The 287,231-nt window shown below is 37.6% G+C and overlaps 21 protein-coding genes across 34 annotated transcripts in view; 12 read left to right on the forward strand and 9 right to left on the reverse strand.

Moving 5' to 3' along the window:
* The first annotated feature begins 4,143 nt into the window (after positions 1-4,143).
* Positions 4,144-13,166, forward strand: si:dkey-88e18.2 (uncharacterized). Its single transcript, XM_007244072.4, has 8 exons — positions 4,144-4,191; positions 5,273-5,354; positions 5,437-5,673; positions 6,974-7,076; positions 7,191-7,357; positions 7,806-7,939; positions 8,378-8,497; positions 10,839-13,166. The coding sequence occupies exons 1-8, from the start codon at positions 4,183-4,185 to the stop codon at positions 10,926-10,928; spliced, it is 942 nt and encodes a 313-aa protein (XP_007244134.1). The 5' UTR covers positions 4,144-4,182; the 3' UTR covers positions 10,929-13,166.
* Positions 13,167-13,239: 73 nt separating this feature from the next.
* Positions 13,240-18,775, reverse strand: cfap161 (cilia and flagella associated protein 161). Its single transcript, XM_007244073.4, has 7 exons — positions 18,551-18,775; positions 18,334-18,423; positions 15,612-15,850; positions 15,378-15,459; positions 14,625-14,783; positions 13,625-13,698; positions 13,240-13,511 (listed from the first exon to the last, which is right to left on the reverse strand). The coding sequence occupies exons 1-7, from the start codon at positions 18,620-18,622 to the stop codon at positions 13,298-13,300; spliced, it is 930 nt and encodes a 309-aa protein (XP_007244135.1). The 5' UTR covers positions 18,623-18,775; the 3' UTR covers positions 13,240-13,297.
* Positions 18,776-24,345: 5,570 nt separating this feature from the next.
* si:dkey-88e18.8 (major intrinsically disordered Notch2-binding receptor 1) lies at positions 24,346-28,608 on the reverse strand. Its single transcript, XM_022679538.2, has 3 exons — positions 25,946-28,608; positions 25,057-25,245; positions 24,346-24,715 (listed from the first exon to the last, which is right to left on the reverse strand). The coding sequence occupies exons 1-3, from the start codon at positions 27,929-27,931 to the stop codon at positions 24,533-24,535; spliced, it is 2,358 nt and encodes a 785-aa protein (XP_022535259.2). The 5' UTR covers positions 27,932-28,608; the 3' UTR covers positions 24,346-24,532.
* A 3,850-nt stretch (positions 28,609-32,458) lies between these two features.
* On the reverse strand, positions 32,459-43,336 carry cd9a (CD9 molecule a). Of its 2 annotated transcripts, none has more exons than XM_007244074.4 (8): positions 43,121-43,336; positions 35,947-36,049; positions 35,760-35,857; positions 35,442-35,516; positions 34,868-34,969; positions 34,064-34,159; positions 33,602-33,685; positions 32,459-32,988 (listed from the first exon to the last, which is right to left on the reverse strand). In XM_007244074.4, the coding sequence occupies exons 1-8, from the start codon at positions 43,187-43,189 to the stop codon at positions 32,923-32,925; spliced, it is 693 nt and encodes a 230-aa protein (XP_007244136.3). In that variant the 5' UTR covers positions 43,190-43,336; the 3' UTR covers positions 32,459-32,922. The 2 variants fall into 2 exon arrangements, with proteins under 2 accessions (XP_007244136.3, XP_007244137.3); XM_007244075.4 differs by lacking the exon at positions 43,121-43,336 and adding an exon at positions 37,969-38,702 and having other exon boundaries at positions 32,460-32,988.
* A 2,659-nt stretch (positions 43,337-45,995) lies between these two features.
* Positions 45,996-85,155, forward strand: vwf (von Willebrand factor). The gene is made up of 52 exons (XM_022679539.2): positions 45,996-46,148; positions 47,498-47,561; positions 48,303-48,449; positions 49,548-49,650; positions 50,246-50,454; positions 51,189-51,310; positions 51,485-51,701; positions 52,358-52,480; positions 53,663-53,774; positions 53,929-53,975; positions 54,591-54,727; positions 54,830-54,968; positions 55,103-55,203; positions 56,576-56,771; positions 57,990-58,205; positions 58,327-58,567; positions 58,900-58,994; positions 60,218-60,372; positions 61,432-61,535; positions 61,621-61,759; positions 62,383-62,517; positions 62,664-62,810; positions 63,180-63,320; positions 63,656-63,754; positions 63,835-63,991; positions 64,581-64,736; positions 65,542-65,677; positions 65,768-67,224; positions 67,333-67,440; positions 67,544-67,687; positions 68,229-68,372; positions 68,479-68,643; positions 69,551-69,597; positions 70,635-70,812; positions 71,303-71,517; positions 71,615-71,810; positions 73,869-74,198; positions 74,721-74,968; positions 75,729-75,831; positions 76,030-76,101; positions 76,228-76,332; positions 77,350-77,552; positions 78,336-78,485; positions 78,962-79,060; positions 79,673-79,856; positions 79,993-80,033; positions 80,141-80,248; positions 81,011-81,109; positions 81,823-81,951; positions 82,047-82,086; positions 83,522-83,619; positions 84,693-85,155. Exons 1-52 carry the CDS (start codon positions 46,020-46,022, stop codon positions 84,882-84,884), a joined length of 8,622 nt encoding a protein of 2,873 aa, XP_022535260.2. The 5' UTR covers positions 45,996-46,019; the 3' UTR covers positions 84,885-85,155.
* Positions 85,156-86,617: 1,462 nt separating this feature from the next.
* LOC103029157 (anoctamin-2) lies at positions 86,618-119,164 on the forward strand. Its single transcript, XM_007244076.4, has 27 exons — positions 86,618-86,866; positions 88,939-89,102; positions 90,618-90,923; positions 95,458-95,550; positions 97,426-97,577; positions 98,634-98,688; positions 99,175-99,226; positions 99,337-99,392; positions 100,355-100,402; positions 100,717-100,781; positions 100,912-101,046; positions 102,216-102,376; positions 103,327-103,409; positions 104,881-104,892; positions 106,580-106,660; positions 107,448-107,513; positions 109,911-109,985; positions 110,103-110,304; positions 111,484-111,595; positions 111,780-111,837; positions 111,925-112,025; positions 112,159-112,310; positions 114,156-114,308; positions 114,416-114,468; positions 114,578-114,759; positions 115,277-115,382; positions 115,640-119,164. The coding sequence occupies exons 1-27, from the start codon at positions 86,836-86,838 to the stop codon at positions 116,870-116,872; spliced, it is 3,987 nt and encodes a 1,328-aa protein (XP_007244138.3). The 5' UTR covers positions 86,618-86,835; the 3' UTR covers positions 116,873-119,164.
* A 1,119-nt stretch (positions 119,165-120,283) lies between these two features.
* Positions 120,284-132,238, forward strand: cers3b (ceramide synthase 3b). Its single transcript, XM_007244078.4, has 11 exons — positions 120,284-120,387; positions 122,054-122,221; positions 123,977-124,094; positions 124,210-124,328; positions 125,931-125,988; positions 126,313-126,363; positions 128,573-128,665; positions 129,847-129,975; positions 130,729-130,835; positions 130,919-131,072; positions 131,687-132,238. The coding sequence occupies exons 2-11, from the start codon at positions 122,058-122,060 to the stop codon at positions 131,792-131,794; spliced, it is 1,101 nt and encodes a 366-aa protein (XP_007244140.2). The 5' UTR covers positions 120,284-120,387; positions 122,054-122,057; the 3' UTR covers positions 131,795-132,238.
* On the reverse strand, positions 129,852-142,046 carry caps2 (calcyphosine 2). Of its 2 annotated transcripts, XM_022679542.2 has the most exons (17): positions 141,860-142,046; positions 141,730-141,770; positions 141,588-141,642; positions 141,356-141,439; positions 140,110-140,322; positions 139,685-139,752; positions 139,460-139,543; positions 139,260-139,334; positions 138,271-138,366; positions 138,098-138,176; positions 137,488-137,603; positions 136,349-136,425; positions 135,280-135,431; positions 135,009-135,128; positions 134,817-134,913; positions 132,880-133,059; positions 129,852-129,990 (listed from the first exon to the last, which is right to left on the reverse strand). In XM_022679542.2, the coding sequence occupies exons 1-16, from the start codon at positions 141,911-141,913 to the stop codon at positions 132,896-132,898; spliced, it is 1,575 nt and encodes a 524-aa protein (XP_022535263.1). In that variant the 5' UTR covers positions 141,914-142,046; the 3' UTR covers positions 129,852-129,990; positions 132,880-132,895. The 2 variants fall into 2 exon arrangements, with proteins under 2 accessions (XP_022535263.1, XP_007244139.1); XM_007244077.4 differs by lacking the exon at positions 129,852-129,990 and having other exon boundaries at positions 131,541-133,059.
* Positions 142,047-142,793: 747 nt separating this feature from the next.
* Positions 142,794-149,202, forward strand: glipr1b (GLI pathogenesis-related 1b). Of its 2 annotated transcripts, XM_007244079.4 has the most exons (6): positions 142,794-143,078; positions 145,373-145,621; positions 146,029-146,144; positions 146,671-146,756; positions 146,908-146,934; positions 148,370-149,202. In XM_007244079.4, the coding sequence occupies exons 1-6, from the start codon at positions 142,902-142,904 to the stop codon at positions 148,492-148,494; spliced, it is 780 nt and encodes a 259-aa protein (XP_007244141.3). In that variant the 5' UTR covers positions 142,794-142,901; the 3' UTR covers positions 148,495-149,202. The 2 variants fall into 2 exon arrangements, with proteins under 2 accessions (XP_007244141.3, XP_007244142.3); XM_007244080.4 differs by lacking the exon at positions 146,908-146,934.
* Positions 149,203-150,523: 1,321 nt separating this feature from the next.
* On the forward strand, positions 150,524-156,739 carry si:dkey-30c15.17 (cAMP-regulated D2 protein). The gene is made up of 8 exons (XM_007244081.4): positions 150,524-151,530; positions 153,203-153,404; positions 154,545-154,678; positions 154,769-154,896; positions 155,007-155,125; positions 155,216-155,356; positions 155,792-155,964; positions 156,206-156,739. Exons 1-8 carry the CDS (start codon positions 150,814-150,816, stop codon positions 156,656-156,658), a joined length of 2,067 nt encoding a protein of 688 aa, XP_007244143.1. The 5' UTR covers positions 150,524-150,813; the 3' UTR covers positions 156,659-156,739.
* Positions 156,740-157,934: 1,195 nt separating this feature from the next.
* On the reverse strand, positions 157,935-162,584 carry bbs10 (Bardet-Biedl syndrome 10). 2 transcript variants are annotated; one of them, XM_022679543.2, is made up of 3 exons: positions 162,498-162,584; positions 160,559-160,755; positions 157,935-159,668 (listed from the first exon to the last, which is right to left on the reverse strand). In XM_022679543.2, the coding sequence occupies exons 2-3, from the start codon at positions 160,747-160,749 to the stop codon at positions 158,003-158,005; spliced, it is 1,857 nt and encodes a 618-aa protein (XP_022535264.2). In that variant the 5' UTR covers positions 160,750-160,755; positions 162,498-162,584; the 3' UTR covers positions 157,935-158,002. The 2 variants fall into 2 exon arrangements, with proteins under 2 accessions (XP_022535264.2, XP_007244144.3); XM_007244082.4 differs by lacking the exon at positions 162,498-162,584 and adding an exon at positions 162,347-162,491.
* Positions 162,585-166,294: 3,710 nt separating this feature from the next.
* On the forward strand, positions 166,295-170,103 carry syt1b (synaptotagmin Ib). Its single transcript, XM_049483575.1, has 8 exons — positions 166,295-166,512; positions 167,358-167,533; positions 167,646-167,759; positions 167,873-168,040; positions 168,418-168,585; positions 168,749-168,866; positions 169,374-169,507; positions 169,707-170,103. The coding sequence occupies exons 1-8, from the start codon at positions 166,323-166,325 to the stop codon at positions 169,908-169,910; spliced, it is 1,272 nt and encodes a 423-aa protein (XP_049339532.1). The 5' UTR covers positions 166,295-166,322; the 3' UTR covers positions 169,911-170,103.
* Positions 170,104-170,115: 12 nt separating this feature from the next.
* Positions 170,116-180,625, reverse strand: si:dkey-30c15.10 (uncharacterized protein LOC559353 homolog). Of its 2 annotated transcripts, XM_007244083.4 has the most exons (23): positions 180,518-180,625; positions 178,024-178,109; positions 177,669-177,842; positions 177,472-177,558; positions 177,086-177,258; positions 176,849-176,941; positions 176,282-176,402; positions 175,707-176,155; positions 175,496-175,584; positions 174,658-174,787; positions 174,433-174,568; positions 174,185-174,349; positions 173,957-174,083; positions 173,381-173,429; positions 173,236-173,301; positions 173,123-173,155; positions 172,999-173,020; positions 172,774-172,883; positions 172,594-172,647; positions 172,255-172,341; positions 171,998-172,105; positions 171,717-171,850; positions 170,116-171,592 (listed from the first exon to the last, which is right to left on the reverse strand). In XM_007244083.4, the coding sequence occupies exons 2-23, from the start codon at positions 178,100-178,102 to the stop codon at positions 171,427-171,429; spliced, it is 2,652 nt and encodes an 883-aa protein (XP_007244145.3). In that variant the 5' UTR covers positions 178,103-178,109; positions 180,518-180,625; the 3' UTR covers positions 170,116-171,426. The 2 variants fall into 2 exon arrangements, with proteins under 2 accessions (XP_007244145.3, XP_007244146.3); XM_007244084.4 differs by lacking the exon at positions 172,594-172,647.
* Positions 180,626-182,059: 1,434 nt separating this feature from the next.
* Positions 182,060-185,656, reverse strand: pdp2 (putative pyruvate dehydrogenase phosphatase isoenzyme 2). The gene is made up of 2 exons (XM_007244085.4): positions 185,556-185,656; positions 182,060-184,662 (listed from the first exon to the last, which is right to left on the reverse strand). The coding sequence occupies exon 2, from the start codon at positions 184,609-184,611 to the stop codon at positions 183,022-183,024; it is 1,590 nt and encodes a 529-aa protein (XP_007244147.3). The 5' UTR covers positions 184,612-184,662; positions 185,556-185,656; the 3' UTR covers positions 182,060-183,021.
* A 29-nt stretch (positions 185,657-185,685) lies between these two features.
* terb1 (telomere repeat binding bouquet formation protein 1) lies at positions 185,686-201,425 on the forward strand. Its single transcript, XM_022679545.2, has 21 exons — positions 185,686-185,792; positions 187,451-187,504; positions 187,900-188,010; positions 188,117-188,245; positions 188,453-188,581; positions 188,855-188,915; positions 190,122-190,219; positions 190,468-190,596; positions 191,905-192,057; positions 192,148-192,279; positions 192,367-192,492; positions 193,263-193,384; positions 193,473-193,730; positions 194,346-194,644; positions 194,899-194,963; positions 195,100-195,195; positions 195,331-195,480; positions 197,383-197,424; positions 198,985-199,049; positions 199,374-199,531; positions 201,083-201,425. Exons 1-21 carry the CDS (start codon positions 185,783-185,785, stop codon positions 201,153-201,155), a joined length of 2,460 nt encoding a protein of 819 aa, XP_022535266.2. The 5' UTR covers positions 185,686-185,782; the 3' UTR covers positions 201,156-201,425.
* A 1,539-nt stretch (positions 201,426-202,964) lies between these two features.
* Positions 202,965-206,371, reverse strand: si:dkey-238c7.16 (uncharacterized protein LOC559078 homolog). The gene is made up of 2 exons (XM_007244086.4): positions 206,252-206,371; positions 202,965-204,346 (listed from the first exon to the last, which is right to left on the reverse strand). Exon 2 carries the CDS (start codon positions 204,336-204,338, stop codon positions 203,496-203,498), a length of 843 nt encoding a protein of 280 aa, XP_007244148.3. The 5' UTR covers positions 204,339-204,346; positions 206,252-206,371; the 3' UTR covers positions 202,965-203,495.
* A 6,975-nt stretch (positions 206,372-213,346) lies between these two features.
* Positions 213,347-228,626, forward strand: neto2b (neuropilin (NRP) and tolloid (TLL)-like 2b). Of its 2 annotated transcripts, none has more exons than XM_049483463.1 (10): positions 213,347-215,243; positions 217,570-217,626; positions 218,775-218,904; positions 219,733-219,981; positions 220,093-220,140; positions 221,402-221,529; positions 222,403-222,631; positions 223,660-223,773; positions 224,727-224,857; positions 226,267-228,626. In XM_049483463.1, the coding sequence occupies exons 3-10, from the start codon at positions 218,787-218,789 to the stop codon at positions 226,846-226,848; spliced, it is 1,599 nt and encodes a 532-aa protein (XP_049339420.1). In that variant the 5' UTR covers positions 213,347-215,243; positions 217,570-217,626; positions 218,775-218,786; the 3' UTR covers positions 226,849-228,626. The 2 variants fall into 2 exon arrangements, with proteins under 2 accessions (XP_049339420.1, XP_007244154.3); XM_007244092.4 differs by having other exon boundaries at positions 213,740-215,243; positions 218,775-218,918.
* A 3,582-nt stretch (positions 228,627-232,208) lies between these two features.
* si:dkey-30c15.2 (uncharacterized protein LOC558938 homolog) lies at positions 232,209-241,386 on the reverse strand. Its single transcript, XM_049483709.1, has 12 exons — positions 241,214-241,386; positions 241,026-241,069; positions 239,861-239,924; positions 237,987-238,112; positions 236,506-236,610; positions 235,269-235,309; positions 234,971-235,099; positions 233,874-233,928; positions 233,692-233,763; positions 233,454-233,592; positions 232,901-232,971; positions 232,209-232,706 (listed from the first exon to the last, which is right to left on the reverse strand). The coding sequence occupies exons 1-12, from the start codon at positions 241,250-241,252 to the stop codon at positions 232,551-232,553; spliced, it is 1,041 nt and encodes a 346-aa protein (XP_049339666.1). The 5' UTR covers positions 241,253-241,386; the 3' UTR covers positions 232,209-232,550.
* Positions 241,387-248,423: 7,037 nt separating this feature from the next.
* Positions 248,424-253,249, forward strand: arf5 (ADP-ribosylation factor 5). Its single transcript, XM_022679547.2, has 6 exons — positions 248,424-248,624; positions 249,728-249,808; positions 250,127-250,236; positions 251,427-251,498; positions 251,652-251,777; positions 251,877-253,249. Exons 1-6 carry the CDS (start codon positions 248,558-248,560, stop codon positions 251,961-251,963), a joined length of 543 nt encoding a protein of 180 aa, XP_022535268.1. The 5' UTR covers positions 248,424-248,557; the 3' UTR covers positions 251,964-253,249.
* A 1,558-nt stretch (positions 253,250-254,807) lies between these two features.
* On the forward strand, positions 254,808-269,954 carry LOC103033491 (ADP-ribosylation factor 4). Of its 6 annotated transcripts, none has more exons than XM_049483712.1 (8): positions 254,808-255,036; positions 256,610-256,690; positions 257,651-257,760; positions 258,525-258,596; positions 258,710-258,835; positions 258,932-261,545; positions 269,005-269,082; positions 269,452-269,954. In XM_049483712.1, exons 1-6 carry the CDS (start codon positions 254,970-254,972, stop codon positions 259,016-259,018), a joined length of 543 nt encoding a protein of 180 aa, XP_049339669.1. In that variant the 5' UTR covers positions 254,808-254,969; the 3' UTR covers positions 259,019-261,545; positions 269,005-269,082; positions 269,452-269,954. The 6 variants fall into 6 exon arrangements, 3 of the variants coding, with proteins under 3 accessions (XP_049339669.1, XP_007244151.1, XP_049339670.1); XM_007244089.4 differs by lacking the exons at positions 269,005-269,082; positions 269,452-269,954 and adding exons at positions 264,063-264,140; positions 264,309-264,761; XM_049483713.1 differs by lacking the exons at positions 269,005-269,082; positions 269,452-269,954 and adding exons at positions 261,623-261,700; positions 261,854-262,341.
* Positions 269,004-287,231, forward strand: part of zgc:77752 (PTP_PTPDC1 domain-containing protein) — a 19,327-nt gene continuing 1,099 nt past the window's right edge. Inside the window, exons 1-13 of one of the 3 annotated variants that reach the window (XM_049483710.1) lie at positions 269,004-269,082; positions 271,764-271,843; positions 273,833-277,663; positions 280,622-281,011; positions 281,218-281,298; positions 281,391-281,509; positions 282,380-282,517; positions 283,870-284,423; positions 285,530-285,778; positions 286,331-286,447; positions 286,606-286,707; positions 286,887-286,967; positions 287,160-287,231. The exon at positions 287,160-287,231 is cut by the window's right edge and continues 39 nt beyond it. In XM_049483710.1, coding sequence (XP_049339667.1) covers positions 280,833-281,011; positions 281,218-281,298; positions 281,391-281,509; positions 282,380-282,517; positions 283,870-284,423; positions 285,530-285,778; positions 286,331-286,447; positions 286,606-286,707; positions 286,887-286,967; positions 287,160-287,231 — 1,692 coding nt within the window. In that variant the 5' untranslated portion in view covers positions 269,004-269,082; positions 271,764-271,843; positions 273,833-277,663; positions 280,622-280,832. Of the gene's footprint in view, positions 269,083-271,763; positions 271,844-273,832; positions 277,664-280,473; positions 281,012-281,217; positions 281,299-281,390; positions 281,510-282,379; positions 282,518-283,869; positions 284,424-285,529; positions 285,779-286,330; positions 286,448-286,605; positions 286,708-286,886; positions 286,968-287,159 lie in introns of those variants that run through there. The other 2 variants (XM_015604460.3, XM_049483711.1) reach the window with 2 other exon arrangements.

The raw sequence follows: 287,231 nt of genomic DNA on the forward strand, positions 1-287,231 counted from the left end.
GCTTACACTAATCACATGAGTTGGGAAGTATGAAGTAAAAAGGAAACCTTTGACTCTGCAATATCCTACAATTTCACTACAGTGTGTAGTAGTTCAGTGGGAGTCTAGGACTAGCATGACCTTCGACATTCAAGCTTTGCAAATTCCCTTATTTTGTGCCATCGTCTTAGTTTTGTTCAAAGTATTCACAAAACTCCCTGCTTTATAAAGCGATACTGCCCTGACTCCTGTGCTCAAAATAACACAGTTTAAACACTGTTGCACAGAATCTTGCATGTCTATTTAGCAGAGCAGAATTCTCACCATTAGTAGATGTATGTTCATACTAAAGCTGGGCTAGCTCTCCCTGAGAGTTGTAAGCCACAGTCAGAACGATTAAAATAGACTAAGTGTGAATAATGACGTACATACAGCTCTTACACTTTCAATAAAAAAAAACACTGTGGTAAAAAAAATTATTCAACATGGTGACTCAAAAAATGTTGGTCTGTTTGCTGTGAAACGTTTTACTTGAACCCCCTTAAAAATACCATTATATGTGTTGACACACTTGCTAATTTATTGTTTCTAACTTTTTTTGTACTTGAACATACAAATAACAAGTAAGTGAAAACTTATATTGGGAAACAATACAAAAATAACAAATAATAACAACATTAATAAATAACATAACATAAATAATAATAATAAACTAAACATATAAATAAAAATTACAATGAAAAAGGTCCAGGCTATAGCAATGTAGAAAAAGCAAAGGTTTTAAGCAAGCAAAGTTGTTACATGCACCTTTTAACTTGTTTACTGGTATTGATAAAAAAAAAGTAATCAAAAATTGACTGCCAAAATGGGAATAGAGAAGGACATCTCTGTCCAAAACAAATAAATATATTTGATTTTGCAGAAATAGTGGCACCAGAATACTTTAAATAAAAAGTTTAATGAAAAAATCTTAAGGACTGCTGCTTTAAGACAATACACATCCAGAAGGGTAACCAGACAATGGTGTTACTCTAAAAAAAGAACAAAAAACAAAAAAATGTTCTCTGCAGTAAATTGATAAGTAATGTTAACTATGCTGTTCATTGGAGACTAGATGGAATTATTATTAATTATGTTCTCTTAAGCTGGTTTAGGCTTATAAGAGGAGCTATCTCTTGTTTTTGTTCTTGACCAATGGAAGATCCCTTTACGGCGCTAATGATTTTTACCTTTAATAATGAGTGAATGTTCACAAGCAGTGCTGGGGATCTGCCATGATGATGTCAGTGAATTTTAACAAAAAGGGTCTACTGTTTTCAGTAGTCACACACATGCAGTCACACCATCTAGATGTCGGTTCACACGGATATTGCGACTATTTGCACATTGCTTTAGCCAATAATATGACTGGAAAGTCCATTAGGGCTGGATCCCCCACCTTCATACTATATGTGGGCTACTATTTGCTCATTTGCAAGGCAAAACAGGCGGAAATACGTCCACTGTATCTACCACAGAAGAGTTTATCTCTCCGCTTATCAGCTCTCACCATCTTGTGTTGTATGCTTTCAGATATGTATTTAAAGAAGTGGGGAAAGGGCAGATATGATGTACATGAACAGAGGAACTGTTCCCCCACTGAATTCCTCATTAGCAGGGGGAAAACTAACATTCTTGTTGACTGTTTAAAAAGAAAACGAGAGTAATACAGAGAGGCAGAGAAGGAAGGAAAAACAATAGTTTCAGTATTTAAATTGACTTCAACAGTTTCAATACTGAAAGACCACTGTGTGTCAAGTGTGCAAAACATTAATAATATAATAAAATAAGACATGTCAGTGACCCTTGGAATGTCACTGTTCTCTAGATGAAGGGGTTTATCTGAGTGTGTGTGTATGTGGGCTCATATTTAATATTAGGATCCTTGTCACGCAGTTCTCTAAAGTTGTGCAATACTCCAAAACAGCTTTAAAAGTGCCATTCACAACTGAATAAAAGCACAAAATGGCACAAAAGAGAAACTAATTTTCTTAGAAAAAACAAGCCCTGATAGTATCAATAATAAGACTGCTTTTATTAAACATGACTGCTTTGTTGTGACCTTTACTCGCTACACTGAGTTACTCTGTTTCTATTACTTTTACCAAGGAATTAATTACTTACTTTTGTTATCAATTAAAGCAGATTTTTTACCAAGTTATTTTAAAGCATTTCTACTAATCCATTCACCATGAAATTTAACACAATGTGAAGATTTATACAGGTTCATATTACGTCAAACATTTAAAACCACTTTCTAGGGATATTCTTTTTTAATAGTATATCCCAGAAAAATTATCTCTAAATGTCCTGGTTTTCTCTAGGAAACTTCATTGGCTTTACTGGGTTACATAAATTGACTAATGACTAAAGTTAAATTCAAGATTATTGAAAGCTATTTTTCTTTATTTGGATGATAGGTGTTTGACACAGGTAAATAAGTAATATAACTGTTTGTAATATATATATATACTGCATGTATGTATTGTAGCAGCAATGGTTTCGGGGGAGTGTGGGCGGCTAAGAAGCTTGCAGGAAGCTCCCACAGCTGCTTCTTATTAGCATCAAGAGCTGTACCCTGACCTGAAGCCATAGTTCCCACCTGGTTTCCTACCTGGTTACCTGGATAGCCTTCGCCTTGACCGAGTTAGCTGTGCTGCTAGAGCCAGGGCACCTATTACCCTCAGATGCTAACCCCCTGTAGGCCCCATTGCTTACCTTGTGGCTACATGTGTGGCTACATACAGCCTCACATGATATTAGCAACACTCCTTTTAGCTATGTGGTTCATTTTATGCTTCGCTTTAGCATCGACCCTGACCACATTTTAATATCCTAACCACTGTCTAAGCACATGTTTACTTTCCTGCACAACTTCATGGCCGGAACCATTGCAATCTTAAAAATTATTTTTGAAAAATATTTGGTCCCATCTGCCTTGGAAATCAGTACCCACAGTATACTTCTATTACTGGGGCCATAATGTCTGCTTACAGCTAAAATCACCCACCATAATTACAACACTTTAACACACACCTAAAACAACTCACCTGAGTTTAATGGTACTAGCTTGCCATCCATTAGTAAACCTGTTGGCAGTGGTACCAGGGAGTGTTCCAGGCATGTGTAGCAGAGATACAGAAGCCCAGTATCCACTGTCAGATTTAACAACACCCTCAATGCCTTGTCCTGTGTTTCAGGGCAAAGATGCTTGGTTAGTAGCGTCTGGGCAAAAACACCAAACTGCACCTCATAGCAGTCCCAAACCCTTTAGCTTTTAAACCTTATGTATTCATTTAGGTTTTACAATTTATTTCAACAAGGAGTGAGACAGCTATAACTGCTTAATGAGCAGGTTTATATTTTTTTTTTTACAAAATGGTAGACCTTTAAATTAGAGACCCTTATTCACCCTCCATTCTAACACCAAAAGGGTGAATAACATTTCATCAGTGGAAAAAACATTTGTATAAACAAATGAGTTTATACAAATAAACTTGTTGTCAAATATAGCAAGAAAAATAAATTAACTGCTGCCAAAAAGACATTCCTACAAAACAGCATTAAGCCTGGACTTCACACAGAATTGTTCTGGGTGGTTAAATTACTCAATACAGCAACGCTTGAATGTATTGCTGCTCGACTTCAACATGTTGAGCCCATGACTGCTGAAACATGGCAGACTTTTGTGTTGGGTACTCTGGATTTTCTGCGAAGTGTGAATAAAATAACGACACTTCCTCCTATCTTTCTTATTCCTTAAAGATGATTGTATCCATGGAAACTTGTCATTTATGCTCCTTTTTCTTCTGTATTTGTTTTCAAATTCTGTGAAACAATAAAAAACTATTGATCACAAAAAAGAATGGACTATTAAAAAAGGAAAATATGATTTATCTTGATTAATGACATCAAACTGTGCAATGAATTATTTTTAGCTTAGGGTGCAGTGAGGGGGCACCGGGCGCACTGGGGGCACTTCCCATTTATTTTCATTTATAGAGAAAAGTGATTATTATTAGAGCTTTTTTTCACTACAGGCGTGTAATCAGCGCCCTTGCTGGGAGGAAGGGGAAGGAAGTTTGAGGGTATAAAAGCTCTACGCGGCTCGTAGTACAGCAGACCAACACACACACACGTATACAGGCACGCACGCGCGCAACGATGAGCAGGGTAAGTGTGCAATCCTTTCTTTACGCATTAAGGCAAACTGGTGCTATGCAATATAGTCATAGCGCTTAAACTAATTAAAAAAGACACAGGCACACAAAAGGGTTCTAAACAGGCTTTTAAAGGGCTCGTAAAGACAAGACAGTGTATATATACACACACATTATAGGCTGTACCTTATAATCAAATATATAATAGAATCATATAATAATTAAAAAATATATAATATATTTAATTATATATATATATATATATATATATATATATATATATATATATATATATATATATATATATAGTTGTAATAAATTCTATTAAGTATAATTAAATATATTATATTTTTTATATTATTTAATATTATTCATCATATACTAAGTAACTAATACCTAATTTCAATTGCATTAACTAGAAACTGTTCAAGCCTAATATAGAGGATAAATAAATATATAGATAAATACATTAATGCGCTGTCATTTCCTAGTGCAATTTAATATTTGTTAATATAAAAATTATTTATACACTGAATATTAGCCTAGACCAATCAGTCGTCACACGCCACCTGGTTAGTATTGTGTCCTTGTGTGTTGAAGAAAACGTGCTTACATGTTGAGGCATGGTCTCCACAAGTTCTACTGAACGTGTCCTGTGGTATCTGCCCCCAAGACTCTTTAAGATTCTTTTATTCTTTAATCTAAAAGTTGGTTGTCATGACCATCCGTGAGAGCCATGGATGTCCATTACCCTGTTTCGAGTTTTCCAAATTGACTGGTTCCTCCTCCTTTTATCCATTGCATGCCAGGAACAGCTCAAAAGACCTGCTTGATGTTTTAGAGATGTTCTGACCCAGTCGTCTAGCCATCACAAATTTGGTTCTTGTTAAAGTGTCTCAGATTTTTAAGAACTGTCTGTTCATTTGCTGTCTAATGTGTGTCTTACTTTACCTGTGAGTGGTATTAATGTTATGGCTGATTTCTGATTTGTGTATGTGGAAATATAATTCTTTATTCATTACTAAAACTCTTACAACTCTTCCTCTCTCTTTCTCTCTGTGTGACACTCTCTCTCTCTGTCTCTTTCTCTGTAGATGAGCTCAGCACTGAGTGCGATCTGTATTGTTTTTTTGGGCATCATGAGGGTGTCAGCTGTAGACACATTCCCTAAGAAATGTAAGAATTTGTACCACACACACACACACACACACACACACACACTGTTTCTCAAGCTCTTTTTGTCTGTTTATGTGTGCAGTTGTGGCAGTTCAGATGAACAGTGATGTTACCCTGCACTGTGACACTACTGACCAGGATGTTACATGGCAGTATGACTCGGATGAATTGGAGGCATCAGAGGATATAAGGCTTGAAGGCAACAAGCTGATTCTTAAACGAATCGAAGAGGAACAGGCTGGGAACTACACCTGCTGGAGAAATAATGAAATAGTAGATTATACTTACGTCCTGCTTGATATGACTTCCCACATTACTGGTAAGCAACACTGGCTTGTCACTTTTAACCCACCCACCCATGATGACACGTTACTATATAAAATAACTACCACACCACATTTGAGGAGTCATATCTGCTTATAAAAAACTTCTGAGAAACACAAATCACTCAAAGCTCTTAAATGGAAACACTGTGTTCTGCATTAGCTGAATAGTCCTAAATGGAACCCCCAAATTATCTTGTCTATAGAATGGCCTCCATTAGGGTATAATAATAAATCATATGCATATAACTGTAAAAACACAGTACGTAATGAACTTAACTGAGACTGTGGTTGCACTTACTATTTCTCATACATTCTTTGTACATAGTGTTTTTCAAGGGTCCCCTAGTAAAAGCAATGGGTATATGTAGAATAATACACCCTTAAAGGCATTTAAAGGGGTTCTCGCTTCATGTGCCTGGAGGAAGCACCTGCTAGCCGTCACCCTCCCAGGTCTGGTGCATCATGTGATAGGGGAAGACCTAGGTAATTGTAAATAAATAAAGTTAGGGGAGGTTACACTGAAAAGTTGGAGAGGGGGTTCTTAAAGGGTTCTTTAGTTTTAAAATCCATGATAATGATAATTAGAACAATGAAAATTCATACAGCCATTTAATTGCTTTAATTGCCTAATAATCTATACATAGACATTTCTTTGTAGAATATATTAACAACAGGATTGCACTATTCTTACTGAAGTTTCTTACAAAAACTTTATTTGAATATTAGGCTTTAACAAATCAGTCAGATGTGTTAACTCATCTTGGTTTTGTCAAAAGTTCCACCAACAATGTTTTTATTTCTGCATCTCAGCTTAATCAACTTCAAACAATATTAAAAAATCAGCTGTAGCTCTTCTCCTTCACCTTGTTTACTGTTAATTCTCATAGGCAAATCCAGAGTGGCTCTAAAAAAGTGACACAACTGTCTAACTGTCTTATAAACATTAAACAAATTGAGAGGGAGGAGCCATGGACTAAATGTCTTACACAATAATTAATCGATTTAAGCTGAAGATCATTTACTAATGTTTAATCTGAGGCCTAATGGCGTTTTTATGTATTGTTTATCAAACTTGGATGCAGATTTAAAAATGAAAGTCAAGAGAACTTTAAAATCCTCTGTAATAAGTTATTCCGTCATTGTGAGTTCAGTTAAAAGCCTATAAAACTTTTCTTGCCTGTACAATTTTAATCATAATTGAAGAATTCAGTTCTCAGTGCTTTCAGTTAAAATACACAATGAATACAATCATGTATGAATGAAAAACTAAAATACTAATTTCTCTCTTTGTAGACTTAACTATAAACTGCACAGCTGAAACATTCAACTGCACCTTCAACATCTCCTGCAATATGAACCAACCTGCCTTCAATTATTTCAGACTTCGCAATAAGCGGTATGTATCTCTCTTTCTCTCTCTCTCTCTCTTACACACACACACACACACAAATGCTCATTTCTTTTCTTTGTAAGAAACATAACCAGTCTTCTACACCCTATGTTCTTGCAGGGATAATAGCAACTGGGTGATGCCTTCTGAAGATGGCGCATTTCATCTCACCCACTCCACCAACCCGTATGCAGAGGAAGCGAAACAGCTGGAGGTCATAGGCGAGGCCGTGTCGTCTTCAGACCGCTACTTTAAAATCAGCCACAACTTCTATCTCAGAGACATCAGTAAGTGTGTGAGAGCGTGGGGACAGAGCGTGTTCTTAAGGCGATCCACTATGTTTTCTAATAAAACTATACTACACAACTGCTCCAAAAGTATTGGATGGATTACCATTAGTCCAGAGAACAATGTGCCTATATTGTTCATTGGGGTCTATTAAACCCTGCATAGCCCACACCTGCCAGTGTGTATGGTGGCAATAGGTTCATGTTTATCTGCTACAGAGAGTCCTATTTTATTGGCAGTACTTTGCTGCAGGGACTGGACAATTCGTGTGTGTCTGCATTTGCACATCCGTGTCAGCAAGAGTGCAAATTAAAGCAAATAATGAATGCCTTTATTAGAAGGGGTGTTCACAAACATTTGGACAAAAAAAAGATGTTTTCTGATTTGATAAAGTAGCTCCTGGCTGTGATTGGCTAAATCTGATCTCTGTGTTTTTCTCCTGTGCAGTTAAGCCCGCCTGTCCTGAAGTCAGTGTGAACAAAAGGAAAGTAAATTTAGCACCACCCCCCACCTGGGCCAAACCCACCAGCTACTATCCTCTCGACCATGAAATTCAGTGCAAAAATCTAGATGATGGAAAGGTAATGTTGCCTTTAAGTACTTTACAAACACACACACACACACATATACATAGACAAATGTACAGTACATAGCAATAGTGGTGTCAATCAATTAAAAAAAAAATCTGATAAATCTATTGCGATTAATCACAGTTTTTATGACTTAATGTTTAATAGTGGATATTAAAATGTAAATAAATGAATTAATGTAAGATAGACACAATTGAATTATAAGTATTTTATTGGTATTAATCACTTAAATTGATTGTATTAATCAGAAAATTACTCTGTGATTTATCATGGTAATAATAATAATAATAATAATAATAATAATAATAATAATAAACTTTCATAAGATTAAGTGATGTAAAACACACACTCACAGTTGCACTCACACACTCATCCACACTCACATCACATCCATCGCCTTATACATCTTGAATCTTTCTAATTTTACAGGAGAAACCTTGTGATCTGGACCATGACAATAAGGTACCAAAGGGCACCAGTGAGCTGAGGGTTCGCTGCAGAGACTCGCTGCTTCTCTCTCAGTGGAGTGATTGGACACCATGGCATAATGTATCTCACTGAAATCCAAACCCACACCTGCACCCTGTCACACCCAATCTCTTTCCTTAGACAGAAATCTGATATATGCCCAGTTAGATTTCAAATATATGTGCATTTTACAATATTAATAATATAGGTGACCCTTATAATAAGAAATAGAACCTTTCGGTGGAAGTCATTATACAAATATTTGTTTTAATTATTCTAAGTCATTTTGAAGTATTCCCATTACTTCCATTATCATGAACTACATATCCCAATTCCTTTAAGATATATATATATATATGAATACATGGCCATATATCAGATTTTGAATAGGTCCCTCTCTCTGTCTCTCTGTCTCTTTCTCTCACACAGAAACACATAAATAGATTTTTATTCCTGTCTGTCTGGAACATTTGCCTGTTTATTTCATGTTCTCTCTGTAATGGTATTTGACTGTATGTGACTGTATATGTATGTATGTGTATGTGTGTGTGTGCATTAGCACATTTATTTATGTTTATTCTATTGTCCAATTAAAATGGTCCTTTTCTTTTGCTCACACTCTGTCTTTTTATTACTATACATATTTTCTTTTCTTTCAATCTGTATATTAGATTTTTAGTCATATATATGTTGATACTATAAATAATAGATTCTTACAGTAGAATTTTGACTGTATTAATCAGGTATTTTAGTCTCCTGCAGATTCTATAGATAAGGGCACAAGAGGTCAATTAGGTTTGTTTGTGAGGGGCAGTGTAATGTTGAACAAGCCCAGTATTCGAATTTTGGTAAATGGTCTGATGCTTAAGGTTAATAGTTATTGGCAGATGTAGGCCAGACATTGTATTGTACATAAACAGCAAAAGGGTAGATCATTTTATAGAGCTAACTGTGCCATTTAGGGATGTGGTTGATGGAGCTTACGGAATGAAAAGGTTGAGATATGTAGAATTGGTGGTGGAGGTAATAGTGTTTAGGTGGCAGGATTATGTTATGACCAATATAGATTAGACAGTAGAGGTAGGTATTAGGGGTTTTGTAGCAAAACTGTCATGTCTTTGCTGATTGAGTTCAGAGTCAGAGGGCTCGTGTTGAGGGCAGGCATGAAGGAAATGTCAGAAATCTCAGAAAGAGCTAATCAGTGGTTGTGGATAAGAAGAAGTGAGGATAGGAAAGGCACAGTATGTTTGATGGCGTAGTATAATAGGACACATAGGCTGCTTGGTGCATATGCTGGTTGGATAGTGGTATGTAGGTGGGGTAAAGTCTTGTAGAATCCTACACTATACTGCCAGAGTATCCACTAAGGTTTGAATGCAGCCGCTCGGCCATAAAAATATGGCTATAATCAGACAGATTATTTCTTATCCTGTTCTTGAACTTATCTGAAGGCCACATGAAGTTTGAAGGTCTGTAGTGCTTGATCTCTGTGCACTATGCACCATAATAGTATCCACTGACCCTGTTATGACATTTTACTTTAACAAAGTGAGTTCCTTTAGTCCACAGATGCTTGTACTTACATATAACATCACTGACATTTGACTGTGAAATATTTAGTAGTGAGGAAATTTCACGACAGGAATTGTTGCACAGGGAGCATCCCGGCATTGTAATTCACTAATCTCCTGAAAGCAACCCATTCTTTCACTAATGTTTTTAGAAGCGGTCTGCATGACTAGGTGCTTGGTTTTATACACCCGAGTACAATGGTTTGGATGGGTAAGCAAATACTTTTGACAGTATATTGTATGAAGTGAGATTGGAAGGGAGTAAGTTTGGGATGACAGAATTCACAGCTGAAGCTTCCAGAAGTTTTGTGGGCCTAATTCAAGGAAACAGTAATTAAGGGAGGTGTCTACACAATGACCTCTGTAAAGAGCTTAAAGTGTAATTAACAATTAGTGTGTATGGGTAAAAGGAAAGTTAGGAGTCGCATGTTTGTGTTTAATATTGTTGTCTAGATTGGATCATAAACAGCCACAGCAACTAAGCTTTTAGGTTTTAGATCTCGTCATTGTCATATAGTGAAAGGTGAGTGAGTGGGAGAGAAAAGTATAGGGGATGTATAACCTCTGTTGTAAGGTGTTGTTTATCATCTTCTTATATTATGTTACCTACCTACACGTTAGAAATCAGTGAACTTTTAAGCTGTAACATTTACACTAAAAATAATAATGGTGTTTGTCCAAATTTCAAAAATGTGTAATGATTTAAATGAGCTTAAAAAATAAACTAAAAAACTGATTAATTACAGAGAAAATATGTCATTACGTTAACAGATAACGAAGCAAAGCATCATCAGAGTAAAGGAAGAACTTGTGTGTTTGCAGATAGACATGATATCTCTTTTCATCCTTAGGTACACAAGAACAGAAGAAACAACAGGAAAGAAGGAAAAAGAATGGGAAGAAAAGAGACAGCTAAGAATGGGAAGAAAAGAGACAGCTAAGAACGGGAAGAAAAGAGACTGCTGAAACTGCAACAGCGAAAACAAAAACTCCTGTTCTGTTCCATTCTTAGAAGTAGTCTACGATCTTACTGTGAAAATATTACTAGAGATGCACCAAAATGAAACTGAAACAGAACAAAATTAACGTCTGGCCAATGCTGAATAATGCATGGGGGTTTTCACAGGTTTTTATTAAATTTGCTACATTTTTTAGTCAATTCTATAGCCTAAATGTATTTTTGTCTTGTTTTTCAAAAATAAGCTATTGCAAAATTAGAATTTGACAATATTTATTGAACACAATTTTTTTTATAAAAAAAATAGCAGTGCTGTTTTAATCATGAATGCTTTCCACACTTTTAGCTAGCTAGCTACCTCAGTACCTCAGTACCTATTCTAATCTGTTTTACTTTTTAGCTAGCTATTTAGCAGTTTAGTTTTTTGTCTTTTTACTTATTTATCTGAATATTGCAATTTCTGACAAATATTTTTGTTTGACAAATATTTAGTGCACCTTTATATTTTACTGATTGGTACAAAACAATGTAACCTGTAAAACACTGTCCTTTTTTTTGTTAATTTGTATTTTTGTGTGTGTGTTTAAGAAGCAGTACATATGTGGATGGATTTTTACCACATTTTAACGTTATTTTAATACTGAGTATGGCATACTTTGCCTTTAAAAGAGCATCAATTCTTCTTAGCATGGATTCCACAGGTTCTTTTGAAATTCTGGCTCATGTTCACATGATTAAGCCAAACAATGCCTCCAGGATTTTCAAGAGAACTTATAAACGGTGAAACTCTTAGTTGTTCCACATCCCAAAGGTCTTCTACTGGATTTAGATCTAGTGACTAGAAAGCATGCTCCACTAAGTACACTGCAGCTATTGTCATGTAACTGAAACCAGATTTAGAGACTTCTGCTTTATACTGGAAGTAGCCATTAAAAGATGGGTCAGCTATGTTTATAAATGTCAGCATCAATACGCAAATAGGCTGTGGCATTCAAGCAGTGACTGATATTGAAAGTCTCATAGTTTACTAAGAAAAACACATTCCTCACATTGTTATGACACCACCTCCACCAGTGTGAGTTGGGTTAATGGATGGATTTAAGCTGTTGGTCTTGACTGACAGGAAGTGGTTCCTGACACAATCTTCTACTGTTGTAGCCAATCTGCCTTAAATTTGGATGTGGTGTAGTTCATTCTGAAATGCTTTTTTGCTTGCTACAATTGTAGAGATTTGTTATCTATATCTGAGTTACTGTAACCTTTGTATCAGCTCCAACCAGTCTGAACAGCCATTCTTTGTTGACCTATGTTTCATCACCAAGGTATTTTACCTGCAAAACTGCGGCTTCCTGGATGTTTTGTTTGTTTTTCTACATAAATCCCCAGGAGATCATCAGTTCTAGATCTATTCAAATCAGCCTGTCTGACACGAACAGTCATACTGAAGTCACAGTAGGTGTCTTCCAGTTTTCTTAGCTTTGATTTATCCATTAGCTTTTTATTGTAGCATGCTCAGCTAACTCGTGTGCAAGGCTTTATGGTTATTTTGTATCTTCTGGTAGGGTCAGTGATACAGTTAATGATGGAACTACAACAATAATGTGGTCATTCGCATCTTTGGTCACCTCCAAAAGTAGTTTGAGTGATTAGATTATGTCTCATATGTGCTTCAATCACATTGTATCCTATTTACAGATCAATATTGTGCTGATATTATGGAGATCACTTTTTCCTCCCCTTTTTGATGGTCTCCGTAAACAAAACTTGACCCTGCATGATTTTTAAGCATCACAAAGCTGGTTGATCACAATTGGCTGATCAGGCTAATAACTTGCTTGGTGAGTGGACTACAAATACGATTTAGGATTTTTTCAATATAAAATGACTTAAAGAATCCTTCTAAAGACCCAGAGGTGCTGTATAGACCTGTCCCTGTTTCTCATTGACACATTTTGTGTACTGACACACAGTGACCAGCAAGGGGCTCTAGAAACTGTTTAAGCACTCCCTGACCACAATGTATGTAGTATAATATACTGTTTCATATGCATGTCCCCAAGCCCGCCCACTTTTTTATTCTCTAGAGTTTTTATCCTTTTAGACCACTTGTGCCACAAACATGCCTTTTTAGACTTAAACCAGTAATTAATGTATGCCTAGCAATATTGATAATAAGTGCAAAGAGCGTGTGTGAGTATGCCATTTTATATATATGCAATATTACATGTGTTTGGTAAAACCAGCTAATTGACTGTGTGTACACAACCTGTGCAAGATGAAAAATAAAGAAAAAATGAATGTTGACACGTTTTATTAATGACTGTAGAAGCAGAAATGTCTGTAGCATTTGCTTTAGCTTTGTTCCTCTTGTGGTGTGTCTGTTATTGCCTCTATATCTGATCCATTCTCGTTAGTGACGTTAGATGCTTGATGTCGTTGCACAAGACTCTGCTCTTCTTGACCTGGATCAGCAGTGACAAATAGCCAATGGTTACTGTTCTGTTCTGCCTTATGGGAGTCCAGGAAGGTGTGAGCTACGAGCTCATACTCTTTACCAAATGGAGTCCTATACATTTTCAGAGAAAAACCGACAACAAAAATCAGAATTAGCTTAAAGACAATGCCTTACAGTACAATCTGATATACAGTAAGATGTGTAAAATGTCTAAAGACCCTTACCAGACTTCATGATTGGCCAAGGCAGCCAGACACTGGTTGGTTTTACAGTGAGTGATCAGAACCTTGGTGTTTCCCTACACACAGGCCCCAGCCCAGAGGAAACAGAGCAGAGTGAATGTATACATATGTTGAATATGAGGTTGTTTATTCTAAAACACTTTCCACAGCTTATTAAGGCATTTCAGGAGGACATTGAATTATTATATATATCCATACATCCTATCTATCCATTACTTACTATAAGCTTCATCATAAGCAGGTGTATATGTCCTGGTATTGGCTAAAATATATATTTTAAAGGAAATGAACAAATTCAGAAAAATAAAAAACAAGGCAAATCCAAAACTCAATGCATTTCCAAAACTCATCACACATAAAGTTTTCTTCATATGAGCTTCTGTAAATATTATTATGCTTAAATAAGGAAATCTACACTGTGGAACAGTGTACCACCCTCTAAACCTTCATGCAGGTTCTTGGTAGTCATATGTGGTTTGGAACTTCCCAGCAGTTATTCCCAAGTTTTTTCTTGGTGCTCCAGATTTCATTTTACCTCCTTAGTTTCACTGTTTGTGGTCATCTATTACTTTTGATTTCACATCTTTAGGCAGTTGCGTAGAGAAGCACTTGTTTCATGGGTGTTAGTACAAGGCTTAAAGAAAAGGGGGATTTATATAGGAAATTTGGAAATTTGATTCAGTTAAAATTGGTGATGTATTTAAGGCCTGATTTGCTAATCAATATATCTTAGACCATGGCATAAGTAAGCTGTGGCTTGCAAAACATTTGTACAAACAGCATTAATTCTTTAAACATTTTAGTGCAGTTTCCAAGACAGGGATTAAGCCTAGTTGTAGACTGTATTTTCCTTTCAATGGAAAAAAATGCCCATTCAAAATGCTGTCTTGGCTCAAGGCTGGACTTAATGTCTGTTCAATCTGCTATGGTCCACCCTCACAGCACTACAACTACAGTCCTGTTTATAAAGGAGGTTTATTACCTGTACAGGGTAGCCTTCATGCTCCAGGCGTTCCTGTGGATCAAAGTAAACCACTCTCCACCAGCAAAGGAAGTCGGCCTGCTCCACTAAGCTCACTTCCTGTAGTCGGGAACTCTTGGCGCACTTCTGGAATGTTCTATGGTCACTGGCCATGTAAAGCTAAATAAAATGAATATAGACACATCAAATTAATACAGAAGTTAACACACACTTGATTAAAGAGCTGAGAACACATGGCCCTGGGAAAAACAAGCAACATTCTGTTCTCAAAGCTATTTCTCTCAGCTTGTACAACTCAAATTCTAACTTGAGTCACTATGAGCCTTTTAGTGTTTGTGTGTAAGCACACTCTTTTGTTTTGCACCCTTAGAGCTACACTACTGCCATAATTAACATCAGTTTCGTAGGCCCCAAAATTAGCATTAACAACTGATTAAAGCACCCATAGCTTATGGGATTAATTAATGTTATAATATCCAGCTGTTTAGGTCATTTTTTATTTACCTTTTATTTAGTCATGTTGTTTTAGCTATTAATCTACTGTACATGTGACTTTACAAGGCAGAAATGAACATGAACTTCAACTGAGTTCAAATATTAAAAGATGCAAATGCTGTGTTTAGGCAGTTCCACCAAACTCTCAAAGGTTTTTTGTAAGTCAACAGGAAAGGGACCCCGAAGCGGAAAGATTGGAATTCCCCATTTAAAGCAACAGAACCTCACATGAACCTCACAAACAATTAGCGTGTTTACCTCTCCAGAGAAAGCTGCAGTCGTTCTCAGGGCAAAGCTCTGCTCGTACCTAAGCACCTCCCCTTCTGCTGTTCCATCCACACTATAGGCCACAAACCACCGAAACATGAAAATGTTTGTCAGTAAGAATCTGTGTATTAGTGTTTATGTACACACAGTGTCACTGACGCACTTATTTACATGCATACTGGATTACACAGACACACAACATTTGAATATATGGAAATAGAGTACCTGGTAATGATGAGGGCATTTCTCACACATGGGGTTAAACCGCTGGCTCCACCCACTTGAAACGGACCATATAGGCCGGTGTTAGAGCTTGTTTGTGGATGTGACTTCATATTGCTGAGATCAGCGACGATACTGAGACTGCAGGGATCACATGGGTCATGGTCTGTTCCTCCAGAGTTTACCAGCATGACGGTGTCTCCAAATCGCAGAAATCCATCTCGAGACACAGACAGACTCACCTGAGAACAAAGTTTGAATTATTTTTAGATTCTGTTTTATTATTTTATATCATTTTAACAACTGTCATTACTAGGCTTATCCTTCAGGGAGTTTAAATGCATTAATAAATCATGATAACTTATTTTAAATGTGGCCATTCAAGTAGACATTGCTTTCACAACGTCAGAATCTATTATACGTGATTATAACAATATTTATGAGTTGCTCTGAAAACAAATTAAGAGACTGCTTCAGTTGTTTGAGTAAAATTAACATTGTTGTTTTATTCTATGAACTACGGACAACATTTCTCCCAAATTCCAAATAAACATTTTGTCATTTAGAGTATTTATTTGCAGAAAATGAGAAATGCCTGAAATAACAAAAAGGAAACAAAGCTTTCAGACCTCAAATAATAAAAAAAAAAACAAGTTTAAATTCATAAAGTTTTAAGAGTTCAGAAATCAATATTTGGTGGAATAACCCTGGCTTTTATTGGCCACTGCTGGTGCAAAAAATGTAAGCAGTTCAGCTGGGTTTGAAGGTGTTTTATTCCAGATTTCTGTATTAAAGTTATTATTAAAGACCTCTAAACTGCTAGTTTATTTACAACAATGCTTACACTGTTTTTTATCTACCAAAACTGATATTGAAATATTAAATACAGGAAAATACTACACTGATATTTTAATCTGCGTTTGTGTAAAGGAAGAGTTTTGGGAAATGTTACTTGTCACTATGGCCCTCTGTTCTAAAAGCTCCCTCCTGTTACTACTCAGCTTCCTGTGAACCATCTTAGTAAGAACATCCCAACATTACACTACATATTCATTAGTCTTTCACTGATTAAACTCCATGACAGAAATATCATGTCTTTTGTTCCTTCTCCATCTGCACAGCACTCCCCAGGCCTGGCCACTGGGGGGTGGAGAATCTGGGTGAGCACTGGAAGAGCTGTCTGTTTTTGGCTGCTCATAAGGGGCTGTGCTGGACAACAGCCTGTGGCTGCAATAGGGGCTGCTCTGTAGTTCAGTCCAAGCCTGTTCACAGAACTCTTCACAGTCTGGTGGCAATTCTTTATTAGACTGGTGGCACTATTTAGCACTATAGATAGCAAGTAAGTTTAGATTCATGACTTGTGAACAACGGATGGTCTAAAACATTACATTTTAGGTAAATTACAGAAATCAGACAATCTTTACTGTAATAAAATATGCATATTTTAAATACAAATGCTATATTGATATGTGTCCCTATTAAAGGAACACATTCATAAATCATAAATCTGTATTATACATTGTATTTTGCCAAACCATTTTACATCATTGGTTATCTGGTAAAATTGGCACCTGAAAAGGGGTGTGATCTAAAATTACTTACCGAATAAACAGTTCTCTATGTGGTGGAAGCAGTATATGCTGCTTTTGTTGGAGTTACTATTTCAAGGGACCAGTGCAGACTTCCTACTGGATATAGGAGCAATGGCGTGAGGATTTAATTGCATTTGGCAACAAGAGTGTTAATGAGATGAGAATGTTGGAAGAACACCATCCTACTTCATCCCCAACTACCAAACTCATCTCAGAAGAGAAGTATTGGTTTAGGCATGATAGTTTATATTCATGCTGGCAATACTTCTAGCGCACCTGTCTCTTAAAGGGAATGTCAAATGGCCAACGAATTGATTAATTGCATGTTATGCCCAAAACAAACTCTTCATTAATTAAGAGAATCAGTACATGCCTTTTGTCTGTTTCGAGCCATGCAAGGCTTACTTTTCCTGTTGTTATGATAGCAAAGACACACTGACACACCCTATATCACACACCCAGTGTCTCTGAAGTAGTGTGGATTATGAATTTTGACAAATTTCCAGTGAAAAACAAGTATTTCCATTTTTGACGATTTCTTAGTTTACTGCATAATTTGAATACAATAATGGTCCCTCACACTGTGCCAAAATTTCTCAATGAAAGGAGGACCAATAGTCATACTTCAAAATAACCTGAAATAAACTATTTTTACATGGACTTCCATTAAAAGTTTAGAAGTTTTTTTTCTCTCTCCTGTAAAATTGCTGTTTTGGAGATACTTGTATTTCATTGGACAGCTACGATATATGGTTAACTTATGGCATATTATATCAGCAAACCAAATACTGTTTTGAGTGATCCATAGCTTTTCGGTTAAGGGAAAATCTCTTCCATTCCTTCAGCTGTTCTAGGCCCATATCCTCAAAGCCTACTGGAATAGAAGTGCTGATCTAGGATCAGAGTTTGTCTTATTTTCCCATGTCTTCACTAAAATAATAAACTGATCTTAGATCAGCACTCCTCCTCTGAAAAGCTTCATGAATATGGGAAGTAAGTCTTAGCTACCCATAATATCTGTTTACAGTAATCACTTATCTGATTAATAATGAATGAATAGCTGCATTTTTGGGATTTTATCAAAGGGTAAATAGGAGAATTCCATTAAGCTATATGTGGACTTGGACTCTTACTGGTTTTAGGAGGGTTTGTTTCAGCAGGTCGGTCTTCTGCACTGTGAGCTCTCCTCTGTCTCTCCTGTAAAGGAAGTCCTTAAGGCTGTCCTGCAGAAACACACACAGCATTAGTACCTTTATAACGTCACTGTACTGAGGGGAGTGCAGCAGCAGGTGTATAATAACGCTTTATTACAGGCTTCTATTTATGTTTATAAACACTGTCTGAACAGACCTTCTCCAGAGTAACGTCCTCCATCCAGTTCCCCACCCGCACGCTGGCTCTGTAGGTCCGGGCACTGCTCATGTCTGGGTTTACAGCAGCCTGTGAGCAGGTTTTTGCTGGCTGTAGGTTCAGACTGATAGTTACAGTCCTCTCACAGGCCTCGGTTTAAACACAAGAGCTCAGTAACTACGTTAGTAGCTGCGTTACTAGCGTACAAAGCGCTATTCACAGCGCAGCAATGTGTTTACGCGTCTCCATGGAAACAAGGGCCCATTCAATTCAAATAGCACGTGTGTTTACAGACAGACAGACAGGCAGGCAGGCAGACAGGCAGGCAGACAGGTGGATGGATGGATGGATAGATAGATAGATTAATAGAGACTCATCTCATAACTCAGAAACTGTTCAGAACTCAGAATCTGATTCTACATTAGCATTAGCTCTTATCTCTCTGTACAGTTATTTGTTTGTATTCTCTGGGTCATCTCGAGGGGGTGAGTCTTGGTCTCTAGTTTTGAGGTCTCTTCCTCCTAATGTAAGGGAGATTTTCCTTGCCACTGTTGTCACCACAATTATTGGCATTACTATGGGGCTCATTAGAGGCATGGTCCTGTTTTTTTTTCAGTAAAGCTGCTTTGTGACACCTATTGTTGTAAAAAACGCTATATAAATAAAATTGAATTGAACTGAATTGAAATTGAAATTGAAATTGAATTGAATCAACTTTGATGATCAGAAGATTGAGAACATTATGTTGTTTCATTGTTAACATTAAAACAACAGACATTATTTTAAACATATATCAACCACATTTCAATGTGGAAGGTTGTGTGACAGCTGTGAAGGGACAGGGGTAGTGGTAATGTGCTCTTTTGTAATTTACAGTGTGTGGATGGATGAATGAATGAATAACAACAAAGAAAGATAGATAGGTAGATATACAGTAAGGTAGATAGACAGATACTCGTAGACTGACAGGCAGACTGGTTGGTATGTAAACAGACAGTCAGACCATTAGACAGGCAAGATAGATAGATAGACTGAAAAACATAAAGACAGACAATGGGTGTGTTAGAGCAAGGGAACACTAATAATGCATCGATTGAGCCAGTTAAAGAAAGTGCAGTAAGCCCTGTACCCAGTAACACATTATAAAACAGCGGAAACTACAGAGTCAGATACATTTATGCATTAAATGAACCAACATTTTAAGGTCTCTTACAACTACAGAAAGTTGGGTAAAGATGCTTTGAAACAAATTACACAAGTCTAAAGTCCTCTTAGTCACTCTTAGTCCTTGAGTGGCAGTGTGTATGCATGTGTGTGTGTGTGTGTGAGATAGAGAGAGAGAGAGAGAGAGAGAGAGAGAGAGAGAGAGAGAGAGAGAGAGAGAGAGAGAAAGAGTATGTGATGGTAAGTGCCTCTTCCATCAATAACGGAACTGACAGGTCATAAGCAGATAAAAGATGTTTATGAGAGCTGAGCTCTGAAATATTAAAACTCTAACAGGAAGGGAAAGCTGCAGCCTAGTAAAGTGATGGAGCTCCTGTTACACACAGGAGGATTCACCCCTCAGGACTGCTGATCAAAGCAATATTCACTCTGCTGTGCTACACTATAACAGTCTGCTAGTTAGAGTTAAAGTCAACCTGTTACTGATATCATAAATATTTATACAGCACAAATATAAAGACGGCTGGGAAAATGGGTCAGAATTACACCTGTTATTGAGTTTGGAAACACAGGACACTCTTGCAGATTCCATGTCGTGATTGGTCAGAGCTGTTTTGGAAGGACAAGGGGGAATCATATCATTATATAATATTATGCACATGGTATTAATATAATGGCTGATCTATGAACATCCCGTTTTGTCTGACACGCTTTAGGAACATGTTGACATTGCATTTTCAGTTCTTGTTTGTGTAATGAGTGGTTTCCAACCATTTGAAATAAAAATTCATGCTTAATTGTGTGTACACTGATCAGCCATAACATTACAGCCATTTTCATAACATTCTGTAGGTGCTTTTGGCCAATTCAAACAGCACTGTCTTATCAATGAATACATCACAAACCCTACACACAAAGGTGTCCTTTTCTGTAGTACACTTTATGTCCAAATGTTTGTGGTCACCATTTCTAGTGAATTCATTCAGCTACATATTCCATTCTCTATATTCTGGTGCTGGATTCTCACAAGACCCCATAATTCTGAAAGATTTTAGTTTCAGATAATGTTCAGGACCCAATATTCAAGTCTATAGTCAAGATCTGGTTTAGCTTTGGTTAATAAATGTTTCTCTGTATATAGAGGCTGCAGATCTAGGGGTTAATGGGCATGTTGTAAACTTAGATGTTGGTGCTGACATCCCTCCACTTCATGCAATCACTCAGGTTGTGGACTGATGCCATTGTTCCAGGGTGCTCCTGTGTCTGGGTTACCTTCTGTCTCCCTCCTTTTAGTTCCAGTAGCACCTGCCAATAGGTGGGATCTACATATTAGGCAAGCAAGTGAGCAGTTAGTTCTTAAAGTGTTGGAGGCAAAGCACAAAGATTTGAGCACCTGACCGGGTCAGAGCATTTTGAATAAACATCCGGTATGTTTTCTGGGGGTATTCACAGCATGCAGTGGTCAGTACCTACCAAGGAAGGGACATGCTAACTGATGCTAATTGAGTGCTCAACTTAAAACTTGTAGGACTTAAAGGCTTTACTGCTTACATTAGTGTCAGATACTACAAAATACCTTCAGAGGCCTTGTAGAGTCCACTGGTGTAAAACAGTAAACGCTGAGAAAATAGGTTTCTGTATTCTGTATATGTATTTCTGTGTTCTGTATCTATATAATCTATATATTGCCTCCCCCCTAATTTAATCAGTTATGTCTTATTTCGTTCTTTTGTAAAGCACTGTGTAATTACTATGTAAATTAATTAAATCAAAATTGTATCAATTCCACTTAGGAAAAACTCCCAATTTAAAGCTGACTCAGACGATGCTGAATGTAATGTTGGTGGAATTCTCACAGTAGAGATGGTTTTTGGCTCGGCTCATACGCTTTCACAAACTTGAGGCAGCGCTCATTTATCATTTGCAGCCGACAGAACTGGGACTCAGCAACCTTCAGCTGGAAAAAGAGGGCAAAACATCTTCCATCACTCTCTCCCTCCACAGCACTACCTTTCACTCTTTCCACTGGCAATCATAGCCCATTACTGGTCCTGTGATGTGTGTGTGTGTGTGCTGTTGCCATTAAACCATTGCTTCCATTATAGATCCCCGGGGGCACATTTCTGTAAGTTTTTAGCTTCTGCAAAACAACCCATGAAGGCTGGAGGTATTGTGCATAGCTTGCATTTTGGTCCTTAGTGGTGCTTGTGTGTACACTGCAGCTAATGATCTGTATGTTGCACTTTTCAAAGAGGCAGCAGATAACAGAACACATGCCACAAATTACTGTACATTCGAGTGGCATAGAGTGGCGTTTCAATGCCACATTCCTTACATTCTTAAACATTGTTGTCCAGGTTCTTCAAAGCTGATGATGATTTTGAATCAAGTCCTTGGGGCTTTCTGGGTGCTTTTATTTTTGTGGTTTTCCAAGTAGTCCAGCACTTCCACAAAACTATGATATAAGTGGCGGTCAAACTTACAAATCTTCTAAAGTATTTCTAAAGACTTGCAGCTCTCCCCTAGTTTTGTAAAAGTTTTGGACATTTTAGGAAATTTAGTCAGAGAAAACTAAACACTGCACTGAAGTCATAGGATACCATGAGGTTGACAAATTGATCATAAAGTGTTACTTAAAGAAGTGGCATAGGAATGCCCACATTTATTATCTGAGATATTATTTTGTGAGCAAGGCTGAACACTGGTCAGCATGCTCACGGCAAGATGTGAATTACCTAAGTTAATTCAAATAATTCAAATAATACAATAGGACAGGAGTCCAGAACAGAACATGACTCTATGAATAAAATAAACACAAGCCTATGACTAATCATGCTCTCGTTACTGAATGTGATCAAATCCAGTTCCAAAATCTAGAAGAAATCTCTCCAAAAAGACCATGATAAACTCCTTTTAATACACTTGATTTCAAAACAAACTTTGATTGAGCAGGTTTTGTAGCGATGCAACACTTTTCAAATGTTGAAGAATGGTTAGGAATGAGGGATCGATTCTGGAACAGGTCTAACATCACTCAGAGAGTGTTTGGAGATTTAGGAGTGCATCCAATTTACTCCACAGGATGGTGTTTTTGTACACAAGTATGTGTGTGTGCATGTGCATGCTTTCTCACTGAGGGGATCCCTCTTTTATGCTAGAGTATGTGTGAGCCTCCATGTCTGACTCAAATTGCTGGGGAATTGGATTAGACTAATGGGCATCTCCAGCAACAGCAAAGAGGATTTACCGGAAACATCCGCTGGCCATAAAAGAGTCGAATCAGCTTTGCCAGTGCAAGCGCATGTGTTCAAGCGCATGTGTTCACGTGCACGTTGTGAAATGAGGAACAGTAGAAGCACACATTTTTACATTTCCTAGAGGTAATGCATTTCTTCACATTTTTCAACTCCAGTGCATTAGCGTTAGGAAAAGCCTAAACACTGCTGGAATAAAGTTTCTCACTAATCTCTGTTTAAATTGACCTTAAACTTTAGCTAAGTGCCATTAATGGCAGTTTTTCTCCTTTTCTTCTTATAGGCCCTGACCTACTTGTGTGGAACTTAAAATGTCATTTCTAGTGTAACGCGAACATGCAATTACTGGGAGACTTCAGGGGCTGGTGAACATGACGTCATCATCACTTTTAGAAGAATGAGGGCTAAGAAAGGGAACAGGATCAATGCATGACAAGATACTGACAGTAGCCATCCATAGTTTACTTTCTTCAATGGGTATTGCTAAAAAAAATGTATAAACCAGTCACCCATAACATTAAAACCATCTCCCGAACATTCTGTAGACCCCCTTGTATACATAATGAATGAAGATATTGCTATATGGTGCCTTTCCTGAAACCCAATGCTACTTTACAGTCAACCCTCTTCACAATAATTTTAAATTCAACAGACAATCACGCAGTTGTGTACTCTCTACCAGAACAAACATCCTTCTAGAGGGCTGTATCAATTACTAAGCATACTGACCCAGATCAGAGTGCCAATATATATTGGTGCACAGAGACATACACATATTAAGACACACCTGGGCAATTTATGGTAACTGATTAACCTATTCTCCAAGTTTTTGGACCTTAGAAGGAAACCAGAGTCTCAGGAGAACATGGAAATGCCCAGATAGGGACTTGAACCCAAGACCCCAGGTGATAGGTAAAATTACCACCAAGCCACTGTGCCACCCACTGTTGCAGCTAAAAAAAAGCTCAAAGTCACCACAAGACCATTAGAATGACCAAGACATTATATATAGATCTTTAAATACAGTTCTGTAAATTGTGAGGTGGGACCTCCATGAGCATCACTGAGCCTTGGTAATTCAGTTTCATTTGTCCTTCTATGGAGCACCTTTGGTAAGTACTTACCATCGCATTCCAGGGACATCTCAAAACACATCTCATGACTAATGTTTAATAGATGATCTGACTCAGTTATCTAGACATCACAGTTTGGACCCTGTCAAATACCCAACCCAACATGTATGCTACTGGAACCAGACAATCAATGTTTTTAATGTCAGTTAATCTGTCAGTGGTTTTAACCGTTATAGCCTCATACTTGGAAATAAATATAGAGGCTATACAGCAGTACGAAGCATCAGTCTCTGCAACCCAATCATATTTTGGCAAAATTTATTTATAGCAGAACAGAAAGTCTATACTGTACAATAGGGGGATCATCATTATTTTGCATCATGCTGAAAAACTAACATAAAACAATTATACAGTGCAGGATGCCAGTGTGTATAAATTACATAAATTAAAATGCACTTGCATATGAATTACTGTATGTATGAGAGTTGGTGTTATGCAGTGCATAACGGGATGACAATGATGAGGATGAGGATGACGGTGGCAGTGATGCTGAGTGCAGTGATGCGGTAGGTTTGGGTCCGGCTGCAGCGGGTGAGGGTCTGTGAGCGGCGCAGGAGTGTGTCTGAGGCTGGAGTGTAAACGTCATCCATCCAGAAGTCCAGTGATTCAGGGACCTAAAAGAACATATTATTGTCTGTTAATAGAAGTCTGTTAGACAGGTTCTAAAGCATTGCTATTGCTTCAATTAAAAACTAAGGGATTAAAGATAATAATATTTAAATTCCTAAAACAGAACCCATTGCCATTTGTACGCATATATGCATTGTGACACAACCTTTCTTTTTTATATCACCTATTTATTCCTAAATGTCAAAATAATGGTACAAAATGGAGAAAGATTCAAGGTTATTGCAAGACAGTGATAGTTTGCTGGTGTAGAGTGGCATGTTTGCCCAGCTGGTCTCTACCATGGGATAGGTGATAGGTTGTTATCCACATCACCCAATGGGTTTACCTGGAGGTCGAAGGGTGTGAGCTCTGTCTGGCTCCAGGAGACTTTGGGGCGGTCAGTGAGGCGGAGGTTCGAGCTCTGCATGGAGCTCTGCAGTGGAGCTCTGTGAGCCTCAGTGATGAGGTGAGAACTCTTCCTCCTCTCCTGCACATGGTGAACCTCTTTCTTACACAGCCCTTCCTGATGCTCTGCCTGTAATAGTCAGCAAATCAGGACACATAAGAAACAAGCAAGCGTGTCTGTAGTAGTGTTTCTGTAGTAAGGTAATAAAGAACATGTCAAAGATGCTATGATTAACTAATGTACCACCACAATACCCCAAATTTAAAATGTAGCTTTTTTCTAATTAGAATATGGTTATATTATATACTTATTGGGACTGAAAGAAACTACTGCTACTACATTTTATGATACATAAATAGCACAACAACTCAATATACTACATTCTAATATAATTTTATATTATATTCTAAACAAGCTGAATTATTTAAATGTGTTTATAAAACAAAACAGTCATTGTTCATTTTTACATTACCATTTCCTTCCTCTTTTTATAATGTAAATAATGTATACATTACTATATAAAGGTATCTGTTCTGATTGGCTGCCTAGTATTTCATCTTAAAAAAACAATTCTGCAGAAACACTTTATAACTTTATCATAAATGGGCAGGGAAAACTGCTATTATTGGTGAGTAATTTTAAATATCCTGGATTTAGTGACATCACAAATCAATACATTTAAAAAAAATAACTTTTTAAAAAAGTGAGGACAATTAATTTTGTAATGAGATGGGCCTATTAAAAATGAAAGGTTAAACTTTTCCCCCAAATTTCTAGCCACTCATCGGCCATATACATGTGCAAATGCATGTGTATGCGTGCCTGTTACCTGTGCAGGATGTGTGTGCTGCTCCTTGCTGTAGCTGACGCTCCAGTCTCGTTGCTGGTCAGAGCCACTGCTTTCTGTATGGCTCCTCGAGGCCCTGCGTGTGAACATGCCCCTGCGTTTGGCTGCAGCTCCCTCGGCCCCCTCCGTGTCTGGGTTGGGCCTGGGTCCTCCATGCTGCTGGTGAGAGCCAGGCACACAGCCTGGTGCAGCTTGCTTGTGTGGGCACAGCTGCTGTGAGTGAAGGTGCACGAGCTGTTCTCTTTGCTCCAGTCGGTTCAGGGTGGCAAGAACCTGTGCCAGCTGTTCCCGCAGCTCTGAGATGGGCTCCAGCCTCTGCTCCAGCTCTGTGACCCGCTGTAGCAGCCGACCCACACCCCACCGCACCCCTTCTTCGGGGCCCTCTAGGGAATGGAAGAGCCGCCGCAGCTTTCCCAGTCGCTCCCGTCGCTCAGGTAACCCTCCCCCGCCCCCCTCTTGAGCTCCGCCCCCTTCTCCGGGCAACACTGCCATCGAGCCACACATGCTGATGTCGTCCAGGAAGCGGAAGATGGCACTGATGTCGTCCTCACCAATGTCAGGATTATCGATGGAAAGTTTGTCAGACAGCATGAGGCTCCTTAGAGCACGGCGATCAGGAAGGTCTGTCTGAGTGCCTACATTGGCCATGCCCTCAGAACCTGGTGAACAGTCATACCAGGCGTCCAAGCTCAGCCCGCTCAGGCGCTTCAGGGTGTCCCGTACTGACCGGACAATGAATGGATCAAAACCAGGAATGTCAAAGCTACTGCTGTCAAAGCTTAGTTTAGCCAATCCAGGTTTACTTAATCCAGATCTATCAAGCGCAGACCTTTCTGATCCAGGTCTTCTTGAGTCATTTTTATCTAGTCCAAATTTGTCCTCTCCCTCAGGCCTGCAGTCGATGTCCAAGCTGTGGCTTTTGGCAGTCTTAACAGGATTCCGGGGAGTCCTCTCCATTACCGTAGGTCCAAAGTAGGTAGAGCTTTGCAGGTCATCCATACTTTTATGCTTCGGCTCTTGCGCAGGGGCGTGAAGCTGTACAACAGGTGGGTCATGCATTGGCATGGCAGGCCCTTGTGTGTGTGTCAGCACTTCAGTGGTCTGCATAGCATGCACATATGAACTTACGACAGGGCCTTGCGAGTGTTCTGAAGGGTGGTGCTGCATATACATTGCTGCAGTGTCATTTGTGTAGGCAGAATCAGGATACGGATTCTTATAGCTGAGGGACGGGAGGTCCTCACCTCCTTCTGTAAACCCATCCTGGGCTTGCACTTTTTGGTTGTTGGAGTCCACAGGGACAAACGGCAACAGGTTGTGGAACTCCCCCTTGAACATGCTCCTCTTCTGGGCGCAAGAGTAAATAGGCTCTGTGTCCGGGCCCTTGCTGGATGACTCCTGATTCCCAGGGCACTCACTGTCCACGGAGCGTGCAACCTGCATGGCAGCTTGATTGAGTATGTGTGGAGTGGCTTGCGTCCTGTCAGCATGGAAGTGTGATGGAGTCTGCGTATGCAGGACCTCAGACCTCATACTGATCAATGTTTCGGTGGAGCCCTCATATTTAGAGCCTTGAGCTATAGCCCCTCCCCCTTCTTGCAGCCAATCATAGCGAGGACATCCCTGACCGCAGACCAGACAGGAGGTCTGGGACTGCTGCTCAGGGTGTGTGTGTGAGGGGGGCAGACGTGTGTGTGTGAGCAGGTTGAAGAGGGAGACCACATCAGCGGCCGCAGACAGCCGGTTGCTGCAGGGAGGATGAAGTCGCTCACGGAACAGGGTGGCAGGGAAGCACGGGTCACGGCAGGCCGTGGAGTACAGCAGGCTGCGCAGCTCCAGAAGTGGCTGCAACTCATAGCGGCCACTCAGGTATACGCAGACGTCTGCGTACGACACACGGCCACGGCATGCACCCAGCACCTCTAGGATCTCCAGGAGCACCAGGGGGTCATCAGCACTGAATGACATGTTGGCACGACAGCAGGCCTGCAGATATACTGGTACACTGGTATAAAAGGGGTCAGATTTGATCCACCTCTTCTTTTAAATGCAGAGAACTACTCAGACCCCCAGCATCGAACCTAACTTCTATCGACTCATCCTATCCAACCTAGAGACCTCACCTATTGGAGGAGGTCATTTTTTGGCTAATCTAACAAAACACATAAAGAGTGCATTAGATTCAGAGTGCAAAATATATACAGAGCAAAATTATGCAAGTTTTGCCAGGTGCAGTGACCTACCTAACTACCTACCTGACCCTTGCCGAACAAGGTGGACTGACTCCCTTTACCTCCTGTCGCTCCATTTACATTCATTTTAGTCCAATGCAATCCAATTCAATCCAGTGCAATCCAATGCAATCCAGGCTACTCAGTCTGTAAAAAAGACATCCAGGTCATCTTCCCATATTAATAGAATTCCCATTATTCCGATTCCTGTGTCCTACTACTTTAAAAAACACTCTTCTGCAGTTTCTCAGAGCTCCACAGAACCAGCCTGACGATGACTTGTTAAGGTAAAAACAGGCAATTCCTTTAAGCTGAAATCAAGCTCATCATTGCAGAGTGCTGACCTTATTCAAAGCCTTAAAATAGCCACTGTCGTTGTAGCATATGAGATGGGACACATCTTTACATCGCGCCTTTTTTTCCCCCACCCGTTTTGCGGCAGCCCTGCACGGACTGGCTAGAAGTATCTGGCGTCCTGCACTGCGATTGGCTAGTAGAATAACGCCTCCTATGACAGGATTGGCTGGAGGATTCGTGCGTTCTGCACTGGGATTGGCTCATTGATTGCGCTCGTGTGCAGTCTGACTGACATTAGTTTTTTTTTGGAATATAGGGGTTTTTGTTAGTATAATAATATAATAAAATCAACTAAGGTCAGCTTAACTTAAAGTTACAACAATAAAAGCAGAGTCTTAATATAATAAGACTTTTTATGTTTAGTTTCTTTCTGTTTAGATTCTAGAAATGTTCAAATCTATAGTAATATTATTGTTGAGTGTATTTTTCCATTATTTGTTTTAACATGAAATTTAATAATAGTTTTAACTGGGCAAATGTATAAATTTGTTTTATTTTTGACCAGTGGCAGTTTTCATTTCAGTTTGATGGTTAAGCTGGGCAAGAATCGTGATTAACTAGTGATTACAACCAGTATGACCACAAAATGCATCATATGCTGGTCATTAAACCACACATAGAACCATGAGGTAGATATCAGTGCTGTCTGTCCAAATGTTGCTGTTTTAAAGTTGCGCAAACCAAAAACTATTCATATGGTTTTGGCTTCATAAAAGCACACATACAAAAAAAACAATCCAAGAAGAGAAGAGAAGAGGAGAGGTATAGCTTTTTGTATCTGTAAACCATGAGTTAGAGAGCTGGACACTTACGCCACCTACCGACAGAATCAGAGGCACTCTCTCCGCCCCCCCCCCCCCCCCCTCCTTCCTCCAGAATTGAAGAAACAGCCTAAACTGACACAGTCTGTCAGTTTTATCTCTGAAGCTCTTCTGTTTTGTATAATCCTTTGAATTCCTGCATTAAAAGGCCTTGGGTTGGCATGTTTTGTTATTTTCTGCTGTTATGTTATTTTCTATTTTCATTGTCCTGAAATAAAAATATTTTTCTGACCTGTGTACGCTCCATGTACAGTGTACAATGGTCCCCCTTCTCTCTCTGTGTGTGTGTATATATATATATATATATATATATATATATATATATATATATATATATATATATATATTCCATTATTAAATGACTTGGTATAATACATCATTACTCTGACTTCCATTGAATGTCAAGAAGATGCAAATGTTTAACCAAATGTTTAGATTAGATTAGATTTTTTATACATATACACACACACAGGAGTGGTTAAACATTTTCAATCTTCTTGACTTTCAATGGAAGTCAGAGTAAAAATATTTTATATCAAACAACTTAATTATGAAGTATTTCTGTAGATCCATTCTTTACAATGTTTTCCCAATGTAAAGAACAACTGCTAGATTCATTTAAAAAATAAAAACCATATCACAAAACACAGCGACAGAATGTCACTTATGAACCCTTATGATATACAGTATGTGCATATAGATGGCCACATATCAGATTTCTACGTGAGAGTACAGAAACCGATTAGGAAGGTCTGTTTTGGCTAAGGCTTTCCTACTTACTGGAAATTCGTTTAGTGATATAGAACCCCAGATCTTGATCTTTAATTGAGACAAGGAATGGTATTACTTAATCAGCTAATTAGCTGTATGTTTGGTGGGACAGCTGAACAGAATTGGAACATGGCTCAAAGTTTCCACATGGGTTTGGAGAAATTAGGAAATGTTTTTGATGGGTGTGTGCGTGTGTTTTGATGCTGTGTGGGTATGCATGCTCCGGTGTAATCATTCATCTCTCTGATGTCTTTGTTTGAATTAGTTGTTTGGGTTTGTTGGTGAGTCACTGTGTTACTTACATGATTGATAAACTTAGTGTGTGTAAGTGTGTGCGTGTGAGAAACCGTTGCCTATTAAGGCCTGTGAAATTTGTGTTTGTTTCTTTCAACCTTACAGTTGAAGTTCAAATTAAATATATATTTCATGCATATATACACAGATCAGACATAAAACTTTAACTCCAGTTTGAATCTAGACACCGATTTTGGAACCGTATCTGGGGCGAATGCAGTATGTGCCATTATCCTTGTTTGCTAAGTATAATACGACAACCGTCCCGAACCACATGTGCCAACAACCTCGGTTACCAAGTATAATATGGGAATCAACCCGAGCCACATGTGTCAAAATATTGGTTTCTAAGTATAAAATGGGAATAAACCGAAGCAACATGTGCCAACACACTGGTTGCTGAGTATTATATGAAAACTGATCATTGCATACCTGTAACACTTTACAAGATCTGTCTGATGTTTTGGAGATGTTCTGGCTCGGTCATCAATACAATTCAATAATCTGGATAATTTAGAAACTTATACTTGCATCTTTTTTCTGTGTCCAACACAGCAACTTTAACTGACCGTTCACTTGTTGCCAAAATTATCCATCCCACCTCTCTGGACAGCTCCCATTGGATTATCCAGAATTTTGAATTTTATTTACTTCTCCTGTCAGTATTTTAATGTTTTGGCTAATAAGTATGTGAAGAATAGTCTTCAGGGTCTAGTGCTATGGTTTAATACATGATGGTGCTCCTGACTATGTTTTACTTTCGTTTATTCTCTGCAGGGTGTCATGCGGTCAGATTAAACAGTTCAACCTGAACAAAAAATGTGCTAACAGGAAGTAACGGTTTTCAGGAGAACATGCATCACCATGACAAACAATCGCACACCACCCCAAGACCGAACGGAAATCAGTTATAGACGCACTTCCTTAAAGACAAAAGACTTTCAGAAGTCAAAGGAGAAAAGCTGCAAGCCAGCAAGGCTCTCTAGACATACTAGGCCATTGTTCTCCATTGCTCAATGCAACAGGGTGTGTCATAAAAGAAAAGAAATGTGAAGCTTCACCCTAGATTTGGCTTGCAAAAAGCTTGAACTGAAAATTTTGTGTAATGTACCTGGAAACCACTGGCTACTGTTTTCCTATTCACTCACAAAGTCACTATTTGGTGCATTGTATCACACCCACCTAGTGTAGAGATTCAAAAGTGTTGTTTCTAGTTGTAAGTGGTATAAACAGCTGCTTGGGCTCATAACACTCTACATGACTGTGTCCAATAACTGTGTCACAAATTCAATCCAATCCTCACTCTTGAAAGCAGTGTACTATGTATTTGTGTTTCCTTTTTCATTTTTTGTTATGTTATGCAGTTTATATTCCGCACTTTAGTATCGTCATATATTTTGGGTACATTACATTATTAAATGCTACATTATTATTATAAATATTTTTTTATACAAAATCAGAATCTTGGCAAGTTAATATTTACAAAATAGACAAATGTTTGCAAATGTTTTTGTTTCCTGTAAATATTTGAAACTGTTATACTAAATAAAACATTATTTTTGTTGCAGTAGTCTTTTCTTGAAATTATTAAACCACTGTTTAGTGTATTATGCATATTGTCCAGAATACCCTAAAAATTTTGTTATTTCTTAGGACCATATTGCCCATGCTTATTTTAATGCCGTTTATTTCAAAAGAAGTAAAATAACAGGCGTCACATCACTTTAGTCTACACAACATATCTACAACAGACAGCAAAATTATCAGAAAGGGCTAGAAATAAACATGCAGATAGAAAAGAAGGAAATTTATGGGTAGCTTGTGGCCACTCAATCCACAGTGTGAGTCATTGTTGTGATTATGGGAAATGTCTGATAAAAGTTTGGCCATCAGTGCTTCCTGCTGCTTTCTCATTACTGAGCCGTTGAATGATGTGATGGTGAGTGTGAGAGTGAGTTTAAATATTTCAATATAAATAACAGTTCAAAAAAAAAATAAGCTGCAATAACACACCCACAAATTTTTTTATTTGGCATTTATTTGAACCATGTGCATCGATTGTGGTACATCAAAATAACCCTATTCAAATACCACAAACAAATATAACATTTAAAAAGTTCATATCAGCTTATATCAATAGAAGCAAGACAGCAAATACCACAGAGCAAACAATAATTAATCTTTAAAATCTGTCATGAATGATAAAAAAATATAAAAAGTTAGACTTGAAGGCTTTTTTTCAATGGGCTTGACAATGTCGACTAAACCCATTGGCTCATTACATGTGATCTGAACCAATCGTACAGCTGCACTGAGAAAAAGAGTGAATTCGCACCAATCACACAAAAGAAACCCCAGTACTATCTGGAGCATGTGGCTGTCAGTGTGATCTAATTGGCCCTTAGCTGATGAGGTTAGAGCGAGTGCTTTGGGACAGATATCATGCAACATACAATACACTGGCAGTATCCTGGGTGAAAGGCCCTCACACAATCTCCCGGGTCTTCCTAATGGCACAGCACAGCATCATGCTAAAGACCATCCCAAAGATCTGCAAAAAAACAGGTACACATTCTGTTATCAACTCGCTATATAGATATACTGCCAAGCTCCTATAGTGTCAATAGGGAAAACATCAAAATACATTAACATTGGCCCTCTAATACTAAAATGGTACATTATATCCTCTATTCAACATGACATTGGCTATGTACTTGATATTATAATTAAAATTTGTAGAAATGCAATTGACTGGAGCCCCTTCCAGGGGGGTATTCTGGCAATAATTTAAGGTAAACCTTGAAAGCAGTCGGTCATGATATTGTTTTTTTATTGGGTAACATACTGTCTCAGACATTATAACATGAAATTATATTACTTGTAGCATTTAACACTACTCATAAAATAATAATATGATAGCATAAAAGTGCAATTGCATCCTTTTAAAGAATAAAGAATAAAGAGCGTTAGAATATTTAGACATGGAGTATCAAAGAATCTAAATACTCTAGATAAATAAAACAAATAAAACAGCTTATTTACAGTAGTAACACTTCATCACTAACAAAGGTAAGACGTTAATGTAATTATTGTGACAGGCATACAACACATAATTAGAAAAGGAGATGGATAGGATATAGATGGATGTTTGTAGTAAATCTTACCATGATGACGCCAATTCCAATACCAACAGCTCCAATAATATGCAGCTTGGAGTTGAAGACCTCATCAATAGCATCAGGACAGCTCTAAAAGAGAAAAATAAAAGATTAGGAAATTGAGTTTAACCATAATCCTAGATTAGAAGGAATCAGTCTGTCACATGAGCAGAGGAGGCCTGACGGTCACTATAACCCTCAAAAATGTTACTCCACAAATAACTTAATCATTTCTGTGGTTTCCACCACAGAAATGTCGAATAAGGAACAAACTATAAACAAACTCCAGGGCCTAGGAAATTACTTACACATGCAGCCTGAAGCCTTTCTTCTTCCTGCGCCTCCCTAGAGGCTTTGCTGTCACTAGCAATAGCAACTGATATATAAAGAAATATTTTCCCCTGTAACCCTGCTATAAAATTATACACTAGGTATCTATTGGAGCTCATGATTGCTCAGCATGTTTACCTTGATGATAAGGTCATCTAAGATGTCCTTTTTGGGGCAGGTGTCTTCAAGAATCTTCAAGTCTTCAGCTGTGTTAGAAGGTCCACAGCAGTTCAGCTGAAGGGAGAATAAAGTCATTGATTTAAACCTTACACATTAAGGGTGATTCCTAGTGATATTTTGGCAGAAACTGAAACCAAATTACCTATATGTATTTTTGTCTTGTTTCGCATTGAAAATAAAATTACAAAACTAATACTTAAAATATATTTTGAAAACCTTCATTATTGTACAGTGTGTTTCTAATCCCACTGCTGAAAATCCTCATGTTTCAGAAAACAATGCAATATGAGTTCAAATAAACTAGAAGTTCTACAGTATGAATTTTTCAGTATTTTTGTTCTTATTTTCTTCTGAATACATTCAGTTGCCAAATATTCGGTCCATTCCTAGGGTTTTCGGAGTAGTACATAATTTATGTAATTGCTGCTTTAACACTAAACACAGAAACCTCGCAGAGCGCTTTCTAGAAGTGGGCCAAAATTACATATCGTGATATATAATACTGTTTCACACCTGCTGTAACAATTCGCACCAGAGAAAAAAAAAAACATTTTAACTGGACCAAACAGTGCTAGTGTGTGGAAACACCCTAAGTTTGGTTCATTTTTGGAGCTGTTTAAAAGAGTCTGAGTTCGTTGGACATGTTGACATGTGCAAAAGACACCACGCCTTAGCTATCTAAATCCATTTCAGACACTGAAACAGCCCAAGTGTGAAAACAATCTGAGAAAAAGGGTGAGAAACAGAGAAAGTGAAACCCACCCTATGCTGGATCAGACGGAGGGTTTCTTTCAGAGCGTCTTGCTTGTTGTCTTTGTAGTTGCTGTATGTTTGCATGTAGAACTGAGTGATGTCATCGACAACCTATGGAAAATAAAGACAGTAAATAGGTTGCTGAAAAATATATATTTTGGATGCATTGTGTTTTGATAGAGTATGTTTAGGTGAGGTGAGTACCTAAAACCAAAGACAAAGTCCAAAATCTTGGTCTAATCTTGGAATAATAGAGTCAGAGTCCTCAACCTCAACTTTACTAGTCATATTAAAAACCTCAGCAAAACAGCATTTTATCATCTAATATATTTTTAATCGAGTAGACTAATTGTTATGGCCTTTTAACTAGGGATCCCAGAAAGTCCATTAAACAGTTACAGTTTATACAGAGTGCTGCTAGAGTTCTAACCAGGACCAGGAAAACGGAGCACATCACTTCTAGGATCTCTACACTACCTTCCAGCTGCTTATAGATAGAATATATAGAATAGATTTGTGCTGTTAAAGTGCCTTGCCTTGTCTTAAGCAGTGTGTGTGAGAGAGTTAAAAAGACCATACTGACCTTACTCTGGTTGGAAAATCCCCAAATTCCTGCAGCTACTTCCACTGCAAAGATAAGCAACAGGAAGAAGAAGAACTGTGGCAAAAAGGGAACACACACACACACAGTCATAAAGATTAGCCAATTCTGTAGTCAATAACCCTGAAAGATTGATGTATGCAGTGGGAAAAAGCTGAAAGACAGAATCAATTGCAGAGAAAGATCAACAACAGCAAGGAAAGGAGTCAGAAAGGCTGAGCTACACAGCTAGACAAATTTGAAAGAGAGGGGGAGGTCAGGGAAAAACAATGGGAAAGATAAAAGAGCATTTATATTTACCAATCCCAGCATGCACGGCGACTCCTGAATGGCTCCACAGCAGCCAAAGAACCCCACCACCATCATCAGTGCTCCTGCGGCTATTAGGATATACACACCTAAAAACACACACACACACACCCATTTGTGTCATTTCACGTCTGCACACCAAACAAATATCAGAAAGCCTGAACACAAAACCACTGACCTGTGTAGAACACATAGGGAGAGCTTTCCCCCTCAAACAGGTTCTTAGTCTTGGGATCAAACCTCAGCCACAGACCCACAGCCAATACTCCTGTACCTGCCAACTGAAACACACACACACACACACACACACACAATAAACAAAAGTTTGACACATCTACAACCTATCCATCTGATTCTTTTAATAGTGTTCCTGTTTTGACAGGAAATTACACACACACAGATCAGAATAAAAATAAGCTACAATATTGTGTATAATTAATTAACTGTGCACAAAAAGGGAGAAGACTACTGTTTGACTCAGAAAGGCATGCCTTCTAGAAACAGTGCTTCTCTTATGTATACATTATTAAGCTAGTCTTCTATTTATAGGCACTGATGTAAACCAACAAGGACCCAAAGAGAGAGACAGAGAGAGACAGAGAGAGAGACAGAGAGTTCAGCAGACCGGAAATAGGTCCAGCACCCTGACAAGTAAGCTAGGTAGGATTCCAATCTTAACCTGAAATGGAATAAAATATTAGCTGGTAAGATCTGTGCGTGTCATTGTGGATTCACACTTTTCCCTAATATGGCCTGTTACAATGACTACTGTATCTTTGTCTGGAGGTTATACTGTACCAAAAATAACTGCAATATTATAAAGACCACTTTATGCCACTAACATAATAGCAATGATCCAGCATAACATGTTTAATGCTGATGATTGGTAAACAAAACAAAAAAAAAACAATGTTTAATAGGCATTGCTTTATAAGCATCTGTTTGCGTTGAAATTCTGATAGTAATCAACATTCATTTAAAGACATTTATGGTTGGGTCTCATTTATTCACTATGTTTTTACTCCTTTACACAAAATACTCAAATGCTCAATACTCAATCCCTTCAAATAATATTAAAAATAACAATATATGTAAAATATATGTAAAATATATGTATATATATATATATATATATATATATATATATATATATATATATATATATATATATATGGAAAATATATGTGTATATATATATATATATATATATATATATATATATATATATATATATACATACACACACACACACACATACATATATATATATATATATATATATATATATATATATATATATATATATATTTATATATATTTAAATGTTTGATGTTGAAGATCATCATTGTGTTTGTTGTGTATGTTGAATCAACATACTGGAATATATATTTTTAAATATCATAAATAATAATAAGCTAAGAAAAACATAATGGGCAATATTGAGGTCAGCTGAAATGATTGAGACCATGTCCAAATTGTCTATGTTCTAGTGCATCTCAAATAAATTCTATACTTTATTTCAGTAATTCAGTTCAAAATGTGAAACTAATATATTAAATAGATGTATAACACAAGGGGTGATCTATTTTAAGCCTTTACTTCATTTGTTGTTGATGATTATGGCTTACAGCCAATAAAAACTCAAAAATCAGCCAATTGGTACTTTCGGCAGTGTGGCGAGTCCTGCTGGAAAATGAAATCCACATCTCCATAAGTTGTCAGCAGAGGGAAGCATGAAGTACTGCAAGATTTTCCCCAGGGAAACACTGGGAACATATATTTTTTTATTTATACACAAGTTGATAATGTAATCGTCATGACCTTTAGCCTTTGGTGTTTTCCAGATATCATATTGTGCAACATTGATATCAGCTTCTACTGGTCTGTTTTGCAAGTAGGGGCATGTCTCTCTTCACTGAGCGACAGTTTCGTTTTAAAGGTTTCGTTAGTCTCTCTGTTTTACTCCTTTTCTCTCCCTGCCTGACCTAATTCCCTGATTTAAAAATCCGCCCTGCTAAGCAGCAATCTCCATGCCAATGCTGCTTTACTGCCCACAACACACAAACAATCAGTCTCTCTCTATACTCCATACTCGCACATACTCAACACACACAGACATATGTTGCTCCTTCCGTTACTTTCAGTTTTATAAACACCCAAAACTAAAGAGTAAATAAGATGAATGAAACAGTCAACATACCCAGAACAGGAGGTTGAAGATAAACATCAGGTATTTTACACACGTTATGCCTCCTGGAAGCCCCATTCTGCCACAGCTGCCAGCAATTCACACGATAAACGAGGAGCAGCACGGAGAGAGCTAATCTTCTATTGTTTATGTTTCAGGCAGCGTGGAAAACTCCTCCAGGCTCTTTATCTGCTGCTAAAGTATCTACTGATCTCACCAAGCGCGCACTACTAACGTTTAAAAAGAGGTAAAATAAAGCGAGACTCGATGCAGGCGTGTGTTCTAGGTTATATATTAGTTAGTTAGTTAGTTTTAGCGTTGGTGTCGCTGCTCTGTCCCCCACACGTCTGTCTCTCCTGGGAAAACAACGAGCCAAAGATTCACACATTCAGGAAGTTGCCTTTCGCTCACCTCCTTCTGTCAGCAGATAGACTACTGAAACTCTGCTGCCATCATTTACACGTCTGGTAACTCATCTCACCACTGCTGGCATTATTATACAGGTTACTGAAATAAAAACCGCGTGATTAGATGGTGTTTAGATGCCGTTTCTGACAAACCAACAGGCTAACAAAATAGCCTCAGAGACACAGGGCTAAATTAGGCTAACGGCTGTGGAGTGCTGAGTGAGGGTTCAAGGCCCGTGACCCTCTCACAATCCACCACATTGTTCACCATGAAAATAATCCGGTTTAAAAATGATTTAGCCATTAATAAAACTATTTTTGTTTTAGTTTGGGTAACCTAATCTTTTTTATTTTTCCTCTTCTACCTCAGTTCAAAATAAGCTTAATTTATCTGTTAGCAGTTAGCAGTTGTCCATAGCAACAACAACAACAACAGCAACAAAAACAATAGGTTAGCAAACGTTAGTTAATTACAGGCATGTTATCTGCACATTTTATTACTTAAATTAAAATATAGTTAGCTAATTACTTTTAATACATTTTATTACACTACAACAGGACAAGTTGTAAGCTTTTTGTGGCAAAAACACACTAAAACTTAGTGTTATTTAAAACCAAATTCATTGTGAAGATAAAACACAAATCCAGTTGAATTTAGCAACTACATAATAAAACGAGTATAAGCTCATATTTATTATTTTATATATTATCATATTAGCTCTAACTATTATTATTAATATTATTGATCATTCTTATTATGTGTTACCTTAAGAAAAACTAAACAAACACACATATACTCATTCTGTCTCAAATATTATGAAAAGGGTTCATACGGTCATGAAAAACCTGGAAAAGTCATGGAAATAGCAATAGCGATAAATTTTGGAAAAATAAAAATACCCAGAAAGTTTTTGGAAAAGTCGTGGAAATTTGGTCTACAAATCTTTGTGTTTCCGTTTATCGATGGAGAAAACCTATTTTGAGCTAAGAAATATGTCAGCTCTGAGTTAAGTCAGTAATTTAGCCCTACACAATGGAGCTCTCAGGACACATTTTATTATTAAATATTGTGTGTCAGGTTAATTTTTTTCTAGTGTAATCCATTTTGATTATAGTTTTAGTTGATTTTTGGTTTTGTTGTCCATGTCTGCACTGTTTTAAAAACTGTATGGTCAGGAAAATTTGCCCTGAAGACAAGGAAAAGTCATGAAAATTATGTGGAATTTATTGGTTAAAACGTGTATGGACCCTGAATAAAATGCCTACCCTTAATTCTACAGTTCCAGACATTTTAAATATGAAAAAAGGTTAAAGTTAAAATCTAGTTACATTTAAAATATATCATTGCTAGCATACATATACATAATGTAATATACGTTAGTCTATACAATTAGCACTTCTTCTGATGTAAATAATCTTTTTTATAGTTGAGTGAGCAAGCATCTGTTTGAGGAAACTAAATTTTTTTATCTGTACTTTGTAGTTTGTAGAGTACAACAGAGCCTCCTGGTCGAAATATTTTGATTGTAATTATTATTAAAATAATTATATTATTAATAAAAATCCAAGTAATGATAATTTTAATAATTATTATTATTGCATGTATTGGTAGTGATCACATAGGCTATGCAAGGTAAACAGTGCTTGTAGAAGTAAAAGTGACTTGAAGAGGGTTCCGATTCCTGTGTGCTTTTTCAAGCATCTACCACACCTGATTAATTACCCTAATGCTTCTTATATGCTACATATACAGGTATACAGGTATGTTAACATGAGGCATCTCAAACCTGACATTGGGAACTAGTGGTGAAAAATGGGCCACCCACTGTCCCCAGGCTTTCTCTCTTTCTTTGCAGCATGTGGCAACAATATTAATAGTTTATGTTCGGGGACATTTAGCTGTTCTACATGAGCCTTTTCAACATGAAGAGTAACTGTTTATTATACTTTGGGTGTATTAACAAATATCTTTCAGTTATGATTACTTATCTTAGTATCTATAATTACATAATCATTGTGTGAAACCTTGTATTCTATATGCATAACCAATACTCACATTATATTTGATCATTTTTATTACTCACAGTGTATTTTACACGCATTTATATACAAGATTAACCAATAATCACAATATATTCTTTACATATATAGTAAAACATTGTTTGATCAGGCATGTCACTAACACAGACTCTATTATGACAAATTAACCCACACGATACATAAGGCGTTTACTAACACATAGGGTCTATTGTATGGCGGTCTAACCACGCGCCACTAACACATTAACATATAACATATGAGACCTATTGTGAGACTTATATAGCTCATGCTTGAAGCATTTCGTTTACTGCATGTCTCTGACTAACGACCATCAATCATCAGCTAGTGCACTCTGGATGAATTAAATTGATACAAAGGAGGCTTCAGGATCAACAGTGTGGCCTTTCTCCCTGTGCGTGCAAAGTCCTTCACCTACCAAAGCGGGAGGACGCGCGCACATAGGGAGGGCGGCACTGTATAATTACTGGAACAATGTCACACTGTCTGACTGGACCCAGTCAATTCTTAAAACAATACCACACTGTCCGGCTGGACACAATCAAGGCCAAACACTAGTGGTCCGGTCAGACCTGTGAAACTTGAACACTAACACGTGAAATGATGCATACTAACATGAGATGATTTTAGCAACGCCTCATCAGCAGGTTTCACGTCATTTGGGGTATAAACATGGAGTCAGATCAGAGGGGGGTCAGAACTTATACTGGGACGGCTGTTAGACGGTCTTTCATGTGTGGGTTCTCCTGAAAATTCAGTACTTTGTAATAAATACTTGGTTTGCTTTCAACTTCACTCCACCTGTCTGACTCTCTCTATCAAACGAACACGCAGGGGAGTTGTACCCCGGACGAGAGGTGGGTGTTGATCCACCTTTCATTTTCTTTTCTACAACAAACATAAAACAAAACTGTACCTTTTATTTTATTTGGTCACTGGTGGTAAGGATGGCCTTTAGTGTGGGCCCTCAAAAGCAGACTATTTAACCCCAGTAAGACAGATTTGAATGGAAATGCCACACAGACAGGAACAGGACTGTGTGCCGCTCTGTGTACCTCTGAATAATGCAGGCATGATATTAAGAGACTGACATTCACACACACTGTCATACACAGAGAGATTACACCCTGTAGACTGAATCTGTGACACAGTTAGGAGTGAGACCTTCATTCATTCTGGTCGCCCAGAACACATCTCTGCTGAATAAACAGTCTTGTTTTAGTCATGCTATTCAAGCTGGTTGGGATAGTTTACCAGATTAGCTCTTGGATAGTATAAGCTATGATTTCATTTTTGTTTGTTTGTTAGACTTGCCTGCTAGCAGTAGTATGAAAGGGCTTGTCAAACATGTCACAGGTGGTTTACGATAATAACAAGTATAACCAGGATGAGTAACTAGAGTTTCCAGTGAAAAAAGGCGGTTCACTGGCATAATTTAAGCTGGTTTATTTCAGCCTGACTACAATAGTTTAATGGTTTGACCAGCATGACCAAGTTGGTTTATCAGAATGACAGAGTTGCCACTCTGTTTACCTCTGAATAGCTGCATGCATGATATTAAGAGACTGGCATTTACACACAAACACTGCCATACAGAATGTTTGAGGTAGTTGACCTGCATGGCCAATAGCAGTGGGACAAAATATCTACATGTTTGTGACACACTATCGATACATGGCATCAAATATCAATATTTTTATTGAAACATGACTCACTCCCCAATTTAAATTACTTAAATGAATGCTTCATTACTCCATGTATTGTCTAGGGTAAATAGGGTAAACCTGTGGTGAAGAATATTGGTTGTCACATTCTGTGAAACTGACACCAATAAATCCATAGTTCCTGGTATTTGCTTATTTAGGAGTATTTTATCATCTTTAGTAACACAGAAGCCATGAAGTAGTGTAGAGAATTGTCTTGATATACATTAAGTAGCATTGATTCCCACATCAGACAGTCTGCTTGACCAGCATGACACCTGCTGGGTGATCTGTATGACTAAGCTTGCTGGATGACCATTATGACTACCTAGTTCTTAAAACATGACAATATAAACAGTTCAATCAGTTTAACTAGCTGGTTTAAAATTACAGGGTATATTTTCGTCTGAATAATCATCTTTTCCACCACTTTAATAATCAGAGACCATCTTAGTACATTTGAAACCACTCTTGAGTTGGATTGTCCTGCAGGGACACAAACACACCCCCATGCACACACATGCAGCCCTGGACTGAGTTTGCGCGTGGGATTACAGAACACTATAAATAGTTCTCCAGATTAACCGCAATCTGGGATGCGCGTGCCTGGATCAAATCCCGCCGGGATAAAGACACAGCTAGCCAATCCCACTGTCCCACCGTCCCACACCGGGGCAGGGGCGCGCGGAGTCGTGAGTGAGGTCGCGCGAGCGCGTCACAGGAACGCATCAAAATTCAAGACTTGTCCCGCCACACACACACGGACCCAGACTGAACTGAGCTTAGATCAGGGATACCCCTCCCTCCCCCCACACCCCCTTGGAATTACGTCAACTACACAGCAGTCGCGAGCCCCGCTCATCCACGAGAATCAGCCAGATGCATATCCACACACACCAACCCCCAGTGCTTCTCGCATGCTGCCCCTCCGGTCCGGTCCGGTCTGATCCGCTGGAGCATGTTATAATGAACATGCATGTATATCAATGCACTCACCCAGAATATGAAATTGAAGGCGAACATTAAGTACTTGACGCACATCTCTCCTCCGGTCAGGGCCGCCATCTCTCAGGACGCTTATCTCTCTCACTCACTGTCTGTGTCTGTCTGTCTGTCTATGTTGTCGAGCCGACCGAGGACAGACCGAAGAGAACGTGCGCTGGGCAGTTCGGGAGAACGGCGCGCGCACGGCTCCGTCCGTAACACCAGCTTCGTGTTTTTTTTACCCACCTCTATTCCGACTAACCACGCCCCCTGCACAAGAATGAGTTCAAAATAGTTCTTTTTTAATTATTTATATATAACACTGAATTCATTCTTTTTTTTCACTTATTTTCTATTTTATTTTATATATAACAGTTACACAAGTACCAGTTCAGACTTTTTCTTTCTCTTTTAGTCTTATATATGTTAAGTAATGCACACTATAATGTTTTCCTTTTAATTTATTTCCAGACAGTTATAGTAACAAAACACTCCCCCTGCAGTAGGACTAACTGAAACCACTTTTTTCCTTTTATTTTATTTGCAGGCAATTATATTGACAAGCCACTCCCCCTGCAATAGAATGAATTGATACTTTGTTATTATTTTATTTGCAGACAGTTATAGTGAAAAGCCACTCCTGCTGCACATTTAGAATGTATTTTTCTCCTTTTCATTTATTGGCAGACTGTTCTATTGACAGGTCACTCCCCCTGCACTAGGTTTAACTAAAACTATTTATTTCCTTTTATTTTATTTGCAGATAAGCCACTTCCCCATACACTTGATTTTTTTGTTGCTTTTGCAACCGAAGATAACAACAAAGCACATTCCCATCACTGGGATTAGTTTAAACTGTTTTAACAATTTTTTTTATTTGCTAAAATATGTATACTGACAAACCACTCCCCCTACAGCACAATTATTTAAAAAGTTTTTTTTTGCAAAAAAAATTGTGGCAAACAACGTCCGTGCTTTACCACGCCTCCTACACGTTTTTTTTCTAATCTTTATCGTAATTGCTAACAATTATAGCAACAGCCACAGACATTCGGACTATGATCAGTTTAAACTATGTGTTTTTCTTTTCTTTTCTTTTATTTACATTATATTCCACGACCTTCCTACCTGGAGCCACACCACCTGCTCTAAGCTTAGTTTGAACTTTTTTTCCTTTATAGTTTATTTGCAAGTGCCCCTTCACTTGGATTAGTTTTTTCTTTTTTAGTTAATTTTATGTGCAATTTCTTTTGCTATAAACCCCTGTAGTAGAACCCCAGGATTAGTTTTAAAATATATATTTTATTTGAAAATAATTAAAGCGAGTTTCATTATCGTGTGTTTGTTCTACAAGTACTTTTTTGCTCTTAAACCTGTATGTGTAAATTATAAACCAATCCTTGAGCAGGAGGAGGAACGTGATTGACCATTCCCAATGCAGTAGGCGGGGTTTGTTAGAATAGAGGTGGAATCTAGATAAATAATTAAATAATAAATATAGAGCGCTGTTCGCGCGTGCAGCATCTGTTTATTCCCCATGTAAATTCCCATAGAGAATAGATCATCTTCACGTCCTGTACCTTCTCCTTTCCCTCTCGATAGTCTCGTGACTCGGCTGTTCCGTGTAAAAACATTGTTTCTCTGTTTAGGATGGTCTCGTGTAGCTCCAGTTTTAATGCTGCTCATGGCACTGACGTCACGCCTTTTCTTGCGCAAGCTCTAGGTATGTTTAGCGTCGTTTCCATCATCTTTATTGGTTAGAATGCGTTACATGTCCAAATAGCTGTGGATACCCCTTCTAATGAATGCATTTAGGTGCTTAAATTTGCTCCCACTGCAGACACAGATGTGTAAATTCACACAAACACAGCTTGCCTATTTGCTGTAAAGAAGTAAAAATAAAATAGACTCAAAAACTCAAAACTGTTGGCACCCATGCCATGCATGGTCTATTATGGAAAACAAGAAGCAAAATGATTATTATTCATGTTTTTGTATCAAGTGAAAATATAAAAAAGGTTCTCTGCAATGATGATGCTCTATCCAGTACTTTTGGGATTAGTTGGTTAGTTGGGGATCATCCAACACTGTGACCTCCTAAATGCACTTGTCATTGAATGCAATCAAATTACATCACAGCAATGTTCCAAAATGAAGTAGAAAGCCTTCCGTGGACAGTTGAGATATTTACTTCAACTAAAGCAAGATAAACTACTTTTGTGAACACCTTTCTATTTAGTGCATATAAAAGGAAAAGTGATTCTGCATAGGAATTTATTAATGTGTGTATTTTAGTAGAACCAACAATGTGAAAAGGTTTTCTCAAGCCTAATGACTTGGCAACAAGTATGTGTGAGTGAATGAGTGAGTGTGTGTGTGTAAATGTGTGTGCCAGTGTATGTGCCTACTGGAAGTGTGTAGTATTCTCTGTGTGTAGGATGTGCACTGTATGCACTTGGCAGTGAGTAGGATGTCAGAGAGGTACTGCCCTGTGAGAGGAGCTATTATTCGATGAGTACATGATTTTATAAGACCGTGTGTGTGTGTGTCTGTGTGAGAGAGAGAGAGAGAGAGAGAGTAGGTCTGCTGCTGAGTAATGCAATGTGCTGAGTTTCTGTCGTGTTTTTTTGGGAGTGCATGCTCTGCAGGCAGGGCCTGTGTATGTGCCGTGTCTGCGTGAGAGAGTGTGTTTATGGTGGTTATTAATGTTTTTGTTGGAACTGGTCGACTCTGTTGATTTGTCTTATCTGTCTTCACTGCCAGACTAATCCTTTGGTTCCTCCTGTGCCCAGACTTCCTCCTATTGTTCACTCTTAATGAGAGCAAAAAAGGAAATCACACATCTCTCTTGCACTCCCTCTCTCCTCCTCTCTCCTTTTCTCTTCCTCCTATAAAATCACTCCCTAGTTTAATGCCAGGACTCCGGTTATACCCCCAGAATTGTGAGGCACAGGAGAACGCTAAATCAGTGAAGAACTGGGAACGAACATCAAGACAGGAGTCAGGAACGAGGCAGGTGGCGAGGCAACGAGAGGCCCAGGTACATTAGTCTTAAGCTATCTGCACCTGTATGTGTGTTGGTGTGTTTTCATACTTTTAATAAAGACAATCGAATAACCTTCAATTTATTTATTTTTTTAAGCTAAAAGAAAATATGGATAAAGTTTTGGGGCATTTATTTCTTCAAAAATGTTCAGTGTACTGCTGCTAACTCTGCTGGTTTTATTATAATTTCAATATATACAGTAAGTACTGTACTGTACTGAGCTACTGTATATCATTTAATTACTATTTTATTCTGTATATAGAAATGACAGTGTGTCCTATTACAGTGGAATTCCATAAAATGTTGCTGCTACTGGAACATTGATTATGGTTAATTATGTGTTATGGTTTAAAAATGTTTTATTTTCCAGGCAGTGGTGGTTGTTATGGTGTCCCATGTGTCCCAGGTTCTTATGTGTTCCAAATTAGTTGATGTGATACCCCATGTGGCTGGTTAATGAATTTTGTAACATGTGCACACAAAGGTGTGCACAAACCTTTGCACCCTATTTATTCCTACGGGACACAAAAAACATAATCCTGAATTTCGCAATCAGTCCAAATAGTCTGGAGTTGGAATGAAATTACTATTTCTGCAATGGGAGACATTCTTTTTCTCTTGGAGTTCTTTACTTCTACCCTCGATTTACCTCCATCCAGGGTGTGTCTATCACATGATCATGTGCCTTCCCCTTTTTTTTACTCATTATAGTGTCACACATTTTTTCTAATGTCCAATCACAATTATCCAATCATAATTGACTTGGAACACCAGGGGTGTGCAACATTTTAATAAATTGTCAATGAAAATGATGCCGTATAAAGACAAAGACATGGAAGCTCAAGATAAACGGATCAGTAAATAATTTTGAGAGTCAAGTCAAGTGAGAACTTGACTTTTGACTTGGAACACAATAGAAGAGTTAAAGGGATAGTTTCACCAAAATCAGTTCTACTCAATGTTTTCTTTACCCTAAATATAACCAACTGATCAATAATTTGTTGGTGCACAAAAGTTGCTTCTTTAGTTTTGCACAAGAGCTACATGACAAATGTAGTGACCAAATATTGAAATTGTATTGGCACCAGTTTAGAATTGTGTACAATGTAGGACTGTCATTACACCCATGCATCAAACTTGTATGCTGCTTTAATGCTATGTGACATAAAAATAAACCAAAGAGTGTCACTGAGCAGAAGGGAAAGGTATGTAGTCTACATTGGATTCCAGTAGATCGAATGCTTTAAAGAGTTAAGCTTCCTTGGGGAAGTTCTGTTTACTGTAATTAAAGAAAGATGTTGAAATCCATGTTTAATCAAGCCCATTCTCCGTGTTTCTTACAGATGGAGAGGCTTTGGCTGAGAGGACGGAATGCAGTCACATGGCTTCTCTTTCTTCACTTAGCAGGCAAGTGCTTTCCTGTTTGTACACCAGTCCAATGCGCTGCCTTATTTAATTAGCATTAGGTTTGCCTACAGCATGCACATGTACTGTAAAGTCTGATGACCAAATAACAGGACTTGGTTTGGTATCTTTATAAGACCAAAGCGCTACCTGTAGGTCCTTTGATGACATTTTAGTATTGAATGGAACTTCATTACTTGTGTATTGTGGCATGCGCTTATGTTGGACCTGTTGGCCATGTTGGTAGTCGTTTTAGTAGTTAATTATTTTTTAGACAGTGGACTGCCTTAGAGATCTTTTGGATTTGATCATGGCGATCCACTCGCTGCAACAACCAGAAGCAAACCAATAAACTAAATTTGAGGTTTAAATAAGAGAGACATATCAAATTATTTCTGACCATGTTCTAATCTGCTGCTGATGTGCTACATCTGATTCAGATGTTGACTGTATGCATGTTCTAAAGTCGAAATGATGCATATTATAGTAAAAAAAAAAACGTTATACAAATAATAAAAAGATAGAATAACATATTTTCCAAAAAGTGAGGAATGATTGAAATGAGTATTAGATAGAAGGGCTCTTTTAGTTTAATGTGTTTACGCGTATTTATTTTTACCTCCATCTCTAAATACTGTTATATGTCAGGTGACAGGTGTCCTGTTTTAAACAATTTGTACATGCATTTGAGTATGAAAAAACAAAACAAAACATCAACATGTATTTTTTCTTATTTTCCTTTAGGCTATGCACTAGTGGAGGGGGGCGGTCGCTGCAGTTTGTTTGGTCGACATCACGTACACACCTTTGATGGAGTCATTTATGAGTTCCCTGGGGACTGTAGCTACAAGCTGGCTGGAGACTGCCATCACAGGACCTTCTCAATACTGGGTAACTCTACCCTGCATATAACATTCACATTCTGTTCCTACATGTTTTATGGTCAGGAGCTCTGAATGAGTTAATAAAACATCTTTCAGCACTGCCTTTGCTTCTCTTAACATCCAGGTTCCTTGTTTTGTTTGAGAGTAAGTGAATGGGTGGGAGGTGTTTAGTCATGCATTTTGCAGAAATCGAAGCCAAGCGGATACAAAATGCCTACTCTGTGACCTAAAGACAAAAGAACAAACATGCACTATGTGGACAAAAGGATTAGAGCACCTGCTAATGCTTGTTTCTTCTAGAATTAAGACTAGTAGAAACAGTTGATCCTGCTTTTGTTGGAGCAAATGTCGCTACTGTCCAGTTTAAAAGGTTTTCTCTTAGATTTGGAAACACTGCTGTGAGAAGTTGATTGCATTCAGTAACAAGAATTTTGAAGTTTGAGAAGTTAGAATGTTGGATGATTACCACCCCATCTCATCCCCAACTTTCCCAGGTGCCAATAGGTTAATGTTTATCTGCACCAGAAAGTCCAGTTCTTTTAACAGTAGCTATAGCCACAAGCATTGAAACATAAAATGTAGCTTTATATACACTGTAACCAATTCCTGTATTTTTTACAGTAAAATCATACAGTAAATATCTTTTTAGCGATGTTCTGTTGTAAAACTATAGTACGATATGCATCTTGGGATATCCTATGAAAACCGCTGTCACCTATAACTGTAATATTTGTGAGAAAAACAGGTGTGTTTAAAATATTTCGCAGGAATTTACTTTGCTTTGTTGTGAGAATAGAAACAGCCTACAAACATCCTTAATTTGCATAATGGGTTACAATATTATAATGTATTTGATTATGCAGAATAATAATGTAATGTAATACTCTATAATCCATTTACAGTAAACTACTATTCCTTGTATTCAGTAATTTGCTGTAATCTTTCTTTACAGTGAATTACTGTAATTTAGTCATCTTTTATTGGCAACTTTTTTCCCATTAACTTACTGTAAAATTTACAAGATACTTTTAACAGTGTAGGTATCTAGACTAGCTTTGGCCTTGAGCACAAATTAAGCAAATGTTTCCTCTGTATGTACATGTAGGTGATCTTTCTCATGGCAGAAGGAAAGGAGTGACTGTTTTCCTTGGAGAAACCTTCGAGTTGCATTTGTCTGTGGGAGGAGTGCTGTCACAAGGAGCAGAAAGGTAAAAAATGTGGCAGAAATATGCAAAATCTGAAGTCTGCAATCAGCTGACAATTTATTTGGTGAATTTTATTTTTTACTTTTAGAAGTTTGCTTGCAAATGTCCTCCCTTTAACCCAGCTATATCTCTTAGTTCCTGCGTATCTTAGAAAATGTGATGCAATATTTGTGGACATCTAGACCGGCAACAATAATTATTTATTTATAGAAGTATCTGAATAATAATATTGTAATATTAAAGCCAATTAAAGCAACCTTATGTTGTGCCAATTGCTAACACAGATGCATACAAACTGTTTGTATGCTGCTCCATGTGGAGAAGTGGTGCCAAACTCTTGGCACGATTTCTAAAGCCAGGTGTGGGCTAAAATGGTATAAGAGGGTCTGAAGAACCCTGACCTAATGCAATTTTCTTTGCTAGATTAAAGGTTTTTCAAATTTAATTTCTTCAAACCTGGTTTTGTAAAGAAGGAACCATGTGTTACACCTATATTTTTAATGGAGTTTGTATTTGAATACAAGTCTTTAAGGTTAATATGGTTAGCTTAAGATTCCCTGTGCTTCTGTGTGTGTGTGTGTGTGTGTGTGTGTGGCAGACTCCCTCTGCCATATGCTTCCAGCTCAGTGTTTGCAGGCTTTGAGCTGGGCAGTGTGCGTCTGTGGAGCGAAGAGTTCGGCTTCTCCATCCGCATCGACCCGGCTCACAACATTGAGCTCACACTCAGCAAACACCATGCCAACCATACCTGTGGTCTCTGTGGCAACTACAACTCTGTCCCTACTGACGAATATACTGCACAAGAAGGTGAGAGATGGATTGAGGGAAATGGGTGGATCCAGCTTCCACACAGCAGCCTAAACATCAGGACGTTAGTTTGTACTTTATCAGTGTGGGGTTAAATGCTCTGAAACTTTGTCATTCACCAAGTCTGTAGTTCAGAAGTGCACTTATCACTCTGCTGTGGTAAATCTGGCATTATCAGACACATCAATGCACACAGTAATCACAGAGATGTTGGGTATGTGGGTGGATGTGTTACAGTAATGAATATATGTGTAGGTAGAGTATGAGAATGTGTGTGTTGGGCTGAAATCAACCATACATTTTGCTGACCTCTTTATTCATTTGAGAATTTATTTAATAGTCTGTGATTTTCACTGTCAGAATATTTTATATTCTTTTTTAAATCATAAAATTGTTATATTTTTACATTTTAAATATATATTTTGATACATTCCATTTGTTCATCAACAGACTTTTCCACATTGGTTTTGTCACAGTACTGATGGTACTGTGGCAGTTTCCCAGACAGGGATTAAGCTTAGACCTGCTGCACAGCATTTTGAATGAAATAAAAAAATATATAGTCTAGGCTTAAATTAGACTAGGGTTAAACCAAACCATAAACAATAGGATAAATATTTGTATCATTTGTATCCAAGTAAGTCATTATTATCAAAATAATTGTGCAGTTATTGTCAGTGAACTATTTAATATGCTTGTTTATTGTATAAGTATTTTATGTTTGTGTGGTTTAGGTTTTTTGACAGAGGATCCATATGACTTTGCCAATTCCTGGGCTATGAATGGAGCATCAGAAGCTTGCAAACGTGTAACTCCACCAGCTCAAACCTGTAACAACACAGGAGCCTCTGCCAGGGTCAGTCAACCGCCTTTACCTGATATCCCAAGTATTTAAAACAATTTCAAATTTTTTGTTGAAAGCTTTTTCTGCATCTAAAAAAGAGGAAATGTCTGCGGAAAAAAGTAATGACTGTATAACTGTATGGATTTCCATTGGTGTCTTTAAATTGATGTGTGTGTGTGTGTGTAGGACCTAATGTCTCGGTGTGAGACCCTTCGTACCTCACCAGTGTTCCTGCATTGTGCTCACCTGGTGGACACAGACGCGTTTGCAGCAGTGTGTGAATCAGATGTGTGTCATTGTGTAGACGGTCAAGAGTGTGTGTGCCAGGCCCTGCTAGAGTATGCCCGAACTTGTGCCAGCCATGGACTAGTGCTGCCTAATTGGCACACACAGAGCCAGTGCAGTAAGTACTGTATATATTCCATATACAGCTCTGGAAAAAAATAAGAGACCACTTCAGTTTCTGAATCAGTTTCTTTGATTTTACTATTTATAGGTATATGTTTGAGAAAAATAAACATTGTTGTTTTATATTATAAACTATGGACAACATTTCTCCCAAATTTCAAATAAAAATGTTGTAATTTAGAGCAATTATTTGCAGTAAATGAGAAATGGCTGAAATAAGTAAAAAGATGCAGAGCTTTCACACCCTTAAATAATGCAAAGAAAACAAGTTTGAAGAGTTCAGAAATCAATATTTGGTGCAATAACCAAACACAGTTTTTATGCATCTTGGCATGTTCTCCTCCACCAGTCTTACACACTGCTTTTGGATAACTTTACGCCACTCCTGGTGCAAACATTCAGTGTAGTTCAGCTTGGTTTGATGGCTTCCATTTTTCTCTTGATTACATTCCAGAGGTTTTCAATTTGGTAAAATCAAAGAAACTCATCATTTTTAAGTAGTGTCTTATTTTTTCCAGAGCTGTATGTTTATTATACACTCCTTTAAACACATACACACAGATACACACCTGTAGAAAGAAAACATATTGGTTGTATTAGTATTATGATTTGTGTGTGTGTGTGTGTGTGTGTGTGTTTGATTGTATGCAGCACCAAAGTGCCCAATAGGGATGCAGTACAGTGAATGCTCTCAGGCGTGTTCTACCTCCTGTCAGAGTCTCAACATACATGAGGTCTGCAGAGAGGAATGTGTGGACGGCTGCAGCTGTGCAGGTGAGAGACTCAGCCATATATAACATACTGTATGCGGCAATGGCTCTTTAGTTGGAACACTGTGCTCATTCAGCTTTGCATTTATATTTCATTCTGCAATGTAGACTAACATTGAAGTCTGCACTCACAGAAATTCTGCATATTTTCTTAACTGTAAAAGTTACTTAGACCTGTTTTACATTGCCTGATACAAGCTAAATAATCAGAAACCCAAAATAAAATGTGTATTCCGCCCCTTTTGGTAGTGCTTAAGTTTCCATAATCTTATATTTTCCACAACTTAAGGCCAGGACAGTGTTAGGCCATTCCAGAAACCAATGTCTACTTTACCCACTCCACAACTACCTTTAATGTGCATATGTACTTTTGAAACACCAAATTGTTTTCAGGATTCAACCATTTACCGGATAGTTTGAGGTTATGCTAAAGATTTCAGAGGTAATGCTCCTTGTTCATTATTTCATCCACTTTGTGCAATGTATCAGGTCCCCTAGCATCGACACAATTAGCACGATGCTTCCACCACCATGCTTAGCAGTTAGTGCATTGTTCTTAGACTTTAATCTCTCTTCTTTTGTCCATATATCCAGTTGTTGTGGTAAATAACTTCAACAACTCGTTGTCTCATTTGACAATCTGGGAAATCTTGACAAACTTTCTTTCAAAATGTCTTTTCTTTGTTTTTGTGGTTGTGCTGCAAACCTTTAGCTCTGAGTGCATATAAAGCACCTACAATACAGCCACAACAGTATCATTCATTGTTTTGTCTTAAAGTAAAAAAATGTACATGGATAATCTTGGTTAAGTCAGGGCATAGCCAGTATTCTTTGCTTGCTATCATTGCATGCATATTTACGTAAAAATTCCATTATATGTGTTATATGTGACTGATAGGCAGTGCACACTGTAGCTACGGTACTTAACTTTTGCAGTAATGATGGAGGAAATGCATCATTACTGCCTGAAGAAAGAGATCAGTCTTATGTCTCCGGCTGCTGGGTAAAGGAACCCCCTTCAGTAATTTATTTTGCCCACTGGCCTAATTAATCCCACCCCAGGCCTGCGGCTCTGGCTTTGATCTTGCATGAGTGAATTCATGCATTTATTTTCATATATAGTAACATTAATTTTCTGTGTGTGTGTGTGTGTGTGTGTGTGTGTGTGTTTGTGTGTATGTGTCAGTGGGTAAGGTGCTGGATGGAGATCGCTGTGTTGAGGTGTCGCAGTGTTCGTGTCAGCATACAGGAAAACGCTATCCTCCTGGCTCCACCATCTCACAGGACTGCAACACATGGTTGGACTAAACACACACACACACACACGCGCACACATAAGCACTCATTATACTGGTTACATTGCTCACTAACAGCTGAGCAATATACACATGAATACATGTACTGTATATGCACTACTGTATATACACAACTAAAGTATGTCTTATTTTCCAGTGTGTGTCGCCACGGATCTTGGGAATGCACCAATGAGGAATGCCCAGGTGAGGATTCACACATTTCCTAGACACAGTCTGTCCGTTAACAAAGTGTCCCTTGATGTTGGCAGTACTAACAATAGCATTGCAATTCTATGGATGTCACAAAGCACTAAGCTCACAATTTTATTGAGTTCACAATATTATACTGGGTTCAGAATACAATATTCTGATGGTATTTTGTATGTTCATGTATGTATAGTTTGTGTTTGTTGCATCATTTTTTTCAACAGCATGATGCATTTTTTTATTTGTTGAAGAGTTTAAATGATTGAACAATTCTGGTGCCAGGTGGTTGCAATGCTGTCTCAGTTGTTTTTTTAAGTTGTTGCTGTGGTTCCCCATGTAAATGGATAACTAATTACTTGCTTTGTGGAAACTGTTCATCTGAACAATTACTATTTAGTGTAGAACCATAATAACATATAATAACAATAATAATGATTTAGATTAGACTAAGACTAGATAGATGATGATAGATTATGAAAAATTACCACAATATTTATCATTAGATAATTAATAGACAACCTCTTTTTGTTCAAAATGCACATTGTATTACATTTCTGCATTGTGACACATGTTCTAAAATTTTATAATACCCTTCTCTCTGTCTCTCTGCAGGGCAGTGTGTGGTATCAGGACAATCCCACTACAAGACATTTGATGACAAGTTCTTCACCTTTAGTGGCTTCTGCCAGTATCTACTGGCTAAGGACTGTCAGACCAACCTGTTCTCCGCTATCATTGACACTGTGCAGGTCAGCTTGTGTTTGAAATATTTAACATAAGTTTTAGAACTAATAAATGCATATATCAGTGAGGAAATGTGTTGCAAAATTGTTTGCATGTGTTTATACTAGTGTGCGGATGACCAGGATGCTGTGTGTACACGCTCAGTGACGTTGAAGTTTCATGAACTGGCCAATCAGACAGTGAGGCTGAAGCATGGAGGTGTCGTCTCTGTGGATGGCTTGGATGTTCAAATGCCATTAATCAACGGTCTGTCAGTATACGCAAGCATGATTAATGAGGCTTAGCTTGAATGTAGAGTCTAATGATACACTGCCATGGGTACAGCTAATGGTTATGTGTGTGTTTTGTGTGTGTTTGTGTGTCTGTGTGTGTGTGTATAGGACTCCTGCGGGTACAGAGCACTGTGTTGTCATCTGTGAGGCTGAACTATGGAGATGACCTCCAGTTGGACTGGGATGGACGTGGACGTGTAGTGCTCAGGGTGAGTGAGAGGCTTATATAATGATAATATAATAGCATAATAATGTGGATACATTCTGTTAATAAGCAGTAAAATTTTAATTATTACTTTTAAAAAAAGTTAATGAACTAAGAAAAAAATAAGAGATCATACTGAGGTCAGTATATTGTATGATAAGTCGATAATAACGTGATTATTTTAGCAGACCTTATTGACTATTTGCCTGTCCCAAATGGGCCTTAAGTTCTTAAGTCCTCCTTCATTGTACATGTACTGTATACAGCAGGCAATTTTGTTAATGCTGCATTTAAAAGCATGGCAGATACCATCATACTCGTCTATAATGAGCTCATTTGCTTATCTGTAGTGGCTCAGTCTGGATTACAAGCATAATTCTGCTCAGTTAAATGATTTTTTCAGCAAATGATCAAATTGGCTTGATTTTCTACTCATGCCAGATATAGTCAATCCGTCTGGAAGTGTGTAGTGTCCAAATTTTGCTTCAAATGTATTTGTATTGTGCTTTTTAAAACATACCTTGTCAGAAAACAGCTCCAGTAAAAGGACAAGAGACCCGGTAATCAAGCTAAAGACTACAGTGGTAAGGAAAAGCTCCCATAGTAAGTAGTGTGTGGGTAGCTAGTCCTAGGCAGATATCAGTAGCAGAAGGGTGAGCAGGTGCTCTGATGCAGGTAGTCCAGCAGTCAGTCTAGTGGAAAAGCAGCTGGTCTTACACAGATAGCAGGAGTGGTGGTGGTCAGTCTTCCATCAGTGTCTGTCCAGACAAGTGGCCAATTATTAACTTGGCCATAAAAAAGCCCTAGCCTGCACCAAGTTCATATTAGAAGTGAGTCCACAGTGATGTGCTTTTAGTAAGGGCTTATTCATGCCTTTGAACTCCAGAATGAGAACTGGGACCCTCAGTGCCCTCACAATCCTCACAGGCTCATGCAAATGAGGTTGCAGGACTGGAAGTCTAAAAGGAAACTTATAGTGCTGCATTTTGTGAGTCTTTCATGATATTCCCCAGCTGCTGTTGCATAACTCCAATGCACTGTGGCAAGTTAGTGATGCATTGAAATTAAGCATTTTGGTCGAAACTAAAGCCAAACAAAGAAACATTTGGTTGGATACAAATACTGAATACTAAACATGTTTTTTTTTTTTTTGCAGGTTTTTAATTTATTTTGCCACTTTTTTGCCTAAAGATTTTTTCCACATTTATTGCGATTTGATTTCATTAACAAAAACACGTTCACTTTTGTGCAGATGTTTTTGATGATTTGAAAAATGCACCAAATTGACTGTGGAAAACTGTGATATAATTTTACACTTGCTTAAAATAATTCAGTGATTCAGATGTGTTTGTGTTTATGTGTTTATGATCATACAGCTCAGCCCAGTCTATGCTGGAAAAATGTGTGGTCTGTGTGGTAACTATAATGGTAACCAAGGAGACGACTTCCTGACAGCGGGCGGGCTGGTGGAGACGCGGGTGGAGGGTTTTGGAAACGCGTGGAAGATGAATGCAGAATGTGACAACATCCAAAAACAGCCCTCTGATCCGTGCAGCTTAAACCCAAAAAGGGGTACAGTACATGCACCTACACACAAACATGCACATGCCCACAAGCACACGGATACACAAAACAAACATGTTTCAGTGCCAGTGCACCTATGATGGAGAGAATGTGTGATGCCATATGGTAGAGTGAATGAAGTATGTGGTAGCAAATGCATGATGTCATGTTTGTACCAAATATGTAACCACATTAGAAATTTGAACACTAGATGGCAGCAGATCTATGATCATTTATTTTCTGCATCTAATCGTGTTTTGCAGGATGTTAAAAAACATTATATCTTTGACCTTGACATTTAACTGGCTGTTATGAGGAAATATATTTCTTATGAGGAAAAAAAATATGTCTCATCAAATCAAACGATTGCAATTGTGTTCACTGTTATTAAGGTTAACCTTGAGTTAGATACATGAAGATTTGAATACAGAAATGGAAAGAGGCTTGATGAATTAATAAGAGGGCGGACAGATAGATGCACATTTAAATAAGTAAATATAAGGCATCCTTATAATTGTATTAGTATAATGTAAAATCAATGTTTCTGGACATCATTAAAGTGCAACATTTTGTAATGGTTAATAAATGACTGAAGGGATGGATGGATAAGTGGTTGAATAGATGAATTGATGGGTGGATAAATAGATGAAAATATTGATGGTTGGTTGGATGAATGAATGAATGGATGAATGGATGGCTAGTTGGTTGTATATAAATATAGATGAATGGGTGGATGGATGTATGGCAGGTTAGATGGATAGAAATATTGATGGATATTAATGTGGATGATTGGATAGATGAAATTATGGATGGTTCAGTGGTTGGATGGATGGATTGATGGGTGGATAAATAGATAAATAGATGGAAATATTGATGGTTGGATGAATGGATGGTTGGATGTATAGAAATATAGATAGATGGATTAGAAATATAGATGGATGGGAAGTTAGATGGATAGAAGTATTGATGGATATTAATGTGTATAATTGAATAGATAAAACTATGGATAGTTGGATGGATGGATGGATGGATGGATGGAAGGTTAGATGGATAGAAATATTGTTGCATATTAAAGTGGATGATTGGATGGATGGAAATATGGATGGTTGAGTGGTTGGATGGAAGATTGAAAAGCTAGGTTAATTCATGTTTTACATTAAACACAAAGCCATGAATACAAAAATGTGTGTGTGTTTGTGTGTTTGTGTGTGTGTGTGGTGTGTTTAGTGCGCTTTGCAGAGGAGGCGTGTGCAGTGTTGCTGTCCCCGAAGTTTGAGCCATGTCATCACGAGGTGAACCCGTATCCCTACCTGAAGAACTGCCGTTATGACGTGTGCTCCTGCGCAGACGGACAGGAGTGCCTTTGTGCAGCTGTGAGCAACTACGCAGCTGCATGCTCAGCCAGAGGAGTACTGATCAACTGGAGAGGACAGGGATATTGTGGTAACACACACACACAGACACAGAGAAACACACATGCATATTTACAACCTATAGTAAATTTTTCATAATACTGCTCTTTAACTAAAATTAACTGTGTTTGTGTTATGTTGTGTGTTAACAGAACTGACCTGTCCAGGTAACCAGGTGTATGAGGTGTGTGGGAGTGTGTGTAATCAGACATGTCGTTCTCGGTCGCTGCCGGACAGTGCTTGTCGCAGTATGTGTGAGGAGGGCTGTTTCTGTCCTCGTGGGCTTTATCTCACTGACACTGGAGAGTGTGTTCCACCAGACCAGTGCTCCTGCCACTATGATGGAGAAATCTACCAGCCCAATGACATGTTTGCTGACCACCACTCCATCTGGTCAGTCAGACACACACATACTTTTTATCCATTTTATTCATTCATATGTGGAATTATTCTGTCTGATGTGTATTTGGCCAAAACCTGTACAGTAGACTTCAGTATTTTTTATTTTATTTAATAATCCAGAGTTTCAAACAAGCCATTATGTTGATGAAATTGTAAGTAATGACCAAATAATGAGAATGATGACTTAAATGTGCCAATAAGGCAAATATGGATGATGTTCAATTTGTAAGTTGGGTTTTGGTGTAAAAATGCAGGTTTCCAACTAATTACAGCCAGTTCATTAAGACGCTAGGAGCGTAATGGTGATCTGCTTCTGATTTCAGTTACTGTGAGAGCGGCTCCATGCGGTGCAGTTCCAGTGAACTTCCAGCCTCTGTGCTGTCAGATCTTTTCTTTGATGAACCTCCACTGTCCCGAGGTACACACTACAGCCTGCTCTGAAATTCAGCACCAGATTTCCTCATCATTTCAAATGCAGCATGACGTACAGTAAAAAACTAGAGATGTTACCCACATCACCCTTTAGAAAAGAAACATATAGGAAAACTGTAAAAATATGTATTTTATATATCATAGCAAGTAATTTCCTTTTAAATGTAATGTTTTTTCACTTATGAGATTACTGTAAAAATGCTTTAAGATTATCTAACCTCTATTATGTAACATTGTGGTCACTTGAAGAAATTTAATTTATATCCATCCATCAGAAAATTTAACTTTTATCAAGAAATAAATTCCAACCATAAGCCAAATCAATCAACTTTTATTCTCACTTGGTAATACATGGAGGGTTAACCCTTATTTTATATGCAGCCAAGCATTTTCAATTTAAAGGGACTTTAAAAAATGATAATGTATGTAATGTAATGTAATGTATGCTAAAATAAGGAACTTTATGAACAAAACAATTAGAATTAAATGATGAAAGATGGAAAACCAAGCATACAATATGTTGTTTTAATTATGAATGATAATAAAATATATAAAAAAATGATAAAAATAAATGAAATAAAAAAGGAAAAAGGCCAAAATACAAAACTCAACTAAAATAACTACAGTCTGGCTGGAGGTGATAAGAAACTTAAATATTTAAATAATACAGTAACTCCAGTGAGTTTTAGAGTTTCCTGTAGTAAATTCCAGCTTGCTGGTTCACTTTAGCTAAAAGCAGATTTTCCCAGTTCAGTAAAAACTAATGATGTGCCCATGGAATAATGCAATCATTTCAGTAGATAAAATACATAAACAAGTAGGAATATTTAAAGGTAAGTTAATAATAAAACATATTGTCGCTGTCCAATGAAAAACACTTATCTCCAAAACAGCAACTTTACAGGAGAGAGAAAAAACCTTGTAAACTTTCAATGGAAGTCAATGTAAAAAGAGTTTATTTCAGATCATTTTGAAGAGTTTCTATTGGTCCGTTCATCAAGACATTTTGGCACAGTGTAAGCGACAGTTTGTTTGTTCAAATTATGTAGTAAACTCAAAATCGACAAAAATGGAGTTAAGTGTTTTTCATAGGACAGCAACGATATACATTTAAGAGGATTTAAAAGCATTTTTAAGTTGCCTGAGAGTTCTTTTTTAATGCTCTGTGTGTGTGTGTGTCTTTGTGTTTGTGCTCACTCACTGATGCAGAGCGACGTTCTGTCTCCTGTCCGGCTCCGCTGCAGCAGTTAAGGTGTGAGAGTGTGAGGGACGTGGGTATAGAATGTGCTCGAACCTGCCAGAATCTGGACCTGGAGTGTGTGAGCCAGGGCTGCATCTCTGGCTGTGTGTGTCCTCCTGGAACAGTATGTAAAGCTATTCAATAGATGAAAGAAACATTTAAATAAATAGAGAATAAAGAATAAAGAGAATAAATATTTTTTATTTCAGTTTAGAAATAATTTGTGTTTATTTACTGATATCTACTGTGTAATACTGAGTAACCCAAGTCATATTTATGATGATTACTCTACTACATCTACTACATGCTTTTTTCACTTATAATGCTCGTTCTGTATCTTCCAGTCCAAATATGCATATGTGTGTCCTTTTTGTGGGGTGACACAAAATGTACAAATTCCACTTCTTGACTGTAGGTGGAGCCCAGAAGAAGGAAATAGCAATTCTCCCATAATACTTGTTGTATTCCATAACTTTTGCACATGCCACATTTCACACTTTTTTGCAATATGTTAGATTTAATTACAGCAATAATACTTTAGAATGTACCTTTGTAAAGGATATGTTTTTTTTAATAAAACTTAGAAAAATAAAACCACATGAAATGTGACTATGGGTGCCAAAACATTTGCATAAGAAAAATGCAAACATATGTAACGCATACAGCTCTCGAAAAAAAATCTGACCATTTTCTGAATCAGTTCCTCTGATTTTGCTATTTATAGGTATATGTTTGGGTAAAATGAACATTGTTGTTTCATTCTATAAACTATGGACAACATTTCTCCCAAATTCCAAATAAAAATATTGTCATTTAGAGCATTTATTTGCAGAAAATGAGAAATGGCTGAAATAACAAAAAAGATGCAGAACTTTCAGACCTCAAATAATGCAAAGAAAAGTTCATATTCATTAAATTTTAAGAGTTCAGACATCAGCATTTGGTGGAATAACTTACACACTGCTTTTGGATAATTTTATGCCACCCCTGGGGCAAAACTTTAGACTTGTGATCATCCATCTTCCTCTTTATTATATTCCAGAGGTTTTCAATTTTGTAAAATCAAAGAAATGTATAATGTTTAAGTGGTTTCTTATTTTCTTTCAGTACTGTGAATTATTATCGCTGGTTTCATAAATTCCTGTTTAAACTGGACTTCACTGGTTTCTCTGACCCTCTGCAGGTCCGTCACAGAAGAGAGTGTGTTCCTCCGGACCAGTGTCCCTGTTTCCATAACAACCATGCCTATTCTCCCGGGCAGAGCATTAAGATAGACTGCAACACCTGGTAATCTCAGCTGTCCTGCACTCTGCCATTAAACCCTGCGCTCGTGTCTGTGAGATGTGTGTAAGTGTATGCTGTTCTCTCGCAGTGTGTGCGGAGGCCGACAGTGGAAATGCACTCAGAGGGTGTGTGATGGTGTGTGTCACACAGTGGGAGACTCGCACTACATCAGCTTTGATGGACTGAAGTTTACATTTCCAGGACCGTGTCAGTATATCCTCGCTCAGGTTAGTCACTCACCGTACCTCTTTCTCTTTCTCTCTCCCTCTCTCAAACACACATTTTGTCATACTTGTGATTCCTTATTAAGTTACTAAATTATGGGGGTGTTTCTTAAAATTCCCTAATTGTCTCATTCAATGAGTTTTGAAATGCAACTTTTTAACATTTTCACAGTGGATATATTATGAACAACTATACTTATAACTTGAATATTTATTTAATTTAAAGTATTTTGTGCACAATGATTAAAGCTTGGGTGATTAAATGTTAAACAATTTACTACCTTTTTAAATTGAATATTTCAATCTATAGTCTCATAATTTGTCTCTGTAATACAAGACATTCTGCAGATTAGGCGTCATTGCTTAATTCTCATTGCTGTACAGCTTTCAAGTTAAATTCAAGATTTCACATATTTTTTAAAGAAGAACTCTTTAAAGGTGAATGTAATGTATTTATCTATTTGCATATTTTCTATCAAGTTACCTATATCAAGATTGATAAATGTACTGATATACACTGATAAATATATTGTTTCGTTATTTATATAATGTTGATTCATTACCTTTGAGTGGTGATTCCAAAATCTTGTCTTGTATAGTAAATGTTTGTGTTTCCCTCTCTGTAGGATTACTGTAATGGTCTGGACGGCACATTTCGGATTCTGGTGGAGAATTCAGCTTGTGGAACCATAGGTCATCGCTGCAGGAAGAGCATCAGTGTGTTCTATATGGGAGGACTGATTGTCATGGAGCAAGAAGAGGTGTCATATACATACACACACACACACACTCAATTACAGTACATACACACTCACAGCGTTTACACAAACTACATAATCTTCTCTTTCTTTGATGTTTTTCCTTTTATGTGAATGTCTGTGTTAATCAGAATTTTCTCTGTCTGTAGGTGAAGATGAAGAAGCCAGTGATGAAGGAAACAGATGTGGAGATTGTGCGCTCTGGATTCTACTATATCGTTCTACTGGGGAAAAATATCTCTATAACCTGGGACACTGGAACTCGAATTATACTGCAGATCAGTGGCCAGTACAGGGTATTGCACAGGGGATTATTTTTTTATACTGCCCAAAAATACATTTTCAAAATAGTAATTAGAGTTTTAAAAACTAAAAACTATAGATCACATCAGAACATATGCAGGTATTAAAAAAACTTAAAAAATAATAAGATAATACATTCTTAATAAGATAAATTCTTTCATTTTAAAGAAAGAAAGTAGTTGAACTTTTGTAAGCATGGTGTCCAATAGGTTCATGTTTATCTGCTACAAAGAGACTTATTCTATTGGCAGTACTTCTGTACAGGGACTAGACACACTGTGTGTCTGTATCAGCAAGTAGCTGAATGCATTTGTTATGAAAATAAATACACATCTATCCCACTGTCTTGTTCTGTGTTTCAGGGTAAAGTGTGTGGTCTGTGCGGGAATTTTGATGGCAGTCAGAATAATGACCTGTTGAGCAGTAACAATCAGATAGAGGTGGATCCTTTGGATTTTGGAAACTCCTGGAAGGTCCAACCCAGCTGTGCCAATGCAGTTCAGGTGTGTACTGCACAATTAACATGCTTTCAGATGCAGTTAGAGCTCAATGAGTATTATATATAATAAATTGTAATCCATAAATAAAATAACAGCAATGCATGTATAGTATAACTGTCCCTGTAATAGATTAATTAAAGTATATAAGTATATATGTATATTTATATAGCTATATTTAAAAAACAATGTGTCAACATTATAATATACAGTCAAAATACAAAGGACAATAATGATTGTGAATGACAGATTCCTGAAGTAAAGTTTAACTGAAAAATAAAATACAATAAAACTTGTTTCTGTGTGTGTGTGTGTGTGTGTGTGTGTGTGTGTGTGTGTAGGTGCCCTCTCAGTGCAGTACCGACATGTCAAAGCAGGTGACAGTGGAGCAGTCGTGTCGTGTGCTCAACAGTGACCTCTTTAGGGAGTGTAACAGTGTGGTGAGTAGCACTTACCCCAGCCAATCACACAGACTATAATCACAGAGTCACTTCAACTGGTTGCTCTGTGGTTCTCTTAGGTGGATCCAGAACCATACTGGGAAATCTGCACTCACGACACCTGTTCATGTGCATCTGTTGGTGACTGTGCATGTTTTTGTGATGCCATCGCTGCCTATGCTCATGAGTGTGCCCTGAAGGGTGTGGTAGTGGATTGGAGGTCTAACGACCTGTGCCGTAAGTCTAGAAACCCACAGTTCATTATGCTACACAGTGTCTTACAGTAAAAACACCCTGTAAACATGACTTAAAATGCTACAATAACTGATTGAGTTAACTCTTTGAGTTTAGTCAAAGTTCTCCTAATTCACTTTTTTACTTCTGTATCTTAGATTGATCAACACTACTTCTCTATTTATCAGCTCAAGCTGAAAAAAAGCTTAAATATTCATGAGATGTTTAACTTGTGGCTTTTTTCCTTCAACATACTGGTTAGAACATCACATGATGCTTGCTGGGATTCAAACTTATGCTCTCCTCATGCATGAAAAGCAGCAGATAGATTGTAGGGCCACTCTAATGCTGTAAAATTAAAAAGCAAAAATGTAAAGCAAATAGAGTTAAAAGAATCTTTGACTGTAATAAGTTAAGTTAGCTCAAGAAACATTTTATAATCAGTTACTTCAGCATTCAAAGTTGGCCTGGCTATGATTTTTACGGTGTAAATCGCAATACTGCCAAAACATGAATATGTGTGAAATGTTTATTTAGAATGCAGCACATGCAAAATAATTGAGTGTGTTAATTGTGTCTGTATGTATTTCAGCTCTGAGCTGTGAGGAACTGAACAAAGATGCAGGAGTTGAGTGTATGTGGCGGTTTAATGCCTGCGATACTGCTTGCCCTAAAACCTGCCAGCACCCAGAACAATTGAGTTGCCCAATCGCCTGCCTAGAGGGATGCCATGCTTCCTGCCCACAAGGTAACACACAAACACACGCCTGCACATCACATACTACATATTGCTTGTATTTAATACTTAGTACTTAATCAAGTAAAAAAAAGTGACTGTTTCATTATATTTAAAATATACAGCTCTGGAAATAAATAGGAGACCACTTCAGTTTCTGAATCAGTTTCTCTGATTTTACCATTTATAGGTATACAGTATGTTTGAGTAAAATGAACATTGTTGTTTTATTCTATAAACTACAGACAACATTTCTCCCGAATTCCAAATAAATATCTTGTCATTTAGAGCATTAACTTGGGAGTTAAGAAATCAATATTTGGTGGAAAAACCCTGTTTTTTAATCACAGATTTTCTGCATTTTGACATATTCTCCTCCACCAGTCTTACACACTGCTTTTGGGTAACTTTATGCCACTCCTGGTGCAAACATTCAAGCAGTTCAGCTTGGTTTGATGGCTTGTGATCATCCATCTTCCTCTTGATTATATTCCAGAGGTTTTAAATTTGGTAAAATCAAAGAAACACATTATTTTTAAGTGGTCTCTTATTTTGTTCCAGAGCTGTATATTTAAAAATTCATATGTACGATTCAAATGACCATGATTTAGACATTTTAAGCAGCATCACATATTAAAACTACCTTGAAAAGTTGGGTTTTCTCAAATGTTTGATGCTTTTAAACATCATAATGTACTTGTAATGTACTGCTTACTTTACTTTTATTTTATTTTGATACCTGCATATACACATGCAACTACAGTACCTCTGTTCTTTGTTGTGATTACACACATCACATAATTCCTCTTGCTTTTAGGTCAGATCTTAGATGAGGTTCTGAGACGCTGTGTGGAACCATCCGAATGTCAAGTATGCATGCACAATGGAGAACGCATTTCTCACGGGAAGCAGATCATTCTGAATCATGGTGACCCTCATCTCTGCCAAATATGGTATGTTGATTTTTATTTCCATTGGTAGATGCTTGAGCTATTTTGTTGCACCAGAACTTATGTTGTTGCAATTGTATTTTTGTATTTCAGTCATTGTGAAGAAAACACCTTGACCTGTGCTCCATGTCCTCCATCTGGACCTGCCTCCACATTAAGCCCAATCACTGCATTTACCACCCCCACACCCCTCCCATTCTCCACGCCCGTTCCTGAGGATGCCTGCGACAGGGCGATGGATCTGGCCTTCCTGGTGGACGGCTCCTCCTCTCTGAGTGAGGACGACTTTGTGTTGGTCAAGCTCTTCATTCTGGGGGTGGTGGAACGCTTCCGGATGGGCTCAGCCCACACACGGGCTACCGTCCTTCTCTTTCACTCTGGGGTGAAAAGTTACGACATGCAGGTGCAGAAGTGGATCTTCAGGAACATGGTGCGAGACCTGCACTATAGTGGTGGAGATGTGGCATTCATGGATGAAGCCTTCAAGTACCTATCTGTGTACATTTATGACAAGAACAAGCGAGACCACGCAGAACGGGTGGCTATTATGCTGACTGCTAGTGCCAACCCCAGGCCTATGCGCACCACTCAGCGCCTGTTGAGGAAGAAGGACATCACGGTTCTCACTATTGCTCTTGGACCTGACGTCAATCTGGCCCAGGTCAATGAGATCACCAAGGCCACACCTAGCAGCCGAGCTTATGTGCTTAGTAGTGTTGGGGAGTTGGAGAATCGAGCATTGGAGATCACAGACTACCTCTGCACCTTGGGACTGGATCCAGAGCCACCCAAGAGACCCCCCACTCGAAAGCCCACTTCTGCCACCACCACAAAAGCTGCAGTCATTATACCCATTACAGAGGCCACCCAGCCTATTGCTGTCACCTTTCCCCCAACAGCTGCCATTATAACTGCATTTCCCAGCATTCCCAGCCCTGAAACTACCGTTCCTTCTTCTACTACGATGGTACGGGACATCACCTTCCTAATTGAAGGATCAGACAGTGTTGGGGAGGAAGGCTTTAACCGAACCCGAGATGCACTAGTCGATGTTGTGGCCTCTCTTAGCCATGAAGAGGAGGAGCATTTCCGGATTACAGTGATGCAGTACTCCCTCACTGTTACAATTGAGATCAGCCGGATGGAGCTGAGGCGCCGGGAGCTGGTCCTGCGAAGAATGCGACAGATCCGCTGGGTGGGAGGAGCCGAAGTCAACACAGGTCATGCCATTCGCTCACTGTATGAGTCTGTCACCACAGAGCGACCCAGTCACACTCCAGACCAGATGGTGTTCCTCATAACCCAGAGCCCACCGACTGATGTCATCCAGAGGCCACCAAGCTCCTCCCACACTCAGGTGTTCCCTGTAGGAATTGGTACCCAGGTGCGAGAGACGGATCTAGCAACCTTGAGTTATCCACACTCTCCAATCATGCTAAAGAATCCAGAACAGCTGAGCTCACTGGGGCCCCTACTGGTTAATATCAGTAGGACACTGAGAAGGCCAGTGATACCAACACTACCACCCAGAGCTACACTGCCCCCTTCAGGTCTGTAACCCAACAGCATCCTTAACACACATAATCTTTTTTTAAACATTTGTGCTTTTTTCAATTTGTTTTAGTTGTGTAATCGAGTTGTGTTGTGTTGTGTTTTAGTGCCATGCTCAAAGCCTATGGATGTGCTCTTTCTACTGAGAGACACTGCTGCAGAGTTTAAAGACATGAAGACATTTGTGAGGTCATTTATAAGAAGCACCAATCTTGGCAAGTCTATTATATGTAACAAAAATGCACATCAAATATTCATTTTATTTTGTATTAAATTTTATATGTTGTTTATTCATGTGTTTCTTTGAATGTGTGTCAGGTCGAAATGCGACTCAGGTAGCAGTGGTTGTGTATGGAGAGAAGCCAGAGGTGGTCGTGTCCTGGAGAGATGAACAAAGAGCGGAAAATCTTCTTCAACAGCTGGAGAGATTACAGAGCAAGGCAGACAATGCACCACGACTGGGTAAGTGCCCTTCAGAATAAGCGCCGGGCTGGATTGCTTTTGCATAACTGTCTTTCATAACAATAATTTGGTGGAAAATCAAGTTTACACAACATTTCCTCTACCCTAAATGTACGGAAACTTGTTTGATGTCCAGAAGTTTCCTTCTAAACTTTTGCACTGGAACTTTTGAACTGGAGTGTTGGAATTCACACTCGCACATAATTTTGGCACTATGCCCCTAAACTCAGAAATACCCATCATTATGTTTTAATAAACTTTGTTTTTTATTATTTTTCTTTAATTCCTATTTTGTTTTCTATAACATTCTATTAACTATTTATTTTTTGTCTTGCATTTATTTATGCATTAAAATTTAATAAATTAAGTTTATTAAGGTAGGTACATTAATATGAGCTCCCTCCTGTATCTGAGGTGAGTGTGAAGAAAAAGGGTGGAGACCAGGGGTTGGGGGGTGGGTGCTTCACATTGTAAAACGTATGTGGACCATGTTAGATCAATTCTTTACTTGTTTTCTTGTTTGTTTGTGTTTTTGATGTAGGTGCTGCATTGCGTTTTGCTGTTCAGACTTCTATTTCATCCACAAGTGGAGGTAGAATGGGCGTGCCCAAGGTTGTGGTGATGCTGGTGATTGACAGGTCCACTGACTCTATGCAGGAGCCTGCGAATGAGGCTCTTACTGCTGGTGGGTGACATCAAAACATCACTAAGACATTTGAGTTATATATAATGAGACTTATATGTATATTTTATATAATTCCATCATTGAGCTCTGTGTGTTTGCTGTCCAGGTGTGTCAGTGTTCCCCATTGGAGTGGGTCAGCAGTATGACCAGAATGAACTGAGCATGCTCGCAGGTCCACACACTCCAGACAATATAATTCAGCTAAGGAGTACAGATGATCTTCTGGCGATGGTTACTCTAGATCGTTCATTTACAGATAAACTGTGCAGAGGTGAGACACAATGCAACCTAATCGTCACACATAAACATTGTCGACATTATCGGGTGATTGCTGGTTCGAAAGTTGTTAATGTAGCTTGCAATCAGCTGCTGAAGCCATGAGAGAGCACAATTGGCCTTGCTGTCTCTGGGTGGGTAGATAGCGCTTTCTGCCCACATCACTCCAAAGGGTGATGTCGATCAGCACAAGGCGTCTGTGAGCTGATGTATCGGAACCGAGGCGCTGCGTTGTCCCTCGAGCACACTGTGATGCTACTCAGCAATGCTGCATCATCAGCGGTTCAAAAACAGAAGGTGGCTGATTTCACATGTATTGGTCTTCACCCTCCTGATGTTGAGGCATTACTGGTGAAAGGAGGAATCCTAATGAGTGGGTTCGGTAATTGGCCTTGTAATTAGGGAGAAAATGGTAAAAGAAATTGAAATAAATGTATGAAGAAAAACATTGTATCTCCAAAGTAGCAGCTATACAGGGCAAGGAATAAACCTTCTTAACTTTTAAATGAAGTTGATGTAAACATTCCAAAAAGACTTCATTATTATTATTATTATTAATGACACTATTAAAATGTTGTTATACTAAAGTATAGTGCATAAGATTGTTGAAAATATAAATCAATCAATCAATAATATCTTAACTAGTGTTAATTAACAATTAGTTACATCCTGTAGTAAGGACTCTTAATTAACGTACCCTTATTTTAAAGTGTTACCAATAAAAAAAAACATGATTTAAATTAAGATATGCTAAAAAGAGAAAAATCACAGTAATGGAGATGCACAGTTTTTGAACAATGTTATACAATAAATAAAATATAATATGATTGTTGTTTATGTGTTATGATGATGATAATGATATTGATGATGATGATGATGATGATGATGGTAATGTCCTTCAGCGGGTCCTCCTGGAGTGTGTGTGGATGATGATGGGAAAGAGAGGCAGGTGAGCTGAGATTTGGCTCAATGCCAGAGTCTGACCACCCTTTAATCCTCATTCCATGACTTACCTCCAATACTGAAGACCACACGTTCTAACAAAGTCCTGCTTTATATCATTGCTTCAAGCTCCTCATGTGACAGAATTAATCCATCACTTACTTTATAACCCTAAAATGCATATGTTGGCTTGCTAGAGAACATCTCTCTTTCTCATCTCACTAATTCTTTTAGATACAATCAAACAATATAGAACAATATCGCACAATTTGTTGTTTATCAATAATTATTTCGCTATTAGATATACACCTATCAACCATCAACATTGGGACATGTAAAGTCTACATATTAAGCATCAAGTGAACAGTCAGTTTTTAAAGTTGATGTGTTGGAAGCTGAGTTTAAGAATCTGTCTTTGACAAGAAATAAATAAACTGTGATGACTAGATGACTGGTTCAGAACATCTCCAAAACACCAGACTGTTCTTTTTTGTGGGCTGTTCCTGGTATGCAGTGGTCAGTACCTACCAAAAGTGCTCCAACCAAACGCAAGCACAACCAGTGAACCCGCAACAAGGTCATGGGCAGTACCGAAGGCTCACTAATGCCCATGGATGCCTCACCTCACAACTTGGAGGACTATAAGGATCTGCTGCCAACATTAGTATTGCTGCCAGATACCACAGGACACTTTCAGATGTCATATGGAGCATGGCTGAATGGTCCAGAGCTGTTTTTTTTTTTTTTTGTATGAAGGTGACCTACACAGTCTAGCTGTTGTGGCGACCCCATGCCCTGCAAGCACTAACAGACATGGGGAGTTTGTTAATTACATGTGCTGGATGAGAGAAAGCATATGTGTAGTATGTAGACCTCTGGGTGTAATTGGGAACCCCTGAGATAGCTTCTCAATCTAAAAGTGCAAACAGAAGGCTCTTCAGTTGCCTACTTTCTTAAATTCCTCTTTGTATATTTCTGTATCAGTCATTAGTCTTTGTTTAAAGCAAGTGAAAGTCTGGACTCACTTGTCTGTCTGTGTTTTAGCCTGGAGAGATGTGGCTGTTGGCAGATGGCTGCCATTCTCTGCTGTGCAACCCCTCTGGTGTGGTGACGCTACTGAGTCACAGAGTGAACTGTGAGAGAATGGAGCCTCCGGTCTGCAAAAATAACCTCAGAGCTGTGAGAGTAAACCAGACCTGCGGATGCAGCTGGAAATGCCCTTGTGAGAGCTCACACCAGCACATACACACACTCACACACATTGTAAAGATACATACACACCCTTTAACATCTTAAACCCCTTAGCCTTTAAAACACTATGGCTTTGTACACTAAATGGACAAAAGTATTGGGACAGCTGTTCATTTAAAGTATTTAAAATTATTCCAAAATTAGGGCTATTATAAAAGAGTTTATCCTACTTTTGTTGGCGTAACTCATCTCCAACTCCCCAACTGACCCCAAAAGTTTTGGATGGAGCACCATCATTCCAGGGAATACATACAGTATATCCTTCTAGCCACGCCTGGCATAATGTTTGGTACCATTAACAATAGGTTCATAATTATGTGTGTGTATTTGCACATCCGTGTCAGCAATAGGTGCAACTTTAAAAAAAATAAATGCAGTTATTATACTGCATGTTTTCCTGTGATGCAATAAGATGGTGTTTACCTGTCCTATATAGACTGTGTTCTTCTGTGCTCTAACAGGTATGTGCATGGGCAGCTCCACCAGTCATGTGGTGTCGTTTGGAGGTACAGCTCTGAAGCTGAAGGGTGCCTGTTCATATTTGCTGCTTCACTCAGGAGGCACAGAGCTAGTGCTACACACAGCCACATGTGATAGCTCACCAAACCAGATTTGTATGAAGAGTCTGGAGCTGAAAGAGGGCGGGACCAGTGTGATGCTGAAAGATGACATGAAGGTGAAACGTTTTGCATACTTACTTACATTCAGAAACTCCAGGAATAAAACCAACATATATGTGTTTTTGTTTGTGTTTGTATGCTTGTGTTATGTAGGTGACTGTAGATGGTGCGGTTACTGCAGTACCGTTCAGGCGAGGTGGAGTATCTGTCACTCAGATTGGAGCTTTGCTTCATCAGCTGCGCTCAGAGACCCAAGGCTTCACCCTCACCTTCACTCCCCATAGCAATGAGTTCACAATCAGCCTGGACCTCACTATGATCACCAACACCAGCACCACCGGCATCTGTGGTACTTACACTTATCTCAAGCTGTTACACTGTTCACTGCTCACAGTCTCCTCAACTAAACCTCGTATTTCCATATGAAGCTCTCTTGTTTCTTATAAAATCTGAAATGTCAATAAGATTTCATCAGGGTGTCCAGAGCTTTCCACTAGATTTTCTGATTATAGACCTGTCACAATAATTACATTATCAACTTATCGTTCAATAAATGGACATGACCTCAATTATTTTTATTATCGTGATATTGTCCATTTTGTTTGCATATACAAAATGCACATATATTGTGACTACGACCTTGGGGATAGGGACATGGCCACCGTGACCCAGTAGTGCAAAAGCAAAGAGAGACACAGACACAGGGAATGAATGAACTCAAAACGTACCTTTATTATAAAAAATGCCCTCCATCAACTGTAGTCGCTTAAATTTAGTGTTTCTTAGGTTCCTGTTGCCTCAGCCTTCCTTCCACCATCAGCATATGTCTTGAGTGAAGGCTGAGGCAGGGTCTTTATGCCTGTCCAATGTGGGCCAGCTGGGACAGAGCGAGGCTGCACGAAATGATGTGGGGCAGACCCATGTCACAATATTATGTTGTCATTATATTAGTGCCATTTAGTGGTCTTAAAATGCCAAAAATGTAATTTATCACATCCATTTCTGGGACAACATATCGGTCTCATTTTTATTTTATCGTGACGGGTCTACTGATTATTTAAATTCAGCCACAAGCTCTTTAGTAGGTTCTGGTGCATTCTGTTGGTGGATGATATCTGGTCTGGATCTCAAGCACTGTACTAACACATCTCAAGATTTTAGTGAAGCTCCCTCCCTCCCAACATTGATTAATGTCCAGGATCCTTGATAATTTTACCACTCAAAATTGCGTAACAGAAGCACTGTATGTTCAAAAGTAGTATGTGGACTCCTCACTTCAACCTTAGATTTCTTCTGAAATATCAATTAGCAGCGAATATATAGACATCTCATTATCCTCACAAATTTTCACTGCAATGTCAGTGATAATAAGGCTATGTAAAGGCCTTACACTAGTCAAGTCAAAAGGCTATTATCATTTACATTATCTAAAGGCTTTACACTGGATGTTGTAAAGATCTGAATTAGTCTGCTAGAACATGGGTAAGGTCAGGTACATACTAATGGTGGATAATAAATTCCAGCTCACACTAATCCCAAAGCTGCAGGAATCTGTGCTCTTCACGTCTGTCCCTTCAGAAAACACAGATGCATATCTCCTCTGCACTACAGCCGAGAAATGAGGCGCTTATGCCCTTCTAGCAGCTGCTTGACTTTGGACATGGTTGACTTAGATCGTGTACTGGTACTCCAGTGCATCCCATTCTGTTAGCAGATGCTTACTGATGATGAATTATTAGTTTTAGATCAGAAGAATCACTTTATCCCATCTTTAAACCCACAACAGTGGATGATGAGTGTCTCTCAAGCAGACACTTGGTTTGGGCATGGAGAACTTGTACTGATGCTACAGAACATTCCATTCTAATGGCACATACTTATTGATGTAGAATTATGAGATCTTGCACACAAACACTGCTACAGTGTTTTAAACACAAATATTCAGTGTCCCTCTAGAAAACACTGTTCCAATGATCCACTGCTTCACAGCCTAGTGCTCAGGAGCTTTATGCCTCTCTAACAGACAGGTGACTTTGAGTATGATGAATTTATATCATGTGCTGATACACCAGATCGTCCCATGCTATCGTTAGTGCTTTTCTCCTGAAAGCAAAGATGTTCTAACCGGTTCTTTAAGAGATATCATAGAAAAAAAATGTGAAGAACTTTTAAATAAAAAGATTGAAATAATTAAAATAGTGTTTTTTTTAAACCTTTAAACTGGTACTTTGTATTGCAAACATGGTTCGTTATGGAAGCTAAAATGGTTTCTCTGTGGCATCACTCCTTGAAAACCTTGAAAGCACCTTTAAAGAAATGTAGTCTACGTGTAGCCATCTAAAAGGTTGTGAACACCATGGAAAAATATAATTTTTTTTCGCTCTTCTCCTCTTTCTCCTTCTCTCAGGGTCATGCTCTGATGATCAAGCCCATTTGCTGCTTCCTGATGGCTCACCGTCGACAGACCCTGATGCGTATCTTCAGGCGTGGGCCGTGGGCGAGTGTGTGTGGAATAAGAATGTGTCTGTGTGTGAGGCAGGTGTAGCGCAGGGCTGTGAGCTCTTAGCCTCTTCAGTGTTTGGCCAGTGTCATGCTGTGTTGCCTCCTCAGGACTATGTGGAGATGTGCAAACAACTAGCCTGTCATCCTACTGCGATGTGTGACCTCATCACTGCCTACAGCAGTGTGTGTCGACAACAGGGCGTGTGTGTCAACTGGAGGAATGCTGATCTGTGCCGTAAGTCTCTGTTGTTTGTGTGTGTAGACAACGGCATATACACAACTGTTTAAAAGTTTATTTTTGTTTAAATTATTTTTTTTCTTCCAATCGTCCTTATCGATGAACACTACCAGTCATACGTTTTAAAACACCTGTTATTTGGCCTGTTTTATTAAAAAGTCCAGTGAATAACATACAAATGATATGTCCAGTGACCTAAAATGGTATACTGCTATCCATTAAACTACAGGGGTTTTTGACAGAACTGATATGTGGTCGGTATTGTAGCAATGGCTTTCAAACACCATATGCCTAAATACTGTATAAACACCTTCAAAATGCCTAAATGTTACAGTTATAATAAATGTACTTATTTATTGAGATATTTAGAGCAAGGGGGCTGGCCTAATCCAATACATACTTGTATCTTTTAGCTTGTAAATTAATTTCATTCATAAGATGTAAAACTCAGAACAGCAGCTTTCTTTATAATACATGACTGGTGTGTGTGTTTTTGTGTGTGTTTGTTTTGGTGTCTAGCAATGCCCTGTCCTAAGTCTATGGAGTATGATGCATGTCGTACGGGGTGTGTGGAGCAGTGTGGGCATGGCCAGGCTGCATTGGGTGATATGGATGTACGGGGTGATGGTTTAGGAGGCAGCTCACAGTGCTGGAGCGCTCCTACTGAGGGCTGCTTCTGCCCCCATGGCACAGTGCTGCTAGAGGGAGAGTGTGTGGGCAGAGAGGCCTGCAGTCAATGTGTGGACCAACACGGACAAGCTCACCAGGTACACAGACACACACACACACACACACACACACACACACACACATATGGACAGTGTATAAGGGGGTTCAGTAATAGTGCATACATTACTGACACAAGTATTTTAGTTGTGCATGCACAGCTCACCGTAGAAAAGCATTGCCATCATAACAGGGTGCTCTGGAGCAGCCAAGCATAAGTCTAAAGTCACCATGCCCAATGCCATTCGGAAGATAGGGGGCTTTAAAGCCCTGCAGCATGATGGAGCAGTAAAACTGACTTCTGTAGAGCAGTGCTTTCCAACCCTGGTCCTGGAGCCCCTGCTCTGCATATTTACTGTATATATTTTTTCTTCTTAGTTTTAATTACATTACATTACATTATATTATGTTACATTGCATGTAGCGGACGCTTTAATCCAAAGCAACTGAGGTAAATGATGAGGTACATAAGCAAAGGAGGACATAAAAATCCAAGGCAAAAATAAAACCTTTAGCATTGGCTGAAAGGGACCAAAAGGGTAATATTAATGTTGATCGATGTGTTTAGTGTATTTTTTATATGGTGTTTGCATTTTTGTTTTTTAATGTAAAGTGGCATTGTGTACATTAAATGAATGAAATTAAATGAATTATTATTATTATTTTTATTAGATGTGTGTAAAAAAATTGATATAGTATTTAATCACAATATTTAGTTTTGCAATACAGTTTTTATAAAAACAAAATGTGTTGCTGTTTCATCATTACAATATTGAGTGTGTGTATGTGTGTATAATACAGTTGATGGAGAGCTGGACCCCCAATGACAACCCATGTATACTGTGCGTGTGTCTTGACAAGCAACGAATCAACTGCACAGCGCTGCCCTGCACTAAAGCTAAGGGTAAGAATGAAAGCTGCTTTTCCATCTATTTTCCTATTCTCTCCCTCTCTATGCATTTATCCTCGTTCCTCTCTGTTATCTTCCTTCTTTTCCTCTCCCCCTTCTGCTGTATAATGTATACCCAGCCTAATTATTTGAAGCCCACCCTTAGTATTGTGCTCTGAGTGTGTAGTCATGGTAACTGTTGCCGTGCTACAGCCCCTGTGTGCGGGAAGTGTGAGATTCTTCTGGAGAAGACGGATTCTAAGTGCTGCCCTGAGTATGAATGCGGTAAGAGCCAACAAAATGCATCCAGCTTTGCATCATATGGTAGCTCACCAAGGACATTTATGTTTAGTGAAGTGCTGCTTTCAGCTGATTATTTATGTGTGTGTGTGTGTGTGTGTGCTTTTGCAGTGTGTGACACTGCTAACTGTAAGGTTTCCGATCCTCCACAATGTGAAAATGGCCTCAGTCCAGTCCTCACAAACCCAGGAGAGTGTGCACCCATCTATCAGTGTGGTGAGTCCTCACAATGCATAAAACTCAACACTCGATCATCAACACACAGCTGATTTACGGGTGTGATATTAACACTGCCGATCATGCACACAGCCTGTTGACTATGCACTGCCATACACACTCCTCAGATATACACACATACCACAGTTTTATTTAATACACACATACTTAAGAAACAATATAGAAAGAGGTCCAAAAGTGCAATAGTACATAAAAAATGTAGCCATTCTTTCTATTTAATTTTGTTTTAATAATTTAAAAAATCAAACAGCGGGATTTCTGTATCACTTTTGCAATTTAAAGCATCATTATTTAAGAATTGGTATTTTATGCTCCTAGGCTCCCCCTGCAGTTGAGGAACTATTACACTTTTACTGCACTGTTGTAAATAAAAATTAAATAAAAATGCATTTTTTAACAAGCTGGGAGATACAGAATCAGTATCTAAAGTAAAAGAAGCATGTGGATATTATAGGATTTTACTACACAAGTCTGGAAAGAGATCTTATGCAGCTCCACCAAAGTTCCATAGTTCAGTAGTCTCATTCTAAGTCTGTTGTTTAGAACAATGCTATCAGCGACATGTAGAAAAAGTATAAAAAGTCATTTTGTTTTGAAATACTAGCTCTCCCAAGTGTTGAATTCGGATTTGGTCTGCTTATCAAAAGCGTTAATATTCATATATTTTAGCTAGCACCCATTGTTGACACTGATGTCCAAATACGCACACATAGCTTGTCTAGCCCCTATAGAAGAAGTACTGCCATAGAATAGGACTCTTTAGAGCAGATTACCATCATCCTATTGGCACCATGACTTGCCAGAACTAGAGGCATGGACCAGACATGAACTTTTTAAATATAATTTATATTAGAAGAAACAATGAATGATCAACTGTAAGAATCTGTTCTAATGGAATGAAAAAACTTGACACGTATGTAAATATGAATATATGATTTTTTTATATATTTCCCTGATAATGACAATAATGCAGAATAACTGATCTCTCTCTTTTAGTCTGCAGAAAAGAAGAATGCTCTGCAGTGAAGCCCAGCTGTCCCCCTTATAAAAAGCTGTCTGTTAAAAAGACAGCGTGCTGTGATGTGTATGAATGTGTGTGTGACTGCCAAGACTCCAAACAAACCTGCCCACCTGGATACATCACCAAGGAGATGACCAATGACTGTGGCTGTGTTGAAGTCACATGCCTCCCTGATAAGGTAAGATGTTTTTATGTCTGTCTATCTGTGTTTGTTGTGTGTACATTGTATATCATCACTGTTACACAAAAAAAATCTTAACTTTTAGTGGAAGTTAATGTATGGGTACTTTCACACCTACAATATTTGGTCATATATATATATATATATATAAACAGAAATAAACAGACACAGCTCTGTTTACTTTTCTTGTGTGATGCACATTATTTAACACAAGACCTGCCAAGGCAATTTATCAAACTTTCTACAAACCAATCAGTGTCAAGTATAGGAAAGACATCAGGACACAACAAAGTTCTTTAGTATGCACACTAGACTCTACAAACTGCAGTGTGTGAAATGAAAACTTACCAAACTAAATGTGTACAATGTAACAAACACATCCTTGTTCTGGACTTTGGTCTAAATTTTAAGATGGGGAAACATCCTAAAAAGAAATCACTGTAAAAGGATTTTATTAATGTTGGACCCTTTTATTGATCTATTCATCATTGATCATTCATCACTTGTTGGTACAGTATGAAGAACCAATGCAAATATGGAGATACAAGGATTTATGTTAGACTTAAAGCTGTCTAAAGCTATCTGACCAGTAGTAGGATGGTCCCCCCTTATATGTTAGCCTTGGTCCTTCCAAGGTTTCTTTCAGCTCTGATGGAGTTTTTCCTTTCCGCGCACACTGATTCTTTGTTCTGTAAGGCTGCTTTGTGACACATCAGTAGTGAAATGCGCTATATAAGTCAATTTGATTTGACGATTTGATATGTTTGTGTGTGTTTGCAGGTGTGTGTGGTGGAGGGAGTGGTGTATCAGAAGGGCAGTAAATGGGAGGAGAAATGTAAGACGTGTGTGTGCACAGAGCAGACGGACAGAGTGACCGGCCTACACATAGTGCAGTGTGTGGATCCTGTCTGCAACCAGATCTGTCCTGTGGTGAGTTCTGTACTTTCGGTCATGGAGCAGATGGGTTGTCACTGTGTGGTTTCTGAGGGTGTAAATTTCACATTTTTTACTTCTTTTCACAGTTTCATTCAAAATCAGTGCTATAAACACACAAATATTACTGACATTTTACACACAAATATATAACGTTTGGTGCCGTAAATAGAATTTAATATTAAAGTTAATTTGTTATGAACTATTATCAAAGTAATGGTTTTTAGGGCCCATATAATGAAGATATTTTCTCAATGTATTAAATTTACTATTCATACAATTCAATCCCCTGTGCATAGGCTGAAATTAATCTACTAAAAGCAGCCTTTTTATTTTGGTGATGTTACAAACACCAGTTAATGCATCATGATTCTTCATGATCATTGTGGTAAGTGCTGTTTTGGGAATGTAATGGATGCTGAATGTAATGGAACAATTTGAAATATAGTAAACATCTATGTGTGTGATTGCAGGGCACCACATACTCTCACTCCAAAGGGGACTGCTGTGGGCACTGTCAAAAATCCAACTGTGTAGTGGAGGATGGAATGCATGGGGGCCGATTACGTATGGTGAGTATATCCTTACTTGTGTATTGTAGGACTGTAGGACTGTATAAAAGCATACATCCTATGTTACAAGAGTTTCAGTTTAATATAATGGAGCACATAGCGATACTTTGTCATATATCAATGGATCAGGCTTGTGCAACTTTTATTTAAAAAACAGTTTGATTTGTTACCTAACTATATTGTGATTATCACATGTTATATATATTATCACACGTAAAGCTTTAAAAACAGATGTCTACATCACAGACTATTTTCTTGAGCATGACCCGAGGAAAGTGGTGGTAAATCTCCGGTTGGGTCGAGTTCGGGCAGATAGTCTATGCTCTATCACAAAGTCATGTTTATAAAATATGAGTACATTTTTTTTTTTACTTTTTTTGAAACCAAAACAGTGAGATCTGAAGACAAAATGCATTACTGCTCTCTAGTGGCCAAGTTTAAACACTACACAAAATTAGCCCCTGTCTGCCACCAATATTTACATGTAAACTATTCATTAAAAAATCCATACTGTGTATTTAAGAATAAATAGTGTTGATAAATCACTATTTTCTTACACCCCTTTCTATGGGCAATTCAACTATTTTGTACTCCTATGTGTTTTGTGTGTAGGTGGGAGAGCAGTGGGTGTCTCCAGATAACAAGTGTGTGATAAACGAGTGTGTGAGAGTAAATGAGGAGGTTTTTATCCAGTACATTAACGTCTCCTGTCAACTCATGGACACACCAACGTGCCCACTGGGCACAGAGCTCCGCTGCAACACCGCCGATGACTGCTGCCCTTCCTGTCACTGTGGTACACAAACACACACACACACACTTAACACCATATATCACAGACTGTATTTTTAAAAGCTGTGACCCATGCAGACAGAGAGTATAGGCGCACTTCACACTTCAGTCACAATCACAGTCATTTTGTTGTTTTTCAGTCCCAGTGGATGCGTGTGTGTTGAATCATACAATAATTGGGGTAAGAACTGAGCTTATACATCTATGGATCTATTACATTGTTGTGTACACAGGTAACCACATTGACACATTGTCTGTGTGTGTGTGTGTGTGTGTGTGTGGGTGTAGGTTGGTGAAAGAGTGATGCTGGATGTATGTACAAACTGTAGGTGTGTGGAAGAGCTGGGAAAATATCACCTGTCCTGTAGAAAGTTAAGCTGCTCACCTTGTTCAGAGGTAACCATCGTCATGATCATCCTCATCCTCATTGTTATTGTTGTCGTTTTCATCATTATTACTATTATCAGCACCACTTTATCATCATTAGTCTAGCATAATATTCATCCTTCTAGCCCTTCTCGTTGTGCCAGCAGTAGGAACATCATCAACAAAATCATCATTTTTTCATTATTCTAATCACTATATCACTATCAGCACCATCACTAGACTTATCATTATATTATCTTTATTATCGTCATCATAATAGTAATTACCCCACTGTGGGACTAAAAAATTATCTTATCTCTTATCTTATCTTATCTTATCATCATCCTCCTTCTCATATACTTAAATATAAATCATATAAATCATCATCATCATTATCATCGTCCTCATCATTTTAATTTTTATCACCATAATCCTAAACAATTTCTTCTCATGAGCTCATCATCCTCATCACTCACCATCATGTTATCCCCCTTCTTCTCCACTTTCTGCTTCTCATCATCACTATCATGATTATACTCATCCTAGTAATAATTATCCTCTTTTCTATCATCATATCATCATCATAAATATATCACAAAAATAATCCTCCTCCTCACCATTCTGGTAATCATTAACCTTCTCATTATAATCATCATTGCCCTCCTTCTCATAGTGATCATCATCATCACTATAATCATCTTCCATCATAACAATTATCCTAATAATCAGTATCGTTATTCTGCCCCTCCTCCTCATCAGGTGCGTTTGCATGTGAATGTGCGTGTGTTTCAGGGTTACACACTGGAGCCGGTGCCAGGTGCTTGCTGTGGGCGGTGTGTGGCATCAGCCTGCTCCATCCATCGACCTGATGGACAGTTAATCAGTCTGCAGGTAATTCACTAACCCACACTGTGACAGACTAGAATGGAGACATGAGACAAATCATTAACCTGTGCCAGAGACGGTATTAAGCTTCACTGGGTAGATGCAGAAGCTCGCACCTGATAAGAGGAAGGCAGTACCAGCTAATTAGCTGCCTTTAATAAAACCAGCGGTAAATACAATATTGATTAATTCTGTATGTATAAACTGCATACATACTATGACTGACAGATTATACTTGAGCCTTTAGTGAGTAAAATACACTAACATTCCAAAAGCCATGGGATAGACCACACCTGTATAAGTTGTGAGGGTTTATCTTGTGAGTGAGGTTAAACACTCGCCCATGTGCTCATGGCAAGGTGAAGTTAATTATTGTAGTTCAAGTGAGGCCTGATCTCGGGTGCAAGGTGCAGGAAAGTTTTCCATTCATTTCCATTTCAAGTTAGGCAGGAATTTAACATTACTCAAGCCACAGTGTTACATGTATACCAGGAATATATTATAAAAGGCTTTGCCATCCATATGGGCAGCACAGTGCCTAATAATGATCATAACCAGTACTCTCTGGCTATACCTGCAATATAGCCAGATACAATACAATCGATTCTGTAGTCCCTAGCTTCTGTTGGATGTGGCGAAATTCATGGGACACAATATAAGTTCCTGTCTAATGGCATTTGGCATGTCAGTGTAGTACACTGTTGTGTGTGTGTATTTAGGTGAATACTACACGTGAAGATGGCTGCACTAGACACAGCTGCAGAGTGAATGAAATCGGAGAGCTGGTGCTGGAGACTGTAGTGACCACCTGCCCACCTTTTAACCAAGCCCAGTGTTTAGAGCATGGAGTAAGCACACACACATACACACACTCACACATATATATAGACCCACAGACTCATCTTATACAGTCTATTTCAGCTAAATGAACTGTTTTCCACAGGGAAAAATAAGCCGAATCGGAGACAGCTGTTGTGAGATGTGTGAGTATATGAATGCACGTGCACATAGCTTAAAATTTTCATCTTTCAACATCATAATTTACATGCAGTTAAATTGTTTTTTTGTTTTGTCAGGTGTTGTTGTGTTTTGTTGTAAGTAAATTCACAGAGTGGCAGGCAGATTAGACTGACACCCTGCAAGCAGAAAGGGTTAAGGGCACTCAACAGTGGCAGTGACTTATCAGACTTGCTTATCCAGCCCATAACTTTCTCATTGATAACCCAGCACTTTAACCACTGTCCATGTTTGATGCTCAGTTATATTGAACAATCAGCATCCCACTTCATCCTCATCTCAGCCCAGTGGCATTGAATGGCATTGAACCATTCCAGAAAACACTCCATTTCCACTCGCTGTTGTGTTTATGTGGATCTCCATGGAAACGTGCGCCCAAAGTGTATTTACAGTGAGTAGCAGTGGACAAATAGCTATTTTATTAAATGCAAGGTGACAAATCTCAGAAATGTGCGTCCGGATGGGAATAAACTTAGTTTTTTTTTTTTTTTTTCTGGAGTTCAGCGAAAAACAGTAGGCAATTCAGGCTGTAATTTTCTCAGAGGACGTCTGAGAAAAACACGTACATGGTCGTTCCGGACAGGAATAAAATCATAGAGGCTAGAAGATAAAAGAGAAAATTACCTCAGGACCCCCTGAGAAATTAATCCCGTCTGGATAGAGCTTAGGTGATCCTATGGATTTTCTAACACAGTTTAGAATGATCTTACAATACATTAATTAATGATGTAAACATCTGTTTTTTGAAAATATGGTCATTTTTGTATAAACAGTAATGATGTTCAATGAATCAACTTAGTGAAAAGGACAAATACATGATTAAATGCTTTCTCTCAGTGTTTACATGGTTATGACATAAACAAGTGTTACCTTTAAAAAAACTGCTTACTGGAATCACAGACTGTTGCAGTAATGATAGCAGATTGTGGACGATAATACATTCTAATACAAAAATATGCAAAAATTGGAAAGCGGTGAACATGAATAATACATTTAATATTATAATTGTGTTTAATATTTAAACATTACAAAACATTTATATTTGAATGGTGTAGTAAATAATCTATTTAGCAGTTAAGAAATTTGCTTTGTAATAAAAACTTCCCCTAATCCCCACATAAAACTTCCCCTAATTATAGATTCACCCATATAGATGTAGCAGAGCTATGCTGCAGTGTTATATAAGCTGCAGTGTAGAGTGATTCACTGTTACACTGCAGGTATCTGAGTGTTAAAGAAGTTTGCAGTGGGTTGAATAAGTTGGGTGAGATCTTATCAGTGCTTTATATTGAACATCTGAAGAACCAAGGTCCTTTGCAGCAAGTTTCTTTTCAGCCCTTTCAGAGGAGTTTACAATTTATTAATGTGTGTTTTTGTGTGTGTGTGTGTGTGTGTGTGTAGGTACTGAGCCAGAGTGCAAGAGAATGGTAGGTTTGCTGGAATATATCAAGGTGGATGACTGCCAGTCAGATGAGAAACTGGAGCTCAGCTACTGTGAGGTAAAATGCCCTGTGCCTGTGTTAATTTCAGAATTTAGGTCCTTTACTGTCATGTTCTTTTACCCTTTTCCTTTTTCCTTTTTACACAAAAAAAATCATTTGAAGGTACATTAACATGTTCACTTCCTAGAGAACTACTTGCCTGCAGGTTATCAACCCAGTACACATTAGTTTTTTTTTTCACCAGCACTATTTAGTCTGGTTAAAACAGACTCTGGTTTCTTTGCACTCTTGTTTTTGTCAATTGTAAACACAAAAAAATAATCACATTCAAGTGTGGACCAAAACAACTGCACCAATGCCAGGGAGAGTAGGTGGTCTTGGTGTAAGCCTTGGAGAAGTTTGTTTTTGACACAAACATGATTTGACCTTGATCCGATCAAACTGTCAAATATACTCCTTATATTTGAGCTAATCGGCTGTTTACGTGCATTTTAATATGATTTATTACTCCGATAATTACTACAGATATAATCAAATGCTGTTTCTGCTGCTGTTCCATGCTAAGCTGGTTACACACTGAACACAATATGTGCAGCGCGTCCCTTACATCCACACAATTCCATTTTTCCAATGCAACTATGAGAAACTTCTGGTGTGAAAACATCCTTAAAGATAGGTAAAGTGATCCAGGCTAGTTCTGTATCAGTCACAACAGATGAACAGACAGGTCACAACTGTTTATTGCCTAAGTTTTTATCTGTATTTACTCTACTCTATTAAATTTAGCTGTGGATACATGTTGCCATTGCAAAGTTCTTGAATTCATCTTGTGCTTGTTTGTGTAGGTTCAGTGTCCTCAACCTGGCAACTTTTCAGTGTTGAAATTGCTGATATTTAGTGCATATTGTGTCTTTAAATGTCAATAAATGACAATGGTGGAAAATGCATGTTATTTTTCTTTCTTTTCATCAAGTTTAAATAGTAATATTACAAATCTAATATCTTTTAAGTGCAAAATCAGTATTGTGTAAACTAAGCAAACTGTTAATTATAAAAAAAATGTGTGGCTTTCTTTTGACAGTAAAAGTGACTTCCAGCATTTTCTTTTTTGATACTTTGTTCACACACAGGGAAAGTGCAGCAGTAAGTCTGTGTATTCCCTGGAGAAGAATCGAGTGGAGAGCCAGTGTGTGTGCTGCTCTGCTACAGGAACTCTGCCGCTGAGTGTTTCTCTACACTGTCCGAACGGCACACACATTACCCACCAAGTCCACACCGTGACTGGCTGTGACTGCCAGGCCCATGCCTGTCCCACTGACTAAAGCCCACAAATACACACACTAATGTACACCCAATACAGCCACACATTACCTGCTGTACGTACAACCTGTAGCAGTCAGTGACTGATTGTAAAACGCAGTCTTTGACATGCACACACAGCAGGGTCACTGTCTCACTGACGCTGTCCGGCTTTATAAGACTGTCACTGTCGTATGTCTTATGACACTCCTTATTACAGATATATTCAATGAAGCAATAACCTAATCTGTCATAAATCCACATGTAATCAATAAACATGATCTATATCTTTTAGCCTTCATGTAGTAGTTGTGTGTTTCTTATGTGTGTTTTTTCATTATATTATTAAAAATAAGTAACTGTCTCTACTGTCCAGGAAAAGCTTTCTACTAGATTGTGGAACATTGCTGTGAGGATTTGATTGCATCCAGCAACAAGAGCGTTACGAAAGTCTATAAGGAAAAATAGACTAGACAAGGTGTGTGTGTCTGTGCATGTGGGTGTGCAACTTAAAGCAGCTGAAGGCATTTATTAGAAGGGGAGTCCACAAACATTTAGACATATAGTAGGTAACTTCGAAATAGACGTTTTTTTTAGCAGTTTTAAGAGAAAATAAGAGAAAAGAAAGATTAGCTTAAATATTCTAAGGTTATGTTCAGGGTCAGGTTAAGGGAAGGGGTTTTAAAATTAAGGTGAGGACAATGATAAGTGTGGCTATGAGTAGAATTATGTTTACAGTTGGGTTTAGTTAAAGTTTAGTTTAGGTAAGGTTTAGATTAATTTAGTAGGGTTATGATAGGGTTATGTTTAGATAAGAGGTGTGTTTAGAGTTAATAAGGTTAAGATTAAGGTTAGGTTCAGAGTTATTGTGGTTAAGATTTGAGTTGAATTAATGGTTATCATGGTTAGTGTGCCAATTATTTTAAAGTTTGTATGTGTGTGTTGAATCTTACACTGTTAGTTCATCAGTTTGTATGTAAACATATATTTGCTTGCTTGTGTGTTTGGTCTGTATTTATCTCAGTATAGTCCTAAGACTATAGATAAATAAGTGGTCCAGGTCTCATCTTGGGGTGAGGTGGACTTTTGTGCATTATTTATTTAATATTATGTTAAAAAAAAAAACAACAAAATGAAATACAGTGCCAGTCAAAAGTCTGGACACACTTCTTTTTGTTATGATTATTTTACGTTGTACATTTAATATTCATGATAAAAAGTGCTAAACAATCCAAAATATGTTTTTTACTTTAGATTCTTCTACTTTAGCCACATTTATTTTTGAGGACAGGTCTGCACACTCTTGGTATTTTAAATTCAGAGTCTTCATGAAGTAGAGTCACCTAGAATAGTTTTCTCAGCATCTTAACGGAGTTTCTGGAGGTGCTGAACAATAATTGCTACTTTTCTTCACACTCTGAAGCTCCAACTCATCCCAAATCACCATCTCAGTTAATTGTGGAGGCCAAACATTTACACTTACTATGTAGGTAATTCCATATGTAATGTTATTTTATGTCTTTAATATCATTCTACAATGTAGAAAATAAATCAAATAAAGAAATAAAAAATTAAAAACATTGAATGCAAAGGTGTGTCCAAACTTTTGACTGGTATTGTATTTTAGTTTTTCCAATTTCTTCTTATTTCCATATGATGAAAAGTAATCTGTCACCCTAAATGTGTGTGTGTGTGTGTGTGTGTTTGTGGAAGAGAGAGAGAGAGAGAGAGAGAGAGTGTACGAGCGCGCGCGTGCGTTTCTCTCCAGAAGGTGCAGCAGTCTCGCGCTCTGTCTGCTCTCTCCCTCTCTGTCTCTCGTGCGCGCGCTGCGTTCTGTAAGCCTCATCTCGAGCCTCCACGGATTTATGGGTAACAGCAGAGCGGGTTAAGCCTGCGCGGGGCGCGAGCGGATTGTCCAGCAGCTCAGCGCTGCGCGTCCTCTAACCGGGCGCGCGCTCTGTCCGCGCGAGGCATATGGCCGTGCACAGGTCTCCGTCCAGCTCGGGTGAGTGCCGCCGTGTGTGAGTGTGTGTGTTTGTTTCTGTCACGTGCGTCCGTCCGCCTGTCCGTCGATCCGCGCGTCAAATTAGCCCGTTTTGTTTATTACGGAGCGCGAGGGGGACAACTGTTGCGCGTGCACGGAATCGTTAATGAGGCTGTTTATTTATAGCGCGCGCTGTTGAGCCTGACCGCGCGCTGCTTTTCACATACCGGTAACAAGTTTGACCCGAGTCTGTTTGATTGCCGCTAATTTGAATGCGCACGGTCCTCGCGCCAGAATAAAGCGCTCGTGCGTTGTTTTGGGGTTCTTGCGGGTTTCGGGGCTCGTTTCCTGAGCGCGCGAGTCTGTTATGGAGTCGTGCTAAACGGGTCTGGGTGTAATTAGCGCGCGCGGGGGTATAAGCCGTACTATTTCAGGACCTGCAGCAGCGCGCGCCCAGCTCGAGAGCGAGAGATGAGAAAGGGGTGCAGAAGAAAGGGCTCGCGCTTTAGCCCCGTTTTGCTCGTGGGGTTCTGCAAAGCGCTCTCTTTTATCTGTACCCGCGGGGGTGAACGAGCAAGCGTTTGATGTGCGCGCGCGCGCACGCTGCGTGTTCGTGATGAGCGCTGTCAGGTGAAGCAAACGCTTATCCGCGTTTGTTTACCAGCGCGAGCGACATATTTAAGGCGTGCGTGCTAGACAGGTGTGTGTGTGTGTAGTTTCGTGTTTAGGGATATGTGTGCCTGTGTGTGTGTGTGTGTAATGGAATGTGATATGTAAATGAAGAGAGCATGGGATGTGTTGGGGCAGTAGAGCTGTCCGTAGTGCTGAACTGAAACGGCAGTTAGTCCTCCCGCGCCCTTCATTCTCTTTGATTGCCTCTCTTTTTCTCTTTCTTTCCCTCCCCCCACTCTCTCCCTCTCTCTTTCCCCCTCTCCATCTTTCTCTCTCTTATCGTCTATTTAAAAAACACAGCTTGATCATCACAAACTGGTCAAACTAATTGCCCATTTGATCTGAATAGGGTAGGTTTTAGTTTGAGATTGAGATGAAATGCAGCACTAAACTATGCTGCTTTTAACCGACTTTACAATCAAAGACAGTCAAATAACAATATTGATATTTGATGCCATGTATCAATAATGTATCTCAAATTAAAACAATCAGAAATATCTTGTCCCATGCCTAGTATTTAATTATTTTTTTCAGTAGGGTTTCTCTCTCTCTCTCTCTCTCTCTCTCTCTCTCTCTATCAGTTCAGTTTAGTTTAGTTCAACAGTGCTTTACTGGCATGAATGTCAAAACATATAACATCGATTGCCAAAACATATAACAGAAAACAAGAAAGAACATTAAAGATTACAGACATACAAATATTTACATAATTATTCTCACTAATATTTATTAATAATGATAATTTACAATAAAAGAAAAAAAGAGTGTTAAGACTTTATAAATGTTATCAGTAATATTAGTTAATATTAGTAATATTAATATTGTGGATTTGTCCACAAAACTCTCAATCAAATGTAGCAAAGGCAATACTGGTCAAGCTTTTCAACCAGTTTCTTTATTTCTATAATTTCCTATGTTTCTTTCACGTTCTCTCTCACTCTTTCTCTCTTTCTCTCTCTCTCTCTCTCTCTCTCTCTCTCTCTCTCTCTCTCTCTCTTTCACACACACACACACATACACATGTCTGTCGGTTTCACCCTTTCACATCATCTCTCTGTCTTCTTTGTATCTCTAAAATTGCCTTTCTCACACTCTTTCACCCTTGCTTTGTTAAATCACATCCTCATTCTCACTCTCCTTCTCCTTGCTGAATCCATCTCTCCCTGTCACTTCTCTTTCTGTCTCTCACTCTTTGTTTGTTTGTCTAATCCCCCTGTCTCACTCTCTTTTTGTCACATCATCAGTCTCTCTCTATTTTGCACATTGTCTCTCCCTGTTTTTCTCCTTTTCTCTCTAAACCTCGCCCCCTCTCTCTCTTTATATCTATGTCTCACTTTATCTGTCTGTCTCTCTCTCATTTTCTCACTCTCTTCCTCTCTCTCTCTCTCTCTATCACATCTGTGTGTTTTTCTCTTGAACAGAGACATGGAACGGAGCCCCTGAGCGCTTGCGCGTAGCCACAGCGATGAGTGAATCTTCATCCATTCACAGTGAGAAACTCCGCAGTCTGGCACGTGACATATCTGAAATTGGCCAGGACTCAGCCAACAGCAGGCGAGATGCAGGGGATCCTGCAGAGGAAGCTGTGCGTGTTTTTGTTTACTCTTTTCATCAAGGTCACGAGCACCAGCATAGTTACAGAGCAGCCTTTTCTCATCACACTGATAAAACACTGACACCTGAGCACAGCTGAGGACCAGAGAGGCTAAAGATCAGGACTTAGTATTCTAACCTTTCATCCCACTCTCCACTCTTCTATCTTTAATTGTAATGTAGTTTTAGATTTTCCAGTTAAATAAAAGCTCTAGCTGACATAAAATTAGCTTCTATAGATCTTTATTTAATAATAAAGATGCTACAGAAGAATATATGAGTAGTGGCATAGAAGAATCATATTTGGTCCCAAAAATAAAAAAATTATTTATGTTGTGATACTGAAAATCCTTTAAATTGAAAAAGGACTTTTACATCCTCCTCTTTAAACCTTTATATACCTCTTCACACACTTTTTATTTGCAAGTGCGTTTTATGGCATCTTTTTGTTTTTAAGAGTGTAGGTGCTGAGGAGCGTTGTCATATTTTCAGCGTTTAGCAGCAAAGGGGTTCACTAGTTCTAAAATAAAATGCTTAAAGGGGTGTGAAATGCACTGAAGGGATTTAGTGCTATTTAAAAGCTAAAATGTCACTGTGCAAAAGCCCTGTTCTCCAAAACAGCAACTTTTCAGGAGAAGAAAAAAGACAAGGAAGTCAGTGTAAAAATATTTTATTCCAAGATTTATATTGATTAATTTATAATGATATGTTGACACAATATAACCAAGAACGGCCAGATTCAAATTATGTTAAAAATCAAAAAAGAGCAAAAGTAGAAATGCAAATTCTTTGTGTGACCTTGACAGTATGTAGATGAACGTAATTAACTGTTAACCACCATTGCTTCTCTCTTTTCACCCATCCATGCAGAGTTAATCATAAGGGTCAGGACATTAATTTAATTATTTTTTTATATGAAATTAAGTGTTTTAGAGAAAATAGCAGACTATGACTTCTTTACGATTGTGGTGATGCTACCAAACATTACTACGGAGGCTTCACATGTCTACTAAGCATTTATATGGGTTTTTTGTTAAATAACTGTAAATCTATTTAAGCTACAGTATATTGTATCAAATGTTTCAAAATAAGTTAATCTAAATGCTTCCTTCTAAATTGATGGAGCATAGATGTGAGAATTTGATTGTCAATAGGTTTATGTTTGTATGCACCAGAATCCTATTTTATTAGTACTTCTCTACAAAGACTAGGCAAGTTGCTTTTGCGCATTTACACATCTAGGTTAACAATGGGTGCAACTCATAGTTGCTGAATGCATTCATTAGAAGAGGTATATGAGCTTTAAAAGGGAATTAAATGGTTTAAACAAGTGGTTTCAGTCACCACGAGTCTGAACAACTGAGAATAGTGTATAATAGTAACTTTTACACCAAACCACTCGGAACGACCTTCACCTGAAGTACAATACTCTTGTTAATACTTTAATTGCACAATTAAATGTCTAATCCCTGTGTGTGTTTGTGTGTGTGTGTTTATGTTTGTGTAGGATGAGCCAGCCCCCTGTCCCAGAGAAGGTCTGTGTTTTGCAGATGGCCGCAGGAGGGTGGACTATGTGCTCGTCTATCACTGCAAAAAACGGCACTCGCAGTCCCACCACTCCATCGTCTCCAACGGCAACCTGCCTTCGCATAGCCCCACCCTTTCACGCAGGAGCACCCAGCCAGAGCTGGCGGAGGTGGAGCTGGAGGCAGGGCTTCCATCAGGGCCTGGAGAAGTAGAAAAGGCCTTAATCAGGGAGGAGTTTGAAAGAGGGCTACAGGAAGAAGGCCTGGAGATTGAACGGGACAAAGGGGTGTGTTGGAATGTGTTTGTGTGTAGGTGTATATGTGTGTGTGTGTGTGTGTGTGTGTGTGTGTGCTTGAATTTACCAGTATAGGCATCAGTACAGTGGTCAGTACTGCAGGACACTTTCAGAAGTCTTTTGGAATGTCCACTTGTCAACAAATGCATGTGTACAGCTGTCCATGAGGTGGTACTTATGATGTTTTCACACATGAAAGACGTGTGTTTGTAAGATAAGGCACATTTATTCCAGTTAGTTTTGGTTGTATATTGCCAGTTCGAGTTAACTTTTCGAGTTTTGTACCGAATTTTGCCTCCCTGCCAGAGTTTGACTCCCTTTGACTCCCTTTGAGCATATGTCCTTCATTGCAGCAGAATGAGTATAACTTTTTATTATAAATTGTTTTTTATTTCTGTATATAAGGGTTAATCTATAGCTACAGTAGATACAGGAATCACAGGCAGAGTGTTTGCACCTATACTGCTGCATGACACATGGCACTTGAAGTGTAGTCAAACTCCGGCATGGAGGTTTTGACACCTTGTTCTTTCTCTTCTTCTATTGTTTAAGTGTTAAGAGTTTTGCAAGTCCGGATAATTCCATCAGCATATTATAATATGTAAAGAGACTGTAAGAGAGGATGGAGAACTCTAAGAAATTTGGACTAAAGTTCCTGTGGCTTCTGCTTTGTGATGTGTTTGATAAGAAGAGGTAGAAGAGAGTTAAAGAGAGGTGATGTGGTGGCAGTGAGTTGTGAAGACTTTGTTGTGAACATGTGAACAAGGTAGGGATATTATTTATAGAATGTGAGGTTGAAAGTAGGAGGAGCTTCAGGTATGTTTCTAAAACCTAGTTGTTGAGCCAAGTGTGTCTAGGCCACAAAAGCATCTATGCACTTTCCATTGATTTCTATTGCAGGCTTCTCAAAAGTGGAGTTATGAATATAACGCCCCTTACTCCTTCCACTAGCCCTTTATAAACCCTCATTTCCTCTCCACCTGCATGTCCCCCCCATTTTCCTCCTTCTTTTGTCATCCTCTCTTCCTGTATCTCAGCTCATGTGGGGGCTTCACGCATCCCAGTGAAGCTGCCTCAAACTTCAGTCCAAATCCTCTGAGTTTGCCTCCCCTTTATTGCTTTCATGTAAGGGTGTGGGAAATGAAGTACATGCCAAAAAGCTGTTGTTTTATGGATTGCAGGACAAATATATTTGGGTTTATCTAGATTCCAAGATTTAAACAGGAGTCAGAGTTGGCTTGAAGGTGCCAACAGCCCTTTAGCCCAGCGTTTCTCAACCTTTTTTCTATCACGTCACCCTTTAAATATATGCGAGATGCGGGGGGGGGGGGGGTGGGGGTGTGGGAGTGCTGGCGCAGTACTTCAGGTGAGAACGGGGGTGTGGGGGTGGCGGTGGGGTTTGTACTGGCGCAGTACTTCAGGTGAGAAGGGGGGGGGGGGTGCTGACGCAGTACTTCAGGTGAGAACGGGGGGGGGGGGGTGCTGGCGCAGTACTTCAGGTGAGAACGGGGGGTGTTGCTGGCGGAATATGAAATAAAATAGCGCGTCACAATTAGCGCGATTAGTGCTGCCTGTGAATTGGGACACACACCGACACGAGCTGACTCTGGAAAGGAAATATGCACGTGAGGCGCAATATTTTGACGCCACCCCCGATGAAGCCAGGCGGCACCCTGGTTGAGAAACACTGCTTTAGCCACTATACTGCATTCGCACAGGGACTTCAAACAAACCTTTAGGGGATATGGGATTGTGATAGTACCCATGTATATGTATGCAGGAGGTCAACAAGGTAATTACATTTCTTTCTGTAAATGTGTTTTTAAATACGGTATTTACACATTACATTAGATCACACTATTGCGATTTAGTCAGTCAGTGACCTTCATTGATGGCTTCACAGTCGCCTTGAAGACAGTATAAACTATATGGTACACCACCTGCACCTGTCCACTGATGAAGAAATAATTTTTGTCATAATCATAGATGCATAGATACCTGACTGTTTAGTGTTGTTAGTATAATGCCCCAAGTACCACAATAGCATTTTTTGATAATGACAATAATAATCATATTAGTACCAATACCGAAACACTAGGTCTACAGTGAGACATTACAATATGAGATTTATAAAACATTATTTAAAACTAACACATGAGGTATGAGGTTAATGGTAGTATGTTAATAATGTGTAATATTACAGTTATACTTAAGCATAGATGACAGACCTGACCAATATGGTAAAAATATTATAGAAAAATATTTAAAGATATTTTCATGCTATTCATTGCAATGATTTGATATGCGGATAAAATTAATCAGCAGTGGCAGATTCTTAAATACTGCTATTCTTCTATGCATAGTGAAAATTTTTACATCATTCTATTTAACAGGACTTTTTACACTCTCTATTTAAATCTGCAGTTACTTGGGTCAGTGTGCTTTAAGCACTGATAATATTCTTGATATAGAGCATATTGTCAATACAGACATCCAGACTCTTCTCTGTGCTGGCACCAAGGTGGTGGAATGAACTTCCACTGGATGTCAGAACAGCAGAGTCACTCACGGTCTTCAAACGTCGACTGAAGACACATCTTTTCAAAGAGTTCCTAAACTAAAAAAAAAAAAAAGGTTCCTAGGGTTCTTAACATGATTAAGCTCTATGTATCTCTTGATCCTAGTCTACAAACTACCTTTGGATATCTTAAGTAACTTTGAAGCACTGTTGTAAGTCGCTCTGGATAAGGGCATCTGCTAAATACCATAAATGTAAATGTAAATGTCAATATGATGAAGTGTGTCACAATATGATAAAATACAATGATTTTGCCAAGCTCTATGATAAAGTTAATGCATACGTGATTCAGACTGATACAAAGGAAAACAAGGAAGATAATGTATTATAGTACAACTAATAAGATTATCTTAATAATATACTACACACTTACGCATTTTGATCACAGTGTTAGCTGACATTAGCTAACTAGCTTATCTTACCTAGGGCCTCTATGAAAAAAACTGTTCTTTGCAGCACCGACCAAAAACTCAACATCTTTGGCATGGCTACATATTTGGCATGGCTCCAAAAAGCCTTTAGGACTTCTATTTAATGATATGCTATATTCTCATATCTGCATAAATTTGAGGGTTGTGTGTGTCAGGGTTGGGGGTTGATAAGACTGGTGTGGAGCTGGTGGATCACTCTCCTGTTGTGTTGTTGTTTGTTGGATTAATATTGAGTGCTGTTGTCTCCAGCCAAAAGACAGATTACTGCTGAGCCTCATGGCCAGAGGTGTGTGTGTGAGTGTGTGTGCGTGTGTGTGTGTGAGTGAAAGTGTGTGTGTAAATAGATGCAGTGTTGCTCAATGATCCAGCAACCATCCAAGCCTATCTGCAGCATCAAACCAGACCACAATAGCTGAACAGATGCTGCACCAAGCGTGCGTGGTTCTCTGTTTATTAGTGTGTGTGTGTGTGTGTGTGTGTGAGTGTGTGTATTTGTGTGTGTGTGTATGTGTGTGTGCACCCTCCTGTGGTGTTAATCAAGGCAGCTGGATGACCTCTGTCTGGGACAGAATTATCACAGCCTCTCCGGCGTATGTAGCTGGTTTTAGGTCCTGACCACATGTATCCGGATATTCATAAAACTGAGATTTCCCTCTGTCTGTTTTTGAAAATATTGGTATCCACATTATGAAAAAAATGCTTGCATCAGCATGCTAGCCCTGTGTTTAATGATAGAACCTCACATAGAGAAACATCAACACATGATATTACAATACATTGTAACACTTGTATTGTTGTAATGCATTGTATTGAAACATGATGTCAAATATCAGTATTTTTAGTAAAATTCTTGACTCTAGACTCTAGATTGTGCTTCATTACTCCACGTGTTGGAGCTAATTAAATAAGTAGGGAAAACCTATGGTGAAGAATATTGTTTGTCATATTCTGTGAAACTGACTCCATAAATCCATAATTCCTGATATTTGATTTTTTACCAATATTTTATCCTCTTAAGTAACACAGATGTCATGAAGTATTGTTAGGAATTGTATTGTGATATATCACATAATTGAGATATCATTGTTATTGTGGGCAGCATATTGTGATAATATTGTTTCGTCAGATCATTTTAGTGATAAAAACAGTGTTTTTTGCATGAACAGGATGCCAAAATACAGATAAAATAATAAAAAATGATGTTTTCTATATGTGGACAGATGTTAGCTGATTTCTCTTAATAGGGTCACAATACTTTTCTCCATATAGTGTGTGTGTGTGTGTGTGTGTGTGTGTATTATTGCATAAGGACTGTCGTTCTGCTCCCCTCCCCCTTTTTGGGGGATGTTATGGAATGTCAGATTTAGTTGTCTGTTGTCTGTTTTTGTCGCGTTTTGCTCTAATCAAAGATTCTGTTGTGTTTTTGTCAAACTGCTGATGACTGCTGCTGATGGGTTCTTTCTTGTGCCGGATTGATTTAATGCAGTATCTCTCTCTCTCTCTCTCTCTCTCTCAGATGAAGACAGTGCGCTTCACTCGTCTGCATGTTCCCTGGTCTGTGCTTAGCCGAGAGGCAGAGCTTTTGAAGATCAAAGTCCCCACCAAGAGAGTGAGTTCCCTCGTTCCGCCCACGAATCGCTGCAGAATCCCCAGTCACACTCAGGAGAGAACATTAATAGAGGATTCAGCATTAAGACTCAGATATCAGGACTACTGGATTAAGCTTTCTGAGGTTTTGATCATATTTAATGGGGGAAATCCGAATCTAAATTTTTGATCACTTTATATATCAGGAACATTCTAAATATTTAAATAAAAATAAATAATTACTTTCATTAACAATTACTATATATAATGGTTAAATATAATGTAAGAGGTAGATGTGTTTTAGAGGACTTGGTGGAGTGAAATTGTCATAACTTTCAATTAATTAAAAAAGGATCTTCCATGTAAGACAAACTGATTCAGATAATGCAAAAATATTTGGATTCTTGTTGAATGATTTGATGAAAATAATTGCAATTTTAGATTAGTTTAAGATTTACTAATATAGATTAGAGCATTAGAGATATTTTATGATAAAATCCACCAATAGAAATGCTTCAAAGTGAAATAAAATAGTCTATAAATAGCATTGTCTTTAATTAAAAATTACAAAAGCCAATCTTCTTAACAAGGCTTTAGCCTGTGACAGTGACTACATATTAATAAATGCATACAAGTGTGACACAAATGTAGAACAAAATAACATTTAACAAGATTTAGTGACTTTTTAAAGTTCAATTCCATTTTTCTACAGTTTACATAGGCTATGTGCACACAGCAGGTAAATTAGTCTTACCAAATCTGTTTTGTAGGCTCTTCAAACTATCCTTCCAATGTAATCTGTGTCCAACATTCATTTGAACTGTTGATGTTTTTGAAATGATACACATGCACTAAAGAGCAATGCTTCACATGTGTTCTTTATATAGTGCTTTTTAAGCCTTCATCATTGATTTTGCAGCCGCATCCTTCTGTGTCCGAGTTCAACCATTTTTTTAGGAATTTCTTTAAACACACAGCAGTTGTGGCTGTGCATTGCTAAGTATTGGATTAGTATTGGGTACGTATAACAGATATGTGTCACATTTTATGCAAACGTCAATTTTACATGCTGTGTGTATGCAGACATCATTATTTAATTGTTTTTAGGCCTTTGTGTGGATTATTTCAATTATTATTTTTACAATAATTATTATGATGATTATTATTTTTAAATATCATGAGGAATGCATTAAATGGTTTGGCATTTATTAAAATATATTTAAAATATTTTTTTTTCATTAGCTAACTTTAAAAGGAGATCTATGTTTTCCTGCTGATGTTAATGAACTGACAGTAATGAGGGGTGGAGCTGGTTTGGAGAAGGTTGTGTCACAGAGATTTCTCCTCAGGCTGCCCAAAAAAGAGTTAACCACACACTCACATGATCTTGTTTTGAGTTTTAAGAGATTAGGATCCATGATGGCTAAAACCAACTTGGTAAGTGCTCTGGGCTGACACAGTTTGTTAAAGGCTGCTTTAATGCCAAACATCAATCCAAGTTTCAACATTGCAGCGAGTAAAAAAAAGGGGGATCTGATTATGTTCAGGGCAAGCCGATTACACAGCGAGCGCTACAACTCCTCAGAGGAGTGTGATGAAGTGATTTATTGGTGTGATATGTCTCATATTATTTGCTATGCTATGTGCGTGTTGTGTCTTTGTGTCTAACTTGAGTTTTAGACTATACGTGTGTAAGTACAGGAAGAGTGCAGATGGGGAAAATGGTCTTATATGAGGCTTATAGATATTGTCAGTCTGCACAGGTTTCCCCTCTGCCCTTTCATAAATCAACTAACTCCTACAGAGAGGCCGCTGCAGGCCTGACCCCGCTCTGACCTCGCCCTCAGTGTTTGTGTTTGGTATTTTAGTTGGTAATCCTCTCTGCCTGGCTTTGCAGACATATGAGCTGAAAGAGAAGACTGGACTAGCAGGAGCGATCAGCTCATTTTGGGAGAAGCTCAATCAGCCGTTCCAACCTGGGGTCCCGGAGCTCGTGAACCCTCGCACACGTGTGCTCTCACTGCCGTTCAACAGGGAGAAGCTACACCTGTGAGTGTGAACAAAAAATACACAGATGCACACACACAGTTTGGGCCAGTTTTGTGTTGATTCTGTGGTTAAAGTTCTGGCTTGTTTGTGGGTTTGATACCCACTCAATCTGCTTAAGGGGTGCTGTCGCATGTCTGACCCTGAACTTTTAAGCTGGGATATACACAGTCTAGTCAGCATTTTATGACCACCTCCTTGTTTCTTCACTGTCTGTCCTTCTAATCAGCTACATTGACTATATAGGAATATTTTGTAGTCCTGAAGTCTGTTTCTGCGCACACTCTTTTTTAAAAGTTTTATTTAATTTTTTTCCAATTATCTCCCCAATTTACATAGAAAATACCCAACCCACTCATTAAGAGGTCCTTTTTCACTAGTGATGCCCCAACACCAGGAGGGTGAAAACCAGCACAAACCTCTATCGATACATGTTAAGTCATACACCACCTCTTTTCCATCTGCTGCTGATGCAGCATTGCAGAGTAGCCAGTGCTCTCGGAGGAAAGCGCCTCAGCTCATAGACGACTCGTGCTGTGGAGGAGATGTGAGGAGAGATTACCATCTACCCACCCAGAGAAAGCAAGGCCAATTGTGCTCACTCAGGGCTATGGCAGTTGATGGCAAGCTACATAAACAGGATTCGAACCAGCGACCTCCTTATCAAAGTGGCAGCGCTTAGCCCACTGGACCACTCAAAGCCCCTACTCTTGTTTTCAGAAATTGCCTGCAGTGTTCGTTAAACAGTGTAAGCAATGTTGAATGACTAGAGGATGACCAATACAAATTGTGATGTAACAGATTTAGAGCTTCTGTCTCTGACTTTACATTTACTAGGTGGATCATCTAGGTAGGAGTGTCTAATAGAGCGGACAGTTAGTGGAGACAGTGTTTTAAAATTCCAACAGTGTGTAGAAACAAGGAGGTAATCATAAAATTCTGACTGGTTTGTCTATGAGAAAAACATTTTCTTATATTGTATGAGGGAATAAGTGAAAGCAAATGAGAATGAAGATGCTTAATCTTAACTAAATTTACTCTTTTAATTTTCCCCTCCAGATTTGATATCAAGTCGAAAAACACCCTGTTTGACAACGCAACACGAGGACGAATCGTAAGTTTATTTGTTATGTATAAAGATTAGGTTAAAAATCTAATAACATAATAAGAAAAAAAACCCAATAACTCTATTTTTGATGTGTTTCATATTTTGACATAATGTAAATTGTGGCTGTTATTGAATATTAATAAATATAAACTTGAACATGGTAAATATCAACACTCATTAAAATGCATTCTCTGCTCTATGGACCTGCTTTGCGCTGCAGCTGTAATGCTATGGTCTGTAATGCTAATATGATGCTAATGCCACGCTCAATGACATTGTGCAGTGTGTCCGCTACTAGAGTATAGAGACTTTAATGGAGAAAGTAGAGATTTGAGCTGTTGAACACATCATTTTGTACACCCTTATACTGTATTTAAATCAGTTGCTATACAATTGTGTGTTGTATGACCATTATGCCCTGAAATTGTTGTAGGGCTTAATGCATCTTGGTGAAATTTCTTCACAGTGTTTGTGTGTGTGTTTTTTTCTTAGGTGCTCGAGATTCTAAGGCGCACGGCCTGCACACAGACATGTCAGACTATGGGTACATATTATGAAGCATAAAAATGACAATTATCTTTCATTTTGCTCAATAATGTGATTCATTTATCATATCGTCCTCTGTTTTTTTTTTTACTTTTGTTTATAATATAGGCATCACGTCATTACTAGCGAAGGGTGTCTACGACTCAGCCTTTCCCCTACATGATGTAAGCTGTCTTTTTTAAAACATTAACATGATTGGTTTGCTTTGTAGTTACACTGAATACTTGACTATAATTATAAATATATTTAAGCATATTACTAAATGAACTCCACAGACTGTATGCCATATATGACATTGTAGGTTAGCAGTGATAACTGTTTTCACAGTATACAATTTTGTAGATATTTGCTTCTTACTTACAAATGCTGAATCAGCTGCTGTGTCTGTTAGCTTTGCAACTCCAACTCAGTTGTTAGAATAGTGGCTAATCTGTTATTCTAGGTTTCATAACAGAATAGCATACAGAATAGCATACAGAAATGATACACATATCATTGCAAACAGCTATACTTGTCCTTGGCCTATCAATAACCATCAGCCCGTAAACCAGCTTGTAATAAAAGTTAGCATCACGGCTAACTCCTTAAAAAAATCGGTTGAGGCCAGCAGTTAGAATTGGGACTTGACTTGTCTAGGCTGGTTGACTGAGCCTGACTGTTAGCATTACATCTTAACTTGCTCTTTCAGGCTTTATAACATAGGTTCAGAATGAATATTGATTATCTATTTATCAACCAGTGTCCTTGGCTTTTCAGCAACTATTAGCAAGAAATTCAGCTCAGAAAAACAGCTAAAATCCACTTTTTTCTAGTTATTAAATCCCAGTTTATTCCCATAGCAGCCATTCAGGGAATATGTACTAACCTGCGATACTATATACATTCAGAATTCTGTTTATTATTTTGATTATATAATACTTCTGTTAATGTTTTAGGGTAAGTGTGAAATACTGTCATACACTTATGCCATGATATATTCTGACATGCTTATCATACCATGAGAATGTATAAATTGCAACCCACTTCATTGTATGGTCAGTGTTCACAATGCAAGTGTTAATTCTGTGTTTGTATGTGTTTATAGTGTTGAGTTTGTAAGTTTTATTAAATTCTCTTATTGCTCCAGGGGGACTTTAATAGCTCAGATGAAAAAGAGAATCGCAATGACAGACAGGTAAGCTCATCAGTCTGCCATAATTGGGTGGATATCACATAGTAGTGTTCAGGATCAACTGTCTTTGATTGATAAAAAGCTTAAGTGAGTGGATGTGTAATAATGTAATTACACATCTAATGTAATGTAAGTGTTATGATATTAGATAATGTTGCTAATTTTTTTAAGCTACAGCTTTTTTATTTGTCAGTTGTTTATTATGAGGATTGTTATTTAGTAATTAATTTTAAGATGTAATATTTATTCATTAACTACTAATTTTTTAGCTGTCTGAGGGTATAAAGTTTTAAGAAGGTTATTTGTGTGTTTCTCAGTTGTTGCATGAAGAATGGGCCAATTACGGAGTTTGCTTCAAATATCAACCAGCTGACCTTATCAGGTACTGCCATTGACATGACAAGGGCCCTACAATACACATTACACTGCTTGTAGAACTGATATTCAGCATTCGAGACTTGAGTCAGTATTTCATTGTTTATGGTGTTGGTACTGGATCTTCTGCTCTACAGGAAGTACTTTGGGGAACAGATTGGTCTCTATTTTACCTGGTTGGGAGTTTATACGCAGCTGTTAATTCCTGCCTCAGCAATGGGAATTGCAGTGTTCATTTATGGATGGCTGACTGTAGATACCAATGTGCCCAGGTACTCTCTCTCCCTGTTTATGCTTACTAAATTTAACTGTCTATCCCTTTGTCTGTCTGCCTGTATGTCAGTTTACCAACCTTCCCATCTATATACCTGTCTGTCTACTTATCTACCTAGTTACATGTCTTTTTAGCTGTCTACCTGCCTGTGTACTTATCTGTGTACTTGTCTACCTACTTACCTGTCTACCTACCTGCCTGTCTGTCCCCATAGGTTCTTGTGAAGGTATTTGTCTGTCTTCTTTCCTACATACCTACTGTACCTGTCTGTCCACCTCCCTACCATCCTATCTGTGTTGTCCACCTGCCTACCTACCTACAAACCTGTGCATATACCTGTGTGTCTACCTACCTACTTACCTACCTACCTACCAACCTACCTACCTACCAACCAACCTGTGCATATACCTGTCTGTCTACCTACCCACTTACCTACCAACCAACCTACCTACAATCCTGTGCATCTACCTGTCTGTTTACCTACCTACCTACCTACTTACATACCTACCTACCTACCAACCTGTTCATCTACCTGTCTGTCTACCTGCCTACTTACCTACCTACCAACCTGTGCATCTACCTGTCTATCTATCTACCTACCTACCTACCTACCTACTTACCTACCTACCTACCAACCTGTGCATCTTCCTGTATGTCTACCAACCTACCTACCTGTCTGTCTGTCTGTCTACTTACCTACCTACCTACTTACCTACCTAACTACCTACCATCCTGTGCATCTACCTGTCTGTCTATCTACCTACTTACCTATCTACCTACCAACCTGTGCATCTACCTGTCTGTCTACCTGCCTACCTACCTACCTGTGCATCCTCCTGTCTACCTACCTACCTACCAAACTATGCATCTACCTGTCTGTCTACCTACCTATCTACCTACTTATCTGTCCATCTACTTGTTTACTTATCTATTTACTTGTCACTCTAACTACGAACAAATCAGCATCTACATGTCTGTCGACCTACCTACCTACCAACCTACCAACCTGTCTATCTATCTATCTATCTATCTATCTATCTATCTATCTATCTATCTATCTATCTATCTATCTATCTATCTATCTATCTATCTATCTATCTATCTATCTATCTATCTATATTCGTCAAAAAGAATATCGATCTCACTGTGTTTTTCTGTTTCTCTTAGTCAGGAGATGTGTGATAAGCGCCTGAACTTCACCATGTGTCCCCTGTGCGATAGTGTGTGTGATTACTGGCAGCTGAGCAGTATGTGCAGTACAGCTCGTGCCAGCTATCTGTTTGACAACCATGCCACTGTAGCCTTTGCCATCTTCATGTCCCTGTGGGGTAAGTAGGCTCAGTGTGGGTGGGATCTGGCAGAATTCTGTTTGCAAACATGGGAATGAATCTGTGGATAGGGTTTTAGTGTATGCACCTGTAATTACTGCAGCATTATATAATAGAGATATAATACACTTAATAATATCTACATCTGTAATATTGTGTAAGTGTTTATGCATGTATGCACAGCCTGTATGAATGTGTAATACTATAAGTACTATTCAAGGCATTTACTTGCTTTTTAGCACAGTTCTAAAAAGCAGAAGCACAGAGGGAATTGTAATAAACTCTCCTGTTATGTAAAGAGCACCAGTGTCTGTGCACAGATAGCTGTAATTCTGGCTTGAGTGGAAGTAGTGTAGGTGGCTGGGGTCACCTGGGTCACACCTCTCTAGGTTTAGATCTGCCTGTGGAGTGATCTGAGTGCAATGATTGTGTGCCCATGTTTGTTATTAATATTAATTATTATTTTTGGTAAAAATATGTTTTTAAAGATAAATGGATTTGGTTGTATATGGGAAATACACTATGTGGAAAATAATTGGAACACTTGCTTATTAATTTGCTCTTATGAAATCAAGGGTATTAAAAAGAGTTTATCCCCAACTCCCCAACTCATCCCAAAAGGACTGAATGGAGCACCATCATTCCAGGGAATGATGACCTCTTCCACTCTCCACAGCTCAATGCAGGGAATTTTAATGCCCTCTAGTCCCTGACTGGCATTAGATATGGTGCCAATAGGTTTATGTTTATCTGCTCCAGAGAGTTCTATGATATTCACAAAATATCTAAAATACTCTGCAGTGACTGGACAAGTTGTGTGCGTGTGAATTTGCACATCTGTGTCAGCAATGAGTACAATAATAGAATAGGCATCAGCAAACATTTGTCTATATAATGCTTTTACTGTAATCCCTTGCTCTAACAAACAGTGTTGTGTGTGTGTGTTGTAGCTGCCGTGTTTCTGGAGCACTGGAAAAGAAGGCAGAGGTGTCTGCAGCACAGGTGGGATCTAACAGGCATTGATGAGGAAGAGGTGAGCATGCTCTTAAATATAACATTATAACAACTTAGCTAAGAGTATGTATTATATATAGACTATAAAAACCTTATTTTTATGAAAGTATTTTTGTTGATTTTAAATTTACTACATACTTTGAACACACAAACTGTCCTTGATAAATAAATAAAACAGAAATTCTTCAGAATTACCTGAATTATTTTTTTACATTGACTTATGCAAAAGGGTTAAGAAGGTTTCATCTCTCCTCTGTAAGGCTTGCATGTTTTCTTCAGACAGCATTGATTTTTTTGGGTTCTGGTTTTATATTTGCAGAATTTGATGGATTCCACTGTATTTAGTCTTTGTTTTGTGTTGTTTGTTCCATGTTGCACCGTGGTCCTGGGGGAACGTAATTTCACTTCACTGTGAACTTGTACTCAGATAAATTGACAGTAAAAACCTCTTGACTCTATCTATAGGCGAGTAGTCAACTGCACAGCACTCAGCTTGATTTAGAGCGTGTCAGTGTATCTTTCCTATTTGTAAAGTTGGGCAAAAAAACATCTTGCCCAGCTCAAAATGTGCAAAAAGCATGCACTAATTCTCTTAATTAATCATGGGTGTCTTTTGGGTGTAATGCGAAATAAACCAATCAGCGCATCACCTGCCATTACCTTTAAGAGCCAGGTGCACTCTGACTTTGGTGCATTGTTGAAGCGCATCGCTTCTTCTAAGCAGAAAAAAACTGACCTGCACGTTCACATTGTGTGAGAGCAAGTAATTTACGGGAACAGCAATGTGTACTCAATTGCAATTGTGTATTCTGTTTATTGTTCATGTAAAAGTTGAATGCACCTGTGTTGCCAAAATAGCAATGAACATCTGACAGTTGACTGTTATCAGGGTTCTGAAGTCTCAGACCTTAATTAGTAAATCAGACCTGAGGCATGTTACCAACTGTATTCAGGAAATGTCCTCTGTATTACATTTCCAAATTCTCTGACTCCAGTACCAAAAAAAATTGAAACATGTGTTCCTCTAAACAACTGTTTTAAGAAAAATTACAATACCTGATGCTCACAATGCAGGGAAAGTTTATTAAAAAAATAGCCAAAAGTTTTTAGCTTCTGGTTTCTGCAGTGGATAATGTTATTAGGTTCAGGGGAACTGTAAAATTCAAGCTGCTTATATGCTGGTAAGACAGGCATCAAACCCTTCATAGGACCATATCCTAAGATTCAAGTGGTTGTGCACCATTCCACTGTGCAGTGTTGCTTTTACAAACTATCTTTGTGAAAGTGTCATAAAAAGCCTCACCTGTGACTGTAGCACGGAACTGATTCCTTAAAAAGTGTTTGAAGAATATTGAGACACTAGAGTTTGGAATCTGTGATTTCTGCCAATGGTTGTGTTATTATTATGTTTCAGATTGCATACGCAGTAAAATTACTGCACTGATTTCATTTTGTTTTTTGTATCGTTCCTTTCCGGAATGCTGCTACAGGATGGAGCTGAGGTGAGTTTATTTTCTCTTTCATATTTTTCTTTTCATTATTTTCCTGAGCTACAGATGTTCTGCAGATCAGAGCTCAGTGTTAGACGTGGATGTTGTGCTTCCACTGGGATGTTGGTTAGACAAGCTCTCTGAGGATTAGCTTTGAAGAAGCTCTGTGTATCAATGGCTGCTGCTGTATCCTTAAGCCTAAGGTCAGACCACTAACGCTGATCTCATCCATGATGATGGACTTTCTGCAATGTGTTGTCAGGCTTTTTGCTTTAGTGTAAACTGCTCGTTGACTGCTGACTCACGGGTGTTAATCCTATGCGTTAAGTAAGACCCTTCAGACCCCTCATCTAATACCATGGTCTCAGTCTTCACGCAGTCTCAGAAAAGAACCAGTGGTGAAAAAACAATGACTTTGGATGATATCATTATTCTATATCTTTTGGTATATTCAAAATATTTTATTGCACTTTTATTTTATTTGTTTAAATAAGTTTAACATATTAATAATTTACAAATACAATTCAAAATGTGAATTTAACTATTACATTTTGCCGAAAACACATTTTTAGATTTAAGAAAAATAGCTTTAAATGATACATGATTTTATTATTGCATGTTGCAAATCAAACCATTTGGCAACACCCTAGCAACCCCACAAGACAACATAGCGTTTATACAAATTTACATCGTTTATACACCATATACAACACTGGAAACACAATTTAAACCACCTGACATGAAGCACCATAGCAGGCACCCTAGCATTCACGCAGAAACACCTGGGTAATACCATAACACTCACTTTGCAACACCTTAAAAACCACATAAGACACCTTAAAAACTGCCTCAAATTCTAGAGCAAGTGCATAGCAATGCCCAGGCAGCTACCAGTGATATAGCAGCAATTGTTTTTTGCAACAACTTCATAACCAATTATACAACCTTCAGTAATACAATAGCAACTGCTTAGCAACAAGAGCATAAGTCAGTCAGTTAAAACAAAAAGGTTAATATTTATATTTAAATTAAGGGTTGAGTGTTAACAGATAGATATATGCTAAGATAAAAATCAGATTTATAGCTTTCCTATGACAAAGATTTCAACAAAATATTAAAATCCACACTTGAACTAATAGTATGTAATCAGCTAAGTCATTTTTAATCATATTCTAACCACAGTAAAACGTTTGTAAAGTGTTGCCCATTTTGAAGAGCGTGGAGCAATAAAGGATAGAAATGTTTTAATAGTAATTGTTGTTAGAATAGATGGTTCCTCTCTTTCAAGAAGACTGTAGCCTTAATTCCAGTCATTTTGGAAGCTTGGCAGGAATGTTACTAAGACAAGCTTGGCTTTAGGTATCATTAAGGTGAAGCTAGTTCATTAAAGAAATGAGTCATACTGAACGGTGCACCCCGAGCACCTGTTACTTAATTCCTAAAGAAACAGTTAGGAAATGCTTATGTGGATACACTGATACAGATACACTGTTATTGGTATTTATTCAAATTAGGTAATTAATTAAGTGTCAAGCAAATTCACACATTTACCCAGATACATACTGTAACTTAATTAGTTTTGCACAATACTGTGTATCTATGTTTCTTTTAGCATTTGTTAATTCATTACAGTTCATGCAATCACTGTTCCTGCTCTTCATTTGCAACTATTTATTTTCCTTTCTATTTCTTTAATTAGGATGAGCTCCGTCCAGCATATGAGGATTTTCTTCTTCAGAAACGAGAGAAGAAGAACAAAAAGACCAAAAAGAAAGAAGAGGTACACATTATATATTATCTTTATTTGAAGGAAAAAAATATAATTTAGCTTACAAATATTCAAGCAGCCAAGACACAGGTGTCTCAAAGTTTGCTTGATGTAAAAATACATTTTATAGACAAAAGTATTGGGAAGCCTTCTCTTTTTTTCAGTAGTCAAAGGTATTAAAAAGAGTTTATCCTGATTTAGTTTCTACTGTCCATACTGGATTTTGTAGCATTGCTTTGAGGATTTGATTACATTCAGCGAAAAGAGTATTAGTGAGGTCGGGACTTTGGATGGCCACCAAAAGTACTGAATGGTGAACAATCATTCCAGAGAACAGAGTTCCTTGCACTGCTCCACAGCTCAGTGCTGGAGGGCTTATTACCCCCTATAGCCCATGCCTGGCATTAGGCACGGTGCCAGTAGGTAGATTGGTAATACTTCTATACAGGGAGTAGACAAGCTGTTTGTATTTGTGCATTGTATCAGCAATGGCTGCAAGTAGCTAAATGCATTCATTAGAAGGGGTGTGTATACTAAACATTGACAAAAATGAATGACCAAAATAAATGACAAAATGAGTATATAGGTGTGTGTTGTGAGGATTCAGAGCGGTTTGCAAGCTATTAAATCTTTCTTTCTGCCATAAACTCTCTGCAGCATTTAAGTTAATTTAATGGCCTGTAGGAAATATTATACATATTATGTCCATTTTTTGTAACATAACTGTATGTGAGTATGTGAAATGTGTGTGTGTGTGTGTGTGTGTGTGTGTGTGTGATTAATCTCCACTATTTTGCAGCCGGATGGGAGGACAGATGACATAGGTAGAGAGAAGCTGCTGTCTGCTAAAGGAGGACAACCACCGGTAAGAGCGCTGAGGGTGGGGGTGGAGAGAGACAGTCAGAAACAGTTTGTGTGCGTATGTGACTCACTCAGGAGGAACGGATTGAAAAAGAGAGACAGAGAGAGAGAGAGAGAGAGAGAGAGAGTAGCAGAGTGACAGTAAGGTAGAGGGGTGGGGAGGGAGGTAGAGGGAGGGAGAGAGAGAGAGCTAATCAACTTATCAGAGAGAGAGGTGGGGCTTTGGGGATAATGTTATTAGATGTCAGTCAGCTGTCAGTCAAATGTGGAGTGGTCAGTGCACTCGGTACTGACCTCACACACACACAGGTCCCACCTGCTCTTCCTCTCACGCCTGTCTCACTTCCTGTATGGTTAGATAATGAGCATGTGTGTGTTTGTGCGTGTGTGTATGTTTATGTGTACAGTGCATGAGAGATTATAAGAACTAAATGAGCGATTAGACGTGGTCGCAATTTCTGCTAATGTGATTTGACGGCTTTTTATTACTGCTTTTGTACCAGTTTAGGTCTAGCTAGCACACACAAACCCACATGCACAAAGGTCCGCCTCCTCGCAGACACACATACACACACTGAAAGTGCTGAAAGCAGATTACCCCTCCTGGGTATTCCACACAGTAGATTATGTGGGATTAGAGTCAGAGCTGGATTAAAACACACAAGTTAAAGTGGTGCCCTTCCTCTAATCAAAGACACATGCTTGGTTTGTGTGTTTATGTCAGGGGGAAAGGGTGTGTGAGCACCTGGGAGCGTGTCTGCTCTAATTTTCCATGCATTTGACTGCGCGCATGTGTACGTATGTGCTTGTGTGTGTGTGTGAGTGTGAGTGTGTCTGTGTGTGTGCTGTACCAGGAGTGTGGCAGTGTGGTCTAGCCTTCTCTTGCAAGACCACATTATAAATCAGTGTCATTCATTGATGTTTTTAAGCTATTGCTTCTCTATACTCACTTACTCTATTTTCTGATATTGTAAATAAAACAATATTTTATATTTTATTTAAGATTTGTTACATTTATGAGGGCTATAAGATCACTAAACAAGCATAACTGTGAACAAGGGCAGCACAATATTGGAAAAAAGCTGACATTGCAATATAGATATATTATATATGTATTAAAAAGTACAACATTTTAACAGAGTTCACCAGAAGTTGAGCCAAAAAAGGAAAATATATAATATTGGGCAGAAATAATCTCCCTCTGGTAGACACGTCATGGAAAATGAGAACTGTGCAGACTTTTCTTTTGCACCAATCAGCAAAATATTTGTAGCATGGCATAATAATTACAGAAATAGACGTTGCACATGATATTGCACATCCTGTAATGTGATGATGATTATACATGCACACATTTTAATACATAGTTTACTATTGTAAATTATTCTGTGCTTATAAACACATGACAAGTCTGATGTAGATCACTAGTTAGAAACTTTCTCAAGAACAAACTGAAGAAAACTCATTGGTAAAATAAGCCCACTGGCATTTAGTACATAGCACTGTTCTATACCAGGGTTCACCAACCCTGCTCCTAGAGAGCTACCGTCCAGCAGACTTTAGCTCCAACCACTAATCAATCTCACCTATTTAGTAATTACTGCCTCCAGGAATGTCTGATCAGATGAATATTGTGTGCTAGATTAGGAATAGAGCTCTCTCCAGTTTCCACTGTCAGAAAAACCCTTTTTAGTACTTTGTAGAACACCTAGAACATAAAGTTAACAGAGATACACGGTTTTGGTCTGACAGTGTTGACATTTTAATAAATTAGTAACACTTTACAATAAGGATGTATTAAGTAACTGTACTTACTAATGGATGTCTCAACTACTCATTAGTTAACACTAGATAATACATTGTTAATCATTTCAACATTTTAAATTAATGTCACAATTTATTATTAATTAACATGATTTATAGTGTTCTTATACATTCAAGTTTATTAATGATTAGTAATGCCTTACATACTGCCAATTAATAATTAGTTGACATTTCATAACATTTAACAATGTTTATTACTGTTGTGTGTACTGTTAATTATTGTTTCCTTATTATAAAGTGTTACCAATATACTGAACCATGATATCATCATATCAAAACCTTGCCTCTACAATACAAATGCAGTATGAAATTATTTTATTCCTTGTCATTTTAACAAATTCTATTGGTTCATTTAATATGATATTCTGACATGCTCTTGTTATTATGCTGGTTGGTACAGGCATATACTGATTGATGTATCAGGCTTGTGCTTGCCCTCACCCTCCTAGCATTGCCAGTGATAGGGGGAGTCTTAGTTTTGGGTGGGCTAATTGGCTTAGCTAAAATGAGGAGAAAAAGTAAATAAAAAATATACATATTTTTTAATATAATAATAACAATAATGTCTTTTTTGTAGTTTGCTTCAGAATCTCTAACATGGAAGGACCGGCTGCCAGGATACTGCATTAACGTATCCTCCATACTGCTTATGGTGTGTATTTCTGTGTGTTAATGCTAATTTTTGTACAGTAGATGTAAATGTATACATAATTTATCACTTCCTCTCACTCACTCTTGCTCTGAACCCTGCTCCCCATCTGTTTTTCAGGTGGGGGTGACGTTCTCAGCTGTGTTCGGTGTGATTTTGTACCGGATCATCGTTTTCGCAGTGATGTCAATGAACCCTGACCACGAGGCCAAAGCTAATGTGCGAGTTACTGTGACCACCACTGCTGTTATCATCAACCTGCTGGTGGTTCTGGTGCTGGATGAGATCTACGGGGCTGTGGCAGTTTGGATCACAGAACTGGGTCAGTTTTTCTGTGTGTGTGTGTGTGTGTGAGAGAGAGAGAGAGAGAGAGAGAGAGAGAGAGAGAGAGAGAGAGAGAGAGTGAGAGAGAGAGAGAGAGAGAGAGAGAGAGATAGTACGGGAGAGCACATTCAAGCATGTATGGCTGATTAATGACAGCTTTACAGCATTACAGCTCTGAGACATAATCAGTCCATAATATGACATCGATGCTAATGTAGCTACAGTAAGTGGCTGTTGGGCAGCTGTGGCCTAAAGGTTACAGAGGCAAACGGGTTTGAGTATAAAAGGTTACTGGTTTAATCCCCAGGTCGGGAAGCCAGGGTGTTAACAGCATCCCACAAGCCAAGAATACATTTTTAGGATATATTTAAAAAAACTGTTACAGTTTTAAAGCATTAGATGAACGTGTAATGTCATAAATTATGGGCTGTCTATCTCTGTTTGTTTGTATGATTTAAGTCAGTTTTTGAGATCCAGCACTGCGACTTACAATACCAAAAGTTAATTAGGGTCAAAGGGCTTGGAAAGCTGAAGAGATATTTTATCATTAAAAAAATTATGTTTGTTTTACCCTACTTTCATTTTAATAGTACAGTTTCATATTATTATAAAATCATTTATATAAATTTACAGATTTCACTTTTAATGCTAACATTGTTGTTCTTTCATTTTACTTTTATCTTGATTTAAATCAAGTTATTACTATTTTACTATCTTATTTTATTTTTTATTTTAATGCTTACTTTAATTTTATATTTACTGTACTATAATATTCTACACTAATATTCTAAAGGGAATTATTTAATTTCATGACAAATATGACTGTTTCATGGTATTTTATTGTATATTAATTTATTTTATTACTTTTAGCTGTAAGCTTTTGTATTTTCACTTTGTATACATTTTAATACCTTTTAATACTGTTTCATATTCCTATAAACTTTTATGATTTTTTTTTATTTCATTTACTTTGATTATTACTCCTTTATGTTACTTTTATACTATTTCATATTATTGTATTAATTTATAGTAATAACACTTGTTTTAACACTTGTTTTTAGTTTATTCACATTTTATAATTTGATATTTAAATCATATTCATTTTGTCAGTTTATTACATGCATCATAAGTGTAATCTTTAAAATCTTAATAATGAAATGTTGCTGTGGTTTTTTAGAAATTCCAAGGACTGAAGCAGCGTTTGAGGAGCATCTTATCCTGAAAGCTTTTCTGCTGAAGAGCATGAATGCTTTTGCACCTGTCTTCTATGTGGCCTTTTTCAAGGGCAGGTTAGTCATGCTGAACACTGCACATGTACACAATGCTGTAATTGTTCCCATTAACACAGATGAAGGTCAAAGCATGTGTACATGAACTCTTAGATGAAATCATAGCAGACAGTATAAGTCATTCTCAGTAATTCATAACAGGCAGTATAAGCCTTCTAACACAAAGCCCTGTTGGGTCATTAAGGTTCGCAGGTCGTCCAGGTGACTATGTATACGTCTTCCAAGACTTCCGTATGGAGGAGGTAAGACTTTAAAAGTCTTATTTTCTGTTGCATTTGTGCTGTTTTTCACTTGTATTATGAACGTCTGTGTATATGTGTGTGTTACAGTGTGCTCCAGCAGGCTGTCTTATTGAAGTGTGTATTCAGCTTGGCATGATCATGCTGGGGAAGCAGCTCATCCAGAATAATGTGTTTGAGATTGCCATTCCGTGAGTTTCACGCACATCCATACTCCCGTCTTTATCTTATTTCATTTTCTGTGGTTCGTCTTAATCTGAGCTTCTTCTGGCCTACATTAAACCATTCAGGGCTTAGCCAGGTTTTCACTCTCGCCCTTTGTAGAAAGCTGAAGAAGATGTATCGAACATATAAGGAGGAGAAGGAAGGAGGGGAGAAGAAGAAGGACAAGGATCCGAATCGCCCGAGACACCGCTGGGATCTCGACTATGAGCTGGAGCCGTATGAAGGCCTGAGCCCTGAGTATATGGAAATGAGTGAGTGTCTCAGTTTGGATCTTTCAGGGAGTCTTTTCAAAGAGATCAATGCTGATGCTGTTTAGTCATAAGTGAGGGACTGATGTTGCTGCATGTTAGCATCTGTTTTTGTTACTGTAGTGCGACTTTAAACCTGGTGAAACATTAGGTTGGCAGTAGTTCACAAGTAACAGGCAGGGGACCTATATTTCAAAATTCTCCACACATTCTCTACTGTACATGGGCCCTCTTCTTCTGCAGCCATGCTTCTGTCTTTTATGTGTGCATCATGTGGTTTGACAATATCTTGTTGAAAATGCACGGCAATTAAGGCATATTATCTAAAAACTCAATGTATTTTTGTCACAGAATTAGAGAAGTGTACTGAAACATGTCATACCCTGGCTTTTGGACTTGTTTCTGGTAACAGTCTAGGTGGCCCTTTTTGTCTTTGATCCAGAGCATCCATTTCTTCCCAAATACATTAAGAATACTGATTTGTCTAATCACAATACATGTTACAAAGTCATGTCTATTGTTGAATGACTATTCTTGGTACAGAGCCATTTGATGCCGTTGGTAATCACAAAACTTCAGTTTAGGCTTGTGCACTTGCCTTTTCTGATTTTGTGTTTTACATTTGATTTTAGGTCATAATTACACTGCCAAAAGTGTATGTTCCTTTACAAGACCGATCCTGCAGTTTACTTTACTGTAACTGAACTGTTTTCTAAACAATTGCATAATATAGTATTCTACTCTAAATTCCCTACTACTGAAACTATGGCGGTTTCAGTGACCAAATTATTGATTATTAGCTTAATATAGCTATTAAAAGCCAACAACATGCTATAAATGATAGCAGTGTTAAGTTCATTAGCCAGGACACTTTATACACAAGATATTTAAGCAGTTATATACACATAAGCCATTTTTTGTTAAACCATATACCAGCTAATTCCTGATTTAACTTGATTTAACATATTACATTGTAGCATTTATATGGAAGAGCATTAATGTAGTCAATTGATTCATGCTGTTGTTTTTGTAGTGTTAAATTCTCTCAGTTAAACCCTCATCTCAACCCTGTTTTAGTACAGTAATTGGAGATTTAAGTCTTAAACAAGAGTGTGAATTATGATGCTAATATTGTCAGGGCAGCAGTTGGTGAGATTAAAATGAACAGCCAGGCAATAATGATCTCAGGATGTATTGTTTAGGTTGTCAGCCTGTGAGGTGTTTAATTTTCACTTTAGGGAGCAATGGTATTGAAGAACAGGCTTTGTGAGCTACCACAATATATGCCTACACTCTAAAAAATGTTTTCAGTTGTTCTATAGCAATGTAATGTAAAAACAAAACATTTAAAAAATAAAATATATGTTCAAGTTGGCATATTCTGAGTTTATAAATTTATTTAATTGAGTGATACTCACTGAGTTTCAGTTAAATATGTTGACCTTTAGGTTCTGTCTTATATTTAACCAGTTCAAACTTGATGAATAAACTTTGCACCTTTGCCATTGACTCCTGCCATAATCTATTTGCATACTGGACATGCCATACCCACCCTACTCCCTCACCATCAGTGTGTAGTCATTCCCTCAGGCTATCTTCCCCCAAATAGCCTGAGGGAACGTACCTGTCTTTAATACTAAAGGCTATATGTGCAGGTTATCTCTTTTTTTTTGCTGATTTTCCTTAAGATAACTCTAAGGTAACACTTAAGGCACTTATCTTTAAAGGATGGCTAGGGCAGTCTAAGGTATTTTCTGCAGGCTGGCACTGATGTTTTTTAAAGTACTGGAACTGTAGGAAACTGTTTCCTTGTCTGACTCCATTAATCCTTTCTGTTTGTGTCTACAGTTATTCAGTATGGATTTGTTACACTGTTCGTGGCATCTTTCCCGCTGGCTCCTCTCTTTGCTCTACTCAATAATGTCATTGAGATTCGGCTCGACGCTGCAAAATTTGTCACTGAAATACGGCGGCCTGATGCTGTCAGAGAGAAAGAGATTGGTATGATTTTTCTGTAAATAATAAATTTAATATAATTAGATTTATTCTTTTTAACTCACTTAGTGCACTTATGCTGCTTTTACATACATTTTTGTTTTTTTTTATAGGAATATGGCACAACATCCTGAGTGGAATAAGCAAGTTTGCTGTCATTACAAATGTATGTAACCAAAGCTTTTCTTTTTCTTTTTACTGTTAGCAGAATATGACAGGGCATCATATGATTTATTTCGTTCTCTCTTTCTTTCTCTCCCTCTCTTCGTTCTCAGGCATTTGTGATTTCCTTCACATCTGAGTTTATTCCTCGGATGGTGTATCAGTATCTGTACAGTGAAACAGGCACCATGCACGGCTTCACAGACCACACACTGGCATACTTCAATACCAGCAACTTCAAACCTGGAACAGCACCCAACAGCACACGCTTCGACAGGGAACTCCGTATCTGCAGGTTTGCATGAGGACCTAAACATTGCACACACAAGTGAAAAAATTATAAGATGACAATACAGTAAAATGATCGTATGTGTAATATATACAGCTCTGGAAAAAAGAGCAGTGTGTAAGACTGATGGAGGAGAACATGCCAAGATGCTTAAAACTGTGATTATTTCACCAAATATTTCTGAACTATTAAAACTTTATTAATATATTTTTTTTGCATTATTTGAGGTCTGAAATCTCTTCATCTTTATTGTTATTTCAACCATTTTTTTATTTTCTGCAGATAAATACTCTAAATGACAATATTTTTATTTGGAATTTGGGAGAAATGCTGTCTGTAGTTTATAGAATAAAACAACAAAGTTCATTTTGCTCAAACATATACCTATAAATAGCAAAATCGGTGAAACTGATTCAGAAACTAAAGTGGTCTCTTATTTTTTTCCAATATATTTTAACAGATTTATTCAGAGAATTAGGTTTCTCTCTCTCTCATTGTTTCTCCCTCTCTCTTTCTCTTTCAGGTATAAAGACTATCGGGATCCCCCTTGGTCTCCTGAGTCATATCAGCTCTCTAAGCAGTACTGGTCTGTGTTAGCTGCCAGACTGGCCTTTGTGATATTTTTCCAGGTTAGTGGACCAGCTTTATGTGCATACACAGCTTAGCTTGTCTATTCCCTGTAGAAAAGCATGGTCAATAGAATCTAGAGCAGATAAACACAAACCTCCTGGCACCATGCCTAATATCAGGTGCGGGCTAGAGGGCTATGATGCCCCTCAGAATAAACTCATTTTCTTTACCTTTAAATTAATAAAAATCAATGGATGAGCAGATGTCACAATACTCGTGTCCTTGTTTGACCTTGTGCATCTTGTGTGCTTTTCAGAACCTGGCAATGTTCCTCAGTATGCTGGTGGCGTGGCTCATTCCAAACGTACCACGCTCTCTGAAGGAGCGGATGAAACACGACAAAGCCCTGCTGATGGATCTCCTCCTCAGTGAAGAGGCAGAAAAGCAGCGTCGGCAATCTCAGCGCCCTGCCAACATCAACATCACCATTAATAGCCCAGACGAAGACGAGGGGAATGAGGAGCCTGTGGTGCCAGAGTGCAGTCGAATGCTACAGAGCCAGTCATTTGAGGACCTGGATGAACTGCAGGATGCAGATGGGGAGACTAAACTTGAGCTGGTGGAGGAGGAGCCCGTGGCCACCACCAGTCAGACAGAAGCAGGCACACCCGCTGAAACCCCTGACAGCCCCACTTCAAAACCACACTTTACATTAGACCCTTTAAGTCAAGCAAATACAGAGGCAGCTCCGTGCTCTCAAGAGTTTGATCTGGCCGGGCCTCCACCTCGAGATCCAAGCTCCAGACCAAGAAGTCGCTGCCGAACCCTACCACCCAGATACAGAGGGAATGAACCAGGAGACAGCTCGAGCAAAGCCAGTCACTCCACGAGCTACGGACAACTCAGCCAGAAGGTCCCTCCATCCCCCAGTGAGCTTTTACGGAGCGTCCCAAGAGTTCCTTCACAACCTTCTCAACCTTCTAAAAAAGATCTCTCTGGCAGCCAGTCGTCTGTGTTATCACGACCACCATCCAGCACTGAGCTCTCAGGCAGCCAATCGACAGCATTGCCCCGCCCTCCATCTAAACAAGAAATCACAAGCAGCCAAGTGGCAGTGGCACGTTCACCATCCAAGCCAGAGTTTACAAGCAGCCAACCGACGGTGCTGCCACGACCACCATCGAAACAAGAGATCACAAGCAGCCAAGCAGCAATGGTGCGTTCACCATCCAAGCCAGAGTTCTCAGGCAGCCAATCAACAGCTCTGCCACGACCTCCCTCCAGACCAGATCTATCAGGTAGTCATCAATCAACAGCGCTACCCAGGCCCCCATCCAAACCTGAGCTAATGGGAAGCGCTGTGAAAGCACGTCCACTGCAGGATTCTAGCACTAAAGCCAAGTCCCGCTGTCAGACTCTTCCCCCCAGGCAAAGAGGACCTGATGCTGCGGAAAGCTCTCCAAGAGCCAGCCACTCCACCAGCTTCACACATCTCAGCCAGAAGGTCCCGCCCTCGCCCAGCGAGCTGACGCGCAATTCCCCTGTGTAAGCGTGATTGGACAAGGCAGAGTTCTGCTAAACTTCTCCAGCAGCTCTCAACCAATCACCTCTTTCAGTGCCAGGCAACCCAGGCAGTCACTTATTCATCACCGACTTACCTGAAGGCCCACTCAGGCCAGGATCATCTGTAACTGTTTGTTCGTCTGTTGAGGTCGTCTGTTGAGGTCTGTTCCATCATGTTTGTGGTTAGATGATGGTCGATTTATTTTTTTTTGGTTGCCAAGTAATTTTGGGCACTGTACTGTAAGTTGTGACGTGGTGTTGGGACGCACCCTTCATACTCTCCCCTCTTGTGTGCCAAGAGGTGCACTCTAAGGGTTTTTTCTGTGTTTCACCAGAGCTAAATCATTGGAATTAATGAAAAGTCAACACATTCCAATACTAATATGTTTACTCTACAAAAGTGAACACATTCCAAGACTCTTTTGTCTCCTTCTGAATGTGGGGAGATGAGAAACACAAGAAAAGAGAAATCCCTCGGCCATCTGAGCCAAAGGGTTGTGTGGCCTGTACGCATGCCGTAATTCAGCAGGGGGCATGTCCATTATTTGATATTGTTGTTCATGGACAAGTGTGAGTTGCCTGTATATGGGGTATGTCATCCACAGTGTAAAACCTGATAATAAGCTGCTCAAGCCATATAGATGTTGTGGAATTGTGAAAATCCATGCCTCTTTTTTTTGGCCACCAATTGCCTTGTCTCAGCTGAGTTGTCCTTAATGAGTATGTAATGTGTAATGTGTCCAGTGTAACTTGAGCTGACAAATAATGTTCTTTTTTTTAGTCATGGTGTAATTGTGCACTTATTATTTCAAGTTACAGTCAAGGCAGTTGGTTGGCCTAAAATAGCTGTTAACAAATAAATTAAAGAGGTCAGTATGGGATTAAGGGAAGGAATTGCTCGATTTTAGAGTTAACGTTTCATGCATAGATTTGTCATATTGCATTTGTATTGTACATAAACAGATTGAACAGGCTTATTGTTGGGTTCTACAGTGGTATGCCACTTTACCATCATTGAAACAAACTGGCTGTAAGCTAAACTGATATCAGCCATATCAGCCACTGACCAGCCATAACTTCAAAACAACAGAAGGTGAAGTAATTACATGGGTTGTATGGTAACAAAGGCATCCTGAAAGAGATGTGTTAGAAGCCAGAAAAAATGGGCAAGCTTAATAACCTGAGATACTTTGGTTAAATGGATTTGCAGGCAAAATGGATTTGCTTCTCAAATCATATCTGTTGAATTAATCTTTGCACTCTGCTTGGACCCTCACACTTCCATCACTCTGGATTTGATGAAGTCATTGTTTTTGAGTTCAAACCTGATTTGAGCATTAAAAGACTGATTGAGACACATCTGACCAAATCAAATTGTTATTGCATTTCAAACCGCATCCAAATGCGGTTTGCATGCAACTGGAAAAAAAAAACAATTTTATGTGGTTTCAACCTGGCTACAGTCTAATCAGTACTTATAGGACTTAAGAATCTGCTAATAACCTTTTTGTTCCAGATACCACAGGACACCTTCATAGGTCTTGTAGGTCTTGTGGAGTTTAGAGGCACAGAAGGTAACTACACAAAGTTGTTTCAATGTTGTGGCTGATCAGTGTATCTACTCAGAGTGTTTCACTTAATATTGAAAGAATAATGCATAAACATTTACTAGAAGATATTACAAGCCATTTCTGAACAGCAACGGCAGCTTGATGAAAACACCAAGACAGGGAGCATATTTTAACTTATTTATTGTACAATAATTACTTCTCTAGCTAGCAGGTCCCCATTACCCACAGAACTTCAAGTGCACCTAAACTGAACTATTTTTATGTTGACAAAATGAAGATTTTGCTGTTGTGATAAAACATAGCCAATGTATTTCAAATATACAGTATTTTAGAGCGTTTAGTACAGGGTATTACAAAATATGTCAAATTATCACTGTGCAGTCTGTCAATCCTTGTCTTCACAAAGTGAACTGTTATGTAACCATTTCAGAACATACAGTGAACTTGTTCAGGTAGAGGAGCACAATGCCTCCTCCTCCATTTGAAGAGAGCACACAGTGTGAATGTAGACTTGCTCGTTGCTGAGTGGCGATGCATGTATGATATGCATGGTGCTTTAGCCTGGGTTAACTAAGCACAAATATGAGCCAGCATTTATGACGTAGACCAGTTCCATGTTACTTCTAGAGAAGTTCAACAATATTTTGATAATATAAAGGGGAAAAAATGACATTGTTACTGTTCATAATAAAAATCTGAATGAATTATTTTTCAGCTTTGTCATTTTACATTTGTAAATACGTACATCATATGGACATAAATACATACATATTGAGTACAGAAACACTTACGAAATGAAGGTTATTGAAAAAAGAGTCTATCCAGCTTTTGTCTCTACTGTACAGGGAAGCCTTTCTACAAAATTTGGAGCTTTGCTGTATGGCATTCAAATACAAGAGCTTCAGTGAGGTCAAGACACTGGATATTCACCACTCCACCTTATCCCCAACTCCATAACTCTTCCCAAAAGTACTATGTGGAGCATCATCAGGCCAGAAACAGCTAGCTCCACTGCTCTACAACTCAAAAACACCCTGGACTGGGCTGTGCTGTAGTGTAATATGCTCACCAACATTCACCTTCACCATGTGTTTACCCTAAAATCCCTTTGGGCTGTTTTTTGTTGTTTTGATCATGTATAGCCTCTTTAACTTGTAACCACTGTAGCATAAGCAGGACCATGCTCAGGCCTAGTAATACAGGCTAGATTATATTCACTTAGCTTTGAGCTGTTTTTCTCCAAAGAACCTCTAGAGGGAGCAAGAACACCTTCACCTGCAAGTCCAGAATACCTGTGAGGGCATGAACTTCTGTGCGTGTGTGTGTGTGTGTGTGTGTGTGTGTGTGTGTGTGTGTGTGTGTGTGTTTTGTTTATTCCCTGAGGTCACAATGCAACAGCCATGATCTCCCTTCAATCTGCTGTGACTGTATTTCACTGTATGTTCCTGAGCTTGAAGTGTTGAACAAGGAATTAGTGATATAAAGAGATTTGATTTCCTTTGTGCATTATGAAATCTGACCCCCTACTTCTCTCTCTCTCTCTCTCTCTCTCTCTCTCTCTCTCTCTCCCTCATTCTTTTACCTCTTAACCAGGAGGCTTTCAATTTCACTGGCCTCCTTACAACACAGACTCACTGACACACACAGTACTATTCAAGGGGCTCATTGTGTGTGAAGGGGGTGAAAGTATGCAGGGCAAATGTGTGTGTGTGTGTGTTCACATAGCACATAGTGGAGACAATATGCTGGGCAGGACTTTTGATGATCACTGACTATGTGTGTGTGTGTGTGTGTGTGTGTGTGTGTGTGTGTGTGTGTGTGTGTGTGTGTGAGAAAGAAGGTGGAGCGAGGTGTGTATTAGAGAGGGAGTGTGTGAGTTCTAGTCAGGTGTGTTCCAGTCAGGTGGAGAAGAGAGGGCAGGGAAAGGCAGGTAGGACTCCTTCTCGCTTTTCCTTTTCATGATGACAGGGTGTTTTTGTGTGTGTGTTTTCTGTGTGTGTGTGTAAGAGAGAAAGCTAATAGGTGTTTTTAACTAAATCTTTTCATAAAGGAATACACCCCTCATAAACTGACTCACAAGCTCCTGGGAGTAACGGAGGACAGTAAAGTCTTTATCTCCATCAGACGGAGTGTGTATAGCAACCACTGTATGAAGTGCTCTAACAGGCTCCTCTCAGAGCTGTTCTAACATGCCTTTAACTCTGTGTCTCTCGCTCTCTTTCTCTCCCTCACACACACACACACTCTAAATCTACATATTGCTGAAGGTTAAAGATCTGCCAAAGCGTGTTTTTCCTTCCTATGTGTGTGTTTAATGAGGATTATCTGCTTCATTAGCTCACAGTTTGCCTTCAGGTGTTCCTTTGAGGGCCAGGAACGTCCTGAAACTCATCAGAGTGTACATGTGTAAATGTTTACTTTGATGGAGAGGAGCTTTTCCACTATTTGAGTAGTAAAGAACACAGTACAATGTGTGTGTGTATGTGTGGATATGTGTCAAAAGCAGCCATGGACCTGCATTTCTCATACAGTGTTTTACACTACAACAGCATTAGAACACCTGCTTACTTGTTGTTTCTTCCAGAATCCAGTCCAGTCGTTGAAAAAAGAGTTTATCCTGCTTTTGTTGGAACAACCCCTTTGCTCTCCAGGGAAGACTTTCAACTATATTTTTTAGCATTGCTCATCCCCAACTCATCCGAAATATATTGGATGGAGCATTATTTAAAAAAACTTAGTATCACTTCTCCACAGCTTAATTCTGGGAGACTTCATATACCTCTATACCAAGGTTTACATAAGGCATGGTGCCAAAATGCATTTTAATGCAGTTATCAGAATGGTTGTCCACAAACATTTGGACACATGGTGAATCTTTTATTCACACCAGTGTATTATAGGGGTGTAACGGTACGTGGGGTAGTCTATAGGAGACTTGTGGAACCAATAAATGTAACAAAGAAAGTGTAGCTGTAGCACTGTTGCTATTAGCAACTCGCTACTGACCTGTGTTGAGAAGCTTAGCTCTGACTGGAAGCTGGAACACACAAGCAGTGAGCGCACGCAGAAATGCAGATAATTTAAACTGTCCACACACCGCCACTGCACTGCCATAGGAAACTAATGATTAGATGCTCGCAATCTGTCTCTCTTTCTCTCTCTCTCTCTCTCTCTCTCTCTTTCTTTCTCTCTGAGATATTACAATACAGTACAAAATAATCTAGTCTGCCAGACCTAAACCACACTACACATATTATAACTGGGAAATTTCAGCATTAAAAATGACTCATGATGTTAATTCATTTTAGGTGATTGACTCCACTAATATCATTTATTTTAACAATGTAATGCTGATATTTCTTAAAAATAACTCAAACACTGTAATGCATCCAGTAATATGCTTAGGAAAAAGCAATGCTGTTGTTTTTGTTCTTAATAAAGCATCAGGCATCATTGTTTATTTGTTCCCACAAGATCTAAAATATGGAGCCTCTCATGATGACAGGAGGAGGGTTCATTTGGATCATTGGGATGAGATGGCTGACGGCTGTTTTACCCTGTTTGTATATACGTATTTGTGTGTGTGTGTTTTCCAGGGCGATGCTCAGTGACTGGTTTTGGTGGGATCGTCTGTGGTTGCCTGTGAATGTAACATGGGCAGACCTGCAGGATAAGGAGGGGCGCGTGTATGCTCATGTACACCATATCTATATCGTTTTTCCAATAGCAGTGCTGCTGCTGGGCCTTCGAGTCCTGTTTGAGAGGTATGTATGAATGCCCACACACAAACACACATTTACACATGCTTATATCAAATATAGAGGTGGCCAATCCAGGTCCAGAAGGTAAAAAAATCATTCCAGATATGTGTTGCAACTGCCTGCTGAATTACAGCCAGATCATATCAAATTTCTTTTTTTAGCGCTTTTTACAACTAATGTTGTAGCAAAAACAGCTTTACAGAAATGTGATAGCAGTACAGAGAATCAGACAAGACTTAAAACTCAAAACACAGAGCAAAGAACCCCAGTGAGCAGTGGAGGCAAAGAAACACTCCCTCAGAGATCGAGGAGGAAACCTTAGGATGAAACATCTCTTCTGAAGACTACCTATGGATGAATGATGAAAAGTCACTATACATTCATATAGGTCTAATATGTTCTGCTGAATAGCCAGACCAGCAATGAAAGCAATTAGAAAGCAACTATTCTGAGGCAGGTGACATAAATTAGACAGTAGGAAGCTGATCTGTGGTGTGTGATGGGGAATGTTGACTTTCAGAAATTTCCATCAGTGTCTGGACAGACAGGTGACATGAGAAACTAAAAAAATGGAATTTGTTTTGACTGGATTCAAACAATATGCAACATTATGCGGACAACAGCACCAGCATCTCAGTTTACCACAATTCCTTACATCCATGAATCTCTGGATCTGCAGCCTTTATGTGAGGGAAAACATTACTTACCGAATACCGAATACACTAAACAAGTACGCTTTCAGTCTAGACCTAAAGATTGAGACTGTGTCCAAGCCCTGAACTTTTTCGGAAGGGTATATCTAGAGAGGGTGATTTATAAGAGAAGGATCCTCCGCCTGCTGAACTTCTCTGAATTCTGGGAATTAATAGAAATCCAACACCCAGTGATCTAAGTAATCATGACAGTTCATTATAGAAGATAGTGTAGGGCTTTATAAATTATCAGGATAATTTTATTCTCAATAGAGGAGTTAATGAAAGCCAGTACTTTAATACAAAAGTAGTGTTTTTATATCACAAAGTAGTGTTTTTCATTACAATATCTCCACAGCTCTCCACATCGGAGAAAATGTAACTGCAGAAGGGTAAATGGTGTTAAATCAGGTGAGCTGCTGATGGAATTGAACTGGCTGGAGATGTCCAGACAAAAACTGGAACTACTCTTCTTCAAAATTAGAAATTCATGTTACATTTTAGGTGTAATTATGTTTAGCTGCAAGCGTGGTTTAGCGTCTAAAAACTTTAACATAGTACTGTATATTAAATTTGTCAGCTTTTAATTCAGGTAGCCAAAAATAAGGGATATTAAAATATTGGGTGTTATTCACCAATATGATGATGATGGATAATAAATAAGAAATTCTTGGTGAATGTCAAAATATTTTTAAAAACTTTTAAAAGATGTTTAAGAATAAAATATTCTTAAGAATGGTTGATGAATGAGGCTCATTGTTCTGGACCAGCTCAGTTTTTCTCAGGTTTTCCTACAAAGTCAGAACATCTCTCCCAAGAACCCAAATAAATTCACACACACAAAGTACAGAACATTCAAACCACACTGTCCCAGACTTGTGATGACTGCAGTCTGTGAACAAATGATCTGGCCTGGCAGCATAACTGAGGCAGTGGACATGCCTTTGCATGTGTGTGTGAAAGGGAGCAGAGGGAAGTGGAGTCTGAGCTAAAGGTAAAGGTAAAGGTGTGTGAAGTGGTGGGAGATGAGTGTAAAGTGCTGACCTGCTGCTCTTTCTTCTGATAGATTCATTGCCCCACTTATCGCTGAAGCCTTTGGAGTGAAAGACAAAGTCCGGCCAAGAGTGTCACACAATCCTGCACTGGAACAGTACTACAGAACACACTCCAAACACCCCTCACAGGTACACACACACACCCACAGAACAAGTGGCCTACATACACAGACACTGTATATTTGCATGCTGAAAAATATGCCCACACTGCAATGAATCTTTGTGTGTGTGTGTGTGTGTGTAGGCAGATGTTAGAGGCCTTAGTAAAAAGCTGACCTGGACAGAGAGGCAGGTTGAAAACTGGTTTCGTAGAAGAAGAAACCAGGACAGACCAGGAGTGCTGAAGAAATTCAGAGAAGCCAGGTATACACAAACACACACACATTTTAGTATTTTGCAAACCATAACAAACACCCAAAAAGGGCTCCCTCTAATACCTGGGATCGCTTACTATAAATATTTGTGTACTGTGAGGTAGGGACTGGACAGTTATTAGTCCATGACCCCCTTGTCCAATACAAAGCTAACTTTGATTTGATTCCCTTCTCAGACAGGATTACTATTCCAAAAAGAGAAATTATACAACCCTCACTGCTATATTCACCCATATCAGAAATGTATTGGTTAGTATTTCGATATTTTCACAGTTAGTTCTGATTAGACCCTGCTATATGATTGGCTGAAAAATGCTCAAACAGTGTCAATAATGCATGATCATGGCACTCTAATCGAAGCTTTTCACATATTACTCAGCCCTAGCAATGACTACAGCAGTAATAAAGCAGCAGTGCTATAATTATCCATGTTAAAAAACAGACAGAGTAACTTTTCATGCTAGAGCCTTTACTATATTTAATTTGTAAAAGTAATGATCACAAATAAACATACTTAACATGAGTCTGCAGCGCGAATGCCAGCGTCCAGCAAGTGCTCTACAAACCCATGGTCTAAATCATCGCTGTCCAATGTAAAACAAGTATCTCCATTTTTGGCGATTTTTTACATGATTTGAACAGACAAACTGTCCCTTACACTTTGCCAAAATTTCTTGTTGAACGGACCAATAGAAATACTTCAAAATGACCTGAAATTAACTCTTTTTACATTGATTTCTATTCAAGGTTTTTTCTCTCTCCTGTAAAGTTGATGTTTTTGAGATACTTGTTTTTCATTGGACAGCGACAAAATCAACATACTTCCTTACGTTAATGTGGCAGTTGAAACACTACACTCAGGAGGACAATAGACAGCAAATCACGAAGTTAGAGAGGATAGTGTTACCTGCAGTTGATTGTAAAGAAGTATGCTGGCCTGGATGCTGGAGGTCATTTCACACTGTTGCTTAAGTGGCCTTTCAAACTGTGCATAAGTACACTAAACACAGACACTGTGGGTTTACAAACAAACAATACGGTTTCTAGGTAGGTTGATGGGTAGGCAGGTAGGGTCCATTGTGTGAATGATTTTAAGATTTTTTTATTCCCTGTCTTCTTTATGACTGTAGTACACCTGTGCCAATACCTAATGTTATAGAACCTTCTCTCATACATAGTATTTTTAAAATCTACTTTAGTAAAAGGCCTACCTGTAACCATGTACCATGCCAATGCATGTTTTAATATTTATAATGTAAACAAGAGGGGCCTGCCGATAATTTTATATGTATTTTTACTGCAATTGTTATCACATATAATATTGATATAATTGTGTAGCAAAGGGTAATGTTGGAAGTAGGAATGACCTGGAAAACCTTCACAGAGAGTGTCTGGTAGGACTGCTAGAAAGACTAACCAAACCCCCTGTTTGACTGAAATGACCTGCAAGTAATATTTAGCAGACTCTGTGCTGCTGGTGCAATATTCCACTGTTCAGAAAATAAAATCAACTCCTTATAACGTCCCATCCTTAATGTATGGCTTGATTTTCATTTCCTTGTGTCTGATGTCTGGTGTATGATTTGTGCAGCTGGAGGTTTCTGTTTTACCTGTGTGCTTTCCTGGGAGGCCTGCTGGCTCTGCATGACGTAAGTACTGTATTTAAGTATTGAAAGTGCGCTATGGATGACTGAATGTGAGACATATTGCGGGCAGAACGTCTGGAAATGACCTTGAATCATCATGCGTTAGTGTGTGTAGGAGATTGTGTGTGCATGCACAAGCATGTGTGTGGTGTGCCTGAAGGATAATAAGTAATATATTCCCAAAAGACTCCAGCCAAATCCTGTCATTCATACAGAAGGCAAGGCTTTTTAACAGGCATGGGCAAGCTCCTGTTATGCACACACACTTACACACTCAAAGAAAATTACAAAATATCTGCATGACATCTAATTGTTACTGTGTTACAGAAACCCTGGTTTTATGATTTACGGGAAGTGTGGGCAGGATTTCCCAAACAGGTAAGTGTGAATAAAGAAGTTTTTTTCATAGCAGAGATACAATGATAAGTGCTATGACACCTGACTTAGTCAAACTACAGTAATGTTGAAATACTGTAGAAAGGCTGTTAGAAATTACTGGGACATACCACATAATCATTAAATTCAGGTGTTTTATTCAGTCTCATTGCCCCAGGTGTATACAATCCAGCATCTAGCCATGCAGTCTGCCTTAACAAACATTGGTGAAAGTATTACTGGATCTTAAGAACTCACTGAACTCTAGTGTGGTATTGTAATAGGATGGCACCACTCCAGCAAGTCAGTTGGTGAATTTGCTTCCCTCCTAGACATTCCATATGGAGCCCAGGAGGTGCAGTGCATAAAAAAATGTAACTGAGCAAACGATATAGCAGTTCATGCTCACGTTTGCTTAAAATCGAGTGAATAAATTGCAAATCGAACTGCTACATCTTTCACTCATTTTTTTTTATCCATGCTCCGTAATGTGGGATTATTGGAAAGTGGAAGTGTTTGGGATTTACAGCAACTCACCTGGAAAGTATCCAACCTCGTAAAGTTACATAGCAGGGTCTTCAACTGCTGAGACACTTAGTACAAAAACATCACTAGTTCAGCTCTAATGATCAGTTCTATACCTGCTGTTAGAACTAAAGGGAGACAGACTCCATACTCATGTCTATGGATTTAGAATGGGATGTCATAAAAGCTCCTGTAGGGATAATGTGTAGGTGTCCTCATAACATTTTTTAATATAGTGTACAACAACGACATTTTCTGCATATCTTGTTTTAGTGAAATATAATATATGGTTTGTTGTAGGGAAAAACACCCCATCTGTAAGTAGCATTGCTACATAACATAGCAGCTTCAGAATCATCTTAATGGTACAATGCCTGTAATAGAGAATGACATGTCTTTCATTCCCATTCTGGAGTGAAATGCTGGTAAAACACTATGTAATTTTAGTGAAGCTGTACTACACTCCTTGCCAGAATTGTGTAATGATATGTAACCTGATTCACATTTGTGTAAAAACCTGTAATATTACTCCTGCAATATTTATTTAGTACATTTGTATTGCTATCTTCACCTCTAGAGGGAGCCCAGAAGCAAGAATACTGATTATTGCCAAAAGAGTTGGTCTAGCATTGGAAATGCAGTAAGGGCTCCCTGGTGCCCAGCTGTTGTGTAAAGGTTGGAAATGTAGGCCTGAGAAAGTAAGGTTGCCAGTTTGATAACCTGGACAGGCAAAAAGCAGGGGCTGGGGGGTGGGTGGTAGAGGCACAATTTTTTTCCTGTGATTTTTATTGTGTTGCTGCTGTCTGAGTTGCATCGGACTTTGAAGAGCTTCAGGGAGCTCATTGATGTCATTAATGTTATGGTTGATTACCTCCTCCCATCTATGTTTTTTTTTTCAAGAGGCATGCATTCAGGTGATTTTTATCCGATGTTAGTGACAGAGAGTAACATATTTTATGAGTGTAATTTACCTGATGTTACTGTGTTTGTGTGTTTGAATCAGGCGCTCACATGTCCCAGCAATGGGTGGACCAAAAAAAAGTTCTTCTTTTTTTTATTAAGACATTTCCTATATTTTTCTGTTTTTATTAGAGGGTCATCCATGGTACCTTTTTATTTTATGTGATGTATGTTGTAAAATTAAAGAAGGGTTCAAAAACTTGTCATACAGTGTATACCCAGCGTTAGGGACGGTGTAACTAATTTTAAGGTTAGTGTTCTAGGGTTAAATTCAGCTGCAAGAGCACTAATGAGGTCAGGCTGGTGAATGATCCCCACCAAACTTCTTCCTGAGCTCCACAACTCATTCAAAAAGTCTAAAATATTGAATGGAGCTCCATTGTTCCAGAAAACACAGTTTCACAGTTTCACTGCTCCACAGCTCAATGCTGGGGAGGCTCTATACCTCTCTAGCCCACACCTGGCATTGTACCAGTGAGTGTATGTGTGTGTGTAATATGTATTTGCATGCAGAGTCAGGAGGGCTTTCTGTCTCTGTCCAGATGTTTTTTCTGAGCATGTTCGTTTTTTACATATTCTTTTTTTCACTGAGAGACATGCTGGACCCTGCAGCAGGTTTTTGAATGTGACGCATTGTGAGCATATGTTTGTATGCATGTACAGGATTTGTTTTTTAAATGCTTGTTGGTTTCTGTGTGTGTGTGTGTGTGTGTGTGTATGTGTGCAGACCCTGCTGGACACTCAGTATTGGTATTACATGTTTGAAATGAGTTTTTATGGCTCCCTCTTGTTCAGTGTGGCGGTGGACATTAAACGCAAGGTAAGAGATTATTCTGCCACCTATTTATCATTAGATTACACACACAGCAAGCATGCTTAATCAGCTCTTAACAAATTCACACTCACTAAATTCTATTCACAGCAGATTACATGGCCAGAATCCAACATTTAAAACAAGAAAAACTGCACAGTTCATTTTTACATTTTTTGCCATTTTCTAAACTATATTTACGATGTCTCTTAAAAATAATTTATATTATAAAATAAATTAAATCATTTTTGTTTTTTACTTTGCCTTTAAGACTAAATGAATGAAAGAAGTTAAACTTTTATAGCACATATGTAGATGCTTTATAATCGTGTTCCATACAATCATTTACACTCAGCACATGGTGAAAAGCAGCCTCCAATCTTAGAAACGCACCCATTTAAAAAGCAGCTCATTTAAAAAGCAGTCTGCACTAAAACACTCCTTATAACCTTAGCATGAATGGGCAGGGCTTAACCTCATTTGGCTGAATAAGCAAATAAATGTAAATGTATTTAAATGACATTCAAGAAAATAATCTTGCAGATCAGTTTCTATAGTCTTATGCAAAATTTCAGGCACCCCTGGTCAAATGACTCAAGTTATTTATATAAATGAACAAATCAAACATATGTAAAGATTTTCTGCACATTTTAAACTCAATTCATTTTCATTTACTGTATTTAGCATATTTAATGTGCCCTCACTTTTGCACACACCACATTTATTTCTGTATGTATTTATTGCAAAATAAATATTGTAACATGTAAAAATTGAGTAGTAATTTCTGAAAGTGTAAAAATGCTTATTAGTATGTTGGTAAACATTTGGTTCCTCCTTAATGTTCCCTTTTATCTGCATTACGAATTATACTTAATTCCATATAGTAAATTTATAAAAATGACTACTTATCATAAAATATAAATGAAAATGTCAATGTTTGCTTGGCATAAAAAGATATAACACAGTTTAATGTAACAGTCACACTATGAACGTCTGTGATTCAGTGAGGGAGAGAGGAGGTCCTATGCTATCTGTGCTGGTTTATCGCTTTTCTGTATGCCTGAGGTTAAGGAGCTGCCCTGGATGTGTTATCTGAACATAACACTGATAAGCTATCTTGCCCCTTACAGTTTAAAGTCTTTGTCTTTGTGTCTGTCTGTCCGTGTGTCTTACTTTTCGTCTGCCTGCAGGATTTTAAGGAGCAGCTGGTGCATCATTGGGCCACTCTGACACTACTGTCGTTCTCTTGGTGTGCAAACTACATCCGCATTGGGACTCTAGTCATGCTGGTGCACGACGCCTCTGATGTTTTACTAGAGGTACTTGGAGCCTGTCTAAAAAAAACAACAACAATAAATTCAGAACAGAAAAGAGGCCAGAAATTATATCACTTTCTCTTAGTGACATCTTTTTAAGCAACAGTACCACAGTAAATAAGTTTTAAATCAACAATATTAGTGTTAAATCAACACTGAAAGCTTGACATTTTAAGTATTGCACTGTTAATTTAACACTAATATTGATTAAGACTAGCAAATTTACAGTACTTATAGACAAAATACAAAAGTTTGTGTAACAGAAAGTCAAACTGAGAGACGCACAAAATCTGTCTTATGCAAACAGAGACAGTCATAGATCGCTGAAAATGACAGGACCGAAAAAAATAAATGCATAAATATTTATTTTGTGATAATTCATAAGATAAATTAGGTAAATGTTGTTTAATACTGATGTGTAAAAATGGTTGTGTACAATTTTTTTTAAACGATTTAAAACAGTATATATTTAGTATATATATAGTAATTGTAATTCAAGTTTGTAATTTTATTATATATCATGTTAACAACAGTACTTTATTTAAATACTTTATTCTTTGGAAACACTTTGGCACATGTTTTTGCTAAATGCATTTCATCATACTGTTGATGCAATTGACTCCCATTTCTCCTATTCTTTAAAACTACTGTGGGCCCCCACTATAGTTATCTATAGCACTTAATAACACGTAATAACTAAATAATAAGGCTAATTTATAAATATTGATCAAACTGTTCGGTGTCCCTCTTTTTCAGTCTGGGAAGATGTTTAATTATGCAGGATGGGAGCGTGCCTGCAACTGCATCTTCGTCCTCTTCACTATTGTATTCATGGTGACCAGGCTGGTCATCTTCCCTTTCTGGTGAGTATGAATGAGAAATGGATTAACAGAACTAAATCAGGTCTTTGTTGTGTTTCAGTTCTAAAGTTAAATCTGTGTTTCAGGTTGATCCACTGCACGTGGGTGTATCCTCTAGACCAGTTTCAGCCATTTTTTGGCTATTATTTCTTCAACATCATGCTGGTGGTCCTACTGCTGCTACATATATTCTGGGCCTCCCTTATTCTACGCATGTTTAAAAAGTTTCTGTTTGGAGAGGTAAGTGAGATCTAGTAAAACTAAAACAATTTTATTATTTTGATATTTTATAACAGGGCTGATTAAGCTTAAAAGTGGATAAAAGCTTAAAAATATTAGTTGAAAATAATAATATTAACTGCTGAACATTAAGTAGATAGACAGTCCTTTGAAAAGTAAACAGTGTGAAGGTTGTGATGTCATCAATATAAAGGTTAATGTCTTAAAAGGACGGTGTTCCCATGATGAGAGAGTGGACAGGGAATTATTTGACATGTTTAAACAGCTTGATATTTTTAATAATTCTAGCTAAAATACTAATTTAAATGTTTTATTTGTTATTTTTTTTTTATATATAAGTAGACCTTTAAAATAATTAATCTATTTAACTAAGCAGCATTGTGGACATGGCAACCCCCTACCCCACATCAAAGAAAACTGTATAAAATATACAAAACGTTCTTTATAAAGTGAAGGTTAGCATTGGTATATATTTGTAATGATGTATTTATTCAGATGAAAATCTTGAATGTTTTGTTACACAGTCTTTGTATGACATTTGAAAATGTTAAAAATTTGAAATTTGAAACATTAATTTGATATGATTCAAAATCTCTGATTTTTAATCTATGCAGATGAAAGGAGATGAAAGAAGTGACGAGGAAGAGGAGGACAGTGCGGATGAAGATCACAACCACAAGCGATTTGTCGGCTCTTCAAATGGACTCTCGAATGGTCATTGACAGCCAGAGTGATACAAGTCCTTCAGTGTCAAGCGCCTTTATGTCCATATTGGACACTCCGATCACTCATTAACTGATTATGTTCTGATTATATTCAGTATATCCATAGCCTTTCATTTTAAGGTGTGTATATGCACATGATGCTGGTTTAGAATAGTGAAGCGCTGCTGTGATGCCTCCTTGTCATATCTTCTGGGATTATCTCCTCCTGCAGCAGCCTCCATGTTCTTCTGTCCTCCTCATCCCTCCTCCTCCTCTCAGCCTCTCACCACCTACAAGTATGAAACAGCACCTCCTACTGGGTCCTGAGGAGGAGTGCTGTTACATTTTCAGGACATGTCATCACTTTCTCACCAGACTGCTAGAAGAAGTGCCAGTATAGATATAATGTAATATAAGAAGGTGCCCAAAGTCCCTTTAGCTCAATAAAGGATAAAGAACTTGTCTCTTGACTCTTAAGTGCTTAAGACTCAGGTTAATTTATTGCCTCCTGTGAGAGAAAAGTTTGCTTTAGAGTTTAGGACAGGAGAAATTGCAGTATTAAACAGTATCTACAGATAAACATCTATACATATAAATAAACAGCACTTTACAATCTGAGCATAAATTATACATTTTTATAAATATATTAATATTTAATTAAATTCAAGCTTAATCTAAACATTTTAAATTATTATTTTCTCTAACAGAGATAATGATACTTATTACACAGCATTTAACATGAACTTTGCTTTTTATAAAACTACTGTAATTTTACATGTTTAACATTTTACTGTATCATCACTTAACAAGACAACAGCATTTTGCGTGTGTCTTCTGATTGTACTCATTAGTGGATTAAAGAAAGGGGCCAAATTCCACCTGTGCCCAGTACAAGTATAGTGTATATGATTGTGTTGTTTCGGACGGTTAATAACAGTTAATACACATATTAAAAAATCAGTCTTCTAGCATATTGTCCAAAAATGTGCATTTAGAATGAGGCACATGTATGCTACCCTTTGTCCATGCATATATTTATACCATTATCTATTTTAATCCATATAACCCAATACAATAAATAACCCAAACCCACTCACACTCACAGTCAGTCCACACAAGTCAGATACTCCATGTGCTCTTCAGGATGTCGATGTACTCCTGGTCAGTGGGCACTTCAATGCTCAGTCCCTCATAGTAGTCCTCAAACTCACCATAAGAGACGTCTCTAGTGACCCTTCCAGTTCCCCATACACAAGTCAGGAAGTCCATTTTTGTCCCCACATCTATGAGGCAAATATAAAAATGACTCATAAGCAACAGTCATGCACTAATCATTCAAGAACATGCTGTTTTTTATAACAGTGTCTAAAGTAGCTCAATTGGATGTGTCAAACTGTGCCAAAGAAACAAATGTTTGAAGATTTAAATGAAACAAATATTTAAAATCCACAATATAATACAACATATACTTATACAGTTATTTTAATCACTTATGGGAGTAATATGTATTCTTGAATAGTCAAATGTGGTTGTTTGAACAAGGAGAGAGTTTCTATGTCACAATTTCCAGACATTTGCAGAAATCCTTATCATCAGGTAGGTTAAATCTGGGTATTAATAGGGAACTTCCACACCTCCTGTTTACCTTAGATGTTGGAACAGTGTGTTTTTAGCCGCACAAGATCACAAGATCATTAATGAGGTCAGGTACAAGTATAGGATGTATATTTCTGCCAATCTAACTCATCCCAGAAGTACTGAATGGAACCAAGATGCTGGGGTTTTGGCCTCTTGATGCTTTGGAGCACATTATTCTAATGGCAGTGCTTTTCAATTAAGATTAGACAGGCTGCATATGATCAATGGAATCGCATGGTTGATCACTAGATGCTGTTATCAGTAGCATTTTATTAGATTATTAAGTTCATTTAGTGATTTTTCTTTAAACTATTCCTTTAAACTAAGTGCCCCAGTTCACTAATTAGAGTGGGTGTCTGGATAGTTATAAAAATATATTCAAATGTAACAGTTTGTTATTAACACATTAAATACATATAGAGAGTGTAAATGTACAATGATGTACCAGCCAGTCTTCAATCTGCCTACTTACTTATTATGTTAAGGGCACGAGGGTACCCTAAGGCAGTGTTTTTTTAACCACTGTACCGCGGCACACCAGTGTGCTGTGAGATATTACAAGATGTGCCGTGGAAAATTATCCAATTTCCTTAAAGTGACAGTGTTTTAACAGTAATGTATTTTCTTCCGTGTCAGTAGGGGCGGCAGATAGCTAATTGCCTTAATAGAGTCTGAGACAGGAGATGTTACGCAGCTGTAGTGATAAAGGAGTCAGGTGGAAAGTGGTGGAGAAGTTTGTGAAAAAGAATAATCCAAACTCTGAACAGGGCCTGGGACAAAATCCAGACCCTGACGAAGGCTCTATTATGGGTGGAAGTAAAAAAAAAAAGCAAAGACAGTGAACTCGAGGCAGTACAGTGAAAGCTATCATTTGTTTTCATTTGAATTTACTCTTACTGTGGATGCGGTGACACCAACTCCATTGTGCTTGGTTGTGTGGCAAAAAGCTAGCTAGCAGTGCCATAGTCCCAAGTAAACTTAAACTCCATCTCTAAATGAAACATTGGACACTTTAAAACAAGCAAACAGACTATTAGTTTGCCTGCTTGAATGTGATATCACTCAGAGTATAGATGAATTAAGTGACCATATTGTTAGAATTAGGCAAAAGTGTCATTTTATAAAAAAAATTGTTGGTGGTGTGCCATTGGATTTTTGCAATGTAAAAAATGTGCCGTGGCTCAAAAAAGGTTGAAAACATTGTCATAAGGGTAACGAGGCAGTGATCAGTGTGCACCTAAGGGAGGTATTAAATTGGGCACTAATATAATCACTATAAAAACATAAGGTAAGAATAAAATGGCTCTAAAAAATAAAGATTCAGGTGTTCATAAACATAACTGTATCATAAACACATACAGCTTGATTTCTTAAAGGCAAAATCTTAAAGGCAGTGTCTCACCAAACTCCAAATGCTGGGATGGTGTGGCTGAGTAGAATTTCTCGATGTCACTCAGAGAAACCGATCCAGTTTTATTCGGGTCCAATTTAACATAAACCTGATAGGAACAGAACACCTCAGAACACCACAATATCCATCAGATCTAATATATATGTAAATGTGTAGAAGCTAAAAACTGCTCTGATACGATACCTTCATAAAAATAGCTTTTCTGATCTCACTCATTTCCCCGGTAACAGCACGCATCATTTCAGCATAGTCCATCAGGGGCTCTTCCTGCTGGCCCACAATCCTCCACACAGCTTCAGAGTCCTGGCACACAGACATAGTAATTAAAGTGTGTCATGTGCACTCCATTATCCTTTGAAAAAATGATGGAAATGATGAACCCTGATTGAGATCTTTTATTTGGTGGATTGATGTAATTTCTCATTACTGTTTGCTATTTGCTGGTTATTTTCACCTGCCGGCTGAGACTTAGCTCCTCCGCCAGACATTCTCTGAGCTTCTCTTTCTGTATCAGGCCATTCTCATTTACGTCTAAACTCTGCAGCCGTCTCCCAAGGCCAATCAGAGTTTGGATGGCGTGACCCTTCAGCCTATTACGTACAGCCGCTGCAAAAGATCAAGAAAAGACCATTTATTCATTCAAACCAAACAAATCAAATCCTTCATTAATTTGTAGGAAAATGTAAATTAACCTGTCTAAATTAAGCTGAAGACAATAAAGAAATCATTCATTCAGTCATCTTTTTGTGTTTGAAAGAATCCATTTACACTTATTGTCAAGGAAATAGTTGCAAAAATAGCTGTACACAGAAGGATGTTGTTGTTGGATTTTATGGGAGCAATACATAATTAAAAATTTAGACTGATATGGGTTGTAACTCTTGGTCATATTTAATCATCTACACATGCCAGAAGTCTTGGCATGGAGTTGTAGAGAATCCATGCCATACTGCGTAAATATTCATGCAGTTCCTACAGAGTTTGCAGAAGGGATAGTGTGTTAATCACACGTTCATTAGCATCCCACACATTTTCAATCCTTGATAAGCCTGCTGAAGTGGCTGGCCCTGGTATAGTATTGGTATCTTCAAGGCAAGCTCTTAAGCAGACAGCAGTATGCGGACAAGCATTGTCTTCTTGGAATAGTCCATCAGAGCCACTTATTGCAAGACCTCATTAACACAACATTGGGCTGTAAATGTCTTTGTAATGAAGTCCAAGAGTGATCTGACGTTCTGATGATCTGAAAAAAGTGCATGAGATGCGTAACAACAAACTGTTAATCTTGGCACTGACCACACCTCCTCCACACACAGGTTGGTTGGTTGTCTCCACCAAGACCAAATAAAGACATGTCACTGAAGATAATCTGGTGCCTTTCTAAGTAACTCCATGACAGTCAAGCATTACTTCTCAACAAGTTTCTGTCAACATTTCTGTCGATTATGGTTAATTTCTACTGGGTGCACCTATTTTTTCTTGACAATGAGTGTAAGCATGGAAATTATAGAACAATAAATTACCTTGAATTGCTCTTAGGGTCTTATGATCATTGATTTCTTCTTCAGAAAAATATTGTTTACTGTCTCCAGACTGAGTCCTGTAAGAAAAGAATGAAAAATAAATTATTCTTAGTACTTTTTTTACTTAAGCAACCTGTTTTTTAAGCACAGACATTCAATTGTTCACACGAGGCTTGTGTAATCTCCATAGATAATCAGTAGCAAAAGAACAGTACGCTCTGGAGAAGCAACCATCCGCTAGAGCCTAGCATTGGGACACTGGAGCACTGGAACTTTGTCTTCTTTTGATGTGGAGTTATAGTAGTCATTGGTGTAAAAACAAAATGGCCATCTCAAACTGGTCAATCTAGTTAAAGTGGCTGACCGGCTTGGTTTTTGCATGGGGTATGTTTTTGTTTTGAGTTTGAGACCATGGTCGACCAGCATTACCAGCATGGCTGAGCATGACCAAAAACAAATAGATGCAGAAAGACCAGCTCTTCAGCCACCTCGACCATCAAAGACCACCTTAGACCTGAGACCATTTCCCAGAATGAGCTTTAATTCCCCCTACGACTGTGACATTTAAAGAACTGTATGCACTCTTTCACTTCATCAGCCTTAAGCTTTTATACCTCTATATTTGCACTGGTGATTATACAGGTTCTGATTATACTGGTCCAGTCATTTCCTCTTTAATCCCTCCATCATTCCTAACTGGTACAATCTCACTCTTTTATTGCACTATTGTCTTCTGTCTCATGTATATCTATATCTGTGACTTTGTTGCATTGTTAATTTAGTGTCTCTCATTCTTTTATATTTATATTCTTATTTGCTGTACTTGCTACAACTTTTAGGAAGAAGATTAACATAATTTTAATCCACTGTGTGTCCTGTACATATGCAGTATTGACAATAAAACTACTTGACTTGACTTGACATTAATACCTGACACTAATGCCTTCCCACAGCAATGTTCCAACATCTAGTGTCCAATATAAGTCTGGGACTAGCCAGAAAAGTACCACATTTACCAAAAAGTGCCAAAATTGAAGTAGTAATCTAAGTTGAGAAAGTGTTTACAGGCCTTTGGACATAAAGTATATGTACATTCTAGTTTATATGACTGTGCAGCATTGTGTATATACAGTACATACAGTAGTGTTTGCTTAGTCTCTTCATCCACATCAGTAACTCTCAGGGTCAGGTATGGACGCTGCCTCAGGCTGTCAGACAGGTGAGGCATATCTGTACTAAAGCGCAGATCTGCACCCTGTATGTACATAGGCAGAAAAAGTACAATGATCAGCCATAACATTAAAACCACTCACGGGTGAAGTAAATAACATTAACATTCTCCTAACAATGGCACCTATTAAGGGGTGGATAACAAGAGAACAGTCAGTTCTTTAAAGGTAATTTACTGAAAAAATGGACAAGAGTAAGAATCCGAGACCCTCTGACAAGAACTAAGCTGTGATGGGTCAGAACATCTCCTAAACCTAGGGTGGTCTTGTGGGGTGTAATCTGTATTCAATGGCCAGTTCATTTTAAAGGGAAGGACAACCAGTAGACCGGCCAGATTCCAAAAGTGACCATCAGAAGTTTTGTGGATTCCATGGCTAAATGTATCAAAGCAATTGTGAGAGTGGATGGACTAAGAGGACCTACACAATATTAAGCTGTTTGGTGTAGGCTTGTCTGTGTTTGTGAGAGGGACATAAGAAAAAGATGATGATAAGAAGACAGAAGATACATATATGGTACCTGTGAGATGTCATAAAGGCAGTAAGGTCTCCCTCTGGTCCTATAGACACCACGAGCAATAAACGGCAGAGCACTGCACCTATAAAGTTTATATAGAGCTTGCTAAACACACCACACATCCAGACACAGTGGAAAGCATTCCTTTTTAAAATCCAAAAAGTAAAAGTAAAAACCTGTTTTTTCCAAAGCTGCGGTATTCATACACGGTCAGGGTTCGATCACAGTTGAAGAAGAAGCCAATGAGCTCTCGACAACCCTCACGTCCACACCTGTTAAATAATACACACAAATGCACAATTGAATTATAAGGAAAAACATTAAGTATCACACACTTACTATTTATCCTAACAAAAAAGTAAGATTTATAAACTTACACGTTAAGGGGTAGTTTTCCATACAGAGGTTAAGTCTTGGACTAGTCTAGTCTTGGACTTCAGAACATTTTGAATGGAGATTTTTAAGTGAAAGGGAAATATAAATGTATGACCCTAAATGTATGAATTGAATTTATAACTCTCCAGTACAAGAGACTAACAGCAAGCCCTTTCTAAGATTTTTCTTACATTTGTTTTTGGGAAAATCTAAACAAAAAGCCTATGTCAGATACATGCTCAGCTTTTATAATGATGATAGATCCCACCAGCCACATAAACTCAACAAATCTCACATTTCAGAATCTTCCTAAAAACTCCTGTGTGAGTTTTAAGAAAAAATATCTTCTTAAGATCAGTTGGTGAAAAAGGTCCAATCATCTTTAAACCAAACTAAACCAAAGCTTGGCTAAGTAATACGTATAAAACCTATAAAAATCTTTGTTTGTAACAAGTGTAAACAAAAAAAAACCCTTAACTGCACTTAGCGAGGACACTGATTAGAAGTTATCAACACAAAAGGTTTCCCCACCAAGAACTGATTTTAAGAGTTAAATAATAGTGCATATGAACATTTGTCAAAATAACTAGTTGTTCTTTCATTTAAACTCAAAATGAATTCACTTGATGTTTTTCAAACTGCCTTAAAGTTTTGATAAATAGATTTTGTTGTATATTTTAATTTAATTCTATACATATCACTATGATAACATTTAGGGTGAGGGTGTTCAATATTTCTAATTGCAACTATACAAAGAAATCTGTAAATATGTATAAACAGACATCCCTACCTTGATAAAATTCTGGCCTGAAAGCAGAGTTTGTGGGATAAAAGGTTTTCGGTTAAAGATTTTGGGGTTTTCACCCTGTAAACACAAACATTAGAGAATAATTAGCACAATAAGTCTGGACAGAAAGTCCTGAGAGTGTGTACAGTATGTGTATGTGTGTGTTGTGTGGGAGGACAGCAGGGGGTGTGTTTGTATTTTACATGGTATGGTGGAGAGTCCTCCTATGGCGTGCTGAAGCGTTGAATTGGTTTGTAGCATTCTGCTCTGGATCACTGATAACAGCCCTGCAAGAACAAAACACAAAATACATCACATTAGATATCTTACACATATATTACATGTATTTTATTCTTATTTATCATAAAGTACATATATTATTATATATTGATAATATTGATATTGGATTGGAAGAGAAGGTGACTTACCTGGAGAGCTGATCCACCATCATTTGTTCAATCACAGCTTGCTTTCTCTTCTCCACCGTCAGTCCCTCCTACAAATACAGCTTTTAATCTACACCAGAGTAGAGGAACCATACACGACCACACAAACTTTACATCCCCTGACTTATATAATACATCTTGGTGTGTTAGCTACATATGGAGTACTTTTAAATATGGAGTACTTGTATTTCTGCATATGAATACTTCTGATCTATTTGTTTAATAAGGTTACTTATGTCTAGTTTTAGTACTCACATTTACTCAAATTCATCAACAGCATTACATTCTCAGCATCAAATCAGTCAGATGATGCAATGTGTTTAATAGTATGGTTATGCACACATTTATCATTAGTCACACCAACAGTTTTTACAACAGCTGGTCGTGACAGAGCAATAATTACTCACAGCCTCCAGTTTCTTGGTCCTGCTGTGGATGGTGTTCGTCTGGATTTGATTGAGCTCAGCAGAACATGGGGTCAGGTGAACTGGCTGGTTTGGTCTGTGACTGCTGGGTGGTCTGCTGAGTGGATAACCTCTGTGGCTCGACTGTGGTGACTCCTGATACCTCAATAATGAGGCATTTCTTTCTGTTATGTTTTCTGTTCCTTCAACCCATTTCTGAGGGGGAAAATAGGGATAGACTCATCATTAAACTTTCACTTTAAATTAATGAGCCAGTTCTAGTGGTCCAGTCTTTCGAAACAATATATATGTTTTACTTCATGCACAAATATCAACTGTACTTTGCATCATTTTGAAATTGTAGATTGAGAATGAGAACATTTTGGAGAAAATCAGAACAAAAAGTCTATGTCAGGTACATGCTCGGCTCTTATAATGATGGTGAATTCCACTAACCACATAAACTTAACACATCTGACATTTCAGAATTTTTATAAAAACTGTGTGAGTTTTAAGAAGAAATATATTCTAAGATCAGCTGGTGAAAAAGGCCTCATTTACCCCAACATTAGACCAAAGTGTGCCACAGCTTGGCTAAGCAACCAGTGCTGGAATATTGTGGAGTGATCTTCTCAGTTTTAAAACCTATACAAATCTTTGCTAGAATAAAAAAATAAATTAAACAAAATTGCACAAGAAAAACAGGCACACATTCCAGGAAACAGGGTAACAAAAAAAATCCAAAACACTAACCAATATACAGCTCTGGAAAAAAAAGAGACCACCTAAACATGATGAGTTTCTTTAATTTTACTATATTGAATATATATATATATATACATATATTGAATATATCCTCCAGAGAACATGCCAAGATGCATGAAAACTGTGATTAAAAACCAGGGTTATTCCATCAAATATTGATTTTTGAACTTTATGAATATTAACTTGTTTTGCAACTTTTTTTTATTATTTTAGCCATTTCTCCTTTTTTTCTGCAAATAAATGATCTACATGACAATATTTTTATTTGGAATTTGTGAGAAATGTTGTTTGTAGTTTATAGAATAAAACAACAATGTTCATTTTACTTAATCTTATACCTATAAATAGAAAAATCAGAGAAACTGATTCAGAAACTGAAGTGGTCTCTTAATTTTTTCCAGAGCTGTGCATGTTTTACACCATGTGCAAATGTCAATTATACTTTGCATCATTTTGAGGGTGTAGTTTGAGAATGAATCAGTACCTGAGGTGGGCGTGCTGAGACTGCTGTACCCCAACTCAGAGCAGACAGTGATGGATTTCCGGCAACTGTTATGAAGGAAGCTTTCTTGAGACGATAAGAAGATGCATTAAAAAACACTTTCTCTTTCTCTCTCTTTCTCTCTCTCTCTCTCTCTCTCTCTCTCTCTCTCTCTCTCTCTCATTCACACACACACACTCTCTCTCTCGCTCTTTTTATGTATTCATTTTCTCACCTCCTCCTCCTCCTCCTCCCTGTCTCCCAGTCTGTCCAGCTGTAGCACTGGGACTCTGTGGATGGAGACAGATGGAGGTGATCACTGATCACTGACCTACTAACACACTCTACAGAAACGCTGTGGATCTTCTCAGACTTACTCTTTTGGACGCTGTCCCCGAGCTCCACCACCTGTTTGGCTCTGTATTGGATCAGATCACACGTTAAAGCACCCACAGCCTGTTCACATCAGTGACTGTATATAGAGGTTTAGCTGTAACTCATACTTACCGCTGTCTGTCTCTGGGGTGTAAAAGTTCTTCTCACATTTAAACTCTGATCCATTCTAAAGAGTATAAAAAAAACACTTCTCAGCTAAACTCTGCCTGACTCTGTCTTTAAAACAAGTGTTTATTTTTTTTTCCAAACTGTAAACCGAGCTGAAGCTCCGCGTTGCTACGGTTTCATTGCCTATACAAAACACACGTGACCTTACAGCCCAATAGGATTTTGGGTAATGAAGTCCAAGCGAATATTTTAATGCTTCTTTTAACATAGTGCTATAATTTAGACATATTTAAGCTATTTACATTTTTAATGTATTAATTAATTATAACATTAATTATTTAAAAAAGAAATTGGTTAATTGGTTATTATTGATATTAATAATATATTTTTAGTAGTTTCCTATCCTTTAATGAACTCTGTGAGAATGTGTGTGTGTGTGTGTGTATGTGTGGGTGGGTGTGTGTGTGTATGAGGGGGGGATTCCATATTATCTTATTGATCGTGATTTAGAATAAGGTGGATATAATAATTAAGCTATGCTTAATAATAATAATAATAATAATAATAATAATAATAATAATAATAATTATTATTATTATTATTATTATTATTAAAGTTTGTATTAAAATATACTAAAATTGACTAAATATACTAAAATTAACTAAATACGCACTGTGTATTGTTATTATCATTTATTTAATTTACATTGTGTTGTTGTGATAATATTATTATTGTGATGATATTGTTGTGATGATATTATTTTATTTTATTTTATTTTGATTGCTATTATTAATTATTTAATCGTACATTAGAGACACATTTCTTATATATTTAGTGTGTGTGTGTGTGTGTGTGTGTGTGTGTGTGTGTGTGTGTGTGTGTGTGTGTGTGAGGGGAGGGGGGGGTCCAGATTTCCCGCTTGATCGTGATGTAGTGGGTGGGTTTGTTTCTCATCATCACCTCTCCATCAGTGTGCAGTGAGCGCATCACACTCACCAGCCAGCACTCACTCACTCACTCACACTCACACACACACACCAGTGCCATGGACCTGCTCCGCCCGCTCGTGCTGTGGCTCACGGTTCTGTTCTCGGGTCCGCGATGGGTCCTCGCGCTCGTGCTGCCGGACATCACGGAGCCGGACTTCATCCGCAGATGCGTCCAGGCACACAACGCGCACCGCTCGCGCGCCTCGCCACATGCAGCCAACATGCGCCTGATGGTGAGTGTTTACCAGTGTATCTGTGGAGGGGGGCTGCAGTGTGTCAGTGCATGTTCTAATGTTTTACACAGATAGAAACTATAGCTAGATCTGCTGATTAGAACTGTATACTTTGCTCGTGCAGCTACTTACTGACGTAGGATCAGCTAAACTCATGTTGCTCATGTTTACTTATATGTCCATAAATGCACTGCAATGTTCATGTATTGGTCATTCAGCATATCTACAGCAATATGATATATTGCCATATATGCTCATATATCATAGAGAACTGGCCATATATTTCCTAAAAAAACATCTACTCAAATAAATAGTATATATTTGAGATGCACCGATGTGTGAATTCTTGGCTGATGCCGCTATCCGATACTAAACATGTAGATAAATAGATAATTTACTGATCTCAGTAGAGTTTTTTAGTATGTGTATAATAAAGGTAGTGCAGATAAACTCAATAAAACAACTATGTACACCAGTTGCTGTTCATATTAAGAAGATGACTGATGTCAGCCATACAGACAGTGCAAGAAAGCAGGTATATCATAATTAATAATGTACAGTATATATTTGCTGATATACACATGTATAACTTACTGAGAGACTAGACACCCTTGTGTAACTTTAGAACTAATAAAAATAACCTACATTTTGCTTAAATCAATAAAATCAACATTGATTGGTCCTTTTATATGGGTCAAATCTGCCAATGTCGATGTTTCTAAAAAAAAAGCAATTATATATATGTCAGTTGGACACATGCGTGATGTTGGGAGGATAACTACAAATATTATTAAAATCTCACAAGTAACCACTACTTTTTGTATGATTGGTTTTATTGCTTTTGTATGAATTCAATTATAGTATGTAAGATGATAATAAACGTTTATTTTAATGTTGACAGGGGTCTAAACTGTGTGTGTGTGGATGTATATGTTGATATACAACTTAAATGTATGTCTTACATTTGACAGCAACCATTATATCAGATTGTAGATGTGCAGAACTTTGCCAGGGCCTGCTCATTTCCTTTGTGCCAGTGTGCCAACAAGTTATTATTAAATTCAATGACCCTGTAGAGGAGTCAGGGTAATGTGGACAGATTTTAAAAGAAGGGTGTTGTCCTCCAGTAAAGGGAAGTGGAAAGTTTCTATTGTATCCTATTGTAACTTAAAAGGTCCTTATCTTGTCTGGATTTAGAGGGAGAGGTTTCCTCTACTCAAAAGACTGATATTGCTTTATTCAACATAAATTTAACTGTAGCCCACCTAATAGCTGTGTGTAGTACAGCTGAAAAAAATAATGCAGCTCATGATTATATGGCTGAAAGTTTTGGACAGAGTTGTGGAATGGGATTGTTTAGCTTTGATTTAGTCTATTGACTTACGAGTAAATGGCAGGAAATAAACTTTAAGATATCATATCATAAAACAATTAGAGTAAATGGCAGTAAATTGCCCAGACGGTTCTCAGAGTTCTGAATGCTGGGTACAGGCTGAAGTGAGTTCTAAGAGGCAGGGGATCAGATTTCGTCTGGATAGATGAGTGGATCAATATTGATAGGCAATACATATCCCACCATATCTAATCAATCTAAATGTTGTAAAAATTGACACAATGTCAAGAACAATTGTCACATACATAGTATTAGTGCCTCTAATCCCTGTAGAGAAGTTTTCCCAATAGAGCAGATAGACATGAAAATAGTGGCACCATGCTTAAAGTCAGGCCCAGACTAGAAGGTTATAAATTCTGCAGTATTGAGCTGTGGAGCATTGGAACTGTGTTCTCTGGAATGAAGGTGCCCCTTCCAGTACTTTTGGGGAGTCTTTTTAATACACTTGATTTTAATGAAAACAATGATGAGCATGTGTTTCAATACTTTTGTCTATATTGTTAATTTTTTAATATTTACCGGTAGATGTATTTCTTCCATTGTTTATCACTGAACTTCTAAAATTATTACTTTATCTGGCATATTACAGATAAGCTGTACAAATTGGAATTTAATTCTATTTATAGCAGCATTTTGTGATCATTTGTATTTTTTGCTCCTGGGCACTTTCTATAGTTTGGTAGTGTAATTCACTTTTACACCACTGCCTTAAATACAACTGTCCCCTCATGGACAGTGATATTACTGCACTTTGCACAAGCATGACTTTCATGCAGCTCCACCAGAGTCCCATAGTGCAGTAGTATCATTCTAGCCCTTACCAAACCATGTGTGACATAATTGTGAGTTAATTGACATTAGTTTGACCATTATGTCTTGGTTTGTATGTGTCTCCACGCAGACCTGGGATGATGCTCTGGCGAAAGGTGCCCGCTCTTGGGCCAGACACTGCAAGGCCTCTCATAATCCCATTCTCCAACACATGGGCCAGGCTCACCCTGACTTCCGGAGGGTGGGGGAGAACATCTGGTTGGGTTCTCCATACTCAGCATTCACAGTAGAGTCAGCAATCCAAACCTGGAACCAAGAGGGTGCCGACTACACTCACAGAAACCGCAGCTGCGCTAGAGTCTGCGGCCATTACACACAGGTTTGTACCCGCGCAAAAACCTCTTATTTCCAAAATCTACAAACTTTACAGGAGAAGATAAAAGCTTTTATCTTTCCAAACCTCTACCACTCTGTCACTTCCCTTTCCCTGTGATATCTCGCATTCCTGGCTCTCTTTATCAGACAGGGGCTGGCCTCCTACTACAAGCAGAAGCCACCCAAACCCCAATACAAAGTTCTTTGAGTTCCTTGAGTTTTCCATCCTCTCTAACAGACTCCTCCTATATTAGCATATACTGATTGCATGATCCAAACTACTACACAGTAAAGCAAAAATCAAGCTACCGATACATAAATTCATATACATTTACAATACACTGGTTTGTGTTGTCATTGTGCTTGATTTCAGCATTTCTCACTGCTCTAAATGTGATTTGTGTGTTTCAGCTAATGTGGGCAACAAGCTACAAGCTTGGCTGTGCTGTCCATGTTTGTTCCGGTGGAATCGACAACTTCTCCACTCATCCACAGTCAACAATTTTTGTATGTGACTATGGTGATGCGTAAGTACCACTCATTTTTTTTGTTCTAATTGTGTTGAATAAAATTAAATCATTAAAATTAAAAAGTTTTTTTGTCATTTAAATCTTGATGAACAGCTGGAGCTCAAGAGAGCACAATTGGCCATGCTCCTTTGAATGCTTTGTCTGCCTGGTGATGCTGTATTGGCATCAATTTGAAAAGAGTCTCAATTTGCATGTATTGGAGAAAGCTTGTGCTTGTCCTCGTGCTTGTCATTACAAGTGATGTGGGAGTCCTAGTGAGCTGTTTTTATTTATGTTGTATGTATTTCCAGTTGGCTCATCTTTTTTTTATTGTAAATCTTAGCTGTCTTACAAGGTTCTGGCACAAAAGACAACAAGCTAAATTGACATTTGCTCCTTTTGTCTCTGTGGAAGTCTCAAACAGCTGTTATTGAGCCATAGAGTTATTGAGAATTATTTTTGTTTATTAGTCAGTGCCCCTAGAGACATATGGCTTATACTATTGTTCGGATAGTGCTAACATTATATATCTGTTCTGCTTTAGTGGAAACATGTTTGGATTCCCTCCATATATAGTGGGCCTGGCCTGCAGCAGCTGTGGTAAAGAGAAATGCCAGGATAAACTCTGCAGTAAGACTATTTTCAATATATTTCTATATTTTCTATATACACTATCATATATATTTAGCAGCAATCAGTGAAGAACGAACAGCATTCTATAGATCCTGTCACTTGTTCAGTATGTTTTATTTATATACATGCATACACATTTTTTCAACAGCCGATCCAACTCGTGACGAGCCTAAAAGTATGTATAGCCTACTGACTCAGACACCAATGAACTAATAGTGACACAGCTCTCCTACCATTCACAGAACTCTCATAACCCCTGCATTTCTATCTTTATTCTCTTTCATAATGTCTAATTGTTTGTTTATTTATTATTATTCATATTGACCTCTTACAACATTCCAGCTTTCTTCTGCTTCTGACAAAAAATACATTCTTCAGACTCCTGCTTAAATAGTCAGAACCTGCTGGTGGGTTTTGGCTGCCATTCATTTTTTGTAACCTAAAAATAGCTTAGTGTTTCATTGTTTTCAATGTAGCTACATTACAGTCCTAAAAATAAAGGTGCTCCCAATGGTAACATGACTGATGCTGTAGAAGAATCACCATTGGTTTCATAACTCCAGAACTATTTGTAATATAGATTTGTAAGTGTGAAGTTGCTTTTACAGCTTCACGGCACATGATGTTAGGATCATTTATCTATTTATCAGTTTTTTACTGATGGGACATCTATATATAACTATACAGGTCTATACTATAAAAATATGTGGGTCATGGGTGGGTTTCCCGAAATGTGGGGAATGATTTGGGATACTCAAAATACAAAATACTTTGTAACCTCATACTTGAAAACATACTTAAAATAAGTAGTGTTTCTCAAAACCCTATCATAACTTAGTATGTAGTGCTTAAACCTGTTTGTAAAATTAGGAGAATTCATACCTATTTGTAACTCATTAAAATTACATATTTACTTGAGGTTTACATGCAGTTCTACCTGAAAATGGTAGAGGTCACTAATAATCCTTCCATTTCTATTTCATCACTTTACTTGTTGAACGTCCATGAGCTTTAAAAAGGTGTATTTTTTTAATTCAGTTTGCGCTGCCAATTTTCTATGCTTCTGGACTCACATAACAAGGTTATTTGTGGGCCTGTTTAAAGGCTATATATACGATTGGTAGAAATTTTAAGTGAATTTCATGTTTTCTTCATACCTTTTATTAAATACTTATTGTTTATTAGCTTTATAATCATTATTTGCGAAATGATACTTTTGTGTTACAGTATAATGGTGAGAAAATGTGTGTAAATTTATGGTTCAGATTTCCACTGGCAGTGCCTTTCCTGAGCAGCAAAAACTATTGAAGGGACTGTGTGTTTGGGAAACAATCCCAACGTGTCATTCTTAAAGAAGCTAAATTAAATCGCTAAGATGAATAATTATTGGGAAATGCAACCCAGGGCTTCTGAAAACATTCAGCATGCCTGAAATAAAGTGCATTTTTAAGTTACCTAATTACCCTATTTTTCAAGTTGGAGCCAACAGTGGGTCTTCTATGGTATATCTCAATCACTATTTGAACCATTTGGAGTACCATTATTTTGAAGAGCCCAGAGACCTAAGTTCATGTTTACTGGTGCCTATATTAATCACTGTCTTTCTTCAGGGTATGACTGGTCACCTGGTTGGGACATTATTCCGAAGTCATCAGCTCACAGACTTCCTCACTGGCTGAACAGCACTGGACTGCAGCTTCTCATTGGATGGTGCTGGCTTTTTGCAACACATTGAATTCACCCAGTAAACCCAATTCCAAGCTGTTCCAGCCTTATGTCAACGGTTTCGAACTTCTTGCCAATTAACAGGGAATGTTATGAAGGCATAGCACTACGCTGAGTCATATGTGTGGCATCCTCCCTGCTGTAAAGGACTGATGCATCTCCATCGCTTTGTAAATCTTATTCATAGGTCATATATGAATTCTGTATGAACCTTTTGAACTTTCCTAATTTCACGTTTCAGAATAAATAGAAATCAGTACATTTCTCCATTTGTCAATGTTCTACCTACTACCTCCAAGTACTACAGTTGTGTATTGAACCTGGCAAAAACATGGCGATACCATGCGTATCACGATACAGTGGTTGCAATTCAATATACTGTTATATGCTTTACTCTAAGCAAGACGATATATTGTGTTTTTTAAACTTTTTAGGAAAACTCATAGTATAAAAAACAACATAACATTTTCATAACAACGTATATTCCATATATTCATAACATTTGAGTAAAATGTACTTCTTATCGAATATATATTGATATATCAATATTTTCTTACACCCCTATCTGGAATTCATTGAATATTATCCTTCAAGACTTTGTTCTTACTGATTTAAAGCAACAATCTTTAAGATTTGAGGATTTGGAGACCTCTCTGGTGAGAATGTGTAAATGCACTGAGAATGCAGGTTTATGTAAATAAATTACTGTGTGAAATAATGTTGTGTTTTGTTCATGTTGTTCATTTATAATACTGTCAAAATGTAGAGAACAATTACTGTACATCCAGCAAACCCACCAGGCTGCTCTGTTTTTAGAATGAATATATTAGACATTGCAGGGATGGCAGTGCCAGGACACTGTTACCATTAATCTGGTACCAAAAATCTTAGGGTCTGCCGCCTTCATGCCATATTTTCTGTGACCTGTGAATCACTGTGGCAGAAATTAATTAATTACTTCTGTGCATCCCCTTGATTTTGCAGTCTCCATGGCGATGGTTGTACGTATAGCGCTCTGTAGGCACAGCAGTGTGAACAGCGTGAAGGCAGATGAGTCACGATCTTAAAAAGCTGCCTGTTAGTACTTCTGAGCAATCACTCAACAATCCAGCATTTTCATAGCACCAGCGATACCAGACTGACATCACATTCCTTTGTGTTCGGGACATAATGTCTTTCAGAGCCGCTCTGTTCAACCTGACTGTATTCTGTATTCTTATTATTTTTAATGATTACAGCAGGACTGTTTGAAAATCTGACATAATTACACAGACACACAGAACAGGACTGTTCAGACTGGGAGGAGGCGGTGTTTGAGCTTAATCTAACAAGGTTCTCCCAGGGCATATGACACTCATTTTTTGAGGCGAAGGCAAAAAAAGCGCATGCACACGTGAGATTTAAAATTATGTTTGTTGACTTTGGACCAGTTCCATTTTACTCTTCTTCCCTTCTTCTTAGCTATAATACAGTTTGTTCCGATATTTGTTGGGATAGAGGGTTGAGGCTAAGAGTTTTGGTAAGGTGGTTTACCATAACACTTCCTAACGCACACACACACACATTTTGAAGAGATTTGATGGTTAAATTAACTAAATTCCATTAGTAAGGTTGCTAAACTTAACATTCTTCTGCTATCACAACAGCCTGGCAAGGTTGCCTACTCAGCACCACTAGTAGCCTGCTAATGAAGCGGTGTTGTTGTGGGCCTTTAAACAACTTCTCCTTGTAACTCAGTTCGAAGTGGAAGGGTGACACTTGAAAACAAGGGGTATGGTTAAAAATAAGAAATGGGATTGGGCCTATCGAAGCTTTGTTCATGTTGGGTTTCTTTCATTCTGATTCTCTACAGTCTACTGCTTGGATACTTGTGGGAATGTAGTGTAGTGTGTGAGTGAGTAGTTTCAGCAACTGCGTCCAGATTTTAATCTGATTTGTCTCACAAAAGTGTCTTTGTGTACTTGAATATGTGTGTGAGTGTGTGTATGTGCGTGAGTGAAAGAGAGTAAGAGCATGTGGGGCAAGCTCATTGATGTCACGAGAAACACAACAGGACAGAGTTCAGTTCCACCACACTGACTCTTTCAGTCTGAGGTCCAGACCAGAATTCTGAGCTGCTCTCTACTGTCCAGACGTTGCAGGGGGACCTTTATGGATCAGAGATTTTGGGGGACTTCATGATGCCTCTACATTAAACAAATACATTTAACTGGACCTGGATTCCAGGGCCTGGTACGTAGGAGTGTAAGTGTGAGTGGAGTAGAACTCATCTGTGGGCCGTGGCACCTTGGCGTGTGTGATCAGCTGGAGCGGAGTGATCATCATCATCATGGTCTCGCTGGTTGCTGGAGTAACCTTGGTCGTACTGGTTTCTATGGTGACACTAGACTTGGTGTGTGGGGGACAAGAGGGAGGCGAGGACTCACGACTCGCACACACTCATCTCACACATACTCAGCGGCATTACACACCTCAGACTGGAGGAGCGAGGAGCACAACGTTCAGCTACATTCAGAGGACTGCACGTTCTGGCATATTTCAAAACAATGGCATATTTGAGGGCATCCGCTTGGCTGATGCTGAATCAGCTGGTCCGTTTCATGGGCATGAAGATAAAGCCAAATTTAAGAATGAAAAGATGGAGATTGCCATGAGGCAGCCTAATGCTATTGATGATAATGAATGTAATGAAATTAACTGTATTGGTAACTTCAATAAGAATGGCAATGCTGGGCCAAAGCATAACAGCATAGGTAATATTGAGTTTAATGGAGTTGTGAAGAATACAGTGCTTACTGATGACCCAATAGGCCACTCTGATAAGGGCCCTGTCGTGCTCACGCATTCTGGCCCAGTGCGTGGACTCACCTTGGACAAAGCTCATGTGTTTTACGGCATCCCGTATGCAGCTCCTCCTGTAGGCCCGAAACGCTGGACTGCCCCTAAGCCTGTATCACCCTGGACACAGCCATATGATGCCACCTTTCCTAGGCCTGCATGTATGCAGGTTTGTGCTGGGGAGTTCTCAGAGATGTGTCCTCCTAAGGTAATCGTCCATGTTCCACTCTCCTCCTTTCAGTCACATGACGTTATTGGTACCCTATTGTTAATCAGAGCATTACTTTTGCCTGTTAACTGTCCTTGCCCTGGCAGAATGACTACAAACTACAATCCCATCATACATGCATACATTTTATGGACATTTCCACCAAATGTGTGCCATTTGTTTGTTGCAACTCTTCCAAATTAAACCTATTTTTAAACCTTTTTCAACTCTTAATTTATTAACTATAAAAAAACATGTACTGGTCAATCTTAGGCAGCTTTACTTCATTTTTATAAGGTTTCTAATCTGAAGATGGTTACAAAACTCATGTTACATTTAATATTCATTCTGAAAAGCAAGTCCACTAATTCCTTTGATTTTCTCATTGATTACCAATGGTTGACTTTAATTGATATTTATGACAAAAATGTCACTTCTGTTAATGGCACTCATTTTTGTTAATGAAACTCACTCCTGTTACTTGTACATATTACTTTTTATGTTTTGAGTAACAGGAATTAAAGTAAAAGGAATGAGTTTTTAGCATAGAATTAGCAAAACATGAAAAATAGCTAAATGGTGGCTATGCTAATAGCATGAGGACACTGAGCACATTCTAGTGGTTTTCTCAAAACTTGTTTTTGTAAAAAAAAAAAAAAAAAAAATATATATATATATATATATATATATATATATATATATATATATATATATATATATATATATAAGAATTATTTTATGTAACAGGAATGACCTTCTCAGTCATAGTTACAATAAGATCAAATATACAGAAAAATAAATGAGGATGATCTTCAGAAGAACCAGCTGATGTAACTTCCTGTTGTAGGTGGACTCACGAAAGAATGCAAACAAATTACACCTCTGGAGGATTTTAATAATTATATTTTATTATTACAGAGTGTAGTATTCAGTTCTGTATATTTCCTTCGTGCTAAGCGTCAAACACGACCCAGAAACTGTCATGTCTGCAGTATGAGTAAAGCTGATGTTGGATTCACTCTAGGAAAATTAATTAAATTTAAAAATGAATAAAAGTTTGTTTAGGAGATTTTTCTGCTGTTAAACATTGTGGTTGTGAGTCATTTTGACCTTTAAGATGGTGCAAGGGTTAATGTGAGTGACTTGGCTAATGCATGTTGAATGCTGCTTTATTTGTACACTGGGGCTATGAGCCTAATGTAGTTAACAAGTAACAAGTAAAGGAAGCTCATATATTACCAATTAGGCTTGCTTACAGTTTATGCAAAAATCTGGGCTGCCTTCATCAAATGACATGACATATTTAAAAATGAAACAATGTACTATGCTTATATATCATGTTTCATTGTTTCGTGTACATTAAATTTAGCTTATAAATAAATAGAAGTGTGATCAAACTTATGCATACACCACTGTTTTATTTAGAATGCTCTCCAGTGTCTGTCAAAAAGATACATGTAGATAAAAGTCATGCTTTCATGTTTTTATGTAGCTTTGATATTCTATAGATTCTAAGATTAATTTATGCATAATCTTTTTTCCATTGTGTTATCCAGAAACTTCTTAAGTCTATTTAAGTCTGTTCACAAAAACATTGCTTAAAAAGCTTGCCCTGGCTGAGTGGCTCCATTTGAGATGAAGTAATGATTTGTTTATGTTTGTTCATATTCAGATAAGTGAGGACTGCTTGTATCTGAATGTGTTTGTTCCACTGAGTGTGGACCTATCAAAGCCAAAGACCAAAGCCCTGCCTGTTATGGTGTGGATCCATGGAGGTGACTTCATTGCTGGCTCTGCCTCTAAACCTCTGTATGATGGACGCTTCATTAGTAACTACAGCAACACTTTGGTAGTAAATATGGAGTACCGCTTAGGTAAGAAACAGCATGAACTCATATCATCATTTACAGTGGGCTCAAAAAGTGCTTTTTTTCTGAGTTTTACGGTTCAGTCACTGGCAAGCTTCAACAGAGTTGTTTTGGCCACTTCATTAATGTTTAACAGGCTGAGAACTTGTGTGTCTCAGAGAAGAAAACTTTGAGTAGAACTTCAAACTGATGCTAGATTCTGTGTGTAGAAAGCCGGGAGAATAATTCCAACCAGACTGCCTTAAGGGTACAGTTTCACACAAGTTGAAACGCAAAGTCTGTTTAAAATACATATATCTTATCCCACATTTCACTTCAGTTTATTTCATTTCTCCACAGTAGGGAGGGCTCACATTAAAATGGTACTACCAGTCATATGAGGCTGAAGTTTAGCACATGTTCGTTTCACAGTATCTAGCTGCAGTTAACACAACATCCCTGAACAACATGTACATGCTTGGAGCAGAACACCAACTGCAGCTCTGTTGCATTAGCTAAAAAAAAAAGCTAAAGGAAGGTTGGCTGCTATTCCCATCCACTCTGTCAAAAAGGCTATGAAGGGTTCCAAAGCTGTTCAACAAATTAAAGCCTTAGTTTGAGGCCTTTTTTAAGGACACAACAGAGGTGTACTTTCTCTTTGCAAACTTAGAATGCAATAGGGAACAAAACAGTGCTGTAAAAATGGAAACAAAACAAGCCTCCTGTGATACTCATCCTACCCAACAAGTAAGACAGAGACAAATTGTGCTCTATCAGTTGGACACCCAGCCACATATTGCTGCAGCATCATTAAGGCTTGGGCCAGCAAATTTAGTACCTTTTTAAATACATCCAAGTGTGCAAATACATATTGAGGTCACTGAATATCAGCCTAAAGTAACAGGTGGAAGTTTTCATACAAGTTAGTCCAATAGTTTTTAATTAATTTTACCATTTTAGATGCTTTACTAACAGACTTAAAGGTGATTGTGGAATATGAACAGTTCTGTTCACACATGCATCAACATCTGTGTTTGATCTGGATGATCTGGTTTATCAAAACCTTTGAATGGGAATATAGAGTATGTGGTAATACAGTATAATACATGTAAGCATACACTTGTTTAGAGTTGTAAGCTTATGTAATACGTTTTTGTTGTTTTACAGGAGCGTTTGGGTTCCTTGTGACTGGAAAAGACCCTCAGAGCTCTGCAGTTGGAAACTATGGAATTCTGGATCAACAGGCAGCACTGCAGTGGGTCCATCAAAACATTGCTGCCTTTGGTGGAGACCCAGCCAAGGTGAGGTGCTTGTGTGCATTCCAGTATTTTTCAAGTGGTGGTAGAGTAACTGCACCTCATACATAATATACTGTACTAATGTGTGTGTAGGTGACTCTGTTTGGTGAAAGTGCTGGAGCACAGTCCGTTTCTTTGCACCTCATGATGCAGATCAGTGAGCCTCTGTTCAGACATGCTGCCGTTCAGAGTCAGCCATTCTCCATCCCACTCAAAACAAGGTAATTCACTCACACAAAAACTGGATATATGCAGCTTTGATTACTCAGTTACATCAATTCAGATGGCTATATGGAGTTTAATGATAGTGGTATTGACTCTGACATCCTAGGTTTGATGCCATGAAGCTGGGCAGGGACTTTGTGAAGCTGACTAACTGCTCTGCGTCTGACCTGGCATGCCTGCGCTCCCTCAGCTCACACACCATCCTCAAAGCTCAGGTTAAAGCAGGTAAAATCATGGAGGATTCCTTTGAATTTGCCATATATACGATTATGTTGTTGATGCATGTGTCCTATAATCTTTTATGTCTGTTCGAAGGTTCTAAAATCATCAACCCCTTCCGCTTCTTGGAGATGTTTGAGACCTGGGGCCCATACATCGATGGACAGCTGCTCAAAGAGCAGCCAATAACAGCCTTCCAAAAGGGTCGCTGGCAAAGCTACAAGCCTGTGATACTAGGTCTGTAATACATTACACTGATCCATTGTTTCAAGGGTATTTTGTATGATGAAGTAGTAAATCTAGGTGAATGTTCAAAATGAAAGTATACAGTATTGTATATACAGTAATTTGATACAATATTTAAAGTATGGAGTATGTACAAATTATATCTGTGAAGTAAATCCCTGTATCTTTTTTATCGTTTTTGCTACTATATTAGCTATGTTAACAATAGATACAAATAATTAAGTACAAAATGAACTGCATGTTAGCAATGCTAATGGCATGGTAGCAATGCTAACATAAGGTCCCATTACTTTGTTATTACAGATTATAAAAAAAAATCACTACTGGTAAATGGAACTACTATCCTCTGGTTTACAAAATTCATCTTCTGTACGTATTAGGTATCAGCGATAACACTGATAAGCTTGAATATGTGCACCCATGTAGGAACTACATCTGAAGAAGGTGTGATCTTCGTATATGGAGTCTTCACTGAGTCTGTGTCCGTGCTGGAGTGCATAGTCTACACCACAGCCATCTTCAAACAACACACTCTCAGCATCCTCTACAAATACGTGCCTCTCTACCACAACCAGGACAGACGCATCATGCTCTCACAGGTGAGATAAAGTTTAAGAACTTTTAACCCAGTCATAGCTCTGAGCATAAAACACTACTGATTTAGGGGCTGTCAGCACACACAGCTGGAGTGGTGGGCACTGGGCAGCCATTGTTCAACTTTAGGGGTAGAGGGTGCTGTTCATTCACTCCCCTGCCCTAAATTCCTGCTGGTCCCGGGGATTGAACAGGTTTGAAATGGGGTTAAAATACTAAAACAATTATTCTGTTCTTTTCTTTCAGATTGTGACAGACTTTGTGTTTCTGTGTCCAACTCGACGCTCAGCTCGCTCTGCGATAAGTTTGGGCGGATCTGTCTGGATGTATGTATTTGACCACTCCCCTTCTGATCACAACATATGGTCAGGACTTACATTCTGTTACGATCGTGCATGTCATGGGGCGGAACTTCCCTTCCTGTTTGACTCTGCCCCAGAGACAAACCTCACACTCACAGCTCAGGAGACTCACTTGGCCAATCAGATGGTGTGTTATTGGGGCGCTTTCGCTCACTCTGGAGACCCAAACTCCCGCACTGAGCAAACTCCTTTCTGCAGTCAGCAGCGGCTTCCTGTCTGGCCTCGGTACACGTCTGCAGAGAGCTGGCCGATACTGAATTTCACTCTGCAGTCTCACCCTCAGCATGGAAACAGGGAGGACATCTGTGACTTCTGGGATGAGCTGGACATTTATTAATAGAATACACTCGTGATGTTTTCTGAGTTGCAGTCAGGAGTTCATAGATTAAAGCTGTTCTCAGCAGATTTTTGTTCAGTATTTGTTGAGTATAACAAGTTATTCTACTGTTGGACCTAATCATTAAACTTTTGGAGTTTACAGGCTAGAAAGAAAGCTTTATAAGACTTTTATGATCGCTAAACGTGACTGAATGAGTGACTGAATGAGTGACTGAATGAGCGACTAGCCAGATTTATGATGTGCTTTCACATCCAATAAACATCATTGAGCTTATGGCACAATAAAATACATAAGTATCAAAAAAAATAATTGTTTTAATTTGTTTGACATTTGGACAGATGGAAAAATGACAAGCCCTTTAAAAATACATAAATATTATATTATTTAAATATAAAAAAATACCATAAATAGCAGTCTCTTAATAGAATTAAGAGACTGCTTCAGTTTCTGAATCAGTTTCTATGATTTTCCTATTTATAGTTTTATGTTTGAGTAAAATGAACATTGTAGTTTTATTCTATAAACTACAGACAACATTTCTCCCAAATTTCAAATAAAAATATTTTCATTTAGAGAATTTGCAGTAAATGGGAAATGGCTGAAATAACAAAAAAGATGCAGAGCTTTCAGACCTCAAATAATGCAAAGAAAACAAGTTCAGATTCATAAAGTTTAAGAGATCAGAAATCAATATTTGGTAGAATAACCCTGGTTTTAAATCACAGTTTTAATGCATCTTGGCATGTTCTCCTCCACTAGTCATACACACTGCTTTTGGATAACTCTATGCCAGTCATGGGGCAAAATTCAAGCAGTTTAGCTTGGTTTGATGGCTTGTGATCATCCATCTTCCTCTTGATTATATTCCAGAGGTTTTCAATTTGGTAAAATCAAAGAAACTCATTATTGTTAAGTGGTCTATTATTTCTTTCCAGAGCTTTAAATGTTTTTTTATGGATGCAAAAACAGTTTTACTGTGGTCTCTCTCAAAGAACTGTTTGTAGCACTTTTACTATTCAGTGTGAGTGTACAATCCATAATATAATTAGTGGCATGTTTTCATTGGCCTTCTGTGACAAATTGCTGTGCATGTTTTCTTATTAGACTAATTTAATTTATTAATTCAATTCTGTCTGTAAGGCCAGATTACTAAATCATGGCTCAAATGCAAGCTGTAACTAGAACATTGCAGAAGCTTTTCAAATAATTAGTGACTTAAAAATAACTAAAAATAACTTCCATGACTGTACAAATATTTTCAGTTTTAAGTCTCTTAATTTCCAGCTTTTCCAGATATTTTTTATTTTAATATTCCAGGATGCGTGGGAGCAATGCTCACCATCACATGTCCTCTTCTTCACTGTCCTCAGAGGTCCCTCGAAGTGATCTGTGCACTGGAGTCTGAGTGAGTATTATAGTCCCCACACACAACAACCTGTTCACACACTGCAACACAGACGCCACCAACTGGTGTTTACTACAGATTGGCTCGACACACAAGAGACCTGATCCTGCTGGCCCCAGATCAAACCTTAAGTCCGACCCTGACCTTGGATCACTGAGCGTATGGCCCTGCTTCAGTAGCTGCAGCTTACTCATGAGGAGTGCATGCTGCTGCAGAAAATATCTGGGTCTGTGGGAGTGCAGTGATCTGGGCACGCTCAGTACAGCCTCGGCAAGCAGCCTTCGGATCTCCGAGTCGCCATGGTTACTGCAATGCAACAAGGAGTGATGTAATAGGAGTTCAAAAGCTCCACCCACAGGAATAACTCCACCAGAGTGTAAAATACCGTCCCATACGTCCTTAATTGAACCTCGTGGCTGCTCAGATTGAAAGCTTTGTGACGGGTCAGGAAGTGGAGTTAACATGTGAGGCTGGTCATGTGTCCGAGACACGCCGTCTCTCTCTATCTCCCTCTGATGTGTGTTGTGTGAGTCACTAAGAGAATGTGTGTCATTTGACTGTTCCCTTGTTCTGAAGACTGACCGACACATATGCTGGAGCATTGTAAATACGCCCTGGCTTACACAGACGGCCTGTTCCAGCTGACCAGGGGTGGGTGCACAGAACACCAGAGTGTGTGTTTTCAGTGACCCATGTGGAGGAACCCCTAGGAGAGCGTACCTGCATCCTCCGAGCTGCAGGCGGCTGTAGGAGGTTAGCGTAGTGATGCGTACCAAGGGTTGCATGGGGAGCATTTCAGCAGCAGTGAGTTCACACAGCAGGTCCAGCTGCTCTGAGTCACAGCACTCCAGCACGGACACATCGTTCAGCCGAGCCCACTCCAACACACACTCCGGCTGCTTCACCCCCGATAACACCACGCCGACCTGGAGGCTCTGCAACTTTGATAACTTCTCTTCCATCAGGTTCTCAAAGCGAAGCAGCCAGTCTTGCTGAAAACAAATACTCACACTTTCACCCATTGCAATCAGGGGTTTATCCAGGCTCTCCCAAACAACAAGAGTTTTCACTGGTCCATCAGCCTCCCTCCATACTGACCAATCACGAGCAACAACCAGACCTTCCACCACTTGTGAAGAACCAAAGGGAAGTCCTGAAACTTTTGCATAAAGCAGAGAGAAGCTTGAGTGGAGGAATGTGATGGCCTCTGCTGTAGAACTGCCTTTTTCTTGGCTGAATTTACAGTAGAGTTCGCAAAGAAGAGATGTAAGAACTTCAGCCTGGGCATTTCCAACTCGTCCCGCAACATATCCTCTAACCAATGCAGGCAGAACATCACAATCCAGTCCATCTGCACTGGCACCAAACAGCAATGAAGCATGAGGAACGACATCATGGGCTACAATGTCGTCCAGCACCTTCCAGCACAAGGCTAAAAGCTGATTGGCCAGTTTTCGTGGGGTGGCTGGGCTCCGGGACACTTTGTGGCATCTAATTGCAGAGTCATGAATTCCTCGCAGCAGCGCAGCCAGCAAGAGGATAAAGGACTTAGAACCATCTGCTGTAACACGATTGTGTGCACAAACACACTCCAGCACCATTCTGAAAGATGAACACAAACAAGTCAATAGAATATTAAAAACACATTAATGTGCAAAATATATGATAATGTTTGGAGACAGAGGTAAAAGAGAAAAGATACTACGAATGGCTCTTTGAGTGATGCTATAGAACAACCACTTTTGGTTCCATTAAGAACCATGTTCAGATATGTCAGTAAGGCTTACAGAACCTTGTGAAACACCTTTATTTTTAACAGTGTAAGAGTACGTTTCACAATGTATTTTATAGCAGAGGTTATCCGGTTATTGATGACAGGGTTGTGAGTTCAATACCCCTGAGCAAGGCCTCTCCAAGAAATGGCAGACCACCGCTCATTAAACGTCAATGAGCATGTTTACATGCACTTCGTACTTTGTATACTTCTGATTACTGCCAAATATCGAAGTTTGTCAGTAGTGCAATCAACACATTTACATCAGTTTAGGAGATGTAAATCAGATAATGAGAAAAACCCTGAGTTTACATGAGTAGATCAATAATCAGATTTTTGCTTTGCAAACAACCAATAATCCCATAAAACAGATTTTAATTTTAACACATCAAGCAGCAATATGAACATACATCAGATAGAACATGAAGATTATTTAAATCCTTCAGGTTCAGTGTTGCTTGCCAAGGTGTTAAATTGCCACGGTTTTCATGAATGCAAGAAATCTGAGAATACTCTGGTTAAGAGTATACATGCACTGATTAATAAGATTACTCATCTTAATTACAGCTCTCTTTATTGGATTTGTTTTATTATATGTTTAGACTTTAATCCAATGTAAGTTATCATCAAGTAATGTAAATATGTCTTCTCTTACTTGTTTAAAACCATCTAAACCCACCTATGTGGGTCTGTGTGTATTTGTGAGTGGGTTACAAACCTGCCCACAGGGTGGTCCAGATGTAATGTAGTGAGAATGCGCTGTCCATGTCTGGTGATTAGAATTTCTCCAGTGTCTTTGGTAAAGAGTACACTTCCCCCATCTGGACCAAGACATCGGCGTACCACACACTCCAACGCTCCAACTACACTGAGGGACGCCTGAAGGGACACACTCTCTGCTTCGCACATTGTTCTCTGTCGACACAAGCCCACACACATATATACACACTACATGAATGCTGAAGGGTTATAATTAACTAATGTTTATATACAGTTAGACTTGCCTGTTCAATGACAAATAGTTATTTATCCGGCTTCAAAAACATCACTGCATATTAAAGCAGAAGTCTAGAGAAGCCATGGGACAGTTATATTTTTCTGTATTTTGAACAAATATAAAATAAATAAAAAAAATATGTATGTATGACATGACAACAAATGCAATTCTCTCAAGACAACAAACACTTCTTGTTCAAGATCATGAAAAAAATAATTTTCCAGCCATGTTCGTGTGGGGCTCACATGGGTGAAACCTAGGCTAAATGGGTTTCATGTTCTGAGGTTCTGAGTGGGTTTATACATGTGCTATTACTGGGCCCTCCTTAATCTCACATGCAGTGTACAACCCAGACCCATACGTAGGGCATAATGGTGGACAGAACTTGCTGATTTCCAGTTCGTCTACAATATACAATCTTCACATGAACATGTTATCTTGGTTGTTATTGCAAGAAAACAAACAAACAAAAAAAAATCACAACAAAAGTTTTGATCATATAATAACAGTATAGAAAAATATATATACAGTATCAGTTTGGACATACCTTTTCAAAGCAATTGTCAGATCACAGATCACTTACTGTACTGTATATCATTATACACAAATCAAGCATAACATTATGATCACCTGCTTTTTTTACATCCATTATATATTTTGCTTGTAGGTTCACTTTAGTTAGTCATCAATTCAGGAGATATTTACCAGAAAAAATCTAATAGAAATGTATAAAATCTGCTTTACAGACTCTGACAACTAACTAGTTTAGCCAACTAATCTGAATGTAAGGACGAATGCAGTGAACTAATGGCCAGGTGTTCTAGTGGGTAGGACAGTTCAGCAGAGTGAAGTGTAATATATTGTGATCTGCATGACAGAAGCAATTGATAAAATGGGAAAAAGCAGACAATCGAAATAATTACAATATCACAAATACGAACAATATGAAATAATTAGCTCTTTGTATAAAAAAAAATGAGAAAAGGCTTCTGTGTTGTGCACAAGTGACTAGATGATGATTGAACAACAGGTTTTGAGAATTTCAATTTTGATGTGAGAAATGCTCCAAAGCAATTGATAAAAACTGTAAAAATAAAAAAAACGAACAAAAAAAATCAAATAAGCAGGCAATTAACTTGATGTTTTTTTTAGTTTGTCACCCTGTATTATATTTAGTACTGACAATATTGATAAGATTATCCTTTATTTCTAACAGAAGTGTCAAAAAATATACGTTTGCTAGCTAGGTACATCTGTCTGAATATAAGTACTAAAACTCCACGCAAATAGTAAGTTAGCTAAATACTGGGATTTTGATTTTCACTTTACATTTTATAGTCATAAATAGGATGCCTGTGAGCAGAACTCAAGCTGTGGTGATATTTCTGTTATTTTCTTACCCTGTACAATAATAATACTGACAATACTAGTCTAGCTAATGAACATAATACCATTCCAATAACAGCATGAAAACCTACAAAAATCACCCCTTTTCCATATCTTACTTACTTCTCAGCCTGCCGCACTAATCAGATACAGGTTCTCTATATAAGAGGTTAGCTACATGTTTATGGTTTTAAACAGAAGATCTCTGAGCTTTCTTCGCATTTTTTCTCTTAAATAAACGGATCACTCAAGTTCTCTCCATAAAAGCGCTCACCGTCTCCAGGAGACCGTCTTCTTCTGTGTCTCAATGCTGAACGTATTACTGCCCCCTGTCGGGAAACAAGGGCTGTGCCTGGAGGCGCAGAATGGGCTCGAGCTCATTTTCTCTGACTGATAGAAACGTATATAAAACGCCCCATCTAGTGGAAAAGCTTTGCAATGACAGGACAAATGAGAAAAAAAACATGAAACTTACTGCAGTCTGGTGTAACAGTTTGTAAAACCTTTATTTTTATCTACAAAAGTGACTTAATTTAATGACTATTTTAGAGTCAGACACAGCTCCCCTGTCAGCAGCTCTAACTCTGATGTAGCTTATTGTGCTGTCCAGAAACAGTCTGTGCATTTACACAATTGAGTTTTAAGCACATTACCACACACAAGTAGGTATGTATGTTTGGTATTTAGTATGTATCTCTGCCCCTTTACTCACCACACATTTAGATTTCTACTTTGTTAGTACGACATTATGTGTTAAATATCAAGTAAAAAACGAAACAATAACAAGTAAACACCGTTTACTCGTACTCAGATGGATTGACAATAAAGCTTCTTGACTCTTTCCGATGCAGCACCTATCCCCGCCCACTATTCACCTTCTCACTACTACCTACAGCAATAAAAAATAGATCTTTTTTAAATGTCATATTTACATATCAGGGAAATTCAACAGGGTTACATAATATTTATGTTAAATGTGGGGGTCAAAACAAATGATTCTGAAATGTGTACCCCTCAGATTTAATGCATGTGACCCCTTTTTAGGATTAAAAAATATCACAAATGTAACAACCTCTCTGTCTTACAAAACAAATAGTTGGCAGCAAGGCTTTCTAAAAAAATAATAGTAGATAATATTATTAGATAACACAATAAGGTAGTTAGAGAACTTTTATTACTTAATGTGATGCTTGGAAGTATTAAAGATCTCAAAAAAGCTCTTGTGAAAATATGATCATCATTCATCAATCATAATTGTCAATCCAAAGGGTCACAGTAAATGAAGGTCTGTGTCTACACACTTAGTATTTTTAATTCATAAACGAATTTTACTGGTTCTAACAGCAATAAATAAACATAAAATTAACAATGAAACCTATCATATTGTCTCAATATTTATTAGATGTAATGTTTAAGTTGACCTCCCTGCCATTGTGAATGATTAAAGTAACAATAAAAATAAATAAATCTAATCAAATGTTTGAAACAGAACAAGTTCACCATGAACAATTGAAAATGTTTGAAACTCTGAGATAAACATATTTTCATTAAATGGCAATTTTCCCTACAGTTATCCACACTGTTGTGTAGTTTGCCATGAAAGGGTTGACAAATGCATGCAAGTGATTAAGATATTAAACTGGGATTAGCTATATTATTTCTGTGTAGACTTAAGTCTTATATATGACAAATAGTCAAAAGAATTACAAATCTTATGCCATTTATTTCATAATGACCCCAAAAAACCCTTAAAACTGATTTTAATAATTTATAAAGATATCTAAGGGGCAAAATACCTCCTCATCTTTCTTTCTTAGCCTTATTGATTTAATTTCTTTTTAAACATTAGTTCTATTTTATACTCTTTACTTTATTTTAAACTTTATTAAGCATTTATCTTAATAAACATTTAAAACAGCAGGTAGGTGAATTGGCTATGATAAGATTTTAATGTTAGTGTCACCATGTTTCACCATACAGATTAAGAAGATTTACTCAGGATTTTTGCATCTCTTTACAAAGATTTTACAAAAAATGTCTATTTAATGGCATAACCCAAAGAACCCTTTAAAGCACCTTTATTTATAAGAGTGAAGATCATTTAAATTTAACAAAGTGTTCAATTTGACCCAGTATTATTTTTATATGATTATGGTACTGTACGTCCATATTTTTCTTCTAGTGTTCTCCTGGTAAGGTCCTCCTACTGTGAGCAGCTCTCCAATTGGATGACCTGCAGTACATCTCTCTCTCTTGCTTTCTCTCTGTATCTCTTACTCTTACTCTCACCTCCTCACCTCTCTGCTCCAGCATCCTGTAAACTCTCCTCCTCAGACTGAAGCTCACCCTCTTTATTTAACTCCAGGTAAAGCTTCCAGAGACCCTTACAGTGGATCAGGTAAGGGTCTTCTCTGTTTGATTCAGGGATGGTGTGGGATGTTTTAAATGTTGTTGTTATTTGTGTACAGAGACATGTTCATGCAATTAATGCAAATAGTTAAAATGTAAATATCTGTATAGTACTGTAATACTGTGTAAAAATGATCAGATAAAACAAACCTATATAGATAAAGCTAATATAGAATGTGTTTATGTTTACATGAAGATAAGCAGTTTTCTAAATATTTGCACTGTATGTTCGTATATAAGTTTGGATGGACAGCGCATCGTGAGCCATATCAGTGTCACTGCCGCTCTGTCTCATTTCCCTGTAAATTGAGAGCAAATCAATAGGTCCTTAACTCCCTTACACTGCATTTCTCAAAATAATCTCAAGGTTAAAAAGTATCAGGCCGTGTGAGCTGTGTGCAAAATAAGGACCTATCTTGTCCTTCACCGTACACACTGCAGCGCTCCCAGTGTCTCTGTCAACTCAAATGTTCAGAGCATTAAATCTTTATTCATGAGTTACTTTTATTTTTAAACACACTCATTTTTCTTAGTGCAGTCCATAAACATAGATTGGAAATATGAAAAATGATATAGCTATAAAAACCTCACCACACCACATATATATATATATAATATAATCATATATAGACAATATAATAATAGAGGGAAACAAATTATATAATAATATCAGCATACAGTGTTTAATATTCCTAATATTTGTTATGTTCAAAAAGAGGTTGGAGTGAATGTAGTGCACCCAAGTACAGCAATCTTGCATTAAAAAAAAAATAATTGTAAAATAGGTAAAAGAATATATGTATGTATGTATGTATATATATATATATATATATATATATATATATATATATATATAGACACATTTCTTTTAAGAATGAAAAGCATTTAGCATGAAAAACATTCAAATAAATTTTCTAATGTAGTAGATAATTATTATTAATTTTACTGATACTTATGATAAATCCATTTAGCAACTCATACCTGGATGGTTTATACAATCATTAGAACAAAAGATGATTTTATTTTTATGATGATATATTTCATTACTGCAATGCTCATTAAATTGTGTTCTTTCAGAGCCACAGCGCTAAAGAGATTAGCAGTTTTCTTTACGTAACACATTGAATCAGCCATAACATTAACACCACTGAAGTAGTTAACTTTTATGTGATTATTTGATTTACAAATAAGCATGTAAACAGTCAGATTTTGAATTAGATTTACATTTTGGATGCAGGAAAATTTAGCAGGGGTAAAAAACTGACACTCTCCGACAAAAACCAAACTGTGATGGATAGATGCCGGGGTCAGAACATTTTCAAAACATCAGGCAGGTCTTGTGGGATATTCCCTGTTTGTAGTGGTCAGTACCTACCAATAAAATAGACAACCAGTGTACTGGCAACAAGGTCATTGGCACCTAACGCTCATTGATGCTCATGGATGTCCGACCTTACTCAATGTACTAAACGTAAAGTATCTGCCTATTAGTGACAGATAATACAGGATAAATTCAGAGGTCTTGTCGAGTCTGTCTTGATGGGTCTGAGTTGATATGAACTACCTTTTGTGCAGGCAATTATATCTCAGGATAAACTCTTTTAATAATAATTAGATTTCAAAAGAAACAAGGAATGAACAGGTATCCTAATGCTTTTGCCATATTCTGTACCTAATATTTGTACGCAGAATGCATGTGAGTAAGATGAATAGTCATACGCTCCTGTCTTCTGGATCAACCACCCCTACCCAGAAGACCAATGGCTCAAAGACCCCTACAGAAACCCCACCCACTGAAGCCCCACCCCAGACTGCACCTGGAGAAGGGACCATCTCCAGCATCAGAAGCAAATTTATGAACGAGCTTCACAAAGTCCCATGTAAGAAAAAGCATGCTATGCCTCTTTCTCTCATTCTTTCTATCTTTCTCTTTTGCACTTGCACACAGATGGACTACACTCTGTAATAATAGAACTACAAAATGCTCCTATATAGCCAGAGGAGCTGATAAGATCAGCAGTGAGTGCAGAAACAAGGAGAACCTGGTGAGTAGGCATGCCAGACTGTCTTGGAGTGACTCAGAATGGCAGAAGGTAATTTTCAGTGACAAGTCCTGCCTTTGTCTTGGTAGAGATGACCAAGGATCAGCCCCAGGATTAATGGTTTACTGTCATGAGTCACATGTTCAGAGGGTCTGGTATCATGGTGTGTCTAATGTTGTATGTTGTCACATCACCTTTTATCTTAATTTCAGGCACTTTTACCACCCAGAGTTACAATAATAAGGTCCTGCAACCAGTGGCCCTACCTTTTATGAACACACACAGGTGTGGTATTTTAACAGGACAATGCTTATCCACATACCTTAAAGACACATATACTATGCCACGGCCAGACACAGCAGAATCTGGGGGGGGTGGTGTGAATGTTCAAGCTGCATGAAACAGATTATTGCAGAACACCATTAGAAACCTTTACAGCTTAATGCAGAAACATCTGGCATGTTGCGCAACACAGACATTTCACACTCTGTATGTATGGCACAAACAAATATGATCAAGAGTTGCCCATATCAATTTAATTCTTAATAATGTATTGTTCCAGGTTATCTTTATGTTCATTCCAAGTACCATTGCAATACTACACTACTGCAACTATTTTTGCTTCCATTTTTTTTGACAATGAGTGTATATACAACTGTGTAATTTGATTCTCTGTGTTACAGTGCCGTCTTGGGCAGTGGCTGCGCTGGGATTCATCATTGTCATTCTTATGCTCAGCTGCTGCTTCTGCATATGTAGGAAATTTGTGTTTAAGAAGAAAAAAGAAAAAAAGAGCAAAGAGAAGAGCGGAAAAGATGGTATCAGCATGTTGACTGTGAAAGAGGACAGCTTTGGCCAGGTCATGTATTATTATTATTATTATTATTTTTGTGAACACTGCGCACACAGGTCACTTAGATCATGCAGATCAGTTTCTTTAGTGTTAACTAAAGACTAAATGTGTTTTTCAGACTTTGAATTCTGACACTGACACTAAAGCAGAGAACAAAGAGGAGGGGCCTAAAGAGGAACAAAAGCTAGGAAAACTACAGTTCAGTCTCGACTACCACTTCACTGATGGATCAGTATGAATATAAATATCAGATTATTTTTCTGTATTATGTTTGTTCAAAGAAATATGCTTAGAAAAATATATTTTTCACTCATGGCATTTTATTCTTTTAAATGTCTGTCTCAGCTTATAGTAGGTATCATCCAGGCAGAAGACCTTGCAGCAATGGACATGAGTGGCACGTCCGACCCATACGTCAAGCTCTACCTCCTTCCAGACAAGAAAAAAAAGTTTGAGACTAAAGTCCACCGAAAGACCCTTAACCCCACTTTCAACGAGCACTTCACTTTTAAGGTGCGATTTTGTAATCTGCAAAATAATTACTCTGCGTTAATGATTTATTGACAGTAGCAAGACACGAAACAGCAGAGCCAAGCACTAAAGTTGGACAGACCTGACTCATCAATATACTGTTAAGTATATGCCAAACAGGCATAACATTAAAACCACCTACGTACATAGGCCCTGCTTATACTGTCAAAACAGCTCTGTCCCATTGAGGCATGGACTCCTTTGGGCACCCATGCACTGTTGTCTACTGTTGTTTAGAGAGCTTCCCTTGCTAGGCACTGGCCATTGTATACTGTGAACACCCCTAAATACCTGCCTGATATTTTCCGGTCTAGTACAATTATAAAAATGTTTATGATGATGATTTTATTGCTCTGCAGGTGCCATACTCAGAGTTGGGTGGGAAGACCCTAGTCATGACAGTTTACGACTTTGACCGTTTCTCCAAGCATGACGCCATCGGGGATGTGAGGGTCCAGATGAATAAAGTTGATTTCAGTCAAGTGACTGAGGAATGGAGAGTACTACAGAAGGCTGAGAAGGAGGAGGTAAAAAAAAAAAAAAAAGACAGAGGGAAAAGGGTGACATTTATTTTTTGAATAACTTAACGTAACAAGCTCTAAATACTGTTGTACATTTGGTAAAATTGTGGGCCAAATCCATCTATTTCCTTTGGAAGTCTAATGTTTACTTGTGCTTTGTCCTCTGCAGCAGGAGAAGTTGGGGGATATTTGTCTGTCCTTACGTTACGTCCCAACTGCTGGCAAGCTAACGGTTGTTGTTCTGGAGGCCAAAAACCTCAAGAAAATGGATGTGGGTGGACTTTCAGGTAGGCAAAGTTAGGATATTTCATAGTATGTCCAGAAATGCATTTAAAGAATTAAACCCACAAAACGTCAGTAATTTTCTCTGGAGAAAATTATGAATGACATACTATGAAATGTCCTAACTTTAGAATGAGATGAGATGATGTGTAGCATCCACACATGAGGCCATCAAGGTTACTCGGACCATTAGCTAGAAAATGCCTAAAGGCTTTTGGACATATGGGGCCAGTTTCCTGAACAGGGATTAAGTCTAGTCCAGGACCATACCAGGCTGTTGTCTGTTAGCAACACGACTACCCTGCTCCAACCCAGAGGAACCCAACTGCTGTGCCTGTTAGCATCAACACTAACCTGCTCCAACTCTGCTGAGCATGGGCTTTTAGCACAGTGACTGTCTTGCTCCCAGCTTCCAAATGGTGCATTGCATCAAGATGCTGCTATATTAATGTTTAAAATGACAGATACATGACTTTTAGACATTCTTTTATAAAAGCACCTCTGTTCCTCAGACCCATATGTTAAGATCCACCTGATGCAGAACGGCAAGAGGCTGAAGAAGAAGAAAACCACAATTAAGAAGCACACCCTGAACCCATATTATAATGAATCATTTAGCTTTGAAGTTCCATCTGAACAAATTCAGGTACTATTTTCTTACACTTACAAGCTTTTATTTATTTAGAGAAATATTATGAAGATTAATTATAGATTAATCAGTATTTCTGTCTCGTAGCAAATAGTACATTAACGCAGGTCACAAGAATAAATAGTTAAAGTTGGTCAAAAAGTTAGAGAGTCCTTGCTCTGATGGTAATTAACCCGTTTGTTCTCTTTCTCTACAGAAGGTGCAGGTTGTAGTGACAGTGCTGGATTACGATAAGATTGGCAAAAATGACGCAATAGGGAAGGTTTTTATGGGACTGCACAGCTCAGGGACTGAACAACGTCACTGGGCAGACATGTTGGCCAATCCAAGAAGACCTATCGCTCAGTGGCATGCCCTTAAACCAGAGGAAGATGTGGATGCAGAGCTTTCTAAGAAATGAAGGTGTAATTATGTGTACCACTATTCATATAAAGCCCTTATATCAGACATATTCAACCTCACAATACCGCCACCACTATTATAATGTTCTATGTTCCAATGGGTAAAATTGGTTATAAACTTTAAAATTTTCTACTTTTAGTGTTATCTATTTAATTATGTGCCCTGTATGATGCAGAGAAGGTGATTAAATGCTCCGGTTCAAACCTGATTAAAGTTTCTTTAATTGTTTTCCTTTAGTACAGAGATAGAAACACAAGAAGTGCCTTCAAGCTCTAAACAGACAGAGATGTAATGCACCACGCTTCCTTACAACAGCAGGAAGACAAACAGAAAAATGTTCAAACAAGAAATAAATATGTAAGTTATGATAGCCATATTTATTTTGTAGTACCTATACAAGTGCATTGCATAGAGGTTGGTTGATAGATGAGAAAATAACACTGACAGAAACCTGAGAATACATAGATAATACACAGATTTCTAAATGCTATTTTCTTGGCTATTACCCCAAAATCCAACCTAATCCAGTACATTTCCTCAAAAACACTCAATTCTGTTCATTTGTTTTGAAGTTAGATTATCATCTTTAGCATCAGAGGTCTCTTAACTCTCCACAGAAACCTCGGTGTAGCAGATATTTCTTCTACAGTTTGATGTTTTCAAAATAATTACTGAAACCATTAGTAGAAAATGAATTTCAGTACATTACAGTTTTAGAATGTGTCTCCCAAATATATAAGCTACAATAAACAGAATACACAATATGTGAAAGGAGGGTCAAATCTACAATAAGATCTAACCACTGATCAGATCTCTTGTAGACATTACTTATTATAAAGGAAAATAAAATGAAAGAATAAATGCTACTCTTTAGAAATAATATGCTATAGTATAGACAAAGCACTTTATATGTGCAAATTGTATACTCCCTTGAAGGTCTGTGTCTCTTTTCAGCCATCCTATAAGTAGTGCTTGAGAAGGGGACAAAACAGTAACTGCATCTGCAGAGTTGCAAAAAACAACTATTCTGTTGACATAAAACAGCAATAATCCATACGGTTACAAAGAATCACTCTTTGCTGCATTTAGAATTAGTGCTTTAAAAAGCACCAGTCTGAGAAACTCCTTGACTGAGACAGTCAATCAAAAAAAAGGAGGTGCCACATTGGGGAAGCATATAAATCAAAAGGCACTGAAAATAAACCTGAATTCAGTGAGCTATAACTACACCATTTACCCTAAATATCAGAATCAATAATAAATTCATACTTTCATATATTTATGATTAAGCTGGTATATTATGCCACTTTCATAAAATAATCATAACTGAGGCCCCTTGTACACCTTCTGATATTTAAAAAAAAAAAAAAGCAGCGCTGCCTGGCTACTTTAGGTCCACAGCATGCAGTTAACCCTGCAATGTGTCAGGACAGCCAGGCTGTTCTGCCTTTTATACTGTAAAAGTGCAGAAAATACCTTCAGATTACTGTGTAAACATGTTGCGTTCAGTAACGTTACAGGATGCTCTCACGAGATGTGGCTGTATTTGAAGAGATGTTGGCTGGATCCACATCGCTGAGAGAGGATTGCCTACTCCATGTATGTAGGTCTAACAGCACCTGGTTAAGTTTGTCCATCCAGTTGGCACGTTCCTCTCGATTATCTGCTGAGAACCAGGTCCTTCACAGAGAAAATATATATGCGAAATCAATAAGGACAAAATTTTATTATATAAACATATTAATCAAAGCCTTAACTGGCCTGGGAAGCAATCAAGTGTGCAGGGCACCACAAAACATCTTACTTGGTCAAGACGTGACCATCTTGTTGCAGGGTCTTGACGTTCACTAGTTCAAACGTATTAGGTCGTGCACAGGAGTCTCTCTCCACAGGCTTCACACAGTCAAACCCGCACAGAGATATGCTACCCTCTGCAGGCTGAGAGAACAGTGTAAAGCAAAACATGAACAGAAGAAAAAGCAAAAAGACAAAGCACACACGTCTGAAATATGAACAAAGCACAGAATAATACTACATTATATAATAGTGCAATTTTATTTTATAATATGACTGAAAAGTCCTAACCTTGTCACCCATCTCATTGGGGTGGTTCCAGTAGAAGAAGAATCCTCCCTCAAGCTTAAAGAAGAGTCGCTGCCAAGCTCCAAACCCACTCACATCCTCAAACATGGTCTATATGACAAGAGTATAAAAGACTTGTTAGAAACAACAAAACATTGTGTTCATGCAAAAATTAGGAACTCTAGAGCTGATGTTGGGGAGCACCGGTTTAAGATTTTATTATCGATCAAATTATTTTTATTTATTCCTCTTATACACACCAGAAAGCCTTGGTGCTGAACATTGGAGTGGCTTTCACTGTGCAGCCTCAGGTAGACATGGCCCTCCAGTGGAGACAGGAAGGGAACCTACAACAGATACAGAAAATCATTAGAAAATGAGTCTCCTCAAAAAGAAACATTCAGATATTATTATTTATTAAGAGGAAAAGGCCAGTTTGCCCAGAAACAGTTACATCCAGAATGTTGTTTAAAGTAGTCTTTTGTATAGCTACAAGCTATGCATAAAAAAGTCACATGTATGCAGAAACCCAAATCACAAGTTTGAGAAAACGAAACACTGTGCAAAAAGGAGAAGGTGAAAGTGAGACAGGGTGAAACCTTTTCCTGAAACTCATCTCCAAGGAGTCGCCTGATTTTGCCCTCAAACTTCATCTGAGGAGAAGGAAACATATAGAAGGAAAGAGGAGCCATAGTTACATTACCAGAGACCCCACCACTGTGCAACACACCCAACATGAACCTGAAAATGGTTAACAAATAAATTAATATATAAATAACCTTGTCTAGTGTGAACTTGCTCTGCCCCAGGGAAGCCAGGGTGATCTTGTGGGAGCCAACTAAACAGAAGTTACTGGTCCGACGAGGGCCCAGAGCAGGCAGAGCGCTAGCTGTGGTTAAAATGAGGGGAAGAAAGGTAAACATAAGAAACAGTTACATGTTATACAGGCACAATAAGGTGTGGTGGTCTGCATGGCAGTAAAGAGTGCGAGACCGGATACTTACAGTTCAAACCCTGGTTGGATTTCTGTGGGGGAAATAAGTAAAATGCTGATGAGCATCTCAAATCTAACCATTAAAATAAAATAATTAAAATCAAAATTACATGCATGAAAAATTAGACAAATACCGTAATTGTGCTCAGCAGCTTCCTTGGTGTCACCTATTCACACACAAAAAAAAAAGAAACAATGAAGATCACCACAGAAAGAATCTTCATTATCTATGTGAATCTGTACTTACTCGTGATTTTGTGGAGCTGCGCTGCTGCTGCAGATTAGCAGTGAGGGTATTCCCCACATTATTAGACTACAAAGAGAGAAGTGAAAAATTAACTTACTGTTCAGACATATAAAAAAATTTTAAATGAGAGAAAATGTCTGCTTACCAGGCTGTAGACTTCTACATCAATTTCAAAGCTGGATCGAATGTCCTGTCTACAACATACAACAAATACATAAAATAAAATAAAATAAATAAAAATCTCTATATTTTAAACCTAATCTGCTTTCAGACAAACATCTATGTATAGACTGGTATGGAATTTTAAAATTCACACATTAGTCAATGAAAGGGGGCTGAACAATAAAGTTGAATTTATATATAGTCATTTAAACAGTTGAATTCCCATCCACCATCAAGATCTCACCATCATATGATACAACTAGCTCTGGGACTATGAAAGCTAGCCTATGTATTCTCTGGGACATGTAAAGCACATGTATGTTTTTCAAACTCCTGCTACTATAATGTCCCTGGACAATACAAAGTGCTTGGAGGAGAATACTGGTCTGATCTGTTAGAACTGAGCCATCCTACCCATCCAAAGAGTGTGATGCACTTATTGTCTCCTGGACATTCAACCCTTTTATGGCTATGGTATACCCAGAATTTCAGTGACATTTGATAACACCATTAACTTTAGTAATTGTTTTAAATAAACGACAAGAATCCTTGGACTCACAAGGTGATAGAAGTGGGAAATGTGATGGTATCACCATTTTCAGCATCAGCTGCAGTAGCCAGTGGGGTAGCCACAATGTTATAGGAGCCATAACGGATCAGGATGAAAAAGTAGTGTGTAGGACGTCCTACAGAAAGACATTATAAACGTTAAGCACAAGGACTATACTATAGACACAATAACTGTCTAAAAAAATAGCAGCATTCCACCTGACTTTGCATAATTCACCTGTTCGGGCAGAGCACACAAACTCCACTTTCAGAGGCAGCTGGACACTGCTAATGCTGACGGTGCCCCTGCACGGTTGCAGAGAGCCAGCGTTAGAGTTTAATTCTGCTCCTTTACCCTCTCGCAGTCTGCTGATCTCAGCCAGGAGTGCAGTATGCTTCTCACCTGAAACAAGAGCAACATTTATTAACAGAACACAAAACCCAGATCAGAAACGTCCTACTGACAAGATATTATGCACTGCTCACTGGAAACAAGCAGGAGTTTCTCAGCTTCTGCTTCTTGCAAGGAACCTTTGCCATGTTCTTCATCACTGCAACAGCTCAGAGCCTGTAGTGTCTGGTTAATTACAGTCTGCAGTTTAGCAGCCTCCTCACTCAGAGCCTGTAATATAAAACAAAAATACCATAGTGAAAGTGTGTATGAAGTATGTATAAAAATAATCAAAGTATTTAAAGCTTATGATGACAAACCTTGATAGTCTCTTTAGTGTTGATGGCTGGCTTGATGTAAGACTTATCAGGAGCCTGTCTCTGCACCCCAGAAGTCATACTCTCAGAGGGAAGATTACTGTTCTTTTGCTGAGATCGGTATGCATCAATGCTGTTTTCAATAAACATACAAACAATTAATAACAATAAGGATGCATTTTGTTGAATTCAATTATTACTTTGGCTGTTCTGGGTTGGACTTTACCACAAAGTCTATTTTTGCTCCTTGGCTCACTGTGTAGGGAGGATATGATATGCTAATAGGGGGGCTAAAGCCAGGACAGCTTATAGGCCACTTTCCTGGCAGGTGTAGTTATGTTTCCTCACTACAGTAAATACAAATCATGGGGACTGAGGCAATAATTTTACAGGATTTTACACAAATACAACCAAATGTTACTCAATATGTACCAAATGTTAGTAGTAGAAGTAGTATTGGAAGCATTCCAAGATTGGTTTGAGTGAATAATCTTTTATAGTAGATGGTATACGGTGTTGGCATCTGTCCTGGCAGTACAGTTTGCAGTCCAGTAATACATGCCTAATAAAAAAGGGGACTGGTGTCAACCATTTGTGTCCAATTCGACATCTAGTGTATATGACCTGATCCTATCTGTTTTCGAATTTCCTGGTCATTCTCCTCTTGTATATTAAGGTTAATCTCGTAGTCTATTCGTGGTTTGTCTGTCCCATTTGGACAGCCATCTGTTTATTATGTAAGCAACCAAAAATGGTCTAGCATCAGTTGGCGGGGTCTTGCACACTAGGGCTTTATATGAAGTCATATCAATTTCAGCATGTAACAATTTTCAAATAATACCTGTATAAAGGTGGAGCACTGTTAACTGAAGTCATCTCCTCTGAAGAAGTACTTTGCACTGTCGGAGGTGGCAAAGGGGTCGTCATCCTCTAAATATCAAAAAGAAAAGTAAGGGGTGTGAATTGATCCAGTTTACATGGGTCAAACATTTTACTTTACATTAAATAAATGTATTTGTGGGTAAGGAACAATGGCAGTTACATAACCTTACCAATGGTGTAACAGCAGCCTCCACAGATTTACTGAGAGGAGAGAGGATGCAAGAGGGTGGTAGAGTTAAGAAGTCTTCTTCATTACACATGTGTGTGCTTTCTTCTGTTTCTTCTGAATGACCGCAGACCATTTCTTCATCAAGTTTATCTCCTTCACTGGATATTATACCCTTCCCATTTAACCCTTCAGCATGGAGAGATGTTTCTTCTGATTCTTCTTCTATGCATACGCTGTTCCCTTCAGAGACAGAAGCCAGAGATTTGTCATTGACCTCTTTAGTTTCACTTGATCCTGTGTCAGTTTTCTCTTGCTTTTTAGGCTCTGGAAGGCTGTGTTCCTTCTCTTTCTCCTCTTCCTCTTCTTTGTCAGCTTCTTGCAAGACATCTTCAAACATCTTGTCGATTAAGGTGGAGGTGCTCATTTCTTCATTGGTGTGGGTTGCAGATTCTTAATTAAATGAATGACAAGGTGTGTTCAAGAGTGTTTTGAATATTATTTTTAAAATTTTTAATTCAGTTATTATTCTGCAGGATTTGATAAAACAGTAGGTGCATACCCTACCATTAGATTTACCTGATGATCGCAAGTCTCCAGCAACAGCTGATGTGTCACTGAAGCTGTCTCCCACCACTTCATTCACACCACTGAAGCTTATGCAGCATACAGCCTCTTTTGAGTCAATGCCTGAGTCATCCTGGCAAGTAAACACAGAGATAATGTATCATCTCATTCCCGATGCTAAATATAAAAGGTGATGCATTCAGTTAGAGCAGAAAATAAGTAAATTAAATAATAATACAAAATAAATTAAACTATTGTTGTGACACTGACACAGTTAAAGACCTCTACATTTGGTAGAGTTAGGTGGCTAAACATGTGATACCCAGAAGAACAAAAATAAAGGATCCAAAACACCCAGTGCACAAAAGCACAGTGTCAGATTTACGCTCACATTCCGAAACTGTAAAGAAGGCCAAGGCATTTTTTTGGATCTCTGGCAAGCACAAGCAGAGGTCGTTGGCAAAATTGCATAATTCATGATACATAATCTAAACTTCAAGTCACACAGAAACTAAATGAGAACTTACACTGTAAATTAAGGAAAATGTTAGCCTAAATATTCTAGAAAGGACAACTTACCTCAGCAAGCGAAGAGTCAGACAAGCTCCTCTTGAGCCACATGTTCTCAGTGAGAGGCTGAACTTTCAATAACTTCAGTTCATCATCTCTAGCCTTAACAGATTTTACACATAGTAAGTCAGCCTTGCAACTTAATATTATTTAAGGGCATGTGGTAATTGTGAAGTTATCTCCTCAGTTAACATCTTTAGACAATTAAAACTGGTTGTTTTATTTTTGAAGAACACAAAACCCCACCTGGCGGATACGTGATGCCTCCTTTGTACTGGGAGTCACAGTCGCATTGAGCTGCTGCTGCATATTGTGCACTAAGTTGGAGAGTGTGCGTGCAGAGGGCGTGGAAAGGACTGGGCTGCTCTCCGGTGTGGGAGTCTTAAAGCGCTCCAAACGAGAGTTAAATTCACCATCACCTTAAAACAAACAGCAAATATATAGAGAACGTTTTATAGGTGTTATTTTGTGTTGTTTTGTCTTTCAACATCTCTAAAATGCTTTTGTGTCCTAATTCACAACTGCTCTAAAGCCATGTGCAAGGTTTTCCCACAAGTTTATTTTTTTAAAGCAACATCTGTGCAGAATCCAAATGTAGAATATTGCAGACTTTAAACACTATAAACTCTCACCAATGTGACAAACATCTCGGAGTATGCTGGTGGAGGGACTATCTGTCCCCGGGTCTGACATACAGCGCTGGACCTGTGAAGCCCCACCTTTTCACACAAAAATAAACTCTTATTTTTTAATTACAGTTGTGACACATACACTGTCAGAACCTAACAAGAAAAACAAATGAAGGTGTGTTGTACAAGATTTCTCTCACCATCTCGTCTCTGTGTGAGCTGCTGTACTCTAAGACGAACAGAGGCTAAAGCGGGAGTGTCTGGCTTCACCTCTAACTCAAATCGGCGTGATCTTGAAGGAGATCCTGCCAGTGGTTTCTGATTTTCTACTCCATCTGCAGCCAAGCGCCTCCTCTTCAGCACGCTTTCAAGCTCTGTAATATTGACACAAACACTTAATAATACAGTATTCTTAAATAACATGAATCATTTTGCAAAATGTGACTACAGTGCTTAAATTTTAACTGATTTAAAAAAATGTATGCAAAAACTTTCAAAAATCATATAGCCGGAAATGATATAGCAGACATGCCTTGCAGTGTCAAATACACCTACCATTAGGGACGGACACATTTTCTTCCAGTGGATCTCTCTGTCTTTTTTGGTTTTGGTCTGGCTGACCGTTCTTTTCCATTTTCTTACTGGAAACAAGCAGAAGAACGATCAGGTTTCTAGGACTTTTCCTTTTCCAATATCTTCCATTAATTCCGTGCATGACAACATGCACACAATAAGTGTATTAAAAGCTTATCTATGTATGTTGGTTTTGAACACATGGACACAAATGTAGGAACCTGTAATTTTATATTTTTCCATGACAAAAAAAAAACTCTTTTTTTCCAAGTTTATATATATATATATATATATATATATATATATATATATTTAGTATAAATAATATTTAGTAAATTTTTGCTATCCTGCTGTGTCATTGTATTGTATGCTAAAAAAATAAAAAAGTATATGATAATAATAAAAATATTCTTGAAAGCAGTTCATTTTGTATTTGTTTCGCTCTTTACTAAGTATGCTTTATTTTATTTGCAGTTTACGTGCAAGCATTAAATACTCTGCATTTTTAATCATCTTTATTTTTCTTCCATTTTTCATTTTGTTACACTATTATTACTATTATTATTTTACACAAAATAAGGATCTTGGTAAGTTACTGTTTTCAAAATGAACAAACATTTATAGATTTTAGTTTTTACTGCATGTATGGAACTGTTATATTGTTTATACTTAATAAAAAAAATCTTATTTGTTGCAGTAGTATATTCTTGAAATTAAAAAAAATACTTTTTACTTTTATCCCTGTTTGTTTATTCACATATTTTTCATCATTGTATTAGTTGTGTTTTATGTTTAAAAAGTAAACTAATAAATCAGGCAGCACCACAAACATGTATATTGTGTCTTAACTAACAACTAGGGGTAGGCAATATGGCCCTAAAATAAAATCATAATATTTCATGGTATTTTTGCGATAATCATACTTTTGGCGATATGACAAAACACTGAATTAAAAACATATATATTTCAAGAATACACTACCGCAACAAAATGAAAATTATATTTTATTATTGCATACGATATAATATGGCACACCCCTAACTGAGATATTAAAAAAATTCAAGCATTTTATTACATTACATTACATTTGGCAGACGCTTTTGTCCAAAGCGACTTACAATAGTCAAGTACAATGTAAAATAAGTTTAAAGGTAAAAACAACTTTGGATAGGGATAAAGGAGGTCAAAGGGGAATAATAGGATAGAGGAGTGAAGGAGGATTATTGACACTGTCAATAATCCAGAATGTCATGATACTAATAATACCCTCCAAACATATCCATATATCCAGGACTGAAGCAAAATGAATGATATTTTAGGGTCTCGTTCACAATATTTATAAATGTTGGCGATGTTATTGAGTATGATACGATATGGCACACCCCTACTAGCAACTATTCCAAAACCACCAGGCTAAAGAACTCCTTCTTCCCCACTGCTACCAGACTTTTGAACCTACCTCAGAAATAACCATTCACATTACTCTCTACACGTTTACATGCTAGGACATTTCTCAGAGGCACATGCTCACTTTACTTTGCAAAATTTTATAATTGCACTACTGAACCTTTTGCACTTTTTTCATATTCCACTGCTGTAGATAACATGTACTTACTTGTAAATAATATCCATACCCCATTACTGTTTTCATGTATATATTTCCATCATGGATGTAAATTTAACACCAATTTAATATTTATATTTTGTTAGTTTATTCTTTCTTTATTGTATATTTTCTATTTTTATCTTTATGCGGCATACTTGGCGAGGGGCAAAGAAAGAATTTCATTGTACGAGGTAACTTGTTTCTTACTGTGCACATGACAATGAACTCTTTGAATCTTGAATCTCTACCTCATGAAGACACTAAGAAAATATCAGGAGTGTGCAGATCTGTCCTCAAAGATAAATGTGGAAGAATCTAATGTATAAAATAATTCTTGTGTAACACGTCTTGTATACATAATAACCCATGTGTTCCTAAATAGCTTTAATACAGTCTTAAATATTAAGTTTACAATTTGAAAAAAATCATAAAAAGAAAGAAAAGTGAGTGAATGAGAAGATGTGTGTCTAAAACTAAAAACCTGTACTGTAACCTATAGCTAGACAGGTTATACATATAAATATAGACAAACAAATTAAACCAGCTTGAAGCTCCAAATAACCCGTGTATTGGTTTTATATAGTTTAGTTACAAATATAAATGAATATTAACGCTTTAATTTCAGTTAATTTTCCCAAAATAGCTTACAGTGCTGTCAACTGTCCGCCAGATTTGTCAGTTACTCCGCTGGGAGTGTTTACCTGCGCTTAGCTAACAGGCTAACAGGCTAGCTAAGCTATCTAAACAACAGACTTTTAGACATATGAGCGTTACAGACAGCACAATATGAACCTACACAGAATGTATTAGTGTTAACAGTAGCTTTACTGAAGCCTGGTAAAGAGTAAAGCGAGTTTATCCGCTTCTTACCTCAGTAAAATCAGCGTCTGTTTTCACGAAGCTCCTTCAAACTTTTGAATTTCAGCGCCTTTAGTGCATGCGCAGTGCGCAGCGCTGCAGCCACACCAAAGAGTCTGTTAGAGAGGAGACTGCCCACTGTCTTTTCTTACCGGGATAGAAACCCTGGGATCATATGGAGCTTTTGAGCAAAAGTTAAAATTTGTTTTTAAATGTTTGATAATTTTAGTAGTATTATTTATAACAGCGTTTTATGCCTGCTCTTGAAAAGGAATTTCAAATGCCATTTTGTACATATTTTGTTCTCAAAATATTATAAGTTTATTCTTGCAGCATTCGTCATGCTTCTTAAACTGGCAACCCAATCTCGTAATATTGCGACTTTATTTACTATTACTATTATTATTTACTATTATATAGTATATATTTATTTCTGTATTGTTACTTTTTACTTTGTTTTTATATTATTTTATACAATTGCTGCTTTGCTTTTATACAATTTTATACAATTGCTGTTTTAGAATCTGTATCTTCACAATCCTGGTTTTTGATTTTATGTCCTTTTTTCCAATTTTAGAAATACACTTTCTTTTACTTTTTGGAAGAAAATCCTGAACACGTAATTATTTTAATTTGAGTTTTTAGCCGTTTAACTCCATTCACTCCTGTGTATTGAGGACTCACTCGCGGGATCCCTCTAGTGGATCAGCACGTCCTCTAGAGGCTAGTACAAAAGTGACTAACAGTGAGTGGTGAGCTGCCCAAACATTTGCAAGTACTGGCCACATGTGTACTTTTATTAATTTCTATTAGAAAAAAAATAACATTTGGTTAACCACTTTACTTACCTACATAGAGTATGTTTTCACCCGAATAACTAGCGTTTTAAACACCTTACCATTAAAAACAAACTTAAACTATCTGAAACTATCAGCAAAAACTAGTCTTTAGCTTTTATTATATTTTATCAGGGTTATGTCTTTCTTATCAATTGCAAGAAATAAGCTTAATGTGGCCAGTGCACATTTGGACACCTTACAGCATCCATACAGGATTTGCTTGCATTTTCTGGAATCAGTTTATACAATAACCTTTTAACATTTAACAGCTTTAAATCTGTTAAATGTTCCCAATTACTATTGGTATCATGCCTGAGGCCTAATTTGCTGAAAACGTAGGGTTTCAAAACTTTTGCACAGCCCATGCTGATGACTAACATTATTTATTTTTATGTCATGCAATTTGTTTATTTGTGCCACTTCACCAAGGGTGCACTCATTTTTGCATGATACCGTGCCATTATACATATGATCTTTCATAAGTGAAATTTGTCAGGGTTATGCTATATTCTACATCCTAATATAAAATAAAAATGCAAAACATATTTTTTTTAGATTGAGTGAAGTAAAGGTGTTGTTTTAGATAAATAGGTAAACTGAGTTGGATAATACTAGCAAAGGGTAATTGAGAAGATATGAATGTAATAATCTCAGAAGCAAAACACAGCAATTCAAATAACAATAAAAAGAAAGAGAGACCACTGCATAATTAATAGGATGTTGGAAAAAAATCTTTAATACACAGAAAGGCAAATTTTGCATGAATAAGTCAAAAGAGTTCAAACTAGTTAAATGTTGACAGACTGAACAGAGAAATGATACCATAACATTAACTGTTCACATCTCTAGTTTAGAAACAATATCATAACAAATTACTTCATTAAAATATATAGATTATTCTCATTCTGTGTTATATGTATTACATTACATGAATTATTTATTTAAAAAAAAAGTCATTTCCTTGTAAAATCATAAATAACAGGAAAAAGACTTTAAACTAATAGAAAATACAAGGAAATGTGAACTTCACAGCATAAATCATGACCTGTACCACTAAAGCTGATAAGAACTACGAACACTATTAAATTAGCAACAGATGATGAGCATTTTGTTAAACCAATGTCATTGGATACAGTATCACATAGTAAACTTCCACTAAAGTGCAAAGTGAAAACCACGTCTTAGGAAAGGTCCAGTGAAGTAAACAGGTTCAGGTTGCTGGATTAAAAACACGTTAAGGAGGCCCACTTTAAAATTATTCGGACCATGTAAACGGACACTCACAAATTAAACATACACAAGGAAATATAACATCTAGCTTTAGGAAATGTTTTTTAAAAAATATCTCATCACTAAAACGAATTAAACAAAGCATTAGACTACTAGCTGTGCACCACAATAAAATAATCTTTTTGTAGGCAAACGAATCCAGTACCTTTTTAATCCATTTGAGTTTGCATAAGGAATGTGTTTAAGAAGGAGCAATAATGGCCTCAATTATACACAGAAAACATATGATAGGCTGATATTTGTAATACAACAGCAACCTTAATGCTCACAGTTAAACATTAAACTATACTCTGATAAAAGACAAAATACAGAATACAGTACATCAATAAACTACTAGAAAACATATGGAGGCAGAGAAGCTAGACAGTCAGGATTATTCTAACTGCACTAATTATTACGAGATGATTTGTTTAGACTGGAGTTAAAATAAACTACAGTGACTGTAATATCGTCTCGATACATGCGTGCCAGGTCGTCTGGCAATGCGAGCATGACAGAAAGCCTTTCCTGATCCATCTCTCCGTACTCGTTGGTACCGAGCGCATGACGAATCAGGTGAGTGGCTGCATTCAAGTCAATGGCCGGTGTTGCTCGGGCCTGCCTCCGCAGCAACAGCTGGTGCATCTGTCCCAGACTGAGTTGTCGTTGGCTAGCAGAGACTGGGGCCTGCAAGTGGACACCCGTCAAGTGCTCTGCCACCAGCCTGACCGCCTCCTCGCTGTCCAGTTCATCCCACAAACCATCTGATGCTAGGATCAGGAAACGATCTTGTGGACGCAGGCGGTGATAGGTAACCTCTGGTGTGGCCTCTAGGTAAGGTGGAGTGAGATAGTTGGGTGGAGCGTATTGATAGATGTTCAGGGCCTCCAAATCACAGCCTCCGTTCTCCAGCACGCTCTGCTGGAGCTCTCGACTCCACTTGAAGCGAACGTCCCCAAAACCACGCAGAGGCATGAGCACCCCCAGCAGCCTCTCATCTACAATGACCGTCTGGTTCTCACTCGCTGGATGCTGTGAACGTACCCGCTCTAGTTCAGCTGTGTTGGCAGCATTGTGGTCCAAGGAAAGAGGCAGAGCACTCCAGCTTCCATCATTCTCCTGCACTCCCAGCACAGCACGGCAATCTCCAGCATTGGCCACAAATATGCCCTCACTCCCCACATGAGCAACACAGGCTGTGCAGCCAGCAAAAGCAGCCTGAACAGCTGTGGTACGCATAAGATCACTCGCCTGCGGGACCTGTGCCTCCAGGGAGAGGTCAGAGTCCAAACGCTGGAAAGCGTAGCTAAGAGCCTCATCAGGGCTCATTCCATCACCATGTTCTTCACTCGCTAACAGCTCCTGCCAGTAAACTCGCAGGTGGTTAATATATAGAGCAGCAGATTCACGGTAATTGTAGTCATTGTGGTGCTTGTACCACTGCAGAATTGGGGGCACAGGTCGTAGGGTCTCCATGGCAGCCTCCAGGTCCTCCAGACCAGACTCTGACATCATCGCTACAGCCACGTAATACGGCAGCCTCTCGCTGACGACCTGAGCACATGCATGTCCACCGTGACCGTCATAAACACCAAAGAGCATCCCCCGGGTTTGCAAGCATGTGGCCGTGCTGCGTCTGTCCTCCAGAGGAGAATTGGCAGCAAACTGATTACTCTCAAACTTCAGCACAGGGCTGGGACCACCACGTCTGTCAAACTCTGGAATACGGACCGACTGCTCATTAGCACGCAGTAGTCCATCAATCTGCAGTCTGCCCAACTGAAATTCCAGTTTATGCACAGGAGAAGAGAGTCCTTGTACTCTGACTTGGTTGGAGTCACCATCTGATCTCCTACCACGAGAGGAGCAGGCCCGGGAGTGTAAGACGTTAAGACTGAAGGATGAAGCAGAAAGAGCGTACAAGCCAGGTGTGAAAGAGGTGGACAGACGACTACTTCCTACATGGCACAGGAGCCTTGTGCACATGTTAGCTGACATCACGGGCTGAGTTTACAGACGACAAGCCTGAAGTTCCTACATTTGGAAATTCTGGAAACACACACACAAAGGAGCAGGAACAAAGAATTAGAGGGAATTCTTTCAATCATTGTAGAGTCAGTGGCAAACAAAATTATTAATATAGGCATATGCACTATTTATTTGGAATCAGGGCCCAGTTTCCCCAAAAGCATCTTAGCATTAAGAACATCTTAACATGGAGATAGAGTGCTCAGTGTGTAGCTCACTCAACCATGTAAAATCAAATTGGTGTTAAGAACCTTTTGTTTCATTTTCTACATGGATGTCACTGCTTCACATACATAAAACCAAAAAACAACTTTCCAGGAGACTACTAAAATCCTATTTTATTATTTCAACCTAATTTGAACAGAAGTAAATTAATTACAAGTATTCCAAGCATTACAAATAACATACATACATAGCTCTAACTTTGCTCCTGCGTGAAACAAGAGAGCAGGTTAACTAGCTAGATATATTCTCTTACCACATAACACAGGCTGTCTAGTCACTGACTAACATTAAGCTCCTGCTGTAGTTATAATTTAAACCTATTGATGTCTTCCATCCTTCAGGTTTATCTTTAATCACTGCACAGAACTCACAAGCTAACTTCAAAAGCAAGATCCAGCGTGGAGCACTGCATTACCAACTAGGCTACTAACTATCTACTTTTGGTTAGTATGAACAATGAATAAGCTAACCAAACTACTGAAAAAGTACCAAACACGTTGTCTATAGTTAACTAGTGTGTATTTTGCTTAGTCAGCTAACCTCGCTAAAGTTAGCTAGCCAGCTCCAGATGCTACAGTACTCTACGCTTTACATGTCAGCCAATCCTCTGTTTATCTGTGTTTGACAGATTACTGCTGCCTGAATATTAACCTCAGAAAAAAAAGTAAAACAGCAGAAATGCTGATTACCCGTCCAAATCAATGAATGGCTTCTTCTTCAGGTCCCGTTAATATCGCTTTGAGAAGTACACGCATTTCCTTATGGCTTTTTGACCCAGCCGGGCATGCGTAGTTAGTGACTGTTTCAGAACTGCATTCTGGGAAATGTAGTTGTCTCCGCCTCACGTAAACTTAATAAGAAACTACACGCTAAATAAGCAACGTTTTGGTAGCGAAATTGATTTGTGGCGCTAGAAATGAATTCAGGTAATGTTTAATGACCAAACATATGCTGCTTTTGTTATATGAACAAAATAAAAGTCCTGGCATTATGGAACAAATATAGCTGGAGATATTTGAATGTTAAAAACTATCTGGCTAGCTAACTAACTAATTAGATAAGGCTAGTAGTGCTAGCTTGTTAGCACAATAATCAGCTCAGTTAGCTAACTAGCTTAGCTAGCAAATTAGCTAATTGATTTAACCTGTTTTAGCTAGATAGTTGACAAGTCAGTTTATTTAATTGACACTGTTAAACTGGATTGCCATTTAAATAAAACCATGTATGTTTTTTAAACTGCCGTTTTAGGGTCACTCTTAAAAAACAAAACAGCTGGCTTTGAGAATCAACTCGTAATATTTCAAGAAGAAATTATTAATATTTTGAGAAACAAACATAATATTTCAAGAAAAAAAAAACTACAATATTTAGAGAAAAAAAATGTCATAAGCCCTATCTGGATGATATTAGGGTCCTCTTTGATTTTATTTTTGTCCAGAACGACCATGTACATGTTTTTCTCAGACGTCCTCTAAAAAATCACAGGCTGAATTACCTACTGTTTTGTAGGTGTTTGTCCACTGCCATGCACCTTAATTACACTTGCGCGTTTCTACGGACACAACATAAACATAAACACAACAGGCAGTGGACATGGAGGAGCTACTGAACGTGATGTCGCGTGGCCGAGAAAGCCAAAAAACTCACTGGTCCTCCTGTTTTTTCAATTGCGGTCCAAATGCAGGAGTTTAATCACTGAGTAAAAATGTGAAATATTTTTCACAGATGTCCCTGTGAAAAGCTAATCCTGTCTGGATAGGGCTATAGTAATAAAACTCTTGCTCTTAAAAGCTTGGCTTTCTTAGTCAAATGACATTGTGTTTAGTAGCTCCTCTATTTCCACTCGCTATTGTGTTTACATGGATCTCGGTGGAAATGTACGCCAAATGTGAAACTCAAGACAGGACTAAAATTACTGGAGGAACACAGAGTTTAGCTAAAAACAGTAGTTAATTCAGCCTGTTTCAGAGGATGTCTGAGAAAAACACAAAAAAATTCCTGTCGTTCCGGACAGAATTAAAATCACAGAGAATCCCCCTATAAAAGAGAAAATTACCCAAGGACCCCCTGAGAAACTAGTCCCATTTGGATGGGGCTATAGTTTGAAAAAAACATACAAAACACCCATTGACCAAACGGTAACAACTGCAAGAAGCAAATAACAAATAACTTCTGGCTTACCACCATATTTTATACATTCTGTCTGTCAGCATTTTACACTAAGTCACGTAGCTATATCGTAAATATGTGCTCCCCAATCCTAGACATATACATCACATTACCATACCTTACCCAATGCTCAACAAATACATTAGGAGTGTTAAAACAATCTTTCATTTTACTATGCCTAAAAAGGATGACGAAACTCCAAGAAAATAAATCTTATCATAATGTCTATCATTTCCTTTCATCCTTGCTGTTAATCTTTGAAAACTCTGAAAATTTGTTCAACACACTTTCTGGCAAGCAGCAATAACTTTTCACAACATTCATACTGTCTTATGAAAAAGATAATATTTTAACAATTACATTTGAATTATTAATACATTTGTATTTATATAATATGTTATGTTTGTCCTTGCAGTTTCAGGTACCCAGCGTGAAAATATCAGCAGTGCTTGTCCAAATATACTTAACGGTAGGTCAGTCATAATCATACATAGACTGCATTTATTACTGACTAATTTGATTCCCCCCAATTTAATAGAAGCGTAATGAAATTCCTCTCTATAATATGTTTAAATAAATCCAAAATGTTTAATAAAGATTAATGGTCTTGGTAGGTATGAAAGATTTGGTGTGAACTTTGTTTTGCAGTTTGATTATTATTAAGTATTAATTGTTCAGATAGTCTGTCCTGGAGGTTTGGTTTATTAACACTTCCTGACATATCTCCATTAAGAAAAATAGGGTCTGCAAATGATTTTTATATTTTATATAACCCTACATTGGACAGGTGTGGCTAGGATGTCTGATTTCCTTAATATTACCAATAATTATGGAAGTAGTTGTTACCTCATGTTTTTGTTTTAGAAATCAAGACTGATCTCCGATTGTTACTCAATTGTATGAAGTACCAGATGAAATGTCCAGACTCACAGAAACAGGCTCTACTTACCATTGTTTCAATCTGTCAACAGAACAGTAAGTTTCTCAGCACAGTCACATATTGCCAGATTGTATTATTTATACAGTGGTGCAAAGTGTGTGTGTGTCTGAAGTTTTATTTTTTTATCTTTTTGGTTTTCAGGGCAGAATGTGGAGTTCTTCAAAGAAATTGGAGGAGTGAAGTACATCTACAACCTCTCCAGGTCCAGCCATTACTCTGCAGTTAAAGAGACAGCTCTTTTCACACTTGGTTCCTTGGCGGAGGTTAATGGTGTGTGTCTATGAATGTCTGTACAGGCCTTCTGCTTGTATTTTTTTAAGCTAAAAAAGTTTAAGTTTTTGAGATTCAAGTGATCAGTTATATACTAGATTTTTAAAGGACAATTAGCTTAAATGTTGCTACTTTACTCTCATTTAACAGTAATACAACATGATTGTGATTATAAAACTGAAAGGTAACTGTAATTCCTTGTTGTAGAGAGCTGTAAGCAGGCCCTCTGTACAATGGAGACGTTCACTGGCCTGGCAGAATGCATGAAAGCTGAAGAGTCCTCCACACAAAAGAGAGTGACAGTCTATTTGCTTTGTGTATTGGTTTCCAACAACAGTAAGATTTGCTACAAGTTGCATCATATGAAGTCACATGATAATAAGTTTTCCGAGAAGCTATTGATCTTGTAATCAGACAGGGTGAGGGCTAATTCTCCTTAGATGGGCTTTGTTTTGGGTGCTACTGCATCTGGGCTTGCACACCAGACATTCCAGTAATTCCAAAGTTGTGAAGATACTTCTGCTACTTGCTGCCTAGTTGTTTTAATTAGTGCTGATATTCCAAAAGACCCAACATATGGCTTTAAATGTGCTTGATTTTGTGTTTTAGGACTGGGGCAGAGCCTTGCAAAGGCTTCAGGGTGCATTGATATTCTGCTTCAGTTATTGAGGTACTCAAGCATAATTTTCAACTACTTTTCTGAGACTTTTGCACTTATTTTTGTAACAGGGAGTCAAATATTAAATTGTCAAAATATCCAAACATAATTCAACATCTTTCAGATGTGTTACTCCAGTGTCATATTGACCTACACTTATATAACAAAAGTCAGTGGTTACTAGCATGTAAATTATCATAAAATGCTATCTGATGTTTTCATGTATTATTTGTGAGGTGAGGTTGAACACTGGCCAGTATACTTGCATTATTCAAGCAAGGTCTTATAGTGGGTGCCAGATGGATGGCATACAGGACTCAGTGCCATGTGTACTGGGAATATATAATAGAAGGCATTACTACCCTTAGTGAACAGCACAGTTGGTAGTGATGATCATGACCGGTGGCATCTGTATAGAATTGTTCTGCCAAACAAAGTTTCTCAGTCAAAAATTACATCCACATTCAATGCAGGAGGCCCCACATGCATATCCCACGAGTCCTTTAGCCTTAATGGCACATGGCAAAAGTCATGGGACACAATCTTTTTTCAGTCCTATGAATTTAAGCAAGTCAGTGTAGGATTATAATGTCCACTTGATGTGAGATTCTGACAATGCAGACATAGTTGTTCAGTTGTTTTTAAATTTTGGTGTCCTCTAACTGAAATACAACGTTATCCAAATGTCTCAAGCCAACATCATATTGACATTGAATATCAAAATTAAGCTGTGAGGTATGGTCACCAGATCGCAAAGTCTGCTAAACGTCATATAGTTAACATACACACAACGTTTTAACTGTTAAGCACGCAAAACCCAACATCTTCCAAACAGTCCGTTTCATTGTTGTATTGAAACAGATTATTCAACTTTTTATTGTTTTTTTAGTTGTGGTTTGAAGTAACTCTTCATATATCTAATGTTGGACGTTAATGTCAACATAAGGTCCATTTTTGGCATCATTCCAAGTTTTCAATTTTAATAAAACGTAATGTCTGTCTAACATCTTGCTGATGCCCCGGTGATGTCCAGTACCTGCTGGAGAGAATAATTTTGGGCTGTTAACCAGAACTAATTCAAAATAAAGTAAAAAATAAATCAGATTTACAGAACGCTTATCTAAATGATTAAAAACTGGGGTTACAGCCTTAGTCTCGCAAATGCACACACGCACATTTAATGTTCAGTGAGCGTATGTTCTCCGAATCTGTTGTCAGGGATTGTTTTCCAGTGTCTGGTGGGCCTAATGAGCTGCTCCCATTGTGGACTTCAGTGTCCAGTGCTCTTTGTGGCTGTGTCAACAACCCCCAAAATGGTACAAACACACACACGTACTGTCATGCGTCAGAACTACTGACGTAACAGAACCTAATCAGTGCAGTAAGATAAGAAGCAGGATCATTAACTCACACTCTCTGGAGCTTTGTCATCACTTTAATAAACCCTTAAAATAAACATTTTGACAGTTGGTATATTATAGGAACAGCTTCTCAAATATTTGAGGTATCAAATCAAACAAACATGCCGGTGTTAATTTTTTTGTGTTTTCTATTTCTGTACCAGAGGAAAACCAGCATGTTTGCATGTGTGTGTTCCCCCTGGTAAATGCATGGCTGCTGCAGGTGTCTGTATCCAAGGCAGAGCTGGCACAACCCATCTGTTCATTTATCAGCATGACTGTTGCCAATAACAGTAAGTACACCGCACTGAGTGGAGGATAAAACAGCACCATAGAATTGCAAGCTGTAGTGATACCTTCTGAACTGCATGGTGTATATGCAGTCATGTGAATAAATTTTACATTCCACGAAAACCTTAGTTTTTTAACATATTTATACAAATGAACATTTTCATGAGAACAGTATGAAAAGATGAAGGTAATAGAATTAAACACATTTTTATTATTGCTTGAAATGTCTAAAATTAGAATCAGTTGCAGAAAATCAGGGAGTGGGATCTTGAAGGAGCGTGTCTTAGCTTTATTTGCAGTCAATTGTTAAAGAGAGTGGATCACACTGACCAGATTCTAAAAGTTTTCTGAGGCCTTTAGAAAAAAGGTTTTAAGACACAAATGAGTATGAAAATGCATTTTAAAAAGGTCTCAGAGCTATTAAAAATCAGTCATTGCAATTTACAAGAGACATCTTGGCCAATGCTGCCTTCAAGTTGTGTCGGAAATATCATATTTACGTGGTGAGAACACATGAACGCCATCACAAATTTGTTTTTATCAGTGGATTTTTAGATTAGCACAAAGTTTCCCAGTTGGAAGCGTGTCGGTAACAGGAGGTCAATAAATTGATTCAGACACTTACACTTCTGTTATTGCTACAACATTTGAACATGTGCAGGTTGTTATTAGCTAACTAATAAAATCACTAGCATTATGTAAAGAAAGTCTAGTATGGTTCACAGTTTTAATGGTATAAAAACATCGCTCACCTAATGTCTTATTCGCCTTATTCTCTTGGAGTAGGGCAAAATAAACCTCCTGTTTTTTTTTAGACCAAAATTATAAACAAAATGGTTTTCCTAATGGTGTCCATTTCCACCCGACCAAAAAACACTCAAACACATGTCAAGTCGTAATTACGATCTCCAACCTAGTAAGTAGGTATTTCCAAGGAGGATTTGAAGGCAGCACAAGTCAGGCCGGCCAAAGAACTTTAGCTTAAGAGCAGACTGCAAGAAACTTAAAGATGTCTGCAAGGTTTTTAAAATTTAGTCACAGGGGGCTACCTATAGTTATTGCCAAAGTTGATGCCAATGTACAGCATCTACAGTAAGAATCCAAACTAGTTTGAGAAGGAAAACCACAGGGCAAGACGACAGTTTGCAAGAGAATACCTGGACAAATACAAGGACTTCTGTAACAAGATTAATTTAGCATGTTTGTTGGTTTACTAATAACTAATCCCAAACTCAAATGGGTGATGTACTGATGGTAAAATCAAAATCATGCAAGGTAATACTAAGTCTATGCATTTGTTCATCTGTCAGCACATGCTCAAGAGTACTTTGCATCAGTTGGAGGGCTGGTTACGCTCACCAACACATTGGCCAGTGTGGTGGCCCAGTGCAGAAACAATGCTACGGCCTGCAAGCTTGCTGCTATGATCACCCGAACACTTTCTGCCTGCATTGCAGACAATGGTATGTCAGTCAACATGTACATATGTGAGTGTAAACACACAGTGAATCAGTCAGCGCACATAGTTTACATACTTCCATTGTTTTCATCAGAAGCTTTAGCACCTGTCCTGTCTGAGCTGTGGGTGGTTCCAGACCTCCTCCTGCTGCTGTCTAGCCCAAACCTCAATCAGCGGGACCAGCTGACTGTGGTCTTGACCCTTGGACAATGTACTGATGCTTGTGGTGAGTGTGAATGCATCTATGTGGGTTTTGGGTTTGAATTTTGTAACCTGACTTTTAATCGTTCTCTCTTTTTCCTCACTTTTCTAGTGGAACATCAGTCACAGCTGCTGCTGGGTGGAGGGCTTCCCCTGATGATCTCACTGCTGACTGATACAAATGATGAGGAAGTCAGAAAGGCAGCTATTTTTGTGCTACATACCTGCAAAAAGATCAGTAAGTTACACATCCAATTCTATTATAATTTAACTCTGATAAATATAAGCTTAACCGCTTGAAACCTGAGCAATTACACGAAATTATAAATTATTTCATACATGATTATTTAATCATTTAATTGAATTTAAATATCTATATGTAATTATATTTCATGTATCTTCTTAAAAAACTTAAACATATAGATATCAACAATCTATTACCACCATTTTGTCGCACTTTTTAAAAATAAAAAAACATATGTCCAATTAAATTTTGTAAACAAGGCTAAATTACATAATCAAACTAAACATTCTGAAGTTAGAATGTTGTCAGCATGTAGAAACCTCTGTGACAGTGAATATTAGATTAGATTAGATTCAACTATATTGTCATTGTGCAGTGTACAAGTACAGAGCCAATGAAATGCAGTTAGCATCCAACCAAAAGTGCAATATATAGTGTTATTTACATAAAGTGCATAGATATAAGTATATGTACATAAGTATAAATATATAATTTGTATATTTATGTATAATTTGAATACCTGGCAGAATAATAGAAATTCAATAACAATATACTTTGTAGCGTTGCAACTCATACATTAATTAATTAAATCTATTGGTTAATTACTCTGTTTGTTGCAGAGGTCTCAAAACTCTTTTCAAAAAGAGATAAGAATATCCTTTTAATCATTTATTGATTAATATTCTTCTGAGTAGTTTCTGTGTGTTGTTGCATTAGGGCTTTCCCTAAATTTTTTTTTCACAATTTTTCTCTTGGCTTTCCAGCGGAGTCATTGGGTGGAGACACACTGGATCAGAACAAGGAGTGCGACTTGCAGAAACACTGGCAGTCAGCCCTGGAAATACTACAGAGAATCCAGCGTCTAGAAAAGGGACAGCTGGCTTGTGTAAGATGTTGTGATCTTGATGTGGACATCCTTTCTGATTTGCTGGTATTGTAAAGTAAAGTGGTGTTTTGTGGTCTGCTTTTCTCAGACGGAGGACGAGCGTTGGGGGAAGTATATGGAAAATTCTCCAGATCGGCACACACAGTCAGTTCTGTTGAGGCCAGCTTGTCCTGCGGAATGTGAGGAGGAATTGTGGGAGGGCTCAGTGGTGCGAAAGGTGAAAGGTCGAAGCAGTGTATATAAGGAGGAGTCAGATGGAGAGAACATTCTGCACATAAATACGACCTCTACACAACCTCAGGATCGGCCAGTCACAACCCAGAGAATGCAAAACCTTGAGCCTATGGTAAACATCTTTATATTTAGTTAGTTTCTTTAGTTTGATGCAGATGTTCCTTTATTGTGCTAAATAAGATAATACAGGGCTGTGAATGAAGCCCTGTAGTGTAGCCAACTCATGTTGCTCAGTTGGCTTGCTGAAGCAAAATGTTTCCTTTTTTTGGAGATTTTGTATACTCATTAACAGATTTTCATTCTCACATTTCAATGTAATTCATTATAAGCAGCCCTGTCTACATTTTTAAAGCAGCAGTCCCTAACCCAGCTGGCAACCAACGTCGATAGGCGTTAAATTCAGGTTATATGTTGCTCATGACGTCAGATATCCTAAAATTTACATCAGGATGACGTCTAATACTGTTACGTTCTTTTAAGTTGAAAGCAGTATGATTCCTGCATTAGTATATTTGCATTTGAGAGCGTTTGTGAATGCATTTAAATCGTTTTTTAGAATTTCTTCAGACTTTCTTATCTGCATGTGTCTCTTTAAAAAAAGTTTTTTTTTATGGAACCAAAAGTGGTTCTTATATAGGGCATCACTCACAGAGAGAACCCAGAGAAGCAACTTTATTTATTTGTTTATTTTTTCCGTAAAGAGTTTATTCTTTGTGTGTGCTTGTAGCGGCACGTTCGAAGACAGATCTTCAGAGACTTTGATAAGTCACTGAGCTCTTCCCAAATGAGAGATGAACCACAAGATCTGAGAGGACCAGTGAGGGCAGAGAAAAAAAAGAGTGAGCTACAAATGAGAAGACAGCAAGAGATGAAAAAGAGAGATGAAAGAGAGGAGACTGTGAAGATGAAAGCTCACTGCAGCAGAAGCAGAAGGACAGACACAGGCACAGTTGATTGGCCTAATGGAAACTCTGAAAAAGTCACATGCACCAAGTCTCCAGCAGAAGGCGACAGAGGCATGAAAAGGTAACAACATATCTCGTAATATTAAAACAGCTGAAATATATTTTTACTCATAAACACAGCTACTACACACTATACTTGGTAATTGAGTGAATGTTACAATAATGCTGCAATATCCGGCAAGTTTCAGACAACAGTGTGTTTCATAACATCAAGATATCATTATATCAAGCTGATATAACTCTCACAGAGTCAGTAGAGCTTACCCTGTCACTGCTGTGACATTTTTTCTGTGTTATGTTTTTGTTGGGATTCAGCCCAGATATTTTCAGACATCCTGCTCCCATGAAGCGACGCCAGCAGAGACAGGCTCCCTCTGAGGGTACACAAGTCTCTGTATAAAGCTTATCTCTCTTCAGTGTACAGTTTTTAAAAATTAAAGATGTTTAAAATAATGAAAGTTTCAGTTCCTAAAATATCCTTGTATATTGAGCTCTATTGTGCTGTATTCTGCTCAGATGAACTGTCTCTGTGCTCTGAGCTACTGGAGAGTGAAATTGAGAGGATCCTCATCACTCCAGCTGTTCCCAAACCCAGCAAGCTACGCTGTGCTGGTGTGTATTGGCTACAATTTTGATGATTAATGTTTTAATAAGCATTTAAAATTTTCATGCTTTGATTCTTAGATATTTATCTGTATTGGTTCTCCATGTTCTCTCTCCTCCCTTTGGTTGCTGGCTGTGATTCAGCTTGTGTGAGAGGAAAGGATGAGGTGGACAGTCGTTCATTGGGGGCTGTGGTGCGCAGCTGCAGATGCCTCTGCGAGTTTCACCTGGTTCTGCAGCAGGCTGAGGATGACTATAAGAAAAGTCTGCGTCGTGGGCGTGCCGTGCACACAGGTAATCCTGACAACGTGTGAGCGCAGGGCCAGTGATGTAGGCTCTGTTAAAGGCATCTCCAAACAAGCTAACAAAATTGAGAGGGAAGAAAGAGTCAGGAACTTAGGCAGACCTAATCTGAAAGACACTTTAAAATGTAAGAAACTCAAAAAGTAAAAAACTAATGTCTGATGTAACATAGATACGAATGAGTGCAGATAATTAGAAAAACTGCTAAAGGAGTTTACTAAAAGTTAGGACTCTATATTGGAAAATCATATACATATCAGTGACACAATATGCATCACGAGACAGGGGTTACTATGAGAGATGGAAATCTTGATTGAATATGTATTGGTATCATCCAAAATATATAATTAATGATTGGATAATAGTTTTATAATGTAGCTGATAATGAGAGCAAATCAGATCATATTTGCATATTAAGTACAGCTGCAGAAGTCTGAAGACAGTGTATGGCACATTACAGAAGGCCTGCATGATGACCCATTACCAAGTTTGCATGGAGAGTTTATGTGGCATCCAGCCCCACTCTTGATCAGTATTAGCAATTGGTATAAAAAAGGCTGAAAGATGTCCAGCAATCAGTATCGGCCCCAAAAACTATGATCAGGATTCAGGATACTATAATAGATTTCAATACTGTAAGCAGGCTGGGCAAACTTAGCAATTGCCCAGGAGCTGGCCTGGGGCCCCAAGACAACGACTGGAATAAATTGAATGCAACGATAAACTGTGTGAGAGGTCGTTTAAATTCTGTGAGTGTTAATGCAGTAGTACAACAACACAGTTATCAGAATGCCCCTCAAGGAGGCCCCTCCCACTAGTTGCTGACAGTAGAAAATAACCAGACTGGAACATGTTCAGCAGTACATTCGTACCAGCTGTTTACTGTCTTTATCACTGCAACAGATAAAGCTTCTGACTGACTGACATTATTTTTACTTTCATGTCATGGAAATAACACACCAACACCTCAAGCTATCCTTTATATTTGACAATATTTTATTAATTTTACATGACCTTACCCAACTGAAGTTTCTTTTTTCTGAACTGAGTTTTATATGGTTATATTCGTAGGCGTGCTCTGTCTGTGTGCTGCAAAAGAGACAAGGTTCAGCACATTTTGCCTCAGTCTTGGACAAACAACAATATAACATTTCAGTAAAGATGGTGGTTTTAGTGTTTTGTATACTATTGCTTTTCTTTAAGAAACGAACGCTAACATATACCTGTAAAGATATGCGTATTTCACTGTTGGTGTTACAGGGAGATTGTAATAACTGCCCGTCAGCTGAAGAGGCATGAGAGTGCGGTGGCATTGTACTTTGATGTTTTTCAAATATAAAAAATATAGAAGCAAATTTCAGTTAAATAATAGCAAAGTGAAACAAAATACATTCATATTCAGTCTAAGTGCTTAAGTGCTTTTCCCTTCATTTTTTATTTCCAAAACTGCATTTGCACGATGTGAGAGAGAGAATGAGTGAGGGGAGTGTGATGGTATGTGGTGGGGTCCGTTTTGCTTGGATCACACAAATAACTTGAAATGGACCTGACTGTAAGCAAGATTTATTAAAATCTGTTTTTTTTTTTTTTTTTTGGAAAACTGTCGTAAAGTTTACTTTTGTCCAATCAGAATATTGGGACCTGGGATATTTTGATCTAGTGGTTGGATTTAAACACAACACAAAATAAAAAAATCTATCCTTTATTTGAAAACTACTTATTAATAATCAGTGTTTTTTGATAATTATTATAGTATTGCAAAAAGTATGCAAGTGCGTTGGTGTTTTCTTGAAACCCTATTTAATGTTGAACCATTTATAATTTTTTTCTTGCCCACCATTTCCCTTTACACTTATTTTCCTTTCCTTCTGAAATTTCCTTCTCTCTCTCCAGTCATAAATCTCACCCCACTGAAGAGGCCATGTGAAACAGAGGGTAAGAAAAGTGTTTTCTGTTTTCAATATTGTATTTTTCTGTTTTAAATATTGAACTTTTTCGACTGCATGTATATTTTGATTGGCGGAGTGACTAAGTTTTGGGATAAACAGCAGTCAGCATTTGAACAACTGCCATAGAAATAAATAGTGTATTGTGTAGTCTTAAGGGTCATGCTGAAATGCTAGAGGTATACACGATGGAGGAAGAGGGATGGTAAAAATGAAAAAAGGAACAGAATTGGAAAGAAATTGTGCATTTTGAGAAACAAAAGAAAGGGATTGCAGGATTCATCAAGTTAACAGTGTCCCAGTTGGATCTGACCTCTGGTCAGCGAGCTGTTACTGGATACACATTCATTAAAACGCACAGGAAATGACCAGAAATTGCTCGCCATGACCCATACTCACATTTTCACATACACTTTGTGAACACACCCCATTACTTTCAGAAAAATATCTTAAAGATTCTCAGCCTTTATGGATTTGCACAAATCAAACCCCTATAAGTAATTCTAGGACATGCACCGCTTGTCCTGAGGCTGTTCGTGTTTTAGCCAAATAATTGCGTGCAGGCATGCAGATTTATACGTGCATGTGTAAAAACACATTACTGCCCATGAACAGTACAAGTTATGTATGTGGTAACATGCACTGGCAGCTGTTAATGCAGGTTATATACCTTATCACCCGCTCCTGTTGATTTTGTACAATCACAAATTAAGAACAGTTGAGTCATTATGGAAAATGCACATAAAAATTTAATGCAGTGTTTCTTGACTTTAATTTAATTTAATTGGTTTCATTGCAGGCAGTATAAACTCAGGCCACATATTTCTGGTTTGCCTTTTTGGTCACCTTTATTTCATTTGTTAATATAAATTTATAACTGTGTTTGGGGTGTGCAACACCTTCCAAAAAAGTTTTGATAGAGAACATTTTAACAAGACAATGCTAAACCAAGTGCTGCACATTTTACAGAGCCATGACTACGAAATAAAAGGGTTTGTGTGCTAGACGGGCCTGCCTGCAGTCCTGTCCTTTCCCTGGAGAATGTGTGGAGAATTGCTCCAACAACAACAACTCCATACTGTTGCACACCAGTATGTGTTTCCCAGGTGAATGGGACAAAATAACACCTGGAACATCTTTAAAGGAATGGCAACATTACAAAGTGGTTAAAACTTTAGAAGTGATCACACTTTTCAAAACAAAATGAAGCTAACCAGACAAAACATAAAACATCTTGGGTCTAATCTGTCTGCAGTGAACTAAAAGTCAAAACGAAATGCAAGAAACTCAAACTATCCTGCTTGACAGAATATACTCTGCAGAATACTATAAGACACAATTCTAAATGTTACTTCTGTGTGTAGCCTGCATTCTCTCAGTCTGGAGTCTCAGTCTGTTATTCTAAAGATCAAGCCACATCTGCTCTGCATTAATATGGATGTAACGCAGCACATATGCTTCACTCACATTCGTATCAGGAGGAAAAACATAAAAATTCTCTTTTATTTCATTGCTCAACCTCTTCTTCTTTTTCTTGTCTTTGTTTCAGAGTCAAACATGGAGAAAAGAAATGTTTCCAGTCTTAGTAAAACACTTGAGGATGGCAAAGAGACTGTAAGTATAATATGTATTATAATAAATTAATAAGAGGTTGAGTCCAATAAAAATAACATTAGGTCTAAGAAAACATCTGGGCCATTGCATCTTTAGTCCCCAGACATACTGTACTCTGGTGCTCATTAACACATAATAATATTACCAAAAGTAATTATATAATATGACAATTACAAGTAAAAAGTAACAGGAACACTATAGGAATTTGTGTTGCTTAAATAATACAGTTTGTATAGATTTAAGAATAATTAGGCTTGAGCCAACTAACAAGTAACATTGTTTTTGTATTGTTTATGTATAGTTTATGTATTGTTTTCTCTTTAGTGTTCAGACATTCACAAAAAAAGGAGGAACTACTCTGTAGATGAGCTGGGCTTCCTCGATGAGGGCGTGAAGCGATTTGGTAACTCCTGGAACTCCATACTCTGGGCTTACCCCTTCCAGCAAGGACGGACTAATGTAGACCTGGCCAAGAAATACAGGCAAGATGAAGAAACCACTGTATTACGTAACATTCTGATTAAGTGCATACCTGTCAAGTTTTGGACTTAAAAATAAGGGATTTTTTCCGCCGCCCCAACAGCCCAACCGAGGGCTTGTGCTTTATATATATATATATATATATATATATATATATATATATATATATATATATATATATATATATATGAAATTGAAGGGTGCACAAATTTACAAGAAGGACATGGATCAGATATATTCCATAAGTAAATAATAGTCCTAAGGGGCCTACACAATTAATAATCTTTCATTAATACTTCTTTCTATCGTTCAGTCCACTCCTGATCAGTTCAGTTAATTCACATTTTCTCTCTCTCCAGCTCAACCATCTCTTCTACCCCTTCTAAATAATACATTACACCACAATACTTGAGATTTAAACAAATTCTAACAAACCCTAAAACTAGCCCTGAACAAATAGAGTTTGGAAATTATAGTTATTGGCTGATCAGGCACATAAGGGCATATATATATACATATATATATATATATATATATATATATATATATATATGTATATATATATATATATATACATATATATATATATATATATATATATATATATATATATATATATATATATATATATATGTGTATATATATGTGTATATATATGTAGATTTTTCTCAAACCCTGAATATCTATCTAGCTAATTCTAAAGTTAAGCTAACTGAGTTACAAGCTGGATTTTATTAAACACACAATGGGTTTAATTTATGTTTTGATTCAGAGAAGAGTCTTTTTAACCAGCTATCAGAAACAATCTCATCACAGTTTACATGGTTAGTTACCTTTCTTTTAGAAAAATCTCCGTATATCCAGATTAGTTTTAACGACAGCTGCTCCGACTAGCTGCCTGAATTCACAGCTAGGGGAGGGGCGGGGCTTTCCCCACACTAAACAGCTCTCCGCAAAACCAGTAAGCTGATTGGCTGTTTCTCCTGAAAGGCGGGACTTTCTCCTTGAACCGGCACCACGATTGGTTAAGAGACACACAGCGGTCAGTGCATTGTCGCCTATGGCCTATATATATTTTTATTTAGTATAATACGGGAAATTTACGGGAAAATACTAATACGGGAGGACGGCGGGAAAGAGGAGTAAAATACGGTAGTTTCCCGGCCAAAACGGGAGACTTGACAGGTATGTAAGTGCTGTTAATACTGCATTTGTGGAAACATCAAAGAAATAAGTGAATGGAAAGGAATCTGTCATTTTTATTACTCAAGTAAAATATGTTTTATTTGGATTTATGTTTGATAGATGTGTCATAGAATAAGACCACTGTGCAGTAATACCTTCCAACTAATAAGAATACATTTAATGTTGTGGCAACATGTATTTACTTATGCAACAGTGGGTTTTTTTGAAATCCACCAAGCCCAATTTAGAGTAGAGCACATATAATTTTCCCTTTCTTTACATCTATTTCTATGTTCTCCCTGTCTGTTGAAGCTTCATCCCAACCCCACCTCTCTCTCTCTCTCTCTCTCTCTCTCTTTCATTCGCAGAAAGATTAAGCAGGGCTTAGCTCAGGCACCGGACCTTCTAACACTGGATTCTGCTGAACAAAGAGTTCATTAGACAGGCGACATGGTCTTTGCAGTTCCAGCACTTGAGTTGAATTTTACATTTTACTGTTTATAACAGTTTACTGATTGTTTGCAAAGTTTCAGTTGTGATTATTTAAAAACATATTTTACGTTTAATTGTTAGTAATACTAAATGTCTTCATATTGAAAAAGGAAAAGAAATGAGATGGGTTTTTTTTGGACATGGAAGAGTGTTCGTAATTCGAGAGAATAACTTATTGAACTTTATTTGAAATAAAGTTTCCCTAATGGGTTTCTTGAATCATGTTTGCAGTATCAGTTTTTATTTTCTAACCAGTACAGTACAGTAATAACAACAAATGCCTTCCATTTACTCTATTTGTAAGTTGGCTCTTACAAATGTAATAAATTGGATTTAAATTGTATACATATATATTATTAATATTTAAACAGAATAACAAACTCAGATATCTCTGGCAGACATGTACATGATTGAGTGCTGTCAGATCCAACATCTCTGAAGGTTCTGAAAGCAATTGTTCTGGTTCCTAAGGAGGTTCAGAGATGGAGAAATCAGTTTTAGGTGCACCCTCAGATGACATATCTGCCAAAGGTTCATCATTGGCTTCTGGAGCTGCAGCTGCAGCAGCCATTTCCTTTGTGGGGTCATCCTTCACAATGACTGCTGCCATCCTGGTCTTCACTGCTCATTCACTGTTTTCTCTACTGCTTGTGTGGTGGTCTCCACAGTCCTAGATTCTGAGGCTGGTTTACGGGCTGCCTCACCCCCTTGTGTCTTATCAGCATGGTTTGATTAGACACAAGATGGGGTAAAAATGCTTCCCCTGCTGCCCAACAGAAAGGTTCTCACATGTAAATCTTGGTGAGCGACCTCTGACCTCTAGACACGCCTTTGTGAAAAAATCCTTTGGCCACATGAGTTGTCTCCCATGGCAGGGCTTCCAACTGGACATTTTCAGCAGGATAATGCTCGCCCACACACTTGGCTCTCCTGGTTGCAAGATTTATTTTCCAGTAAAGCATTTTTATCTTTGGCAGCCTATGAGTGTGTAAGATCTACACACTCAGCTGCCAATTCTATGGTAAAAGAAAACCTTGGGTTAAGGTCAGCTGATTGCAGATGCCGAACACTTTTCTGTGTAGTATTCTTCGTTATTAATCTACAGTGCAGAAAATAATAAAAAAGTCATAAAAAACGCTAAACGAGAAGGAATGCTGTCTGGCTGTACCTCTGTGTCTCTGTGTGTGTATGAATATAAAGGCCCAAGACTGGATGATACTGTTGGGCATTGGCTAATAGGACTACTCTGTGGAAAGCTGTGTGAATCTCATCTGGTACTCACATTCTTTGCTAGACGTAGAGGAATGAGAGACAGATTTATTTATGTGGGACGAAAGCTTCTCAGACTGGGTCCCGGAGTTTGGAGTCACCCCCCCCCTCCTGTGGCCCCTGAAACCCCTTTCCTCTGGAAAGAATGCTGCCCTTCCCCCTTCATGTTCATCTGAGAAAGCTCAAGTGCTTGTGAGTAGTGTGTAAAATGTGCTGTTGTGAGTGTTGTGACAAAGCTAAGAAGCAGAGATGTAAGAAGAACAGTAGATATCAGAGTACTGTGTTCTCAGTGCCTTCACTGTGTGTGCGCGTGCGTGTGTGTGTGTGTGTGTGTGTGTGTGTGTGTGTGAGAGTGAGTGTACTGGACACTTCAGTCCTTTCTACATAATCCAGATGTTTTTGGCTTTCTTCCACAGTATTCCCAAAAACACTCAAATGTGGGAAATTCATATGACAGTATTTCAGAAATTATTACACGGAAGACTTGGATTTTGTTTTGTGAAGTTTAATGAAATATTACAATGGTTTCAAACTAGTTTGAGATGAAACATCAGAAAGCATTACTTTTCTTATAGTTTTAAGAGAAAACCTGTCATGGATTTGAGGGTTTTTACAGTCTGTCTCAATTTATGTTCTCAGTTTGCTCCCCATGATATTATTTTCTGTCACTCCTTGTGACAGTCCACAATTTAGGCTGTTTCATCCATACACATTCAGAATAGAAAGACAAGTTATTAATATTATTATTACAGCAATTCAGTTAACGTTTCAGAACCTACTGAGTTTGAATATAATTGGAATATCTATTTATTATGTTTCATTGTGGTTGATGCAGATGCTTATGCTGGAGGTTTGTGTATTACATCTAGGTAATACATTTGGATCTTTATACATTATCGCTGGTTGCAGAAAAGGTTGCATTTTTATATCTAGGCACACTTCAGCATAATCTAGATTCTTGTCTAGGTCTGAAGTGCTTGTCCCATTTGCAGTTGTTTTCTCACAGCATGTCCATGTGTTTTATATAAGGTCAATGACAGTGCTGACAGCCGTGCTCATCGCCTGCTCCATGTCTCCCAAGTCAACCAAAGGATCAGAGTTCAGAGGTGTGGGATCAGCACCCATATCACAGTTCAGAGGAGGTTCAACTGGTGCTGCTTCCTGTTTCACGAACACCAATGATTCCTCAATCTCAAGTGGTGCATGAGTTTCGAGCTCACTGGGAAGGCCTAGGTTCTTCTCTGCCTCAAGTGTAACGTCTTTAACCACTGCTGTAGGAACAGGCTCTGGAAGTAGGCACTCTGGGATAGACTGCGACAGTAGCAGATCCTCCACAGCTGAATGTTCTGAAGGCAAATGTTCTGGTTCTTCAGGAGGTTCAGGGATGGAGAAATCAATTTTGGGTGCAGCCGCGAATGAAATATCTACCATGGGTTCATCCTTGGCTTCTGGAGCTGGAGCTGGAGCTGCAGCAGCCACCTCCTCTGTGGGGTCATCCTTCACACTGACTGCTGCCATCATGGCCTCCACGGCTCCCAAACCCTTGTTGACAATATCTTCAACTGGGCCAGCTATCTGTTCACTGACATCGCTCACTATTTTCTCTACAGCTTGTGTGACAGTCTCCAGAGGTCCAGGTTCAGTGGCTGGCTCACTAGGTGTCTCGTCCACCTCAGGGCTCACTTCTGTGGGCTTGGGTTCGGCCTCACCCTTGGAATCACCAGCTTCTGGCTTCTGTTCATCGCTCTCGGTCGCAGTTATAACCTCTGCTGTTTCAGGCTGCTCTGTGGTTGGTGACTCTGCTGCCACTCCGTCTGCTCCTGCAGCAGATTCACTCTTTCTCCGACTCAACTTTGCTCCCATTCTTCTCACTACAAAACACACAGGACATCAGACATACCACATGTTATTTATTTGGGTCATTCCAAGCTCTTTCTTCATTCAGGGTAGCACAAAACAGGCCACAGGCCAGTGCTTGGACTGCCTCAAAAATATGAACACTCAGCACTTGGCCTGCAAAAACAATGAAACTGCTGCAACTACAGAATTACAAAAGATTCATGGTGAACCCAGACCCTAAAAAACAAAGCTAATAGAATGGGAGGTTGCGGCAGGTTGGAAAAGTGATCTGCCACGACCGTGCAAATAATCGTAACCAAATCGTAAGCAAAAAGATGGACTGGGGCACCAGCACTAATTCATTCCAGTTCAGAAATAAAATGAGTTTGACATCGTAAGAAGCGGGCAACAGGAAGTGGCCTCAGCAGGAAAGACCAGATCAGATAGAAAGAAAACATCCGTAAGCTTTGTGCATGCCAGTTAGGGGAATACACTGTGGGTGTGTGAGTATCCATGCGCAAGGATTTGGCATGTTATGTTTCAGAGCTTTGCCACGTTGCCAGAGTAGAGAAGTGCACAGTCACACTGCATGTTGATTCATTTGTTGTTTGATTGAATGAGATAAACTTTAAACCTTCATGGAAAAGCTATGTAATACGGTACATACAGTTGGTATTATATAGGCCTATAACTTTGATTAAACATCTGGTTAAAACCAGTTAGCTTTAGAGTGACAGTCTGCCAAGACAAGCTGTTTTTTTCCAGTCATTACATATAATTAGTACCGCTGTCTTTTCCATCATGGTCATGTCATTTTGCTCTACTCTTATTAACATGAACAGGTTTGACTGAAGTCATGCAGACTGAAGAGATCAAATTCCTGAAGCTAATGTGGCGTCGACTGGGCGGCTTTTCCATGGGGATGGGCGATGCCATTTAACTGTATTTGTGATCTGATACCAATCAATACTGAGGTTAGTACACTGATGCTGATACTTTTGATACTTTTAAAGTGATTTTATGCATTTGTTGATTTCTATAGAATTTTAAAGAAATGCAACAAATGTAAATGTGGTTGTTATAAAATATGTGATATTGGAATATATTTATTTAAAAAATATATAATAAACTTACATAAAACTTACAGAGCATTTATACCACCTTATATGTCTGTGTGTCTCTGCAGAAGACAGGGAGCAGATGGAAAAGTAGTTACCACTATTAACATGTATTAAACATGTAAATAAAACATTTTTTATATATGTAATGTAATAAAATTGTCCACATTTACAAATATACATTGTCAATATATGTTTTTATTGTAAAAAAATGAATTGTTTCTGACAGTGTTAGTTAAAGCAGACCACTGAACCACGCCTTCTCCCAGCCCAATGAACATGGGTCCCATTACAGAGCACCGTTATTAAAGGGTGAGGCTATAACATAACATTAATTTTTCCACTATTTCCACTAAGATAGATAAGAATTACTAAATGCATTTATCATTAATCTGTCAATGAACGACACTGCCATCACCCCCTTGTTGTTTTTTGTTTGTGTTAGACTGTTTTAAAACAGTCTATTATACAGCTGGTAAAGTAATTATTGAAGCACAGAAGCAGTAAAAAATGTGCTTGGCTACTATGCTAATTGTTAATTTTGGCTTTTCACATTATTTCAGCCTTCACCAGTAAAAATACTGTACCTTCAGTTAAATTTCTAAAACAAAAACTTAAATGATAGTACCAGTCACTTAAGTAAAGCAGTCCCAAATAATTGCTTACAGTTCAAAGGCAGGCAACTTGAGTTTAGAAAGAGAGGTAGAAGTTTTAGCATTTTAAAAGAAAAACAACAGAAAAGAACAAGACACTCAAAGCTGTAATTCATTAGCCACACATTAAATATAATAAGTAAATAAGTATCCAGCTGCTACTCACCTCTTTTTGCCAAATGTTGCAGACACAGCACTACAGATCCAGGGCTGCGCTCGACTGACTCACTGACTGACTACTGACTGCGTGACTGTCCGGGATGAGTTGAGTCCAGCAGCCCCTCCCTCCTCACAGTCCTGTCCAAGAGTGCGCCTTCATAGGCTGCCCAGCCCTGCCCTTTAAAAAAGAGAGCAACTTCTAAACTGGCCTTTTTCCTGTGTTATAACTGTGCACATCATTGGCGGGTTAACTGACTGTAAGCAAGCAATCCGTGTAAGGAAATCAGCTATAAGTTCAGTGTCAAATTCCTTTGGTAAATGTGTCAGGCTGAATTACCACTAATGCACTTCAGTGCTCCAGTGGTGGAGCAGACTGCCTGCTGTCAGGTCCTTTTGGCTGGGGAATAAACTGGTTTTCCATAATTCCAGTTGAACCAGAAGCGCCCTGCAGCCCATTCTGGGTGAGTCTGTGTCTGTGGTTTTCCACTTTGCTGCTGTCATTGCACAAAAAGCCAGAGACTTCATAGCAAATGACTGCTGAGAGTACAGTCATGCTCAGTGCTGCATGCTAATGCTCTGGACTCAGCCAGTGCACGCCCTAATGCTGGGAGCAGATGGGTGCAACACTTTTATAACAGGAGTGCTGGGTCACATTAATTTTTATTGTAGAAGCAGTATGGAGTACGGACAAAAGTCTTGGGACACCTGCTCATATTTTTGCCACTGAAATCAAGAGTATTAAAAAAGTCTTTCAATTAGATTTGGAGCACTGTTGTGTGGATTTAAATGCATTCAGTGACAAAAGCATTATTGAAGGCCTGTCAGGATAACTACCTCTTTTTTTATGAATACACTATCCCAAAAATAACTGCAGTCTTATTGTCATTTCAGGACCATTTAATGCTACTGATATAATGGTGATATGATGGTATAACAATGCAATTATAATTATTTATAATTAATAATAGTTTGGGACAGGAAAAAAAAAATCTTCAACTGTTGAAGTATTTTGTGTGTATTGGACAGTGTTCTTAAAGAATTGGTCATTGGGCGACTGGCTAAAATATTGTTGAAACAAACATTCAAGGAAACACAATGAAGTACATTAAGGTAAGCAAAACTGATTAAAGTTATGTCCATTAATTGTATGATAAGTGGAACATTTCATTATAAGGACAGGCCTATGTCTAAGATGATCACCGTCCCACATCAACACCAACTCCCCGGCTCATCCCAAAAGTATTGGATGGAGCACCGTCTATCATACCAGAGAACACAGTTCCACTGCTCCACAGCTCAGTGATGGCGTCTGTGTACCCCTTAAGCCACTAGACATGGCAATAGGCATGGTTCCATGATTCCAAAATAAGCTGTTTGTGTTTTATTTGTTTCAGCAAGTAGTGCAATCCAGTGTTTTTAGAACTGTTTATAATCATGAAAATAATTCCAAAAAAACTACAAGTGTAGCCTATGGCTACAGACAGGTATGGTTAGATACTCTCCACTGCATACCAGAAAAAATCCACAAGACCTGCCTTTTGCTTGGAGATGTTCTGAACCAGTTGTCTTGTTTGGCCATCACAGTTTGGTTCTTCTCAGATTCTTACAGTTTGCCCTTGCTTCCAACACATCAACTTCCAGAACGTCCTCTTTACTTGTTGTCTAATACGCTGCCTGGCAAAAAAAGTCTCCACCTGGATTCAACTAAGTAAATGATCTGGGTTTGCTGTAGTTGATCAGGTCTGGGTTCAGCAACAGTATGTGCTGAAAGAATGAGGTCAGCTGACTACCTGAATATACTGAATATAGATCAGGTTATTCCATCAATGGATTTTTTATTCTCTGATGGCACGGGCATATTCCAAGATGATAATGTCAGGATTCATGGGGCTGGAATTGTGAAAGTGTGGATTAGGGAGCATGAGATCATCATTTGGATCACACATGGATTGGTCACCTAAGAGTCCAGATCTTAACCCAATTGAGAAGCTTTGGGATGTGCTGGATTTTGTGCAGTGGTCAGACTCTACCATCATTAATGCTGCAAGATCTTGGTGAAAAATTAATGCATCACTGGATTGAAATAAATGTTGTGACATTGCATTAGCTTATTGAAACAATGCCACAGTGAATGAGTGTATAAACTCACGCTAAAGGTGGTCTAATAAAATATTAGTGTGTGAATTTTTTTTTGGGTCAGGCAGTGTTTGTAGATCCACTCTTTGACAGGTGCAATTTGTACTTTACATGTCAATGATATGAATGTTATGCTTTCTTTGACATATTTTCCTTCACCCTGCTGTGTCTTCTTTACACAGCACTGACTTATTCAGTATTATCTGCTTTAGGATGATCAGGGTGTCCACTAGATGGAGATAAAGAGCTATTTTTCATTGCTGCAGAAGTAAAGGTCCCCACTCTAGAATGAAAGGGCTGGTTGGATTTCCCATGTTTGATTGGTTTGCTTTTGTGTGTTTTTTTTATTAACAGCCTACTTTATTCTCCCCTTTTCCTGGTTAATCTCTCTGGTGAAGTTGCTGGTATGAGGAGCTGCAACTCCAGAGCAGAGAGGATGTCTGGTTGTGTAATGAGAGTGATTGAAAGATGAGGCAGAGATCAGTCCTAACACTATATATCCCTTCATGTCTCTCTCACTCTCTCTCTCTCTCTCTCTCTCTCTCTCTCTCTTTTCGCCATGTTGTTTTAGGAGGAGGTTTTGGCAGAAAGAGTAAATACCCAGGGATGATTGGAAACATCTGTGTCAAGAGGAAGGGAGGGTGAATTTGAGACAGCACCAATCTCTCTCTCTCTCTCTCTCTCTCTCTCCCCGTGTGTGTGTGTGTGACTGAGCTGACCTTAGCAGACTTCTGAGTGAATGCTAAATTAGAGAAGACTTGAAACCCCTCTCAGAGCTACTTAAAAGTCTTTCATTTCAAATAAACATGCAACAGTTGCAGTGAACGTCTTCCTAATGATGTTGTGAGGGATGCAGCTTTGTTCAGAGCGATTTCGAGGATGCAACTGATGTATCCTTCCAGGCCCTCGTGTTCTCACCACCAGGAAAATTGTGAAAAATTAAAATGTTTACGTCAACATATCGATATTCCACCCAAACACAATATATTGCAATATCAAAATATTGTCCCAGCACTAATCAGAGCTGGGGTGCTACAATCTCCTATATGCAAGCTTGCTGCCCAGTGAAGCTGCATAAGCCATAGTTTAAAAAGAGTGGTGACTGCCTTCACATTGGAGGAGACATGGGCTAATCTTCACCCTCCTAATCTTAGGAACATTAGTAGTGATAGGGGGAATCATATGAACAGGTATTGAATGATTGGGCTTCCAAGTTAGGGAATAGTATAACATTATAAAATAATTATTAGAAATAATTCCTTTCCATTAAGAAAGAAAAAGCACACAAGTTTTGTGATGCATTTGCAAGAGGTGTGACCTTTCTAATGATGCCACCACACAGCATTGTGAGACTGTTTCAAATGTTACCACTAACCACTAAAAATAGAAGAAGAGTTTTTATAGGACAGTCCATTGGAATGCAGTTAATATCCTACTGATAAGGATGATCGACATCTGTCTGTCTGCTTTGTCTGAAGACTTGTGCATTTTATTGTCAGGAAATTGGCCTCAAGTTTGGTCAGATATTTTACAGTTTAAACTATTTTTTGCTTTATTCTTTGTACTTAAAACAACTGGAACAGTATGCCGTCACTGTCCTATAAAAACAACTCCTTTTTTGACATTTTTTTAGTTTATTACATAATGTGTAACCCACAAACTGTAACTAACACTCTGTTGAAATTTCTTGATGAATGGACAAATAGAAATGAAATATTTTTTTCCCCATCGAGTTAAGAAGGTGTTATCTCTCTTCTCTAAAGTTGTTGTTTTGAGGATACATTTCTTTGGACAGTGATGATATTTAGGCGAGTGTCCGTACTGATTGCTGCTGATTTTGAGGGTGTTTAGTCACTGTCACTGTTAAAGATCTGTCAGGACTGAGGCTCGGCTCTACATCAAGTCAGTGCTTTTGCCCTGTTGTTACAGTGATGTAATGGGGTGTATGTCTGTGTGTGTGTGTGTGTGTGTGTGTGTGTGTGTGTGTGTGTGTGTGTGTGTGTGTGTGTGTGTTTTGGCGAGGAGTGTGAGTTGTGCTGCTGCTAGTGTTGAGATATTCTGAGATTACTCTCAGCCTGGAGAGTGATGTTGAGAGATTTGTTGAAGTCTGTCACACACTCTCCAACACACACATACACACAAACACACACTCTCACACACAAACACGCACACTCACAGAACCTCACAAAACAAATGGTAGGCTGCTTAGAAACGAATCGTGCTATACTAGCCTTTCTTTCTTTCTTTCTTTCTTTCTCTTTTATCACAGTGTTTTGTTATTTGTCCTTGTCAAAATATCACTCGTATTCTATCCTGATTATTTCTCTCATTAGGTATATACAGCTGTAACACTCCTAAGAATGCCATAAGGTGGCCTCTAGCATCAGCTCACGTTGTGTGTGCATGCATGCGTGTGTGTATGTGTTACATGTACTGAGCTGAATGTTCTGTCAGATGTTTGCAAATTAATCCTGAGTTCTTCATGGATTTAACCCTGTGGGATAAATAACCCTGTGGGAGAAATATGCAGAAATATGTTTGTGTTTGAAGTTGTGCTGGTTTAGTGTTGGGTTCAGTGTGGGGTTTAGTTGGGTTTAGTTTTAGAAATGATTTTATCCGTCAGTTTTGAGTTTACATTCTCCTAAAGGCTGAGCTTTACACATGTCCGGTGTTTCTGACGTTGTGAGCATATGTGTGTGTAGAGATGTACAGAGGATATGATTATTTGAGAGAAAAACAGGATGAGATGCTTTTGATTAATCTGGAGAATGTAAGACCCCTGGTATAAGCCCCTGCTCCATTGAACCTTGAGTTTCCCAAGGATTTAATACTCAGAAAGAGGAGGGTGGGGGCTATATATTTACACATACACTTAAATACTGCTTCTACCTGAACTTACGCTTACACAGATATATAATAAATATGTCTATTTATACAGTCTAGTGTTTTAAAAGCTATATTAGTTAAAATGTTGGTTATTGGTAAATATAGTATAGTTTTTTTGGTCATCAGTGAAACATCTGCTGACACTGTAATAATAATCATAATAACAATAACAATAATAATAACAATAATAATAATATTAACAATAATAATAATTATTATTATTATTGTTAATATTATTATTATTGTAATAAAATAAAGGTATTTTTGGAGTCAGTATTCAGGCTGTTTTGACAGTAAAGAGACTAGCAAACTCTCTCCTCGCTCTCTCACTCTCTCTTTTACTCTTTATTTGTAGAAGGAAGAGAGAAAGGCAGCAGATTAAGGAAAAGATTTTACTCTGTTCTTAATCCTCCTTCACTTGACTAGACGAGTGCGATCAACTCAAATCAACTGATTCTATAAGACTGCCTCGTGCTGTCTCAGATCCCCCCCACCCCCCCGCCCGCTCCACCATCACACAGCTACACAGCTCCTTATTGTAAACATGCCTGTACAGTTTGTCCTCTTTTCTATTTGTCAATTGTCTGTGTCTATACGTCTAGCTGTCTTTCTGTCTACCTATCTCATGTAATGTAATGTTTATTAAATGTGAAATGTGGTTTTCTTATGATTTTATAAGATATATGCATTAGAATATACAACATATATTTTACCAGATTCTTACATAAACTAACTGTTTGTTAAAAAAATAACAAACAATTTCTGTTAAATTTATTTTTGTTATTGCTGGTATATCACTGTTACTATCTATTTGACCATCTATTTATACTTATATACATCTAGCCGTTTGTCTGCCTCTATGTCCGTCTGTCTATATATTTGCTTCTTGTCCACCTAGCTATCTGCCTATCTACCAACCTGTATGTTTCTAACACTTTTTTCTGTTTCTGTCTCTCTCTTTCTGTCTGTCTCTCTGTGTTTTCTCTCTCTGTCTCTCTCTCTCTCTTAATGAGGGAGTGCGTAAATCTGTGGTAGTAAAGATCTGATCTATAGGCGGATGTTCTTGTAAATGTACATATTTTCCTACATGATGCTGTATCTGATCCTGCTCTGAAGAAAACTTTCTAATCCATAAAATGAGTCTGAGCCATTCTATGGTCTAAGTCCCATGCGAGGATTAGAGGGGCTGAATTCATTTTCCTCTTGTCCTTATGGTGCAGTGCCCTCCCTCTGTTCCTTGTGTGGCTGGAAGATCAGAGGCATTTGACCCTGTGGTAAAAATAACAGCTTTAAATCTGTTACGTTAATATGGGAGTTAACGTTTTACTGATCTGATGTTTTATTGTACATGTATATATATGTAATTTAAATGCATGTTGTATGAGCATGTTCCATGCAGAAGTCAAGCATATGTTGAGAAGAGAAGCTCTAGACACACATAGAAAATCACTGAAGTTGATATGTATACTGGTTTAGACATTGTAGCCTGCTGATGAGAGTGAAGATGAGCAGCCTTTGTGTTGTTGTGACAGAAGGTTCTATTCTCAGGTGATGGAGTTGGATGCGCTGTCAGAGATGAAAGCAAAGAGTTTATTGGCTCTATTTGAATTGCAAATGTGCTTCATTTCACTGCTACAGTTGCACCGCAAGTTATTTATGAATAGAAAAAAAAAACATTAACTTCACTCCCCTTCCAGAAGGTTTGATTTAATGTGTCAGAGTAAGCGTCTTAAAGAAAAAGTTCCACTTGCTTTCGTATTTGCAAGAGGATCTGGAACTCATTACTCATCACACATTGATTATTTTAAATACATCATTAAAACACCTGTTTAATATTGTATCCATCCCTTTTGCCACTAAAACATTTTTCTAATCCGTACTATATACTATGCCTGTCAGTGGTGTTCATTTTATGTCTGATTGATATTACCTATATGACTCAACTAGTTCCAGCTTTGGTTAAGATTTCCTCTTACAGGGATATTGATAATGACCATACTTCACTGACTAGCCACTTCATTAAAACCACTTTTCATTTTATTTACATTTCATCCTCCAACATTTTTACTGTCAATACTTGAGAAGTATATTTTAGAATAAACTACTTGCAATACTTAAGGTACGAAGCCCCTAAGGTGATATCCTTTAAAAAAAATAATGAATAGCCATGACTCACTCAGACATGGGGATGAGAACCTAATGCGTGGGAACTAGATAAATAAGACGTGGAAACGAGATCCTGACAAGATAATGCATGGGAATGAGATTTTTAAAAGCAGACTGCACAAGGAAGGTAAACGGGTATGCATACTGTCTGAATCTGAGCCCATTATCTTTTAGTATGATAATTAAGTGTCTTTTACTTAGAATTATACAATGTCTCACTGCAAGAGACTCCAAAATAAACACCATAACTCATTCCAAGATGAAAATAAAAAGAAACCAATTCACTCTCAATTTTCTTACTAAAGATTATCTTTGGATTGAAGCTTTGATATGATATTCAGTTTCTTCATTAGCATTAATTTACAGAAAAGCAAGCTTTGTTATTCTCTGGCTATGACTCAATTATCTCGTTCCCACACCTTAATAAGCTGTGGCCACGGCTTAATTATCTTATTCACCCTTCGGCTACCGGAACCCCGAGGGAGCACAATTGGCTTTCTCTGGGTGGGTAGATGGTGCTCTCTGCCCACATCACTTCAAAGGGGGATGTCGATCAGCGCAAGCAGTCTGTGAGCTGATGTGTCAGAACTGAGTCTCTGCGCTTTCCTCCAAACGCGCTGTGATGCTGCATGGTAATGCTGCATCAGCAGCAGTTCAAAAAGAGGCAGTGGCTGACTTTACTTGTGTCGGAGGAGGCATGTGTTAGTCTTCGCCCTCCTGGTGTTGAGCCATCACTAGTGATAGGCTAATTGGCTGTGTAAATTGGGGAGACAATGGGAGAAAATTATGCATTAGAATCTTGTCCCAACACCTTAATAAGTCAAGGCCACGACTTATGATCTCATTTCCATGCCTTTATAAGTTGTTTCCATGCATTTTTAACATGATGGCTCCGTACTTAAGTACAAAAAATGATGAACACTTTAGTACTTCCACTTAAGTGTGGTGTTTAAAGAACGCTTCAACTTTTTCTCAAGTCACTTTTTTAATATAACACTTGTACTTTTATCTCAAGTCTGGGTCTCTAGTACTGAATACATCTCTGTTTTTAAACACTTCAGTAAAAGTGCTGAACTGAGTACAGACCACCAACCAGAATTATACAGCCAACACTGAGAGATGACCCAATTGGTGCACCAATAGATTCAGAGCTTACATGTCTCTGGTTTGGTAGAACAGCTAGCTAGGAGTGTGTTATAGAGTGGGCAGTAGGTGGATACACAGTGTTGTCTCACATTGTTTATGAAAAAGCTTCTATACACCACAGTAGTCTTTAGTAAGGTCTTAAGTGAACATGGGGATCATTATTAGCACCTAATGTATGGATATTTTATTTCCCACCCGTTTTCGACAAACTCCATCCTTATACAGACAGTAAGGTTAGCTTGTGGAGCGCTCCACCACTGGCCAATGTAATTCGAGGGGCGGGGCTTAGCCCAAAGCGGGTGGGGAATAAACTAAACAGTCTTAGATTACGCTCACTGCACTCTGCCGTCCATCCTCACTCTCAGAAACTCAGATAACGGAGAGACCGTCACTGCTGTAGGAGGACCAGCCTCTGGAACTTCTCAGCCTCTTACTTCAGCATCATTTTGATTTAGAGCTTTTGGTTTAAACATGTATTTTCGTTTTTCTTGAGGTGACGTGGAGAGGGGTTTTTTTCAGTGGAGAAATGTCGACGTGCTGGAAGAAAGCCTCAGCATCTTCTAGTCGATGAGATGTAGACAGCTGTTGGTCTGCTGGTATTCTCTTAAGACTACAGCAAGAGATCAAGAGGTGCTGGACTCGGACACGTGCTGAGATGCAGGCAGGTGAGAGAGACTCAGAGAGAGTGTTATTTAAAGAGATTTCAGTTATTAATCACATGTATTTCTTTTGAAAACCTTTTATTTCACTGGTTTCCTAATTACCCGTCTCAGTGCATTCAACTGGTGGGTTCTTTGGGGAACTGAAGGTAGTTGTGTGCATCATTTTAAAGAAGTTGAAGTCTATTGACAGAATTAACACAAATGTTCATTGTGTTTTCTGTTGTGTGGTTGTGTTGTGTAGTTATGCCTGCCTTGAACATCTTGTGGTGATCTCATTCTGTTTTTTGGCTATATACTGTGTGTTGGTTTCCCTGACAGGGATTAAGCCTGGTCCTAGACTATACAGCACTCTATTAAAAGAGATGTGTAGGCTAGGATTAAGCTCAATCACTATACAGCTCTGTAAAAAAAATATGAGACCACTTAGAAATTATGAGTTTCTTTGATTTTACCAAATTGAAAACCTCTGGAATATAATCAAAAGGAAGATGGATGATCGCAAGCCATCAAACCAAGCTGAACTGTTTGAATTTTTGCACCAGGAGTGGCAAAAAGTTACCCAAAAGCAGTTTGTATGACTGGTGGAGGAGAACATGTCAAGAAAACAAGGTTATTCCACAAAATATTGATTTCTGAACTCTTAAAACTGTATGGATATAAACTTGTTTGTGTTATTTGAGGTCTGAAAGTTCTACATCCTTTTTGTTATTTTAGCCATTTTTAATTTTCTAGCTGTCTGTAGTTTACAGAATAAAACAACAATGTTCATTGTAATCAAACATATACCTATATATAGCCAAACCAGAGAAACTGATTCAGAAAATGGAGTGGTCATACATTGTTTCCAGAGCTGTATGATCAAATATTTGTGGAATCCCCCTCTACTGAAAGCATTCAGCCACTTTAAATTGCCCACATTGCTGATACACATTGGTTTTGACAATAATGCAGAACTCTTTAAAGCAGTGTATCTACGTTCTCTGGAAGGATGGTGCTCTGTCCAGTACTTTTAGGATGAGATGGGGATGAGGTATGGTGGGGACCATTTAACATTCTGATCTCACTAATGCTCTTGTCACTGAAACCATCTACAATATGTTTTTTAAATATCATATACTATATTTTTGAGTCTGCAGATGTCCCGATATGTTTGTCCATATAGTGTATTTGTGCTCTATGATTGCTTGGTATGCCCCAGTATATTTTTCTGATGTCTAAAAAGTAGACATTAAAATGTACATTTATTATGAATTAGCATATATGTACATTCCTGTTTTGTCTATATTTCACAGAGGTTACACATTTAGTAAACACATGCTTTAGTAAACATATTTGTATTTTTGTACAGTCATGCATCAGTTGTAGTGCAGTCACACTGCATGAGTCTGTTGTGACAAATGTGTGTGTGTCTGTGTGGGATCACTTAATGATCCCTGATGACAGACGTAAAAACAATCTGTCTCTCTCTCTCTCTCTCTCTCTCTCTCTCTACACACACACACACACACACACACACGCACACTGTTTTATCTCACTCTCGCTCTGCCTTAAACTGATGCAGTGCTCTGTCACATTTCTAATCACACGGATCAAGAAACACAACAAAATCTACCAGTATTGAATTAACATTAAAGTCCAGATGGACACAAGCGATTCCTGTATGAGTGAATGTTACACTGAATATTTGCTCTAAACAAACACTGAATCAGACCAGCCTTAGCATTATTAAACCCACTGACAGGTGAAGTGAATCATTGAACCACTGATTACCTAGATCCAGTAGCATCTGTCCAGAGGTGGGATCTTCATATTGGGCAGCAAGTGAACAGTCAGTTCTTAAAGTTAATGTTTTGGAAGCAGGACAAATAGGTAAGTGTAAGAATTTGCACCAAGAACCAATTATGTTCACTAGACAAAATCAGACAAGTATTGTTGGGCGTTCCCCATATGCAGTGGTCCGTATCAATCAAAAAAGTTCGAGACCACAGAACACCTTTAGACATCTAGTGGATGTCTCAATAAATCAGAGCTGCTTTTTATGGCACAAAAATACAAAAAATGAAACAAATCAAGTCTTGCTTAAATACTAAATAAGCATACATGAGTGGATCCTTCCACCTACTGTATATTGATTACTTGCTTGTTTCATATGTGGTGCTGAAAGGACAGCTCCTCCAGACTTCTTGTGGTAAAAGCCTCCAGTAACAAAAAATATGAGCTGATAAAGATTAAAATGTGTGTGTTTAAGAATTTGAGTGCACATGCATGTGTGTGCCTACATGAAACTGTGAAATTGAAAGGTACTGGTGTTTCTGTTTCATCTTTGCAGTTTGGCTTCTGCTCATCCTGTTAGAGGAAGGCATTGCATCGACACTGAACGGTAAAGGTAGGTCCATATCTGCTTAAAATGCCTTGTCCTGTATACGAACTACAGGTGTAGGTGATACAAACCAATGCAATAACCAATTCTGCAATAAAATACCTTATTTACATTCTAACAATTTGAGGGTTAGACATTTCCTACAGGACACTTGGAGAAGCTGCCTGTTCACCCTCTACTCCACTTAATAATTCCAGATCAGTAACAGGAATCAACACAAATTCTGCATGTTTAAAAATAGATGTAAAAACTCAACAATCATAACAAAACTAAAGCTTTGGAGGACATGGACTGTTTGAGTTATATTCAGGAACATTTTGATTTTAAAATGAAGTGCAGGAAAGAGCCAGTTTTAGGATTTTAGTCATTATATTTTGACATTAGCAGATTTACTTTATATTTTCTATTACAGATACAATTATGTTTTTCAGTAATGTTTCTTATCAAACATGAAAGCTTTTTATGTAAAGCTTGAACAGAAATCCTCAGGATTTAGTGGTGTAATATCAGGCAGACAATTGACAAAAATCCTGGCCTGTTAAGGGGTTAAATAATAGCTACACTGTTCACATTGTAGGTCCTAAATTGTTTAGTTGTCTGCATTTGATATTACAACTGATCTTGCAGCCCTCTTTTCCCTGGGCTTTGTTGTTGCACAGCATGTTTAAAGCAGCATGTTTAAGATGTACCCTTAGATGATGTTGAAATCAGGTGAAAATTTATTCCAAAGGCTTTAGATTGTCTTTTTTTAAAGTAATTTATTGTGGTTTCTGAGGAGTGTTTTAAGCAATAATAATGGTGTACAGACAGTTTTTGACATATTGTTTGCACCTGTACCAGTACCACACACAGAACCTGTATGCATCCATACCCAACCGTATCTCATATCTCATCTTGTATTAATGCTCAGGGCAGCTCAGCAGGGTCCTAGAGGTTACTTTTTGTTTCAGTTGTACAGTTTTCCCCATAAACCTTTACTCTAATATTGCAAACATTTATATATATATCATAATTATATTTTCACTTTTGAAATTTTATTTGATTCCTTATTGATGCACTCTGTTTTTAGCCAGTGAGTTTATATTACAGTTTTGATGATAACTCTGTTTGTGTGTGTGTGTGTGTGTGTGTGTATGTGTTTGTGTGTGTTGCAGCATTGTCTGAGAATGTGGCTGAATCTAAAAAGCGACCGACTCAGTGTGGGTCATGGGTACGCAACCCCAATGGAGGAATGTTCCACTCCCCGAACTTCCCCAACACCTACCCACCTAACAAAGACTGTGTGTATGTACTTGAGGGTATGTGTCCCACACTTTCTCTCTATCTCTCTCTCTGTCTCTCTCTCTGTATCTCTCTTTGTCTTACACGCATACACGCATACATATGAAACCTTTATTACTTACCCCAGTTGGTTCTCAAACTGTGTATGGGTTCCACTGGTGGCACTCGAAGGTGGTACACTAGATGAAAAAAACATCTGCTTGCATTGAAATATTAAGAACTAAAATCTATAAGTTTTCACCTGTAATTTGTAAACATAGGTTAGTGCTTTACCCGTTCAAACCCGTCCTTCACTCTCAGAACTACAGTGTTATCATTATTAACATCAGTTTTATTGGTCCTACAGTAAAACCTTGTGGAATGCCACAAGATATGATAATGTACATCAGTCAGTCAGTTGCCAACAGTTCACTAAAGTTTCTGCTCTCATGTTGTTTATTCTTCTCTGTCTAAATCCTTCTGAGAGTCTCAGTAGGATAAAATACTGTATTAACCAGAAACAATAATTAAATAACTTACCTAATTATACTAACTTACAGACTACAAAAGTAAGCAAGCTTCAAACAACAGGTGAAGAACAATTACCCAAAGATATGAGGTGTGTATATGTGTGAATTGCATGTCTAGATTAATGTGTGTAAATAACTATGTGTGTGGTAACTACATGAGTTTCTGTGAAATGGCTTTAAGTGATACTTGGAGGTTTTAGTTTGGTCATTGGTAGTATATGGCCTAAAAAGTTAAGAGTTAAGAGAGCTACTGACTTAGCTCCTAACAGAATGTGCTTGTACACACTCTAAAAACAGTGATTCTCTCATTTCTTGTTTGTAGCCCTGCCAAGAAACAGGATTGAACTGGTGTTTGATGAAAATTTCTTCATCGAGCCGTCTTTTGAGTGCCGGTTTGACCACCTTGAGATCCGTGATGGACCCTTTGGCTTCTCTCCACTCATAAACCGTTTTTGTGGATCTCAGAGTCCCGGGACAGTCGCCTCCACTGGACGCTTCATGTGGATCAAGTTTACCAGTGATGAGGAGCTGGAGGGCATGGGCTTTCGGGTGGAATACACTTTTACTGTTGGTAAGCACCTGCAAATACAAAACGCACACACATTGTCACACACATTCAGTGTATTTTAGTTTATTCATTGCTTATTTATTGTATTTGTTCATTTGTTGTTACTACATGCAGATCCTGACTTTCATCTCCATGAAGGTGGACTGTTGAATCCCATTCCAGGTATCTAATATTTATTTATTTTTTGTGATAAATATATATATTTATTTGAATAGATGTCAGGAATAATGAGTTGAGTAAGTTGACCCTCCCTCTCCCCCATCATTCAGCACAATGCTAGGCAGTTCAGGCGTCTTTTAGCTGAAGAACTGGAAGTTGGTGTTCTCCTCCAGTTATGTTTAACTCTCCAATGACATTGTGTTACTGGTTTAAAAGTTTGAAAAGGTATGATTGATGGCATCCCTTTGGCATCCTTTGATGGAGGTTGAAAATTGGGTTAGAAAAGGATTAAATTTGGGTGCACCAAAGTCTAAACCGAGGAGGCCGCTGAGACTAGAAAAGTAGGCTACGCCATTTCCACATGAATAAAACATATTACATCAACACAACTGCCAAAAGTACGTAATATGAAAGACAAATTTGTGCTAATGTAATGCATTTTTTATGATCTACACATTTGAATCCAAATCACTTCTCAGTGTAGCTAAGGGTGAACTCTAAGTTCAGTGATGGTTCACAGGCTGAGATGTTTCTTTAGCTGGGGGCCTCTTAACTTAGTGCTTCATATCATTGGAACTATCGTTGGGCATATACTAATTTTGGAAGTTTTAAAATACACTTAATACAAATTAACTCTCATTGTTACTGTAAATGCACCAGCATATCTACCACCAGTTATAAGCATATCACCCTATTATAAACTTTTTTTTAGTGTTTTAAGGCACTTTTTAAGGGCACTCAGAGTTAGTATGGTATATACATGGTTATTTGTTGAAATGACTAAACAATAGCATGCACACAGTCTAGTCCCTGTAGAGAATCACAGCCAGTAGAATAGGACTGACTCTATGGAGCATATAAATATGGACCTAACAGGCACCAAGTTGGAAATTTGGTGATCTGGTGAGGTTGTAATCAGCTCACATCCAAACTTTATTACTGTTCTATTCACTGAATGCAATAAAATTCTTACAGCAGTGCTCCAAAATCTAGTAGAGAGCCTTCCATGGAGAATAGAGACCTTTATACCAAAAAAGCAGGATATAAGCAACATTATGGCATCTTTACTTAATCTTCTGTTTTTCATTTACTTAGGAATGATACTTAATGAGTGTTCAGTTTTGGTCTTCTGCATGGTGCACAGTTTGCGAAAATGGCCTAATGATATCTCATCTGGATTTGCTTTAGTAATAGTTTCCTGAGCACTTCTCATTATCTTGTTTCTTTCCTTTCTCTCCTCTCTCTTTCTATGTATCCCTCTTAGACTGCCAGTTTGAGCTGAATGGGCCCGATGGCTTAATCAGATCCAGTCAGGTGGAGGAAGAGAATAAAGTGAAATCGGATGAAGCAGTGGACTGCATATGGACTATCCGAGCTCCACCTAACAACAGGGTTACTGAGGCATTCTTATAAAACTTCCCTCACCACCAATCTGTCTCTGGGTGTAAAACATAATATTGCTATCATAGCAAATCTCGTAAATGTCAGTTTTATTGTTGTCATGCAATAGTTTGGCTCTGTGGTCAAAATATTTGTTGATTTGAATCTGATTTCCAAAAGACAAAGTTAAATATCAAGCATGATTATATTTTTTTGTTTATCTTTTACAGTTTCTAAATAACAAAACAATAACTTGTAATGCAGTCACAACCCCCTTGGTAATTATCACAGCTTTTAAATGCCTTTTTATGACACCTAAGGGTATTTCAGTTCTTGTTTGGGGAATTCTTGCTTATTCGTCCTGCAGAAAGCCTCTAGTCCTGTGAGAATCTTTATTTGCTGCACTTAAGTCTTTTGTGGTCATTCAACAGATTTTTAAGGATGTTTAGGTTCTAAAATCCTTTCCTTCAACTCCCATTTCTGATCTTATATTCTTCTCCTGCTCCTCAGTTGATCTTTTAATTATGTAACTATTCAGTGGGTGTTCAAACAGATTAGGGGTGCCCAGACCTATGCATGTCACTGGGAATACATGGTAAAAGTAATGCTTCCAAGTTTGTACCATTTTTATTGGTAATTTTAACATGACATTTCATCTCAGTGTAGGTAGCTATATGGACAAAATCACTGGCACAGCTACACATTGTATGCTCTTTAAAAATCAACAGTTATTTTACTAATGTCTGAAAAAAATGAATAGAAACCTGTGGTTTTAATATGATGACATCAAACTTCCTGTAATGCACTGATTTACCCCAGTTTATTTATCTTAACTTTATCTCTTTCTTTCATTCAACTCTCACTCCTCTTTTCTTTCTCTTACAGATCTTTTTGCGTTTCTTGGAGTATCAGTTGGAGAACTCCAACGAGTGTAAGAAGAACTTTGTAGCTGTGTATGATGGCAGCAATGCTATTGAGGACCTCAAGGCCAAGTTCTGCAGCACCGTTGCGAACGACTTGATGCTTGATAATGAAGTGGGGGTGGTCAGAATGTGGGCTGACGAGACGAGCAGACTGAGCAGATTCCGCATGCTTTTCACCTTCTTTGCTGATCGTGAGTACTCCTTCAGTCTTGACCTTTCATTTCTGTCCTTCTTAGAGAGCCTATTCAAAATCTGACATATTTCTCTCTGCTCAAACTCGCATGGGTATAGAAAAGAATACAGCATAGAAAAACTAGGCATAAATGAGTATGTGTACTCCAGTATATATAATCATATTCAGTGTGGCCTGTAAAACGTGTTAGACATATAAAGAGCTACAAAGATTCAGATTGTGTTTTACAAGAGCTCAGATCTATCAAATTTGAGTTGCTGCACGACAGTAAAAAGGAGCTCTTAGCCAAAAACAATGTCTACGTTAATAAATTCTCTGACTCTTTAATCCTTGTTCTAACACTTCGGTTTGAACTTTGGCTCCTATAAGCAGCTGTCTAAAGATCTGGAAAGCACCAAGAACATTTTAAGCTTTTCATTTTCATATTCTCATTAACATAATTCAGGGGAACTGTGGAGGTGATGTTGAGATCTGGAGGACCAAGAAAACTCTTCTTAACAGCTCATATGCTGTTTAGAAAGGCAAATCTAAATCTCCCATTCTGCTTCCAAAGAAAAGGCAGAAATTTTAAATCAGACGTTTGGCACAACTATTATCTACATGAAAGAATCATGAATCGAAAATCTTGCCTGCAACCTTGCTGCGGAACTCTGCATTTTAAAAACAGTTGCCGTGGACTCAAAATAGGCCACAGTTAGCAAAAGTGCATTTACCAAAAAATCAACAGAATTTCATAGAAATAACAAGCTACTAGCTTATAGACTTGATCATATTGTGTTTTACGTATGATTATTGATGGTGCTGGGCCTAATATTAAATTATTTTTAATTAGTTTAGATGAATAAACAAATTTTTAAGGTGCATAAATGGACTAGGACTATATAATTAAGTACTAATGCATATATTTTTAAATATAGTTATAGGATATAATGTATGTCTAAACCTTCAGGTTAATGGGTCCACCATGTGGTTGTTAATGGTACTACATTATCTAATACAGCTTTTGTCTTGCTGTTGTGTTTGCAGCTCCTTGTATGTCCAATGCCTTCTTTTGTGACACCAACATGTGTATCAATCAGACCCTGGTGTGCAATGGTATTCAGAACTGTGTGTTTCCCTGGGATGAGAACAACTGCCAAGGTAAGACTGTAGGGGAGTTGGCGGGTGTGGGGGTGTGGGTGTTTGCATGTACAGCTCTGGAATAAATTAAGAGACCACCACTGTTTCTGAATTACTTTCTCTGATTTTGCTATTTATAGGTATATGTTTCATTAAAATGAACATGGTTGTTGATTCTATAAACTACAGATTCCTCCCAAATTCCAAATTAAAATATTGTTTTTTAGAGCATTTATTTGCAGAAAAGAAATGGCTGAAATAACAATGAAATAACAAAATAACAAAAATGCAGAGCTTCCAGACCTAAAATAATGTCCATAATAATAATATTCATAACATTTTAAGAGTTCAGAAATTAACATGAATTAACATTAACAATAGAAATTAACATTTTAATCACAGTTTTCATCCATCTTGGCATGTTCTCCTCCACCAGTCTTACACACTGCTTTTGGATAACTTTTTGCCACTTCTGGTGCAAAACATTTTAAGCAGTTTAGTTTGGTTTAATGGTTTGTGATCATCCATCTTCCTCTTGATTATATTCCAGAGGTTTTCAAATTGGTAAAATCAAAGAAACCTATTATTTTTAAGTGATCTCTTATTTTTTCCAGAGCTGTATATGTGTGTTTGTTACTTATATAATTGGCTGGTATAAGTGTAGCATATTTAACAAACTCTTTAGCTGTACATTAAATCTAATATGAGAATTTGATTTGGGTCAAAAACAGGGGGCACACATTTTTATAACTATTTCAATTAATTCATTCTAAAACCAATAATTACATGCATCCAGGAAATCTCCCTGTTACAATGGGTTGAGTGGGTTCTCTATACTAATTATAATAAAAACAAAATACAATGTTGCCTTTCTCCTTCTTTTGCACACTCTGTCTCCTTTTGTTCTTTCTCTACTCCTTTTTTCTCACTCTTTTCCATTCCTTTCCCCAACCCCCCACCCCCTTATTTTTTAGAAACAAAAACCAAAAGTGTTTTCCATCAGATGAGTAAGACTCATAGCACGGTGATTGCAGCGTCCACTGGTGTGGTCCTTCTTCTCCTCATCTTATCAGTGCTGGTGCAGATGAAACAGCCCAGAAAGAAGGTGAAACCAGACAGCATAAAATCATAAACACTCAATCAGCTTTATAAACCACTTTACAGACTATAAACTACAAATTACACTGCCTCAATTGACACACACTCTGCTCTGGATTCAACGGAAATCCCACCGATACTCACCTGATCGTTTTATGAGGATTTACACTTTTTATATCTGATCTTTTGACCCGTTTCTTTTTTTATGTTCATTATAAACTCAACCGTTCAAATTAAATATGGACAGTTCATAAAATGAACAGAACACTACCACTCCCTGTATTTCAGATTATTCATTAGCTGCAGTTGCAGAGTTTGTCTAAGTAAAGTGTTTTTTATACAGACATGACAGTAGTTTGGAATTATTGAAATCAATGAAATCAATTTTATTTTTTATTTTATGAGCAATAAATAATTAATGTGCTTTATTTTTGTGAACTAATAAAAAAAGTTTTTTGTATCAATTCTAATTTATTGGAAGTAACAGCAAATAAATAATGTTTAATTGGAATATCCTATTGGAATAAGATATTCACTATAAAGTTTTATACGAGACTTTTTTTGTAACAAATTGAAACATATGGACTTTTGATCTTTGTTTAAACAATATGGAGAGATGGCAGAAATATAACTTAACACATCAAAATCATTTGTAAAATGTAATTCATAGGCTGCAGATAATTAGAACATGATCAGAGCGGATTTTGAAGGAGCCTCTCTTATTTAAACCTCAGACATTATGGCTGTGTCCCAGTTGTGTATACTTATTTTAATATTTTAAGAAAAAAGGTAATGTAGTGTTGCTATGCCAACACACATCACTGCAAGTTCTGCACGTTATCTGTCTAATATTGTTCCAGACCTGAGTAGCTGTGCCCTTTTTGTTTTGCATTGCATTTTGGGATAATAGTGTACATTGTAACCACACTTAGTATGTACTGCGTATATTTGAGTACACTCAACTTTGACTACTTAGTAAGTATTTGGGGCACAAACTTAGTTTGGCTTGATTCTTGAAGTGAGTGGATCACCATGGTTAGATCTTTTTCAAAGAGCTCTTTAATACCAGTAATTAGTTTGTATATACAGACGAATCTCCACTTTACTACATCATTTCACACTGTGTCAAACTTTCTTGATGAATGGACCAATAGAAATAGTCCAAAATGACCAGGCATAAAATGTACTTACATTTACTTCTATTGAAAGTTAAGGTTTTCTTATTCTTCTGTAAAGCTTCTGTTTTGGAGAAACATGTTTTTCATTGGACAGTGACTAATCAGAACATAATCATTTTTATTTATCTGAAACCAGTCTACTTTTCATCATTTTTGAAGTGTATTTTCTGTGCAGTGTGCTTTTACCCTTTTTCTCCTTTAACTATGTATAAGTACTGTATGTGCATATGCTTTACAGGTGTTGCCGCGTAAGAGCCTGTTCAGTGCTGCTGAGCTGCAGGAGGTGCTGGAGCCTCCTCATTACGAGCTCCTCTCCCTGCGTGAGCGGGAGGTGCCGGATGAGCTGGCCAAGCTATCCGAGGAGCTGGAGAGCTTCCAGAAGCTTCGCCGCTGCTCCTCCGCATCCCGCTGCATCCGCGAGCATCACTGCGGCGCACCTGGCAGCGCCTGCCCTGCCGGCCTGGCGGCCAAAGTGCAGCAGCTGTCTCAGTGCTCTGATGACCTGTCAGTGGGGCACAGTGACAGGGGCCTTGCTAGCTATCCCAGCCGGAGGAGCGGCCACGGGCCACACACACACTCCCTGCCCCATGGTGCACACTCACAAATGCATACACACAGCATGCAGAGCCTGCGGGAGGCCATGGAGGATGGGGCATACGGGCTGGAGGAGCGGGTGATGGAGGAGATGGGCTGCAGGGATGTGTTCAGTCATGGAGAGATGTTTGGACGAGGAGACGGGTTCAGCCGTGGTGGCAGCGCAGTCATGGTGCGGAACCACGGCAACCCCGTCCAGCATCGGTCCCTGTCCATGGACTTTTGAACAGAGTAGAGCAGTAAGTCTGGAGATAAAATGTATGCACTGGAACTTCTAAATGCACTGGAAAATCCACTGGTTTGGACTTCTAGAAACTGGTGAAACTGGATAAACTGATCAATAATCTCCTATAGTTGCTTTTCAGTTATTGTACTATGCAATCAAAGGCCATACCATTGACATTTGACTCCTAACTGATCAGCAGAAACTGCCTGTTGATGAGGAACATCATCTTAATTCTGTCCATGTCTTAATTCTGTATGTTGACACCCCTCCTATTGAAAAAAATCCTCTACCTTAAGTTGTACCCAGTGCTGACCCAAATGTGCAAACATGCACACAGCTTGTCTTATCCTTGTAGAGAAGTGTTGCCAATAGAAACGGACTCTCTGGAGCAGAGTAACATTGAGCTGTGGAGCTATGTTTTCTGTATTGATGGAGCTCCATCAAAAACCTTTGGGATGAGTTAGAGATTTGAGAGTAATGTAGGGTGGTAATCATCCAACATCTTGACCTTATTAACACCCTAACCTTACTGTCATTGACTGCAATCAGATCCTCTCCCCAATGCTGCAAAATCTAGTAGTAAGTCTTCCCTGCATTAACTTTTTTAATACCATTGATTTCAGAAAAAAAAAACAATTGACTAGCAGTTGTCCCAATACATTTGTCCTTATAGTGTGTGTGCTCTGCGTAGTAAGTTCTTCTGTAGAAACAGTAACTAAACTTTACTGAACAAAATTTGTATAGAACAATTCCTGTTCAAGTAGGTGTAGCACACAGCTTCTTTTAAAACCTACATTTTAAGGCTGATGTCCGAGATATTGTCCACATGCTCTTTTAAACTGCCCATTTATGGCATTTCAGTGTTCTGGAAAGCTTGTCCATCACAACTTCACAATAGTTGAAGTTCAAATGGATCAGTGGTAGGAGGAGCATAGTTAGGTCTCTTATCTTAAAGGAGTTGCTAGGTAGATCTGCACTCCTATGCTTTAGATGATTGTTTCATGGGGTTTAAAAACTGATAATTGGAAATGTCTATAATTGTAATAAATGTATAAGAATGTAACAATTTAAATATTTTTCACATCCCAATTAATTTAAATATCTAACTCTATTTTAAAACAAACTAAAAGTCTAAAAAGTTTTAGTTTGATATCTTAGGAGTTAAATATAAAATGCTTTGCTGGTGAAGACATTCTCAGCTCTGGACTGGATTGACGAGCCAAATTTTGTCATGTTTCTGCTGCAGTGTAAACATGGGTGTAAACATGGTAGTATTATAATAGGCTTTAGCTAAATCGAAAGTCCCATTCACAGCACCACCTTCTGCTGCTGGATGTGTGGATAAACAGACAGATGTAGGTCAGAGGGGTTATAAACACTAAAAAACACAACAGCATTAGAGCACTCATCATAGAAACTGTAACCAATACTAGTTCTGCTCTGTTTACACACTTAAACACAACATTTCATCAATGTTTTCTGTCATTTACAATACATACACAGATATACATTAGATATATCTTTGTTTTTATCTTTGTAGCAGCTAATTTTTTAGTTTACCTTACATTTTTAGAAACTAGTCTTAATAAAATGTTCAAGATATCACCTTATTTAATTTCGATCACAGAAATTGCAATATTACCAACATTGATTTGACCTGGGTTATCTTACAATACTTATTATTAAAGAGTATGTTGCATTAGTAATTAAGACCTTTGTCTCTTTCCATATCGCAGTGTTTGTTGTCAGTTGAATAATAAAAAATGCTCTGATAATTATGTTATGTGTTTTTGTCTTTATCTAATTGATCCAGCATGTTATTTTGTTGCAGATATACTCTACTAAACTCTGCAAGCCTTGTTAATTTGTCTGGCCTGATCCTAATCATAAAAGTCATAATAGCTGCTGTAACACTATAACTCAGTGATTTATTGATCTACTTAAGGTGAGACCTGTGAAAGGAGGTCAGCCCTGACATTACAGTCATATGAAAAAGTTAGGGCACCCCTATTAATTTTAATCATTTTTAGTTCTAAATATTTGGGTGTTTGCTACAGTCATTTCAGTTTGATATATCTAATAACTGATGGACACAGTAATATTTCAGGATTGAAATGAGGTTTATTGTACTAACAGAAAATGTGCAATATGCATTAAACCAAAATTTGACCGGTGCAAAAGCATGGGCACTCTTATCATTTTATTGATTTGAATACTCCTAACTACTTTTTACTGACTTACTGAGGCACAAAATTGGTTGGGTAACCTCACTGAGCTTTGAACTTCATAGCCAGGTGTATCCAATCATGAGAAAATGTATTTAAGGTGGCCAATTGCAAGTTGTTCTCCTATTTGAGTCTCCTCTGAAGAGTGACATCATGGGCTCATCAAAACAACTCTCAAATGATATAAAAACAAAGATTGTTCAACATAGTTGTTCAGGGGAAAAATACAAAAAGTTGTCTCATAGATTTAACCTGTCAGTTTCCACTGTGAGGAACATAGTAAGGAAATGGAAGGGACAGTTCTTGTTAAGCCCAGAAGTGGCAGACCAAGAAAAATATCAGAAAGGCAGAGAAGAAGAATAGTGAGAACAGTCAAGGACAATCCACAGGCCACTTCCAAAGAGCTGCAGCATCATCTTGCTGCAGATGGTGTCACTGTGCATCGGTCAACAATACAGCGCACTTTGCACAAGGAGAAGCTGTATGGGAGAGTGATGTGAAAGAAGCCATTTCTGCAAGCACGCCACAAACAGAGTCGCCTGAGGTGTTGTTTTGCATAACAAGAATATATATTTTGCATAATAAGAAATGGCTTCTGCCCAAACTTTTTATTGTGTTTAATATTTAATACACACAGAGTTTGCTGGAAGTTGCTGTGGATAGAATGTTCATCAGAAAACACTGCGATGAAGCACAGATGGAGCCGTTCAGGGTTCCAGGTAAATCAGAAGTGCTGTTCTTACATCAACATTCAGCTCTACCATTTTTTTTATATCATAGCAGATTAAACCTGTTTGATGAGCACAGTGCATCATTTTCTAACCTGTATGGACAAGTGAGGTATGTACCTACCTCACTTGTGCAGCACTGACTTAATAAAGGTAAATAAATGTGCTTATCAGAACAAGTAGAATCATTTTTTGTGCAATGCCATATATACACTGAACTTTATTTTATTATTTAAGTTTTTTATTCCTCATTTGTCCCAGTTTGCACTAGCTATCTAGTAACTTGTCTGGTTTTAAGGTACCCCTGATTCTGAAGAAAAAATGTCCAAATGCTTTTGTTCATAACAAAGGTGGAATTAAAAATCTAAACTTCCAGAATCCAGTAGCAACACAGCTAAACATGTACAAGCAAGTCTTAAAAGCAATAAAAAGCAGTTTTTTACTGCAGATTTCAGTTCACTCTGCTCCGACATGTGCCAATGAAGTCATGGATGGCTTGTTAATTAGTTAACGACTGGAATCAAGCCTGTTAAATAAGAGGGAAAATTCTCCCTGGCTGGAGTTTGATCCTGTTTTGATGGGTGTGTGGCAGTTTACCATTTATACAGGCAACAGGAACACCTCCACCGTGCACACATGCAAACACCAGCCTTCTAGCCCGAGTCTGAACTCCTTGTGAACAAGCCTTATCTGAATTTATCCATTTCCCCCATGTATGTTTGTGTATTTTCACGCTGACTCAGCTGTTCATATGACTTGGCTATGATATGCATATATAATGACCCAAGTAGAGCTGTCCAAACACAGTGCAGAAATGTCCACAATACAACAATATGACTTGTTCAAGGACGCACAGCTAATCATTAACTAAGGTGTGGCAAACTCGGCTCTGAAACTCCCTGACAAAACGGTTATTTAAGGCCTGGACAAAGTGCATGAACGGAATGATAGCACATGATGTAAACTGAAGTGCAGTAATATAAATGAATATAGTTCACAATGCATGAAGATGTGATGTGCAGTTTAAAATTGTCATAAATGTACACAGTAACACAAGCCCAACCAAAAAAGGGGGAAACTGTGTTAATGCATCTATTTGCAAATCTCATACTCATATTTTATTCACATTCAGATGTTGAATGTAAGACATTTTACCATTCCACAAAGAACCTGAACTAATTTAGAACTAAATGGCTGCAGTGCACACCAAAAAGTTTGGGACAGTGATGTCTACCATTATGTAGCATCCCCTCATCTTTTAACAATAGTCATTCTTGTCTGATGTAGAATTCTAGCTGCTCAACAGTCTCTCTGCAGTCTAAAGAGCTCATTTTATACCCAGGCAATTTACTTGTGAATTCACTTACATTTCCAGCTCAGAGTTGGCCCTGTCTTAACATTTGTTTTAGATATGTTGCTGCCATGAAGTTATAAATGAAATATAATAAAATGTCTCAATTTCAACATCTGATATGTGTCTTATATTCTATTCCTTACATTCTGTTTTTGTTCACATATTTGTATCACCTTTTTTTGGAAGTGGGGGTGGTACACGTAACAAAAGTGCAGAGATTTAATTTGAAGACTTTTGCTAATATTTGGCAAAAAACAAGACAATTTACACTAAACTTACAGCAACATGAGAGGTTGACCTGCAAAGATGTTGACACCCATTGCAGCAAACATTTGGAAGACTTATCACAGCAATATATTTAGTGTTATCAAAATGCAAATATAAACAAAGTCTGACTGGAACTGGGTTTGATCATTCGATAAGTGTAGCTTTTCCCAGCATACACTGGCTGGGGGAACTCACTCCATGAGGAAGTGTGGTGGGGTTAAAGCACAGGGTCAACCCACAACCCTACTCTGAGCTGGAACTCTCCCCACTAACCACTGCCCTCAAAAAGGGATAAGGGCCTTGATCAGGGGCCCAACAGGGCCAGATTAACAGGCCTAGGTATTGAGGCCACAACTATATGATAATAAGAACATTTTACTCACTAAGCACTGTCCTAAAAGGATGTTTTAGATCATCTGGGAATACATCTATGGCTAGATCTCAGACAATCATCAAACATATTATGACCTAAATGGTTCAATAATCAAAGAATCAAAATATGGTTGTCCCAGCTCTGTTCAATTCAACTACAAACCATACTAAAATCCTATAGGTTAAAGTGAAGAGTAAAATCAGTGACCTAGATTTTTAAATCTCCTGCCCACAATAAAAACTATTAGTGGCTAAAATATCACAGCAATTAAAAAACAATATAAGGAAAGAGTATTATAAGCTACTATGCAACACACATAATATTATTACACTGTTGGTATAAAAAACATCAATAATTGTGTTGGAGATTTTTTTCTTTCAAAAATTATATTTTAATCACAGTCAGAAATAAGATGTTGTTTGGTCATCTTTATTGTGATAATTCAGCAGGACATTATAAATTCCCACTTCAAATGTCTCAACATCTTCATCTGCAGTCAGGTGAGGGGTTTAAAGTTAACCTTATTCATAAAGTTATTACAAACACTTAACAAAAATAAATACAAAAATAATAAAATAAAAATAATAAAAACCTAGTAAACAACAAAAAGCGCTCCAGTGTTCCAATCACAAGCTTAATTCTGCTACATCTTTATGTGCAAACCTCCGTAATGAAACGTAATTGTCACAGTGACAGTCTCAGTCTAGAAATTATGGGAAAAGGCATCCAGCCTTAAAAATTTCCCTCATTGTTCTTCACTGCTGTGCGTCGCTCAGTGACTGCTCGAAGAAGGCCCTGTTTGCATACGCCATCAGAGGCAGTCTCTCCCCAAGCACCGCTTCTCTGAAGTTGCGGCGTCTCCAGCCGTACACGATGCTGTTGAGGAACCCCTGCAGCGAGACTGTCACTGCCTGTGCAGCAACAAAAAATTGGTTATAAATTATTATTATTATTATAATTATTATAATATGATTATTCTTTTACACAAGTACAGTATAAATTATACATATATAAGTTCACTTTTGAATGGTTGCACAAAAAACAGACAGGGTAGGTTAGGGTCAGGATTAAAACTACATTTTACATTTTATGTTTTTGAACACACCTGTACAACAAATAAAGGGAACAGCCTGTTCGACTCGGGAGTAGCGAAGGAGAAACTGATTAAAACGAGAGCTGAGAAAAAAAGCAGAGAACATAATAGATTAGAATGTCATACATATATATATATATATATATATATATATATATATACACACACACACAGATCAAGCACAACATTATGTCAAAGTCAAAGTGGTTTTTATTGCCATTTCAGCTATATACAGAGTACACAGTGAAACGAAACAACGTTCCTCCAAGGACCATGGTGCACATAAACACAGTGTAGACAGTGTAGACTACTCTCATATGTATGTTCTGCTGTCCCACGATTTTGGCAAGCCAATGTATAAAACACTACTATACAATACATAATATGTACTTTTATATATAGTCATTTATAATAAGGTTTTAGATTTTAAGGTGATGTTTTCTAAGAAAAGAGATGAATAATATAGTTTGCGTATAGTAACTGTTGATATAACTGTTGCTTATGTGCCGTAAAACCCCTGCACAGTACTGTAGATGTGTTGGGATGACTGTGGCTGATTGCTGACCTGGAGTCCAGCAGAAGATAATGACAACAATCATATAGCGAGCTGAGGACCAGATCCTGCCTGTACACCTCTGTGAGTCTGTAAACAAGCCGGCCTGCTCATATCGCCTGTACCAGCTCTGCAACCTCCAATACACCAACTACAAAACACAACACGAAGCACGTCAACAACCAATGTGGCCTGCAGTTTGGGAATCTGTGTATATGCTCTGTGTGTTCATGTGTGTGTGTGTACTCACAAAGCAGCATGTTAAAACAGACAACACACTCGCAAAGGTGAAGCCCCTGATGAAATTATTATGATCCACATCCTGTTGGGGAAAGAAAGCAGAAATAAAAGTGAATTCATAGATTGTCATAAATGATTTTAAAGTTAACAGGAGAATAAAGTATTAGGGTGTAAAGAGGAGAGGTTGTGTACCACAGTAGAGCAGTGACCGCCATCCTTCACGTGCAGGTGCAGGAAGAGGATGCAGCTGGAACAGGAATCAGATAGAAATAGATATAAGACCCACAAATCAAATATCTCTGGGTCGATTTGGAATGATGATTGCAATCCAGAGCTAATCATCCAACATGCCCATTAACAAAAATGAGCCATAACATTAAAACCACTTGCATACTATTGTGTAAGCACTAGGGGTGTGACGAGACACTAATATCACGAGATGAGACACGATACTGGGTTCACAAGAACGAGACGAGACGATATTTAAAAATACAATTTTAAAGAAAACGTCAAAAATGAAAAATGGCTTGAAAACTAGAGTTTTATTTGACAAAATCATATAACGCAAATTTAACAGACTGGTTTCTTCCACACATTGATTTGATAAGAAATATAAATAAGAACTTATAAACTTTTCTTATATAGTGCAAACAATAAGTGCAAACCACAACCATATTAAGACTATGGTTTGTGTTTTTTCTCCTAAATCTCTAGTAATTTAACTATGCAGAACCATAACCAGTCATATTAAGACTATGCTTGAAGTGCAAACAGAGACAGAACATGTTTTTAAATACAGTACAGAGCTAAGGGATTAGTATAACTGCCTATGAAACAGTCACGTGTAGGATTTACTTACAGTATTTACATATGGTTTGTGTCTTGTTGGTCACTCTGTTACTGTTTATTGTTTCCACTGGAGCCAAAATGCAGCCAGACATGCAACTTAAAAGTAGCAGAAGCATCTATACAAATGCCCGAATTTTCCTCTTCTGCTGAGAGCTGCTCTCACTGCTCAGCCACCATACTCTAATGCTATCGCTACTGGGTTGCCAGATCCCTCTTAAAAAGTCCACACTTAACTGTTTTTTCTCGCCCCGCGAGAGAGGCTTCAGCCTGACGAGAAATGTCGTCCGTTTTTAATCTCGCGAGATCTCGTGCCATTTAAATACTGACATATTTAAATATTTTGATTTACAAACATTTTTGTCCCCAACAAAGATTTATAAATATCAGTATAATTTGAAGCTGTGATATATTTTTCTCTTTATTGTGTAGACATACCATACCTATTGCAAAACAAATCCTCAGACCATATATCTTCTGCACCATTGGAGGCATCAGATGCGGGAGAATAGGACACTAATGAGAGAGTGATGGTTCTGATGTAGATCACATATCCCATCATGGGTGTCAGCCTATGAGAGAACACATAGCAGCACATACAGTTAGGCAGGAACTGCTTTGGTGCAATACTACTACTTATTAAAAAAAAACAGTCTGTCAGGGACCCTAGTGACCCCAGTGAACAGGTGTGCTCAGTGTGTACTCTTATATCTGCAGTATCTGCAGTATGCGTGAACTCACCAAACGAAGACATAGAGCAAATCAAATGCCCGCCTCCTGCCCTGAGAATGTGATCACAGACAAGAAGAACAGAATGTGACTGACCTTATTGACACACATCATAATGTGTCACATGTCATACTTTCTTTTTTACGACCAGTTGTGTCAACATGTGGCATGACTTCGAGTCTTTTAGCAGCAGGAATTCACTGTAGCAGAATTCAACCTGGCATGAGGTTAAACTCGTGAAAGGTTTATATAATTTAGGCTTGTGTTTAAAAAAGTAATGTACATATCATAATTTTTATTATTCTGTATTTGCTGTTTTTCACTTTTTGACATAATGTAAATCTGACTGCTGTTGTTTATATTGTGTCACTTTCAATTTTATACTGAATAGACCAATAGAAATGCTCCTTTCTTAATTAACTTTAATATAAATTTATATTTTGTAGATATGTTTTGTTTTTGTGTGACATCAACATAATATATATAAACATTGCAATGTACATTATTGCTTGTAATGTGGATAAAAATGAAAATAAATAAATAATTGATCACAAAAAAACATAATATATATTAATTTACATAAAAGCACAGTACTTCCAGATGATTTAGGCTCTTAAGCACATTTTTAAAGCATGTATTTTAGCAGAAGGACAGTTTAACTAAAAAGCTCCAGAACACATCAAAACATAAACACAATACAGTGAAAAGGAACATGAATTTCTTATTTTGAAGAAAGTATTTGAGCTCTTGTGAACTCAACCTATTAAACACCTGAGTAAACACCATTTATGACTGATTATCACTGATTAATGAGTTAATGATTACCAAACCAGGTGCTAATATGATGATAACTATACATAATACTAGACTGCTATGAGGAGGACTTTGGAGATGTTTTAATGAACACAGTAATGTAAAACCACTACTTTATGTAGTTAAGTTGTTTGTATTTATTCTAACATCAGTGTTTTAATGAGTACAAAAAAATTAATTGCCCAAATAAGAAGATTTTAATTATATTTCTAAAGATTTGCACAGTAATGCACACAGTATATATCACTCATACATATATATCACAAGTAAAGACAACCCCATAATAAACAACTTTAGATTTGTTGGGTTTGCTGTAATCTGATCACTGTAGTCATGTATGTATATGCTGCGCTTGTGTGTGTGTGTGTGTGTGTGTGTGTGTGTGTGTGTGTGTGGGTATATGGGTACAGGTGCTTATAACACTCTCTCTAATCACCTGATTTCTGTGCGCTTGCTCCTGGTCTTCCCTCCATCCTTGAGCCGAATGTGCTGACTCACAGGCGTAAATGATGACAAGAAGGAAAGAAATGCAATAGAACATCTGAGAGAGAGATAAAGAAAAATGTGAAAACTTTTAAAAATGACTGTCACCCAATTTCAGTCATATCTGAATCACGTCACTAAGCCAGGATTCCCCCATTACATAATGGCTCCAGTTCTGCTCAGTTGAGTGCCAGCACATGCTTGTTTGAGGCAACTTAATCGCCATCACCTTTAGCGCAATTAATGTTACTGAACAGCTGAATATGCTTGGAGGAGAACACTAACTCCCTGTTCTGTTATATTATGATAAAGTATGATGTAGGGTGCAAGAGAGCAATTCTCAGAGGTGGAAAGTAATGAATTACATTTACTCACATTACTGTAATTGAGTAGATTTTATGAGTAATTCGTCATTTTTAAAGTAGTTTTTAAAATAGGTAATTTTACTTGTACTCAAGTACATTCTGACATAAGTAATTTACTTTGCTACATTGAAAAACACCTCATTACTGAGTAAAAAATAAAATGCTGGGAAATGAACTGAATAAAAAAAAAATGATGCTCATAGAATAACAGGGCATTGACATCCTCATGCAATGCAAAATGTGCCCTGCCAGACAGAGCTGTCAGCTTTTAAAACTTCCACATTAAACCTGCGAAAGCATGTGGTGTAAGTATTTTTATTATTAAACAATCTGCTTGAATGTTAAAAACATGTAAATAGCAGTTAAAGCATAGCAATGGCAAGTTAAAAAATAATAATGAACTGTAAAACTTTAAAAATACGGTTTATAGTCACCTATATGACCATAGCTTTTTAACAGTAAAAAAAATGGATCATAGAAACCTCTGCCACTTGTTCTTAAAAAAATGTTTTATGGGGTGGTCTGTCCAAATTACTATGTGGAATAATAGTTTATTTAAAACTATTTAATTTATGATTTGTTTTTACTTTTTTTACATCAAATGATTAAAAGTAATTATGTAACTTTTACTCAAAGTACATTTTAAATTTAGTACTTTTTTACTTTTACTCGAGTAGATTTTTAGATGGGTACTTTTACTTTTACTTGAGTAGAATTTTAGCAAAGTAAAGGTACTTTTACTTAATTACTATTTTTCAGTACTTTTTCCACCTCTGGCCATTCTACCCACCCAAACAGAGCAAAGCCAATTGCGTACTGTGAGACTCTCTTCTGAAAATGACGCTAATATATCTGCACCATCTTTAAACTGTAAACACACTCTCAAATGTCCTGCATGCCTGTGCAATCACTACTGGAATCACAAGATGACATATGACCTGAAATGTTCTCTCTGTATGTTTCTGTTGCCATTTATTTACACATTTATTGCAAGAATTTGGTTTATGAACATTTTATGAAGATCTTTGGACCTTTGGAAAGATTTGTGTATGTATGAAGGTTTTCTCACCAGAGACAAAGCCAGTCCATCAGTGCACGGTAGTGTTTCATAAGACAGGAAGTTCATTATGGTAGTGCCAAATAAAACAAGGGAAGCCAAGAAGTCTGCCAGAGCCAACTGGAACAACGGTTTAGCCTGCAGGACAATGGCAAAACATAATAATAAACACAAGATTTTCAAGTACGCAGGTTAGGTGCACAGTCTACGCTATGCCTGGATGGACAAGCACAATAAACTGCACCTGTGTAACATGATTTATCTGTAATAATTTTGTATAAGAACGTATTAATATAATATGGGTATGTCGTTGTCCAGTGATTTGGAAATTAATATCTTAGGTATTGTTATAAAACCAAGATTATACAATATAAAATATCTCCTAAATACAAATGAAACATTGACTTCTGTCGTATAATGATCATTTATTTTTTATTCACAAATATATACACTGCCTGGCCAAAAAAAGTCTCCACCTGGATTTATCTAAGTAAATGATGTGGGGTTGATGCTGCAGTTGGTCAGGTCTAGGTTCAGCAACAGTATGTGCTGAAAGAATGAGGTCAGCTGACTACCCGAATATACTGAATATAGACCAGGTTATTCCATCAATGAATTCTTTCTTCCCTGATGGCACGGACATATTCCAAGATGACAATCCCAGGATTCATGGGGCTGGAATTGTGAAAAAGTGATTCAGGGAGCATGAGATCATCATTTTCACACATGGATTGAGTCCAGACCTTAACCTCATTGAGAATCTTTGGGATGTGCTGGAGAAGACTTTGTGCAGTGGTCAGACTCTACCATCATCAATGCAAGAGCTTGGTGAAAAATGAACATTGCAAAAGCTTATTGAAACAATGCCACAATACGTGAATACGTGCTGCAAGCAAAGCTAAAGATGGTCCAACTAAATATTATAGTGTGTGATCTTTTTTTTTTAGTGGGGACTCTTTTTTTTGGCCAGGCAGTGTTTTTTAACTCATCTTATCTTGTTTGTTTGATTCTCACTTGTTTGACAGTGTAATCATTACATTTTGTTATATTATTTAACAGTTTTATCTTTACCTTGTGTCACATGGGATAGTGAAAAATATCCTAATGTAAGTAATCACCAACTTTTACATCAATATGTGCAAAATGGTACAGCTCAGAAAGCAACACACTACATTATTATATTAACTCATTATTAGGTACATTTTTTAAAAAACAGAGGTTTTGAGAAACAGGTTTGCCATCATTTGAATGATGGTAAAAAACAGCAATGCAAAATATCTTTTAAAGATTTTGCATGAAATCCATGATTTCATCCATGGCTAATTTTTGCCTTTAGAGCTTTTATTGTGCAAAATAGGAGTGCAATGTTTTAGTAACTTGTTGTCCAATGTTGTCCAATGTTTTAACACTTAAATAATCCCAAGACTGTCTTGTGGATCCAAAAGTTCACTGCAATTTTTTATACTTTATAAATAATTCAGCTCACTTGCGTTGCAGTCACTGTATTTAGTGAACAATAATTCTTAGATTGTAATATAGCTGGGTTTTAAGGGGTAAATAAGAGGTTAATTTAAGAATGTCAGGTTTCTGTAATCTTAAATCAACAGGATGAATAAGATAAATAAAGTAAATCCCAGCAAAGATAAAGGAAATATGAGAATTATTTGATCTACCTTTCTTACTCACTTGAACCTTGCTAATGTATTGTGTGTCACTAGCGTCAGGTATGCATCTATTCACTGAGCATCTGTGATAACTCTATAGAAAATGTTTCTTGAGCAAAATGTGTTTTAATATTGACTGTACAATTTCCTAAAGCCGCTTACTTACATAATCACACAAGTCACACACAAAGAGATATGTCAGGTATTTGCTGTGTGACTTACCTGTTCTTTTAGATGTCCTCTTCTGACAATGGATAATACAACAACAGAGCAGCTTCCAATCAAACTGGAATACAAAGCAAAAGAGACAAAGTGATCAATTTTATTATTTTTAAAAATGAGTGCATTCAATATTGACACAAACCCATATTTAGCATACTTTCTTGTTATTGTAAACTGTATGTAGCAGTGTAATGTAATAGTATTTTAATTAACAGTGTATTCTTGTAATATAAATGTGATTTTTTCAGAGAAAACTATTCCTGATGAAATACTAAAAAATGTATTGAAGAAGATATGTTTTTAATCTATATGTTTAAGGGTATAAATCAGATATACAGTATAGAGTTAGTATGTGAATAAAATCATTGTGTCATAGTATTTAACACAAAAAATTACAAAGCACAATATCACTAACAAGGAATAAATTACAATATCAAATTTAACATGTGGGGGATAAATAAAACATGACATGCAGTATGTACAATGGATATATTTTTTTCCAGCATTTATTCATGTTGATATTCTGTGTTATTGTTTATTTATTATTAATTTGTGATTAAATGAATTTAACATTACAAAAAGTAAAACATAACATAGCCTATTTTATGTGTCATTACTTTTCACATACCACTTTTTTAACAGTAATAAATAATGCTTAATAATGTGCAGAAGTTTGTTTCTGCATAATATATCAATTTATTTCACAATCAATGCCACAAAGAATTTGACTAAGGGCTCCCAGACCTCTACATATACCTGTTCCTTTATAACGTTGTGAAAACATCTATATTCTGAGATACAGGTTAGTGATTTTTAGACATTTTAGATAGTATAAGAGATATTATACTAGGTAATTGGTGCTGTGCTGTTCTCGCTGCATGACTGTGCACTATAAATTCCCCTTGCTCTACAAGTTCTTCTAGATCAGCTGTTAGTCAGCAGAATGCCTTTTTATTCCTGGATCACTTACTTTATCAAGTTATGTAATCCACTGTTATTCTTTTTAAACATATCATATATCATAAGGGTAAAAAGAGTTAGGCTGTTCTCATTTAGTTATAGCAATAGAAACAATCACAAGCTGTAACTCTTAAAGCAAGTTTTTATTTCTAAAGGTTGTAGAAGGGAATAATAGTAGTATAATACTAGTTTATTTATCTCTTACCTTAAACTGAGCAGGGAAACGTAGATGGAGGACAGTGCCTGCAGCTGCGCGAGGAAACAGACACAAATAAACACACAAACAAAAAGAAAATGAGATAAAATCAGTAACACAGTATCATATTAAATATTTAGCTCCAGCAGTTGTATAAAATATGTATCTACAAGTGAATTTCAAGGAATTTAAATGACCTGTCCGTCCGACAACCCAGTGAAGTTCCTATCGTCCATCTCGCCGATAAAACAGTAAATGCACAGGACATAAATCCGGGAAATGGAGATAATCTGAGTTTACATGTCCACTCAGGGTTGAATAGCGCGCCTCCTTGACCGCAGCTCCCGCTGGACATTAGATAAAGTGCCGCGCTCTGACGAGCCTGTGCTGTTTTTACCCCACCCGTTTTCGCACATTTCCCGCCTCCTCCTGAGCTGTGATTGGCTGATGGTCTGCTGGTTCTCTAGGATTGGTCAATGCCTTATATTGACAAGCAGCGAACCAATGGGTAATCAGAACGAGAAAGTATGTAGAAAAAGAAATATTCAAATATCATAATGTTTTTTTTAGACAATTTATTCATTTCATCATAAACAAAATAAATTCTACACACAGAAGAAAAAAATACAAAACAAATAAAATAAAAGGCAGCAGAAAGAAGAATAAAATCTTATAATATCTGCCCCTTTTTCCCGAAGAATAATTTAAATCAATAGTAACTTACCAAAAACAAAACTAGACAAAAAACAAAACTAAACAAAAACATCAAATCCTTCTCAAACAACAATCTGTATAGATACACACATTGATCTAGCATTTCTCCAAATTATTCCATAATCTTTTTTTCTTGAATTGAAGTACACCGTTCCTTCAAACTAGTTAAAAATTCAAGGTTTATAAACAACTCCTTCTCTTAACAATATTTTGATGTTTGAAGGTAATGTGTTTTTATACATCAACAACAAAATATTAAAGTAAACTAAATCATATATTTTCAATAATTTTAACTGATAAAACAGTGTATTTGATTAATGGCTGTAATGTTTTCTTCTAATAATTCTTACAGACTTACTCTTTCTGTAAAACAAAAAAAGAACATGTAATTGTTTTGCACACTTTTCCCCAGACTTCAATACAGCAGATCAGGTGTGGAACAAGTATTGCATTATACAACATATACAGAGCTTCATTATTGAATAACTACCCTACTTTGTACAGTAATGCAAAAGATTTAGCAATTTTGTTTCTTAAAATTTATGCGAGGTTTACATTGAAAAAAGTACTAGAGTACTAGAGTATTAGAGATACGTAAAAGTGCTCTATCAATAAAGTAACTTGAGTAGAAGTGTTCTTTATTCACCACAGTTAAGTGAAAGTATTAAACTATTCAAATTATTTGTACTTGTAGTATTGCAAGTTGTTTACTTTAAAGGGTTGTACTGAAGTAAGAAAAGTAAGTAAAATACAGTACTGTGTTATATACTTATTACAGAAAACAGTGAAAAGTTCTCAGGGTGAAAAGCAGAATGGGAGCAGCGAGGTCTTCTTATAAGATCGGATTGATTGCTTAATTCCCTCAATGATGAGCAGTTTCTTTAAACAAAAAAAGAATATCTTTCGCTCTGGTTTTAGTGGTAATGTGTGTTTTTAAATGATTCATAATTTTTTTTTTTATAATAGTACCTTTCCAGATTTTGTTGCTTCTGCAGATCAAAGGTACAGAGTACAGAAACAGCATTTTAGTATATAAACAGTAGTGAAGTACTTATACTTTGTAACTACACATCCCTAAAGTTTTTTGCTGCTGCAGACTTATTTTAACACACCTCTCCAGAGAAAAACAGGAAGTGAAGGGTGGAACTAATTACCTAAAACTCTGGGAGTTAATCAGGACTTAATGGTGATCAGTGTTAATTTAAGTTTTTTTTTATTAAACATTAATTAACTGTTACATAACTGTCATATTGTCTGACAATTAAATTGGCTGTTAATTTGTAAGGAGGATTGTATGACTAAATAGCCATTTTGATCACTTTGGTGTGATCAATATACATGTTAGATGTTTATTAATTCTTAAGGAAGTCTTCCCCATATTCCAAAATCTCTATAGTGATACCCACAATGTAATGGCAGTATTACATTGCCATGTATTTAAAATAATACATTGCCATGTATTTAAAATAATAATGTGCGTTTATTTAAGGGAGCTGAAGGATATTACAATTATAAAACTGGCCTAACAAAGTGTAAGCTTTCCTAAAGTACTTTATCATAACAGTGCAGATTCATCCATTTGGCAAAAGGGAGAATTAATGAGCGGTTATAGATAAGGAAAGTTTGTAATCTCTTTGCACTTACACCTAAATGACCCCTGCTGTTACACTGCGACTACATCATGTTACATCAGGTGTTTCAGTATCTTAGTATGTACAGTATATTGCTGGTATGAATATTTAAATATAATATTTTTTATTAAACAATCATATTTAGTAAATCTGAAGACTAAATGCATTTTTCCAGCAGCTTCACAGGAGAATATCTCAAGGCCTTGTTCCTGCAACCAGTGTGTAAGAATCAGAAAGGAAAGACACTTTGGAATTGAGCCCAGAGGGGTGGTGTTCACGTTTTTGTGGTGAACAGGAAGACGTGACTGATGGTATTTATCATAACATTTATCTAAGGTTTCCTATGACAGCCAATGCCCAAAGGTATTATGAAACCAAGGCTGTCACTACAGAAAGCTGCACACGTGGAGTGTAAATACACACACGTGGTGTTCATACATTTAAAACGTGCTAACAGTGTTGATAGTGAGAATAGCTGTTTTGTCCTCAAACATAAACTAACAAAGACTACTGCTATTCTGACTCGAAATATTCTATAAACATTTTAACAGCAATTCTAAACTCATCACAACATTGATTCTGTCCCTTTTCTATCTAATGTCATTGATGCAGAGAATGAATGTATGATGCTCCCTGCTGGACATCTGGAACAGCACAGGGTTGGTAAATTGTATGCAGAACAGCATAAGTAGACAATCTGGGGAACAAGATGATACATATACACAGGATTATAAATACTACATATAGTAAATACAACAATACAGTAAACACTACAACATTGTGGTATAGTATACTGCTTTAATAAAGTATATCCTCTGAAAAAAATATTTATATGGAAAATGCAAAAAAATCAGTATCAACCTAAGATATATCATGTTTTGTATAGTCAGCTTCACATTATTAATAATAATAGACAAAAGGGAGTGCTATAACGTGTAATATTGGCACTGTAGTATGTTGGTACAAGTCCACAGGCCATAGATTAGCACAGCAGTACCAATTTTACACATTATATCACAAACCTTGTATGATTGCTTAAATGAAATAAATAAAAACATTTGGAATTATATAAAAAAAACAGAATATCTTTTTTTTTTATTTTAGATTCTTCAAAGTAGGCACCTCTTGCTTAGATGACAGCTTTGCCCATCTTGGCATTTTCTCAGTCAGCTTCATGAGGTACTCACCTCCCTGTAACAAAAAGCTCAAACTTTATAGCAGCTGGTCATCAAAAAAAAAAACATATTCTACATCCTGCTCAAGAGCTAGTTAGTGACCTAACCAACCAGCATAGGGTATGTTTTTTTCTGGGTGACAAGCTGAACCATTTAGCAGGGCTAGAATGCCTTTTAGTCAACAGCTGTGCTAAACTTGTTTAATGTAAATTAATGTTAATTTCTTGCCACTAAATATGTTGTGACAGTAGGGTTGGTACAGTAAATAGCCCTATTTGAGTAATGTTTTTCTATTTGAGTAATTATTGTTGTGGCAAGAGCTACTCAACTAAGTAAGGTTAAAATACTTTAGGAAATGAAGGTCAGTCAATCTGAAAAATAAAAAATAATCATTAGAAAGCAGGCAAGCCTTCAAGTGCAGTTGTAAAAATCATTAAAAGAGATTTTAAAGAAACTGTCACTCATCAGAGTTACCAGTTTCAGAAACTGCAAGTTAACAGCACCCCAGATAAATCCATCTAAATGCTTCACAGAGTATTTTTGTTTGCTACATCATTTCTTACCCAGCAGGCCATCAAAATAAATAGACATTCATTTCAGGTTGAATGTTGATCATTACGTCAGATGACTACAATTTTACATCAGGATAACGTCTAATACTGTTACGTGCCTGCAGGGTTATGTGTTCCTTTATAGTCTGGATAGCATTAATTTGTAACTTAGGGAGAAAATTATTTATATCATATATATATATATATATATATATATATATATATATATATATATATATATATATATATATATATATATATATTGTGGCGTGAGGAGGCGGGGGAGTTGTGGGTCCGCCCCACGCCAGAGCGCAAAGCCATGCCTGTCTCAGCTGGCCCGCATGAGGGCTGATTGAGCCGCCAGTTGAGACAGGCATATATACTCAGCCTCCGCCATCATTTAAGAGAACTATCACTGAGGAGCTGGGGGCTGAGGCTGCGCGGACTTGTATTTAGCCTTTAAAGTAAAAACTAAGTAATTCTACGGACTCTAGAGCCCCATTGGGCGGGCTATGTTTCTTTAAGTTTATTCTGGGTGTGGTGGAGGGCATTTTCAAGCCAATAAAGGTATGATTTGAGTTCATTTAATCCCCGTGTCTGTGTATCTCTGTGAGCTTCCTCCTTCCGGGTCACAGTGGTCACGCCCCTAACCCCAGGGGCCTACCACAATATATATATATATATATATATATATATATATATATATATATATATCCTATATTTGAAATGTATACTTGTACATCTGAAAAACATACAATATCATTGAAAAGTTACTTTATTTCAGTTATTCAGTTGAAAATGTGAAACTCATATATTATATAAATGTATTACACACAGAGAGTAGTACACCTGTGTGCCAAGTCCTGCTGGAAAATGAAATTCGCATCTCCATTAAAGTTGTCAGCAGAGGGTAGTTGTATATTTTCAGGGAAAACACTGCCCTGATTTTGGACTTAATGTAACACATTGGACCAACACCAGCAGATGACATGGCTTTCAAATCCATCACTGATCATCAGTAAATTTTAAATTTCATTGGAAAAAAGTCATACAGTCCAAGTCGATTGAGGTCTAGTGTAAAGTTTTCATACAACCCCTGGCAAAAAGTATGGAATCACCAGTCTTGGATGAGCACTCCTTCAGACATTTCATTCTGTAAAACAAACTCTGATCAAAAACATGATACAATAATAAGGTCATTCCAAAGTGCAACTTGTTGGCTTTCAGGAACACTCAAAGAAATGAAGAAAAAACATTGTGGAAGTCAGTGAATGTTACTTTTATTGACCAACCACAGGGAAAAAAATATGGAATCACTCAATTCTGAGGAAAAAAGTATGGAATCATGAAAAACAGAAACAAAAGATGATTCAAAATACATCACTAGTAGTTAGTTGCACCACCTTTGGCTTTTATAACGGCTTTCAGTCTCTGAGGCATGGACTTGATGAGTGACAAACAGTATTCTGCATCAATTTGGTGCAAACTCTCTTTGATAGCAGTTGCCAGATCAGCTTTGCAGGTCGGAGCCTTCTTGTGGACCATTTTTTTCAATTTCCACCACAGGTTTTCAATTGGGTTGAGATCTGGACTATTTGCAGGCCATGACATGACTGAATGTGTCTTTCTCCAAGGAATGCCTTCACTGTTTTTGCCCTATGGCACGATGCATTGTCATCTTGAAAAATTATTTCATTATCTCCAAACATCTGTTCAATTGAAGGGATGAGAAAACTGTCCAAAATGTCAATGTAAACTTGTGCATTGATAGAAGAATTAACCACAGTCATCTCCCCAGTGCCTTTGCCTGACATGCAGCCCCATATCATCAAGGACTGTGGAAATTTGGTTGTTTTCTTCAGGCAGGCCTCTTCATAAATCTCACTGGAACGGCACCAAACAAAAGTTCCAGCATCATCACCTTGTCCAATGCAGATTCTTGACTCATCACTGAAGATAACTTTCATCCAGTCATCCACAGTCCATGATTGCCTCTCCTTAGCCCACTGCAGTCTTGTTCTTTTATGTTTAGGTGTCAATGATGGTTTTCTTTTAGCTTTCCTGTATTGAAATCCCATTTCCTTTAGGCGATTTCTTACGGTTCGGTCACATACATTGGCTCCAGCTTCTTCCCATTTATGCTTCATCTGTTTAGTTGTACTTTTTCGGTTTTCAAGACAAATGGCCTTAAGTTGCTTGTCTTGACGCTTTGATGTCTTTCTCGGTCTACCAGTACGCTTGGCTTTAACAACCATTCCATGCTGTTTGTATTTGGTCCATATCTTGGATACAGCTGACTGTGAACAGCCCACATCTTTAGCAACCATGCGTGAAGAGTTACCTTCTTCAAGAAGTTTCACAATCCTCTCTTTCGTTTCAAGAGACATTTCTCTTGTTGGAGCCATGGTTCTTGCCACTCTAATTCGTCCAGCAGCCCTCCAAGGTGTCATGACTGCAGGTGTTTTTAACTGCAGACTAACGAGCAGATCTAATCTGAGGCAGGTGTCCATTTAGGGAAAGGAAATTGACTGGGTGTGTCCTTATTTTCTACCTTCAATTCCATACTTTTTTCCTCAGAATTGAGTGATTCCATACTTTTTTCCTCAGAATTGAGTGATTCCATATTTTTTTCCCTGTGGTTGGTCAATAAAAGTAACATTCACTGACTTCCACAATGTTTTTTCTTCATTTCTTTGAGTGTTCCTGAAAGCCAACAAGTTGCACTTTGGAATGACCTTATTATTGTATCATGTTTTTGATCAGAGTTTGTTTTACAGAATGAAATGTCTGAAGGAGTGCTCATCCAAGACTGGTGATTCCATACTTTTTGCCAGGGGTTGTAGTCAGTGATGGTTTGGAGAGTCATGTCATCTGCTGGTGTTGATCCACTGTGTTATATCAAGTCCAAAATCAGCACTTTATGCCTGCCTGTGCTGGCGACTTTTATGGAGATATGGATTTCATTTTCCTGCAGGACTTGGGACACTGCCCACACTGAGCAAAAAGTCTCAACTGGTCTAATATAATATTCTAGTTTATACACTAATTTTATAATATTCTAATTAATACACTAATTTTTGGGGTTTCAATGACTGTGTATAATACAGCTATATAATATTGACTGAAATAAAGTAACTTTTCAAGGATATTAATTTTTTTTTAGATGCACTAGTATATTGACACATTTTAGTTTAATCACAGCTTGTCTAAACTGTGTGACTGTGTCATCTTTTACAGGAACACATTAATAGCTGCTCTTTAAACATTATGTAATGCACATCCACGCTGCTTTTTGTGTCGCAATCTGAGTCGGAAGTGACGGCATGTCTTCCACGGTGGCTCTGGTACGTGGCAGCACGCAGGCGCCGAGTTACCGGCTTCAGACCTGAGGAGCAGCGTTACTGTCGGAGGAGCCGCAGTCTGAAGAACCGAGCTACCGACCTCCACCTACAGCCACTGCCTGACTCACCATGGGGCTGACCATTTCCTCACTGTTTGGGAGGCTTTTCGGAAAGAAGCAGATGAGAATACTGATGGGTAAGTGTGGAGATTTAACTGTGTAGTTGAGTTAGCCTAACCCCACATCCTCCACTGTACTGTACTCCAGCCTCATCCAGACAGGTAACGTTAGAGGCAGACTGGAAAAGAGTGACTGAGCTGTCGTTTGAGTATTAGAGGGGTTTAGACATGTTAATATAGTTAATATAACTGCCTGTTTTAATATGTCTTCCATACAAAACTGTATATTCAGACAGCAGGAGAACTAGCTATGTAGCTAGCTAGCTAACTAGCTTGGTAGGTAATGCTAGTACTGAGCTAAGCTAAGCTAAGCTAACCTTGCTTCCCATCCACTCCCAGTCTTGCTTCCTTTCTCTGTAATCAGCTGGCATCAGTTTTAGACCCACAAAATCTTATTTATTTATTTATTTATTTATTTATTTATTTATTTATTTATTTAATTTTAGTTTAAATCAAACTGTTAATACATTTGTTTTCTATTTCCACTCTGGTTCTGTATTTTTTGTTTGAGAATATTAAATTAAATAAAAAAATCTAGTGTTGTTCAGCTAACTTTCTATTTATTCAGCCTACAAATACAAAAAAAAGCTAACCTTCTATTTAATCAGCCTGCTAATTATTATACAATTTTCTTCCTCTCTGTAATCAGTTGGCATCAGCTTTAGGCCCACAAAATCGAATTTATTTAAAGCATTTATTTTTTTTTGTTTAAATCTCTCTGATAATTCCCACTCTGTGGTATTCTATTTTTTTGAGACAATAAAACAAATTATATACAAAAAGATCTAATATTGGCCAGCTAACCTTTTATTTAAGCAGACTAAAAATACAAAAATGCCAACCTTCTGTTTAATCACCCAATGATACAAATTTGTTAAGATATTCAAACAAAATACCAGTGTGTAACATGTGACAAAGAAAATCATTATTTTTGAGACAATAAAACAAATTATAAACGGCTGTCCTGATTGAGGTGCAAAAACAAAAACATGTAGAGAATACTATATCAAACATAATGCTACAATAACATTGTAAGAAGATGAGATGAGTAATAAAAAAATATAATTATATGTTTGTTGTGTTGTCAGTTATATTTTATTCTTTATTCCTTTTTCTTTCAGTGGGTTTGGATGCAGCAGGTAAAACCACCATTCTCTACAAGTTGAAGCTTGGGGAAATTGTGACAACAATTCCTACCATAGGTAAGACATTTCCTGCTCATTTCTCCATTTCTCCTTATTGTTATGAAAGATCCTACTCGGAATCATGAGAATGATGTTTTTTTTTTTTTAACGTTTATAAGTATTTTTTGTAGCATTCTCTGTTAATCCATTCATTACAAAACAGCAGCTATTAGATTTTTTTCTAAGAATAGGTTATTGTGGTACAGTGCATGTAAGGACGGGGTTTACCTAAGTTACGCAATATTCAACTCTAGCTGAGATTATTCATCAATGTAGCCAGGAGAGAAGTTTTGTGAGCATAAGCTGATGACGTTGCTTTTCTCCATTGTTGTGAAGGTTTTAATGTGGAGACTGTAGAGTATAAGAACATCTGCTTCACTGTTTGGGATGTCGGTGGTCAGGATAAAATTCGCCCACTGTGGAGACACTACTTTCAAAACACTCAGGTATGGAGGTTTTTTGTACATTGTATATTTAATGTGATTTTTAAGAGATCTGTCTTACAGGGAAAAAAGGATTGTGGTTTAGGTACGTGTGAATAATAGTGTGTACAGCAGACAAAACAGAGTAATTGACTGAGTAACTTAAGCAAAGAGCAACTGGAATCAGTGTATATATGTTGAACTTTCACTGGTATCATGTCTAAATGAGTGGTGGTGGTCTATTTTTTTTTGTTCAATATTGCAGGAAGATTAAGATTAACAGAAGTATACAATTAGTATATGTCAAATAATAACAAGTGTTCTAATAATGATCAGCATAATCTTTATGAAGTCCTATAAATTATACAAATTTGTTAAGATATCTAATAAAATACCAGCATGTAACATGTGACAAAAAAATAGTATTTGTTTAACTACACCAATCCCTGTAGAAAACAAGGGTAGCACATTAATCTCTCTAAAGTCAATCACAGGTCTAGTGCCTTTGCTGGCTGCTTGCAGTATTATCAGTTTCCATATTATCAGCCCATTTCCATCTTAATGTTCTTCTCCAAGCTGTCTTTACATCTCAAGTGTCCCATTCCAAAAGTTTTAACATGTTATTCTGCTATATTGACACAGGGGTGAAGATCATGTCTTGGATATTTCTGTTACATCCATTAATTAGCATGAAGTTGCTGTTGAGTTTAATCAAGTTGCTATTATTATTATTATTATTATTATTATTATTATTATTATTGATCATGTGGCATTGTCCTGCTGGTCACACTAAAAGTCTTTTTGTAGGGCTGATGTTAGCATAAAATGGCTAATGTAATTTCATTAGCTGTTAGCCATCCAACTACGGACTGTGTAACAACTAGGCTAAAGCCCAAATACTGTTTAAAACCTTTTCTGTGGGTGTCCAGTGGAAAACTGAATAAGGACAATCTGAGGCATATGGTCTGGGAGGTTGTGGTGGTGGGTTTACTACATTACTCTGGTCTGTACTGCACGAACTCTTGTCACATTTGACAACCAAACTGACAATTTTGGCTTCACTTCTCTAGAGTGGAAGTGATTGGGCCCTAGGCATCCGTGTTTTTCTATGGTCATTGGTCCAGAAACAATACACTAGGACTTTCAGTGTGTTTTCACAACTTAACCAAAAACTTTTGAACAAGGATCTCACAGTTAATGTGCCTTTTCCCCAGGGCCTGATCTTCGTAGTGGACAGTAATGACCGAGAGAGAGTAGCTGAGTCGGCTGAGGAGCTTGCTAAAATGGTAAGAGGTTTTAACATTTCATTTTAACAGAAAATGCAAGCACCTTTAAAAATCAGCACTTGCTCTGAGCACAGTCTGACATTGTTTTCTGCATGTACATGTGCATACGCGTTAACTAATGCAGTGTTATTTTCACATCCTCTGTATGTGCAGCTGCAAGAAGATGAGCTGAGGGATGCTGTGCTGCTTGTGTTTGCAAACAAACAGGATCTGCCTAATGCCATGGCAGTGAGCGAACTTACAGACAAACTGGGGCTGCAGAGTCTGCGAAGCAGAACGGTACACAGACATATCAAATATGTTACTCAAACATTCTCAATTTTACTTTGCTTGGCTCTTGATTATTGACTGACTCTTCTTTTGTTTTATCTTTTGCAGTGGTATGTTCAGGCTACCTGCGCTACACAAGGCACCGGGCTGTATGAAGGACTAGACTGGTTATCCAATGAGCTGTCCAAACGCTAGTGCCTGTGAACAGAAGATAAAAGGGGTGACTGAATTTGAGGAAGAAAGATAACATTAATCTATAGACTCTGTTCTAAAGAGTGTGTGTGAGTGTGGGTGGATGAATGAGTGAGTGTTGGGGCTGATGGGTGATGAGGAGCCAACCGTTATCATGTCTTATCTTTACTTTTCTATTCTTTATTCTGGCTCTGTTCTTACTTTTCTTTTGAGACACATTGTTTTATATGGATTATGCTTTAAATTGCATGTTCACTTAATAACTGTGACAGCATTATGGAAGCAGCAGGGCTTCAGAATGGAAATACTCTGAAGAAAGGACCTTTCCCTACACCAGCGTTGGGCAGTTGTAGTCCTGGAGGCCCGGATTCCTTTACAGTTTTGTGCTTTTCCTGCTTGAGCAGACCTGATTCAACTCACCTGTTAATTGCCAGGTTTACTAGATCTATTAAAGCAGGGAAATCAGCAAGCAGTGTTGTACTCTGTCGCCCACCCCTGCCTTAGATGGTTCTTTATAAATAAAACTGAGCCACCTAAGCCCCATCTGAGATTCCACAGATTTGTGCTTCATGTGCTAACTTACTGCTTGTTGTACAACTTTGTTTCCTACAGACATTAAAATATTACATTAAACAATGTTGTAATTTAGTCTCTCTCTCTCAGCTACTTCACTCTGAGGCAGACTCATTCAGCCTTAACTCTGCAAATGTTCTTGATATACCTGCATTACATATTTTCTGATATTTACAGTGATAAATCATGCACTCAGGATTTTAAGGAAGCTACCCATTACTGTTTAACCGGAACTAGCCCCCTCATCTAAGTCAATGTTGGATCCAGAGCTACAGTCATACAGGGTAGAAAACTGGAAACATAACTAGTGAGGAACAGGCACCAAATGTTTGACCAGGAAAGAGATGGAAGCACCTTCTTTACATATTTATTGCAGCATGCTCCTGCCTTCCACTGTTGCCTGTATAGGTATTTGGCTGTGAATCTCACACAGTGCAATAAGGTTCCTCTTACCTGTGGTTTACTCTCTTTCTGAAGTGGTGCACATTTGAGCAAACAGAAAGGTGACAAATATAGTCACAAACATTACTGAAGAGGGACAGGCAATGGAAATGCAATAATAACAGTGTGTGTGATGTGTTATTGTCTTGTTTTCTCATTGTGTTTGATTCAAATGCTAGCTCAATACTGGAAAATGCCCTGTGTTTTATATGTGTTGTATGAAGTTTCACTTGCCCTGCTTTTCTTAAATAAAAGTTTCCTGAAGATTACAAATATGCCACATGTTTGTCGTTGATGATCTTGCGTTTTTTATGGCTATGGTTTTTAACACATAGTAATATATTGTAATAATATAATATAGTGTTTTTGCTAGGTACAGTCTCCTAAGATGGATAAACTTGTCAGTTAATCAAGATGAAAACAGAAAAACAAAACTGAGCTGCTGTTGAACCTGTTGGCTGAGGTTTTGTGGACAAGTCTAGTCACGCACAACCTTAACGTGAAGGAATAGGGAATGTAAACAAATATTGTTTTGAAAGTGAATCAAAGCTTCATTTACATTTACATTTATTTCATTTTACAATCGTAAAACTATCCCCCCATCAACTCAGAAAGTCAACCACCAGAAAGTCAACATCACTTAATCCTAGGTAAACCCCTGTTACTGCCCCACATACCTAATTCATATGATTAACTAGTCATTTGAATCAGGTGTGTGAGCAGAGAAGCACATCAAACATGCAGGACAAGGGGTCTCCAGAACCACTGCTTTAGCAGCCCTCAAAAGTGGTATAACTATATAATGTTGCCTTGTGGCTGCAAATGAAAAAAAAATATTTATGCAAATATTTATAAAATAGGGTAAAAAAATAATTATTTGTATCTAATTGCTGGCAAAGTGTTCCATGTAGCTTTACTTCTAGGAAGTATTTTACCCCAAGATTATGTCAACTGTAGCCCTAATTCTGGTCTGTGGAGACTTGTATTTTACATTATAATTAGAAATTGATAAAAATATAAAGGGCTGGTGTAAAAAACAAAAAAATGGGTTTGTTGCCTGAGGGCAACACCATGCTGTAGAGTGTTACAGGATTTTAAACAGAGCCGAGTGTTCTATCAAATTGTGCTACCCATCGATATGTGCTTCTTTCCAACAGTGCACATGCGCGGACCCACATTTTTTTTTATGTTGTCATGTGTACCCGTAACTGTAAAAATAAATAAATAAATAAATAAATAAATAAATATACAAAAACGGGCTCTAATCACCCCCATTTCCTTAACTGTAAAAATAAATTAATAAAAATCCAAAAACGGGCTCTAATTACCTCTATTCCCTTAACTGTAAAAAAATAAATAAATAAGCAAATAAAAAAAATACAAAAACGCGCTCTAATTAACTATTTTCGCTTAACTGTAAAAAGAAAGAAAGAAAGACGGGCAGCCCGAGAGTGAGTCCTGAATGGTGGTGAACGAAGCTAAACGGCTAAAAACATAAAATGAACCTATTAACTGAGAAATAGTAAAGGGATCTTACATATCTACATATATCTCAATTAATGTACAGCTACCATTTTTTTGGATAACAGATTCGCTAGCATTAGTGCTACTGTGAGCTGATTGGTTGGTGAGCTGGTGAGTTTAAAAGGCGTATAACTGGAGTTTAAAATCTTTAAAATGATCAATGTGGCAATAAAACATTTGATGAGATCCTGTGTTAATGAAATAAGTCGATTTATCAGCATAAAACTGTATAAAAACTCATTTTTGCTCAGAGAGGCGCGCCCTCATGTGGTCTAACAAAAGGCCTCTCCCAGGAAACTGCGTCATATCTTCCACGGAGGCCGTGACGTGGCAGTACGCAGGCGCAGCCACCACCAGCACCACCAGTAGCAGCAGGCACTGGCTAACACACAGCACCACCGTCTACTGCTCTTCAACTGCGCTGTAGATCATCAGAAACCTTAGAGTTTAGCTTCTGTTAGACACGCCAGTATGGGTCTTACTATCTCCTCGCTTTTCGGAAGACTGTTCGGGAAGAAACAGATGAGAATACTGATGGGTGAGTGCGGCGGGCGGGCAGCTAGCGTTAGCTAACGGTTCTCTGAGACCGAGCTGTGTAGCTTAGCTAGCTAGCGTTAGCCTGGGGAGCTTAAGGGTAGCGTTAGCTGAAACACAGCTCGCTATAATTTCCATCACTTAGTTAGAAAAGCCCCTATGTAACTAGGTTAGTTATATTAATTACAGAATGGAATTCTATCTCTATACCATAGCTAATTTGGCTACACGATCGATCTAAAGCTGTCAATTCAATCAAATATGGGTCACTAATAGTTAGCTTAGCCAGCCTAGCTTAGTATAGCTATCTAACTCTGTCTATCCAACTACTAACGTCAGCTCGCATTTAGCTAGCCAAGCTACCTGTTTTTGTAACCTTCTATAAGCTATGTACAACCTTTCTCCCAAATTCCAAATAAAATATTGTAATTTAGAGCATTTATTTGTAAAGACGCAGGGCTTTCAGACCTCAAATAATGCAAAGAAAACAAGTCCATATTCATAAATCAATATTTGGTGGAATAACCCTGGTTTTTAATCACAGTTTTCATGCATCTTTATCAACTTGGTCAACCTTCCCAGCCCTAAAAATTATTTTTGAGAAACATTTTTTCTGTTTTTACACTGTTTTAATTTCCCATGAAATATCTACTAGAGACAGATTATATATCTACTGTCATTTATTTTACTTTATGCCTAAATATATATGGAGTGCATTATTAAAATCACGACTTATTGGAACACTGACTTCTGTTACAATCTGGTGAAAATCTCAATAAATATCAATTATGCAATAATATTGCAAAATAAAGCTTTAAATTTGTCGCAAAAACACCCTAAACTTTTGTGAAAGTATTTTAGAGACATCTTGCCCATACCTAGAAGGATTATGATTATCGAGATTTAAATCTCAGAATGGTTCACAGCTCTGCCTCTCATAATGATGACACTGTCCTTATAAACTGGGGAAAAAACAAATCAGAGAACATGGGTGAGTGTCAGAATCATATGGAAAGTGGAAGGCAGAACTGTGAAATAAGGCTCAATATTTCACAACTTGACATTCATAACTTCTTAAACACTATTTTTATAAAAAAAAAAAATAATAAATTGATCACATACAGGCATGGATTGGGGCGGTTTTACCAAATCACTTTTTTCTACAAAGATTACTCACCTAAAAAAAATGGCATTCACATCTGGATATTGTCCTTCCTGTGACTCAGCTGGAGAGGTGGGCAGAGTTCCTTAGTCATGTGACCAAACAGAATGGAAGAAAAAGTGAAGCAAATTCTGTACACCAGTCTAAAAAAGTAGACATTTCTGTAAAGCCCATTTACAACAATATCAGTTGTAAAAAGCACTATATGAATAAATTTGATTTAGATTATTTTATTGCCAGTTATGCTTAATGAGATGATAAATGGAATCATTTGAAAGTACCCATAAAGGTGCATCTAACAAAGTTTAATTAAGAAAAAAATACTTTAAACCAGTTGTAGTAGATTCAAGAAAACCTTGTATATGTTAGCATTTGAAACTCTCTAATGGTTTGTTTTGTTGTTTCTCTCTTTCAGTGGGTCTGGATGCTGCCGGTAAAACCACAATATTGTACAAACTAAAGCTGGGAGAAATTGTAACTACCATTCCAACTATAGGTATGTTTTAACATTGAGCACCACATTTGCTTTGACAAGTCTGAATCACAGTTCTGTTTAATCACACGTTAGAAAATACCTTTTATTTTTGGGATTAAAAGATCTTTATCCAATTATACAGCAGTAAAATGCTGTATATAACCCTCTGGTCCCAGGCCCTCTTCTCTAACATTTAGGACCATAGCTTTCCCACCACCAGGCTGCAGCTTCGACTAATTGAAACCCTTATATTTGATGTAATTGTTCTACCACAAATAGTGCTGCATTTTGGTATGGGTGAGAATCACCTGGAAACCCAATTTAAACCTTCATGCTCAATATAAGCTTTGTCAAGTCTCAAACATAACTAATGCATATTAATAAATATCTGTGTATTGGCCTAAGCTGATACATACTTGAAAATAAAGGTTTTACATTCTGTTTATTTAAATTCAGTCTGAGTAACAGGTCATGCTGTAGAACATTGGAGGCTGACGGACATTGCTGATGCGAAGATTTTTAACTACCCAGTTATGTAAATTATGTCATGGTTCATCATATAATCAGTTATGTTGTCCCACCTCTAGATGTCACTATGTAACCTGCAGTGACTGGTTTTTCACCTGACCAACACAGTTCTCTGCGAACTGTAGAAGCCACTAAAGCTTCATTTCACATGAATTATTTTAAAAGCTTCTTTATATATAATTTTTATTTTTCATAAAAATTACCAGATGTAGTTTAAGCATGTCCACAGTTGTTCTGTTTGCAATTCTTGCAAAAAGATTAAGTGCATATTTTCTGTCTTTAAATGTGTATTTGATTACATAAGTTGTAGGAATTGGTACTTGTAATTGTATGTAGCTTATAGCACTTAAATATTTGAAATGTGTTTCTAAGCTATTTGTTTGTCTTGGAAAGCCAATATTATTAAAATGTGTAAATGGCTTTTAATTTAACTAAACTCTCATCTTTTGGCAGGATTTAATGTGGAAACTGTTGAATACAAGAACATCTGCTTTACTGTTTGGGATGTGGGCGGCCAGGATAAGATTCGTCCACTTTGGAGACATTACTTCCAGAACACTCAGGTATAAAATTATTTTACTTATAATTGAAGCAGAATAACGCAAACAGAAATGCAGCATGAGGATACCTTACCTTTGGCACAGCAAATATACACATTGTTGTTGTGATGCAAAAAGAAAAATGTTTTTCTACTTTTGTCTTTTTTCAAATTTATACAGTTTTTTTTTTTTACACATTTTTAGATTCTATTATAAATGTACCAAAAAAAATGCTACAAAATGACTTGGAATAAATATTTTCTTGTTTTCTTCTCATGTTTTAAAGATGAAGATGAAGTTATTTCTCTTCCATCACATAGTTTGCTTGTTTAATCTGACACATTAATCTTACATTAATGTTGTTTTGAACATACAGTTTATAAGTTTGGAAGATTTTATTGTGGCTATCAAACTCCTGACCATGCTAAAGCAATAAAACTGAGCAAAGTCTAAATCCTGGCACATGGTTGAAGATTATGTTTTGCTTGGTTTACTAATGCTTGGACGACAGAGCCTAAATAAACTATTCAGAGTTTTAGAGTAATCCAGGTTTCAATTTAGGGTTTCAGCATTTCTTGTGTTTTTATCCATTTTTACAGTGGCCTCTGACAATGTGTGATAAGCAGATGGTTTCTAAAGATTATCAACAGGGTTTTTGCTTTTTGTATATGTATATGTAAAGTAGGAGTAAAGTTTAAGATTTTCCTTGAGTTACAAAAGTTAGCTCATGATTTTCTGTTTTATCTAAATATAATTCACTCCAGTTTTTTTTTTCCTCAAATTTGCAGGGTTTGATCTTTGTAGTGGACAGTAATGACAGAGAGAGAGTGCAGGAGTCGGCTGAGGAGCTTTCTAAAATGGTAAGTATTTGAGGTCAATCTGTTTACAGATCTTTTAATCTCATGTGCTCACTGACCAATTGAGCTGGTAAATATGATTTTGTGGCCTCATTCGTTTTCCTGTATATGCATAGTTGCAAGAAGATGAGCTGAGGGATGCTGTGCTGCTGGTGTTTGCAAACAAACAGGATCTGCCTAATGCCATGGCAGTGAGCGAACTTACAGACAAACTGGGCCTGCAGAGTCTGCGAAGCAGAACGGTACACAGACATATCAAATATGTTACTCAACCATTCTCAGTTCTAATTTGCTTAGATTTTGATTATTGACTCACTCTTTTGTTTTATCTTTTGCAGTGGTATGTTCAGGCTACCTGCGCTACACAAGGCACCGGGCTGTATGAAGGACTAGACTGGTTATCCAATGAGCTGTCCAAACGCTAGTGCCTGTGAACGGAAGAGGCTGGGAAGTGTGTGAACGAGTGATAGGTCTATGGACTCTGTTTTGAAGAACCAGTGTGTATGATGGGACTGAAAGCTGGAAAGGAGCCAGTTTTCACAATTTCAGTGCCCATCATGTTTTAGCTTTTCTCTTCTACTCTGTATTCTTTTTCTCACTTTCTCTCTTTCTCTGTTTATTTCAATGATGTGATTCCTCATTGCTGAGATAAGAGGGTATTAACTAGGGCCAAATTTTTCTTTGGCGCTTTGAGTCTTTCAAAACGTCTTCAGCATAAAGAGGAACCTAACCATGCCCAATCAGGGTTTGGTTTTTGGATTTTGCACAGAGCAGGTTGTTTATATTCACTCATAAATAGTTGAGAGTAGCATGACATTCAGTTGAGAGCACCACAACAGAGCAGATATTTAAAGGTGGTGACTGTGAAACCACAAGTCTGAGACCAACAACAAGCAGACAGAAAGATAAAGCCCAATATTGTTTGTATTACTTTTTCAGATTTTTTTTGTTTTTTACATTAGTACTGTTTCACATGCTGGATAGGGAATATCAGTGAAATCAGAAGGAGGAGGGGAGGAACTTTGGAAATTAGCAAATAGTAAAAAGAAAAATACACAATACAGGAAAATAGTTCTAGACTGCACAGCATGTTGAATGGAGATTGTCTATCGAATTGAAAAAAGTCAACGACTGAGTTTAATTTCTGTCTGGAAAACTGACCACATGAGTGGGTATTGGCCAAGAATTAGGCCTAGCCCTTGGCTACATTTTGTTTTTAGTGGACAAACTTCATCAAGAATGCTGTCCAGGACTTGGCATAATCCCTGCCTGGCAACCAACCCAACACATTGTCAAGAGTAGGTCTACTGTGTACCCACAGGATTTTGGCATTGTAAGATCTTTTCCATACATTCCTATATCAGCCAGTGCATGCTGATTCATTCAAGATGTACCATATCTCATTTAAAGATAGGATAGTTACCTGGGTGAAAGTGTTTGGCTTGAAAAACTGAGTTTTCAGAACACAAATGGGATTCCTTCAAGTTATGACAGTGTAGTGATGTGTGAAACTTCACAAACTGGCCCTTTTCTTCATTTTTTGTTTTAAAGTCAATAGCAATGTCTGTGTCAGTCATGCTAATGTCTAAAACACCTGTTGGTATTGTATGCTAGTCCCTGGAGTGCTGCTGGAGTTTACCATTGATTTTTCGAAACTTTTTGTGACAAAAAAAACAACTCTCCTTTGAATGCAGTTACAATGTGCTGAACTTGCCTTTTAAAGGGTGTTTATCAGATTCTCATTCAGTTGGACCCAATTATCAAGGTGATGTTTGTGTACTTTATGTATGATACTGTTTTAGAATAAAACATGTTGAACTGAATTACTGAGTTGGCGCTGAAGATCAGAAGTTTCAGCTGCAAATGTATTGCAGCACCGTCTTTCCAGAGAACACAGTTCCACTACTCAACAACTTGATGCTAGGGGCTTTAAATCCCTTTAGCCCCTGTCTGGTATTAAGTTAATGTTAATCTGCTCCAGAGAGTCCGATTTTATTTTTCAATACTTCTCTACATAAACTACATGAGCTGTGTGTGGGTATTGGCACATCTGCGGCAACTTGTGAAAGTAACCAAAAGGGGTGTTGGCATCGTTAGGACATATTTTGTATGTTCAACTAAATAACAAATACAATTTAGTGAAAGTTAAATTCATTGAACAAAGAAATGTGAATTAACCAAAAAACCAACACGAGTGGAAAAAGCAATATATGCTCAACTGCATTTAAATTCCAGTAAATAAATGCAATCAGTTAAACTACAATTAGGCTGGCTTTTTAAAATGTTAATGTTAATAGAACGTTTTCAGCAGTGTAAAGAAAACATGTCAAGAGAGTTAAATTGAATACTGGTAGAAAAAGCAAAGCAAACTCTCCAATATGACTGACAAACACCTGCAGGACTGTGCAGCTGAAATAGGAGTAGTAATGCACTGTTCCACTGCATCACGGAAAGGGAACCTTACCTGTAACCTTAATCTTAAGCATGGGGGTAGCACTGACAAAGTGGCATGAATATAAGAAATGTGTTAATGGTTTTGCCTTAGGCAAAATTAGTTCGATGAAAAAGAAATGTTTGATGTGCTAGGTGGCAAAGTGAATGAATGATTTGGTGTGCTACAAAAACTGCTCTTTGTACTACTCCAATAAAAAATGTGGCCGCAGATATAAGCAAACTTTTGCATGCCCTATATAGTTGTTTGCAATAGCACACCTAGAGACAGGTGTGTTATTGGTGTAACCAAAGCTGAAGATCAAGCAGGAAGTTAAAGTTATTCTGATTGCCTTGGGAATATGCAAAATACTTCCCTGTGATGTAAGAGATGGGAAGGAGGACATAGAGGGTAAATAGAGAGCAGAGAGAGGGATCGGTCTCTTCTATCCTACAGACTCGTCTGCTAAAGTAGCTGGAGGTCTGACTGCAGTTCAGCCAGCAGGTTCCTGGATCCTGATGGTAAGTTTAGTATGTAGATGCTGTAGATTTTAATGAAAACTTATAATAACAATAACCACCATTCTTATCTTTACCAGGCCACTGCTACTCTGGTCCACCTGGGCACTTCTTAAGGATTTCTGGGACATGTAGTCCACTGCTTGCATTTTTTTCTTGTAAGTGACCTTTATCTTATATGTTCCACAAATACAAATTATTTTGAACAATTTAGGTATATTCTTTTCACTTAAATAGTATGAAATGATGCCTTATAATTAAATTTAATGAAGATGAATCTAAATGAGAAATGTCTCTACAAATCTCTACAGATCTGAGGAGGAGAAAAGTGGAACCCATCTGCCAAGGGATTCGGGCACTCGGGTCTTCTGCCCTGTTCTAGTAGACGCTATGTTGTGGCCTCCTGCCTTATGGATGGGATGGACACCTCACAGCGTCTCTGGTCAAGGTTCAGCGGACCTGCAGTGGACAGCGCCAGGTCTACTCTGACCTGCCAACAAAGCATAAGACGCTAGAAGCAAACAAACTGACTGAAGACAAAACGTGTAAATCTTCTATTTGGGCAGGTCTGCTCTGACCTGTCCTTGAGGAACCTGATGAAAACATTAAAACGAAGCCGACGCAACTTTTCCTACTTACCATTTCCCTTTTTTTTGTTCGGCTTCTGGCTGTCTGTTGCTTGGTTGGCAGGTTATAGGGATGGCCTGCTGTAAAACAATCAATCCTTTTTTTTAAGGCTGGGTGCAGTTTTCTGATTAAATAAAAATAAAAATAAAAATTGCAAAACCATGTCAACCAATATTTGCCTTGTGTATTTTTTTTAAGACGCTTTAGACAAAACGGAATCCTTAAGTACGTTATGTGTTTTTCGCACCCTACATCATTATTATTAGCTGAGACTCCCAAATACCCTGCCACATAAATTGTTGAACATTTAATCATTCTTAATTAAATTCAGAATTTTTTGCAACCCTGCTTTTGGAGATCATAACAAAGCTCTTAATATAAGCTTCCCATAACCTTCAAGGATTTTTCTGACCTATAAAAAGGATTAATGGCATATAATATATTATTACACCCTAACAACGTGTTAACTAGGTAGCTAGATTCATCCAAAGATTCTTCATAATAATCATTAAAATCATGCTAATACATGCTAATATTAGCTAGCTTCCATGCCAATGACATAAAGCATAAAATTGTTTATATGTTGGACATGCAGCTAGCCTAATGTTATGTGAGCAGTGATGAATTAAATTCATTTTCATAAAAACTAAACATAGTAGCATTAGCCACATTAGACTTAAAATCTTAAGTCAAGACCAGCCATTTGTCACAATAATGTAAAGAACATTTTGGTTAACTGCTTAAAATAATTTAAATTTGCTTATAAGCAACACATTACCAAGAAATTTAACATTTTACAATATGAAATATTTTCTTACTTCAGAGGCAGCAGGCACATGATTTTGCAGTGAACAATAACTTGGTTCAATGTAGGTCATAAATAGAAACAGCCATGGGCGTGTAAATTGGGGGGGAAATGCAGACGATGGACGGTTGGATTTGGCTGATAAATTCTATTAATATTGCTGCACGAGGATTTTGAAAGTGTAAGATAATTTTTAGTGTATGACTTTAACATTTAGCTTTATTTGGCCAATTCAATGTAGTGAAAAAAGCTAAAATGTGAAACAAATGTATCCATACAGTAGGCAAGAATGTGTCTTTTAATAATATATTCATAACAAGAAAAAACTAAGAAAAAGTGTCTTAAAATAAAAGTAAAAATTATAGAGACAATTAATAAGCAGGTGTTCTGAATTACCTAATTACTCCTCTGGAGGTAACAGGGCCAGACAGAGTGTGAATAAAGAAAATGTATTTCAAGTGTTATCAATTAATATTTGTTAAATAATATATATAACAGGAAATAAATAGAAATATGTAGGCTACATTAATAGATGTTTGTAAAATGAGAACATGAATTGCCATTATAAAAAAAAAAGAGAATAAACTCCTTTAAACTCCTTTATTATTTTTTATGGTAATTCTGTTTTTCTTGGGTGAATTAAACAACCAGAAACCCGGGAGAAAATAGGTAAAAAAATAGAAATACAATGATATATATAAAATGGTGTGGTTAACAGTAGTTACAGGTTAATTTGTAAACACTGTTCTGCAAAACTGAAACTAAAGAGAGGCAAAAAAAAGCAGAAATAGAAACTTAGACTATCTGCTTTGGCAACAAGCAAATCTACCTGTCTGTGATGTAAGAGATGGGCGGGAGGACAGAGAGGTTAAATAGAGAGCAGAGAGAGGAAACGGTCTCTTCTATCCTACAGACTCGTCTGATGAAGTAGCTGGAGGTCTGACTGCAGTTCAGCCTGCAGGTTCCTGGATCCTGATGGTGAGTGGAGCTGATATTTTATTCTGTTTTCTCATGTTAAGTTTAGTATTTAGATGCTTATCTTAATTAAAAAGTATAATAGCAATAACCATCGTCCTTATTTTCACCAGGCCACTGCTACTCTGATCAACCTGAGTACTTCTTAAGGATTTCTGGGACATGTAGTCCACTGCTTGCATTTTTTCCTTGTAAGTGACCTTCACCTTGTCCATTATACAAATATTACTCTGTGGTTCTTATTTCTAACATGTTCAGGTATATTCTTTCTCAGTTATTTAAATAGAGTGATATGATGACTTTTTATTAAAGATAAAATTGATAAAATTGAGTTAATATAAGATTTCTTATCTCTACAGATTTGTAGAGAAAAAAATCCCATCTGCCAAGGGATTCGGGCACTCAGGTCTTCTGCCCTGTTCCAGTACACGCGTTGTTGTGGCCTCCTGCCTTATGGATGGGATGAACATCACGGTGTCACTGGTCTAGGTTCAGCGGGCCTGCAGTGGACAGCACCACAATTACATCTATGGCTGCGAAATATCTGCGAAATAAGCCTCAGACTTTTGAAGTATACAATGTTTGATGAACAATGCTTTTACAAGTTAATACAAATAATCACTGAAATAATGTACCTGACTGTTGGAGCAATCCTCAAAAAATATTGTTTGTTCTGAAGTCTGTTGCTTGGTTGGCAGGTTCTGGGGATGGCCTGCTGTAAAACAACCAACAACCCTTTTCTTTTAATGCTGTATGCAATTTTCTGTAAAAAAATAAAAAATAAAATAAAAATAGCAAAACCTTGACACCTATTATCAGCGTTGTGTGAACCTTTTTATTCAAATTGTATGATACCACCTTGAAGAATCATTACTGTTATCATTATTTTTTTAAATTTAGATTCAGAATCATGTCAAAATTCGTGTTACAGCCATTCTTGTGTAAATATTGGAAGATTATAAAAAATATCAATTGTCAATAAATCTGCTTTGAAGCAACACTATATAGCAATTTTACCTTAAAATAACAGATTCAGAAACATTGTGATGCGTCACTGACCTGCAAAAGAATAATAGCAATAGCAATAGCAATTCTGGCATTATAATTTAAGGCATTTGAAATTAAAAGAGGTTCTTCTATGGCGTCATCCGAAGAACAGTTTATTGCACCTTTATTTTCTTTTCAGTGCAAAAGATTCAATGCGAAATGATGATTTGACTGAATTAAGTTGAGCCAGCATATATTTTTTCCCCAACGTAGTGCTGAAAACTTAGTCAAAACAGTTGTCTATATGTCCATGATTGCTGTTAAAACTCTAAAGTTTTTTTATTTTTATTGAGTTAATCTAACTTCAGGAAGTAAAACAACAATAATGTACAAAAGAAACATGAGAAATCCTAGCTTCCTTTCCAGTTAAAGTACATCTTAAGTTTCAACAAAACACCATCATTAAAAGCTAAACAAATAAAACAAGTTTGACCTGTTCTAATAAGTCCTGTTTCCATGACGCATCTGTGATTATTCAACTGGAAGTACCAGGATGCATTTAAAGGATCAGTTTTCTACAGATTATGTGTTTGTTTGGGGAAAAGTTGATTTAAATAAAGCAAGTATAAAATGGTAAACCTCAATATTAGTTGTAATGTTAGTTTAGAGGAGCTTGTGATTAAGTACTGACCTATGTGGTTCTCAAAGCTAGAGCTGCAAAACAGATCTGTTGTTAGATAATATCAGCACATTAGCCACCGAAAATCAGTCAGAGTGAACAAAAAACAGCAGACCCTCCTCCAAAAAAAAATTCATTTAACCCTGTCTTTAACTTTAGGCTACAGAACGTTTCTATTTCTTCATTAAAAAGTGGTCAGGAAGTGACAGTTAGACATTTCAGAACACCATATATCTTTTCTGAATATGACAAGGCCAAAACAAACTTGTGCTGGAGATAATGTTGACAAATTGGTGACCATACACATATTTTCTGGGATTGTCTAAAGATTAAAACATTCTGGGAAGGAATTTAAAATATTTTACATGTTTTTATTGAATGGAACCCCCCCCCCCTCCCCCCCACTGTAAATCAATGGAAAGAGAGATTGGTAAAGGTTTATATTATGGAGAAAATAACGGCAAAGCTAAACCTAACTACTGATTTATTACCTAAGAAAATGTTGAAACCATTGATAACATACCTGACTATACTGACTATACTGACTATAGCCTGTTAGATTGTGTTTATGTATATGTATATAAGTGTTTATGCGAGTGCAGGCAGGTGGATACATGTACATGTATGTATATGTACATAGGTATGTATACATGTATCTATATAGATATGTTAATATGTGTATTTACATTAGAGATACGTGTTAAAATGTGTATTAGCTGTAGAGAAAAGGTTTCTAAGATATCCACCTGACAAGATGTTCTAGTTGGTTATGTTCAGTTGTTTATTCTGTTGTATTGAAATGTTATTCATGGCTGGAGGCACAATTTTGTGGCTTTGGATTGTAAACAAAATATTTTTATTTAAGCAATAAAAGATACTATTGTTTAAAAAAAGAGTGATAAGACTTTTGCATAAGACACCATGTATAGCTGTAGGCAGATAAATATATTTTTTAACTTATATCAAATTCTACCCAGTATTTTGTTGATTTGTATGGATGTTTCTTGTTAAACTCTGTTGGTGTGGTTTACAGTGTTTACAGGTTATAGTTCTGCAAAACGAAACTAAAGAGAGGCAGAGGAGAGCAGAAATGGAAACTTAGACTATCTGCTTTGGCAACAAGCAACAACCTGTCTGTGATGTAAGATAGGGGGGGGAGGTGAGAGAGGGTAAATAGAGAGGCGAGAGAGGAATCTGCCTCTTCTATCCTACAGACTCGTCTGATGAAGTAGCTGGAGATCTGACTGCAGTTCAGCCTGCAGGTTCCTGGATCCTGATGGTGAGTGGAGCTGATATTTTATACCATTTTATCAGGTTAGGTTTAGTCTGTAGATGCTGTAGATCATATTGAAAAGTTATAGTAGCAATAACCAACTTCCTTATTTTCACCAGGCCACTGCTACTCTGATCAACCTGAGTACTTCTTAAGGATTTCTGGGACATGTAGTCCACTGCTTGCATTTCTTTTTGTAAGTGACCTTCACCTTATCTGTTTCACAAATATTACTCTGTAGCTCTGCTGTATAATGTTGAGTAATCTAATGGGAGCTAGAGGGTGTGGTTATGGTAGGTGTCTTAATGGGAAATGTTTCATCTCTACAGATCTGAGGAGGAGAGGAGAAGAACCCATCTGCCAAGGGATTCGGGCACTCGGGCCTTCTGCCCTGTTCTAGTAGACGCTATGTTGTGGCCTCCTGCCTTATGGGTGGGATGAACACCACACAGCAACTTGGACAGGGTTCAGTGGGCCTGCAGTGGACAGCGCCAGGTCTACTCTGACCTGCCAGCAAGGCATTAGACGCTAGAAGAAACCAAACAAACATATGTCTACCACACCGCTCGAGGAGCATACTACCCTTGATGGAAGAAAAGCCGACACAACTTTTCCTACTCACCCTTTTCCCTTTTTTTTATTTTTGTTCGGCTTCTGGTTGTCTGTTGCTTGGTTGGCAGGTTCTGGGGATGGCCTGCTGGAAAATAGTGAACAACCCATTGTTTTATTGTTTTTAAGGCTGTGCGCAATTTTCTGTTAAAATAATAAAAAGAAAATAATAAAAATTGCAAATTTATGTCAACCAAATTTATTCTACTGTTTTTTTCTGAATTATTTCAAATGGTACCATTTATTATCATATTAGTTTTAACACCCCAATAACAATAACACCCCAATGAAGTAAAAAAAAAAATCTGATTTGTCCCAAGAAGGTCAATCCTCATGTCATCACTGTGTTTATTGTGTTTACACACTGATACTAACAAGATGTATTTCAAAGGATCAGTTGTCCAAAAAATTGTCATGTGGGTGTGTTTGTTTGGGCAGGATTTACCTAAAAAGCAAGTGTACAGTGTTAAACCTCAGTAAACAACATCAAGAGGTGGGATCTAAAATTGGGCAGAAAGTGAACAATCAGTCTAGAAGTTTGTGTGTTGGAACCAGCAAAAATGGGCAATTGAACAAATCTGAGAAACCGTGACAAGAGTCAAACTAACTGAAATGAAGTTGATTAAAACATGTCTAAAATATCAGGCAGGTATTAATAAGGGGTTACTCTTCAATTCATGTCTGTATGCAGTTCTTTAAAATAAGACTAGTGAACCCTGTAATAGGTTCATGAGTATCTAGGAGGGCTTATTAATGCTTATAAAGGCCCCACCTCACAACTGACACTTACAAGACTTAACGGTTCTGCTGCTAACATACTTTTTGCTGCTAGGTAATACAAGACACCATCAAATGTATTGTAAAGTCCAGTCTATGAAAGATCAGAGCTATTTTGGCAAGCTAAAGATGTACAGAATAATAGGTAGGTCATTTTAATATTATGGCTGATCTGCCACAGTGTTGAGAAAATGTAGTTAATTTGCTTGTTTGTGTAGATTTTTACATCAATGATTTGCAATGATTGCAAGTTTCTGATACAGTTCTTTTTTGTCCTTGTTTATCAATCTATCTTTTACAGAAATGAAGATCTAAAAGCATTCATAGAAAATCAGAAGGAGGGCAAAACTTCTGAACAAAATCTGAAGTGAAACAATAGAGATCTATCAGGAAGCAGAAACCGAAACTTAGGCCTTGGCTGTAAACCACATAAACTGAAACTTAGCCCTTGGCTGTGTGCCACGTACGTCCCCTCATGTGATGTAAGAGATGGGCGGGAGGACAGAGAGGGTAAATAGAGAGCAGAGAGAGGAATCGATCTCTTCTATCCTACAGACTCGTCTGCTGAAGTAGCTGGAGGTCTGACTGCAGTTCAGCCTGCAGGTTCCTGGATCCTGATGGTGAGTGGAGCTAATATTTTTCACCGTCTTCTCTGGTTATGTTTAGTCTGTAGATGCTTTTCTTAATAAAAATTTATACTAACAATGACCATCATTCTTATTTTCACCAGGCTACTGCTACTCTGATCAACCTGGGCACTTCTTAAGGATTTCTGGGACATGTAGTCCACTGCTTGCATTTCTTTCTTGTAAGTGACCTTTTTCATATCTGTTTCACAAATATTAACATTACTCCTTAGATCTTATTTCTTACATGCTTAGATATATTTTTATTAAATGATGAACACAATGTGAAACAAAGACTTTTTATTAAAGATAAAATAAAATTGGGTTATTTTGATTTGATTCAAACTTTGACAACCATGTAGCATTTGTGTTTCACTTCACAATTATGTGCTACTTTGTGTTGGTCTACAATGTGAAATCTCAATTAAATGCATTTAAGTTTGTGGTTGTAAAGTGAGAAAATCCTGCTGTATAATGTTGAATAATCTAATGAGAGTTAGAGGGTGTGGTTACGTTAGGTGTCTTAAATGAATGTCTCATCTCTTCTGCAGATCTGAGAAAATCCCATCTGCCAAGGGATTCGGGCACTCGGGTCTTCTGCCCTGTTCTAGTAGACGCTATGTTGTGGCCTCCTGCCTTATGGATAGGATGGACACCTCACAGAGTCTCTGGTCAAGGTTCAGCGGACCTGCAGTGGACAGCGCCAGGTCTACTCTGACCTGCCACTGAAGCACCAGACTCTAGAAGCAACCAAACTCTCAACAAAAACAAAGCCGACAAAGAACTTCCTTCCCCCATCCATTTCCCCTTTCCCTTTTGGTCGGCTTCTGGTTGTCTGTTGCTTGGTTGGCAGGTTCTGGGGATGGCCTGCTGGAAAACATTTAACAACCCTTTGTAGGAGTGTGTTATTTCAAACGGAAATATTTCTTTTGGAAATATTTCCGTTTGTATTAACCCTCACTTGCAGTTCTTTTTAAGGCTGTGTGCAATTTTCCAAAAAAAAAGTTTTTAAACAAAAAAAATCAAATAAAAATAGCAAAACTATTTGAACTAATATGGTGTTGTGTGTTTTTTTATACTAAAATTGCAACATACTTACAAGCATATCAGGTTATAATGAAGATACAGATCTTATTTTGATTTTAGTAATCAAAAATACATCTAACTTTTGAGCTCTATTTAGAGTTTAATCATGTTTATTTCTCTTTTTAAAAATGCAATTCAGGCGGTAAAAATATTTTTGCATCAAAATAATAATATGCTACATAAAGTCAAGACAAAATACATAAGAAGGAGAATATACTACAGTAGGCTTATTACAGTAATTTATTGATAATGTTATTGATTTATCAAATAAAACGTGGACATTACCTTTATCATTTTCGGGGGTCTCAATATTACCTATTTTGTTCACTTTGTAAGGTGAGCCAGTTAACATAAGTAAGCTACTGAGTTTTATTTATGAACATTTTTGCATTTATTCTGTCTACGCAGACTTTTTATATATATTTCAGGTGCACAGTCTGAATATTCTTAAAAACTAAAAATACATTGTTTTTTTAAAATGGTGTAACTACATTATTATGATATTTCATAATCAGTAAATCAGTGCTGTCAATTGGTTTTATGTGAAGTGGGTTATCATGACAGGCTTATTTTAGGTGAAGTTTGATAGTAACAAAGGGTAATTCTGCAGTTTTTAATTTAGTTTTAGGAAGGAAAAAATAATACAATTAAAATCATACAAATAAGATATAAGATATCTTAAAAGATCAGTAAGTGTTTTTGCGCCAGTCTTTTTAAGAGAACACTTGTTATTTCCCATTGTGTGCTGTGTATTGTGCACTGCTCTTATTTACTGCTAAATCATTTTACAGTTATATCCTCCTCCTTTATGCGGAAACCCCCTTCTTAGCGCTTGGCAGTTCTTGTTTTGGTGCCCTTATGACAGAGATCCAGCCATGGAGATTAGCTTGGAGAAATGTAGGTGGTTTCCAGTGTCCAAGTCTAAAGGGAGGAGACTGTGTGTTTTGCTGAGTTTCGTTTTTCCATTCTCTGTTTAGAGTCTTATCTTATCTGGGGCGTTGTCTCAGTTCTCTAAAGAAATCTAAGACTTAGCAATAAATTATAAAAGCATTATCCAGGAAATTACGGATCATAAATGGGTTTTGATTGTGTTCTGTTGTAGAACTGCTGACTCAGCCAAACTTATAGTAGACCTTATACACTACATGTCCAACCTCTAATGAAAGCATTCAGCTACTTTAAGTTGCACCCATTGCTGACACTGGTTTGCAAATACACATATAGCTTGTCTAGTCCTTGTAGAGATGTACTGCCAGTAGAATAGAACTCTCTGAAGCATATGACCTATGTGGACAATGCATAATGCCAGACATCAGCTAGAAGGGTATGAAGGCTCTTGTCCCTAAATGCAATCAAGTCCTCATAACCATTTTCAAAATGTAGTAGAATGTTTTCCCTGTAAAGTAAAAGCCAGATACACTCTTTTTAATATGTTTGATTTCAGAAGAATCAACGAATGAAAAGGTCTGTCAATACTGTCAATATAATGTATTTCTCAGCTAATACAGACAAATAATTTCCTCATTAAAGATGATATTCTGAATTTTAACTCTCTAAATCAGTGCACTCACCTAATACTGCTGATTCATTGTTGCATTGCATTACAGCAGGTGATGCACAAACAAAAGAATCACGTTTCGTTTTCCTTTCTGCAGAAAGTCGACTACCCCAGACAGACGGTTTTGTCTGTGTGGAATGTGGGCAGGTTGTAGTGTTAAAGTTTAAAAGGAAGAGACAGTTTGCACTGTGCTTCATTTTGAGCTTTCTCACTCAACAGCCTGCCCTGGGTCTTAATCTCGACTCTCTGCTGGAACCCAAGACAAAGGGGATCTGAAACTTAGCGAGAACACCACAACAGTAAGTGCTGCATTTTATTGCACAATAAATGTGGTTTGATAAAGAATTGCGCAAAGGAGCCAAGTCTGTATTTTAAAGCTGCAGTAGTCGATATTGTAGAAACCTGTTTATAGTTCCGCTTGTTTTATACCTCTTTTATACAGTTACCTCTGCATAACTGTGGCTCAGACTGAAATTAATCTCTATTATTGATCTATATTATTTATTTATTTATTTATTAATTATTCTTATTATTTTTTATTATTAATCTCTATTTTTATTCATCAATTCATTATATTATCCCTTTATTTACCTTTACCAATTCAGACCTTACCGTCTGAATTGTGAAGTGGTATTTAAATGTAATTTTGAGAGTTCTACAAACTAATCCTATAAGTTACACAATCAACACTCATTTTAATAGTGCAGATTTGGCTTGGTAATAGCCTATTTTGGAAAGCGAAGAAGCATTGCTATGCCAACATAGGTCATGCCACACCTAGCTACTGTTGCCACTGCTGCAGTCTGTGTATCACTCTCAGGCAGTCTTCAGAGCCAAGCTTAGATAGACAGTTAGCCAGATCAGTAGGGTTTTCCATCATTCCATCATGCTCCAGTCACCAGCTTTTTACAGTCCTGTTGCCTCAACAGCTAATGACTAATTTACTGACCAACACAGATATGTGCTAAACACATTAGGACTGTTTCTGCAGTAATAGGTCTGCATAAGGATTAGGACTGGGCGATATGGACTAAAAACTCGAAAAATCTCGATATTTTTTTTTCTGAATTGCGATATATGATATATATATATCGGTATTTTTTTCATCCCATAAGGTAATATCAAAAAGATACTTTTGAGACAAAGCTACATGTTTCAAATTTTATATTGGTACTTTTATAATTCAGTGCCATATCCTGTATATTAGAGTAGCCTATCAGTACTAGCAGCATTTTATATAAACAACAACTGAAAGTCATTTCAAATTATACTCATTATAAACATATATATATATATATATATATATATATATATATATATATATATATATATATATATATATATATATATATATATATATATATATACAAATTATAAACACACTTAAAGTAGCCTAAAAACAAGGCATATATAAAAAAATACATTGTGCTTTTGTAAAAAGATTATCTAAAGTGCTTAAGAAAAAGTAAATAAAAAGTGCACTTTGAGTTTTCTGTAAATCTGGGCTGAACGGTGTCAGGTCTATTCTCATACCCATGTGAAGGAGCTGATTGGTCAGTTCAGGTTAGAGTGAATGTGTCTGCTCTGAAGATCAGTGTTTAGTTCAGTGGTGATGCTTTAGAACATGAGACGTGCTGCTGTTTCACTGAAAAGTCGGGTTCTGCGTCACTGTATGTTTTTATAGAGAACAGCGTCTGAGTAAGCTTCGTATCTCTCCTCTGTGCGCCACACCTTATTTAGAATGCAGGCGATTGGTCTTTAAGTTTAGTGAGGCGGGTCTGAAGGAGGGGGGGTTAGTTTAGTAAAAAGGATGTACCAACACAAAAACACAAAAGTAAAGATTATTAGTGCACACAGGCAGATTTTAAGCATGGGGAGATGAAAGTATGATAGTAAATGAAAATAGAACAAATCTGCCTATTATTTGTTATTGTGCATGCGCTGTAAAATTCTCCTGCTGATTTAAATGTAAATCTCTTTTAGGTTAGATTTTAGATCCCCATCACCACATGAGCTTCTGAAATATTAGTAAGACATATTATTTAAAAATACTTTGCTAAAAGGTCAGTAAGCATTTCTGCGCCAATCTTTTTAGGAGAACACTGGTTATATCCCACTGTGTGTTGTGTATTCTGCACTGCTCTTATTTACTGCAAAATAATTTTACAGTTATATCCTTTTTCCTTTGTGTGGAATATTAGTAAGACATATTATATGGAAATGCTTTGTCTCAAAATATGCTCCACTATCATATTCTTTTCATCATCATTATTTTTTTTGTCCTGTAGGTAATGACAGGAGAGGATAGCGATGGTGATGATGATGAAGATGATGACAGCGGAAAAGGCGGGAGATAGACCGGTTGCCAAGGACTGGGCTGTGGAGTGGGACTTAAACCAATAGACGAGTACATGCTGTTGGTATTTTGCCATACATGTGCTAATTGAGCTGTGATTCTTTGAAAAAAAAAAGGCTTTCCTTTGCCTTTCAAAGAAAACACTCTCATCCTCTTGCCGAGCCTTGCCGAGCGCTTCCTGCCTCTGCCTGCCTGAAGTATTACGAGTAGTAATACAACATGTACCAATGTACCAATGAGATGGGCTTGTATATTCTCCACAGATTAATTACTGGACACTTCTCACCAGATTTCTTCATATTTTCAATTTTTTCCACCACAGGACTTCAACATCTGTAACTGAACTACTATACATACTTTTTTTTAAATATAGACGCATATTATTGGGGAAAATAGACAAGCCTAAGACTACATAAGTCTACCTACTTATGTAGCAACATTTTACTAGGACAATAAAGATCCTATACTTGTACATAGTACACATAACACACACACACAAACACACACACACACACACAATCACATCACACACTATCACAAATATGCACACGTGTGCTAAAACATTTTACCATACACAAAAAAATGGAAAAAGCTCAAAGATGACGTCATTCATGGTTCTGCCTGCAGTAAAATGGTTTGATGACTGCATGGCGTAAAATAATTCGATTGAATTAAAGCTAAAGCAAAGATGTCTAAAAACACTTCAGGGATGAAATAAAACAGATATAGTCATTATATATATTATAAAACCAAAACCTTTTGTACAAAATGTACATATCAGGAAGGATGGGGAGTGGTAAATCAATGTGCAGGATAATTCTATGCAACTGAGCAGAAGATAGAATTTGATTATGATAATTTGATTATTAAGGTATTAGGGTTAAGGGAATAAAAGTTTGTGTGATGTGTGTGTGTGTGTGTGAATAGAGGGGTAGTCCTGCTTTTTCAAGCTCCTCCTCCTCTTCTCTGTGTTGCTGTCAGGGTAAGAATGCACTTCCCTGACCGCAGCATAAAAAAAACTATAGCTGGAACGGCTGAGCTACTTGGGATGGCTGAGGCTGTAGCCAGTGAGATGGGCTTGTGTATTCTCCACAGATAAATTTAGAATGTATTTATAAAAAAACGTTGCATAGCCTAACTGACATTAAATAGTATCGACTTTTGAACTTAAGAAATCACCTTAGAGAAAAAAAAAATAAATAATAATAATTTAAAATTTAATTTCAAATTTCCCAATATATATATAGAAAACATTGGGGAAAATACACAAGCCTAATTTGTTACAATATTTGTAACCATAATGGTGTTATGCTGCTGAGTGTTTTACATATGCTGCATAACATCGCCTACTACTGAGAACCGTAAACAGCTGAAGGACACTTACGAGATGGGCTTGTATATTCTCCACAGATAATTGTACATAATGAATACTATATATATAAATCCTAAATCCTAAACAATATCAGGGAAAATGGACAAGCCTAAAGCCTAGCTGTTCAGATCTACGTGTTCTCTGCTTGTACTTCTAAACAAGTGTGTGTTTTTTTCTAAATGTAATGTTTATATTACATTTAGTTCCAGTCTAACAGGCAATTTGTATAACTGACTATGTAAATACCTATATATTTGCATGGTTATTATTCAATGATATTCCTTATCATTGAACATCCTATTGGCAATTCCCTAATCATCTTGGTTGTGATAGAACCATCAATCATTGGTCAGTCATGTTGTACATTTTAAAACAGAAGTAGAAGTTTCTATGTGTTTTACAGTTGCTACTTATTTGCCATATTAGGTAAAATATATAGAATGTATACATGGTGAAATGTACCATATATTTTGTACACAGCATATTTTGTGCAATTTGACCAGAAATATAAAAATTCTCAGAAAGAAACAAACCGGAAATCGGCAAACCATGTAATATGACCAAAACCTATAAATTTGACCAGAAAATACATAAAGTAAATGTGTAATTTGACCAGGTTGAGCCCAACTTGTTTGGAAATTCCACCTTTGTTTTACAGTGTATGATTAGAAATAAGTTTTAGGTTTGAGGCTACACTGGCTAATGTTTGATGGGGACACACAGAAAACTTCTTTTTAAATGTTTTGCTGGAGCTTATGTAGTTTTTGATTGCGTATGTGTCTAAATCACTGCAAATTAAAGTGTTGTGTCTCTTTCTTGGCTGTGCAGTTATTTGAACTGTTACTTTACCTTCTCCTCCAATGCGCCTCATTTAAAACTGGATGAATGAATTGTATAATTGAAATAGTGTTTACATACTCTACCATACTATACTAAATTAGAAGCAAAATTAGAAGCAAAAAATAAACATCTACTTCTTCTAATCTAACATCTCATGATTTTGCTATTTATAAGTAAATGTTTAAGTAAAATTAACATTGTTGTTTTATTTTATAAACTACAGACAACATTTCTCCCAAATTCCTAATATAAATATAGTCATTTAGAGTGTTTATGCATTTATGCAGCAAATGAGAAATGGCTGAAATAACAAAAAAGATGCAGAGCTTTCAGACCTCAAATAAAGCAAAAAAACAAAAAAAAAAACATGTTCATATTTTTAAAGTTTTAAAATATCAATATTTTGGATAATTTTATGCCACTCCTGGTGCAAAAATTCAAGCAGTTCAGTTTGGTTTGATGGCTTGTGATCATCCATCTTCCTCTTGATTGTATTCCAGAGCATTTCAATTTGGTAAAATCAAAGAAACTTTAGGAGGTACAGTAGCTTATTTGGGCACAAAGAGATAAAATATTACACACAAGCTAATCATCAGTCATCAGCGGACCCAGAAAATGACTGCCATGTATTTATTAGTGAATTAATATGTTTATTAATAGGTTATATTTAATTACCAGAGGTGTCAAAAGTGTTCAAATGCATTACTCAAGTAGAAACATAGATATTAGGGTTTAAAATACTTGTGTAGAAGTTACCAAATACCAGGTCAAGCTTGTTGCTCAAGTAAATGTGTAAAAATATTGGTTTCAAAACTACTTGAAGAACAAAAGCTTAGGCTGCACCAAAGGGGTCTATGGTGCACTGCCCCCTCCCCCAAATAAACTCTTTTTTTAAAAGCCAAAATGACTATAATGTCATATTTAAATGTTAATGTTGATACATTTGGGATGCACTAGGCTCCCTGTTTGCATATATACCCATTGAAAATGAATGTATTTTACTACAATTCAAATATATTAAAGAAGCTTATTTGGGACATTTTGCTAAAGTTCTCTTGAGAATCTGCACAGATAACATTCATTCTGTACTTCACACATACATGCTGGAGTGTGATGTGACAAGCGCAGATACAATGGATCGCATATAATTCAGTAGGGTGTTGGAATGGTATATGTTCATACAAAATAAAGTAAAATGAAAGAAGTAGAAAGCACATATAATGGTATGAAAATGTAAGGAAAAAATCATCCGAAGAATTGTTACGCCAGTAAAGTATAAATAACCAAAATTTCTACTTAAGCAAGCAAACGAAGAAGGGACTAACACAGATGGGAGTGTTCAGGTCAGCTTATATAATTAGTCTCTATATGAATTGTAAATGTCTTTCCTCTAATGTGTTTATGACAGTTAATAAGGCTTAGAGAGCTTTGAAGCTAGGTCAGGCAGACACGTGTCTGCAGCATGGCAGAGAGGGATTACCTTCATTTTATTCCTCATGCAGGCATGTAAACTGCACGTTTAGCTAACTAAGCAAATGGAACAAAACCCAGGTAAGAAAATGATTGATGACTTTAGATTAGATTAGATTAGTTTAGTGCTTTTACACATGTGTATTTGTATGTTTAAAATTGGCTGGTAAAGATTTATAGCACTGAAAGATCAGAATGTAGGTCAAACACTTTAATTGATTTTGCCGTGCAGAAGACATTGACAAATCTTTAGTTAGTAATTATTAGGGCCCGAGCACCGAAGGCGCAGGCGAAGCCTGCACCGGAGGTGCAAAGCCCTATTGTTTTTGGAATGTTTATTATTATTATTATTATTATTATTATTATTATTATTTTTATTTTTAAACTTCGCGCCCATTTTTGAGGCCTTTCTGATACTCGAAAACTCTTGCATTTTGGCACAGACGTCAAAGCCGGTGAAAAATTTTAAATTACATTGTTCACAGGTTTGGTCGTGGATCAGGAGCTCTATAGCGCCCCCAAACGTTGCCAGTGGCCGGGATAAAGTTTGTCCAATGTGCACCAACTTTGGTACGCTCATTGACCTCATTATACCGATCAAGAAATACTTGGATTTATTTGACTCCGCCTAACAGGAAGTCGGCCATTTTGGCAGGAATTCGCAAAATAAAAAGTTTCCCGTGGTGTTTTGGGTGGGTTACGATGTTCGAAAACTCATAAAATTTCACAGGCCTATTGGGCATAGGCTGTACTTTGATGTAAAATTGGAATTTTTCATATTCATAATTTATCAGCTCTCTAGCGCCACCTATTTTATATGACATTTATAGAAAGCTCTTAGCCTCTTCTAAATTAGCAGACCCAATAATGCCTTTAAATGATTTCGAGAAATGTAATCATTTTTCTAATGTGGTGCTAAATGACTCTACAGCGCCCCCTATTTGGTTTAGGCTAATAAATTAGCGGTAGCTGTCTCAAATTTTCCCCAATGTTCAAAATTTTTGGCAGAAACATAGATATTACGATGCCACACATAATACCCATTGGCATGTATTAGCTCCGCCCAACAGGAAGTCGGCCATTTTGAAAAATGTTAAATTTTTAAACATTTTTCACATACTCATTCGAACTCCTCCTAGAGTCTTTGTCAGATTACAACTAAATGGTCTGTGGATAGTCTCCAGACATACATGGTGCTAAATTGCGAAGGAATAGTCGATAGCTGAAACGATGACGTAATGGCGGGCAATTGATTTAATGGAGACACAACACTAAACCAAATAGAAACATTAGCATGGTCAGAATACAGCTGCTTGGAAATTCATGAAACTTGGCAAAAACATAAAAGACATCATTACACACATTTTCAGTGTTGATATGATTGACTCCGCCCAACAGGAAGTCGGCCATTTTGAAAAACGTGCATTTTACACACATTTTTTGCATACTTTGTCGAACTCCTCCTAGGGAATTTGTTGAATACTCTTGATATTTGTCAGCAATAAACTACTACCATCCGTGATGATAAATTGCGAAGGAATAGTCGATATCTTAAACGAGGAAGAAATGGCGGACAGTTGAATTGCTTGAGATACCCCATTAAAATAGGAAGTAAATACATTCTAGTGTTGGTAGGTGTTTGAGGAGGTTAAACAGGTTGAAAACTCACGAAACTTTACAGGCCTGCTTGATTTAAGCGGTCCTTTGATTAAAAATTGAAATTTCATATATACATATTTCATTGGCTCTATAGCGCCACCTAGGTTTCAATGCATATTTGACATTACGAAAATGCTCAAAAACTCTTGAAAATTGTCAGATTCCATAAGATCTAAAAACACTTTACAAATATTGTGATAATTTTTTCATGTGTAGCTAGCGGACTCTATAGCGCCCCCTAATTCATTCGTTTAATAAATTAGCTGTGGATGTGTCACAATTTGTCTAATTTTCTCAAATTTTGGTAGGAGCGTAGATACTATGACTCTGCACATATTTGCAACTGGCTTGTATTAGCTCCGCCCCACAGGAAGTCGGCCATATTGGAATTTGTAATATTTTTACACATTTTTCACAAACTCATTTAAACTGCTCCTAAAGTCTTTGTCAGATTACCTCTTATTTCGCTGTAAATGAACAACAGACATATTTGATGATAACTGCCAAAGGATTAGTTGATCGGTAAAACGGTGACCCAATGGCGAGCAATTGATTCACTAGAGACGCAACACTAAACCAAAGTGAAACCATGACACAGTCGGAACACAGATTATTGAAAATTCATGAAACTTGGCAAAAACACAAAAGACATCATTACACACATTTTCAGCATTGGTAGGACTGACTCCGCCCAACAGGAAGTCGGCCATTTTGAAATATCTGAATTTTACATACATTTTTTGCGTATGTTGTCGAACTACTCCTAGAAATTTTGTTGAATTCTCTTGGTATTTGGTAAAAATAAACATTGAACATATCTGATGATAAATTGTGAAGGAATAGTCGATATCTTAAACGAGGAGGGAATGGCGGACGGTTGAATGTTTGAGATGCCACATCAAAACTGGAGGTTGACACATAGGTAATGCTAGGAGTTTTGAGGATGTTATAAGAGAGAAAAGCTCACAAACTTTGACCGGCCTGCTTATCTGAGGCTGTTGTTTGATCTAGAATTAGAAATTCAAATATATGTGTGTTAACAGCTCTATAGCGCCACCTGTATTTTAAATGGGTATTTCACATTTTTGGCAGGATAGAAAACTCTTGAAAATTACCACACTTAATTAGACCTCAAAATTACTTTCACCGGTTTCTCGGTTTGGCCCGGTACGATATGCGCTGTTGTGCGAGGGCCCTACGTCCCCCTGTGACAGGGGGACAACTCGTTTTGATTGTAATCAGTATAAAATGTACATTTGGTAATTGCGAAACTTCACACATTTATTTATTTTTGGAAAAGTTTTCTGCTTAGCTAGACCAGCTAGCTATGTCTCTGTGTGTATTTTGATTTCTAACATTAAAATATTGTCTTCGCTTTAGATATTCTGCTATAATAGTTATAGATATTCTGCTTTAAACTAGTTATTAATGCTTAAACCTTAATAAACTCTCTCATTAGGCAGCCTCATTTAGCTAGCTATGACCTGTAGTTTTGCTTTCTACCCCTAGCCTACTAGTCAAGTAGCTTGACCTACCTACTATCTACCTCCACTACTTCCCCTCCACCATACTCTTCCCTTTCGTCTCTGGTATGACTCTTCTGGTTCCAGTGCCAAAGCCCTCATACTCCCAGACCAGGGAGAACCTGGTAAAGGCTATCCCCCCTAAAATCATCTGCTTGTTGGCTTGTGGTGGAAGGGACTGCCGCTATGAGGGCCCTGCATGCTGGAGAACCAGCCAACAGGCCATCCGGGGCCTCTTCTCCAGCTGGTGAGGCTCCAAACTTGTGTTGTTAATACTAATGTATTGAATGTTTCAATTATTTTAACATATAACATATGTAACATAGACTTGTAAACCAAAGCATTACAATTGCAGCATTGCTTATTGTAATTCCTGTATTGTAAAATACTAAATTAGTCATTATTGGACAGAATGTACATTTTTCTTGATTCAACCACTTTTTTTTTTTTAAGGGTTACCAATGACATTATTGCTATGGCCCGGCCATCCACCAATCTCATTAAGCGATACAACATAATAGAACAGTTTAAAAAGTGAGTGTTTGTTTAAAGTCATACACTGTTTGGTATTTCCAATTTTGAATGCTTCCTCTAAGTTAGGAAATGTTTACTGTGTGTATCTACAGGTTAAACATTAAATCCATCATTAATATGCAGCTCCCAGGTGAACATGCTCACTGCGGCCCTGACCTGGAGCCTGACAGTGGCTTCACATATTCACCACAGGTCTTTATGGAGAACCAAAGTAAGTCACTTTTTTCACACTCACATTTGCCTACTACACTGTAAAAAAAAAATTGGTCAAATGCCTTGCAAACAAAATCCACAGAAAATCCACAAAAACACACAAATAAAAGTAAAGACTGACAAAATCCAAACTGAAATTATTTTAAGGAACTGCAAAGGATATTAAAGTAACCAGGTATATTTAAAAATATGTATCTGCTATATTTTTCTCTTTTGAATTTGCAACATACATTTTACTTTACTGTTACTTTACAGTTTTTTTAAGCATATTTATGATTCAATTTCTGCAATAAAGTGATATTCCTCAATGTTCTGCAGGGAACTGTCACTTTACATTTTTAAAGAGTATTTATGATTAAGTGTGTATATAAGGATTTTACTTAGTATTTAGCTATAACATTTTTTTTTTACATTTTTGTTTTGTATAAAATTAAATAACTACAGCCTCAGGCCAAAGTTGTGTAAAATATTAAAACACGTAAATAAATATCCCCTATTTTTATTTACATTAGAATATAGAACACATATTAGATTTTGACAGTGAGACATTTTACTATATCATATAAAATCTTAACTTATTTAACTTGATGGCAGCAAGATATTTTATAAAAAGCTGAGACAGGACCATGTATACCATGTATCTTAATGTATCCCCTCATCAACAGCAGTTTGTTCATTTTTGAGAAGTGAGAAAACTACATAAAATCACAATATAATCGCAATATATATATATATATATATATATATATATATATATATATATATATATATATATATATATATATATATATATATATATATATATATATATATATGCTGTTTGTTTTGTAAAAACCCTTTCTAATACTGTTGTTTCTTTTCTGTTCAGTTTACTTCTACAACTTTGGCATGACTGATTTTGGGGTCTCGTCTATAGTCGGGATGCTGGACGCAGTGAAGGTCTTGACGTTCTCTGTGGAAGAGGGCAAGGTGGCTGTGCACTGTCATGCTGGGCTTGGCAGAACAGGTTTGAGGCTTGCCTGTTAACTTATTAGGTTCTAAAATATTTGGAATGCCTTACTGAGGTCAATACATCTTTTTTGGCAATAATGGGATAGAGAAGGAAAGGAGGGGAAGCAGAAAAAGAGGTTAGAAGTAGTTAGTTTTTAGAGATGTTATGAGAATAGGTGCCCTTTAAAAAGCTCTGTCTTCTAAACATGAAACTATTGGAACCATGCTTAATGCCAGGCATAGTCTAGAGGGGCATAAAGCACCCCAGCTCTGAGCTGTGGAGCAGTAAAGCTTTTTTCTCTGCAGTGATGGTAATGATGATAAATCGGGACTAGGGGATGAGTGTGGAATGAATTTCGAGCTAAATGTTTTACACAAAAAAAAAAAATCTGCAAACAAAATTTTAAGAATCAAAATGAAAAACTGTATGTTTCAAATTGTAAAATACAGCAAATACTTATATTATAATATATACTTGGTTACTTTATTATTTTTGTGATTTTGTGGATTATCTGCTTTTGCTTCTGGAATCTCTTCTTTGTTTCTGCTTTATTTTTATTTAATTTTTTTTGCTTCTGAGTTTTGGCACACTTCTCACGGGTGGGTGTGGCCTTTTAAATATCCATTGGTAAGGTGATTTTGGACTGACGGTACCCTGAACCCTTGTCTGAGACCTACCAATAGAGATTCAAGAGGAACATCTGTTTCTAAGCCCCGCCCACCTGTAATAACTGTACCAAAACTCAGAAACAAAAAACTGAAGCAGAAACAAACAAGAGATTAAGAAAGTCTTTAACAAAAAAATGTATGTTTTCTCTTTTGAATTTGCAACATACACTTTTTCCTTTTGATTCTTAAAATTTTGATTGTGGATTTAATTATTGTTTGCGTAAAACTTTTGACACAAATGTCACTACATTGATAGATAGATAGATAGATAGATAGATAGATAGATAGATAGATAGATAGATAGATAGATAGATAGATAGATAGATAGATAGATAGTAAAAATAATTTTAAAAAGTATAAACATAGAGTCTATTTTAGTGTGTGTGTATGTGTGTGTGTAATGGCGGTAGTGCAGTTAACACAGTAAAACAACAATGAACACCAGTGGCTGGGCATATTGAAAAGTATGATATCAGCTGTACAGGATGTGCAAGTACACAGTTATATATATATATATGCAGTAATACTCTCTCTGCTTAATGCAATCAAATTCTTCAGATTCAGATTCACAATCTAGTAGCAAGCTTTCTCTCTCATCAAGATATCTCAATACTTTTGTCGACTTTTGTCTAAATGAACACTTCAAATTAAGCCATAGTAAAAAAACTGTGACTTAAACCCTCCTCTGTGGTCCTGCAGGAGTGCTGATTGCATGCTACTTGATCTACATGCTGAGAATCACAGCAAGTGAAGCAATTCACTATGTACGAATCAAGCGGCCCCGGTCCATTCAGACCCGTGCACAGATCAGCTTGGTGTTTGACTTTGCCAGACTCATAGGCTCCCAGCTCGCACAGTATCCATGCCTGAACATGCGTCATGGAGCACCCTTCACCCTGAGGCAGTATCTCCAGCGCCAGGCCCTGCTGCTGCATGGAGAAGAGGCTCGAACCCTTGCCCACACGCCCAAGATCCTACATCTTCTATGCAGCCTACTGACAGCTATCGCCCAGGGAGCCCCCAGCCCTCCAGAGGTTCAGCTGCATTTAAAGAGGAAGGCAGCCGTTCTGGCTCTGCAGGCAGATGTGAGGGAAACGCTGGTGCTGCACAGGTATCTGCCTGTGCTGACAGAGGGGGAAGGCCCTGTGTCTTCATGGGATGAGCCACTGGGTTTCCTGGAGCGGAAGAGAGCAGTGCTTCTGAACAAGCGCAGTTACAGCGAGTCAGATCTCAGCAAAATTACTCTGAGTAAGGTAAGATGGTGAGATATGAACCAATCCAAACCTAATCAAAATCTACTGATTTACTGGTTTAAGATGGAAAATTAAACCAACTGTGCACAACTTTGAGCATCCAAACTCTGAAGAATGACTAAAGTAACCCTACAAAAAATGATTTTTGCATGATAATGTCATGGAAATTAGACCTCCATCCTGTATAACCAAATTAAAAGGCAAGGGCCTATATGTTAATTTTTCCTAAAAACGTTAAAGTGCTTATATATGTTATATAGTTTTTCTAAAGACATTAAAAGGCCTATATGTTTTTTCCAACTTTAAAATAATATTTTTTAAAGCTTTGTTTATTGAGTTTTTTTAAATACTTGGCATTTAAAACATATTATTAATATTATATGTATTATGTATATGTATTATTATATTAATATATTATAATAAGTATTCTAAAAACTGTTTTACACATTAACAATCTATGTAATAACAGTGTAACTACTGGTAAAGTGTGCATTGTTACAGCTTTATTACACAGGTTAGTTGTACAGGTTATGTAAATACACATGTATAAAGGTCAGTTAGTCATATCAGAATATGTTGTCCAGCTTCCTATAATGAAATCTGAATAATTATTTTTATTATTCAAAAGAGTCACAGCCCTAATTACATTCATGTTCTTTACACACTGTTACATGTGAAAATTCACTCACAATATGGCATATTTAACACAAGTGAAAACTGATGCTGACAAATGCAACTACGTAACATGTAAAAATATAATAAATCTGTAACAATGCACACTTTACTAGTAATTATAACATGGATAGTAATGTGTAACTTCACAGTTATTAGAGATACTTATTACTAAGTGGGACCATTATTTTTTTCTAAAGACATTAAGATGCATATACGCTACCTTTTCTATAGTATTTTTATCCCCATGTCCACTTTACTGTATATTGACTTTGTATTATAACAAGCATAATAAAGTCCTTTCAAAGTTAAATAAAGCATCCTGTTAAAATTTATAACAGAATAACAACAATCCAAGCTGAAAGATTCCTATTTTAAAGACTAACTCTTTAACTCATCTTTTTATGTCCTCACTCTATCTTTTGTTTTTTCAGAACTTTGGATTCATTCAGTTCTCCACATCATTTATGGATGATGGCAAAGTCTGCAATGGTCATTTCAGAGATCAGAGATCATCAACTCCTGCCAGTGACATCTTAACCAAGGAATCTAACAGTTCAACAGACAGATACACACCTATTGCACCATCAAGTCCTCGCATGTGTGACACCAGAGCTGCTAAGCGGGCGAAGTTCATGATGAAGAAAGCTCAACCATTCTCAAAGTTCAGCTCGACCATCGAGGTAAGCTTTCATTTATCTTCACCTGTACTTAGTAAGCTGTCCACACTGGCATTCCCTGACCAATAGATTAGTTAACCTGACTGCTGAAAACACATACCAGGTAAAACACGGGCTGTTTTATAAGTAGATCTTGGTAGGCCAGTTATGATAAGTGTTTTGGGCAATAATTGCAATTTACAAGCATTTTATGACTATGATGATTTATCATAAAATTATCATAATATAAGAGCATAATAATGTTGCTCATTGCTCATAATGGAGCAATTTTACCCTTTTAAAGAGCAAAAAACCTTTCATTGTTAAGCATATACACATTGGAATATAAATATTTGTAAACATTCTAAGCAAATAAAACAAATAAAAGCACTGATTTTAATGGCCTGTTACCTGGCCTGTTAACATTAATAGAAAACATTATGGCCAAAACTGAAGTCAATTTGTATTGTACAGTAATTATAGGCCTAGTTCTTAGAATGATAAAAAATAATCTTACTTTGTAAAGCTTGTTATAAACACATATTGAACTCCAGTGCATTTTTTTCGCTTTCAAAGCTTTGCAAAAATCATGAATCAGGAAAAGTGTCATTATCATCTAAAGAGGTTGCTGAAGCAATGGCCCAGCAGGACCAACCTGGAGACAAAATACTGCAGAGGGCTGCAAAGTTACAGGTCAGATTTCTTCTTTAAATTAAAAGTAAAAAACATAGAAAATTGAATTTTTGGTTTTGGTTAAATATATAAATAATGGAAGGCAGTATGGTGAAGGAAGATGTATTGAAAGGTGTAAAGAGATTTTTACAGTGTTTATTTTGTATCTGGTTACACAGGATGAACTGAATCTCAGTGCATACGGATGGGCCACGTTAACCATGGAGGCAGACCCCAAAGTACTGAGCACCCTGATGTGGGTCTGGCTAGAAAAAATAAAGGTCAGGAACCAAATGAGTTTGGGGGACACTTTAATACACCACAGTCAATTTGTGTTACTCTGCATTATCAGCAGAAATAAAAAAAACTATTTTTATTTTCATTGACTTTGCTGAAAAATTACTTGATACATTTGTTCAGACTTAAAGGCTGTTTTAACTAGAGCTGTGTGTATTAACAGGATCCCATTCTGAGTGCAGATGACATAGATAAGCTGTGTACAAACACGCCGAGTCAAAATCCCCTTAGAACGCTGTACAAGGTGAGAACACAGCCTGCACGTCCCACCGTACAAGACACACAACAACAATCTTTAGTTCTTATTAGATGAAAGTTGACAGTGACAGAACGTCTTGTATTACCAACTGAGTATACATTTAGTTTAACTAATCTTCTTTTGTGTGTGTGTGTGTGTGTGTGTGTTTGTGTGTGTGCTCCTTAATATGTCTTTCAGTCTCAGCGCAGCACTCTATGTTGTTTGCTAAGCTGTGTGGGTCAGGTGACAACCCACTGTCCACAGACTGAA

Source organism: Astyanax mexicanus, chromosome 9 (genome assembly GCF_023375975.1).
Source record: "Astyanax mexicanus isolate ESR-SI-001 chromosome 9, AstMex3_surface, whole genome shotgun sequence".
NCBI classification, from domain to species: domain Eukaryota; kingdom Metazoa; phylum Chordata; class Actinopteri; order Characiformes; family Acestrorhamphidae; genus Astyanax; species Astyanax mexicanus.

Coding starts and splice junctions, on each gene's coding strand:
- si:dkey-88e18.2 (XM_007244072.4), top strand. Junction 5,355..5,436: donor AGACACATTCCCTAAGAAAT/GTAAGAATTTGT, acceptor TTATGTGTGCAG/TTGTGGCAGTTCAGATGAAC. Junction 5,674..6,973: donor TATGACTTCCCACATTACTG/GTAAGCAACACT, acceptor CTCTCTTTGTAG/ACTTAACTATAAACTGCACA.
- syt1b (XM_049483575.1), top strand. CDS start 166,323: ATGCATGTGAGTAAGATGAATAGTCATACGCTCCTGTCTTCTGGATCA. Junction 167,760..167,872: donor ACCACTTCACTGATGGATCA/GTATGAATATAA, acceptor TGTCTGTCTCAG/CTTATAGTAGGTATCATCCA. Junction 168,041..168,417: donor ACGAGCACTTCACTTTTAAG/GTGCGATTTTGT, acceptor ATTGCTCTGCAG/GTGCCATACTCAGAGTTGGG.
- si:dkey-30c15.17 (XM_007244081.4), top strand. CDS start 150,814: ATGGTCTCGCTGGTTGCTGGAGTAACCTTGGTCGTACTGGTTTCTATG. Junction 151,531..153,202: donor CAGAGATGTGTCCTCCTAAG/GTAATCGTCCAT, acceptor GTTCATATTCAG/ATAAGTGAGGACTGCTTGTA. Junction 155,126..155,215: donor CAAAGCTCAGGTTAAAGCAG/GTAAAATCATGG, acceptor GTCTGTTCGAAG/GTTCTAAAATCATCAACCCC.
- LOC103029157 (XM_007244076.4), top strand. CDS start 86,836: ATGGCCGTGCACAGGTCTCCGTCCAGCTCGG. Junction 97,578..98,633: donor AACAGGGAGAAGCTACACCT/GTGAGTGTGAAC, acceptor TTTCCCCTCCAG/ATTTGATATCAAGTCGAAAA. Junction 102,377..103,326: donor CATCTTCATGTCCCTGTGGG/GTAAGTAGGCTC, acceptor TGTGTGTTGTAG/CTGCCGTGTTTCTGGAGCAC.
- terb1 (XM_022679545.2), top strand. Junction 187,505..187,899: donor TTGTCCAAATATACTTAACG/GTAGGTCAGTCA, acceptor TTTTTGTTTTAG/AAATCAAGACTGATCTCCGA. Junction 192,280..192,366: donor ACAATGTACTGATGCTTGTG/GTGAGTGTGAAT, acceptor TCACTTTTCTAG/TGGAACATCAGTCACAGCTG.
- caps2 (XM_022679542.2), bottom strand. CDS start 141,913: ATGGATCAGAGTTTAAATGTGAGAAGAACTTTTACACCCCAGAGACAG. Junction 141,771..141,859: donor CACCCCAGAGACAGACAGCG/GTAAGTATGAGT, acceptor GATCCAATACAG/AGCCAAACAGGTGGTGGAGC. Junction 139,753..140,109: donor GGACCAAGAAACTGGAGGCT/GTGAGTAATTAT, acceptor CTGTATTTGTAG/GAGGGACTGACGGTGGAGAA.
- bbs10 (XM_022679543.2), bottom strand. CDS start 160,749: ATGTGCGAAGCAGAGAGTGTGTCCCTTCAGGCGTCCCTCAGTGTAGTT. Junction 159,669..160,558: donor CTGGACCACCCTGTGGGCAG/GTTTGTAACCCA, acceptor TTCATCTTTCAG/AATGGTGCTGGAGTGTGTTT.
- LOC103033491 (XM_049483712.1), top strand. CDS start 254,970: ATGGGTCTTACTATCTCCTCGCTTTTCGGAAGACTGTTCGGGAAGAAA. Junction 257,761..258,524: donor ATTACTTCCAGAACACTCAG/GTATAAAATTAT, acceptor TCAAATTTGCAG/GGTTTGATCTTTGTAGTGGA. Junction 258,836..258,931: donor AGAGTCTGCGAAGCAGAACG/GTACACAGACAT, acceptor TATCTTTTGCAG/TGGTATGTTCAGGCTACCTG.
- si:dkey-30c15.2 (XM_049483709.1), bottom strand. CDS start 241,252: ATGGACGATAGGAACTTCACTGGGTTGTCGGACGGACAG. Junction 233,929..234,970: donor GAGGATTTGTTTTGCAATAG/GTATGGTATGTC, acceptor TTCCTGTTCCAG/CTGCATCCTCTTCCTGCACC. Junction 232,707..232,900: donor TCCCTTTATTTGTTGTACAG/GTGTGTTCAAAA, acceptor GTTGCTGCACAG/GCAGTGACAGTCTCGCTGCA.
- si:dkey-238c7.16 (XM_007244086.4), bottom strand. CDS start 204,338: ATGGGAGCAAAGTTGAGTCGGAGAAAGAGTGAATCTGCTGCAGGAGCA.
- si:dkey-88e18.8 (XM_022679538.2), bottom strand. CDS start 27,931: ATGTCATTCAGTGCTGATGACCCCCTGGTGCTCCTGGAGATCCTAGAG. Junction 25,246..25,945: donor AGCACACACATCCTGCACAG/GTAACAGGCACG, acceptor TGACTATTACAG/GCAGAGCATCAGGAAGGGCT. Junction 24,716..25,056: donor TCACACCCTTCGACCTCCAG/GTAAACCCATTG, acceptor ATGTTCTTTTAG/GTCCCTGAATCACTGGACTT.
- neto2b (XM_007244092.4), top strand. Junction 220,141..221,401: donor ACTGTTGAATCCCATTCCAG/GTATCTAATATT, acceptor TATCCCTCTTAG/ACTGCCAGTTTGAGCTGAAT. Junction 223,774..224,726: donor GGATGAGAACAACTGCCAAG/GTAAGACTGTAG, acceptor CTTATTTTTTAG/AAACAAAAACCAAAAGTGTT.
- pdp2 (XM_007244085.4), bottom strand. CDS start 184,611: ATGTCAGCTAACATGTGCACAAGGCTCCTGTGCCATGTAGGAAGTAGT.
- arf5 (XM_022679547.2), top strand. CDS start 248,558: ATGGGGCTGACCATTTCCTCACTGTTTGGGAGGCTTTTCGGAAAGAAG. Junction 250,237..251,426: donor ACTACTTTCAAAACACTCAG/GTATGGAGGTTT, acceptor CCTTTTCCCCAG/GGCCTGATCTTCGTAGTGGA. Junction 251,499..251,651: donor CTGAGGAGCTTGCTAAAATG/GTAAGAGGTTTT, acceptor CTGTATGTGCAG/CTGCAAGAAGATGAGCTGAG.
- cfap161 (XM_007244073.4), bottom strand. CDS start 18,622: ATGAGCAGTGCCCGGACCTACAGAGCCAGCGTGCGGGTGGGGAACTGG. Junction 18,424..18,550: donor AGGACGTTACTCTGGAGAAG/GTCTGTTCAGAC, acceptor GTGTTTCTGCAG/GACAGCCTTAAGGACTTCCT. Junction 13,512..13,624: donor TTGGCCAATCATGAAGTCTG/GTAAGGGTCTTT, acceptor GAAAATGTATAG/GACTCCATTTGGTAAAGAGT.
- cers3b (XM_007244078.4), top strand. CDS start 122,058: ATGCTCAGTGACTGGTTTTGGTGGGATCGTCTGTGGTTGCCTGTGAAT. Junction 122,222..123,976: donor CTTCGAGTCCTGTTTGAGAG/GTATGTATGAAT, acceptor TTCTTCTGATAG/ATTCATTGCCCCACTTATCG. Junction 124,095..124,209: donor ACTCCAAACACCCCTCACAG/GTACACACACAC, acceptor GTGTGTGTGTAG/GCAGATGTTAGAGGCCTTAG.
- si:dkey-30c15.10 (XM_007244083.4), bottom strand. CDS start 178,102: ATGGAAAAGAACGGTCAGCCAGACCAAAACCAAAAAAGACAGAGAGAT. Junction 176,403..176,848: donor CTGACTCTTCGCTTGCTGAG/GTAAGTTGTCCT, acceptor TTTACTTGCCAG/GATGACTCAGGCATTGACTC. Junction 172,106..172,254: donor TTCAGCACCAAGGCTTTCTG/GTGTGTATAAGA, acceptor CTTGTCATATAG/ACCATGTTTGAGGATGTGAG.
- cd9a (XM_007244074.4), bottom strand. CDS start 43,189: ATGGCGGCCCTGACCGGAGGAGAGATGTGCGTCAAGTACTTAATGTTC. Junction 34,970..35,441: donor GATTTTCCAACCAGAGTAAG/GTCAGTATGGTC, acceptor TATTTTCCATAG/GTTGTCGATGACATCACTCA. Junction 32,989..33,601: donor TTGGAATTGGCGTCATCATG/GTAAGATTTACT, acceptor GTTTTTTTGCAG/ATCTTTGGGATGGTCTTTAG.
- vwf (XM_022679539.2), top strand. CDS start 46,020: ATGCCAGGACTCCGGTTATACCCCCAGAATTGTGAGGCACAGGAGAAC. Junction 46,149..47,497: donor CGAGGCAACGAGAGGCCCAG/GTACATTAGTCT, acceptor TGTTTCTTACAG/ATGGAGAGGCTTTGGCTGAG. Junction 67,441..67,543: donor TATAAGAAGCACCAATCTTG/GCAAGTCTATTA, acceptor AATGTGTGTCAG/GTCGAAATGCGACTCAGGTA.
- glipr1b (XM_007244079.4), top strand. CDS start 142,902: ATGGACCTGCTCCGCCCGCTCGTGCTGTGGCTCACGGTTCTGTTCTCG. Junction 143,079..145,372: donor CAGCCAACATGCGCCTGATG/GTGAGTGTTTAC, acceptor GTCTCCACGCAG/ACCTGGGATGATGCTCTGGC. Junction 146,935..148,369: donor AACTCGTGACGAGCCTAAAA/GTATGTATAGCC, acceptor GTCTTTCTTCAG/GGTATGACTGGTCACCTGGT.